This window comes from Peromyscus californicus, unplaced genomic scaffold, assembly GCF_007827085.1.
Source record: "Peromyscus californicus insignis strain IS unplaced genomic scaffold, ASM782708v3 Scaffold_19__1_contigs__length_69161282, whole genome shotgun sequence".
Taxonomy (NCBI): Eukaryota; Metazoa; Chordata; class Mammalia; order Rodentia; family Cricetidae; genus Peromyscus; species Peromyscus californicus.
In genome coordinates, this window is record NW_026294491.1 from 30,914,854 (window position 1) to 31,168,172 (window position 253,319).

At 45.5% G+C, this 253,319-nt stretch overlaps 3 protein-coding genes across 8 annotated transcripts; 2 read left to right on the forward strand and 1 right to left on the reverse strand.

Moving 5' to 3' along the window:
- Positions 1 to 22,614: 22,614 nt before the first annotated feature.
- Fhl2 (four and a half LIM domains 2) lies at positions 22,615 to 173,741 on the forward strand. 3 transcript variants are annotated; one of them, XM_052744982.1, is made up of 7 exons: positions 22,615 to 22,748; positions 40,350 to 40,428; positions 144,749 to 144,929; positions 156,425 to 156,599; positions 165,533 to 165,702; positions 168,606 to 168,792; positions 173,170 to 173,741. In XM_052744982.1, the coding sequence occupies exons 3-7, from the start codon at positions 144,774 to 144,776 to the stop codon at positions 173,319 to 173,321; spliced, it is 840 nt and encodes a 279-aa protein (XP_052600942.1). In that variant the 5' UTR covers positions 22,615 to 22,748; positions 40,350 to 40,428; positions 144,749 to 144,773; the 3' UTR covers positions 173,322 to 173,741. The 3 variants fall into 3 exon arrangements, with proteins under 3 accessions (XP_052600942.1, XP_052600941.1, XP_052600940.1); XM_052744981.1 differs by lacking the exons at positions 22,615 to 22,748; positions 40,350 to 40,428 and adding an exon at positions 131,516 to 131,770; XM_052744980.1 differs by lacking the exons at positions 22,615 to 22,748; positions 40,350 to 40,428 and adding an exon at positions 131,517 to 131,806.
- Positions 173,742 to 180,480: 6,739 nt separating this feature from the next.
- On the reverse strand, positions 180,481 to 191,873 carry CUNH2orf49 (chromosome unknown C2orf49 homolog). The gene is made up of 4 exons (XM_052744995.1): positions 191,655 to 191,873; positions 189,617 to 189,783; positions 185,508 to 185,883; positions 180,481 to 183,279 (listed from the first exon to the last, which is right to left on the reverse strand). The coding sequence occupies exons 1-4, from the start codon at positions 191,751 to 191,753 to the stop codon at positions 183,223 to 183,225; spliced, it is 699 nt and encodes a 232-aa protein (XP_052600955.1). The 5' UTR covers positions 191,754 to 191,873; the 3' UTR covers positions 180,481 to 183,222.
- Tgfbrap1 (transforming growth factor beta receptor associated protein 1) lies at positions 190,452 to 247,605 on the forward strand. 4 transcript variants are annotated; one of them, XM_052744985.1, is made up of 13 exons: positions 190,452 to 191,547; positions 193,539 to 193,738; positions 218,429 to 219,130; positions 224,877 to 225,071; positions 227,327 to 227,481; positions 231,611 to 231,693; positions 233,009 to 233,350; positions 235,110 to 235,167; positions 237,624 to 237,767; positions 240,080 to 240,226; positions 241,021 to 241,180; positions 242,623 to 243,056; positions 245,033 to 247,605. In XM_052744985.1, the coding sequence occupies exons 3-13, from the start codon at positions 218,443 to 218,445 to the stop codon at positions 245,207 to 245,209; spliced, it is 2,583 nt and encodes an 860-aa protein (XP_052600945.1). In that variant the 5' UTR covers positions 190,452 to 191,547; positions 193,539 to 193,738; positions 218,429 to 218,442; the 3' UTR covers positions 245,210 to 247,605. The 4 variants fall into 4 exon arrangements, with proteins under 4 accessions (XP_052600945.1, XP_052600943.1, XP_052600944.1 ...); XM_052744983.1 differs by lacking the exon at positions 190,452 to 191,547 and adding an exon at positions 192,091 to 192,204; XM_052744984.1 differs by lacking the exons at positions 190,452 to 191,547; positions 193,539 to 193,738 and adding an exon at positions 199,604 to 199,684.
- Positions 247,606 to 253,319: the final 5,714 nt, after the last annotated feature.

Sequence of the window (253,319 nt, forward strand, 5' to 3'; positions counted from 1 at the left end):
TGCAGCTCACTAGCTGTGGGTCCAGAGTCTGTGAACTCCCAGGAGCCCAGGTCAGCTCTCTCTGTGAGTTCCCCCCCGCCCCATGACCTTGACACTCCTGGCTCCTACAATCCTTCCTCCCTCTCTTGAACAGGGCTCCCGGAGCTTGGCCAATGTTTGGCTGTGTGGATCTCTGCATCTGCTTCTACCAGTTACTGGATGAAGGCTCTCTGATGACAATTAGGGTAGTCGCCAATCTAATGCCAGGAGATGGCCAGATCAGGCACCCTTTACACTATTGCTAGGAGTTTTAGCTGAGGTCATCCTTGTGGATTCCTGGGAGTTTCCCTGGCACCAGGTTTCTCCCTAACCCCGAAATGTCCCCCCATCAAGATGTCTCTTTCATATCTCTTCCCCTCCTTCCAACTCCCAACCTACCTCCCACACCCAGCCCACCTAACCTGCTCCCCCATGTTCCCAGCTTCTCCACGCCTCCTTCTCCCCAGTTTACCCAGGAGATCTCTTTTATTACCCCTTCCCTGGGAAATCCATGCATCCCCCTTTGGGCCCTCCTTTATTGCTGCCTGTGGGACCAGCCTCCAGCAGTGCAGGGCTCCTAAGGAATCCATGGTGCTGGTGCCATACTATGACTTTTCTATCTGAGGGGTGTAGGGAAAAGACACTCATACCCTCTCTTGATGGTTTCCTTCAGACCTTTTCTTTATTTTTCTTTTGCATTCTCTATCCTTTATTTTCCTGGTGATTTCCTTCTCTCATTCTTGATGTCTTCCTTCTAACTCTATCTTTATTCTCAATGTTTCCCTCCTAGTTTCTTCTAACTCTCTCATTCTTGATGTTTCCTTTCAAACTCTCTCACTCCTGGTGTTTTCCTTCTAAATCATTTGAACCCTCTCATTCTTGATATTTACCTTCTAACTCTCACTATTGAGGATTTCATTCTAGCCCATTTTAACCATCTCTAACTCTATCTCTGTTCTTTCTCTTATAGCTTATATACCCCAGCAAAATTTTTCAGGCAATATAAAAATTACAATGTGGTTACATTCTGTTTTTCAAGTGAATGATTACTATGAATACAAAACAAACAGTAAAAAGCAGCATGCTTTCCATATCCCTTACATGATTAAACATTTTATGTACTTACTACAGGTGAAAAACAAATTATCCCAAGAACCCACATACATTCATACCCAAGCAACTTGTTATAGATTAACTGTGTGGGCAAGCAAGGTATTCTTCTCAGTCAGGCCTTTTACTGACAGACTGCATTTTGCAGTTACAAAGAAAGGGCCAATTAATTTATCACTTATCTTGAAGGGTAATCTTATAAAGAATCTTAAAGGAATCACAAATTTAAACTTTTATTTATGAAAAAGAATCAGTCAGCTCTACTTTAAATCTTAGGGTACATACTCACTCATCAATAGTTTTTTCATATCAGGAGATTGAGGGCAAAAATGGGTACAAGTAATTAATCATCACCTTTAGTCATAAACCAATCCTAGCAAGAAAAGTGTGTCAGCTAGCAATAACTGGGCTGCTTTGTTCTTGTTCCCTGACCTTAAAGAGTTCCTCATTCAACTATGGGCCTTTCTTAGATTGTCTTCTTGGGTTTTTCACCTCAAAGCTATTTGACAAAAACATCTTAGTCTAAGTTGTTTTCTAAGGTTTATTTCAGCTGTGATGCAAACTGAAACCTGTGAACACATCTCCCAACATTAAGGTTAAAAGAATTTAAACTAGCTGGGCTAACTGGGACTCAGTTGTTTTTCTTAATCATTAACCTAAGCCATAGTCTATATGGTTCCTCAAAAGAAACTCATGTGTTCTAGCTCTGTGACACTTCCTTGTATTTACTTTTATTCATCAGAACTCTGTATAAACTAACATTATTATCATCAATTAGACAGTACAGCTTAGGAAGAAATCATCTTCATAATAATCCACAGGTAAAAATGCCCAGTAGAACGGGATGTTTCCAAGAGGTAAACACACTACATTATAGGCAGTGGGGAACTTCTCACACCCAATCACACCATGCCAGATACCAGAGAAAGATGGCCACAGCAAACAAGTAAAGGCACAGCAGAAGAAAAAGACATTTTGGGATCTGCGGTCTTGGGGCCTTGCCTTCCCAAGAGTGACCCATCAAAGAGTTTCCTCCTGGGGGGCTGACACCTGGAACTTCAATTGTCACTTGCTGCTCCTCTCACATGGCCACTGGCACTCCTTGTTGCCTAGCCTCTCTGGGGCTGTGGATTGTAGCCTGGTTATCCTTTACACCTAATATCCATTTATGAGTGAGTACATACCATGTTTGTCTGTCTGGGCCTGGGTCACCTCACTCAGGATGATTTTTTTTCTAGTTCCATCCATTTGCCTGCAAATTTCATGATATAATTGTTTTTTTTTTTTACAGCTGAGTAATACTCCATTGTGTAAATGTACCATGTTGTCTTTATCCATTCTTTGACTGAGGGGCAGCTAGGTTGTTTCCAGGTTCTGGCTATTATGAATAACGCTGTTATGAACATAGTTTAGCAAGTATCCGTATGGTACGATTGAGCATCTTTTGGGTATATGCCTAAGATTGATATAGCTGGGTCTTGAGGTCGATTGAGTCTCAATTTTCTGAGAAATCACCATATCAATTTCCAAAGTGGCTGTACAAGTTTGCACTCCCACCAGCAAGTGGAGGAGTGTTCCCCTTACTCCACATTGTCCAAACGTAAGCTGTCATTAGTGTTTTTGATCTTAGCCATTCTCACAGGTGTAAGATTACATCTCAGAGTCATTTTGATTTTCATTTCCCTGATAGCTAAGTATGTTGAACAGTTTTTTAAGTGTATCTAGGCCATTTGAGATTCTTCTGTTGAGAATTCTGTTTAGATCTGTACTCCATTTTTAATTGGATTATTTGGTATTTTGATGTCTAATTTCTTGAGTTGCTTATATATTTTAGAGATCAGCCCTCTGTCAAATGTGGGGTTGGTGAAGATCTTTTCCCATTCTGTTGGCTGCCATTTTGTCTTACTGACAATGTCCTTTGCCTTACAGAAGCTTTTCAGTTTCAGGAGGTCCTGGGACAGGCTCTTAACTGGAGTTGGGCCTCTTTTACTGCCTTTCTTATACGGCTTCCTCATGATGAGCAAGACTAAGCATAATGGTCAACACAGGGTAAAACTGAGTCCCCAGCACCAGTTAGACAGGAGAAGGCACTTGAATTCTGTTACTGACTCCATCCTTGCATCATGCTAGATGGCAGTAAGGTGCACCTTTTTGGTTCTCTTTCCTCAACTGTGGAGCAAAGCAGGTTCACTAATATCTGAACTTTCAACACAGATCTCAAATGGGTTTGACTGCTCCATAGACATCACTCAGCCATATTCATATTGTTTCCATTTGTCCGAGTTCATTCGCTTGGGAAGGTCACTGGCATTAATTCATGTGGTCCATGATGACAATGAGATTAAGAGGTAGAGACTGACATATCTGCAATGTTTGGGCACAGCTCTCTTATTCAGAAAGTTTGGTCTTTCTCTGGTGCACATTGGATGGTAGGTACAGCATGCTGGCCCAGCCCGAGGAGGGTTGGAATGGCACACAGTCTACCTACAGTGTGGAGGCCCACAAGGGTTCATAGTGAGACCTGAGCTTGCTTTACTCAGCAGAGCTGCATTAGAGGATTGCTTGATCACGTGCATGGTTACCAGGTGTTTGGAAGGGTCTGCACTTGGCTGTGCTAGGGTAAGGTCTTTTGCTCCACGCCTTGCATTCCTTTCAAAAGCCCTTTAGGAGAGACAGAAGGGGCCATTGGATAAGGATCCAGGCCCTCCCGAGGCTATCCTGTGTTTCTGTCTTTTTCTCTCCCCACTATCCTTCTATTTAATTTCTTAGCCCTCTATCCTCAAGAGTACCCTGATTGGGGAGAAGGTGGGGCCAGGTCTCCCACAGCATAGGCTCCTATGGAATATATTAAGGACTCTCCTAAAGACCAGCGTTATCCATGGGTATATCCTCCTAACCTGCTGAGGTGCCAGTGGAAGTCCTGCACTCTCTGCACACATCTCCTCTGACAAGCACTGAGGCACCTCACACACTCTGTCCCATGCCATCCTCGTCATGTGAATCTGAGGTCCATGTTACAACCATGCTTTTACAGCTGTGGAAACTGGGGTTTTAGAGAAGTTCCGTGACTTTCCCAAGATTCTACAGCTGAGGTTCCGATGCAGTCCTGCCTGATGCACCAGGCTCCTTTCAGCCTTTGCATCAGAAATCACAGGAGTGCAGAACCCCTGGTGCTGATGCAGATCCCAGATGAGTCAAATCAGCATCTCTGGGGAAGGGGCCACACACTAAGGGATTGCATTGTGCATCACTGCCTTCTGCACCCTACCCTACACAACCAGTATTCTCTGGAAACACTTGAGGCCGTCACTGTCCTCCACACACTCCACTCCTGCTCAACCAATATTCTCAGGAACTACTGAAGGCAAAAGAGCCTTCTGAAAATTCTTTTTTTTTCCTGGTGGAAATTCAAATATGCCTGTAGGTTCCTTTGAAGCAGAGACATATTATTATGTTTGAGTTTTAAAAGTCCACCACTGGCTCCTGATGGCAGTGTTTGGAGGCTATGGAAGTTTTAAAAGGTGGAACTTAGCTGCAGTAAGTGGAGTGCTGGGGGATAGGTCTTGTGACTTAGAGCCTTCCTGCTCCCAGCCTGATATTTCTGTCCATCTATCTGCCTGTCTCTGTCTGTCTTTCTCTCTGTGTCTTTGTCTCTCTTTCTCCTCCTCTTCCTCCTTCCCAGGCTGCTGATATAGAGATAGAGTCCTAGCCACACATTTCTGCCATCAAGACTTTCACTATGACTCCCCGCAACCACGATGGACCATATCTTCTCCAACTGTGGGTCAAAATAACTTCTATCTCCTTTAAGTTGCTTCTTGCCTTATATTTTGCCATGGCAATGAGAAAACTAATAGACACACCTGAGGTATATAGGTAACCTCCAATAAAGCATATAATGAGCAACAAAGCATGCAGAAACACAGTATTAGTCAGGCGTGTCTAGAGAAACAGAGCCAGTAGGAGATAGATAGATAGATAGATAGATAGATAGATAGATAGATAGATAGGGTAGATGATATATAAGAGATGATAGATTAGATAGATGATAGATTGGATAGACAGATGATAGATTAAACAGATGATGATAAAGATAGATAGATAGTTTAGATAGATGATGATAGATTGATAGATAATAATTACAATAGATAGATAGATAGATGATAGGTAGATAGACAGATAGATAGATAGATAGATAGATAGATAGATAGATAGATAGATAGATAGACAACGGGACTTACTGTAAGGAATTGGTCTATGCAGGTATGGAGACTTAGAAGTGCAAGGACCTATGAGCTATAAACTGGAGGCCCAGGAAACCATGATGGGATGGTTTGAGGGCCTGGGAGCTAGAGAAGCAACTGAGTAGATCAAAGTCCAAGTCTGGAACCCTAGGGCCAAGAGCACCAATGACCAGAGAGTTCTGTCTCTCTGCTGAATTGGCCATGACTATGTGTGAATCTGGGGTGTGTTTGGGGCTCAGTTGCCAGGTGATAGACTCTGGGGAGGTAACTAGATTCTGAGGATTATTAACCAATGGAGTAATTAACCCCTTGACGGATTTCTGATGCGGGGTATTATTGAGTGCCTGTGAATAGTAGTAGGTGAGGCCTTGTTGGGGGAAGTAGGCCCTGCTTTGCCCTAGGACTTGAAACAGAGGTTACTTGCAGACTAATTCTTAGCTAGGTTTCTTGATTTTTTTTTTTTTTTTTTTTTTTTTTTGGTTTTTTCGAGACAGGGTTTCTCTGTGTAGCTTTGTGCCTCTCCTGGAACTCACTTGGTAGCCCAGGCTGGCCTCGAACTCACAGAGATCTGCCTGGCTCTGCCTCCCGAGTGCTGGGATTAAAGGCATGCGCCACCACCGCCCGGCTTAGCTAGGTTTCTTATACAGCCCAGTCCACTTCCTAAGGTTTGGTGCTGCCCACAGTGGTCTGGGCCTTCCTACATCAATTAGCAATGAAGACAATCCCTCACAGGCTTGCACACAGGTCAATATGATCTGGGCAATCCCTCAGTTGAGACTCCCGTCTCAAGTAACTCTAGGCTGTGTCAACTTAACAATTTAACTAACTGGGACAACTTGCTTTGTGAAGACAGTATTGGTTCACCACTGACAAAGGTGGCTTGCCTGACGTCTGTTAGTTAATAATAGAGAACAGGAGTTGACTTTGGAGAGAGAGGGAGCCTTCCTTAGAGGGCCTGGGGTCAGTATGGAGAGGCTCATAGCTGTTAGGAGAATGGTGGCAAAGATAGGATCCAAAAAAAAAAAAAAAAAAAAAAAAAAAAACCACAGTAATTCAATGCAATTCCCAGCCCAGATGCATTGGAAATTGCTTGAATGAATTCCAGTTCCATTTATATCATCCTTGAGCATTCTAAGATGCTGTGTCTGTCACCACACGGGTGTTAGTCAGACTCCAGAATAAAGAGTGAGTGGGTACAGCTGGTGGACGACAGCATCTGTGTGTAAGGGAACACTGGATGGTCAGAAAACATCCCAGGAGAGGGACCCCAAGGCATTGAGCTTTGTGCCACCCACTGCTCTATGGAGAATGGTCTATGATAGCCATATTTTCAGTTTTGAGTGAGTGAGTGGATTATATATTCAGCAAGCCAAAGAAAAAGAAAAATAACAAAAGAAAGAGAGGGAAAGAGCAAACCACCCTCCGATTAGGTACTCAAAACATCCAGCAGAGGGCCAGAGTGTGATTCCCGTCACCCACGTTGCAGCTCACAACCATCTGTAACTCCAGTGCTGGGAGAGTTGACCCTTCCTTCTGGTGTCTGCAGGCACCAGGCATGCATGTGGTGCACGTACATACATGCAGGCAAAATATGCATACACCTAAAATAAAATAAATAAATCTAAAAAAAAAAAAATAAGATCATACAGCAGGAACCAGCTGAGGCAGCCCCTTTAAGGAATTCCCAATAGAAAGTTGTAGTCAGGGCAGAGTAGCCCCTTCAGTGAGACTTCTAAATAAACGAATAAATAACCATATAGATGACATCAGCAAATGACTTGGCAATTTACCAATTCAACGTCTACTCCAGGTCCTCAGTCAGTCTCATTGAGAGCAACCTCAGTTGTGGGCTCTTCTCAGTGTGCTCAGAGTCAGTGCAGTATGGAGTTTGACATCCCTGAGCTAATGATTGGAGCTCAGTGGAGCCGGGAGTTCCCCAGCTCAGGGGGGAAGGAAGCTCATGGGCTTTCTCAGACGACTGTCTAGGTAACAGATGTGTCTCTGCTCAGCCTGGAGCTGCTGGGACAAGCACAACCACAACCCCACAACCGTCAGCCGCCATAGCCCCCATGCTACACTCTCCTGCTGGATTGATTTCTCACGGTTGCTTCATTGCTCCTCACTTGCTCAGAAGAGGGGCAGAGCCGTCTGACAGGGGAAGTAAAATAAACACTACATTCCAGTTCCCACCTCTCTGCCACCAACAGCTCTGCGCAGACAATGTGGGCAACCTGGAGTATGACCGTTACTTTATCATAATACACAGACATGATTTCTGATACTGATTTTTTTAAATTGGAATTTAAAGTTCAGCTGCATCTTCAAAAATGATTCCACCATCTGTCACTCAAGATGGTTGCAATCTGAGATGACTGTGCGAATTCTGTGGCTCAGGGGAGAGCAGCAGTGAAGGGACCACTCCTGTCAACACAAGGCTGGTGTGTACTGTGTGTCCTACACCCTCCAGAACTAGAGAGCAGGTCCAAGGGCTTCTGGCTTGTGCATTGACACATTTGCCTTGGTTTGCATGGGGTCTGAGTTGCTTCCTATAATGTTCCAGAAGCTTGGTCCTCGATGCGGAGATATTAACTAAGGAAGGGATCTTTAAGAGGACGAACCAGGGGGAGGTCTTTGGGAGCACTGTACTCAGGAAGGATAATGGTAGCGGGACCCCGAGTTAGTTTTACAAGAAGATGGTGACAGAAAGTGACCCTGCCCCCTCTCTATCACCTCTGGTGCCTGCCTAGCAATGTGGTTCCCCCTCCTTTCCTAGGTACTCCTCCTCACCTGTGACGTCATCCATAGGAGAGTCTCAGAAATGAATACTACTGCCCCACCCTCAAGCCTCAACAACTGTTAGCATAAGAAGCCTACATTGCTTTTATTGTTTATTTATTTGTGGGAGGGGATGGAGGCCAGAGGCCAGAGAAAGATGTCAGATGTCCTGTTCTTATTCTCTCAGTCCTTACTCCTTTATTAATAACATGGAGCTAGACTAGAAGTCAGCAAGCCCGTCTCTCTTCCTGTCTTCACCTTCCAGATTGCTGGGATTATAGGTACACACACAGCCACACCCGATTTTTTTATTTTTCACATTGATGCTGGAACTCAAACTCAGGTCCTCATGCTTGAGCAGCAAGTGCTCTCATCCTCTCCATCATCTCCCCAGCCCAAACCTTTTTTTCTTCATAGAGTTTCCCAGCCTCCAGTATTGTGTTACAGCGACAGAAAATAGACTAATACAGGTACCAAGGCTCACACATGCTCAGTAATCTACGAAGGGTCACAGATGGTTAATGGCAAGATTGTGAGTCATATCTGTCCTACACCCTTGTAACTGTTCTAGCCAAAAGGAAGCACCTAAAAGTACTTGGAAGGGCATCATAGACCAAAGAATTCTCTGGCCCAAACTGCCGAGGAATGCCTGAGGAATTGGAACTCTGGGCTCTTTGTGTCTATGCAAATAGTTCAGTATTTGCACTTGGACTAGCATGACATTACTCAAGACTTGGGCACGGCACCGTGTTTTGGAACAACCGAGTCTGGTCTCTCAGGAAACAATTGTTCTGGTTGTCTTGGGCTTCTACCTTCTGTTACTGCCGTATGGCACTATTCCTGGAGACATGTGGACAAATGTCTACTCACTCCAGATAGGGAACTGATGACAATCTAAAACATGGATACTGGATACTGCTGAAGCCCAACTTGGTGAACCATTGAGTTTTATTGGGACTACTTACAGGAATGTGGGTGAGAGGTTATTCATAAGAGCAGAAACAACTCACAGGCAGCTGCATCACCCAAGCCCACCCCAGTATGGGTGACAGCTCATGAGGGTTGGAAACCTGAAGAAAACTGCCTAGTCTATAGGCAGCTCAACAGATTGAATATTGGCTCTTCCATATATCTCAGGTGGCCTGAGCCTGAGCTTGCCTGATCTTTGCTTGTCTTAGACTGGTCTTTGATCCTTTTTGGTGGTATGGCTGGTCTGAGCCTTTTATAGGAAGCTCAACTTGTCTGAGAGTCTTCTACGAGGCTCTGATAGAACCTTCTCTTTTAGGTGACTTGGACGATCTGAGAGTGACTCTGTGCAGTCACCACCTATTGTGTATGTTTGGGGAGGAAAGGATCTGGTGAGTCTGCTCAGTTTCAGGAACTTTAGGAAGCCGAGTTGTTTACTTCCTGAGCTTAAGGAGCTTCCAGGCAAGATGGAACATACCCTTCCTCTTAGAAATTCCTGTGTTTTAGCCAGCTTCCTGTGGGAGGATTGATTTACCCCAGAGGAAGTTGCTACCCAGCAGCTGGTTCTCGGCATCGCTTTCTCTGCTCATAACAGGGACAGTTTTGGATCTTTCCTCTTTGTGGAAAGGGACCAAAGTCACTGCTGTGCACAGTAGGCTGTCTGGGTCCTCACCATAGGAGCGCATTGCTGGTCACAGCAAGGCACGCCCTCCAAACTGTCAGTTCAAACAGCATGCCACCGACTGTTACCCAGGATGTGCATCCCCACAGATGAGTGCCCCAGACTACTGAAGATGGCCCTGAGAAAATGCTCAAAGAAAAGTATCTTCAGTCCATGCGCCCCACTCAGTTTCCTCTGGATAGTTCACTGCCCACAGTGTTGAGGACAAAGTTCCTTTTCCCAAGACAGTCCTGTCACTGAGCAAGCTTCAGTGGGGCGGTACTGGATGGACGCTTGAAGCTTCCCTAGGTTGTGACAGAAATTCTCTTCTGCAGGAGGGACATGTACAGAGACATAGCATTCCTACTCAAAGGACCAAGATGAGGCTGGTCATCCCCTTGGGTGGTTCACATACGCTCATCAAGGTCATGTCTGGGACAACTGCAGGGAGGTGCCAAGGGTACCCCAGACCTGCCATGTTCCATACATCTGGCACACAGGAGTGAGAGCTTGGAGATACTCTGGCAGGATGTGAGGGTTGCAGACAGTGGCCTAGGAAGGGTACTGACCTTCCAAAAACCCAGCTTACAGGTCTTGTGAGAACTATCAATATGGTGGCCTTCAGGGAGACCCCTGGGGGCAGATGAAATCTCCGAGGATGTGACAGGAAGTCCCCTCTGAGGATTCCCAAGACCTGCCTGGGCCTGTGAGATGTGTTGTGAGGAATTACACAAAAGGAGAATAGAATATCTATTTTCATAAAATGACTGGGGGCATTCACAAAAAGAAAGCACTCTTTGACCACCAGTCTGGGGTGCCAATGTGCCTCCTCTGGAAGTCAGGAGTTATGCTCTGTAATGAGGGCAGCTTTTCTGTTTCTATGGAAGGGGATACCACTGTTCGGTTATCTTTGGATGGACACAATCAAATCCTGTCCTACAAACTTACATTTCCCAGACTGGTTTGGAAGGGGTCCTCAGGCGTTTCCCACTCATAGTTGTGTGGCCACAGTGTTTCCAGATTCATGGACTCTTTGCTTAGATCCAGTCTACCTGATAGATTCCAGGGGAGGTGTTTCAACCCATAGGCAGCCCCGAAGGGAACATCTGCTCAACACTCACAAGCCAAGCCAGAAGCAAACCAGGAGCTAGGAATGGATGAATAGGTGAATTCGTGTGTTCGTGCGCGCGCGCGTGTGTGTGTGTGTGTGTGTGTGTGTGTGTGTGTGTGTGTGTATGTGTGTGTGTAATAGAGCTTCATGTGATAGACAGTGGGAGGGGAGGGGACTGTGACCCTCAAGACACCAGCCTAAACCCAGCCATATCCTTTTTCTTTGCTCGTGAGAAAGGAGAAGGTTCTAGCAACCTGCAGTGTTGGGGACAAATTGTTACCAGGCCTAAACAAAGAGGCACCCCTAAGCTCAATTGGACACAAAGTCATTTGGACTCCAGTTTGCAGAGGTGTGAACCTGAAAGGTCTGTTCCTCCAGCCAGAGGGTTTAGGAGAGAAGGTATGGCTGTGTGGTGATTGGAGTGAGAATGGCCACCATAGACTTGTGCATTTGAACACTTGTTCCCCGATGGGTAGAACTGTTTGGGAAGGATCGGGAGGTGGGGGAGTACACTTACTAGAGGTGCATCAGTAGATGTAGGCTTTGAGGTTTCAAAGTGTCTCTTTCTGCCTTCTACTTTCAGATCAAGACATAGCTCTCAGCTGTTCCTCTCACCATGGCTTTGCTTCACCAGCATGAATTAACTAACCCTCTGAAACTGTAATCCTTGAATTAAAGGCTTTCTCTTATAAGGTGCCTTGGCCATGGTGTCTTATCACAGCTATAGAAACAGTCACTACAATAGTGTGCAAGAAGCTGCTGTTCAATAGCCGATTCTTTAAGCAGTGAAGACCTCCTCCAAAGGGAGCCAGAAAATCCAGGTGACCTTCAGCTGACATCAGACTCTTGGCAGTGGGAAGCTGTCCAGGTCCCCAGAGAACAATGCAGCCTCTTTCTGCCTCTCCCTGTTGTGGTTTGGGGAAGTCCCATGGAGGCATGTCTCAACAACTTCATCCCCAGCCTGTAGCTTTATTGAGAAGTAATGGAAGCTTTAAGAGATGGGGAGAGGTTTCAGGTCACTGGGATGCCCTCAAAGGAGACTACAGAATGAAAGCCCCTTCCTGACCCTTTCCTCCTTGCTTCTTAACAGCTATGAGGTGAGCAACTTTCTCTGCTATTCATTTGTACCATGATGTGCACTGCCTGGACACAAATCCAAAGCAACAAGACCAACTTGAGTATGAATTTAATCCTCTCGAAGAATGAGCCAATTAAGTCTTTTTTCTGTGTAAGATTATTGTCTTAGGTGTTTGTTACAGCCACAGAGAACAGGCTAACACGTTCCCCACAAAATTCTTGCTTTATAAGGACTAAATGTCCCCTGCCTAATGGGTAGAGAGACAGGAGAGGTTCAAACTTAATTTGAAAGAGCTCACAGAATGTCCAGTGTGTGCATGGGTGTGTGGGTGGGGGAATTGTAGTGATTATAGAGAACTAGACCAAGAGAACAATGACTTTGTTTGGCTTGAGATAGAGTCTCTCTGTGTCACCCTGGATATCTTGGAATGATATCTACATTCACTATGTAGACCAGACAGGCCTCCAACTCAGAGAGATGCTCCTGCCTCTGCCTACTGAGTGCTGTGATTAAAGGTGTGTCCCGTATGCCCATCTCCAAGGGAAATTTGAAGGGAAGAGAGAACATGGCAGGACATTTCCAAAGAGGAGAAGCCATGGTCTTTCCCTGAACCTTGAGAGGGGCTCATAAACTCCAATAGTTGAAAACATGGCTGTCTCCTCTAGTGTCAGAGCAAGGAAGGATGGACCCATTTCTCTATGGCTCCATGCCCAAGCACAAGCACAAGGGGTCTCTAGGATCTGGTAAAGTCAGGCTGGTGACAGTGAGTGACAGGAGAAGACAGAGCTGTCAGGATCTGAGAGAAGGGTGGGGCTCGGGTCAAATTGGAACATGTGATTCATAAACTCGAAGCAGAACAGTGCTGTGTATCGATGGTCAACCCTGTCCTGAGCAAGCAGCAGAGTGACTCAGGGTCCTGCTTCCTTGGAGTTTGGGAAGGTTGGGTGGATGCGGAGTTCAGCGCCTAGAACACCTCTCACACTGCAACTGGGAGGAAATTGGTGTGGCCTCTCTGGGTCAGGGAGTCATTGCTGGAAGTGAACCACTGCATCTCCATGCTAGGACTAGACAGCAAAGCTTCCGGCACTCTATGATGATCAAGAGCAAGGCTCTTCTGCAGCACAGAGGGGAGAACACTGGAGACTTCTGGATGGCCTGACTTTCATCACCCTCAGTGCAGCTTGGCCAGGTTTTGTTTTTTTCCTTCACTTTCTCTGTCCTAGTTCATTCTTCCTTCTCACCTCCAGATCTGCTCCCAACTCCCTCCCCAGACTGCTGTCATCAGGGGTTCTTGGGCATCCTTACTTCTGGGGAGACAGACTGTAGGATGGTAGGGGTGGGGTGCCTCCCTCCCAGGGGACCTGCCGATGGCAGGCTCTCTACTCCGTAACTCTTTCTCCCAGGATCTACTTTGCATTAGCCTAGCCACTTCACTGGCCTCAGGCTAGTTCCATGTCCCTGTGCACCTTTGTCCATAGCCTCTGAAGCAATCTCCCTGAGTCACCTGATTTGAACATGCTTCCTGCTTCCTGCTTCCAAATACAGATTGTCACATGGTACAAATAAATACCATATTAGCACATGTGTTGTCATTGTTCTGTTGCTGTGAAGAGACACCATGACCACAGCAACTCTTAGAAGAGAAAGCATTTAATTGGGGGCTGGCTTACAGTTTCAAAGGTTTAGTTCATTACATCATGGCAGGGAGCATGGCAGCAGTAGCTGAGAGCTACATCCTGATCCACAGGGGAGAGAGCAGGGAGTGGGTGGGGACCGGGTCTGGCAGGTCTGGACTTTTTGAAACCTCAAAACCCACCCCCAATGACACACTTCTTCCAAAAACCACACCTACTCCAACAAGGCCACACCTCCTAATCCTTCTGAAATAGTGCCACTCCCTGAAGCCAAAGCATTCAAATATATGAGCCAATGGGGGACATTTTTATTCAAACCACCACAACACAGCATCCACACAGCACACATCTTTGAGTAAGTTTTGTTTCTCTGATCCTCAGTTTCCCAGGGAGTGCAGAGGAGCGGGTTCAATGAGGTCAAAAGTACAGACTGTGAGTTTTGTAAGCCTAGAGCACACATAGCTTGGGAAGGGCCCCTGAAATTGCCTGGGAGGACGGCTTCGGCATTGGGCAGCCTTCCTCAGCAGCCCTGCTGTTTCTGCTGGGAGATGCTCCTCTCAGTGACTCTTCCCACTTCCTGGAACCTTCATTCTTTGGAAAGCCTAGATCCAGATTTTTGAAAAGAATCTCCTTCATCTCACCACTTCGGCCCTCCCATGGGGCTTCAGCTTTGGCAGGCAGCTGCTTTGATACTAGACTTGTCAAGAGAAACTGGGGAGTAGCCTTGATTCATCATTTTTATCCACCAGATAAAAGGGCCAATTTCTGCCTTTAGAGTCTCACAATGCTGCAGCCAGACTGTATTCATCTGAGGCCCGGGTCAGCCTGAAATGGCTGGTTTTCCACTGTGTGCAATGACTGTGCCCTGCAAACAAATTGTGAAGGGCTCGTTAGCTATTCCTCACGAAAACACAGAGGCCAGTCTGGTGGTTATGGTGTGCCCAAACTCCTGGCACTGAGCAACTGTGGTGTGCCATGTCTGTGACTGCTTTGTATGCAGAGAGCGATGACAATTTCAGATGATAAGGCAATTTGTGTCACCACCACCCCTTTTTAAGAGGAGAATGAAAAAGGTCAAGCAACTTTCTTAAGATCAGAAAGCTGGCAAAGTGCACTCGGAGATCCTTATTCATCCCTCTGGACCAGAAGCCCAGGGATCACTTCCATGTGGTCCCATACACAGTGAGCATGCTCGGTCAAAGTCTGGAGAGTAGATATCTGAGGTATCAAAAGTGCAAAGTGGAGAATCTGGCCCACAAGGACAGACATAGAATTGCTACAAAGGGAGCTTTGTGTCAGTCCCTCAGCTCTGAAGTTAGAAGGGTGGGCAGTTCTGGTCCTCGGTCTGTAGACCCAAATTCAAGAGTATGTCTTTGGGTCTTCCCACCATGGGACTTCTATCCTAAGGATACCAAGGGAACTTATAATGCACAAAAAGTGGGTTTAGATGAATGAGGTTTGTGGATCACAACATCTATTGTTTGTCTCAGAGAGTTATAATCCCCTGGGTGTGCTGAAGGCCCTAAGAAATAATGCAGCAAAGTGGTGGGTGGGGATAATTCAGCCTTGACATGTCAATGTATTCCATTCAGAAAACTGTCAATCCATCTTTATAACCTGCTTTTGGAAGCATCAATGTTAAGCCAGTCCCAGGAGCTCAGATCTAACAAAAAGGCTTAGGTAAGTTCCCATTCACCTCCTCACCCACTGGATGGTTCTGCAAAGAATCCTCTCAAGTAAAAGTCTACAGACTGTGAGAAAACTTTTATCTGAAGAACTTCCCTCTTGTACTATGTCAAAGTACAAAGTCATTCAGGCCCACTGTGGTCCCAGAGAAGGGACAGGCATGAGCGTTCCCTGTGTCTTCTGGCTTTCCAGGTCAATAAACAGATCATGTCAACTGCCTTGCCAGGGGCTTATCAAAATACAAAAAATAAAGTGATAACTGCCAATGCCTGCAACATCACACAGGTAGAAAAGACAAAGCAGAGGAGGTTAGAAGAAGAAACACCCAGAGTGGACATTCCTGCCAGAAAGCTGCTTCCTCTGGTGTGTGACCCTGCTCAGCTGGACTTCTATCTCACCAGCTCTGGCAAGAGGGTCTGAGGCCCATGGTATTAAATTTCAATGCAGCTGCCTCCCGGAGTTCTGCAGACTCAGCCACTGACCAGCCTGCTCCATTTTCTTTTTCATTTCTAGTTCAGAACTTGTCCGGTCTCATCTAGACGCTTCTACAAACCCCCAAGTGGGCTCCCGTTCTTCCTCTTTGTCTGTCTGTCTTACATTTCTCTATCTAAGAGTGGCCCCCACTGCTCTGAGCACCCACGGAGTAATCTGCTCCCAGAGCACCCCTGGGGGCTTCATCATGGCTGATCGGCTTGAGTTGTCTCCTGTGTCATGCTGTAAGATCACGGGCTAGGACTATCCCTGCCTAATGTACCTGCCTTAACCATGGGAAAACTCAAATGTTAGTAAAAACCAGTGCATAAAAATGTTTTCTTTAACATCCTTCTAAAATCTCAGTGTTTGTCCTAAGAATGACATGCCAGCCATCTCTGAAAAAGTCCTCCAAGCCCAAGAAAATCAAATCTAATTCTATAAGGCTACCTGAAGATGTTCGTGCAGGGAGAAGCCAAATCAGATCTGTATCCTATGTGTCCCAGCCTATGATGAGAAAGGCCTTTCCTAATGTCCTGGGAAGACTACAATGCCAGCAGTAACTTCAGTCACATCTGCTTGGAGTCTGGTAGACTTCAAACAGATAAAACACATTCTCTGATCCAAGGGGGCGGAGGGCTGGCTCTACAGCCCTTCACCGGGCATGAAAAACACTTTACCCATCTCTACTGGATCTGGATCCTTGGCATGGCTTCCTTGGATCTACAGCCTTAAAACCCAACTTCCTGATTCATAGGTTTATAAATATTCCCTGGAGGAAACTTTAGCACGGCACAGAGGAGAAATGAAAGCTATACAATTATGGGTATGCTACATGGACCGTGCTTTACAAAAATGTCACTTAGCCAGAGACTAATAAAAACATTTGCATTACCGTCATGTCAAAACTTCAACTCTTTTTCTTTTTTAAAAACAATTTATTTTATTTTTATGTCCTGTGTATGGGTGTTTTGCCTGCATGTATGTATGTGTACCACCTGCGTGCAGTACCTCAGAGGCCAGAAGAGGCCATCAGATTCTCCCTCTGTGGAAGAAGAGGCCCAAAGAGTATATGAGTCAGAAGGGATGGAGGAGACACAACAGGGCTGGTGCACATATGAACTCACAAAGGCTGTGGCTTATATGTAAAGTTCACTGAGGCTGTGTATGAGGCTGTGTATGAGCAGAGGCTACATGTGCAATATCTGACAGAATTTGGGGAGACACCTTCAGAGGAGATCTTCCAGAGGACTGGGGCTCAATTCCCAGTCCTGCACAGAAGTTCACAACTGTCTGTAACTAAATTCCAGGGCATCCAATACCCTCTTCTGGCCTCTAAGGGTACTGCATGCAGGTGGGTGTATATACATACACACAGGCAGACAGCAAGACTCAAGACAAGAACAAGGCAATTGTATCTACAAGTAAGTCACACTGTGCCTTGCTGAGAAAGTGATGTTGTGACATCCCAGGTAACTTCTTGCCTCTGCACACCCTTCTTCCTTTTGTTGCTCTGCTGTCTTACCTCTACCTAGCTGACAATGATAGGAAATGACTTCGTTTTCCTCTCCATCTCTCTAATTCGCCAGTGAGAGCCAGTAGAGTGGCCGTATCACATTAAGAAGGGAAATGGAAACAGTTGAATAAGGTTTGTGCGGCATCTCTGCTGTTCTAATTAGAAATAAGATACATATGCATGTGTGAGCTGTGAGATATAAATTATGCCATCTTAAAAGTTTCCCGTGCAAATCAAAAACACATTTACTCTGAAAGCTAACATCACACAGTATAAACACAAACAGGAAAAATGCACGCTAAGAATGTAACATTTTGATTTTCCTTTGCTTAGAATGGCACTGCACAGCAAAGAACACCTCAGCAAGCTGAGACAGGCCACACTGAAGAAAGGAAAGCTCTCTGTGTTGGTGCCTTTGGTGGTCCTTTGTCCTGCTTTTTGAATGCCGATCTCTCTTCGTTCTGCCGCAGGCCCCTCATGATAGCCAGACGACTGCATGTACTTAGCACGCTGAGTACTTGCCACAGACAGTTGTCACTGAAGATGGCATCTTTCCTGAGACCTCACTGCCCCGGTGGCTCCTGGAGGAACGAGGCATGGGACAGAGGTAAGAGACAGGGCTGGAGTGAGACCTGATCCTGAGGTTCCTAGTGTTGCTAGGAGACCGGGACGCCATCTCACTTGGTGCCTACCTCACAGGAAGTTCTTGGCGTCTGTCTGCTCATTATTGTTTTCGCAGGCTGAGCATCCAGCAGAGGTATCCGTCAAATGCACTGTTTTCAAAGACACTACTTACCTTCTCTATGTGGTATTGCTTATTTATTTAAATAACCTTGAGTCTATATGGAACCACATTCCTGTTTAAAATTTTCTCCAGTAATTGTATCCTTTATTTAGTGGATCTTGCCTGTGCCAGTATTTATTTAGAGTGTAATAAGGGTGACTTTCCCTCAGACCTGAAAGTTACCTGCAATTGTTCTATAAGAAAAAAATGCCCCTTCTATGCTGCTCCCCCTCCCTCCCTCCCTTTCTTCCTTCCTTACATGTGTAGGTGTTTTACCTGTATGTATGTGTACCTTGTTCATGCAGTGCCTGCAGAGGCCAGAAGAGGGCATTGGGTCCCTTAGAACTGAAGTTATTAGGTGCTAAGAACTAAACCCAGGTCTGGTCCTCCAGAAGAGCAGCCAGTGCTCTTGACTGCCGAGCCATCATCCCAGCCTCGACTTTGTTTTTTGAGACAGAGTCTCTCTGGGATCTGGAGCTCACATGCGTTAGGTTCAGCCATTAGGGGTCTGCCTCCCCAGCACGGAGATTATAAAATCCAACCACGTCTGGCTTTGTACCTGGGTGATGGGACTGTAGCAACCACTTTACCAACTGAGGTATCTCCCCATCCCTCTCCATGTTTCAGTCCGAAGGCTTTATGTTTTCACGTTATGTCACAAACATGTTTTTTTTTTTTTTTAATCAACTAATGTCTGAGGCATTTGCTAAGGTTTTGGTGTTGTTGTTTTATCCAAAACACTTATCAATGACCTATCTTAGCAATTGATCTCTACCATCAATGACCTATTTGGATCTTCTAGCTATTGCTCTTTTCCTCAGCAATTTTCAGAATAAGCTGATGAACATATGCAAATAAGCTTACCAGCATTTTGATTTAAAATTGGATTAAGTCTCCACATCAAATTGAGCAGAACTGATATTTTAACATGGATTCTTTCAGTCCATGCACATGGTTTATTGTTACGCTTTAGGGAGGAACAGGGCTGGAGAGAGAGAGAGAGAGAGAGAGAGAGAGAGAGAGAGAGAGAGAGAGAGAGAGGAAGGATTTGGTCCATGAGAATTGGGCAGATTCAGGATGCCAGAGTCTGATGTAAATGCTTCAGTCTGTCTGAAGAAAAAGCATAGCCCATTCTCCTAGGCCTTGTGGGGAAGTAGGGAGCAGGAAAGTGCTCTGCCACAGGAAATAGGTTCTAGGTTAGCTGACATCACCTTAGGTAGACTAAAAGACACTCTATTTTCTGGCTTAGGCAGGTGTTTGAACGTCCTGTGGACAGTTTGGATAACGGATTCTGTAAAACAATGGGCGTGGTCAATTTCTTTTATAGATTCCAATTTGATGGAGTATGGATTTTTAATGTATTCCCTTATAACATTCCAAATTTCTTTGATGTCTCTTGTAATGTTTCCCTATTCATTTCTGATTCTGTTAATCTGGGTCATCTCTTTTGGTTAGTTGGGTCAAGGGCCTGTGGATCTTGTTCATCTCAAAGAACCAGCTCTTAGATACATTGATTTTGTAAATATTGTTTTGTTTCTTTTTCCATCAATTTCTGCTCTAATTTTTATTATTTCCTGCCATCTATTTGTTTCAGTTTGGTTTGTTCTCTCTCTTTTTTTCCTCCAGATTTTTGAGTTTCGTCATTAAGCTCCTTATTTGTGCTCTTTCTGACTTTTTTAATGCAGGCATGTGGAGCTATAAATTTCCCTCATAAAAAATTTATGTCTTTAATGTGTCTCAGGGGTTTTGCTGTATTGTGTTTTCATTTTCATTTAGTTCCAGGAAATTTTAATTTCTTTCCTGATCTCTTCTTTGATCCATTCATTGTTCAGTAATAAGCTGTTTAATTTTTCAAGCGTTTGTGCATTTACTAGAGATTTGTTTACTCTTAGTTTTAGGCTTTATTGAATTATGGCCAGGGAAGACAGGATACACAGAGTTATTTCAATATTTTTGCATTTGTGAAGATTTATTTTTTTGACCCAAGAGGTGATCTATTTTAGAGAGGTTTCCATGTACTGCTGAGTAGAATGTATATTCTTTGGTTTCGGGGTGTCGGATTCTGTAAATCCATTTGATGTATGATGTCATTTAATTCTGATGTTCTTCTGTCTATTTTTTGCCCAGATGAACCATCTGATGAAGAAAGTGGGGTATTTAAATCATCTACTTTAATGGGCTAATGTTAATCTGTGTCTTTAATCCCAAGAGTACACTTTTTATGAAATTAGATAACCCTGAGTTTGGTGCATATATATTCAAGATAGTAATGTCTTCTTAGTTTCTTGATTAAAATGGAGTGTCCTTCTTTATGTCTCCTAAATTAGTTTTACTTTGCAGTCTCTCTTGTCAGATATTAGGACAGCAATGGTGAGTTGCTTCCTGGTTACCACTGGATTGTCCACCCTTTCACTCCAAGGCATGAAAATCCTTAAAGCTAAAATGTGTTTCATATAGACAACAGATAAATGGATTGTTTCTTGATCCTTTCAGCAAGACTGTGTCTTTTAATTAGAGAACCAAGGCCATTAATATTTAACATCTGAAGTTCAGATGGTCCCAGAGCTTACGGACAGGCTTAACCTGAGGAACAAAAATGAAGTTCCATTGTGTGTTGTACCCATTTCAAGAAACCACCAAGGAGCTGGTTTCCAATGCAAGCACATGAGGGTCCTTTTATTGTCAGGTTCAACCTGGGCTACTGCCAGGCAGATGGAGGGAAATTCGGCAATTGCGGTGGGCCCATGGGTAAAGAGTTTTTATAGGGAAAAACTGCAAGCTGGGAATTACATGCTTTGGCAATTTGGGATTGGGTAGAAGGGATATGGGGCAAGGTGATTTTTTGAAACTATTGGTCTTGACTTTTGGTTCGAAACCACATTTGAAACTATTGGGTTGGACTTTTTGGCAGGGAACCACAACTTGCTGGGCAGGATTATCTGGGCTGCTCAGCAGGATTGTCTAGATATCTTCAAGGGCCATAAACCACAGACAGACTGTGTGCAGGAGCATACTGCCCTGTATCTGCTCGAGTTGTCATGGCACATTCCTGAGGTCCTTCTTGGAACTGAGTACAGCAGGTGGTCTAAGATGGTGGCCCTACCCTAAGATGGGGTCTGTATTGTCTTCACAGTGTAAGTAGAGGCCCAGGTACGGAAGCCATTACCAACAGCCAGAAGAACACAGATCTGCTGTCAGAATCTTAGAATCAAATCCAAGAAAACAGTTTCCAAGCTGGCCTCAATCTTTAAGTAAACACACAGGAAAGAAAAATCAGTAGAAAGTGCTCATGGAGTGTTGTTGAATATTATTTTAAGATGTGTTACATTTTGTTTGTGCTGTAGAACATGTTTTAATAATGCAAAGGTGTGCGGCATTCTTTTATGTTGCATTTGTTTAACTCTGTGAAGCTGTGTTACTGTGTCTGTCTAAAACACCTGGTTGATCTACTAAAGAGCTGAACAGACAATCGGTAGGCAGGAGAAAGGATAGGCAGGGCTTGCAGGCAGAGAGAATAAATAAGAGGAGAAACCTGGGAAGAGGATATTGAAGAGGAGACGGAAAGGAGGACTCCGCTACATGGCAAGCCATGGAGTAAGAATTAAAGAAAGGCATATAGACCAGAGAAAGACAAAATCCCAGAGGCAAAAGATAAATGGGATAATTTAGGAAAATCTGGCTAGAAACAAGCCAAGCTAAGGCTGGGCATTCATAAAAAAGTACAAACCTCAGTATGTTGTTTATTTGGTAGCTGAGTGGTGCGCTCCACACCCCCTGCCAAAGCCCACAGAGTAAAGAGTAAAAACAACCAACAATAATGGAGGGTTAGGAGAGAGAGTGGGAAAGCATTGGAAAGGCTGAGGCCCTGGGCTCCAGCCTCACAGCATGGGGGCGGGAGGGGGTGAGAAGGAGGGAGAGGGAGGGAAGGAGGGAGGAAGAAGGGAGGGAGGAGGGAGTGAGTTCACATCATCACTTTGTCAAGTAATAGCCTCCTGGTGTGAGAGGCTGGATACTTGACTGCTGAAATGAGTTTCCATCCCACTGAAGGAAGCAGGCAGCTTCACGCATGGTTACAAATAAAGCACTAATGAAAGCATCTTACCAAAATGTTTAGGGACAGGTGACCGTGGCTCCTCGTGTCTAACTGTCCCTTGAGGGGTTTCCTGCTCCTAGGCTTTTATCATTTGCTGTCCTTAATACAGTGTGGTAAGGGAACTTTAAGGAATGCACCACAATAAGGACCTTAGGCACCCAAGTCCTCTCAGCTCATCTACAGTGTGAGCGGACTAAATTGGCTGTATTTTCAGCTGTAGGAAATAAAGGTGAGGGCACTGTGCTGTAGAAACGACGATCAACATGTCCTGTATCTGATGTGGTTAATGATGGAGACGGTTTTCCATCTCTCCGCCTTCACAGGCATGTCAGATGGTGCTTCCTGGCTGTGTCACCAGCAAAACCTGCTGGAACTCAGCAGTGCCAAGAATTCATCAGCTTCCCAGTCTCACTAGCAGCTTCCTTCCCAGATGGTGGATGCTGGAGGCTAGTCTTTCTCCATCCCTGCCTAGATGCCTATTGAAATCGTCTCAGCAAGAGAGGACACTTTGTGGTGCTTTTTTTGAGGAGGGCTGGATCTGCTTAGTGGTCACCCTTCCCCACCCCCGCATGCATCCCAGGAATCCGGAGGTTGCATTCAGGTGGGTATCTTGCCCCTCACAGACTCTACCTGCTCTAAGGGCACTTTCTCACCACGACTGAGAAAGTTACCCGACAAGAGTCTCCTAATGAGACTGCTTTGCCAAGGGTGGAGAGCTATAAAAATTCAACCTCATTGAATGAGCACTCGTGTGTTCATTTGACCCGAAATGTTGATTGCATAGACTTCTGGCCATCATTTTCAACATTTAAACGGTGTGTGTTGCTGTTGTGCATTCATGTGGGTGTATGTGTGTGCACATTTGTGTGGAGATAGCTCTGAGATTGTCCCCCAAGAACCGTCCACCTTGATTTTGGAAACCAAGTCTCAATTAGGCTAGCTGTCTGTCTTTATTTCTCAGCACTGGAATTGTATGTGCATTCCAATGTGCCTGACTTGTACGTGGGTCCTGGGGCTTAAACTCTGGTCCCATACTTGCAAGGCAAGCATTTCCAAGCTGAGCTGTTGACAGACTGCCTTCACCACCTTTTTAAAGCTTAATTTTTCAGATAAATGTAGAAAAAAATAGGTACAGAAATGTCATCTCCCATCCTCAGCATCACAAGAAATTAAAACAAGGGTGACAAGATACATACGAGTCCAGATTCTGTTTGAATCGCTACCATTCACATTTCTTCAAAAACGACTGTAGCCAATCCTCTTTAAACTTGACCTTTGCCTATTGTGGTAAGAAAAATCGGAACAAAATGTGTGTGTCTCGGGACACGACCACCAGATGGCGGCGCCGCGTGTGTTGGTATAGCTCTGAAGGGAAGGCAAAGCGTCAGGGGAGAGAACCGAGTCTGTAGGGTGGGAGGGTTTTAGGTCCACAGTCTCAGGGGAGCCTTGTCTATATGCCTTTTTGCTTTGAGAAATGACAAGAATAAGCGACTCAACAGAGGCGGGAGGAAGAAGACAGGCAGCAGATGTGCAGGGCGTGGCCATCCGGCGGGTGAGGTTAGGCTGAAGGCCCAGTAGCATCCCGAGCTAGATTCGATCGGGAGCCACATTTTATTCCCTGAATCTCACCGGGTGTTTGTGAATGAGGAGCAAGACAGTCCAATACAGACAGGTGACTCTGGAGGAGACTGAAGAGAGGTCGCTGGGAATCAAATCCACAGCCAATCTCTCCCTAGAACTTAGGTACACTCAGTACAAAGCGCCCACCCAGCCTTTGAGGAGCACCACCCACACCTCCCAACCATCACCACCACTCCCCACCCCCCCACCCCCCACCCCCCGACCCCGTTCAAAAAGACCTTCCCGGGAAGAGAGTTGTCTCCTGCCCTAAGATCCTGGCTCCACATTCTCTGTAGTGAACTTCAGTTTGTTCTGGGCAGTGAATCATCAGAGGTTTATGAGAGAACCAGGCGGGAAGGCACATAGCAGGCACTTGGTGCCCGTGGGTCCTCATACTCAGTTTCAAGCCACGGCAGACAGAAGATTTTTATTACAGTTCTGTCTGCCCTGACCCTGTGCGGGCCTTGTCTCTCCTCAGTCTTCCGTATATAAAACAACCGCATAGATTGACCCCAGGGGCACCCCTGCAGGCAGTTTCATCCACACAACCTCAGAGATGACAGAGGTCTGCTGCTGGCCAGCTATAGCCAAATCGGGAGTTACGATTTAGAAGTTACCACAAACAAGAAAGTTAATAACGAATGGTATGCTCTGTGTGGGACTGATTGCTGACGCTGGCTTGGCTTGTTGACGTCTTGGGACCCCATGTCTACGCTGACCTCACTGTTGTGGGATTCCAGCTGTGTGCATGTTCCAAGCCTCTACACTCTCAGCTATAGTGAAGGTGATCTATCTTACCTGGGGGCTGTGATAAGCTAAGGGCAGCGTTCAGATTATGTGATCCCAGCCATCATTTGTTATGAAGAATAAACTATAGGCAAGGCTTTCAGTGTAGTTTCTTCCCGGTACTGCTTATGGTGTGGTTTTACCCACTTTCCGCAACGCTTTCTAAACTCATATTGAGGCTGCATCATAATACACACAGCCCAAGAAGCTCTATTTATCTCCCTCCAGACTCTTCATATCTGGGCTCCAACATCCTTGTCCACTTATGAGTGCTCTTTCCTTAAACTTATTCTGGGAGCCATGATCAAAGATCGTAAAAAAAAAAAAAAAAAAAAAAAAAAAGCCAGCAATTAGAAATAAAAGGTAAACTCATGGAGTGTGGTAAAAAGAGCAGTAGACTCTGGGAGAATGAAGCAGCTTCCCCCAGAAAGAAGTAGAAGTGATTACTAGAGCTTGGGGATGGTTTATCCCCACAGGGGTTCACGGCTAGAGGCGTGGCCTCCAGTGTGGTGATTCTTTAAGAACCGAGGCCCTGATAGCACATGTCCTGGGGGAAAACCTTCCACATTATTCTGTCAAATGAACCCAGCAATAAAACAACTCCAAATGACATACTGCTCTAACCATAGATCACTGTATCCCCTTAATCCTCGTTAGAAAGGCTTCTCGAGGCAGATGGTAATTAACACAGAGACCCACAACTCGACAATGTACAGACAGCGAGCGACCTTGAATCACTCAGCCTTAAATGGGTCGTCTTCATCCAACCCCTCCCCTCAAGTCCCGGGAAACTATGCCGAAGAGGAAGCAGAAAGGTTGTAAGACCCAGAGGTGGAAACTGTTCCAGGACAGCAGGGCCGATGCACACACGGGAACTCACAGAGACATGCAGAGAGCAGCATGCACAAGATCCGCACCCGCTCAAGCCAGGCAAAACTCCCGGATGGAGGAAAGGAAATGGGACCAAACCCCAATCCTAGCCAAGAAGCTATTTGCAATTGACACCTGGGAGGAAAGGGAAAATCAGTTTTCTCCAAGGCAGTGTCACTGGGTATATTAATCGTGGTGCAGGGAAGGCCCGAAGTTCAGGAGGAGTTGGCCAGTGGAAATCAGATTCCATGCTTACTTGTTTTTTTTTTTTTTTCTGTGCATTTTTTGTTCTGTTTTGTTTTGGATATTTTTTGGGGGGGAGGGTGTTTGAGAGAAAGAGAAAGAACATGAAGTTGGGTGGGTAGGAAGATAGAGGAGGATCTGGGAGGAACCTGGGGAAGGAAAGAATATGCTCAAACTGAGGAGGAAATTTAGGTCACCAAGGACACTGCCCTTGCAAGGGAATGATGTCACTCTCGCAAGGCCACAGTTGGATCTCAAAGGAGGTTTATTATAATAATCTAGTGAGCCCAGACTCTCACCTCCTATGGCTTCCTGTCTGAATATGTTTCTCTTCATTAATTCACACGCCTTCTCCATGGTGGCATCTGCCTTAATACAACACAGTCAGGGTCCTTGACAGACATGGCTGGCTAATTTCCAACCTCCAAAACAGTTCTTCCTGGAGTGTGACTGGCATCCCCAGGCCCCATCTGACATACTTGAATATTTCAGCTATAGTGCTCCTTAAGGAGAGTTGAGCCCACCTGGGCTGGACACCATGTTTGTGCAAGTCGTTTGGATTCTATGGGACTCCGTTTCCCACCATCCCGTGGGGTCAGAGACTGATTCTTGATCTTTTCTGTTGTACTGGACAATTGCCTGGAGAGTTTTGTAACACTGGATGTGTTAACACAGACCCTGGTACTTGCATACAAGGTGTGTTAACACAGCCCCTAGTGTGTGCACACTGGGTGTGTTAATGCAGCCCTTGGTGTCTACCTGCATACTGGGTGTGTTAACACAGGCCCTGGTGTCTATGTGCTCACTGGATATGTTAACACAGGCCCTGGTACTTGCTTAGTGAGTGTGTAAACATAGCCCCTGATACCTGCACACTGAATGTGTTAACGAAGGCCCTGCTGTCTACCTGCACACTGCATGTGTTATCACAGTCTTGAATACCTGTGAGATTTACACCCAGTGGAGTCTCTGACTGTGAGTGTCCCTGACCTTTACCCTCTCTAGGATGCCACATCACATCTCAGGAGGGGGACTTTGACAGTGCCCACCAGTCCACTGACCCTAAAGGCAGAGGCATGTTTTCAATTAACTGCAAAGAGCAGTGGCGAGCCCAGGACATGGTGAGAGTCAGGGAAAGAAGTCTGCTGCAGACTCTGTGCTCCCCAGTGGACCCCAGTTCTCACCACAGTGTCCAGCATATGTCATCAGAATGATCTTGTTCATGCCAAGCAAGGGAAATTACTTTGACCCCTGCCAGCCTCTGGCAAGCAAAAGTTCTACCTCCTGCCCTTCATGAGCTGATCTCAGCCTTGATATCTGGATTCCCAAATTCCTTCACTAACTATTCCATTCTATAGGAGACCTGTGCTTAACTTCATGGTCAAAGGCTATTTAGGAAGAGAAGGTGCCATTAAAATCAAATGTAGGCTGGACACATTGATGCATGCCTTTAACCACAGGCAGGTGGATCTCAAGGAGCTCAAGGCCAACCTGGTCTACATATCAAGTTCTAGGACAGTCCAGGCTACATAGGGAGACCTTTTCTCAAAAAAATGAAACACAAATGAAAATAACCAAAAACCAAAACTGAGGTGCTGCATGACAGAGAAAAGGAATTGATTTTAAAGATGAAACAAGAAAGGTGTTGTGATTTTATTCATTTGTTCATATAATGGAGTGTGATCAAGAAGTATCCTTCAGGGACCACTGATCAGCTGGAAGTTGATGGTCTACAGAACAGCTGAAGGCCACTTCCTGCTCCCTGTGCTGCCAGCCAGGCTTCGTGGTGGCGCTTTCCTTTGCGCTCATCTCCTATGAAAACACTGGCTATTGTCATTTTATATTAAAATATGCATGCCCAGAAAGTGTGTATACACATACATGTACACATATGCTTACATATGTCTATGTATGTACATATACATGTATATATGTATATGTATATATGTATATGTACATACATATACATATAATATGCATACGTATACATATATGCTTATATACGGAACTATTTCCCCACGTATTATGAAAATGCCATTTAAAGCCAAGGCACCAGTAGCAAGTGGAAGCCATCCCTCCCTATGTGTGGTGCTTAGATTCTGGGTACAGATTTCAACAACAAATTGTAAAAACCACCCATATGCAGAAGAGACCAAGAAAACAAGTGCCACAGCGTTGGGCCTCAGGCTGGTGCATCCAAGTCCTCGCAGTCCTTTCTCTCCAGTGAGACAGAGTTTTGGATGCTTTTAAAGACTTTCAAGATTTCTCCCATCCCTGGAGTCTGCAGTCCTTCAACTGCAGGGGATTAACCTGTTTGAGCGGATCACAGGTCTCCCCAGGCAGGTACAACAGGAAAGACATCAGAACCACAGCCAACGGGGAGCCTGGGCTCACGGGGAGAAATCCCACGTTAGTGGCCAAGGGCCTGTGGGCATAAGGAGGAGTATTTGGAGCAGGGAAATTGTGACAGACTTTGTGTTTGGTTTGTTCTTGAGGAAATGGTGTGGGACAGGTCCCCTCCAACAATCCCTTTGCTGCAGAAAATTCAGAATAAAGAGGCACGCGCGCTTAGTGCCCAGTTCACGGTCCAACATTGGTTGCTCCTCCTCACAGAAAAAGTGTAATGACCTGTGTTTCCACCAGGGGGCAGATTTGACTTTCCTTTGGCGCTTAAAAAAAGCATTCTAAAGCGCCTGCTGGTTTTCTACAGTGCCCTTTCTTCTCTTAATGCCCTTTCACACTAGATGATAGCACAATCAAAGGACTACCTTCTTCTAAGCCGTCCCAGGCAATCTAACAGTGTAATCTGGTTGGCTCCGCCCTAATTATCAGAGGCATGCTGGATGAATCTAAGGATAGCTGTGGTGGCGTCCACTCTGCAAATGACCAGGTTTTTTAACCGAAAACAAGTATACAATCTACTGGTCTATCATTTCGATAGTTCATGAGAACATGTCGTTTCCAAAGTCACTTTTTAATGGCATGTCCACTATTCTTAACAATTCTAGGGAAATAATTTAGACTCTTAAATTTACTTATTTATATTTTTGGTTGGGAGCCTACCCTTTAGCAGGGGAGCCGTCTCTCTCCAGCCTAAATTCAATTATTTACACTTACTGGCTTGGGAAGTGTTTTAGGATTTCCTTTTCCAATAATTGTTGTTGTTTTAAACAATGTTTTCTATCTATTCTTGACAATTCCATGCAGTAATGGAATTTGATTATACCTACTCACCCTGTCACCTTCTCTAAATCTCTCTAACTCACTCTCTCTAATTCCGGACTTCTCAAATGAGTTTAATTGTGGTTGCTGGCATGGGCATGCGTACAGGATCATTTATGGGAAGATCGGCAGCTTACCACGGCCGCACCCCTGGAGGAAAATTACTCCCTGCCCCCAGCAGCCTTTTCCCTCGGGTAGCTCCCAGAGGTGTGGGTTTAATAAGTTTTTAAGCCATCATGCAAAGTCCTGGGGTTCATGGTACTTTGCTCTTAGTCATTACTCTTCCTCACCACCTTCCCTCATCCTCCTCACGGCATCTTGCTAGGACCCTTTCTTTGAAAAAGTCTCCTTTCTATTGCGTGTTTCATAAATTCCGCACCCTGCATTTCCCCTCCATTCTCCTCCTCCCAAAGACTTCTTCTCTTGCTGTGTCATTCTCCCTCTCTCTCTCTCTCTCTCTCTCTCTCTCTCTCTCTCTCTCTCACACACACACACACACACACACACACACACACACACACACACACAGACATACACACACAATCTACATTTCATATCTGAGAGGAAAGTGTGATACATTATTGCCTTTTTCACTCTGGCTATTTTCTTGCCAATGTCATGGCTTTATTATTATTATTATTATTATTATTATTGTTATTGTTATTACTATTGTTATCATTATTATAATTTATAGCTAAAAGCCATCCACTATGTATATGTCCCACATTTTCTGTATCCGTTCATCCTTTGATAGACATCCAGACTGGTTCCATTGCCTGGCCTAAATAAACACGGGGATGCAAGTGTCCATGTAATATGCTGACTTTGGGTGCATTCCCAGGAATGTGTGATTGTGTTGTAGCAAAACACTATTTCTAGTATTTTGAGGAACCTCCACACAGACTTCCAGAGTGGCTACACACGTTTACATTGCTGCCAGAAGCATGTGTTGCTGTCTGGTGTGGTTTTTTTGTTTGTTTTTATGGGAACCCTGCTGACTGGGGTGAGGTAGATCTCAAAGTGGCTTTAATTTGTATTTCCCTGATAACTAAAGGCACTGAACACTTTCCAGGTATTAGCCGTTTGTACTGCCTTGAGAGCCGTCTACTAGGTGTGTTAACCTATTTACTCATGGGTGATCTGGGGTTTCGGGTGGTTAGCTTTTGTAGTATGTATATTAGATATCAACCCTCATCTCATACATTATTGGTAGAGATTTTCCAGGTCCTGTGGATGATTGTTTTCTTTATTGGGCAGAAACTTCTCAACCATGTAGGATGTCATTTCTCAAGGTTGCTATTGCACTGTTGGAGTCCTTCTCAGAAGACCCTTGCCTGGGCCTCTCTGTCTTGGAGTGTTTTCCTATAGCAGTTTCAAAGTTTGATTCACTTTGAATGGATTTTTGTGAAGGGTCCAAGATACAGGCTTAGTCTGCCCATCCCAGGACCATTGTGTCAAGAGGCCATCTCTTTTCTCTAGTGTGTGCTTTCGAAAGCTCTGTTAAAATCTGGTTGGCTGCATCTGAGTGAGCTTATTGATGTCTCCTCTATGCTATTCAATTGGTCTACGTGCTTGTTTCATGCAAGTACCACACAGTGTTTGCTACTATGGTTCCTAAGTGTAACTAGAGATGAGAAATTGTGATAACCCCAGTGTTACTCTTTCTGTTCAGATGCTTTGGATATTCAGGGTCTTTTACACTTCCATATGAATGTTAGGAGTTGTTCGTTTGTTTGTTTGTTTTAGTTCTGTGAAGAGTGTCATTGATATTTTGAAGAGGATTGCATCGAATTTGTAGATTGCTTTACTTGTATAGTGATTTTCACACTATCAGTTCTGTCAACTCATGAAGGTGGGAATGTGGGAAGTCATTCCATGTTCTGGTGTCTTCCTCAACTTCTTTCTTGGTTAGGTTTAGTCTTAGGGCTTTCTTATTCAAACTATTGTGAAGGATGTCATTTTCCTAATTCATTTCTTGGCGCTCTTGTTAATGATATATAGAAAAACTGCTGCTTTCTGTGTGTTGAACTTTATCTTGCTACATTGCTGAAGTGAAAGAACTTTCTGGTGGGGCTTGTAGCATGATTTAGTGTAGAACTGTTGTCTGCAAATAGGGAAAATTTGACTCCTTCCTTGCCAATTTATTCTTTTTTCACTCATCGTATTGCTCTAGCAAAGACTTCAAGTGCTGTGTTGAATATGAGTAAAGAAAATGGACTTGTTTTTGAGTTTAGGGGAAATGCTTTGATTTTTCCTATTGAGTTTGTGTGTGTGTGTGTGTGTGTGTGTGTGTGTGTGTGTGTGTGTGTGTGTGTGTGTGTGTAAGCTTCATTATATTGAGGTATATTACTTCTGTTCCTAATTTGTTCAGTATTTTAATCACAGTGGGATGTGAGACTTGGCCAAAGGTATTTCTTCATTTATCAAGATGATCCTGTGACTTCTGTCTTGAAGTCTGTTTATGTGCTGTACTACATTATTGATGTAACCAACTTTGAAGCCTAGGATGTGGCTGTCTTTACAAGTAAGTCATGTTTCTTTCCAGACAACAAAATATCAGATCTTGTCCTTTACTCCAGGCAATCTGTGTCTCCTTATTGGTGAGTTGAAGTCATTTGCATTTAGTATTATTGCTGAATGGTTTTCCTATTAGGTGTGAACCAACTTTGCACACCTAAGATGTTGTGGTGTCCATTGTCTTCATGTGTGCCCAGGTTCAGTAGACAAGTGCTTCGCTGACAGTGTTTCCATCTCTGCTCATTAGGTACGTTGTATGTATGTGTATGGGGTGTTATTAGGGTAATATCATCTCCATAGACAAAGTTTAGCAGTATGCTTTCCATTTTTCTTTTGTGGGACTCAAACTGTTTTGATGTTAGCCCATCCTTAAAGGGTTGGTAGAACTGGTAACTGTGGTGGTTTGAATGAGCATGGCCCCCATAGGCTCTTATGTTTGAATGCTTGGTCCCCAGTAGGTGGAAATGTTTGGGAAGGATTGGGAGGTGTGGCCTTGTTGGAGGAAGTGTGTCACCTGGGGTGGGTTTTGAGGTTTCAAAAGCCCATGCTAGGCCCAGTCTCAGTCTTTCTCAGCCTGTTGCCTGTGGATTAGAATGTTAGCTCTTAGCTACTGCTCCAGTGCCACACCTGCCCGCCTGCCTGCCGGCCAACCCACAATGTTCCCTGACATGATGACAACAGACAAACTCTCTGAAACTGTAAGCAAACCCCCAATTAAATGCTTTTCTCTGTAAGTTGCTTTCGTCATAGTGTTTCATAATAGCAATAGAAAAATAACCAAGACAAAATATTTTCTGAAGTATAGGGCTAGTGACCAGTCTGACTTAGTCTGTGATTGTCTTTTCAAAAACTTTTATTTTTCTAATATATACATATAGTATATGTTTTATAATTTTTATTTAATATATATTAAAACACACACACACACACACACACACACACACACACACACACACATATGAAGAAATCGGAGGCTGGAGAGTTTTCTCAATGGTGAGAAGCATACACTTCCCTTACAGAGATCCTGAGTCTGGTTCTCAGCACCTAGGTCATGGAGTTTATAATTTCCTATAGCTCCAAGTCCTGGGCATCCTCAGACCCCTGTGGGCACCTGAACTTGCCTTCACATATCCACACATGGGTACACACATAACACATGAGTTTTTTAAAGTTTAAATTTTTGTGTTTCATTTTCTTTTTTATTGAAAATAAATTTCTTTTGTACAATATATTCTGATCATGGTTCCCTTCCCTCATCTCTTCCCAGATCCTCTCCACCTCTTCACCCATCCAACTTCAAATTTTGAAAGGAAATAAGAAGATGTGTTATGAGAATGTTTGTAAAATCATTAAGTCTATCATCATCATCATTATTACCGTTATTATATTGGATCATAACTTAACAGAGCATGCTTCTTAACATGAAAACTTTGGTTAATTTTATCCTTGGACACTGGTAAATTATGGTAAGCTATGATTTGCTTTATACCAAGATGAATGTTAGGTAACTGATTGCATAGTATAGGCTCAAAACTGTAAAAAGCTACACTGAATCAGTTACAGTTATGAAGGAAAAGTTGGATAAAATTATATGCTACACCACCATAGTAGTTAGTATTTTATTTTGAATCTTCAAGTGCAGAAGATTATACAATGATATATGCCAGTTTAGGGGTCATGAAATAAAAGTAGTTCAAGTTGAAATCCCTTCTTTTGTCTGGGACATATATATATATGACTGTGATATTCTGGGAGACAGTGGATCTATCTATCTATCTATCTATCTATCTATCTATCTATCTATCTATCTATCATCTAGTTTTACATGCATGTATGTCTATGCACTATGTATACATGTACATGCCTGCTACCTGTGGTTGCTAGAAGAAGGCATCCGAACCCTGGGGACTTGAGTTAAGATGGCTGTGGATCACGATGTGGGTGCTGAGAATCAGACCTGAATTCTCTGGAAGAGTGGCCAGTGCTCTACAGCCCCGAGCCATCTCTCAAGGACCCTTGTGTGTGTCTTTAGGTGCCCTCGTTTTTGACAGCGTTAAGAAATGGTATTGCTAATGCAGTAAGCTTGGTTGGCAGTTTCTTACTGGGGCTTGGTATATCTACTTCCATGCTCCTTGACTTTTTGGGTTGCTGAGAGACCTGATGCTATTCTGATGTATCTGCCTTTACAGTTAAGTAGATGTTTCCTCCTTGGAACTTTGAATGTTGTTTCTCTCCTTTGTATTTCTTTTCCAAATCACAGATCTATTTTAATACTGTAATTTTTGTTTTGATGTCATGTAGCATGAATCTTAAAAGGTCTTATTAATAAAAATCAAACCTGAGCCAGGTATTGGGGTGAATGCTGAAAGATCAGAGAACCAAAACAAGCCACAGCTTCCTCACCTCACCAGTTCCTCAGCTGGTCCTGTTTCCTCAGACTGGAAGCTTCTGTGTCCTCATCCAGAATAAATCTCAGCTGAACTGCTGCTAGAATCCTGAAAGCTTAACCAGCCAAATGCTTAACCAGTCAAATGCTTCTAGTTTCTGGTCTTCACGCCTTATATACCTTTCTGCTTTCTACCACCATTCCCTGGGATTAAAGCCTCGCATTCTGGGATTAAAGGCGTGAGTCACCATGCTTGGCTGTATCCTTGAACAGATGGATTTCTGCCTCTGGAATGCTAGGATTAAAGGCGTGTGCTACCACTGCCTAATCTCTATGTTTAATATTGTGGCTGTTCTATTCTCTGACCCCAGATAAGTTTATTAGGGTGCACAATATTTTGGGGAACACAATACCACCACAGATGTCAGTAATATTTTTATTTAACAGAATTTCTTTATTGAATCTTTGGGAATTTCACACCATACACCCCAATTCTGCCCACCTCCCAGTCACTCCTTATCCTCTCCCCACCCCTGCAGCACCCCCTAAAAGAAAATTAAAAAAATAAATAAAATTGAACCAAACCAAACCAAGCAAGCAAACAAACAAAAACAAAAAATCAAAACTGAAAAAACAAAACAAAAAAAAATTTTTTTTTTTGGTTTTTCGAGACAGGGTTGCTCTGTGTAGTTTTTGTGCCTGTCCCAGCTCTCACTCTATAGACCAGGTTGGCCTTGAACTCACAGAGATCCTCCTGGTTCTGACTCCCAACTGCTGGGATTAAAGGCGTGCGCCACCACTGCCGCCCGGCACTCCTCCCTCTTTCCTGCTCTCCTACATCTCCTCATTTCTCCTGGTGGTATTGGAACTGTCCTGAGTCACTCAGTACACCCTCTCGTCCAATCAGCTTTACTTGCAAATGTTCATTGCAATGAGTCGTTGATCTGGTTCCAGGTCTCCGGTTTTCAGTACACCATCTTCACTGGACCCACACCAGAACTCCTCCAGCATATCCTGTGGCCACCAGGAGTCATGGAGATCCTGAGGGTACTGTTCCACAGGACCAGTCCCTTCACAAGCTCCAGCAGGTCCTAGATGGGGTAGATATTAGGGTGGGTCAACCCAAGGCCTGACTGTGGGCCTGGGTGGTAGTTGAACTGGTCTGCCCAGGCTACTGGGACACCCCACTCAAGTGAGGGGCAGAGTCAGCTCCCCTATGTACCATCAGGGTCAGTTCTCCTTCACCTGTGGTGAGAAGTGGGGCCATCTCTCCTGAGTATGGGGGACCAGCTCTCCCGTGAGGGCTGGAGCCAGCTTTTTTGCTTTGATGTCCAGCGAGGAGCATGGCCAACTATCTCAGGACCAGTACAGGGTAGGGCCCACTCAGCTTGACCCTCTGATTTCGTCATGCATGGTTCCTATGACCCCCTGAGGTGACACAGGCCACAGACATCAACACAGACCCCAGCTTCAGCAAGACCACAGACCCAGACATGGCCCTCAGCAACAGCTTGGGCCCAGAGGACATCCTTGCTCCCAGTGGAAGCATAGGCCACTCAGATCAGGATGGCTCTGGTGGAGGCTCAGTCCCAGGACACCAACAAGGCCACATGCTGTGGCTCTGACCCAGGGCTTCCATGTAATGTTTGGTGGCAACATGGACCTCGGACTTCAACATAGACCCTGGCTTCAGTAGGACCACGGAATCAGACATAGTCCTCAGCCACAGCTGGGTCTGTATGTCACCATTGCGCCAGGTAGCAGTACAAGCCACTCAGGTTGGCATGACCTCAGGGGCAGCATGACCCTCAGACACTAATATGGCCCCAGGTCTAGGACATTCACATAGCTTTTGATGGTAACAGGAATCTTGGACATCAACATAGACCCTGGCTGCAGTATCACCGTGCACCCAGGCATGGCCCTCAGCTGCAGCTCTGGCCCAGACATCACCATGGCATCAAGTAGCAGTGCAGGCCACTCTATCTGCATAGCCCTGGCTACAGCATAGCCCTCGGCTACCAACATGGACTCAGATGGCTGACCTGACCTTGGGCATCCACATGGCCCTTGGTGGCAACAGACACAGCTTCAAGCTGCGGTAGGACAACGGACCCAGACATGGCCCTTGGTAGCAGCCTGGATGCAGACATCACCATGGCCCCAGGTGGTGGTACAGGCCACCCAGGCCAGCCTGGTCCCTGCGGCAGTGCAGCCCTCAGACACCAATGTGGCCCCAGGTGGAGGCCCAGCCACGGATAATCCACATGGCCATTGTGACAACAGGATCCACAGACATCAACACAGACCCTGGCGGCTACAGTGGCATGGATTCAGACATGGTCCTCCACAGCAGCCTGGGTCTGCATGTTACCATGACCATCATGGCAACGGGAAACACAGACATCAATAAGGACCCTGGCTGCAGTAGGGCCACAGTGTAGCTAGTGTTTTCCTGCCTTGCCCACAGTCAGGACAAATCTTTGTCACCCACCAGTCCCACAGCCGCTCAGACCCAGCCAAGTAAACACAGAGACTTATATTGCTTACAAACTGTATGGCCGTGGCAGGCTTCTTGCTAACTGTTCTTATAGCTTAAATTAATCCATTTCCATAAATCTATACCTTGCCACATGGCTCGTGGCTTACCGGTGTCTTCACATGCTGCTTGTCATGGTGGCGGCTGGCAGTGTCTCCCTCCCACCTTCCTGTTCTCTCAGTTCTCCTCTCTGTTAGTCCCGCCTATACTTCCTGCCTGACCACTGGCCAAACAGTGTTTTATTTATTGACCAATCAGAGCATTTGACATATAGACCATCCCACAGCACCACAGACCCAGACATAGCCCGGACCACACCATGGCACCAGATAACAGTATGTGCCCCTTAGATCCTATGTGGCCCCAGATACAGCTCCTGTGTACTTTTGACATCTTTTTTTTTTTTTTTTTTTAGTAATTTTTTTTTTTTTAATTTTTATTTGTTTATTGTGTATAGTGTTCTGTCTGCACTTCTCCCTGCAGGCCAGAGGAGGGCACCAGATCTCATTACAGATGGTTGTGAGCCACCATGTGGTTGCTGGGAATTGAACTCAGGACCTCTGGAAGAGCAGGTAGTACTCTTAACCTCTGAGCCATCTCTCCAGCCCACTTTTGACATCTTGACTATGTCATGCAGAGGATCTTCTCTGGCCATGTCTATTTGGGGTTCTATGTGCTTCTTGTGTTGGCTGTCCATTTCTTTCTTTGATTTGGGGTCTTCTGCAGTAATTTTATTCAATAGATTCCCTGTAGGTTTAGTTTCTGGCTCAGGTCTTTTTTTCATCCTGTGACTTCTTTGTTTGGGTCTTTTGATTGTGTTCCCAAGTTCTTGGACATCGTGGTCCTTCTTTTTCATTTCCTGGTTTTTGTGTTTACTGGTACAGCATTTCCTAACCCCATCCTCCATCCCCAGCATCCTTCTGGTTGGCTGAGTAAATAAGTGATGTTTTCACGCAGTTTTGTATTTGATTCATTGGGTTTTCCCATTCCCAATATTACTCTTTGTTTCTGTCTTTCAAAAACCTAATTTCATCTTGATTTGTCTTCACTGATGCTGAATTCCCCACGTGGGTTGCTAACTTGCTCACCCCTATTTCTGGCTTGCTGATCCCTGCCTCTGGCTTTTTCATGTATAGATGACTCCCTTCTGCATGTTTCTGGCTTCCTTTGCCTCCAGGATACTCACTACTTTCCTTGCCAGGCCCTGAATTAAACTTACCTGCTCGTTTGTAGTGTCTTTAAGGTCAACGATCATTTTCACTAGTACGCTTTTGGGATTTTTGTTTGCGTTGAGCTATTTCCCTATCTTCGAGTTCAATAGCTGTAAGGTGATGGTCCCTTGGGAGAGTCAAGCTGCCTTGCTTTTTCTTATGCCTACTGTTTGTGTCTGTGCAATTTACATATCTTTCGGGTTGAATGTCTCTTTCACTTGTTTGGTTTCTCTGGTTTTAAATTAATTTTTCGGTTGGCATGAGAAGTAATGGATTTCATCATGGCATCTTCATACACATGTCATAATACTTTGTTCTTCTTTTATCCCTTCCCCCTCCTTTCCTTTCCACTTTCCCCCTGAGCTAGCTCCCTTTATTCCCCAATTAATGCCTTCCTCTTTGTATTGCATATGCTCCACTACCTTCTCCGTTCTCACCTCCCTGAAGACCTTGTTCTCACTTCTCATTGCCTTCATTCTATTTGTGCAACACATACACATGTGTGCGCACACACATAACACACACACATGTACATATATGTAACTTAATATCTAGGTTTGGTATAGAAGAGAAAACATTACCTCTCTGAGTCTGGCTTATCCTGTTTAACACAGTGATTTCCAGTTGCATATATTTGCCTGAAAAATGTCATGGTTTCATTTTATGGCTGAAAAATTCCAGTCTGTACCTAATATCACATTGTCTTTATTCACTTATTTGATGATCAACAGCTAAACTGGTGCCATTTCCTGGCTATTGTGAATGGTGCATCAGTAAACATGAATGCACAGTATCTCTGTGGTGTGCCGACTCAGAGTCCTTCCGGTATATAATATACCCAGGGGTGGCATAGCTGGGTCACATAGCTGTGGGTGGCATAGCTCTGTTTTCAGTTTTTTATGGATCCTCCATACTGATCTCCATAGTGGCTGCACACATTTGCGCTCCCACCAGAATTGTGTACTGGTTCCTCTCTCCCTACAGCTTCACCATCATTTGTTATTTATTTCCATGATGAAAACATGAACTGGGGGTGAGATGCAATCCAGAGGAGTTTTAATTTTCATTTCCCCAATGGCTAAGGGTGTTGAATACTTTTTTTTTTCAAGTATTTCCATCTTTGTTTCTCTTTTCAAGATCTATTCAGTTCATTCGCCCTGTGATGACTAATCTTGGTTGTCAACTTGAGACACCTAGGAAGAGGGAAACTCAATGGAGGAATTACCTCCATCAAACTGGCCTGTGGGGAATTTTCTTGATGGCTGGCTAACGTGGGAAGGCCCAGTCCATTATGGGTAGTGCCATCCCTGGGCAGATGAAAGTGTAGTAGAGAAACAAAGGAAATAAAACAGTAGGGAAAGAAGACAAGAAAAAAAAAAAAGAAAAGGAAAAGGAACAATTGTCCAATAATGAGAAAAATATTTTTAAAAAAGCCAAGCACATGAAGAAGAACCAAAATAGCTTTAAAATATATTAAAGCAAGGGCCAGCCATGGTGGCGCATGCCTCTAATCCCAGCACTCGGGAGGCAGAGACAGAAGGATTATCTGTGAGTTTGAGGATCAGCCTGGTCTACCGAGTGAAGTTCTGTCTCAAATCAAAGAAAACAACAACAAAAACACTAACCAAAAAAATGATAAAATAGAAATACTGCTCAATGTATATTGAAAAGGAGAGGCACGGTGACAGGAAAGCAGGTGTGTGTGCGTGTGTGTATGTGTGTGTGTGTGTGTGTGTGTGTGTGTGTGTGTGTGTGTGTGTGTCTGTGTCTGTGTCTGTGTCTGTGTCTGTGTCTGTATATGTGTAGTACTGGAGCAGTTTTGCTGGCTCCTCTTGGACCCTTGGATACTGCCTGCTCTATGTGAGGGCTGCTGGCTGGACTCGTGGGCTCTTTCCCATGGTTTATGCTAGTATTGAGCTTGTGTTGGACAATCATCTACACCTACGGCCTTTATTCTAGCATCTCCCCTTCTATGCATGTTAGGGGCCCCTGCTGGCCACACGTGGCTTTGCCATCTGCTGGCTAGGCTCTGCACAGGCAGAGGACCTGTTTTTGTATTTGCAATGACTCCTAAGCATGAACTACTTTTCAGGAAGCATGCACTTGAGAGGTCTTGGGCCTTAGAGTAAACGGCAGACAGGTGGCTCAGAGTGGATCTGTGAGCTCAGGCCCAGAGCTATCCAATTCCAGTTATTCTCAGTTGATGAGCTCAGCTCTCAGCACAAGGGTGGGTTATGCACTTTGCTGCCTTTACTGATCTCTCTCTCTCCCCCCTACCCCCTTTACACACACACACACACACACACACACACACACACACACACACACACACACACACACACACACCACATGCGTACACGCACATGCATCCACACAGCCTGTGTTTTCCAGCTTGTCAGCATCCAGCCCTCCAGCTCTTCGTCGCAGCTTCCCCTAAGGGTCTCTCGCCTTGGGAAGTGGTTGGTTAAATCCAGGCTTCCTGGTTTGTGGTTGTTCGCTGTTCTCAGGCGCCCCCTCAAGACAGTGCACAGCTACTGGCTTTCTTGTCAGAAAGAGTGACAGGTTGGGACTCTGCTCCACTGTTGACCTGTCCACCTGACAGGATGCCGTCTCACCAAAACTTCACAGGAGAGTTGAGGCTCACGAAGGCTATGGGCTTGTGCCTTGATAGCCAGTGAGTATCTCTTCACCAGAAACCAGGGGCTTCCGTTCTGGATGGGGCTCCTTCCCCCGCCCCAAGCTGCCTTGGCTTCTTTTCTGTGTGTGCTTGTCAGCTGTGAGCTTTGCAAACTCTTCCTCTCTTTGCAGTAAAATCTCTTCTTCGGCTGACACTACTGAACTGAGCCGCCGCGGGAAGGCAGCTTCTCCTCTTCTGGCTTGCCCAAAGGTATTCTCTCTCGACTTCACTTTATTCATTTTGTTTGAAGTGCAACGAATCTGAGTGACATTTTGACCTAAGAAATGTCTTAGTGTATATGTGACCTGTTATCTGTACCTTTGGGATCTCACTTGGATACCACTCTCAAATATAAACGGTTTGGAGCATGGCAGGGAATGTGATGACCAGTCCCTGAAGTGCCCGCTGTATGGTCACCCATGTGCTCAACCGCTTGGTCACCCAGGTGTCCAGAGCTTATTGTCTTAATACTTTCCTATAAAAATTTAAACTAGTTCATTCATCGTATTCAACACGTTGTGATCAACTCCTGCGGCTGAAATTTTCTTATGGCTATAGAAAAAGGAACCAGAAGCAAATATATTTTATTTTCATACATTTACTGAGAATCTAATGTTAAAATCAGCTGATTTTATTGAGTCTTACTCAGAGCCAGGCCAGAGCCACTGAGTAGTGGGTTTGTTTTAACACAGTGCATTTTGCACAAACCCTGTGAATGAAATCCCCTTTCAGTGCTATTGTGTGTGAGAGGCTAGTGTGTGCCTGGCCCAGAGCCACTCAGCAGCAGGAGGTTGCGATGGCCCTGCCTTCAAGAAGCACAGGACTTGGCTAGTCGGGTCCACTAAATATGGGAGGTGCTGAAGGTGTTTTTATTATTACAGTTATTATTATTGTTGTTGTTGTTTTATATTTTTACTTATTTTCTTCGTGGTAAGCGCTGTGTGAGCCACTGCGTGCATATGGAGGTCAGAGGAAAACTTACAAGAGTCAATGGGTCCTGGAGTTTAGGTTCAGGCCATTGGGCTTGACTACAAGCTCCTTAATTGGCTGAGCCATCTTGCCGGCCCTGAATGTGTTTTGTGTCTAATTTTTTCTTTTTCATTTATTTTTTGTTCTTTTATTTATTTATTTATTTATTTATTTTTATTATTTTTTTATTTATTTTGGCTAGTCTCAAACTTGTGAGCTCATGTGATGCTCCCACATCAGCTTCCCAAGGAACTGGGATTATAAGTGTGCGTAATCAACATGCAACATTGGCTCCTAGCATATATGCATACAAACTGCTTCCTTCTAAAGCCAGACGGTTAGAGCTTGCCTCAAACTGACAACTCGGTGCTGAGGGACCCCAAACAAGGGAGCAATAGCTTCCCCCTGAGCAAGCGAGGCAGAGCCTCCTCAGAGAGGTGTCACTTAAAGGGAGCATGGCAGGAGGAAGGGAAGGAGCCCGTGGTGGCACAGCAATGCAAGGTAACAGGCAGAGTAGCAGTCCAGGGCGCAGCAGGGCCAGGCGCTTGTTCGTGGCAGTGTGAGCTGCACAGCTGAGCGGGAGGTGCAGCCGACCAGCACTGAAGGGGGTCCTGAGCAGGCTGCGTCCTACAGGAATCTGAAACGGCTCACGTTTCTTTCTAAGAAGGTGACTCCACTGACTTTGGACTGCCCCTGACTGTAAGGGACAGTGACAGATGACCCCAACACCAGGGATAGCAAAAGCTGAGGGAAGACAGATGTTAAGCTTGGGTCACTTGGGGGTATTTGGAGGGAAGCACACCAAACTCTTGAGGTGGTGGTAGAGGTAGGATGAAAAAAGTGCCTGGCATGGCCGCATGCAAAGGTTATAATCATCAAGGTGTGACCCCAACAACCCAGAGACCCTCCAGCTAACTTCAGGCCATCGTGTCCAGGGTGAAAGCGGACAGTGCTGGAGACTCGGAAGTGTTGATCTCCATGCTGCCCTTCTGTGAACCCTAACACTTTTGAGGCTTCAGCACGCCACCCTCTCAGGGGGGCTGAGAAGAAGTGAGTTGTGTGGACCACCTCGGAGAGTTCTAAATTCACACTCGCCCTCTCCATGCAAGCACAGACCATGCTCCTTAAGCATCCATCATTGCAGAAGGGATTCTGAGTCTGTTTGTCCTACTTGCCCCCCCCCCCACTAAGTCACAAGAGCACAGCAGGACAAGAAGGTTCCACTGGGGCTGAAATCACAGGCTTTGATGCCATTCAAGCTGGCACGCCTGTACAGCCACTGTGCCTGTCGACGCTCCTGGAAGCAGCTAGGAGCAGGTCCCCTGGGATGGCCTCAAGCCCACAGGGCGTTCCACAGAGAGCAGGAGGTCAGTTATAGAAGGCAGCATGGCAATCACAAAAAACCTGGCTGCCAGCCTCGGGAACTTGTCCCACACACTCCTGATCCTCAGCCAGGAAGACTCCTGTAATAGAAACACAAGGGAGCTGGATCTTTGTCCCAAAGGAGACCTTAAGTCCTTGTAGGAGAAGAGAAAAAAAAATCTATATACACGTCAAGACAAAGCCACAAATTAGACCAGCCTTGACAGCAGGAAACAGTTCTATTGAAATTGCATGGCCACATTACTATCTGGAAACCAAAGTTCACAAGCTAAGAGGGGGAGAGGGCTCAGCTGCACAGAAGAGATGAGAAGAAAGTGTGTGTGTGTGTGTGTGTGTGTGTGTGTGTGTGTGTGTGTGTGTGTGTGTGTCTGTGTGTGTGTGTGTGTGTGTGTGTGCCTGTGTCTGTGCATATGTGTGTGTTGTAAGGAGACAAAACTTTGTGTCTCTTTCAGGTCAAGACCCATCAAAGCAAGAGCTAGTCAGATTACCCTTTCTCTAACGACTGACCCACAGGATAGCCACTCATTAACCAAAGGAGTTTCTTTGCAGAATCCTTTCTACCTAGTGTCTACATATATATATATACCACCTATGGCACACCAAAGCCAGGCCATAAGGCACCACTTGGCCCTCTGCAAGCCCGAGGTGGGCTGAGTCCCAGCAGGGACCCCTTAGTCCTGCTTACCCTGTCCCAGCATATCTGCTTTGTTGCTCTGGTTCAGGCCTGTGTTCTGCAAGCTCATTTTACCCATCACTTTGTGCTAAGGTACAGTTCATGAGCTATGGCTTAGTAAATCCCTCTGAGATGTGTTCATTATCCTACCTTCTCTCCAGTAGTCTCCAGTGCCCAAACTGGGGGAGTTCGAACGAAAACACCTTGATGTCGTTGTCTGTCAAAGTCCTTTTAAAGAGATGTCAGCATCCTGACACTTGAGTCCCCAGAGAAGTCAGGCAGGACGGTCACGGGTTTCCCACCTCTTGGGAAGCTCCTCTGTCTGCTTCTCCCTTCGTCTGATTCTGCATTTTCATTCAAACAAGATTATCTCCCAATACAACTCTCCAAGATGGACATACACAAGAAACTGTCCCAAACAGTGTGTGAAGGTCAAGATCTGCTCTTACCAAGAGAAAAAAATAGCATAAGCTTAGAAATGCCCAAACAGAAGTGTGAAAAGGTAAAATGTCCAGAGTCACTTACTCAAATGAGCAGGAACTTCTCTGGGTACAAAACAATTTTACCAGTGCATGTATGTACAGATATGTAGATGCTCATACACCAGAGAGACCTCAAAAATAGCAGTTAATGTGAAATATGCTTTAAAAATGACAAATGACCTCAAAACAGCATGGCTGTTAGTAGCAAGCCTTAGCCTCTCACTCCCAACTTGGAGGACCAGTGGGCTTTGCTGGTCTTGGCTCCAGGCTGTGAGTTAGCTTTAGTTATTATGTCTCCAGATTTGGGGACTAGCAGTTGCTTAGGGCCTGCCTTCCACATGACAATGACAGAAACCTAGAGTGGTAGAGGAGAAATCACAGTGCATCTTAAGGGCTTGGTCTCAAACTGGCATAATGTCCCTTTTGTCCACCTTCTTTTAGCCACTGAGGCGTGTATGGTCAGGTCCAGCATCAGTGAGTCAGGATGAAGAAAGGAAAGGACTCAGCCACCGTACAATGACACAGAGGTCTCAGGGACGTGCATGGCAGTGCTCAGAGGTGGGTTTGGGAACAGGAAAATAGGGCCACAAGTGTCAGATGATGAGTTCAGGGAGTTTGGGACTGACTATGGCAGGCATGGCTACCTTGCCAAGGACAGTGGCTTTTATCAGGTAGGCAGTGGACTGATACTGAGGGGTAAGGAATGGCTTGGCCATGGTTTCCTCTCCCAGCTGCTCCAAGGCACACAGGAGCATGTGGTGGCTGAATGGAAACCAGTGCCTGCTGCCAGGGACAGGGAGAAGCTTTTGGGGACAGGTCTGGGCTCGTGGCCAGGGTCACTCTGGGCATGCATGTGTCACATATAAACTTAGCTCTGACTGGGCTCATAGATTAGCTGAGTGCTCTGGGGGTGTAAGAAGCTACAAGGGTAAGGGCTGAAAGCACAGGACTCGTCACAAAACTAAGTTCCCAGTCAGAGGGAACCTTGTGATTCAACCCCAGCCCCACTTAACTCGAGGCTCAGTTTCCACACTGATAAAATGGTTGCCATTCCCACATTTTCTCAACTTAGATCCAGGATGAAGTAATGTAAGCAAAAATCAGAATGACTAATGAATATTCGTGACATTTTAATTGTTCTTTTTCTCTTTTGCTGTACTGAGGATTGAATCAGGTCCTTCCATACCCCAGACACTAAGCTATACCCCCACGTTTTATTTCATTTTTCTTTTGAGGTATGGTCTTGCTATTTAACCTAGAAAGGCCTTCAGCTCCTGCTGCCTTAGCCACCCAAGTAGCTGGGGTTGCAGGCATGCACGCCAGGCCCACTAACCATTCTTTATATTGGTATGTAAGATGCATACGTGGAGGATCACAATAGTTGAAGCAAAGGAACAGCTACTCTTCTAGTGAACTAACCCTGTACAGATGGCCCTCAACTTGTGATGATTCGACTCATAATCTTTAACTTCACAACAACAAAGAAGAAGTACATACTCAGGGAGAAGACTTAAAACACCTTTTTGGAAACACTTACTCCGTACCTCAAGCTGGCCTGGAACTCGCTATGTAGACCAGGCTGGCCTGGAACTCAGATTATCCTGTCTCCTGAAAGTCCTGGGATTAAAAGTGTGCACCACCATACCCAGCCAGACTTTAACTTTTGAATTCATATTCTTTTCCATCCTGGTCTTCTTTCCACAGGCTAGACAAGGGCAGCAAGCTGCAACCCCCAGTCAACCCTGTGGTCATCGAGGAAATAGCCCATACTCCATAGAGCTCTGTTGTCAACTGTGATGTTCTTCAGGTTAGATGTGGAGCATTTTCAGCATGATATTTTCAATGTACAGTATATGTCCTTATCAGGATGTTGTCTCCCAGTGAGTCTAGAAGCAGCTCTGGTTTTGTGGGGTGCTAGCACCAGCAGGGACATCAGTGAAAGGGACACCAAGTGTGTGATTATTGGAGATGAGGAGAGGACCCACAGTGCTCACGCTGCCAGCAAAGCTGGAAGGGTGCTAAGCACTGAGACTCTTTATATTTAGCAAAATCGAGGCTATACTCACAACTGTGCTAAAACTGCTGTTTACAAGACCCCAAGGGCTAGGAGAGAAAGCCCCTAGGAGATGATGTCATAAGGGAACTATCAAACAGCCCCTGCCACTGTAATGTTATTTCCACAGGCAGAAGGCATGTCTAGGAGCTCACCTTTATTGGTGAAATTATTAAGGCCACTCCACATAGTTAAAAGGAGATTTATTTAATGGTGTAACTTACAAATTAAGGGATAGGTAGGTCGCAGGGTCTGGGGAAGGTGTATTGCAGTCCAGCGGTGTTCTCTGGAGCTCTGCTTGGCCCACCTCTACCGTCCAGGGTCCCGGAACAGAGAGAGAGTGCTGGCCATCCAGATCTCAGGTCTCCAGGTGCCTCCCTTGGCCCTGCCTTGTAGGCGTGACAGTTGCCAAAGTCTCAATGGGGGTTGGAACTTCCAGATCAAAGCTGGAATGGCTACCCACTACACACCTTGGTTGACTTCTTTGGAGGGAGATAAAAGTTAATATTCATTCTTCCGCTCCGTGCACTTGAGAAGCAAATGACATGGGGTGGGGGTGGGGATGGGGGTGGGAGGTCTTAAACTGAGAGCACGGTAGATCCAAAAAAGGAATTAACAGAGAAGAAGGGTGGATAGGAGCTCAGTTGGTGCTGTAGAAGTGTAAAGCATTGGAAGGTACTTGTTTCAACTAAAATAACCTTGGGAAAGGAGACACCCTGAAGCAGAGTTTGTTTGTGAATTCTGCATCTGACAACAGAGAGAGCCACAGAGAGGTGCCTTGGCCAGTTACAGCTTGGAGACTTGATTCTGGACCTGCTAATGGGGGCATCAGGTTCCTCAAGTGGACCCATTCTTTGATAGACAGGCTGGAAGCTAACACTGTGAAAACCAATAGCAGTCAGCTGGTTTGGATGCCGGGCTTGTGCATCTTCAGGAAGCTGGATCATTCCCAGAGGTGATGAGTGTAGAGTAGAAGGTCAGCTCACCATCCCAGGGATGCCTGCTTGCAGGAAGCTCCAACACATTGTGGCCAGTTAAAAGTGTAAGATGTGGCCTGCTGGAATGATCTGAACAGAAGTTGGGGAATAGATTTCCAACCATGATTTTTTGGTGACTTAATGGAAATTAATGAGACTAATATACCCTAAAGAAGGCCCATGACAAATTTCCCCTCACACTGTGAGCAACAATGGAAAAATGCTAAGCATTAAGGGTCCATACTGGACAAATTACCTTCTTAGATTGCTTGCTTTTATAAGGCTCAACAGAATACAATCTAATCGAATTCACATGCAATGAAACAAGATTTGAGTAAGAAGAAAAGAGTGGGTGAAAGCTGAAAAGGTTTGGACTTTGGCTCAGGCTCAATCTCAACAAATCTGCATTCTATAATTCAGATCAAATTTTGCACATACAACCATGTGACACAGAGCAAGGTCTTAATCTTATAATAAGGGAATGCATACTCCTCTGTCGATCCATTAGTTTGTATTGCCTAGTGACATCACAACCATCTTAGTCGGTGTGAGTATACTCTACAGGGTTACATAATGATGCAAATGCCTGACATTGGATGTATCTTACTATTGAGTACCACATAACTTCCAGCTCCCCAACTCTGACCAGCTGTGGCTTTGGAAGAGAAATGATTATAACACTGTGATTCTGGAATCAATAAAGAAAAACACAGCCTTGTTTCCATACTGGGGAAAATTTCTTGGGGGTAGATATTGTAAGCCTATGTACCCCGGAAAACATCCCTCTTATCAAATGCCACAGGAGGCAGGATATATGGGAAGACAGAAGATGGATGTGTAACACAGGATGGTGACTGAGGAGGAAATGTTAGAGGAAGTGGAGTTTAAAGAGAACAGAGAACACAGCTAAGTCTGTCAGGCTGCTGAAGCCAGAAGACAGGTGCTGAGGATCCTTGGACTTGAACGCGGGGATCCTGAGGAAGGCAGGTCTCAGCACATGTTTGCTTTTCCATTTCATCCTCCTCCTCTTCCTCCCCACCCTGCTCCTTCTGTTCCTCTCTTTCGGGGTTTGTTCTTGGACCAAATGTGTCCCAATTATAACAACAAAAAAAAAAGATTGTTTATAACTTCCTTATGCCAAGCATCCTTTATGAAAGTCAATTTTGTTTATATTGTTTATAGTGTGGAGTAATTTATGGCAATATTACTAAAATAGATCAAGGAATTGTGTTTTGCCTTTTCATACCTCCATGAAAACAGGGCTTTGGAAAATTTCTTCCTTGTTTTACAAATATTCTTTCATGAGAGATTTAATATCTGTTACGCTTTATGATATATTTGTGAAACATTTACCAAATGCAAAAAATAGGGAGAGAGATATCTTATCTTCAACCTTCCCAAACATATCTCCTTAATTATTGGCTAAGGCAACCCCAAACAGAGGCCTTTATAGTCTTCTGCCTCAGTGTTCCATTCTGAGGCTCTGGGAAGGATCCACAGGCCTCATACCCAAGGAGGGCCAGGCTAGGATGGAGCAGCAAGGTTAAAATGTCCTGTGAACTTATAGAAATAAACTTGGGGGGGCACCATGGCACCTTCTTTCTCTGAAGATGCTACTCTGCTTCCTTTGGGGGGCATTTAAACTTCTGGGAATCTTATCTAATTTCTGAATTTGAGATAATTTGAAAGTATCTGAGATCCTGGAAAGGTTTATTTTTTTTATTTCCCTCTTACTCTAAAGATGTGACCTAAAGTGAGAAAATTCCCCCGGGGGGCTTCTCTGGTAAAGAAGGAATCCCTGACCAGGAAGATGGTGCTTTAACAGAGGATGACAATGTCTAGACCTGAAATTTTGGGGATCCAGTATTATTAAACACAAATAGGATTTTAAGAAAATGGCATGCATGGTGGGTGAAAGCTCTGACAGTGAATTAGGAACTATGAAAACTATGTAGAAATCTTGTGGTAAGGAAACAGAAGACATGGGCTCGCTTTGGCATCACACATTTACACATTCCCAAAGTGGAAACGACCCGGGGAAATGGCACACACAGATCAGGATGGTGTCATCTTCAGGAGTGGACTAAGATGCAACACTCAGTGTCTTCTTTCTGTCCGTTGTCAATTTTCAGGGGAACCTCACAAGTGGATAATAATAATAATCATTTATTATTTTTATTACTATTTACTCCTGAGGTTGCTGAGAATGGTGATGTCAGGCAAGCTTTCACAAATAGATTCATCTTGGAATTTCTGCTTCCAATAATATCAAAAAAATTGGGGCAAATCTTCTCAAAAACAGCTATAAAAATTGTACAAAATGTTTAACATCCATCTACTTGAAGTCACGTAAGAGCTAACAAGATAGAGAATTGTTGGGGAGCATCTGAGGAATGGTAGGAATTCAAGGGATAAGTCTGGAGTAACAGAATATACCCATCTCTGAGGAAGCAGTCATAAGTTGGTTGAGAACTGGGGGAGATTCTATAGAAGTCCAGAGCTTTCCAGGGAAGGAAAAAAGGTGTCCCTGGGAATTTTCTCACTTTAGGTCATAGCCTTAGAGTAAGAGGGAAATAGAAATAAATGAACCCTTCCAGAACCTCAGATACTTTCAAACTATCTCAAGTTCTGAAATTAGATAAGATTCCCAGATGTTTAAATGCCCCCTGAAGGAAGCATAGTAGCATCTTTGGAGAAAGAGGGTGCCATGGGGCTCCCCAAGTTTATTTCTACAAGTTCCCAGGACATATTATATTTATACTATAAGATTGTGTCTCTTAGTATCAGAAAAGTTGCACTCATATAGCTTAACCAACAGGGCTTCCTAAACATGACCTGAACAAAGAAGACACCAATCGACAGGCTAATACAGAAGCAGAGAAGCTCAGGGGGCCTCGACCCTAGACAAAGAACTACAGGCAACTAAGGGATGCAGGGAGTGGAAGAAACAGTCTTCTCCAGGGAAGAACACACCAATTGGTTACCTAACGTCAAGTAGTCAGCCATGAAAATGTACATACAAGTAACATTATACAGACTGAGCAGGCTGTATGCATGTATTAGAACACACTCTGGTGTGTGTGTGTGTGTGTGTGTGTGTGTGTGTGTGTGTGTGTGTGTGTGTCTGTGTGTGTGTGTGTGTGTGTCTGTGTGTATTAAAATGAAGCCATGCATTTCTGAAGAGCAATGGGAGGGTTTGGAATGAGGAAGGGAAGGGGAGAAATTATGTAATTATATTATAACCTCAAAGATAAATTAATGAGGTAAAGAGGGGAAGAACAGTGGAACAAAAAATGGGAGAAACAGATGCAGCTCTGCGGGGCTCCAGACTATAAAGTCCACAGATTCAAATATTGAAATAATCTGTGTACTATCTGGTGGTGTGAATAAGAATGGCCCCCATAGGCTCATGGATTTGAATGCTTGGTCATCAGGGAGTGGCACTACTTGAGAGGCATTAAGAGGTGTGGCCTTGTTGGAGGAAGAATGTCACTATGAGTGGGCTTTGGGGTTTCAAATGCTCAAGCAGACCCAGTTTTCTCTCTCTCTCTCTCTCTCTCTCTCTCTCTCTCTCTCTCTCTCTCTCTCTCTCTCTCTCTTTCCTGCTCCCTGTGATTGGGATGTAGAACTCTCTGTTACCTCTCCAGCTCCATGTCTGCCTGCAAGCAGCAATGGTCCTCACTGTGACGACAGCGTACTAAACCTTTGAACAGTAAGCCAGCCCTAATTAAATGTTTTCCTTTATAAGAGTTGCCATGGGCATGGTGTCTCCTCACAGCAATAGAACACTGACTAAGACAAGATACCTGAAGATAATTCTAAATAAGATTCTGTGGGATTGGTAAGGACTGCATGAGAGAGCTAGGTCAAAGAATGTTGGCATAATTCTGAGGACTTCATGTGCAGGCGCCATTGCTCACAGTGATTAGCAAATACATATCTTGGTTTTTTTATTCAAAAACCTTGAGGGGGGTTGGAGAGATGGCTCAACAGTTAAGAACATCACTGCTCTTGTAGAGGACCCAGGGTCAGTTCTCAGTGCCCACGTGGTGGCTCACAACCACCTGTAATTCCAGTTCTATGGGATCTGATGCCCCCTTCTGACTTGCTCAGGCTCCTGCAAGCGCGTAGTGCAATACATACACTCAAGCACACACACATACAATGAAATAAATAAATTCTTAAAAAGTATTGAGGACACCCTAACCCTATGAAAACTTGTAAGATCAAGTAAAAAGAAATAATATGCCTGCGGGAGAGACACTCTAATGAAAGTATATTCAAGGGATCATGAAAAACACCTTGGCATGAATACTGCCATTTTGACTTCAGACTCCATTTTACCTGAAGGCTGAAATAGCGTTTAAGTTCCCAAGCCTTAGGGGAACTGAGAACTTCCCAATGGCTGATCAACCTCCTCCCTAAACCATAAAAATAGTCATTATGTATCTTTAGTTCTCTAGAAACATTATTACTGTTTCTAACAGAGGGAACAAATGAATCTGATTGGTTGGGCTTAACTTGGCAACAAATGTTTGTGATTTTTGTGCTTACGAACCTCACTTCTGCCCCTGCCCAGGGCTGTCAGGAGAAACAAGGCTCCTGAGTCCTTGTCCTGAAGACCTGATGGATCAGTGACTCACTTACGTGGTGAATTATTAACATCTTTGGAACCCGTAAATATTATCTCTCTCCTTCCTCATGGTGAATAACAGACTAGGTGTAACAATACTTTAAAATGTGAGTAGAATAAGGCAAACAGGAAGTTAGTGTGGATTCAGAAAGGCAGGTAAACTGGAGTATAGTATGAAATTATCTGAAGTGCTAGTGAGTAGTGAAAAGTTGGTTGATGGCTTTCTATTTTTTTATTTTCCATTTTTCGAGACAGGGTTTCTCTGTGTAGTTTTAGTGCCTGTCCTGGATCTCCCTCTGTAGACCAGACTGGCCTCGAACTCACAGAGATCCACCTGGCTCTGCCTCCAGAGCGCTGGGATTAAAGGTGTGTGCCACTGTCGCCCGGCTAATGCCCTTCTGTTTTAACATAATGGATTCTGACCACTTCTCGGTGCTTCAGTTCCCATCCTGAAAAATAGTCATAATGATAATTATAAGATTTCCAGAAAGACTAACTTATACCTGTATCACTTGTTTATGGAATTTAATGAAGTTTAACTCATAGAAATAGAGCAGATAATGATAGTTACCAGAGGGGAGGGGAGAAGAGGAGGGGAGGAGGGGTGAGAGGGGAGGGGAATACAAGTGGAAGAAAGAGGAGAAGAGGGGAGAGGATGGGAAGGCACGGGCATTTTGTACAGTTTTATACAGAAGGAGAACAGGTTTTGAGGTCTATTGCACAACAAGGTGACTATTCTTAACAGTCAGCAATAAGGCATTGTATATGTCAAAATAACTAAATCCATTTCTAACATCTCTTCCTGAAAATGAGAGTTAAGTGAGGTGATAGATATGCCAACTAACATGATATAATCATGTTATAGTATATGTGTATCAAAATATCATATCTCATAAAGACAAACCAATCAAAACTTAAATAAATTAATTAAATATAAAAGACTAAGAATAATGCCTGACTCTTACTAAGGATTCTCTTAGTGTGTTCATGATTAGTTATCATGGGCACACTGCCAATTGCTCATCTAGTATTCATCTCCCACAATGCACTACTTCTTTGGCTAAGAGGTTGTACAGCTGACTTACAGTCTTCTCCAACTGTTAAGATTCTGTACAGACTCTCTTCACAACATCTAGCTATAATATTTGTCACTCAGGTTTCATCATTTGCTGTGTTCAGTCTGTTTGTTTTCTTAAAAAAGCACAGCAGAGGGCTGGCTATATGGCAGGGAGTCATCAAATATTATCAGAGAGCCTAGTAATTCCTGGCATCCATGTGTAAAGCAAGGGCCTGGCAGAGTGAGTGGAGATATGGCCATCAAAACAGTGTGTTCAAAACAATTCCTGCCTGAATGGGGGGTTGGGGGGGGAATGCTGTCCCCCAGTAGGATGGAAGCAGTGACTTACCATAATTGTAACCTTTAATTCTCCAGCAATTATCACTCTTTCCATCTACCCATTAGCAAATGAACACTCATACAGTTTAGGTATTTTTACAAATGCTCACATCTGGCATGAAATGAAATGCAAGCCAGATGCCAGGCCTCCTTGGAAATAACCCCATGTCATTTCCCACCAGGTTACACCACATTGATTTCTTTAGATTTACTTTATTAGTCTTTAAAATATGCACATTCCTGTGTGTCTCTGTGTGGGGATGAGCACATCATAACTGCAGGTGCTCAGAGATCGAGGTTTCAGAGTTCCCAGAGCTGCAGTCCCGGGCAGTTGTTACTTGTCCCGTGTGTATGATGGGAACCAAACTCAGGTCCTCTGGAAAAGCAGTACATTCTCTTCACTGCCGGGACACCTCTCCAGCCCCATCATGTGATTTTTCATGTGGCGAAGCATGGAAAATAGTAGTCACAAATAAAAGGAAACCAGAGCTATAGAAAGATCCCTGATGTCTACTTTACGTTAACACAAATAAAAGCTATGTCTGAGAGTTCTGGTGTCTTATTTCAGGCCACCAATGTATGCGGGGCATGGTAGGTCTCCCTGCACATCCTGAGTGGGGCTTGGCACTGCCTGAACTTGGGATTGTTGGCTTCACTGCTAAGGGATCCCAACTCTGGCACTGTGATTTCAGAGATTCCAAGTAGGCTGTCAAAACAGGAGCCAAGATCAGCAAGTATCTCGTTAACAAGGTGATGCTGACACATGAAACATCAGCAAAGAAGGCAAGGCAGCACGTAGATGAACGCACTGTGTGGTGCTCGGAAGGGAGAACAGGGTGGGAGGCAGGTACTTGGTCCTCACAATCCGTCACTCACCAGTTGCTAGTTCTTTTGTTGCCCACCTGGCTAGACCCACACTCAAGGGGAAGGTTCTCATTCTACAGCCTGCCCTTGCCGCTCAGCTGCATACAACTAGTCATCACTTCTCTGTGGATTGGCTCGGTGGAAGAGCATCTTGGACCTTGTTGTACGGGTTGGTGAGAGACCGCACCCAATGATGAGCAGATGAAGCGAGGCTTTAGTGACGCATCTAAGGTGGGAATCTACTTCCCAGGTGTCTGTTATCCATGAATAGGAGTACCAGCATGGTGGTGTTGGTGTTGGTGTTCTCCCATAGTGTCTGGCACAATGGTTTAGAGGGTTTAGTTCCTTTTGATTTCTCATGAATACAATTGATCCATTCTTGCCTTTGGATCTTGGTTATTTTACCTCTAAAGTCTTCTCTAATATCCCCACAACTGTAGGAAGGTAGAGACGGTACCTATTAGCACTTTCATTATGTGAGACCTCAGGATCTCCACCCCCATTCTGACCACCTCTCATTTCTCAGCAGCCAGGACACTCTGTTCCCAGTAATCCAGCTACCAACAATGCTATCCTTGAGGACCCGTGTGCCAGACACTGTTGCAGGCACAACTGGGAGCATCTCATGTCACACTGTAGGAGCCTACAAAACCTGTGCTTTCTCAACGTCAGATAAAGAACCCGGAGGCGAGCGGACTCACTCCGGGGCTCCAGACTGGTGTCAGGTGAAGCTGTAGAGTACATAAATCAGGCCTCATTCTGCTCTCCAAACCATTCTCTCTGGACAACCCCAAAAGGACTTCTCCTGTGCCCTCAGCGACCATGTCTGCCCTCTGTTTCCATTTCAGACCTGTCAAGAGCACATAACTGACAGGAAAAGTGACTCCAGGGATGAGAGCCAGCAGCTCCCCTGGGGCAGGGCCACTGGCTCGGCTGGCACACAGGAACACTGCTACCATCTCCCTGTGCTGAGGTGACTGTCAAGTACTCAGCCTTTGACGTGACCTTCGGGGATCCTCACTAACCTGCTCCGGGAAGATGTTTTCCATGAATGCTTATGACACAGATTTCCACACAAGAGTCCTGATTTTTCCATGTAAAACATAGGTATTTTTAAACTAAACATTTACAATATAAGAGATGAATTATTTACTTAGACAGTTTCCAGTTTCATCTCTGAGTTTTCCACAATTTGGCCTGTATGTTGGGTGTTTCTAGCTGATATGTCACGACCTCAAAATGGAGAAATTGGGTAAATTACATTGTGATTTCTGATGTCAAAACGGGCCATGAAAAATACTGTTTAGATTTCAGACTGTTTTTGTCTGGGCTGGGGGGAGAGGTGGGCATATGAGAGCCACAATCAGGACACTTTGGGATTCAAAACTACTTGGATGTTTAGTTGTGATAAATCCTTAGAAATATTATTCCTCAGGAAAACAGCTTGGATTGGGGGCGGGTTGGTGAGAGACCGCACCCAATGATGAGCAGATGAAGCGAGGCTTTAGTGACGCATCTGCACCTGCGTGATGTATAAAATTGGAGGCTGAAAGGGAACTCCAGAGATGGTTGTGGTGGTTTTAATGAGGATGTCCCATGAAGACTCTGATATCTGAACACTTGGTCCCCAGTTGGTGGAACTCTTTGGGAAGGATTAGGAGGTGTGGCCTTGTTAGAGGAGGTGTGTCACTGGGGTGGGTTTTGAGGTTTCAAAAGCCCATGCCATTTCCAATAATCTTTCTCTGCCTGTGATTGTTATCTCAATATGTAAGCTCTCAGCTACTGCTCTACGCCCATGCCTGTCTGCCTGCTGCCATACTCCCTGCCATGGTAGTCATGGACTCTAATGCTCTGAAACTGTAAGCCCCAAAGAACACTTTCTTTTGTAAGTTTCCTTGGTCATGGTGTCTCTTCACAGCAATAGGAAAGTAGCTAAGACAATAGTACATACAGGTAGTAAATGGACCGTATGAGAGGCTTCTCATAATTCTTCTGTACTGATCATCACATGGTGGCAGTTTCTTAGGGCTCAACTGAAGCACCAAGAGAAATGAGGAAGAAGGTGGCAGCAGAGTCAGAAGACAAAATACACCGCTGTCTGGAGGGATGGCCCTTCCCTTCCAGCAACTCTAGAACCAGGCAGGGGCTTTGATACAACAGCAGTAAAAAGCAGCTCAGGCCGGGCGGTGGTGGCGCACGCCTTTAATCCCAGCACTCGGGAGGCAGAGCCAGGCGGATCTCTGTGAGTTCGGGGCCAGCCTGGGCTACCAAGTGAGTCCCAGGAAAGGCGCAAAGCTACACAGAGAAACCCTGTCTCGAAAAACCAAAAAAAAAAAAAAAAAGCAGCTCAGAAATATTTAGAGGATTTAAGGAAGACCAGGAGAACAAAGATGTGAATGAGTCGCAGGAGATTCATTTATTGCTAAAATTAAAGTATAGATCTGAGGCCTCGTGTCTCCAGTGATACAATGACCTGAGACTTCAGGGATGGAAGTGAGATCAAGAGAGAGAATGGGGAGGACAACGCAGATGAACAGTGTCTTTGAGACCAAAGATGCACACGAGGGGTGTGCACTGAGGCCATGCTGTTTATTTGGTGCGTGAACTACATGTTGAGAGTCCTTCACTCCAGGAGCAGGTATGACTGTGTGTGCTGGATTTGGGGAACAGGACAGTGCGGATCGAGGGGCTAATAAAAGGAGACAACATAAATCGAAGGCAGTGGCACTGGCAGACGTCTCCCTGAACTTCTCCTCATATCCCTGTGAACAGAGGGCAGGCTAGAGAGAAGGCCTTGTAATGTTTCATGTCCCGGGATCTGGTGCCCCACCTGACCCTGGTTGACAGATATCGATCAAAACTGCCGGTTGGATGCTAACTCCTCGTTCCTGATAATTAAACTGGCGAGGACGTCAAACTGTGAGAACAAAGAGTGCAGACAGACAGCCCCAGACTGCTCAAAATATCTCCCCCAGGGTCCCTCGGTAGGTAGCAGGCTGCCCTTTCCAAGAATGTGTTTATCAAACCGGCAACTGGAAACTTTGCTTTCCTGAGAACTCTGTTAACTCGCAACTTGAGATAGCCGCACATTGCTTCTCTCTGGAGAAGGGAGGCTGACTATTTATAATACCGTCTGGGACCATCACCTCTCCTCTGAGGCCCAAAAGTTAGGACACACCCATTTGCCCCTCTATGTCCTGAGTGGCCTTGGACACACCCGCTGCAGAGCTAACTCCAAACACTTCCTTATAGGTGCAGGCTTCTTGCTCAGACTGAGAAGACGCGGTCTGCGGAGCTCTCGGAAGCAACTGCTGTGAGTCTATTCCTGGTGTTTTCGCTGTCCACCGGCAAGAAGGAACTTGCCTGCCTTGTACTGCAAGATGCAGGCCAGACACAAGAAGACAGCAAGCATGATTCCATACTGGAATTTTTGTCTTTCAACTCAGACTTCATTTGGGTCCTTCAATTTTCTAGTACAGGAAGAAAAAAAAATGGATCATACATCTATCGGAATAGGAAGGTCCTGCTCTGTTCTAACCCAATGGATGCCCTGCCATTTCAAATTTAAATTCTCAGCTCAGCTCAGTGTGCTATTATCAAGCCTAAGTATATGAAATGGCAACAGGAAAAAAAAAAAAAAACCTGGAAATTAAAAACCGCGAATCCATCCAAATCAGTGCAGGTTCATCTTGCCCTTCTGGTGTAGTTCAAACAGTCACATGCTGGTTGGGTTTCCATGGGCTCACTTCCTTCTTTGAGAAAAATCCTAAACCCTCCAGATGTCTCTTATCTCTGCCCATAGGCCCTGTTACAGAATGTCCCCACCCCCCACCCCCCACCCAGGGCCCTGGATCTGGAGGGGCCTCACACACAGCTCATCGCCTCTGAAGGACCATGAGCAAAGCAGCCAGATGAGAACTCCCAGCAGCCAGTTGCCAGTGAAGGGACCAAGAGTGTGGAGTTGTTAAAGTGGGGGCCTCAGATAACGGGCAGGTCAGAGCCAGGGCCTTTCTAAGGAGAGGTCAGCCTAACTCTCATTAACACTGCATCTTAAAATAGGAAGGACACGTGGTGTTAGAGAAGCCTCCATGAAGAGCTGGCATTGCCCCAATGTGCCTCCGATGTCCCAAAGTATAAAGTATGAAAACTCAACTTTTCCAAATAAGGAATCACACTAAAAACCTCAGCTCATCTCTGACCCTGAATTAGTTACTCTTATATTGCTGTGATAAAAGACCATGACCATGACCATGACCATCGATAGACGAAAGAGTATATTTGGGTTTATGGTTCCAGTGGAATGAGAGTCCATGATGGTGGAGCAGAGGCATGGTAGCTGGAGCTGGACACTGAGAGGTCACATCTTCAACAAAGCAGGAAGTAGAGACTGTGAACTACAAATGGTACAAGTCTTTAGATTCTCAAAGCCCACCTATAGCACGAATCTTAAAAGGTCTTATTAATAAAAACAAACTTGGAGCCAGGTATTGAGGTGAATGTTGAAAGATCAGAGAAACAGAACAAGCCACATCCAACCTCACCTCGCCAATTCCTCAGCTGATCTTGTTTCCTCAAACTGGAAGCCGCTGTGTACTCATCCAAATGGATCTCAGCTGTACTGCTGCTAAAAGCCTAAAAGCTTAACAAGAGCTCTAGTTCCTGGTCCTCATGCCTTATATACCTTTCTGCTTCCTGTCATCACTTCCTGGGATTAAAAGCATGTATCACCATGCCTGGCTGTTTCCAGTGTGGCTTTGAACTCACAGAGATCCAGAGAGATCTCTGCCTCCAGAATGCTAGGATTAAAGGCGTGTGTGCCACCATTTTCTGGCCTCTATGTCTAATCCAGTGGCTATTCTGTTCTCTGACCCCAGATAATTTTATTAGGGTGCACAATATAATGGAGACACAATATCACCACACACACCTCTAGTGACATTTTCAAGACAGATGGGGGGCATTTGATTCAAGTAACCACAGACCATTGTCTCGCCTGAGATGATGCTTTGGGCTCCAGTCTGGTGACTGGGTAGCATTGCAAGTCATGGGTTTTGGAGTCAGTCAAACCCGTCCTTGAAGTCCAGCCCTGTCCCTTCCAACACAGACCTGACCAGTTTACCTGATTTCCCCACTCCTGTTTCTATACATACATGTGGTGGTTTGAATAGGAATGGTCCCCATAGGCTCATGTGTTTGAATGTTTGGCCCATAAAGAATGGCACTATTAGGAGGTGTGGTCTTGTTGGAGTAGGTGTGGTCTTGTTGGAGGAAGTATGTCACTGTGAAGGTGGGCTTTGAAGTCTCACATGCTCAAGCTACACTCAGTATGACATGGAATCTCCTTCTGCTGCCTGCAGAGCAAGGTGTAGAACTCTCAACTTCTCAACTCCTTTCCCAGCATCATGTCTACCTTCATGCCGCCATCTCCTGCCATGATGATAATGGACTAAACCCCTGAAACTGTAAGCCAGTCCCAATTAAATGTCTTCCTTTATAAGAGTTGCTGTGGTCCTGGTGTCTCTTCACAGCAATAGAAACCCTAACTAGGACAACGCAAACAAGGAAACTACACCAACAAGTTGAAGTAGGGCTGGAAAGATGGTTCAGTTGGTAAACATGCCTGGCACCAACCCTGACAGCCAGAGTTCAGTCCCTAGAACTCACAAGGTGGAAAGAGAGAACCAACTCCTGCAAGTTGCCCTCAGACTCTTATGCACTATGCATGCTCAGTAGCACATGCTCCAGCTTGGGTTTGCATGCACACATACGCAAAATGTTAAATTTTGTAACTTGAAGATTGAAAGTTGAAAAGAATTCAGGCCAGTGGTACTGGGGTATATAGTAAGCACTCCGTGATGCCATCCTATCGGTCACAGAGACAAGCTTCCTGGTCCAGGTCAACCATCTTCCTCTCCTGTCTCCAGAGCTGACTTCTAAGATTTCTTCATTCCTTTTCCACCTTTTGCTTCTTTTCCACAACAGCAAACATGTTTTCTTCTAAGTTAGCCTCTAGAAGTTAAGAATAAAATGTCATACAAGGGGCTGAATATACAGTTGAGAAGTAGAGTACTTACCTAGCATGCTTGAGGCCCTGGGTTTAATTCCTAGCATTGTATATATATATATATATATATATATATATATATATATATATATATATATATATATATATATATATTATATATATATATATTATATATAAAATTTAACCAGTAATAATTTTGTTCAGTCAGTCATTCATTCTGTTTTTGAGAGTCTCCCTCTGTAGTTCAGGCTGCCTGGAAATTTGAAACAATCCTGGCTCCATCTTCCAAGTGCTAACTGGCAAGTGTGACGCCCAGGCTCAGCCCAAGGATATTTATTTTTAAGAATATTTTAGGGTCTGATCCTAAAAATACATTCTTAAAACTTTAGGAAATGGAAGTTTTAGCTCTTAAAATACTTCTCAAATATAGCAAAGGAATTTAATGTTCAATTAAACTTGAGTTAAAATAACAAAAAGGAAAAGTGATTTTCTTTTTGAAGCCAATTTGGGTTTAGATAAAATGAGTAAGAGTTGCTGGGACTCTGAGGAAAAGGAGGCATTTATACAAAGACCTCTGAAGCCTTGAAGCTTACAAATTAATCAAAGATGAAGGATTTAATTTTTTTTAAAAAAATCTGTAACATGAAAGCAGCAAATAAAGCCAATAGGGAAAGCAAATTGCAAGAAACAGAAAATACAGAAATAGAAAGACATTTCAAAATAATTAATTATTATGCTAAGAAGGGGAGATATTGTACTCACCGAACAGCCAAAGAATTCATTCTTCAAGAAAGTATCCAATAGCAAACTAGAGCTCTATAAAAATAAAACTAATAGCAGAAATGAACATTTCATTAGACTTTTGAAAGTTTAAAAATAAGAAAAAAAAATCCAGAATTTAAAAGACAGAAACATGCTGGCTGAAGACGTCATCAAGATGGATGTGTCCATGTGACTTACCCACCACCATCTCGGTTAGTGACATCATGTATGTAACAGTAGTAACAGTCATATGATGTCACCACCATCTTGGCCAATGCAGTCGCAGAGCATGATTCAAAATGATGGCATCCATCTAACTTCTCAATCTCACTGAACCCTCAGGAGATCATTGTACCCCTTTTTATACTAGATTAAGGAAGTAACATGAGAACTCACGGTGTTTTGTTGGTGTTGGTTTGTTTGTTTTGGTTTTTTATTTTGATTCAAGTTTGATGCATTGTTTTACATGATGTATGTAATGGTTTCTAGAGGGAACTTTAAAAGTTTTTCTAGCCATGTGCCTCCAACACTAGCCAAGTATCCAAGAGAGCTGGTAGTCTGAAATTGCTTGACTCGGAAAGCTCATGTGAGTTTGCAAGAGCCCAGAGCTGAATCTTGGGAAATCACAGCTCCCAAAGGGCACCAGAAGAATCAACCACCAGGTGTTAGACTAGTTGCTGCCAGAGGCAGCTAACAACAGCTGGAAGCAAAGAGCCTCTTTGAGCTGGAAGCTGGAGATGCAGCTTGTGCTGGGTCTCAATGCCTTCTTTTTCTGCCTCACATCTCCAAGTCTGTTTTTCTCTAGCTGAGCTACTAAGAACTCCTTTGCTCCATACTTGTCGACTCTTGTTTCTGCCCCACTGTGCCCTGGGAACCCATGCTTTTGTTTCCACATTCTAGTTGCTGTGGCAGATACAGTCTACAGGAGAAGAACATTTGGAATGTTATCTCTTGCCACGTTATTTCAGATGCTTTCTGTTTTCTCTGTTCTATAGCCTCTACACTATGGGTACTTAATCCAAATTGTACACAGGAAATTACACTATGGTTTTTCTAATCCTCATAGCTGGACTGATAGGAAGCTATCTAAAGGGAGGAATTCACCATAAATGCTATCATGCTTGCGTCCTATGTAGTTGGGATTGACAGACTATAAATTTGAAGAAAATGCTCAAAAGGGGTGTTTAAAGGAAATATTGGAAGTTTAACTCACAAGAGAGACAAAACCGTCTCTAACGTATACAATTATTAAAAGTTGACTGACTTCTTTGACAGGTGAGGTATATGAATATATCACATATCATCAGCCAGACAACATACAGAGAGCATTCATTAAGATAATGTGGCATTAAAGAGTCACATGGGTAGGGGCAAACAACCCTAATGGACTCTGACTTCTCCATGGTTGCTAACAAAGAAGGAGAGGATACAGGTACCCAGGCCCACACTGGTGAAGTAATTAACCCAGCAAGTACCTGAGGAGAGGAATAAAAGCTAGACCTCCAGAGAATGCTACAGAGAAAGAAACAAAAATGATTCTAATATATCAACCTCTTTTGCCTTAAAGATGGATTAATGACTAATGACTCTTCTAGGCTGCATCTCTACCCTTCAGGATCTCTTCCAACCACAAGAAATTTAAGAAAGAAATGTCCGATATTTTTCAGCACATAGGCCTGGCCTGGATAGAAACTAGAGAATAAAAGGTGGTCTCTATAGAAATTAATCAGAGTAGTGTTGACTGTTCTACATCTTAATCTCTTCACAGAAGGAGAGTAGTTACTGGAATTTTTGTGAATACAGGCTTCCATGCCATGGGTCACCCCGAGTCTAGCCAGGGAGGGTCTCAGGTTAGACATTGAGAAAGGCTGAGACATACATCAGTTTGATTATCCTCAGTCATAGGTGTTGACTGCTACTCGAGCATGACCTTTTAAAGTTTAAAGGTAATCAGAAGGTGACCCTTTGAAATCAAATGGTTTGTCTCCTGTCAATCCCCATTCCCAAAGCATGTCTCAACTATATCCAGGTTCTACAGAAGACAGAGCCCCACCCAGTGAACTCTAACCAGTGTCCATTCTACAGAGAGAAAAATTTCTCCAATGCTTCAAGCAAGGCCTTTGACTTGTGCTCACAGATGCACCATCTGGTAAAAGGAAGACTGGAGGAGCTTCCTGCTAAGCCCAAGTGACCCCTGAGGACCAAATACTCCACTATCCTCAACAATTAAAAAGAAAAGAAAAGAAAAGCATTTTGGCCACCTACATGGTCTTAAACACCCAACAAGAAAGTATAACCAAAAACTAAAATGATGGGCATGATGCTTTTTGTCTGTCTGTCTGTCTTTAACACTCCAAAGAGTCACACTCCTCAGCCATTAGACTTAAAACTATGTGGATTGTTATTTAGAATATTTCTCACGAATGACTTTCTTCTTTATATGAAAAATACTGCCCAGACGTAAGACCTTAGATCTATCTGCAGTCAAAAGAGACAGGGCCACTAGTATTTTAACCTAAAAATCAAATGATTGTTAGGTCTCAAACCCAGGACAAATGGCTAACTAAGGTGCATATTACCACATCAAAGTGGACTCTGGCCACCAGATTTCCCAGCACCTCAGTCCCTACCTGTTACAGGTCCTGGCATACCCTGCTTCCTTACCCTGAACTCTCCAGCCTAGGTTCTGGGCAGAGTTTTCCCTTCCCCTAGCTCCTCTGGTCGCTCTATAACTCATACATTTTGGCTATCCCATTCTCTTGACCCAGGCTACCCCTCTTGGTTGGTGGTTTCTCTTGTTTTCCCTTCCCCATCTCCTCACATGGCCCAGCTCAGTCTAGCAGTGTTCACTCCGGACTCTCTCAGATGTCTCTGCCGCTTTCTGTATTCTCCCTCAGATCTACAATAAACCTTCTCCTCTATCACACCTAGGAGCAGTCAGGTTCTCCTTTTTATCTCTTTTTTTTCATTCAATGGTTAAATGTCTTCTCTTTGTCCCTCTCTGGAAACCATCTGAGAGGGACCTCACACTGTTTCTAGCCAATCCAAGAGCTTTCAATATGCCTGAGAACAGATCCTGATTTCAACACTGTCCAGTCATCCTTGAAGGCCAAAAGGACAATGAGGAGGAGCCCAGCAAATGGATGTTCTTGTGCACTCGTCAAGCAGACTTTGCTTTAACTTTTAGAAACATCCTGTAGTCTTGTCTCTCTTGGTTACCTCCCTAGGATTCTAACACTAATAACTTTTACTGTTATCTCTCCCCAACATCTCTTTCCAGGTACCAAAGACTTCCTTTCCTCCCTAAATCTAACAGTTGGGGTCTTTTAGATGGGCCCTCTGGAAGTGTACCCCCAAACTGCTTCACTCAATACCCCAAATTAAGCTGGGAAAGCCAGATTATTCATCACCCCAACCTCACAATGGCAATGAAGGGTACATCTTCAGAGTGATAAGAACAGGAGATAGAAATTGGCTAGGCAGCTTAGATAAAAAGATCCCAAAGCAAAGTAACTAGTTTCTCTCTTGATTAAAAGCTAAAAACGTCCTGGGGACTTTGGGCAGCTTCATCCTGCCAGAGGTCATATATGCCTAGTGTGGTTTGGGGAGCTCTGATTTCTGGTCTTGTTTCTGAAGGACTGTAGGGTTACCTCTAAGGGAGGCCAATAGTTAGAGTAGCAGTGAGGGCCAGTTAGAGAAAACCCCTGTTCAGGTGAGTAGGCCTGGGCGAAGATCTAACATTCCAACCGGACCAGGTCACTCACTCACTCTCCGAGCCAAAGGACCACCCCTAGGACAGTGGGCTCATCTTAAGCCATGTTAAAGGAATAGTTGGAATAATTAACTCCTTGTACTTGATAATTAGCTCAGGCTTATCAAGTCAGCTATTATATTAAACAACCCCCCTCAACACACACACATACTCACACACACACACACACACACACACACACACACACACACACACACACGGTTGGGGGGGGCAACATCTTAATGAGTTTGAAGAAAAGAATGCTTGAAAATCAGAGGAGGCATTTGTAAGAAACATTAACTGTGAGTCTTTTCGGGCAAATACAATAAAATATGGACTTCAAAGGCTTTCTATCTCCCCAAACTTCTTAAGTCTTATTCAAATGTATTAATCCCTGCATCCAGTAAAACTGTTGTTTACACAAAGGCTCCTTGAATTCAGGGAATTTCATGAGCTGACTGCCTCTCTCCTTCATTTCCTGTGTGCTGATTTCTATCAGACTAGCCCCATCTGTGAGGTCAGACTCCAGCCAACGTGGAGAAGACACAGTCACCACCTGCGTTAGAATAAAAACCCAGCGCACTTCCTGTCTTAATGTACTTCCTGATTGAAACACACGGTCTTGATTGAGAGTTAGGTTTTGCCTTGTCAAGACACTGCAAAAAAAAAAAATGAAAATAAATAAATTTTATTTTAACAGAGGAAACGAGGGATGGGGGAGGTGGGGGTGGGGAGATTAGTGGATCTATTTGAGATAGAAGTTCCATGAAGCAAAGAGACCATGAAGGTGAGAAAATAATCAATAATGAAAGATAAGAAAAGCTCGCAGAAAAGGATTAGAGTATGTATGGACACAACAAAAACAGAAAACCCCCAACAGTTCAAGAACCATCGTGGTAAAATCATAGAACATACTAGACTGGGGACCTAGAGGAGTCCTAAGTCCCCACAGAAAGTGAAACAGCAAAACCAACAAGTAACACTTGATGGGTGCAGAGGGGGATGGCACTGAGTATGCCACAGAAAACCTGCATTAGAAACTGCAGAGAAGTAAACTCCCAAGGGAGAATTTCATCCTTAGAATTCTACACCCAGTCAAGCGCTGATGTCTGTGAGGGGTTGGTTCTACAGTCTCCATTGGATGCTCAAATCCACAAATGTTCTAGTCTCTGCTATAAAATGGTGAGGTGTTTCCATCCAACCTCTACACCTCTTCCCACACACTACCTTTTGTCTCTACCCGGCTTCATGCCCCAAGGCATTAATTAGCTCCTTCCCAGGAAGTGCTGATACCAGCACAGTGAACCTTACTTCAAGCAGAGGGGAAGTCACCAGTTCATCCCCTGAGGAGGTAGGAGTGAGTCCAGAAGTGATTTGGGCAGGAGGGTACTGGGTTTTGACCACGATGACCAGGAAACAAGACCACTGGTCTCGTTTTCAGAACATGAAGGTCATGGGAGATACTTGTTTTCATAGCATTTCCGTGAATTATACATGGGAAATAGTATCTGCATGATGCTTCAACTAGGGTATATTAGGAACACTGTACTGAGCTTAGGGATGACATCTCAAAAGAGCTTTAGATGAGGAAACATGCTAAAATTTTTTGTACGCTTTGAGTATGTTTGGAGATGTTGAGAATAGTAAACCTGGAGACTAGAAGGTGAGGATATGATACCATGAATTTTTTGTAAGTGCAGGTCTGTAATGGAGACAGAATAGTCTGGAATGAGCATTTCCAAAGCCAGATTCATGTCTGAAGAGCTCCCTTGGCTCTGTTCATGAGCTCCCCAAGGGTCCATCTGTCTACATCATTGCCAGTGTCCCTTCATGGAGCTGCCACTGACTGTGTCCTTCAGGGAGGCAGTGGGTGCGTGCTACCTTCATGTCCCCAGCTGTCAGGGACCATGCCTGACATGTGACAGGCACTTCACATGAGGGGTGGGTGGACTTGGGCTTAATATAGCTTTTGGCTCAAAGAACATAAAGACACAGTCAGTCAGTAGTGACCTGGACTTCTGCTGAGGTGCTGAGTGGCTGGTGGCTAGAGCCATCAAGAGGAACTGGATTCTCTTTACTGTGTGTGAGAAGGCTTGTAGATGACTTGTAGATCCCTTCCAACCTCAGGAGCTATCAGCTGAGGCTAATTTCTATCCTGTGGGTATGAAAATCTTGCCTGTTTTGGAAAAGTCTCCAACTATGCTTTAAAATGCTCATTCCTGTCAATACAATAATTCTTTTTTTTTTTCAAGATATCTATTCAAAAGATACAAACACCAAAATGTTGGAATGGCTAAGGGCCAGCCTGACAGCAAGAGCTCCCATACACTCCTCTCAGGTAGATGAGGAGAGGGTACAAATTCAGCAGGAGCTTTCACTTTGTCAGTGTCCACAGTGAATCTCAAACTTCTGGAACAATACAGTTACTTCCAAGACCAGAAAGAGTTATAGATTTAGAAAATTAAATGGAAATATTTAAAGGGATCATAAAGGCATGGCATGAAGGACACAAATTTGAAGGAAGGCGAAAGCAACAAAAGAAAGTTGATTAAGATTCCTCATGTCCTGAAGTCTCCACTGATCCTAGCTCCCAATCCACCATATCTGGATCCAAGGACAAAAAGAGTTGCAGAGATGAGAGCAGGAAATCCAACACAAAGGAGAAGATGCCATTCATCCAAGTTTATGGAGATGGCACCATCTAGCCTTGAGCAGTATACAACCTTTATGGCAGGACACGATGGCCCCATAGGAAGTAATGCCAGCCAGATTGGCAGAGGGGGTCTCTTTTACTATAGAAATGAGGAGAATGGGGATGTAGTAAGATCCCAGAGAAACAGCAGCGGTCATAACAAACATGCTCCAGGTTGGTGTCCGTACTTGCCAAGCAGCTCTAGGTGTTATCTACTGTCTTTATCCCACAGTTCACGGTTAGGCTGGCTCCACCCTTGATACACACCTCCATAGCTTTTCCAAAGGATAGATGTATAACTTAATGTGCTATGGTCTCTAAATGTGACAGTCTGGGAACCCACGTGGCCAGTTTTCATTGTCCCCTGGCCCAGCAGTGTTCAGTGGTTCTGCTCTGAGGAAAACAAGAGGACATTAAGGAGGCAGATAGGAGAGAATGAGAGGGACATCGGAGAAAGAGGCGTGGACAGCCTACAGGAGGTGGCGAGCCTGCGCTGGGTGCATATGGACCTCACTCACCTGCCTATTTATCACTCCCCTTAGCTTTGAAGACATCTGTGCTCGGAAATCTGTTTTGAAAGACTATTTCTGGGACAGAGATGCTAGAGAGAGGATCACCAATGGCCTTTACAACTGCCTCACTTCAAGTTTACAGACTTCAAGAGGAGATAGTGACAGGTATCTGAGGAAGGGTATAGGTAGCAGGCAGAGCTGTCCTATGTTACACTTCATATCTGTGTGTGAGGGACACCCACAAGACAACCACCTTCCCAGGCTCCTGACGTTTGGATTTTCCTGTTAATTTTTAAGTCTTTCTGTCTAAGGAGCTCCCTTTAGGAATTAAAATTTTATGTTTACAAGAAAAAATGGAGGAGGAGAGATATTTGCTTGTCCCTGCCTAGCAGGGACAGAAAGGGTCGTAACTGATGACATGGGATGATGCTGCAGGCATGGAGGCAATTTGGTTAGTGTGCCTATGAGACCGTGTATTACTTCCCTCAAATGTCCCTCCTCTCATTCACGGCTGCTAGTGTCTCATGTTATAGGCATTTTTAAGCCCAAATCTGAGTTTTCTGGGTGATCTGATTGTATAAACTGGAAGCACTTACCAAAGCCCATGACGGCAGGTGTGGAGCTCACGAGTTCGATGCCACTCAGATGTGTGACTTCCACACACAACATCAAGGGCCTAGAAGAACCCATGAGTGACATAGAGAGGAATCGATGGGCCAGGTCCACTAAGAACCAGTCAGGAGGTGGAAAGGTCTTGGATTCTCTCGAGTCCTCTTCCTGCACCGTCCAACCTTGGAATAAAGTGAGAGACAGTAACCTCTTGTCAGATCATAGCTCCAGCAAACACCTGACCCCAAAAGGCTTTGCTGCCTCATCCTCTCCACAAAACCAAGTGGCTCCAACTGGACACTTGGAAAGAAAACAGGCTTGGATAATTGTGGTTAGACAAACAATTTCAAGATCATTTGGCCTGAGTGTTTAGAAGGCTCAGGGGGCCCGAGGAATGCGGTGGATTTACAGGAAGAGGGACAAGAACACACATTCCTCCAGAACGCACAATCAGCTCTTGTTTATTTTTTGGAACCAGTAATGTCTGGAGAGAGGTCATCCTTTTTGAGGCTGGAGAGTGAAGACAGGCCCTGAGGTCATAGCCAGCCAAGACAAATGAGGGATGGAAGGATAGCTAATGTGGTTTCTAACAAAAGCTAGCTCTAATTCAGAGGTGGGGATGGAGAACTCTGTTGGAGTCTTCTGTGGGACCTTGAAGGACTCAGCCCTGAGGGAGTATGGATGCACTCCTAAGCATATGGCAGGTAGGAAAGGAGCTGTGGTTGGCTGTCGCCTAAAGGTCTGTGTAGTGAAGGTTGGTCAGCCTGTGGTGCTGTTGGGCTGTGCCAATCTCTAAGAGTAGCAAGAGGCTGGAGAGATGACTGAGGAGGTAAAGTCACTTCCTGCTAAGCTTGGTAAGTTGACTTCTATCCACAGAGTAGAAGGAGAGAACCAAGTTTCACATGTGGTCCTCTAACCTCCAAATGTGTGCTATGGTGCATGCAGGTGTGCACATACACAGACACACAGACATACAGACACACAGACACACACAGAGAGATACACAGACACACAGACACACACTAAATGTTTAAACATGTTTTAAAGTAAATGCTGGAGGCCAATCAACCATGAGCTGAAACCTGAAGTATTTGTCAAAAGAAACCCCCATCTTTTAAATTGAACGGCCTCAGATATTCTGTTTCAGTGACAGACAGCTGAGTAACATCATGAGAAGTCTGTTAGGGTAGGTGAGGTATAGAGGGAGATTGGAACAAGCTGGCAAATTCATGCTGTATCAAAAAGTACATTGTCTCCTCATCACCAGAGCAGGACTGCTCCAAGTGGCTCCAGGATGGCCAGATCTGTTATTTTATAAGAGACCTAATGTTATATTTTCCTATGGAATCTTATAAAGCTGCCAACACATTTTAAAAACATAGTATTACCCGGGCTCTCCAACAAAACTCCACTGGCTAGACTCTGTCCACAGACCTCCTCTGTAACAAGGCTCCTCACTCAGGGAAGTAATCTTGAATCCGCCTGTAAGAGAAGATAGGTACCCAGGACATAAGGGATGAAGGACAAACTCTGGTTTTGGGGAGTAGAAACCATTATACATCAAAACAGTCAGTTGTAAGAGAAAACTGAGGCACAGGGAACTTGGCAGACACTAGCCAGGGAAGGGTGAGATACCCAGTCCAGTCCGGTGCCCCTTCCTCTGGGGTGGCCACCTAGCCAGATCCCCACATCTAAGACCTCAAAGGCCTCCATGTCTCTGAATCCTCTGGTGACTGAGTCTGTCATTTTACCTCCCCATGATGTGCATCTCTCCTACATGAGAAGAAAGACCCCACTGCCTGATACGAGTGTGGGCTGAGAAAAGAGCAGACTGCGTGTGTGTGTGTGTGTGTGTGTGTGTGTGTGTGTGTGTGTGTGTGTGTGCTTGTGAGATAAGTAGGCACTTGCATGTACTTCCTACTAAAATGACTTTCTTTTTACTCCCCAATTATTTTGAGTACTTTTAAGAAATATACTTTTTATGTTTAATTTTCATTATGGGTTCATTACACATACATAGCTCCATGTTCCATGAGGGCATCTCCAAGCATGTACTGTATATTGAGCATGCCCTTAAACCTCCTGGTACTTTCTGTTGTGAGATTGGCTAGTTGAAAATGCTGTGGTGGGATTCATTCATTCAGCACTGTAAGCATGTATCCCCATTGTCATTTGACCAGATGTTTTCCATTGATATTAACTGGATAAATTAATGTGTTTCATTGAAGCATTTCCATGTGTGTATTTTAGTCACGTTCACCGCTCCTACCCTCTCGTGTCTCCCCTCCCCCATCTCTGTCATCTTCCCTAAAGCTTCCCCTTTGACTTCCATGTCTCTTCAGGATTTCACACATGAGAGAGAAGACAAACCATTTGATTTTCTAAATCTAGTTGCTTTTGCTTAGCACAACGGTTGCTTATCGTTTTCCTGCAAATGGCGTGATTCTTGACCCTCTCCAGAACTGAATAGTACATGGTTTAGCTATGTCCCATTTGCTTCTGGGACTGGCTTCACACTCCTGATCCACTGGCCTCAGCCTCCAGGGTCTTGGGATTACTCTGAGTCACATGCTGGATTTATCTGCTCTTCTGCTTGTGGGAACCTAAGCTGATTCCATGTCTTGGCTGGTGTGAATAGCGCCATGCTAAGCATGTCTGTGCATGTGTCTGGACATGCTGACTTAGGATCCTTCAGGCATAGACCCAGTTGCTACAACTGGAGCATGTGGAATATATGGAAGCTGATCACGAGGAACCTCATGCTGATGTCTATTAGTTGCACTCATTTTCATTCCAAGAAGCCGCCTGGTTTCTTTGTTCCTACCTCTTTTAGGGGGTTTATTTTCTCTTTTCCTTCTTTTGTTTCCCTTTCCTTTCTTTCCTTTCCTTTCCTTTTCTTTCCTTCCTTCCTTCTTTCCTTCCTTCCTTCCTTCCCTCCCTCCTCCCTTCCTCCCTCCCTCCCTCCCTCCCTCCCCCCCTTTCTTTTTTAATATCTAGACTGGTCTTGCTATTGTTGTTTTGAAGACAATCAATCTATTTTTTTTCTATCTAAATTTTTCCTTTATCATTCACTTTAAAATATTTGGCTATGATAAGACAAGGTGGGACTTTTTTTTTAATTTGAGTATTGGCTGTCCACAGAATGCTTTAAATTAGATTTAACTTATTTTACTTTACTCTAGTTAGGTTTCTGCTGGTATGATAAAACACCATGACCAAGATCAACTTGGGCAAAGGGGTTTATTTCAGCTTAAAACTTACAGCTTATAAATCCATCATATAGGAAGAGTCAGAGCAGGAACTCAGGGCAGGAACCTGAAGGCAGGAACTGAAGCAGAGGCCATGGAGGAACACTGCTCACTGGCTTGCTTCCCTGTGGCTTGCTCTTACTACCCAAGCCCACCTGCCACAGTGGGCTGTGCCTTTCTATATCAATCATTAATCATGAAAATGCCCTATAGACTTGCCTATAGGCAAATATGATGGAGACATTTTCTCAGTTGAGGTTCTGTCTTCCTAGATAACCCTATCTTGTGTCAAGTCAACCAAAACTAGCCCATGTGTATGAGTGTTTGTGCACCACTTGTATGCCTGGTACTTGCAGAGGTCAAAATAGGGGATCCAGTCCCCTGGAACTGGAGTTACAGATGGTTGTGAGCCACCATGTGGGTGCTGGGAATGGAATCCAGGTCCTCTGCATGAGCAACAAATGTTCTTAACTGCTGAACAATCCCTCCAACCTCTGTCTGTGGGTTTCTTGGATGTCTGATTTATCGCCTTTTAACTTTATAGTCAGCATTTTAAAAAATGATGTTTAAAAATGCATGTATGTGCCATTCTCTTTATCCTATTCTTTCAAGAATGTGACTATCTGTGTTAGCCCTTATAAGGATGCAGATATCCATGCTTCCTGTGCGCATGCACATGCACACGTGTGTGTGTGTGTGTGTGTGTGTGTGTGTGTGTGTGTGTGTGTGTGTTTTCTCTTTATACTTCAGTCTGCATTTTTTTAGTCTGTATCTATACTTTTAGTATAGACTATACACTATACTTTTTAGTCTGCATCTATACTTTTAGTACAGACTATACACTATACTTTTTAGTCTGCAGATATACTTTTTAGTCTGCATCTATACTTTTCTCAAGGTCACTTGTTGAAATACAGTGTGTTCATTAGCGTTACATTAAGCTCTGACTGATGGCTGCATCTCTAAGTATCTTGTGAGAGCTTATATTTCTATTTTTCCCTTAGTTTTCAGTTACTTGATTATTGTGGAATATTACTTTAACTAGGAAAAGATGTGTTACATTTATTTATGCTGTGGAATATGACTTTGACACTGCAAAGGCATGTTGCTTTTGTTTAGGCTGCATTTGTTTCATTATGTAGAGATGTGTGGCCTTTGTTTCACCTTGCCTGACTAAGGCACCTGATGAGTCTAAGAAAGAGCTGAACGGCCAATAGCTAGACAGGAGAAAGGCTAAGGGGGCTGGCAGGTGGAGAGAATAAACAGGAGGAGAAATCGAAGCTTGGGAGAGAACGAGAGAAGGAGGAGGAGGAGAGAACAAGGGCAATGCCTGGGACCAGAAGCCAAGCAGCTGCCAGCCAGACAGACATGAGAAGCAGTGAAAGTAAGCAATACAGAAAGAAAGAAAACTAACAAGCCCCAAGGCAAAAGTAGATAAAGAGAAACAGGTTAATTTAAGTCAAAGAACTAGTCAGAAACGAGCCTAAGCTAGGCTGAGCATGCAAAACTAATAATAAGTCTCTGTGTCATGATTTGGGCATTGGTTGGTGGCCAAAAAGAAAAAAAACCTGGTATACTTGATCTTAATTTTAGTGTGATTTATGACTACTTTGAATTCTGGACATAGCATATGAAAAATAATCAAGGCTCTGGAAGAGATTATCTTTATTGCAGCCAGGCTACTGACCATCATGACCATGTCATGAATTTTATGCATCTGGTGTAAGTCCATTCTAGTTTAGACTTTCTTTGGGGTACACCACTTATTTACAAGATGAGGTTTTTCCAGACACTTGCTTTGTTTTTGTTTGTTTGTTTCTGTTGTTGTTTTTTTTCTTTTTTCTTTTTCTCCTGCTGAATTGAGCTTTTGGCCATGGTGTATTGGCATGCAGAGTGGAATTAAAATATTGAAACTCCTGTGAGGGTGGGCATGAAGTAAGTGAGTCAGTGATTGGGGGCCCCGGGTCACACCGGAGTTAGATTTGTCCGTCCAAGTGAGTCACTTGCTCAAAGCATGGAAGATTTGAGAAAAATATGACAGAGCGAAGAGAAAGGAAGGGAAGGGAGGAAAGAGGAGAAGAGAGGAGAGAGAGGAGCAAAAGGAAAACCTTCTCCACTGTATCCAGAGCTTATAATACTTGAAGAAGATGAATATTAAATTACTTAATTCGAATAATTATAATGAATTAATGGCAACAAAGGATGAAAGCCATTATAGACCGCCAGAGGAGACTCACAAGAGCTGTGCAGTCATGCGCTCCTCCAGAGGCCTGTGGTCCACATTTGGTATAACACGGCCTGCCTCTGAAGAGCTAAAGCTAAAGAAACAGTGTTGCCTCTTTACACACGGGGACACCACATGCAGTGCTAGAGCGAGGACCAAGCTTAGTGGGACGGTGTCTCCAGTTCGCTGGTGATTTAGGGCATTGGGTTTATGTTTAGAGCTAAGCTGAGACATAAACTTTGCAGGTCAGGGGTAGGAAGGGAACTGGTGTTGTTCTGGGAGGAGTTGCCCTTCAGGCCAACCTAGACTAGTGCACAGCCCCATCACATCATCCTGGGTCACCTCCGGTTACTTTGTCTCTCTCAGTGTCAGGCCCTGTAAAGGAGGGGACTTAGCTCATGGGCTAGTGCTTGGGCAAATGGATGGGCAGCAGAAGCTTCGGTGCTGATGCAGTTTGGTTTGCAACCGAGGATGAGAGAGTGACAGGAGGTGCTAGCCTCGTGGGCGATACCTTCTGAAGACCCATCCTTTGTCCTTTACACCCTGTCACTCCTCCTCAGCCAGCCAAAGTGCTATTCGCTCTCAGACTGGCAGACTGAGTGTGATGGTGTTAATGGTCCTTCCTGGAAGGGTGCCCTGAAGTTGAGGGGAATGGATTTCACCTCCAAAGTCATCACGAGAGAAAGGTTTTCAATCTTCCTGAGAAAAGGAGCCCTCATCAAGCAGCATCCACCTCCATGTGCCCAGTGTTTGGGTCTCACAGAGAATCCCTCACGGTCCTACTGCAAGCCAAGTGTATACATTGCCTACTAAGCTCCTACTGAGTTGTGGACCAAGTTCCTTGGCTGAAGAAGTCCTGAGTGAATATGTGCTGTTGCCACGGGCACAGCCCACATCAAGGACCAACACCTCAGACCCATGACAGGGGCAAAGATCCCCACCTCTCCCAGTTAGACTCAGAGGCATGGCAAAGCCTTCTTCTGGTCCAGTTGTGAATATTGATGATTTGTACAAGTAGACATTGTTATGAACAATTGACCAGTGTGTATGGAAACTAGTAACCGCAGCTTCCTCTTCTTGGGTGTTGACAGCCTACAGATCCTCACCTATAGATAACCGCACCCCGTGATGCATGTCATAAAAGCCTGGGGTTCCAAGCTGTTGCTATGCAGTAACTGTGGCTGCATCGGAGCATGCCCGGCCCTGACCCTGACTTTTCTCCACCTGTGTCTGTGTGTCTGTCATTTTTTTCATTCCCTTGCCACATCTAGTCAAGGTTCCTGGACCAAGCTGTGCAGGGTGTGGCACTCAGTCAATCGACTTAGTTGCATTTTTTTTTTCTTCCTAATTGGCTTTTGTCTTTTCACTCTACTTTTATGCAGTTATTCGGCTCTGTTTGCATTTTTGTTGTTTTTAAGCTGTGGACACAAAGTTCTGTTATGAGAGTCGGGTGATCTGGTGGCACACCCCTTTAATCTCACTCTGGAGGCAGAGGCAGGTGGATCTCTGTTAGCTTGAGGCCAGCCTGGCCTATATCGTTCATTTCAGGTGCCAAAGCTACCTAGTGAGACCCTGTCACTGAGCAAAATAATTATGTAAATATGTGGGAAAAAAAAAGCTCGGTAATTCAAGCTAGAAAATTCTTTCAGAACAAGTTGTACCCATTTTAAAGGCTACAGTGGAGAGAGAGAGGTTGCTTCACCACCATGCCCTGCTCTGCTGGGGCTTGAATACGGTTTATAAGTGTGTCGCTAACCTTGCCTCCCACCCCCAGTTCGAGGACCGTAAGAGGCTGTAGGATTGTAAGAGGGCCAGAGCCTGAGGATGGATTGGTTAGGTCCCTGGGAATCCCTTTGGAAAGGATTAAAGTTCTTACCATGAGACTCTGGTTAAGTCTCAAGAGAGAGTTGTTACAGAACGTGTGTTATCAGCCCCTCCCATGACCTTGGCTGTGTGTGTGTGTGTGTGTGTGTGTGTGTGTGTGTGTGTGTGTGTGTGGTATATGAGATTCTGGATAAAACCTAAAGCCTCACACATGCCGAGGCAAGCTTCGAGCACTGAGTTTATTCCTAAGACACCTCTTACTTTTCAGTTTGAGATAACTCACTAAGTTGCCGAGGCTGCCCTTGAACTAACTCCATGGTCCAAGCAAAACTTTCAGTCACTGTGGGACATGTGAACAGTTGTGGGCAGAGCTCACGCTGATGGGACCTTTGGCCTGAGGGGCTTTGGACATACCACCCTTCACACTCCCATGACGTAGGACTTAGGGCGCCGATGCTGCTTTTGAAAGTGAGCTCTGATTTTATGTACCAGCCACTGCTTTAGTGATCACCCACTTTCTTGGCACTGCAGACTTCCCACCCAGCCACTGTGCACAGCCTCTCTGCTTCTGTTGAGCGAAGGTCACCTTCCTTAACAGTGTTTAGATTGGATTGTTTGGAGAAGAGGAGGGGGCCAGAGGACCCCAAACCAAAATAGAACAGAGGGTTGTCACAAAGAATTTTTTTCCTGCTGAATGTTATCTGACATTGGGCTATCTGGAAGCCATCTGCTCCCTGAAGACTTGAAGAAATGTTAGGAACAGTTTTTAAAATAGTTCAGCTGAAGTCTTGTAAGTCCTACTTAGGAGAAACCTTCCTCAGAGTCCCACAGAGACTAAAAGAGAGTAAGAGCATTGGGGGGAAAGGCTAAATCACCTGGGGTGCACAGGAAGCTGGCAGGGCTAAGCTAGCCCTCCTGAACTCCAGAGATTTGGGGAAAACAAAACAAAAGAAAGAGTTGGCAGCACTGAGTCTGTGTGTCCAGAGGAGACGGTACAAAGCAAAGGGAGGCCACTTGCTGTACCAGCCTCCTGCCCACCATCCCCAGCCCTATCCCAGTCTACTCTCTACCAGTGGTCATCAGACCAACAAAGTGTCCTGGGGTAGTTAACCCAAACAGCTGTGGGGACAGCCTTGGTAAGTGTTGGGAGTAGCGCTGGCCATAGGTTTCTGATGCCCTGGCTTCTTTACCCTTTTATACTGCCTGTGGGGGAGTTTAAAGGACTGGTCATGGGAACTCCTAACCCAAGTTTAGATATCAACTTGGAAGTTATGGAAGGTGATCTGAAGGTTGTAAGCAGATGCTGGGGGAAGTTTTCGGATCCCAAGTGGAGGGTTGTTTTTTTTTGTTTGTTTGTTTGGTTTTTTATTTTGTATAAAACTCCAGTCCCGTGTTGCTGAGAAAGGCCGTGGAGAGAGACTACCATTCATGAGTTGCCCGAAAGCAGGAACTACCACAAAGTGTTTTCCTAATGATAGCTTGTTTGGAACGGTCAGAACAGCTGGCTGGCTGCACAAGGACTCTCACTGCTTATGTGAGAACACTGCCTTCACACGCTTGTCTCCCAAGCACGGACCACCAACGGGCCTGCTTGGACTGCAGGCTGACATGGGCTGCCAACCCCCCCAAGCCTCGCAGCATCAGGGAGATTTTAGTCTAAAACTTTTCTGAAGCTTTTCTCTTTCCCAAGAAAACCCCAACCTTTCTCTTAGTTTTTCAGACGTTCCAGAGGCCACCAAAGAAAGAAGAAAGGAAGGGAGGAAGAAAGGAGAAAAAAAAGGAGAAGAGAGGGAAGGAAGGGAAAAGGGGGGATGAAGGGAAAGAGAAAGGGGAGAAAGAAGGAAGGAAGGAGGGAGGGAGGGAGGGAAGGAAGGAAGGAAGGAAGGAAGGAAGGAAGGAAGGAAGGAAGAAAGGAGTTGATGAAGTATCATGTGGAAAATACAGCATCTGTAAGAGCATATAAATTCTTGTATCTTATTCTGCTTCAGAAAAAAAGATGAAAACTTAGAAAAGCAAAATTTCATCAAAATTAGACTATTACATATTAGCAATAGGTGGGGATCTCTCGTTAGCCATTCCTAAGTTAGCAGAGCAATATCTGAAGATATTGGTATCTGAAGATGTAGACCAGACAGTCCATGAGCTGGCAGAGGAGACTGGTTTGATTGTCAGAAAAAGCAGAAACAAAGAATAAAATGTTGGGTTGGTGTTTGTTTCTTTTCCTGTTGAGAAAAGCAACTTCAAGGAGAAAGGGTCTATTTTAACTCATGGTTTAGGTCACAATCCATCATGATGGACAAAACCAAGGCAGCCGGCTCTTGAGGGGAGCTGTTACACGGCATCCACATTCAGGATCTGAGAAGGGTGAATACATGCCAGTGCTCAACTCTCTTTCTAACTGTTAGACAGTCCCAGAGCCTCTGCCCAGGGGATGGCCCTGCCCACAATTAAGATGGGTCTCCTGTATCAATTAATGTAGCTTAGATAATCCCCTCCCCACAGGCATGCCCAGAGACCCATCCTCTACGAAATATATGTGTTCATGCCTCAAGGCTGGAACAGTCTAGGAGTCCCTAATGGCCTGCTTGATATATAGTCAGCCTGGAATCGTGATAGTTTACAAAGTCAGGGCTGTGAACCAGCAGCTGCCAGGCTGACCTCAGTGGCCCATCTTAGGGGCCCATACTTTCCTGTCCCCATTGAAACCTGATTAAAATGAATTCACTCGTGAGTCTGGAACCTTTAAGAAGGGTCAGGATCTTTCAGACTTGTGCATCTGTAACAGCCCGGTGTATGCCTACATATGTGGACCTATGAGAACATTAGGGGCGGTAGGGGAATCCTGAGCAAGTGGGAGAGAGTCACAGGGTCACCAGGAGCAGCTGTATTCAGCCTCACTGTGACAGGCTGGGAAGCCCTGGAGGAGAGTTAGCCTTGGAAAATCAGGCTGACAGTCCAGGCCTGGGCTGTAGCAGGTGCTGGCCAAGGCTTCCAGATAAAGCCTTGAAGTTCAGCCTTCGTTCTTCTAAGTCTGGTTCTTTCCACCCACCTCTTGCTCCTTTCCCTCTCCCTCCCACATTTTTTTCCTTTCAATTTAAGCAAAACAGACCTTGAGTTTCTTGCTTCTGGAATGTTACTGAAAACAGCCTGCTCAGAAAAGCTGGCTTTCCATAAATACCCAGATTTATGAAGGAGAGGATACGATAAGCGGGAAACCGCAGACATTCCCAACTTGGAGCTTATTTGTTTGTTTGGCTCTTCAGGGGACGTGGTCATCCAACACACACATTCTTTGCAGATATACCCATTAGTTATGGAATTGGGGCTGAAATTCCTGAAGCTCAAGGAGTTTACAGTCACTGACCTTCCTGGCCCACAAATGGAGCCAAGCTGGAAGTTATTACCCATTAAATACCGGTCAATGACATTTGGGGCTATCATTCCTATGTTTGTGGTGCCTAACCAAGTCAAAACAAGAGATTATAGCAAGAAAAGTTACCCCTCTTAATGCCTCTCTTCTCCCATCCATGATGTGCTACCACAGCGGTGGACCAGTGAGCTTTCACGGGTCTAGAACGAAGAGCTGGTGGGGCACTGCTCATCCACGCAAGGAGAGCAGTTTGTTGTCAAGGGCCATCTTCTACTCGGTTATCTTTTCCATACTTGATTCTAGACCCCCTGGGAAATGGACCTCATCAGTTTAAATCCAATCACAAGCTGGATTGCCTTTTTTGGAGAAAGGGTTTTTTTTTTTTTTTTTTTTTAATTTTTTTTTTGGTTTTTCGAGACAGGGTTTCTCTGTGTAGCTTTGCGCCTTTCCTGGAACTCACTTGGTAGTCCAGGCTGGCCTCGAACTCACAGAGATCCGCCTGGCTCTGCCTCCCGAGTGCTGGGATTAAAGGCGTGCGCCACCACCGCCCGGCTGAAAGGGGGGTTTTTAAAGGAAGGAAGGAAGGAAGGAAGGAAGGAAGGAAGGAAGGAAGGAAAAAGGAAGGAAAGAAAGGGGAAGGAGATATTATGGTTTGTTTTTCTCAAAACATCCTATTCCTACTTACTGCCCACCGTAGAGGTGGTGTGTATGTGTTTGTGTGTGTGTGTGTGTGTGTGTGTGTGTGTGTGTGTGTGTGTGTGTGCCCATGTGTGTGAATTCAGGTGCATGCTTGCATCGCGTACACATGGAAGTTAGAGGACTACTTTGGTTTTGGATCTTACCTTCCACTTTGTTGGAGAGCAGAGTCTCTCATTCACAGCCACGTTCATCGGTCTAGCTGGCTCACCGAGCTGCTAGGGACTCCCCTGTCTCTCCTCCCATCATAAAAAAAGCACTGGCCCAGCTTTCACAAGGGGTTCTAGGGATTAGAATTCAGTCTCTCACACTTGCACAGAAGCGCTCTACCCACGAAGCCACCTCCCAGTCCCATCTTAGAGATTTTAAACAACGCACCTCACGATAGAAGATGAACTTTTCCCTCCATACTTGAAGCTCTGTTTGGTTTTTGCTCTATAGAGAATACAAGTTTAAGATATGTTTTTCCTTGACATTTTTTCACCCATAGAAATAAGTGGTTGAGAGAAAGGGTAGGTAAATCTTGTGAATTTAGAGATTATATATGCCAAATAACTTTGAAATTTTTCATCATAAAGAAATGATAGTTGAGGAAGCAAATGTATTTAATCTGATGTAGACATTAAGCAACTTATAGATGCATTGAATATTATTACATGGTATCCTATTAACCTGTATGTTTTTGTAACAATTAAAAATAAATTTCCTAAATGATTAATATTCTTGTATGTATACCACCACGGACATTTTCATGAGCTAGTACAGAACCTGTGCTATGGTCCGAATGCATATGTCTCTCCAAACTTGTATTGAAGTCCTGACCACCAAGTGACAGTATTAAAACTTATGGAGCCTTTAGTAGGTGCTTAAATAACAGGGGTGCTTAGATCATCAGTGGGATCAGTGTCCTGATGTATGGGACCTCCTGGCTTTTAAACTGCAGGAGGCCTTGTGTAATGGGAACAAAAAGCCATCTACAAACCAGATGCCCAGTCTGATATGGCTTTGGTCTTGAACTTTTGAGTTTCAAGAAGTGTAAGAAATAACCCTCCACTGTGTACACGCCATCAGTCTGTGGAGGTTTGTTACAGCAGCTGGAATGGACTAGAATCACTTCTATGTATGGAACCAAGCACCAGTGGAGGGGAGGAACCGTGTAAGCCGTTCTCCAGGATTGTCAGGAAGACTTGTCGTCTACTTCACCCAGGTGACTATTTCTTTGAGGGACTGACCCCCCACTTCCCATGTTGGGGATTTAGATGAGATCTTTTCCTGTGCTCTTTAGCTTTCAGGATATGTTCTTAATCAGGGAAGGAGCCCCAGTTCCACTCGTCCATGTCTTTTTATCATCCCTCTTAACGTCCCTCCACATCTTTCTCCTGCCCCGGCCTTCCCGCAGCACTCTGCCCCCATTCCTCTTTGCCTTTACCTGTATCTTTTTAGTCCTAAACTCCCAGTTAGTCCTACACTCCCAGCGTGTTGCCTGACAGTGTAGAGTCCAACTGGAAACGTAAATGACTGCCAACCCGCCTTCACCAGCTCCAAGTGAGCATCAGTTCTCTGCTAAAACATCTCTGTGGGACCCGCGAAGCATCAAAGAATTGGTGAGTGGCGGGGTCTCTTTCCTCGTCCTTGCAGGGTTATCCCGTCATTCTGTGCTGCCTTGAAACCTCCCATCATCAGAGTGGTTGAGTACCGGGAATAAACCGAAGAACAAAGCCTCTCGTGTTGAGCCATGAGAGTTCATTCTGAGGGGACGTTAACAAATAAGGTGACATCCTGACTGTGTCAAATGTCGCGATTCAACTTTCAACTCTTTTGGCTTAGCAAAACCAAACCTCTCTCCCTTCCTGGACTTTTTCTGGCTTTCCTGTGACTGCTGAACTCGATGTGTACTTTAAATGAAATATAATCCCCGCGCTCCTCCCACGTTCAGACTTGATACAGCCAACTGTTACCTTCTTTGTGTCCAAGAACACTTTTAAAAGATTTATGAAAGCCTCTTTTGAAGGACTCTCTTCCTCCCAGGCCTCCAGACGGGATATTGCATTTTACTAAGGGTAAATCATTTTTACCACTTCCAAAATTTGAGTGCAGTTCCATGCCAGACACCCAACATAAAGAGGCTCCTGAATTTGCCGAAATGTCTTCTGTTCCTTCTTACTCAAAAGTATGTGCATTTGTGGAATAGCCCAAACAAGTTTATATGCACTATGTAAGTAAATGTACGTGCGATGATATATTAAATTATCAATATGATATGGATTGTTGATCTGTCTTCAACTTAGCACTTTGAATTTTGATGCTAAGGGCTGCACAGGCATCCAATCCACACACAGACATGGTGAGTTTGATATTAATTCAGCGTGTGCCAACGCTGGAGTAACAGCAGCCTTCAAACCTCTGGCTCTTGGCACCATTTCCTTCCAACTTCCCAGAACAGCTTCCAGTCTGTCCTCTTCCATCGCCATCCTGCCCTTTCATAGCTAACTAGTCCCTTCCATTACCTGAATTAATTTGTGTATTAGTTAGGGTTCTCTAAAAGAACAGAACAGATAAAATGACCAATGATATCGTTGGGAGTTCTTTGTCTCATATTGTAAAGTCAGGGCTTTTTTTTTTTTCTTTTTTAACCTTATAGGTCCTTTGTGTATATTATGGCTTCCAGTTTGGGGTTTTTATGGGATTCCTATGTATATAAATATATGTCTCTGTGTCTCTATGCGTTTCTGGGCTTTTTCTTATTTGGTTGTCTTGTCATATTCTGATATGTTTTTGGTTTATCTTATTTTATTTTATTATTACCCCTTAGAAGCCTGTTTGATTTCTAAGGAGAGACAGAAAGAGTGTGGGTCTGGAAGGAAGGGTCAGCGCAGAGGAACTGGAAGGAATAGGGGAAGGGGAAACCCTAATCAGAATACATTGTATGAAAAAAATCGATTTTCAATAAAAGAAAAATTTCTCTCAAAGAAAGCAAAAGGTTTGATTATGAGAGGGAGCAAGGAAGGGTATGTAAGGGAAACTAGAAGGAGGGAAAGGAAGGGAGATAATTATCTAATTCTTAATTTAAAAAGTAAAAATATATTTAAAAGATACATTGATTAAAAAGAAAAGTCATGTATGTTGGGAATACTGCTGCACGCCTTCAATCACAACCCTCAGGAGGCAGAAGCCTGTAGATCTCTGTGAATCTGAGGTCAGCCTGGTCTACAGAGCAACTTCCAGGCCAGCAAGGGCTACACAGAAGACCCTGTCTCAGAAACCAAAACAACAAAAAGATATAAAATAGTTTCTGACATTTTGTTGTTTTCTTTTAGTTGTTTTGAATGTTCAATGTCCATTTCCTTTATCCTTATTCTTCCTAAAGGTTTGAGGATCCAGCAAATTAGTATTGCTTTTTTTTTTTTCACTTGCTTCTCCTCTGGTGTAGCTCATACTTTCCTATGCTCTCCTGTTTTATTTTTTTTTTTTTGGCCTTTTCTGAGTGACCCGGTGATTCATGTATCTTCTGGTTTAGTGGTCATAAATTCCTTTAGTTTGTACTTACCTGGGAAATCCCTTTTTTCACCTTTGATCCCGAAGGATAACTTGACTTGACAGGGCACTCACGGTTGGTGGTTATTTCCTATCATGGCTTGAAGTACATCACTCCATGGTCTCATGGCCTTTTGCTTTCTGTGGAGGGATCTACAGTCATGCTGAGGGACTTGTCTTAACATATGGCCTGGTGCTTCCTCTTGAAGAGCTCAGTATTCTTCATTCTGCATTTTTGTTACCTTAAATATGAGATACAAAGAGGTTCTTTTCTGGGTGTGTCTACACAGGGCTCGAGACATGCTTCTTCTATACCTGGGTATTCGTGTCCTTCTGGAGTTGAGGACTTTGTGCTATTATTTCACTGACTAGATTTTCTGTGCCTTTAGTTTGAACCTTAGTCCTTCGCCTATACTAATTATTTGTAAATTTTGTCTCTCAATTGTGTATTGTACGTACTGATATGGTCTTCTATGTACTGTTCACTATTTTTTTCTCTCTTTCTTTCTTTTCTTAAGTACCTGACATTCTTTCTTCTACTTTACCTGTTCTTTTGGTAAGTATGATGGCTAATGTTGATTTTCAACTTGACAAAATCTAGAATCCCCCAGAAGAAGGACTTCTGGGTAGGCATGTGGAGGTTATCTTGATTATGTAAGCTGATGTGTGGAGACCCATTTTAATTGTAGGCTGAAGTATTCCTTGGGGAGGACATCTTCTAAAGTACTGGAAGAGAGCCCATCACCAGCTGTGTGCTTTCATTTGCCTGCAAACACAACGTGATCAGCAGCTTCAGGATCCAGGTGACTTCACGATCATGACAGACTGTAACCTGGAGCTGTAGATGAAAGCTAGCTCTTTCTTCCTTGGAGTGCCTTTGTCAGAGTATTTCATCACAGTGACAGAGACAAAGGCAATAAGACTTTTCACTGAGCCTTTCATCTGGCTTGTTGAACTGTTCTTTTCCAAGCTCTGTTTTTTGGTGTTTTTTTTTTTCCAGAATCTTGATCTCTTTATTGAATTGCTCTTTCATAATCTTGTAGTGTCTTTCTTAGTTCACTTAGCTGTTTGCTTGAATTCACTGATCATAAAAAAACAACAACAATCTTTTGAACTCTTTGTTCAGAATTTCATCCATATTGATATCTTTGGATTCTTTTACTGGGGAGTTAGGAACTTTTGGAAGAATCATGTTGGTTTTTCCCCCCTCCATATTTCTGGTGTATTTTGTGAAAATTTATACATCACTAGGGTGGAAACTACTTCCACTTTTATGTAAGAGCCTCCTTGGGAAACAATCTTCCTGTGAGGACTGGATCCCCAGCACTGCTCAGAGAGAATGAAACAAATCACAATATAAAATGACACAGAAACAAAACACATCTGTGTTATAAAAAGATGGTGTTTAAGGAATATACCACCATTGGTGACAATAGAAAAGAAATGTACAAAATAATACAGAATAAATTCAGACACTGAATATTAATAATGGCAAAATTAAATATAATGAAAAACTTGAAAAACAAGATTTTCATATGAAGAAAAAGAAAAAGGCAAGATTTTACAAGATTTAATTAAAGAATAAAATAAGTAAGCAAAATTGAGTAAAAAACAAAAGAAAGAAAGAAAAAACAAGCTTAAAATGCCCATAATTGAGGTACACAGATGATAAAAGCTTCTGGCTGGGTTCTCAGATAGTAGAATCTACCAGATACAGGGGTGCTGGCTCACAACTGAAGCTGTTGTAATTATTTCAAGATCCCACCAAGCAGGTTGGTGCTAAAACGTAGGGGGATTCCTGCCCCTCATTTCCCACCAGTGTGATTAAGTGTGTATTATCTGCTTCAGGGCTATATTCACTCCAGAGCCTCCCTAGAACCCTGGGGGGAGTAGGGGCTGAGAGAGGCACCCATAGCTGCTGCTAGCCCTGAAGAGCTTCAGTGGCATATGGACTGGACCAGTATCTAGTGGTTTTGCAAATGTCCATGCCCTGGCATGTCTCCAGATGCCTCAGAGTATATGGATCCATTGAGTCCTACACTGGAGGGAGAGGGGCCGAGCTGTGGGCACTGAGCCTTGTTCTTGGCAATCTCAAAGCTGTTCCTGCAAACAGTACACATGGCTGGTCTTCCATTCCTCTTGTTTACATTTCCAGTCAAGTCTCTGAAACTGTGCCACTCCGCAACTGCCCCTAGTGGCCCCAGTCTGTGGCAGGGTCACCCCAGGGACCCTGAATTGGGATTGTTCCGTGTTTTATGATCCCCAGAATATTTTGATCCTTAATAGGCGTCTTCTCAAGAGGCTCCTACCTATACCCTTCCAAGCTATGGTGAATTACACAATGTGTTTATCTTCTAAAACCAACCTGCCATGCAGGAAGAGTTTCTTTCAGACCGAATCCCGACCCTGGATTTAAAGCTTCTAAAAAGCTTGCTTGTTCCTTCTGAGCCTGGGACTGCCAGGCCCTTGTCACCAGGGCTGGCTGCTCTCCAGGCACACCTGAGCTTCCGCGTGGGTTTCCCCTCCCCACCACCTGGGAATGGTTGGTCTCTGAGCTGAGAGAGGCTTCCCACTTTGTTCTGAGTTGCCTTTCTGTTTCCCTGTGCTTTTTTGGCTATCCCGTCACCTCTCTGATTGCCCAGTCTTCCTCTGTCTCTCTTCTCCCTGTCTGCCCTCACACTTCTCACTCTTGGAGTCATTAAAAGGGCATTTATACTGCACTGCTGTACCCTGGCACTCTTTCCATGTAGTTTCCATGCGGCCCAGCACAATGTTTTCCTACATGGTTTTAATTTCCCACAGCTTCACTAATCTCGAAGTTATAAAAGCCCTTGTTAGGCAAGTCCCAGAGTCTGACAAGTGGGGTGGTCTCTAGCTTCCAAATTCAGGAAATCTACGTGGCTTGCTTGTGAGTTTACCAGAGGCTGTTTCTACCCCCACCCCTAAATTCCCTTCATAGTGCTAAAAGGATGGAAACCAACCCTTCCATCCTGCTGTAATTATAGAAGTTCTCCATCAGCACTTGGCCAGGCACTTGCTAAGGGCTGGGTTACCAGCGAGGTGCCAGGAGTAACTCTGACACGATCACAGAAAATAAACATCAGTTATCACAGCAACAGCTGTGTAGTTATGCCTCCAAGACTCCGTTCTCACTTGGGCCACATGCCTTCAGCAGCACACATATGCTGAGCACAGTCTAGTCCTGTGCAGTCCAGAGAGTTAACCCCTATAAGACCTGAATATGGCTTCTGGCTGACTGTTGCTTAGAAATTTTATCCACAGGAGGCAAGGGTTTCCAGACTGTACTGTACCTACACAAGGCTAAAAAAAATGGCTAAAGATAAAACAGAGCAATTTAAAATCAGGAATGGGTCACTAGACAAAATTTCATCTGGAAACCTCTTAGTATAACAGAAGCAATGGATTGTTGTTTGTTTTTGAAGCACTAAGGATCAAACCCAGGGCTTTTCACATGGTAGGCCAATGCTCTGCTGCTGAGCTGTAACTCCAGCCCAGAGGCAATGAGTTTTTTATACTAATGAGAAGCCAGTGTGAGCAATAACTACCTAGGGCTATATGCAATATAACTGCACATTTCACTTCAAAGGCCACATGCAAGAGTTAAATGAGTGAGTGAGCCAGTGAATGGCACTCTCAAAGTTCATTGCTGTTAGATATAGTAAGGTTTAACTGATACATTTGCAGACGGTCATGCTGAAGGACCAAATGCAAAGGATTCTGATCTCTAATGAAAAGAAGATTGTTACCAATGCCTTGGGTGGGAGGGCCATTGGAGAGGTGGTTCAGAGGTTAAGGACACTTGTTGCCTTTGCAGAAGAAAATTCAGATTCGATTCCCAGCACCCACAGGGTAGCTCACAACCACCTGCAACTCTGCTTCCAAAGGATCTGATGCCTTATGTTGACCTCAGCAGACACCAGACACATATGTGTGCACATATATACATGCAGGCAAAACATTCATACACATGAAATAAAATATTTAAAAAATGCCCATGTGGGTCATTCGTGACTGGAGAGTTTGGAGTAGAAGTCAGAAATGCACTGGTACCACCTGAGCAGTTCTTCTCATCTAAAGTCATGATGTCCTGTAGATGCAACGGTCCCCTTACCCCACACTCCTGCTCACTTGGAGTTTCCTGTCCTCTTAGTAGAAGCATTTTCTCCTTTCATAAGTTCCTATGAGAGCTCATCCTGCATCCGTTAGGGGTCTACACAGGTCTCCCCCCAATCTAGTGCAGGTCATCCTTGTCCTTCACCATCCATCCCTCGTCATCACTAGCCTGGATCTTGGTTACTTTTGTGATACCAGGAGGGGTGGGGTAATAGACAATGAGCCTGGTGGGGTACCTGGGTCCTCGATGCCTCTTGTGTCTCCAGACCGTGGGACGGGTTGAACTATAAGTCAACAGATGTTCACAAGTACACCTTGTTGTGTGTACTTGAGGCCCTGGAAATATGAAAGGAATCCCTGGAAACCTGCTGAGGTTCTGTAGTCCAGGTCCTTCCCTACCCATACATACTACTTGAGGAGGGCTCAGTTACACTCTGGACTGCCCAGTCGGGGTCTCTAATCTCCTGTTAAACTAATACCCAGGCTATTGCAGTACTATGAAATGAAATGCACTTTTTCCTCCATAGAATAGATACCTCTCAAAATGCTTCATTGATTGTATGGCTGGTTTTGTTATAGTCCAGTTCCCATAGCTTCTTTCTGATTATCTCGTTCTGCTACATTTGACTAATTTCCTCCAGGACTTCTAACGCACTGGTTAACTCTAGGGCCAGGCAATGGGTTATAAAACCCACAGATGCTCGAGACCATGGGAATGAGGCTGGGTGTGCTCTTGACGCTAGCTCTGATGTCTCTGGCCTTGTTCCACATCTCTGCAGTACTGAACACCCCGAATATCCCTGGTTTCACCCCCTTTGCAAATTCTTCCCTGGTTTCTGTCCCCATCCTCACCTTGCCACAACTGGCCACAGACACTTATCACCCTTTCAACTAAAGTCACCCTCTAATATCTGGGTGGGACCAAAATCCATGGATGCAGGAAGTGCATATCTATGTAGCACTCATGGCAGGCACAGTGGCACACACCTTTAATACCAGCACTTGGGAGGAGGCAGAGGCAGGTGCATCTCTGTGAGTTCAAGACCAACCTGCCTGCTCTACAGAGTAAGTTCCAGGACAGCCAGGACTATGTAGACAACCCTGTCTCAGAAAAAAAAAAAAAAAGCAAACCAACTAATAAGTAAGTAAGTAAATAAATAACCTTTGCACGCAGCTCACCTGCATGCTCCAGAATTCCTTAAACCAGCTGTGTGATTTACATATTGGATACAATGTAAATAGTTGTCAGGCCAAGTTGTTTTCTTTTAGCTAAAATTTAGATTAGCACACAGAGCATGGTTTTATCATTCTTTTTTCTACCTATGTGTTCTCATTTATCCCACTCCCCCACTGCCCTGTCCCATGCCCATTCCTCTCCCTCAGCTGGTTCCCTTTCTCCCTTCAGTTAGCCCCAGCTTCTATTTCCTTATTACGCTATTCCTTAAGATCTCTTCTTCTCTTCCCATGAATATTCCCCTTTCTAGTTATAGAAAGCACACAAGGCATGTATGTGATTTTAAATCTAGGTCCTGCCTATGAGAGAAAACATTCAGCATTTTGTCTTTCTTGAGTCTGGATTATTTTGCTTAACACAGTGATTTCCAATTGCACTCATTTGCCTGGAAATGTCATAATTTCATTTTTCATTACAGCTGCATCAATTCCATTGTATATATGTATCACATTTTCTTTATCCATTCATGTCTTGGTGTGTATCTAGGATGGTTCCAATTCCTGTCTATTGCCAACAATGCAGCAATAAACATGGATGTGCAAGTACCATGTATGTTGACTTAGGGTCCTTCCAGTGTAGATGTAAGAGTGGGAGAGCTGTGTCATGTGCTATCTCTGTTTTCAGGTTTTTTGAGGCATCTTCATACTGATTTCCACAATGGCCGCACAAGTGCACATTTTCACCAGCAGTAAATAAGAGTTCCCCTTTCCCCACACCCTTGCCAGCGTTCATTGTCATTTGTTTTCTTGACACTATAGATTGTATTGTTTAGGAAATAGTGGCAAAGGAAGTCTCTATGCGCCCAGTAAAAGATAGCGGTTTTCCTTCTGGAGCCTTCTTGAGTATTTTAGTCCATCTATCCACAGACCACCCACAGACATGAGGCCACAGATGTGAAAACCAACTGTAAGGGACTCAGAGCCTGAGCTCTCTAGTCTTAGAAAGCACAGAGCTTCCTTGTACCTGAAAAAGTAAATCAGTTCAACTTAGAAGATAGAAACACAATTTCAGTGAATGTCCTTGGACAGCTGTGGATGAGGAAATGTAACAGTAAACCTGGGAAGACGTGATCTAACAGGAAAACAGACTCAGCTCAAGTTATTTCAGCAGAGGAGTTATGCTGAGCAGTGGATACATAGGCAATGGACGTGCTGAGATACTACCTGGTAGGGTGAGAAAGTCTCTGCTGATAGTAGCTGGGTGACCTCTCAGAAGTTTGAACTATGGCAAAAACTAACCAAACTAGAGGTCCTGCCACAGAAGGATGAGAAAATACCAGGTGTGGTGGTATGAAAGAAAATGGCCCCCAAAAGGAGTGGCACTGTTAGGAGGTGTGGCTTTGTTGGAGTGGGCATGGCCTTATTCGAGGAAGTGTGTTACTTTTGGGGTGGGCTTTGAGGTCTCCTATGCTCGAGTTACTCCCAGTGAGAGAGACCACTTCCTGTTCCCTGAAAGATATAGGATTCTCAGCTACTTCTCCAGCACCATGTCTGCCTGCACACCGCCATATCCCACCATGATGATAATGGACTGAACCTCTGAACTGTGAGTGAGCCACCCCAACTAAATGTTTTCCTTTGTAAGAGTTCCTGTGGTCAGGGTGTCTCTTCACAGCAATAGACATTCTAAGACAGACACCTGGCTTCCCTTTCCAGAATCACCCAGTGGCTGAGACACCAGAACTAGGAAATACAGCCTGGCAATATGGCTGTGGCAGGGAAGAATGGACCTGGGATGGGGTCAGAAACAGACTGGGGGCAGAGGACAGAGTTTTATTCTTCTCCATGGACAGATCACCACCACCGGCTCCATATGCACAGCAAAGGATGCTCTGGGGTCTCCCCGAGCTTCCAAGCCAGACTCAGCCAGTTCCTGCCACCTGACAGAGAACAGCAGCAGCCAATGAGCACTTCATATCCACAGGATCGCACCAATCAGCAGCCTGACTGATTGCTCTGGTGGCTTGCTCCAGCATAGCCTAGGAAACCAGACTGTGTATCTTTAAATAGACTGACTTAATTAATGCTCTCAAAATTGGTTGGAGACTTGAAAAAAAGCAAAGGGATGTTTCCTGAATGCCCCCATTTCTAGACTGGGACATATATCTGCTTCAGGAAACACCCGTATTCTGATGTCACTCCTAAATGAGCCACTTGCCTGGGATTTCTTGTACCTGTAATTAGGGATATGTTCATTTATTCTAAAGTGTATGAGGCAATTTAATGAAAAAAATATCTTTTTTTTTTTACTTCTTACAACCCAACTCTGCTGATAGATGAATAGTTAGATAAAGCACAGCATACCTTGCACTGGAAATTATTTCATCCAGCCTAGGCTGCAGCATGGAGGAGAAGAGCCAAACATGGTGGGAAAACACCGAATGAGAATAGTCAAATTCACCCACAGAAAGCAGAACAGTGGCTGCCAGGGGCTGATGGGAGGTGGGTGAGAAGTTAGTGTTTAATGATTCAACACAGTTACAGTTTCGGGCGGTGAAATGTGTAGGAAACGGATGGTGTAGATTCTTGCATGACTGAGTGAACATACTTGTTGACATTGAACTCTGTCTTTGAAAGAGTTAAAGTCCTCAGTTTTTAACCACAATATAAAACTTTACCTTGTGGTTTCCTTCGGAAGTCGGGCATTTACGACATTTGAAAGCAGCTTTCGCAGGTAACTTCTGAGTCATACGGCTTGCTCTAGTGACTCATAACACAAAATCTTGCCTTGCAGTCTCTTGGGTCTTTTGATATAAGATAGCGCTGCCCTTGAGAATGAGGAAGCCTGCGGGTTATTCAGCACAGAGCCAGTGACAGGAACCTCTCACCCCCAGGGACATTGGAGCAGGGCCTTTCAGCTGCTGACATGGAGTATTGTAGAGTGAGAAACCTATAAACAACAGAAGTTGATTTGTCTTGTGGTTTTGGAGTCTCGGAAAGCCAAGGTCATGGATCCACAAGTGCTGAGGGCCTTCTTGCCCAATCGCAATATGGAAGAAAGTACCTCATAAGGGACATCTGAGAGATCAAAAGGTTCCAGTGTAAACTCTAGCTAGTAAAGCACTCAATTCACTCTTAACTCTCGGGGAGTTCCTCAATGGGCTATAACTAGTCACCATTTGATTTTTCATCGTTTGACTAAAATGCATCGATTGCACAGGTACTGTTAATGGGGCCAAGAACTAGGGGAGTCACAAACCTTAGCAGAGAACCTACTAGTATTATTCTGCTAAATGGACATAGTAATAAACTACCCCCATGTGCTTTTTTTGATACTCACAAATTAATGTATCTCTCAAAGTTCATCAGAGAAGGTTTTTTTTTTTTTTTTTTTTTTTTGCAGAAGATGGCTCTAACACAGACACCTACAACCTTTTGGTGTGCAGAGACTAAGAGACGATGGAGTGCTGAGCCCTAAATGGGACAGAATCACACCCTCTCCCCATACAGGTCAGGGACTTTCATGGAACAGGGACTGGAATGATTGTAAGAGTCAGAGGTAGTGGAGGACTGTTGTGAACAGTGTATGTCAGACGTGACAGGGCCATGACACACACGAACCCCGTACAATGGCTGTGACTGACTGCACAAGGTTTGCTCTAGATCCAGCCAGCCGAAATCACCGGGCGGGTGGGGGAAGGGACTTAAGAAGCCCCCTAGCTGAGGAGCTACGGCAATTGATGGCTGCTGAGGGAGAAAGAGTTGGTTTTCTTCGAGAAGCTGCCCCTGGAAGTCACTCATGCTCCAGTAGACGGTCCTACCCCCAGTACGCTCATGTGCACACATCAGCTCTATGTAGATTCAGTGGGTTCTTTAAAAGAGCTCATGAAGTTGGCAGGGAAACGTGGCAGGGGTGGTAGAGGAGATGTTAATAAGGGAGGGTTTTATTAAAATATATCATATGCACGAACGAAATTCTCAAATAGTAAAAATTAATGAAATTAACTAAAAGAAAAGACAACTTAACCCTGCACTGTTGCCAGTCACAAAAAATGGTGTGGATGAAGTCTTTAAAAGCAGATTGGATGGCAATGTGAGCAGTAGAAAATGAGGGTACAGGACGCAGCATCTGTAATGTTGGGGATGACACTGACCTGAAAGTACTTACTGTGTACAGTGTGTGTGTGTGTGTGTGTGTGTGTGTGTGTGTGTGTGTGTGTGTTAGTGTGACAAGAAGCAAAGTAACATACTGAATCCAGGTGATCTCAACTGCGGAAGCCTAGAACAACTGAGCACACCATAAGCATCTATTTGCTTGCTGAAAAGACTGTAGGGGTAGAAATGGAGAGACCCCTTTCCTGCCTACCATGTGAGTCACACTCTCTAACAATGGACCACTTACCAAGTCTGGTGGTTTGGATGTTTACTTGTGTTTTATCTAGTGTTTTGTTTTAGACAGGATCTCACTGTATAGCTAAGGCTGACCACAAACTCTTGGTCCCAACCTCCTGAGTGGCAGGACTACAGATCTATGCCACAACACCCGGTACTGTTTTGAATATTGAATGTCTAAGCTGATGACTCTGTTGGGAGGTGATGGGGCCTCTATTTAGGAGATAAAAACCGGTGGAAGAAGTTAGATCATTGAAGTCCTTATTGTGAGTGGCGTAGTAATTAGACCCTGTATCCATCTCCTTTTTTTATTTTTTTCTTCCCATGAAGTGAGCACCTTGGCTCTAACACATGCTCTCCCTGTGGTGCTCTGCCTTGTCACAAGTCCAAAACGATGGGGCTGAGTGACCATGGACTGAGATCATAAGCCAAAATGAATCTCTCCTCCCTTTAGTGGTTTGTCTCATGTATTTGTCACCAAGACAGAAATCTAATCAAAATAACCAATGTATTTAATCACAGCTTCACAGGGCATGGAAGCCTACAGATTAAAGAACTAAAGACCAGAGTGAACGATCCCTTTTCATCTTTAGGTTGGTTAAGTGTGAACAGCCGTGTAAAAATGTGATTGTACAAAAGCGTTTGAGCTAATGGAATAAACCTGGGGCAGGTGGCCAGCAGGGTCTGTCTGTTCACATTCTTCTTGGTGTCTCTGTACAGCATTCATTTCTTCTAAATGTGGGCAGAACCCTTTCTGGAATTGGGGTTGGTGGTATCCTGTGGTCTACCAGTATGCTGTAGACTGTAGATCACAGAATTTCTTTATGACCAGCTCTTACGTGGACAAGTAGCTAGCTGTGGAGAAAGGAGATTTTGGGTTCCATGACCCATGTTGGGGAATAGTCTCTATGGCTTGCCTTGAGAAAGTATCTTAGTCATTGTTCTGTTGCTGTGAAGAGACACCATGACTAAGGCAATTCTTATCAAAGAAAGCATTTAATTGTGGACTTGCTTACAGTTTCAGAGGTTAGTCCATTATCATTATGGCGGCAATCAGGCAGACATGGTTCTGGAGGAGCAGCTGAGAGTTCTACATCCTGATCCATCGGCTAAGAGAGAGACGCTAGGCCTAACTGGAAACCTCCAAGTTCATCCCTAGTCACAAACTTCTCCAACAAGGCCACACCTCCTAATCCTTCCAAATAGTGCCACTCCCTGGTGACTAAGCATTCAAATATATGAGCCTATGGGGTCATTTTTATTAAAATCACCACAGGAAGAATGCACAGGGTAGCAGACAGGAGGGCAGGAAAGGACGAGGAAAAAGTTTAGTGTCAGAAGCCTTCATGGTGGGGTATCACCCTCTAAGCCCCCAAGAATGGGATGGTTTAGCTTGCCAGAGACTCCAATCTGAGTTCTTGCTTGGAAGGTAATCTGGTTCTTCTCCACATCCAAACGAGTTCTGGCTAAGCCACACTTACAAGGAAGAGAAGCCTGGATTCTGTCACGTCAGCAAAAGCTGGTGTTATTTTTCGGGTTGAGAGTTTCCAGAGCTGCAGGGATGTGTTTACACTGCAGACATTTCTGCAGCTGTCATTGTTCTGGGAAGTGCAGAAGGGCTGTTTACAAGGAGCTTTCAGAAAGATCAGACCCAGCGGCTAGGTAATCCCAGCAGCCACTTGGAACAAAGCTGACTGGTCCTCCCAGTTTCTACAGATAGACATCTGGTGGGTGAAACATGTCCGGAGGCACTCAGCTCTGCACCCCACCTCAACTTGGACCTGCATCTGCGAACTTCCTGGTCCAGAACCACCAAGCTTTCTTTGCCTTTGCTCTTCTCTGCTGACAGAGCATGGTGGTGCATTCCTGTGCTTCTCCTTCCCAGCAACGCTGCCTCGGGGCTTCCTGACCTAGCCCTGTGGCTTCCTGACCTAGCCTCGCGTTCCTCCCCTTCAGCCTGTCCTCAGGCTCCCTGGCTTGCCTCTTCCTCTGTCATTAAATGTATTAAATCCAACCTCCGTGAACCATCTGGCTAGGTAGAAGAGCACGGATGGTAAGGATGATAAGGAGCTTCATTTCCTTCCCCATCCATCTTCGAGGGGTCACAGCTGGCTCTCCTGTAACACAGGACAGGTTAACCAGAAAGAAGCATGGCGGATTCATGTCTAACCAAGACCCAAAGGCCAGGGAATATAATCCCCGTTTATGCTTAAATTCCGGAAGCAGAGACCACTGTGTAGACACGTGATTGAATGGGGGTGGGGGGTGGGGGTTGAGCAGATGGAAAGAGATGGAAGGGAACCCAGCCAGGCATGTCTGTGCAGAGCAGAACTCTTCCTGATAGCTCTGTGCGGCCTTTCTTCCTCCAGCCTGCCGATGCGGGGGGCAGGACTCCCCTGGAATGAGAGCATTCAAGGGAAGAAAAGAGGGAATGCCTGCCTATGCTTCCTGGCTTGCTCTGGAGAAGGGGTGGTCTGATTCTTCTGATCTGCATTAGGGAAGAGAATTTTTGGTTTCTGTGGCTTACGTTGGGGAAGACTAGGAGGTAGGAGACAGGAAGTCAGGAGAAGGGCAGAGAGACCGGGATGCTAAGGACTCCAGGTCTCCTTTCACTCAAAGCATTCAGCCGAAACAAAGCTAAAACTGTGACGTATGGTGTTCTGAGCCGCAGCAAAAGACACCTAACTCACTGGGCTAGGGGCCAGGAACATTGTTAATGCCACACCCAGGAAGGGCCATCACAGTAACAGGCAAGCTAGTCAAGAAAAGGAAGGAGAGAAGGGTGGGCTGTCTTAGTTAGGGTTTCTATTGCTGTGACGAAACACCACGACTAAAAAGCAAGTTGGGGAGGAACGGGTTTATTTGGCTTACCCTTCAGCATTGCTGTTCATCACTGAAGGAAGTCAGGACAGGAACTCAAACAGGGCGGGATCCTGGAGGCAGGAGCTGATGCAGAGGCCATGGAGGGGTGCTGCTTACTGACTTGCTCCCCATGGCTTGCTCAGCCTGCTTTCTTATAGAACCCAGGATCACCAGCCCAGGGGATGGCATCACACAGTGATCACTATTTGAGAAAATGCCTTACAGCTGGATCTCATGGAGGCATTTCCTCAACTGAGGCTCCTTCCTCTCCGATGATTCTAGCTTCTGTCGAGTTGACACACAAAACCAGCCGGTATATGGGCCTACTGGCCCTCAGCACTGAGAAGAAACTCAGAGCCCTGATGGGCAGCGCACAGGGGCTGCAGCTGCCAGCAGCGCTCTGACAGGCTCTGGGAACCACAGTACCAGGATCCCAGAAGGAGCACAACCACTATCTGCCCACCCCAAAGCAGGGAACAGTAGTGACAGACTCTCAAAGATGGCCATGGAAGTCAATGGTCAGTGCTACCTGTGGTGAGCTGGAGAGGCAGGGCTCTTCAGAATTAAGGTGAGAGCCTTGAGTGATGACAGCCATAATGGTGCTGCCAACTCCTAGATGGGAAGTACTTCTACCTGCTTTAGTGCTGAAACTTCCAGATCCAGCGGGGAGCTTGTGAGCTTGTGTTAGAAGCACCATAGACAGTACTCGAGCAAATCGAGATCAGAGCTGATGGACTGATGGGCAGATTTCACGATCCCACTGACAAAATGCCAAATGTATAGACATGGGGGGCTGGGATTCTCCAGGAGACCCTGCCATGGAGGGCTATCCCTACCCAGGCTGGTAGCCAGGGATATACTCTCCTTCCTGAGTCTGTTACCTCTTTATGCTGGTCCCTACACAAATGAGGAGAAAAATCAAGATGGAGTCACTCACACTGCCATGATACAGCTCTAGGCTGAAACTGAGTTGCTCATCTGACCTAAGGAGATGCCATGCTTGGGAGAAAAGAGGCAAACTCCCAAATGGCCATCTTTAACAGACATGGTAATGCCTCTCCCTCTGCCCTCATTTCTCACACTGAAAGGGCAACCCAATTTAAACAAACCAACTGTTTTTCTACTGTTCTGTCTTGGTGTCTCTGCAAGTACTGATGCTGCCTAATGACCGGTCTATTTTATGTTCCTTTTTTTCTTCTGTTCCTTCATCCCTTCTCTGTCTATCAAAACAACTTCTGTGCATCCCATCAGGACATTTATTCTCCTATTCTGTGGAATAAAGGGTAGTACAATGCAAACCGTAAGCAAAGCCAGCTGAAATCTTTGCTTGCTTGGGCACAGTGGTTCAAGCTTCTGAAGCTTGGAAGGGGTCCGATAGATACATAGATCCTTTCTCAAAATGGTGATGATGGTGATGAAGATCTTTGAACACTGTCCATCTTTATTATGCATTTTGGAAGTTGACTCACTGCTTACTCTAGACCTATATGCCTTTGACATTGATCTCTTGAGTTTTGGAAAGCACCATCTACAAGTATCTTTTATGATGCTGTGAAAGATGCGCAAGTGCCATGTTCAAGACCAGTTCTCCCTGGCACGCGTGGGCCTGCCTGATCACAACCCAGAATGCCAGGCCCCAGCTGCCTTGGATGCTGTTTTTTCCCACCAGTGGCTCCTCCAGGGGGTGGTGTTGAATGTCAGGCAGGCTGCCTGCTCATCAACGCCCACCCATCCCCACAGCTGTGTTCCTGAGCCTGCTTGTAGCAAGAAGGATGCTACTTAGGGAAAGGGAAATAAGCCACACCAAATTTCAGGAAAAGGGGTCCTTTTGTTAGAGGAATTTCCGTCTATAAGGAAACCGCCATTGATAATCTAATCTTCCCCTGCTGTTCTGTCTTGAAGCTGCTAAGAAAAAAATCTCTCACCTGTCTTGTCTGATGGGAGACAGTAAGACCCTCATTTCAGAGAGATCCTACTCCATATCTGGGGGCTCCAGAGGAGGGTGGGGGGATCTGAACAGGCAAGTCTGGCCAGGTTTCTCCTCCAGTCCCCTTACAGTTTTGCACGGTGGTCACTATGGTGTTATTCCAGTTATTCTCTTGCACATCTGTCCTTGGTTACAGGATGTCTCAGCTGAGAATTGGAGAAGGGTGGAGAGAAACCAAGTTTTCCTCCCTGTACTTGAAACCTCCAAACTCACAGTCCTTTCAGAAGGTCCTTCCTCATGAGGACACTTGGATTTCTGGTCCTTGGTCTGGTCCCTTTCAAGAGAAGTCCTCCAACTGGCTTTCTCAGGCCCCAGTCTCCCTGCCTTCCTTCAGAACCCCCATCCCCTAGAGGCTGATCCCAGACTGGAAGTCCCTGCATTTATACGAGAGCTAATTTTTCTCATGACCACCACGGCCAACACCACAACAGACGTGTTTCCAAGAGCAAAACACATAACCGAATTTGCTCACAGATCTGCGTGGTATGGGAGCCTATAGACAGAAGACTCGGAGACCACATATGTTTATGCTCAGACTCATGAAGCATGGGTAGAAATGTGATTGGACAAAGAGGTCTGAGAGAAATCAGAGTAGAGTGGAGGAAGCCCAGTCAGGCATGGTTGCTCAGGTTCTTGCCGACCCCTCTGTGCAGCAGAAGGAACCCTGGAGAGTGGTAGGATTCCCCTGACTGAGGTTGTCACGAGCTATCGACCAAGGCAGGCTAGAGAAGTTCTGTATCACTGACACTTCCCCTGAAACACCAGGGCGAGTTAATGTGGTACTTTCAGGTTTTATGGCTGCATTTAGGGGACAGGAAAGTGGTTCTGATTTCTATAACCCACATGGGGGAAGACGAATTATAATCTTTGTGATCTGCCTCAGATCAGAATGAGCAATGAGAGCCAGGAGGGCAGCACAAACTCTGACTGCCTCTGAGGCACTTACTTTGAAGCATCACTTTGTGAATCCCAGCACCCCAGTGACATCAGAGGCAGGAAATCAGAGTTACCCTCCGGAAAGGTTTGGACAGTCCGAGGGCTTTGGCACTCCAATTCAGAAAGACAGTCTAGAGAGTTGAGGCCTCAGACCCAGGTTCTATTCTTGGGTTCCAGTAAACACTCTGTTTCAATTCCACACAGAATCGCTATAGTCACACACGAGCAGAGATGACAAGAGAGGGCATGACTTTCTGGAAATGTATTCCAGTCCACAGCCAAACACGCGCCTCGGGCTTGAGCCCATGAATCCTTCAGTGCTTTCTCGAGTACTCACCTAAGCAAATGCCCTTGTCCTCCTAAGCTGGAGAAGGAAGGTCAGTGAAGTCTTTCCAACAGGGAGCATCTGACACCAGACTCTCCCTTGTGAACCTGTGGAGGTGCTCCTGTATTCTCAGAAAAATGCTCCCTCATTCACGTGCCAGCTGCCTGCATCCTCCAGCAAGGCATATAGCTAGCCCTGGGCTACACACTGGAAGGTTCTGGACCTAATGGCCTCCCTGTTTTGGCTGCTCTTGGATTGCTGGAATACACATGAAGCCTGGGGTGTCCTTGAGACAGGCAGGCCAAATAGGAACATACGCAACAGCCTCTTCCCAACTGGGGCCCGAGACTTCTTTCATTTGGAGACCAAAAAAGGCTTGCAGGAGCCAGGCTTGGGCCCTTATCTGCTGGGCTGTGCCAATGGATGTGCCTTATTTATAGCGCCGCTGACAGAAGCCCACAACATTGGGGCAATCCAATGAGGCACACAGCCTGCGCAGTGGTGGCCCTCGTCCCCACTGGTCTGGTTGCAGGGCAGAAGGAAGAGCTCTGATGCCACAGGTAAGAATCACATTTGCTTGGTCTTTTTCTCTTCATGCCTGTCGATTCCAGTAGATGTCTGAGCCATACTTAGAGGCCCACTGTGCTTAGATGGCATTGTGCTCAGTGCAAAGGGAGTGTCCTGGGTCCTGATAGGCACGGGGACCTAGGGACCTCAGGCCCCAAGTGGCTGCTCTGGTACCTACCTGCTTAGATGCTGAGAACAGCTCAAGTCCCTCCTCACCTTGACCTCCCTCTATGGGAACCAGAACTTAAAACCAGAAGAGCTATTAAAGGAGAAAGCAAAGGACGAAGAATGATTCTAACATAAACACAGGATAGGGTCAAGCTGCAGTGTACTTAAGCCCTCCCCCAAACCCCTCTTCTTAGTATTTCCGGAAGGCCTGGGTGGAAAGGCCAATTACTGATGTGTCTGATTACTCTGGGAAAGCATGTTTATACAAGATGATTTACGTGCTACGGCCGATGGTTGGAAAGTTCAGAGCTATTGTGTGCATACTTTACCATTTCTTACAGCTAAGATGTGCAGGACTGAATGATGCTCTGGCAGATTGCATAACATTCTCAATATTGATAAAATGACTCAGGTGACAATCAGTGTGGCGTATATAAACATCTCTTGCCAGACTCTGTCATCATTTTAAAATATTCCCACCCCAGGTTTTTTTTTGGTTGGTTGGTTGGTTTGGGTTTTTGGTTTTTTTTTTTAATTCTGAAGCCTGTAGACTAGACACCCAAGTTTTAGGCTAATATGATTTTATCTCACTTGTGCTGTTTATAGATTTGTTGTTGCTGTTTTCTTGTTTCTGTGAATTGGATCCTGTGTTATTATTAGGCTGATACCCAACTGGAAAGTCTACTAGGAGCTGTGCATTCTCCCTAATACAGGGATGTGTATGGTGCATGTGGAGGTGGAACAAGTGTGTGTCTTTGTTTGTGGAGGTCAGAAGTTGACATCAGGTTTCTTCCTTGATCACTCTGTATTTCAATGAAGAGTTCGCCATTCCAGCTAATCGAGCCATCTTGCACCAAGGACCCTCTGGCACCACCCCCTCAGCACTGGGATTGTAGGCTGGCTGCCACACCCACCTGGCATTTCCTCTGACGCTGGGGATCTGAACTCTGGTCCTCACACTCGTACAGCAAGCTTGTATCCACTGAGCCATCTCCCTGGTCCCATTACTGCCTCTTGACTCTAGACCTCCTTGCTGAGAAGAACAATCATGAACATAAACAGGTTTAAAGGAGAAAAAGAGATCTACAGCCACTTGGGTTATCTTCCTTCCACAATTAAGTGGTTTTGATTAATCTTAAGATATGTTAGTCATCATAACTTAAAGGGATCTGTTTTTATTTAAAAATTATATAAACATACATTAAGTATAAATATAAATCGGGTCAGATGGTAAACTATTGTCTAATTTATGGTCCACATGCTTTTACTGTTTACTCAAAATCCAATGTTTTGAAAACTGAGTACTTCTGTATGATGTTATGGGTTTTTTGTTTGTTTGTTTTGTTTGTTTGGGTTTTTTTGTTTTTTGTTTTTTGAGACAGGGTTTCTCTGTGTAGCCCTGGCTGTCCTGGAACTCACTCTGTAGTCCAGGCTGGCCTCAAACTCACAGAGATTCGCCTGCCTCTGCCTCCCGAGTGCAGGATTAAAGGCGTGCGCCAACACCGCCTGGCTCCTCTTAGTTCTTGTGTTAAGATATTGGTAATGTTTGTACAAATGAGGAGTCAAAAGCACAGCTGGAGACTTGGCCAACATTGTATCAGACTGTACCAATGGACTTGTAGGTCTGACGGATCTGATGATCTCTCCATTACTGCAGCCTCTTGAGTCATGCAGAACTCAACTGTCCCGTGGCTTGATTGGCAGACCCTCCCCTCAAACAATTATCATTATTGCATGTGTGTGTATGTCCATGTGTCATATTGTGCCTGTGGGAGTCAGGGGGCAATTCTTTGGCGTCTCTTCTCTCCTTCCACTTTTACATGGATTCTGGGGTTGGACTCAAGTCATCAGACAGGCCTGCACAAGCAAACACATTTCCCTGCTGACCCAGCCAGCCAGTCTTACAAATTTGTTTTCCTGGTTGTTTTTTTTTTTTTTTTTTGATCACTGATTTATCAGCAGCCCATCACTGTGTTACCCCCATTGTGTTAAAGTGAGAGTGAAAAACAGAAAGGAACAAATAGAAGCCTTGGGCAGTCTGGTGTGTAACCGATGTGCTTCCTAAATATGGTATTTTAAAAGTGAAAATTAGTGAAGACGTATATTCTAATTTTTTGGTGCTGGAAATTGAATACTGGCCACTGTCATGCTAAGCAAGGGCTCTGCCATTTAATTTATTTCATCAAATTTTAACTTCAAAGAGGGTTTTTCAATTTACTGCTTCATTTGTATTTAAAAGACACATAGGAATAAAAAAATAATTAAATGTGGGATTTTTATTACAATTTAAAAAATAATATTCCAAGTCAAACCAGAAGAAAACCATATTCACCAATAACATATAACATATATGTCTAAGTTTGTCTTCTGTTGCGGTGACAAATGTTATGATCCAAAGCAGCTTGGGGAGAACAGGGTTTATTTTAGCTCCCAGCTTCCAGTTCATCATGAAGGGAAGTGGAGGCAGGAACTGAAGCAGAGACCGCAAAGGAGCGCTGCCTGCTGGCTTGCTCCTCGAGGCTTGCTCACCCTGGAGGAAGCAGAGGTGGATTACTGACATCTGTGAACATGGCAGTGGGAAGGAGTGTGGACGTTATGCAGAGATGGAAACAAGTGTGGTTTCTCTAAGGCCCAGGAAATCCACTAAATGCGTGTTTGAAATCAAATGACTTAGGGACAAGGGCTGGCTTGCTCCTTTTTGTTCTTGTTGGAACATTTTTAACACTCGGTATTTTATAAAAGGAAATCAAGAAGTGTCTTGGCTCTTCAAAATAAAATAGAAAGCCAAAAAAAAAAAAAAAAAAAAAGTTTAGGTGAAGAACCTGAACATCCAGGCAGCTCAGGGCGCCGCCGCAGTCATGGTGGCTGGTGGGTCTGGTGGAATTTTTGGTCAGTGAATGCATTTGTCTGCCTCCAGCATCCACACATACTGTTTGTATTTTTTTTTCATTCAGTTTGAACGTGAGGGAGAAGAGCAGTGGGTGCTGAAGTGTTCATGGGCCCAGCCAGCGCTGTTGTGAGTACAACACATGGCTGGGTTTGTGCCCCTCAGGGCTCATACCCCTCTCTGAGGAAGCCTGTTAGACCCTAGTGGACCCAGGAGGCTCAGCAGCAGTGAGTGGAAAAGCAGCCTAGGGGCCCACCCATAGTGAGAACAACACCACCACGAGTCTGAACAGAAACTGGGAATGCTCCCCTCCCCTCCCGTGGCTTCCTCATGGGACCCAGCATCCCCTTGAGCTTGGGAAGGGTGTATTTACCTTCTCAGTCAGACTCGAAGCGCATAGTGACTCACCCTACTGTCTAGCAAACGTTTGTGGAACCAAACTGTGCGGTCAGTTCGTACATACGAGTTCTAGGAGTGTTGAAAACCAAACGAAGGCGCTAGACGTTTTCTCTCAGCTGATAGTTTCTACTTTTGTGATACTGGCCGTTAAACAGGCTTGGTGTTCGTTCCCTGACCCTTTTGTACACAGCAACAAGAAGATGATGCTTAGAATAACGTTTAAAATGTCATTTTATGGGGCACTGAACACTAATGTTTGATGATAATGTACCCTTAAGTAGATGATCTAACTTGGAATTCTCATTCTCTACAGTGTGGGGCCAGTGTGTTGGAGAGGGGCAGAATGGTGGTCTATAAATTCTAAAGTCTAGAAGCTTCCTTTCTGAACAAGCACCCAATTTTTAGCCACAGTCTTTTAATTCATTTTAGGAGACGTGTTTCTCTCTTTAAATACAATTTAAGAAACAAGAAAGCAGGTGAGGTAGTGTAGTCCGTATTTCAAAGCCAGTTTTAACTGCATTGAACTGAGGCCCGATGGTCAAGTGCTATTCTCTCCCAGCCCCAGAGTCAGAAAACAAAGGGGTAGTTAGTGAAAAAAAAATGATAAAACTACAATCCACAAAGCTAACAGACAAATTCCTTTTTAGGTGCCTCTTTCTTTGCCCCTACAATTGAAAATGCAAAGAAGTCCTATAAGCAGGTGCAAATTTATCGGCACTCAAGTGACCCAAGGTTGGCAAGCATCCTTTAGGGGAAGAAACAATCCCAATTCCCATACCATCCTGGCACACACTTCCAGAAGTGTGTGGAAACTTCTGCAAGATGTAGGAAAGGGTTGAGAAGGGACTTTGTTATTAAAACAGGGTTCTCAGCAAGTCAGAGGCTTGGGAATTCACAGTGCCAAGGTCAGCCTCATTTTTATGATGAGATCTGGATGGAAGAATGAATAGGCGGTATAGTCCTACACTCTAGCAAGAGCAGCAGATCCTCTTGTCTGGCTGCTGATCTGCTGGGCGGGGCCGGGCTCCCTTCCCTCAATCGCTGCTGCTTTCATAGGGAGCACTGCTATCTTTCCTTGGAAGTGCCAATGAACCAAGCCCAAGGCAGGAGCGTCCAGACAGCCACAGGCCAACGTGCACTCGACCTCGCTGCTAGCTTCCTTTCCAAGCCTGTTACCGTATTTATAACTTGAACTCAGCTTCCCCTCCTCAAAACCCCAGAAAGGCTTCCCAAGTCAACACACCCAAAATCTAAGCACAGCCTACAAACTCCCAGGGGCCAGAAATCTGGTTCCACCCTGAATGTTCTCCTCTCTATTTAGAGGTGTCCAGTTACATCGACCAACCGGACCAAGGACCTTCACACTATCATGCACTTACATCTTACTCTCTTCTTTATCAAACCACATCTGAGACTCACCTCGTACCTCATCTAAAATTTACAGTCACTTTCTAGCACCTCGTTTACTTCTCCTGGTATATTTTCTTCAAAGCATCATCTTACACATATATACACCTGGGAATACTATATGTGTGTATACATATATGAATGCAACATGTATAAAGTTACCCCTCTTTATAGACAGAGAATTAGGTTCAGGACCTTTGGGGTTTTAAAATCTACAGATGTCCAAATCCCTAAAATAAAGTGGCACAGCATTTATAAGGAAACCACTCATGTTCTTACATGTCCATCTCTAGATGGCTTACTATAAGTACTAAATAAGCAAATATGTAAATATAATGTAAATGCCAGGTAAATAATGGCCTCGCTTTCACAAGAATCAGGTACTATTATGATCCCCAGCTTTCAAAGAAAATGCAGTGAAATCCATGCAGCTGAAGCACAGCGGTGATTATATTAGTTTCATATTGATGTTGCTCATCAGAGTAAATGTACTGTCTTAAATCTGTCTAAGTTTATTGTCTTATAGCTAGGAAGGTGAGAAGTCTGTAGTGTGTCTCCCTGAGTTGAAGCTTTAGAACTGAATACACACCAGAGAGAATTTGTTTCTTCAACTTTTCCAGCTTCTGAAAACTGCCTGTGTTTAGGGCTCCTGCTTTCCCTACCAAGGCAACAGCAGAGCATCTTCAAATCTCTCCTTGACATGGTCTTCTTGAGTCCATCTTTCACATGGTAAGGACTCTCAGGAGTGCACTCGGGCCACCCAGATAATCCAAGACAATTGCCTCACATTATGACCCTTAATCACACGTGCAAAGTCCCTTTTTCCCAGTAAGGCACGATGCCTGCAGGTCCCAGGGATAGAATGTGTACATCTTAGAGGAATGATTCTGTGGCGAAACAGTGGCTTAAATCCCATTACACTGAGCGGTGCTCAGATTCTCTTCCTGTTTGTTATGAGAGAGGTGGGAGGCACTGGAGGCTGGCTTGGGGTTCCTGTGAGATCCCACACGAGGCTGTTCATTCTTTGCCCTGCTCATGTGCAATCCAGAATGCCACAGATTCACAGTGAACTTTGAAAATGGCTGCCTCTCACCAAGGTGTTCTAAAATCATCCGTCTCACTGGATTCCCAAACATATGATTGAGACCACAGATATGTGATAAAAATCCGTCTCGGGGAGAAATGAAAGCCCTGTTGGAGACAGGTGGAGCTGTCCCTCCCGTTCATTAGGAGCCGGGTGCCTGTGCAGAAGGCCCGGAGCAGCAGACAGACGCTGAATGGAGCCCTGTGCCAAGACGATCCGGAGGAGGACCTCTAACACCTGAAGGTGCCCACAAAAAGGCCGACCTAGCTCAGTGTTCTTCAAGGCAAGCCAGGCCCAAGTATTCAGGAAGAGAAAGTTGGCCAGACTAGGACAGGCGGAAGCCCCAAGACCAGCACAGCAGAGTGACGGAACAAGTTGATCTCTAAGGACAAAGGGAATGATGGGCACAGCCGTGTGTCTGCAGCAGTTGCCAGTGGCCCTCTCTAAAACAGGTGGTGACTGGTGTCCAAGTCAGGCAGCCGGGTTTGTGGGAATCTCAATTTCCTGAGACTGGAAAGAGCCCACAAGCAATGCCAAGGCTAGCAAAAGAGATGCCCAGGATATCGGTCTAACCTACGGAAGAGAGAGAGAGAGAGAGAGAAAGAGAGAGGTGGGGCAGACAGGAGCTTATTTAGGTCCAAAAGCAGTAAGTTTGAGGGGAGACCAGGAGTCAGAGGCAAGCAGCAGCTGTTAGAACGACCATATGCAGTGTGGCGTTGGAAAACCTCCGAAGGCCCAACTCTGGAATCTGCTGAAATAAACCAGCAATTGCAGGGTTAACAGGAGGGACGCATAAGGCATTTGTCTGAGCGTCGTTTTACACGGTACAAGTGGACGAAATGTGGACCTAACCACCACAAGGGATGGTAGAGGAGAAGGTTTTTATTGCACATGAGTGAGAGAATAGCCAGAGGCATCTGGGAGAGTCCAGAGCAGGGAGAGAACGTAGTAGACTAGACGTGACCAGTAGACTAAAACAGCATGAGAGGAGAGGGGGCGGGGTTAGAGAGGAAGAGAAGAGAGGGGGGAAAGAGAGGGGGTCAGGAGCAGTGGACCAAGAGAGTAAGGGGCTGGAAGGGCAGTTTTATATAGGAGAGAAGCTGGGGGAAAGGAAGGGAAGCCCCTGGGTTCAGACTAGACAGGTTCAGGGTAGGGGTGGGGGTGGGAAGAGCAGAGAGGAGCCACCGGTGCTAAGTAAGCCTGGTGGCCACGAGACTGCTAACATGTGCCTTGGTAAGCTAATAGGCACCTCTGTTAGCCATTTGTCTCGGGTTTCTGTGGGACCTGACCTAAGGACCTTCAGATTAAAGAGCACAGGTCCAGGAGGAACAATCCATTTTCACGCCTGGGGTCAATGGGGCAGGGGCTGTTGCGTAGCCATGTGACTGGGAAAATGTGATGAAAGGCCCAATGGAAACAGACAAGTGGGACGCCCACGGGGCTTGTTCCCATTGTTGGTGGCTCTCTGTGCGACATTCCTTCCTCCCAGGTGTGAGGCAGGCCCCTTCTGAGAAGCTAGAAGTCTGTGAGATAGACTAGAGAAGTTCCTTGTGGCTAACTCTTACATGACAAGGCAGGGGAGATTCTGGCACGATGGCTCAGTGGGTAAAGTCCTTGACTCACACACATCGGAACCTGATTTCGAATCTTTAGAGTCCTCCTAAAGCTAGGCATAGCATGTATTTATACCGGGTCTGTGGTGAGGTGGGAGGTGAACACATGAGACTCTTCAGAAGTTTTCGGATCAGCTAGCTTGGCATATGCAGTGGTAAACTACAAAGAAACCCTGTCTCAGAGAAGCTAAAGGCCAGGGCCCAAACCAAAGGTTGTCCTCTGACCCCCACACAGGCGCTCATATGTCTGTATTCGCACACATGAATGCACACACACATATACAAGTAATTCAACTCTAATTCCTGTAGACAGGAGAGCTAGAGGACAATTTTGTATATTTCCTGACTGACTTGGGGGAGAGTGGTTCCGATATCCGAGACCTGCCTATGGAAAGAGCAATCTTGACTCCTGTGGCTTGCCTCACGGGAGAAGGAGGGACAGGGGGTCAGGAGAAGGTCACCGAGGAACTTTGCTTCCGAGGACTTCATTTTGAACTGTCATTTTCCTGCACCTCAGTATTCGCCACCTCCTAAACCTTCCAGATGATCCCTATCACCCATAAGAAGCACAGGGCTGTCCCCACACAAACATATACAAATGCTCCCAGAGCTGCGAGCACCCCAACAGGGCCCCCATTCCTCTAGGCTGATGATTCTCAATCTTCCTAATGCTGTGACCCTTTAGTGCGGTTCCTCATGTTGTGGTGACCTCCAACCATAAAATTATTTTCGTTGCTACTTCATAACTGCAATTTGGCTACTGTTATGACCCATAAATATCTGACATGCAGGATATCTGATATGTGACCCCTGTGAAAGGGTCATTGGACCCCTAAAGTGGTTGTGACCCACAGGTTGAGAACCACTGCCCTAGGCAGAAGGGACCGGGGGGACCCTCAGCAAGCTTCTGAGTGACAGGGTATAATCAGGAGTGTAAGGAGTGTAAGTATATGTACCTGGACCCAGTTAGTTGCACTGTGTCCATGCTTTGCTTGACTGTGCATTGCAATGTTAGAGAAGAGAGGGGAAATGTGCACACGGCTGTGTGTTTGTGACAAAGCAATAATGAGATGGATGTAGACATACATTCCTCATCTCTCCCTACAGAGGATGGCCGCAACCTCTACAAAATGCATTGCCCAAACTGAGGCCCTTCTGAGAGTTCTTTCAATGTGCTTCAGAGCGGCGGTTAGATCAAAGCCGGGTGCTGGCACTACTATATGACCATGTTGGAGGTAAAAAAAAGAAAATGGCTCTCACAGAGGATTCTTATTGTACCTTTTCAACGTTTATACGTACTTGAACCTTGCCATGATGTCCCAGTTGCCTGCCCACACTCAGTACAGTAACATGCTGTGCAGGGCTGCAATAAAAAGCAATGTGCTGACTCTTCCAGCCTACACCATCATGGAGGTCGCAGCATCTAAGGATAAGGAAGTAGTACATGCTTTCAAGTTCACATAGTGACAAAATTGCCTGATGATGAAATTGCCTAAACTTCACAGTTCTCAGAACCTTTCTCCATCACTTAAGGGATACATGCTTGTAGGTTAGGTCCAAAAGTTTGCTTGGGAAAGTCTTTGTTGCCTTTCCTGAGGGCAGAGCCAAAATCTGTTGGCTCACATTCTCAGAACAGAGGCACCAAGGGCCCCAGCAGTGCTGCATATACTGTAAACACGTGGCCTCTGTGAGCTCGCCTGCAGACTCAAATATTTGAATTCCTTTCTTGTAGAGAGCAGAAATGCTGAAGTCCAGTTGCTTACAGGCTGGCTCTGTGAGCCTCCAGCACCGTCTTCAAAGTGCTATGGCTATCGATATTGGAGAGCTGGCCCTACTCCCTTGCTGTTTGATGGCATTGCCCTAAGTTAGACTTTATCTCTATTGTCTTCTCCAAAGGTTCACGAGGACCCCCTCCTTCTTTGTGTTTCCACAAAACTTTTCAACTCTTTCAGTTTCCTAGTATATTAGGGGTTACGATATTTGCATATCAAGTCTGTGGATGCAGACCAACATATTCCGAATAGCAAAATGAAATACATTAGAAGAAAATGCAAAATCAGAAAGAGACCGAGCCTTGGGAAGGAAGATTAAGAGTTCTTTCACAGTAATGTATTATGGCATTATCCTAGTGCCCTGTCTGTTGAAGGCGTGAAGTGACTCTGACTTGCCCTTCGGGTATGATTGATTGCTGCCGGGTTCCCGATCTCTGGTCTTGGACTGTATCACTTGCTTCCTCTCTGCTTTTGTCTGGATTCTTAGCTCGACTCACCTAATAGTATGCATTCTCTCCAAAATCCTCCCTCTGAGGATGGCAAGGTTTGAGAGAGCTCATGAAGCAACTTCCCTCAGTTCTATCAACATGTGTGTTTTTTGAAAAAGAAAAATAAGTCAATACCAAAAGTCTGCGCTCCTCCCTGGGAGGTGTCAATCATGGGAGTAGAACTCCCTGAGAAGCTCAAAACAGCTGCTGTGGTTGACTGCCCTGCAGCCTCTGAGGCACATGTGGAGGGCACAGGCACAGGCTGTGTGCTCTGTGTGGGAGCGCTGAGCATTTGCGTGCCTGGGTTTTGTCCCAACCCCCTCTGTACCACATCATGAGTGGAAAATACCCCAACCCAGACCAGTCCTTACTATGAATTGTTTGTGGATCTGTGAGACTGCTTTTGCATCCAGCCTTTTTCTGTCATGGAGCAGAAGGTTGATGTGGGAAGCCAGCTTTCCCATCACAGGCCCCTTTCCTGACTGCTAATCAGGGAGGGAGAGGGGCCCCTGGAGCCTTGACGTGGAACAGCCTCAGCAGCCCTGTAGCTTGTCTAGAGAGAGCAAACTGCAAAGGTACTTGAGTGGGCATGTTGTTTCCATCTTCTCCATGTGGTTTTCATTCCCGTTTTGGTTACTCTTGGCTCTCATTGTGGAGCTTGGTTAAGGTAACGTGGTTGCAATTGCTTTTAGACATCAAAAAAAAATGAATAGTGATTTGTCTGGGGTGGGCTAACGAGGATGTTACGTGGCTAAGACAGAAAGCACATTGCCTTTCTAGAGATCTGGAAAATTCCTTTCTTCCTTCTTCCTTCTGGGAACAGAATCTGTTTGTAAAAGAGCCCAGAGAGCTTTGACAAATGCAAATGGTAGAACTCAGCATCGGGGAGAGAAAGAGCCGGAGACCACAAAGCGTGTGGCCCTGACGCTGCTGCCCTGGAAGCAGCTGCTTCTGAACCGGAGAGCAAGATGCAAAGATAAGCCTTCTTCCTCCTGCAAAAATAGGGTGGCTTGCTCAATCACTACAGCCATAAAAAGAAGTAATAATAATAAAAGAATTGTCCACTTAATAGTTAGAAATCTTGAAGTAATTGTTAGGAGTAAAATGTCTGTTGTGTAGTAGGCAAGACAGCTCAGCAGGTAGACACACATGTCATCAAGGCTGATGACTTAAGTTCTCTCCCTGGGACCCCGTGGTGAAAGGAGAGAACTGACTCTTAGCAAGTTGTCTTCTGACTTCCACATGTCCACATGCATATGCAGATGAGAGAGACAGAGACAGAGACAGAGAGACAGAGACAGAGAGGCAGAGACTGTGTTAATCTGGTGCCAAGGTCAGAAGTCTTATCAAGGTCTCCAGCGAGTTTTCCTTTCTGCCCCTTTCTCTCTCTTCAACAGTGCAGGTAATTGTACTTGTAAGGTGTCATGGCTAGGGCTTATGAAATAAGCTTTTGAAGTCTTCAAGTGCTTTCCCAATAACTGTAGATGACCTGTCTTGGTGCTGCTGCCATCTTGCCTTTGGTGCTGATCTCTGTCCTGTTGACTCGTCCTCATACCTGAGTATCACTGGCAACCTCAGTTTTGCCGCAAAATCTGGAATATCTTCACTGCTCTGGGGGTAAAGTCAGGGACAGGAAGAAAAGAGTCAGTCACCCCAGGGACCTGGTCCTAGATCACACTGCCTGTGTGAAGTTCAAAGAAAACACTGTTAGGAGGTGTGGCCATGTTGGAATAGGTGTAGTCTTGTTATAGGAAGTGTGTCAGTGTCGGGGTAGGCTTTGAGGTCTACCATGCTCAAGCTATGCCCAGTGTGACAGTTCACTTCCCGTTGCCTGTGGATCAAGATGTAGGAGTCTCAGTTCCTTCTCCAGCACCATGTCTGCCTGTGTGCCACCATGTTCCACCATGAGGATAATGGACTAAACCTCTGAAACTGTAAGCTACTCCAATTAAGTGTTTTTCTTTATAAGAGTTGCCATGGCCATGGTGTCTCTTCACAGCAATAGAAACCCTAACTAAGATATCCTGCTTCTTCCCAGTGTCACTACAATGTTGCTGGATTCCTAGGTGCTTTGAGCTACAAGAGAATTAAGAAATGAGAAAGTTAATGTCTTGACAGAGTGGACTACATGCTCTGAATTCCTATTTAGCTGATAGAAGTGGTCTGGGGGTAAAAGTGCCAGCATGAAACCAGGCATTTTTTTTATTAATTTTTAAAGTTTATTGTACATACCAACCATGGTTTCCCCTCCCTCCTCTCCTCTCATTCCCTCCCTACTCCTCCTTTTTATACCCACCCTCCATTCCTCCTCCATCTCCATTCAAAAAGGGGAGGGCCTCCCATGGGAGTCAACAAAGCATGGCATATCAAGTTGAGGCAGGACCAAGCTCCTCCCCACTGCATCAAGGCTGAGTGAGGCCTCCCACCACAAGGAATAGGTTCTCAAAACGTCAGCTCATATGCCAGGGACAGATCCTGGTTCCACTGCTGGAGGACCCACTAACAGACCAAGCTACACAACTGTCACACACATGCAGAAGATCTAGATCAGTCCCGTGCAGGCTCCCTAGCTGTTGTTCTAGAGTTCATGAGCTCCCATGAGCTTGAGTCAGCTGTCTCTGTGGGTTTCCCCATCATGATCTTGATGCCCCCTTGCTTATATCATCCCTCCTCCCTCTTTTCAACTGGACTCCTGGGGCTTGCCCCCGTGCTTAGCTGTGGATCTCTGATCAGTTCCTGGATGAAGGCTCTCTGATGACAATTAGGGTAGTCACCAATCTGATTACAGGAGAAGGCCAATTCAGGCAACCTCTCCACTATTGATAGGAGTCTTAGCTGGGGTCATCCTTGTGGATTCTTGGGAGTTTCCCTGGCACCAGGTTTTTTCCTAACCTCATAATGGCCCCCTCTATCAAGATATCTCTGTCATTGCTCTCCCTCTCCATCCCTCCCTCAAGTTGACCATCCTGATCCCTCATGTTCCCATCTGCATCCCCCCCAAGTTTACCCAGGAGATCTCATTTATTTCTCCTTCCCAGGGTGATCCATGTGTCCCTCTTAGGGTCCTCCTTATTATCTAGCTTCTCTGGGACTGTGGATTGTAGCCTGGTTATCCTTTGCTTTACGTCTAATATCCACTTACAAGTGAGTACATATCATGCTTGTCTTTCTGGGTCTGGGTTACCTCACTCAGGATGATTTTTTCTGGTTCCATCCATTTGTCTGCAGATTTCATGATGGCATTGTTTTATACCACTGAGCAATATTCCATTGTGTAAATGTACACTTTATCCATTCTTCAGTTGAGGGGCATCTAGATTGTTTCCAGGTTCTGGCTATTATGAATAATGATACTATGAACATAGTTGAGCAAATTTCCCTGAGATGTGATTGAGCATCCCTTGGGTATATGCTCAAGAGTAGTATCATTGGGACTTGAGAAAAATTTATTCCCAATTTTCTGAGAAGTCACCATACTGATTTCCAAAGTAGCTGTACAAGTTTGCACTCCCACGAGCAGTGGAGGTGTGTTCCCCTTACTCCACATCCTCTCTAACATAAGCTGTCCTCAGTGTTTTTTTAATCTTAGCCATTCTACAGGTGTAAGATGGAAATCAGGCATTCTTTGATGATTTTGGTATGAAGCCCAATGGATGCATTCACAGTATTCTAATCTAGACAATGACTTTCTCAATCAGTCAAATAAAGAGAATGAGATCAATTTAAGCCATGTCGGGTAGTGGCACTTCAAATTGCAGGCAGCATTTAATTTTGATGTCTTTGATCGGAAACATTATCCAGTTACATCTTTGTGAACAAACAAAGTAATCAGAAAACTGGCTTTAGTAATCCTTCTAACTCTAAGTAGCTTGCAGTTTGGTCTGTAGATCATGTCTCATCTAGAGCTATAATCCTGAAGTCAAAAGAAAATAAAACAAAGGAAACTATAAATCAGAAAGAAGATATTTGCCTTTTCTGTGACCCCTTGTTTCCATCACTATTTCATTTCTCCATAGCTTTGCCTTATCTGAAAAAAAAAAAGTCAGATCTTTTCCCATGGACCTCTACTGTTCCCAGCATAAGACTTCAAAGCCCAGCTTGCCACACACAAAAGCCAGGAAGTAGTGAGAGTTCAATAGGGCTAGCAACCATGTCATCTTCACTACAGTAGATAGGCGCCTCTTAAAAACCCAGAGCAAAAAAAGCAAACACATTATAATCCCAAGCTGACCAATTCATCTTTAGGCCGAGCAGCAGTTTCCCTGTGATTTTTACCTTCTGATGCCCGTGCACTGCAGAACAAGTGGCATTGCCCTCACATACAACTACAGGACCCCAAGAGGGACAAAAGGCTAATGGAAGTAAAAACACTACCAATATTAATTTCAGTGTAAAACTAGCATAGTGAGGAAACCAGGACTTTTTTCCCCCTGTTAAATCAAAGAAATAAACAGGGAAAATGAAACCCCAGGACAAGGAGTCCCTGACAGCAAGGACTCTGCTTTATGAGCTCAGCACACACTGTGCTTTCCACGCCATTGATACTCCTAAATTTGGCAGTTCTGACTTCAATGTAATGAGGTTGAGTTGGGATAAATCTGTCTTCTTGATGAGAGCTGAGTTTATTTTGTTTGCCCGGGCGTTTGCCTTTCTGTAGGGCATATATCCACAGGCGGTTGGTTCCAGACCTCCGGGATGCATGAGCGCTCAAGCGCAAGGATGGTGTCGTGTTTGCATGTAACTCGTGCGCCTCTTCACATACACTACCTCAGACACCCCTGGCACAGTGCCAATATATCACGTCATATACGCAATGTAGTATGTATGATACTCTTCATGCAGTCAATCCAAGCTTTGCTCTTTGGAGCTTCCCGTAATATTATTTCGACCATTTCTTATGCATGGTTGGTTGAATCCTTAGATGAGGAACCCACAATTAGGAAAAGCCAACTGTAATTGTGATCAATCTACCCCCGGACACCCACCATTCCATTCACTAGGGACTGACTGCTAGCCTTTAAAGCCTAGTCCTAATCCTTTAAAGCAGGATGCCACTGTCAAGCCGTTACCACTAGCACCAAATCAAATCCATGAAGACTCTGTCCTGGGCCTGTGAAGAACTGGCTATTCCCCGGGCTAGTAAGAAGCAGGTGATGACAGATGGAAGCGATATTCACATTATTCCCACCAGACAGCCTTGTTCCCAGGAGGTCTGGACTAGATGGAGTCTGACTCTAATCTATACCTCTCCCTTAGTCTGGCTAAGGGGTTGAATATGCCCTCCACCCCCAAATTCATATGCTAAAACCCCAACCATCAACAACTCAGAGTGGAACCTCATTTGTTGATAGGGTTGTTACAGCTGGGGCAGTGCTGGCACACGCCTTTAATCCCAGCAGAGCAGGCAGATCTCTGAGTTTGAAGCCAGCCTGGTCTACAGAGCGAGTTCCAGGACAGCTAGGGGTACATAGGGAAACCCTGTCTCAAAAAACAAAATAAAACAAACAAACAAACAAACAAACAAACAAAAAAATAGGGTTGTTACAAATGCAATCAGTTAAAAGACGAAGAGATTAGCATGCATTCCACTTTAGTATGTCGTGTGTCCTGATAAAAGGAGGACATTTGGACAGGAAGAACAGTGTGTGGACATGAAAACAGAGATCAGGGTGATGAGTCTACTGACCAAGGGAAGCCAACAATGACTAGCAACTCACCATAAACTAGGAGAGAATCATGGGATGGATTTTTGTGTAGGGCCTTCAAAGAGACAAATCCACTGGCACCTTGATTTTGGATGTCTAGTCTCTAGAGCTATAAGAAAATGAATCTGTGTGTTTAGGTCATCCAGTCTTGTTGTGGCAGACTAGCTTGAAGGCCATCAGGTGGCTTGTCTTAAAAAAAAAAAAATGGGAACTGAATCCAAGCACCCAATCTTGCCCTTGAGGCACTGGTGGGTGCATCCTGGACCCACTCCACCGATTACCATGTACGCCTCATATTACTGGACTATGGGCATCAGAAAAGAAAATGACCACTTTCTTCAGCCTCATGTTCTGCAGACAAAGCCTGTAAGTCAAACCAAGAAAACAGAGGGCCAGGAGAAGAGACACAGAGCTGTATTTACTGAGGATTTATTTTCTTCTGCAGAGATGCTCATAGCAGAGTGAAAAGCCAAAGAGGGGGCCAGACCTCAGAGCTTATAGTCTGTTTTAACAAACAATAGGTGTAGAAATTGTTCTTTTCTTTTCTTTTTTTAAACAAAGGAAAAGGTGTTGGACTTCTGGGAAGGGTGAATTATGGGAGGAGAAATCAGTGGAAGAGAAGTTTGTTTGTATAGACCCTCCATGATGCCTTGAGGGCTGTTCTGATTCAGGAAGGTGGGGAGGGCCACACAGGGAAATTTATGTCTTGTTTTTACACAGATGGGGTGCAGGGGTGGCAGAATGTTCTTTCTGCTTTTACTGTTTCTCAGATGCCTTCGGCTCAAAATAACTGTTATACCAGAGTTGGGGGTGGTGCATCCTGGTCCTTTTTGGTGGCCTTTTACATATCTGCATATTTGCCTTCCTAATATATAGAGACAGCTGTGTAGATGCGATCAATAAAACGAACAAGACATCTCTCTGGAAAGATTATGCCAAAGGCTTTGGTGTGTGGTGGGGTGGAAGGGGAGATGGGCAATATGTGGTTAAATGAAAATGAGTATGTTTCCACACACGGTTTCAAGTCTTCATATTCTTCATTTCAGCCTGTTGTATAGAATGCTGAGTTGGAGATGTGTTTCTTGGCATGGCTGAACCACGCGAGGGCACGGCATGGGCTGTGTCCTCACTACGGAGCGTGATCTGTCAGAGGGGTTCTGCTGTGGCACCACTCAGGTGGATGGATGGCTGTGTTCTTAAGGACTTCGCTTCCTTTCCTTTTGGAGTTTGTTTTGTTCTCTTTTAGGAGTGTCTTCCCAGCTGACTCATTTCCCTAACACGTTCTGCTGTGATTTTTTCACAGATGCCAATTTCTGCTCTTCTAATCCTGTCAGGGTATGTTGCGCCGCCTGACGTGAAGCATTTTCAGTCTCTATTTGAAATCATTACCAAATTACACGACCGGCAGGCATTATTTCTTACTTTGTATTAGCACATGTTGAATACATATGGTAGATTTCACTACAGCATTTTCATACACAGCTTTTTATCATATTTACCCACACCATCACCATCTCCTGGTCCCCTTCTGCTCTTGCTGATCCCCTTCCACTTCTTTCCGAGTCCTTCTCAGTGTTCATGTCTTTGTCTGATTCATTCATTCATTCATTCGTTCATTCATTCATTCATTTTTAGACATTCCAATATAGTTCACTAGGGTTGATTACAGTGTTGTAGTGAGAAATTATTTACAGAATCATGGGTTCCTTGTCGGTGTACACACCACTGGAGAAACTCTCTTTCCCTTTCCCTGCTGCCATTAAAAGTCTATGAATACTTGGGGAAGAAGGGGCCTGCTGAGTCCCTTCCCACTAGCTACCATCATTTGCCTATAGATCCTGGGGATTGGAGGGCTCAAGGGCGCAGGGTGACAGGCACAGTCTTACATGGGTCTTGTTGATCTCTCAACCGCTGTGAGCTCAAGGGTGTAAGAGCATGTCATATTCTGAAGATAGTATTCCACTTGACTCTTCCCCTTCCATGGTTTCTTGCATTCTTCCCACCAATCTTTCCTGACGTTCCTTGAGCCCTGCAGGAGGGATGTAGATATCCCATTTATGGCTGAGCACTCAACGATTCCTTAATCTCCACACGCTGGCTCCGTACAAGTCTTTGCAGCTACTGCTGCCCATTACACAAAGGAGTTTCTCTCACCAAAGATGATGGCAGCACTAATCTATGTGTGTAAACATGGTTATTTAGGTAGTCATTTGATGAAGACATCATGTCCATTTAGCAAAACAAAGGCAGTAGCTTTTCCAGCAGGGCCTATGACTTGCCCAGCCACAGGTTTTAGACTAGTTTACAGAATCAGATGCGGATTCCCTCTCATAGAGGGGGCCTCAAATTCAATCAGAGGATTGGTTACTCCTCCTGGTGATTTGTCACAATTGCACCAGTGGGTACTTCTCACCTGGTCCACCAGCAGTGTAGTAAGGAGACTCCATAGCTGAGGAAGACTTTGGATGACAGTTCTCCCCCAGGAGCCTGTGTAGCAGCATCTGGCACTATGTGAACTGGGGGTGGAAACATCTCTTCGGGTTCTAGCTTGTTTTCTCCATGTCCTGCTGTAGCATGCATCTTAAAGAGTCTTATTAATAAAATCAAACCCGGGGCCAGTTATTGGGGTGAAATGCTGGATGGTCAGAGAGACAGAACAAGCCACAGCTAACCTCACCTGGCCAACTTCTCAGCTGGTCTTGTTTCCTCAGACTGGAAGCTTCTGTGTCCTCATATCCGAATGGCTCTCAGCTGAACTGTGCTGCTAGAAGCCTGAAAGCTTAACCAGCCAAATGCCTAACCAGCTAAATGCCTCTAGTTTCTGGTCCTCACGCCTTATAAACCTTTCTGCTTTCTACCACCACTCCCTGGGATTAAAGGCTGCTTTCTGGGATTAAAGGCGTGAGTCATCATGCCTGGCTGTTTCCAATGAGGCCTTGAACTCACAGAGATCCAGAGGGATTTCTGCCTTTGGAATGCTAAGATTAAAGGCGTGAGTGCCACCATTTTCTAGCCTCTGTATCTAGTGGCTGTCTGTTCTCTGACCCCAGATAAGTTTATTAAGGTACACAATATTTTGGGGAATACAATACCACCACATCCTGCAACCAAAGCGGGAAGTATCTTCAGCAATAGGATCTCACTGTCTAGTTCTCATGGGCAGCCAGCAACCATTACAATGCCATTGTATAGTGTGTACTCATTTAAGAGGATTTGTATGCTCTCCTGCATACAAATAATAATGCTCTCAAATAACACTATCTTAGTGCCTGCTGGAATCTGCATGTGGTTTCTCTCCCTCCTGAATGCTCTACTCTACTCCTAGAAGAAGGATGCTATTTTTCTGATGAGCTTTTCTTGTGATTTATTTGGTTGTCGCTGTTCTAGGGATGGAAAGGCAGGTGAACTCTCTCTCTCTCTCTCTCTCTCTCTCTCTCTTTCTCTCTCTCCTGAGCATGTGCAGACTTTTCATTCTTTATCATTATCCCCTAAACAATCTGTTGTATCACTATTGTATAGCATTTGTGTCCTATTAGGTGTTATAAAACATCTAGGGGTGATTTCCATGCATATGCAAGGGCACCCCTTGGTTATATTGCAAACACTACACCATTTTATAAAAGAGAGTCAACCATCTTCGGATTTGGGTGTCCTGGAGTGGCTCCTGGAGCCAATCCCCCTGTGACCCTGAGGGATGACTATGTACACACCCCCACACAATAGCTTACACTATTGTGACAGATGACAAGTCCCAGAGTCAACAAGGGAGTCAACAAGCTGAAAGCCAAAGGGAGCCTGAGTCTGAGAACTGGAAAAAAAGGAGAGTTGGCTTGATGAGGATGGGAGGGCAGGGCTCAGGACACAGTTTCCACTTGCAGCTGATGATAAGAAAACCCTGATGGTCCAACCTAGAAATGTCAGGCAGGAAAAGTTCTCTGCTGAGCAGGGTAGGTCAGGCTTTGTTCTATCCAGGCCCTAACTGATTGGAGGACACTCACAAAACAAAATTTAATCTGCTTTATTCATCATGAACAGTCAAATGCTGTTACGTTTGGATTTGAAATGTTTCCCCACAGGATGAGGTGTTGAAATTTTGGTCCCCAACTGAAGGCACTTTTGGAAAATGATGGGACCTTCAGGAGTTTGGCCTAACAGAAGGAAGTTAAGTTGCTGGCAAGTGCCCACAAATGGCACATTAAAGTCCCAATCTCCTTCTCCCCCATATTTAACCCCCCTTTTTTCCTCTTTGCTTCCTGGCCCCTGTGAGGCGAGCAGCCCCCTTTTTCATAGGCATCTGCCGTAGTCCTCTCTCTCACTATAGATCCCAAGCGACAGGGTCAAGTGACCACAGACTGAAGCCTTGGAAACCATGAGCCAAAATAGACCTCTTCTCCGTTTAAGTCGGTTCTCTCAGTAGTTTTGTCTCGGTATCAGAAAGCTGATGATCACAGATGTCAATCTCAACAAAAACTCCAGAATAAGGTTTAGCCAAATAGCTTGATACTCACTCATCCAATCAAGTCAGCACATAAAATTAAGCACTGTAGACTCTTGGGTCTGACTGTGGGGTCTGCCCATATTACCATCACTTTCTATATGTGCACTCGCCACAGATTTCCCCCACGACCTTAGTCACTGTTAAATGTCTACTTCAGTCACACTGTGTACTTGCACCCATTGGGTGACCATCTCAGGGATTTTTTTAATCTTCTAAAAAAAATGGAATTCTGTTTTTTCTTTCCATTTCCACTTCTACCGTCCCCACCCACCCCCATCCTACCCAATGCCCCCATGCAGCTTCTGGAACTTTCTGCTCTTCCCATCTGTATGAATGGACTGCTTTGTGAATTTGTATTTTTGTGGCTGGCTTATTGCATTTAACACGCTGTCCTTCATTTTTACCTGTGTAAAATGTAGCATGTGTCAGAAGTTTCTTCCTTTTTAGGACTATATAATGATTTACTGTGTGTACCATTCCATTGTCTATGCCATAGTTTGCTCATTCATTCATCTATCTATGGACATTTCAGTTATGTATGCCTCTTGGTTATCATGAGTACTTCTATGAGAGTGGATTCAGATCTTGCTTTTCAGTCTTTTTGATATACTTCTAGAAGTAGGATATCCTTCCATATCTTAGTCCTGACCAGATCTTACTGGAGTTTTAGCTTTACTCAACTAGTTCCTCCACTTCTAGTCACATTGGAAGGGGATGGGGAGAGATTTATTCATCATGGTGGCCCTGTTAGCATGAGTCACTTAATAAATAACAGATTCCTTCTTAACAACTTCCTCCTGGCCACCCTCCTCCACTCCTGGAAGGTTGCTGTATGCCACCACTCCCCTGACTCCTGGAAGGATGCTGAATGCCACACACACACACACACACACACACACACACACACACACACACACACACTCCTGGAAGGATGCTATATGCCACCACTCCCCCGGCTCCTGGAAGGATGCTGTAGGAACCTGTTTTTTCTTTGTTATCATTCTAGAGATGGAACTCAAAGCCTCCTGCATGCTAAGCAATGGCTCTGCCTCTGAGCTCTACCCTTGGTCCTATGAGCTTTGAGTGTCAAAAGAGCCCCCAAGCTCTGATGTATTCTCACATTATTCATTCCCAATGTGAGGAGGACTCTGGGTGCATCAGAAATAAAGGACTCCAGTTAAAACCAGGAATAAGAGGTAAGATTCACTAGGCTATGTTTGGAAAGGGTTAATGAGACAGAAACCTTGTACCTCACAGTTTAATCATCTTAAAAAATATCTCCGAATGGGATATCACTGATATTGATACTTCTTCTAAAGTTATAATTTGTTTCCAATAACATTTTAAACTAACCCAGAGATAATACAAAACGTGCACACTAATATCCTCTAATTTTGTGTACCTTTTAGGATAGACTGGGTGTCAGCCTGACTTCATTCAGGATGGGTTTTTAAACTGAAGTTGGAGTAAATGGCTGTGGGTATCTCAGGGAGAGAGGGCGCTGTGTGGCTTCCTTGCATTCCTTGGGTGTTCGCTCCTGTTCTTGTTCCCCTCCCCCCTTTAAGTTTCATGACAACTCAGTACACAGCCACACATTTAAGGCCAAAATGCTGGAGATTTGGCAAATGAAGAAACAGACCTGGAGCAACTCCAGCACCTTCTGAGTATGGGTCCCGTGGCTTCTCATGTGAGCTGGATTTACTGTGGTGTGTGGCTTCCTAAAAAACCTAGAATGAAAACCTAGCATGTGGGGTTAGGGATTCAACTCAGTGGTAGAGCACTTGCCTAGCAAGCTCAAGGCCCTGGGTTCAGTCTTCAGCTGGGGGTGGGGTTGGGGAGGGCACACACAAAACCTAGGTTTTTTATCAGGTAGCACTCGTTTAGGCCAGTGGCCACAGCTGTGGTTGCCCCTGATTAGCTCTTTAGCACTGTAAAGGCAAATCCAAAAGGATCAAACATCTCATTGCTCCTCGCCTTACATCTTGAAGCATTTTTTTCCCACCTATGTGGACCCTCTGGCTGCCAACACAACAGAACACAAGCTGATACAAGAAGACATTCATACCACACACTTCCCTCTGGAGCCTGAGCCAAGAATCCTTCTTGCCTGAGAAACTCAGGCCAGTATTGGTTTTGGACACCACCACCAACTAGCAGTACAATGTGTGACCTGTTTTCTCGGAGATTAGCAATCAAAATAGACTTCAAAAGGTTTCTCCCTAATAGACCTGCTGGCAAATAGCTCGCCAAGGAGCAGAGCAAGTCCTTCTGAGGGACTGGTGCATAAGAGGTGGTGGATGGAAATAGGCATTCTATTAAAATAGACCCGCATGCAGGTTTAACCCTCTCCCTCAGCATGGAGAGCAGCCACAGACCCACCAGATGCAGAGAAAATGCTTCACTCTGCTGATAGGACGGCCTGGGTGCAGAACACAGTCTCTGCAGAGCCTGTGAAGGGAGGAAGGTAAAGGAAACTACTAAAAGGTGGAGGAGTTGCCAATGAAGTCACCCTGGGTTTAGCTTTCCCAGCTTCCCTTCCAGCTGGCCAGCTGCCTGGCTCCACCCTGATTACATTTGAGAGATAAAACTGTCAGACGCCGACGCTCCCACCTTTAATCCTATTCCTGTTCCTACCCAGGTTACTAAATTCCCTGTGTCCGGCCCTGGACTCTGTGTCCTGCCTTCTTTCAAATTACAGACCTTGCTTCCAGCTCCACCTGAGTGCAAATGGTAACAGGGCTGAGTCCCCAGGATCCCTCATCTCTGTAACACCTCTCCATCCCAGTAATGTGATGTAGACCCTGTCTAGGAACCAGGCATGCGCCAACGTGTTCTCCTGGCAGAGACACTGGGGTAGGTCTAGCCCCCAGCCATGGCTTTGATATCTGCTGCCATGGGAAAGCATTCCCCATGCTTTTCCATCTACTTCACACAGATACCTCAGGGACCCCAGGAGAGCAAAAAAAAAACTGGCCTTGAGGCAGCCTCATGGTAGGTTTTATACCCACTTCTCTGCGTTTTTGCCAGACAGAGAACCTAGATGAGCCCTGGGATGGTAGTATCACATCATTTAAGCTCTGCTGTTTTGGCCCCGTGGTGAGGGAATACATCAAAGCTGGGACAGGAACTGGAGCTCTCTCTCTCTCTGTGGCTGAGAAGAAAGAGATAAGAGCAGGAAGAGATAGATTCCTCCAGTCTCCTTTCAGGACACATCCTCAGTGACCTGGAGACCTCCCACTATGCCCCACCTCCAGTTATCTGTGGGTGTAGCAGCGGGCCACAGCCAAGGGAGGTGTAGACCTCTGGTTCTGTTTACATTTACCAGTGTTTTCTGTTCACAACTTGAGTCTCTCCATTCAAGTGAATGTGTCATAGGGCAGGTAGGGGGAAGGGAGGTGTGAGGGCTTCTGTCTGTCCCACCTCTGCCCAGGGACTGTCAGAAACACAGTCTGAGGGATGAGCTGGCCTCGTGAAGCTATGGCAGAGCTGTTGCCCTAGGATCATACCTGCCTGCACTCACTCATGCTGTTAGAGGGTCGAGAATCTCAGTGGAACTGTGGTGGGGAGAAGGACTTCTTCCTTTATTTTGTATGTTTTCATTTGCAGAGACAGAATTTTTTTTTCTTTTTATACTTTTCTTTGCTTTATTTGGATCTCACTGTGTAACCCAGCTGACCTCAAATTCACCACCCCACCTTCTACCTCCAGGTGCTGGGTGGGATTATAGACATGTGAGACAGAATTTTTTTTTAAAGAAGTAATCAATAGACAATTAACGTGACCCTTGAAGAGAGTAAAGGCACGAATTCAGATTCGGCTCCCTGAAATGAAGAGAGAGTTCATTTGCAGAACGGGGACACCCTGGAAGCCCCTCTGAGCAAAGCTCTCTGGGATTGAATAGAGCTGGGGTAGGCAGTGCTGGGAGTGGGTGAGCAGCAGACCTGGTCTAGAAGAGCAAGTGGACTCGAGCTCTTCAAGACTTCCCACATGTGACTTTCCTGCAGCCCCCCTCTCAGCTTCTTGAAGCGCCTACAGATGCTATCTATGACCTGGCGGTTACTTCCCTTAATGTAGGAAGAATTGTTCCCAAGCCCAAGTAGGCTGCCATCTCCTGCAAGGTCAGGCTTTTCAAATTAGCTTGGAGTCAAGGTAGCTGTTTGTAAAGTAGCTCTCAGGGTAAAGCCAGGATCACTACAGTGCCTGAACAGAATCAGCCCTGACTTCTTCTTCGGTCCAGGCAGGTCATATACAGCACAGCGTGTGCATCGCAGCCTTATTCTGGTTCAGGTGTTCATGAAACCTGAGTTCAATTCAGTAAATAGTGACCAAACTGCAGAACGATGTGAACACAGAAATGTCCCAATCCTTCCATCCTTTCCTTCTGCTGATAGGAGCAAGAGAAAGATGATGCGGCAGGATCTAACATGACGCATGCGCAGGTATTGCACAGCACTTCTGTAGTGGAGTTACTATGTAGTTTTTTAACTCGGGCTGGGGTGGTGTTCTGAGAAGTAGAGGTAAGAGAATAGAGGAAAGACAGACATTCCAAGAGGCTAACTAGGGATATAGGAGAGAGAGAGAGAGAGAGAGAGAGAGAGAGAGAGAGAGAGAGAGAGAGAGAGAGAGAGAGAGAGAGAGAGAGTTAATTTAGTATCTTCAAAGTCCTGGTATAATACAATACTGATATGGAAAAAAGAAAAACCCTCTGTGCTGAAAGGACATTCGCCTCTCTGGTCGAAGGCAGATCAAGATGAGGTGGAGACAACGAAGATAAACAGGATGAGGGTCCCAAAGCTCCTCTTCTTGCTTGGGATTATATTGCAGTCTCTGCTTCCCCAGCCTGGTAACTCGCCAAGCATATTCTTAGGAAAAGAAAACCTCTCAAGTACGTCCTTCCTCTGCTTTAAGCCTGACCTACTACAGAAGGACTTGGTACCAACAGCAGCATGAGGAAGCAGACAGTGGTCCACTGGGGCAGGCGCATCCATCCCAAGGCAATAAAGCCAGAAAAACAGTCTACCCCAAGGACATGTGCAAAATGTAGAATCTCAAGTTGGGGAAAGGATGGCAAAAGGTGTGGAGGAAGAGTAGAGTTGGACATCTTGCTAGCTGTTTCAGATGTCTGACAATCAACTGCATGGGAGCTCCCCGAATCTGTTCCAGAAGGCAGATAACCAAGCCACTACTATAGTATGGTAATCGCCCAGCATCTTTCCTGCGCAGAAGATTCCAAACATATCTGTACAGTTAGTATAGCCTGAACATATTTATTTATTTATTCATAGTTTCCCGGCAAATGTTACTACCAGAAGATGTTGAAAGTCACACATTTCAAGAGAATGTAATCCTGGTATTCCAACAGTCAGCTACCCAGTGAGTGCAGTGATGTAAAAAGAAACTTGGTTGTTCTAGGAAGCTCTGCTGTGACTCCCAGGCCCGATTTCAAAGTATCCTCCAAAATAGGTGGAAAATTGTCCTCAATTTTCTTACTGGGAGAACTTAAGACATATGTAGCTAACTTTCTCCCCGTGCAGAATTATCCACAGGAGGCATTCTAGAAATGTTCCAACTGAAACCTAGCCATAAATGGATCAAAGAAAAGACAGATAAATCAGATGATCTCTTTTCATAAGGTAAGGAGAGAGGTGCTGCTCCCTGTGTTTCACAGGCAAGGATCTTATATGTGCCCCCAAACCCATGTTAGAACCTTGGTCTCCAAGACTGGGGTGTAGCTCAGCAGAAACTATTTGCTAAGCATATACAAAGCCTGGGCTGGATCCCCTGAACTTAAAATGAACAAACAAATAGCAATCAAATCTTGGTTCCCAGTGGGGGACTGGGGATGTCCTTGAAGGGGATCAGAGGATGCTAGACCCTGACTCTGTTGTTCCTGGGCCTTGAGATGAATGCTTTATCACATCATGATGACATAGAGCCCCAGCACAGGCCCACGCAATGGTGCTAATCAAGAACACTCAAAACCACAAGCCAAAATAATGTTCTCTGTAGTGACAGAAAGCTACCATAGCCCCGAAGTTTCTGGTCCTGAGTTTACCCCCTCCCTCCTCTAGCCAGGCTGGCCCAAAGCCTTGCTTGGACAGACCGTTCAGATTGTCTGCCAAAGAGAAGAAGAGAGAGAGTGAGCTCTCAGAATTGTAAGGCTGACTCAGAAAATTACTCCACATAGGGAAGCAGTTTTCGTGTGGCTTAAGTAAACATCCCAGGAACAAGAGAAGCATGAGATTGTCCCGTCTCGGGGATGCAGGGAAGAAGGGTGAGAGGCCACATGTGTAAGCACTTCAAGGTGTCTTGACCCGAGCGAGAGAGAGTGAAACAGTCCAAGAAGACAAGCTGAAAGATTAATAATTCTCTCCGGAAAAGGCCCGAGAGCGGAGGACAGAGGGGTCTCAAACACAGTTCATGGTTGTGAGTTTTGTTTCCCTTGAAGATTTCAAGTGAGAAGCAAAAAGCACATGTTTTCAGGGTCTGCACCAGGAAAGCTCTCATGAGTAAGAGTCCAACATTCGCTGACAGGACTGAACTAGGAGGCCAGCGTTGTACTTTTATTTTATGTTTTTTTTTTTTTTCTTGCCCTTGGTGGTTCAGCCAACCAAACAGAGCCCTTCTCGGTATGCTATCGAAACCACAATGGAAACTGGCATCCAGTGTTCCAAGCAAGCTTTAACCACCCATGGAAAACTCAGAATCATAGAGTCGTTTGTGGGTTTGGCTGGGACTCAGACGTGTTTTGAGGCTTCAAACACTGACTATTTGCATCCATTAAATAAGTTTGTGAAAAAGAGAGAGAGAGAGAGAGAGAGAGAGAGAGAGAGAGAGAGAGAGAGAGAGAGAGAGAAAGGAAATGGGATATGCAAACTGCATCCCAGAGAGTCAAGCACCTTCCTCCTAAACAGCCTGAAAGGAGGCAAAGGGGAGGTGGCGACATTTGCTGGAGTGCTGCTGAGGTTCTCTTGGGTGTCTCGGGTGAATGAACAGAGTATGGGTTCTAGGAGTGGGAGATGGGAGCTCTAATTATATCAAGCTCCCCCCACTTCCTTGGAGGAAGCCTCTGGGAGTCCTTGTTTGCATGAGCTCTGAGAAGATGGGTTCCCTGTCAACTGTTTGGTTTTCCGGCTGAGCAAGGCCTGTAGAAAGCATGTAGAACCTGCTCTGCCCGGCCCTGGTTCTGGGTCATCTAGACGCAGGCAGACACCTGCCCCCGGATCCCCAGGTGGAGAGGGCATGGCTTTTGATCACTCCTATTGCTTGTCCCGGCTTTCTGATCCTAGACGCTTACTCACCTTCCAACTATATGGGGCCAGTGGAAGACGAGCTCTGAATCAGGGCTGAGTCATCCAGGCAGCTTCCTGCCTGGGGTTGAGTGGGGATGGCTACGTGGGAGAAATCTCTCTTCCATGGGACAAACGTGCTCTCAAAGTTATCCAGGGCTGGTGGAAACCCATATGGGGAGGTCTGTCTCCTAGGCCTGTTTCAAGTGTTCCCTTTCTTCCTGGCGATGATTAGGTCCTCATGGTACCCACAGAGTGGGCCACCATCAGAGGATGGGGACCCCAGTCTACTCCTCAGAAGTGGGCCTGCAGTCAGCATCTCTCACTAGCTGACTTGCCACCAGGTGGTAGCATCCACCTGCCCCAGATACTCAGTCTTCACCCCGGTGCAGGTCAATCCAATGGCAACATTCAGATCACTCTGACCCACAGACTGAACCTTTTGACTTGGTGACTTTCTGTGCTTTTTTCCTATGACGTAGGATGTGAGACATGAGATTCGGTTTTAGAGTTCCCAGCAATGGTCTGTTCAGTCTGCCTCTGCTCTCCCCCCCTCTTCCAGAGATTGACATGGGATCATAGTAACCTAGCCCGGGCTGTTGGAATTCCAAAGAGTTGTTTCACTCAAAGCCCCTTCGGGGTCACCTGGAGGGCTGCTTCCCTAAGGACCTGCACTCTCACATGGTTCCAGAGTATCCTGAGTGCAGCTGGCCACAGGTTTTAAAACATGCAGCAGCTAGCTCATCCCCTCCAGCTGTGTGGCCCCAGGGCCCAGAGAGTAGTGGCTGATGACAGAATTACAGGCCCAAAACTCAATAACCTATCGTTTGCCCTCATTGTGGCTTCGTTCTGCTTAGGAAATTAGATTATCTCTCAATTTCTTTTTCTTTGGCCAACTAGCCTGTTACCCAGAGCAGAGTTTTTCTCTCCAGAACAGAATCTTCCATTTTTAGACCAGGAGCCCAGTCTTAATCTCCTCCCTGATGAGAAGGCAGTGTTTCCTTCTAATACTTGGATTCATCACCCCTTTACCCTTGGATACAACCTAATGTTTACTGGAGAACTACTGTGTGCTATACTGTTTGGTCCTGGGTGGTTTTCACGCAAGACTGCTAATGACCAAAGGCTTTGACAATAATTCCTTAAAATAGATATGAATTAGGCCATGTTAGAAATAAGTAAATTGGCCGGGCGGTGGTGGCGCATGCCTTTAATCCCAGCACTTGGGAGGCAGAGCCAGGCGGATCTCTGTGAGTTCGAGGCCAGCTGGTCTACAGAGTGAGTTCCAGGAAAGGCACAAAACTACACAGAGAAACCCTGTCTCAAAAAACAAAAACAAAAGAAATAAGTAAATTGAGGGCTAGGAAATCTCAGGGTTTACCTGAGGCTGCAGATCTCATCGTAGGTAGGGCACTCAGATACAGGCCTGAATTCAGGGCTTTATACTTCCATAGTAGAATTTATATTTCCCAGAATGTTTCATCCAATGTGATATAAAAGAATTAATTTAAAAAAAGTGAGAGATTTTCACAAGCTATCTTTTAGTGATTAGTCTGTTCGTGCATCCAGATCACAACATAATTTTTATTTTTAAATAGTTTATTCTTTGAGTTGCTCATATGAGTAGATGATACTAAATGCAGAACTTGTCTAACCTTGCTGTTTCCAGAAAGCCTCCCTGACTCTCTGTTTCTCTCTAAGCCATTAGTTTCTTATTCTTCTTAAATGAACACGTGTTACTTTCAATTTAAAAACATTTAACAGATAAATTTTTTAACGGATAACACACTTGGGTTTCTTGAATGTCACGGGAAACAAATAAATATATACACAATAAAAAAAAAAAATAGCCTCCTCCTTTCTCTCCTGTCCCCAACCCCCAGCCTCCCAGGCCTGGTCACATACAAGAATGCATTGTTTCTCCTTTGTTTGTTCACAAAAGCCAAGGATTGGTTACAACCTAGGAAATGTTCTCTACTTTTATTTTTCTTGGTTGCTCTATCTTGGCGCTCATGCCAAATCAGTCAATATCCTTACCACATTTTTAACAGCTACACTCATAAATAATTTGAAAATGGACCATGCTGTGTTTAACAAGTCTGCAGTTGGCAGACACTTGATCTGGTCCAGTTTTTTTGCTGTGACAAACAATTCTGCTGGGCCTGCTCTTGTGTGCATATCGTTTCACCTAGGAACAAGTACGTACAAGGTAGATGCCTCTAAGAGGAAAGCCTAGGAATGGGCAACAGTATGTGCATTTTTAATGTAAGGACTTTTCATCCTGAGATTTTTTTTTTTTTTTTCAAGCATTGCGAAGGGAAAAGAGAGGTATGATGAATTCTCAACATTCACCATAGAGCTTCCGTTACTATGGGTTGGGGATTTAGCTCAGTGGTAGAGTGCTTGCCTAGCAAGCGCAAGGTCCTGGGTTCGGTCCTCAGCTCCGAAAAAGGAAGAAAAACAAAAAACCCATGGGTGAAACCTTTTTGCATATACATCTCGGCTCCATCTACTTCCTCTGTCTCCATTTATCTTGAATCAACCCTGACATGTTCCCTCACTAGTCAATACTCTGGGAAAGCTTCTGGAAAGTAAGTGAGGTTTAAAGAAGAAGAAGAAAAAAGCCCGTGCATATGTAATTTCACATAAAAAAATAAACTACTACTTATTAATAACTACTTATTAATGTCATCAAATATCCTGTCCATGCCAGAATTTGTCAGATTGGTTCATAAAAATTTCTTCTTTGAGTAGTTCGTTCTGTGATCCAAATCCAAACATGGATTGTGGTTCGTTGGGTTTGTTTGTTTGTTATTTTTTGGGGGGGGGGTTGTTGGTTTTGGTTTTTGGTCCTTTGGCTTCTCCCATGATTTCTCTTTTCACAGCATTGTTGTAGAAATGGGTAAGTCTGTTTTTAAGAGGCTGAATTTTCCTGACCATATGCCCACAGAGGTACTTAATACCTCTCTGATGTCAAAAGGAAAATACAAAAACAAGTCACAGGACTTGTAAGAAAGAAAGTAACGTAACAGAGTCAGCGTGGCACAGCTGTAGCAGTTAGTAGAAGAAAGTTTACATAACTAATTATATTACTAAGAATAGAACTCAATGCATAACCCACAAAACTTAAACAAATAAAAGGAAGCAGGAAGAGGACACATGCGGATGAGTGTTTCATTGTTCTTTGAACCCGCATTTTAAAGCCAAGGCTTAAGACTCACCAGCTCAGGCCTGGACGATTTTGCAATCTGTAGCTTTTACATAGAGAAAGTAAATTTAGAAGCCTCAGAGCGATTGGGCTGTCTACATACACTTTACTTGGAATCTAAGGTATAGCCTACCTTGACCATCAGTGGGAATTCACTTAGGGATAATACTGCCTTACTTGGAAGATGGGGACAGGAGTGGAATGGACTCCCTGTGTCCAGTTCCAGCTTGCACACCCTCCATGGAGGAAAGTGTTAACCCTGGGGAGTCACCTGAGTGAACAACAGGAGTTGAGAATTCCTGACCTTTTACAATACTCACATGGCCTTGCTATCCCATAGACACCAGTGCAAATCTCCACTGGTATAAAAACCACTTGCCTCATCTAGAGCAAAAGTCCTCATCACATAACTGAGGTAACTAACTTTACCTAAAGAGGCTGAGGATCCTGGGAGAGGCCAGATATAGCTAGTGCTGAGTAAGTGACAGCTGACCTGATATCCTTGCCTCTCACATTCTGAGATTCCAACGTGGAGACCCTCTTGTGGCACCAGTCAGGAAGTATCAACCCAAAGAAAGCCATCCATCACACGGTTCTCCCTGCCTTCTCTGAAAAAAAAAAAAATGTGTTACCCTGAGCTCCCTTTGAGCGATGAAAATGACGTGCCTACCCACAAAAACCTCTACCATTGTGACTGTTCTTCAGCCAATTTGACTGGACTTAGAATCCCCTAGGAGACACCTCTCTAGATGACACTTTGAGAATGTTTCCAGAGAGGTTTCCAGAGACCTGAGGGGGAAAGACTGACCCCCAAATGCATCCTTCAATTAAGTTGCTCATGTCAGGTCACAGCACTGAGAAGTCACTAACCCAGGCCTTCACTGCCTCTCCACGTGCCCATCAGCCACCATGTTTACATGTGGATCCACCACCTACTCAAGAGCAGATGTCGCCTTTCTTAGGCTTGGGAATACCTATGCCTCCCACCCACCACCATGTTGGACATTGCCTCCTGCCCCTACTAAGGGCCAGTTCTGTGCAGAGGACCTTGGCTTTGATCATGAAGGACACATTAAGACCTTCATTTGCTTTCTGCCCGGATGGAACCACTGAATGTCAATAGCTCTCTAACCCTGAGTGTTGGGCATAGGACCTTTTCTCAGTCAGCTCCCTGGTGGAACAGGCTCATTAAAGATTCTTTAGGTCATTGGTTGGGTTCATTCCATGATGGAGAAGTGTCTGCAAGGTAAGTCCCAGAAGACCACCATGCCAATGCATGCCCTGCATGCGCACACATCGTTCCTGCCCCAAGTCTCCAAACGACCCATCCATACTTGCACCAGGCTGCGACCAGGCTCAGACCCTGCAAAACAGGGGAGGGTCCTGGTGAGAGAAGACCCATGTCACTCCTCCCTTGGGTGGCCGCAGCCACAGCCCTCTGCTCTGCACCGCCACTGGCCCCTGGAGCCGAGGCCAGGGCGTGCAGCTAGGCTTGATCCTGTGAGCCAAACACCGGGAAGCGAGGAAAGAACGTTAAGTCAAACAAAGGGTCCGCAGCAGCTGCAGCAGGGGAACACGCGACGACCAGCAACCGAGGGGCGCTCGCCACCGCGCCCTGCTCCCTTGGCCCGCGCGCCTAGCCCGCCGCCCCGGCGCGTGTGTCCTTATATGGTCAAATGACTCGGCGGGGGTTCTCGAGGGCGGGAGCGGCGCGGGCTGCACTCCGCCCGCTGAGCTGCCGCCGCCGCCGCCGCCGCTGCCGCCGCCACCGCCGCGCCACAGTCCGCTGGGTGCCCTAGACCCTGGCCCCGCCGTGTGTGAGCACTCCTGCCGCCGCCCGGGCCAGAGCCGGGCCTGGTACACAAGAATAGCCACCAGACAGCTGCCCTAGCACGCGTGGAGAGACACCGGTGGCCGGCGTACCCCGAGCGCGGAGCGGAGACCCGGGAGACCCGAGCAGGGCTCTGCAGACCGCACCCGGGTAGGGACTCAACCCGGAGAGGACAGATCCTGGCCGGTAGGCGAGCCGTGTTTTGCAGAGGACACCCGGGATGGGGACCTAAAACGGAGAGGGCAGATCTGGGGAGAGGAGAGCCTAGCTGGGCAGGGGATACTCAGAATGGGGGCTCGAAATGAAGGGGAGGGGCTCAGGAGGGGAGGGGGGCGAGTTATGGAGACGGTGGACCGGAAACACGGGGGAAGAAGGGGAGTCTTGAAGGGGAGACCCTAGAACCGGGGAGTTGATCCACGGGAAGACACCTCCAGGAAGAGCGGATGCCGGGCAGAGAGGATCAGAATCCTGAGTGCCAGGGACCCGTGGGGAATGGTGGGCAAGGGAACATTGGTGTCCAGAGGGAGGGCTGCAGCCCTAGAGAGGTGGGTCGCCGCCAGGTGGTGGGAGACGAGAGGATGAACCGCCCACAGGCGATCCCCCAGGGGCGAAGTGGAACTGGTCTCTCAAGTCAATGGAAGGGACGCTGGTCAGCACGTGGATGGCCAGGCATTTCCCTTGGGAAGAAGTCGAGTTTGCCTGTGACCACATATCTTGACTCATCCACAAAATTAAAACCTGAGGCATAGGGTTAAAAAAATAATAATAACACTTTTAAATGAAAAGAATTCTAACCGATAGATCGCGGTCTTGTGATGTCTTGTGGTAAGAAACTTTTCAATGCTGTTTCTGGTTTTAAATGAATACTTAGCCATATTTGCTCGGTTGTGTCTCTGGCACTCAATGAAGTAGGCATTTTATGAAATAGACAGCCGTCTTTGGTAAAACCAACTTGTGGCATGCACTTCTCACACCTGTTTTGTGAAGTAATGAACTACAATTTGGGCGTATAGACATGAGATTGTCTTCAAAGCACTACTCTAATTGTGTCTCATGCTGTGGTGATACTCTGCTTATATGCATATTTTGCAGTAATATATTAGAGAAAGGTTGCTTGTGGTAGTGTATGTGTGTGTGTGTGTGTGTGTGTGTGTGTGTGTGTGTGTGTGTGTGGTTATTGTTGCTGTTTGAGATTAAAGCCTTACTCCGTAGCCAGGAAAGTTACCATGGCATCCCAGGTGACCTCAAACTGGTGCCTATCCTCCTGCCTCAGCCTCCAAAGTGTTGCAATTGCAGGAGTGACCTACAACATCCTGGAGCTATGGTGATCTAGAACCTTTCCCTCAAGCCCCCCCCCCCAACAAAACAATTTGCTCTAAGTCTTAGAGTTTATGAACTCCCAACCCAATAACTAAAGGTCAACAAAACCAAATTTTAAAACACTTATTTTTCCTCACTCTTTTTTCAGATCCAGCTCTCTCCTAGTGTTTAACAGAACAGTGCATAGCATTGGTGGCCCCTGTTCTGGCTTCCTTTTGTGCTGTCTCCTTGCTATCCAGCCTCACAGATTCAACATGGATGGGTCTAGAAAGCTTGGCTGGCAGATGCGCCTGCAACAGAACCAAGAGGCCAGAATTAACATTGGGACCTCTCAACCCACATGGCCTGGCCTAAAGCACAAAATCTGTTGGTTCCTCAGTTTTCTCCCAGAGAATCAGATAACAAGGAGCTTTCCTGTACATTATACGCAGCATGTGTAGATTTTATAGCCTCTTATTCACAGATAAAGAAACAGAAACAGAATGATCCAAGTAACTTTGTTGTCCAGAGTTTCCCAGCCTGTAGACGTAGCCCTCAGAGCTGCCTCCAGAGAGCTTGACTCTGCACCGGGCCACACTGTATGAATATTGTGTTGAGGCCCGGCGCTGCATGTTTTGACCCAAGATTGTTAAATGCCTTCAATACCGAGCAAATCTCAACTGCAGAAAGGATATAGAAAAAAAAAAAAAAAAAAAAAAAAAACCTCAGAAGGCCAAGAGGCCTGGATTCTATCCCTGTTCTGCACGGAGGGCTAGCATCTTACACACCGTGTCCAAGTCACTGTTCTATTGCTGTGAAGAGACACCACGACCAAGGCAAGTCTTACAAAAGAAAGCATTTAATTGGGGGCTTGCTTGCAGTTTCAGGGGCCTAGTTCATTGTCGTCATGGTGGGGAGCATGGCCCCACACAGGCAGACTGATGCTGGAGAAGTAGCTGAAAGTTCTACATCATGATCCACAGGCAGCAGGGAGAAAGGGTCTGGGCCTGGCATAGGCTTCTGAAACCTCAAAGCCTACTGTTAGTGACACACTTCCTTCAACAAGACCACACCCCCTAATCCTTCTAATCCTTTCAGAGAGTTCTGCTCCCTGGTGACTAAGCATTCAAACATATGAGCCCACGAGGATCATGCTAATTGAAACCACCACACGTCAGCTTCCCATTTTATAGGCAGCTGTGGTTTGGATATGATTTTTCTCCAAGACTCATGTGTTGGAAGCTTGGTTATCCTTGGGTAAATGTTGGGAGGTAGGGAGTGGAGTTTAGGGGTTAGAGAGATGGTTCAGCAGTTAAGAGTACTTACAGAGGGTCTGTCTGAACTTGACACACAACACTTAACTCCCTATAACTTCTACTCCAAAGGATCCTACATCTTCTTCTGGCTTTCGTGGGCAATTGCACACACTTATACACACACACACACACACACACACACACACACACACACACACACACTCACACTCACACACACACACACACACACACACACTATGTAAAAATTAAAAATGAAAGAACTTAAGACAGGGGCCGCCGGGCGGTGGTGGCGCATGCCTTTAATCCCAGCACTCTGGAGGCAGAGGCAGGCGGATCTCTGTGAGTTCGAGGCCAGCCTGGTCTCCAAAGCGAGTTCCAGGAAAGGCGCAAAGCTACACAGAGAAACCCTGTCTCAAAAAAACAAAACAAGCCGGGCGGTGGTGGCGCACGCCTTTAATCCCAGCACTCGGGAGGCAGAGGCTGGCGGATCTCTGTGAGTTCGAGGCCAGCCTGGGCTACCAAGTGAGTCCCAGGAAAGGCGCAAAGCTACACAGAGAAACCCTGTCTTGAAAAACCAAAAACAAAACAAAAAAACAAAAGAGAGAGAGAGAGAGAGAGAGAGAGAGAGAGAGAGAGAGAGAAAGAGAGAGAGAGAGAGAGAGAGAGAGAGGCAGAGAGAGGCCCTAGTCAACAGAAGGCCTACCCTCGGGAGGGACTGTGGTACCCACCCATCTCTCTCAGTCTCTGCTTCCTTTGGCAGTGTGATCTCGCTCTCTCTGGTCCTCTGTGAGGGCTTCACCAGAGCAGAGCTGAGGCCTTTGAATCTCCAGAACTATGAGTTAGGGAACATCTGAACACAAAGCTGCAGCGTTCAGGGTGTCAGAAAGTGTCCCTGGAGCCAGCAAAAACAGCTTGTGCTACAACTAGACTGTCAGTCAAAGAGGATATAGACCTGTGCTTGCTGCAACCTTTGGAGTTGGTTGAGTTGGGCAATCAGTGAGTGAGTGGAAGGAAGTATGGCAGCCTCTCTTGATGGAGCGCTGATATGGAACACCGAGGCAGAACCACAAAAGAGAAGGGCTGCCATGGAAAGGAAGAGGGCAGTTGTTCTGGAATGGGTTAGGCTAAAGGAAAAGGCCAGTGGAGGTCTGGGTAAGGAGTTGGGGCTGGGGTATGGAGGCCAGGCAGATGAAGATCAAGCTGCTAGTGATTAGTGCCTTAGAGAGAGAAGGAGCCTGCTGAGAGGGAGCAGTTGGCTTTCATTCTGTAGGTGTGGAAGCTGACAGCATCCAATCACTGGTTCACACCCTCGAAAGCCGTGGTAGAGCCATCTGGCGGAATCTCCCTCCATCTGTAAGACTTACGAACTTGAAGCAGCCTGCCCTTCCGGGCTTCACCAGGTTGTCTTGTGGAGACCGAATGGGCATGTTTTGAGAATAACTGTTGTGATTGGGTCTTAAAGGATGACTTGGACATAGAATCAGGCTGGGGCTGCTTAGCAGAGTGCCTTTGATTTCAGCTCCCCGGTGCCTTACCTGGTCCAGGGACATCTCAGTTACTCAGTACATTCTCTCGACCGGATTAAAAAGTCTGAAGCACATTAAATAAAATTATAGCTATCCTATATTGGTGAGTTTTAGATCAGAAATTTGACATTTATTGGCTTTCATTATTGAATAATCCAAGGATCATTCAGAAGATAGCAACCCCCCTCCTTAAACGCAAAATGTATCTTAAAATTCTCAGAGTCAAGCCAAGTTTTGTTTCCATTTTCAGTTTTTTAAAGTTACTACTGTATATAACACACAGTGCTCCATCTTGACCTCTGCCTTTAGGTGTACTATACAATGAGGGGCTTGCTAAGTGAGTCAAAAAGTGTACACTTTATAATCTGAAGTGTTTGCAATCCAGACGGACAGAGGTTGGTCTCAAGTGGATTCTAGGTAGGTTGTTCTATTTTTCAGACGCATTTAGACGCACGGGTATCATTTAAACTGATCCACATCCCTTTCGCTAGAATCTCTCCTTAAACTAAGTCAGCTTGATTAGACTCACTTAGATTAGAGAGAATGGTGTGGAGGGAGCTGAGTTGGCCGTCAGTGTCCAGGGGAAGACAAATCACGCCAGAGCAGACGTCCTCAAACCAGGTGCTGGTGTAAGAGTACTATGCCTCCAGGCTTGGGCGGAGTATCATTGACTACAAGCACGACACCCACCAGGGGATTTTGCTGATCCCTGCAGCCCAGGTCTGGATCTGTCCATTTTTCTCAGGGCCTGGGAGTGTCTCCTGGCTGGCTTTTTGCTTCTTGACCTACTCAGGCTGTAGTCTGAACTATGCAGCTGCGTACTGGCTGGCTTCAGAGGCCGAGCACAGCAAGAAAGTTCTCCCTCCTGGGGGAGCCGCAAATTATCTGGAAGCGGGGATGAAAACAGTGTTGGAGAGACAACATAAAGACCTGGATCTGTTGTTGGAGAGATCTTAATGGTGTCAGATGCCAAACCATAATTACTTTTGGGTGGATTGTACATACAAAACATTCTACCTTTTCACTCTTGACCCTTGCCCACATTCCTACAGGATACTCTTCTTTAAGATGTATTTATTATTTCATGTCCATGAGCATTTTACCCACATGTATGTTTGTGCACTGGTATCCAAGAAGGTTAGAAAAGGGCATCAGATCTCCTGGGGCTGGAATCACAGACGGTTGTGAAAATCCGTGTGGGTGCTGGGAATCGAACCCGGATCCTCTGCAAGAGCAGCGAGTGCTCTTAACCACTGAGCAAACTCTCCAGCACTCTACTAAGACTTTTTATGCATTTGCTCATCTATTCATTTTTCCGTTTGTTCTATACTTATTTACAAAGGCCCTGTGTATGCTCCCTGCTGGAGAGGTCTCCACGACATACGATGCTCCTGCCCAATATTTTGGTGGAATCATGTAGTGACTAAGAGAAGCACCATGTTCTCTCACCCTATTCCTACAAAGAGCCCACGGCCAACCGACCAACTTCTTATTTTTTTATTAGTGAATTGTGCCGAATTACTTCTTAGCATTGAGATTTCCTTCCTAAATCTATGACAACATTCAAAGATCAGCACAGTAAGAGCCAGATCCAGTAGCCCATGCCTGAAATCCCAGATCTCTAGAGTCACAGGCATGAGGAATGCATGTTTAAGGTTGGTCTGGGCTGCACAGCAAGACCCTGTCCTTCATGACTGAACAAATAAATGAAAGAAAGAGTGAAGGGATATCAACTTTGTCCCAACCTGGCTGATTGCAGTTGCTTCTACATGTCTCATGGTTGGGTCTCCGGAAGGGTCACAGGTTTCTCCTTAGATATGGCTACATGAGGAGAGCCACAGGCAGTAAGGTCAAAATACATGAAACGTGATTGGCATTGCTTGGGATCTGAGTGGGCCCTTCTAGGGTTGGTAAAAATACATAGGTAAAAGAAGTATTGAGAAGGTTGTTTATTGGGGACTCTTCCCTTGTATGGTGGCCCACCTTATTTCACAAGGATTGACCTGAAACTTGGAGACCTAGACCAGTAGGCCAATAGAAAGTTTTCTACCATCCCAGCCCCTGCCTCGGACTGTCGAGAAGAAAATCTTTCTCATTTAAGCAGAAAGGCAAGAGAAGAGCTCTCTGGCTACATGTCTGTCTCTTACCTTCCTCCTTTCTCTCTTTTATCCCTCCCTCCCTTCTCCTCCTTTCTCGCTGCTTTTCATGTTTCTCTTCTCTCTTTACAAAAAGGGCTCCGACACTTCCCTGTGTGAAGATTTATAAACAGAACTGCGTTTGTGAGCCTGTTGACTTGTACAGGCTTTGCCGTTTTTAACAGTAGTTGAGTCCTAGGCATCCTTGCTCCATTGACCTCTGAACCTTTACTTTGCAAGAGCCAGGAAGCTGGCTGAGGGCAGACACAGAGGTCAAAACCCTTGTCCCCAGTGCAGACCCCTGAGCTTTCCTGGACCCGTGCTTCTCCCCGTGCAGGTAGCCCTAAAATCCAGCTCCTTCAAATACCCTGGTTGCTCACAGCTGGAGGGGAATGACATCAGAGGATGATTTAATCCTGGGAAGGTTGGGAACTCTGGTAGCCTGTAATTTAGATTTGATTCAGTCAGCAGGCACACCTCACATTCAGGTGTCTCCCTGCATGCCCTTACTCAATCCTTTCAGCATTCCTGTGCAACAGGTAATAGGCAGGAATTATATATAGCCTGATGGGAGGGAGGAGAGTTCAGAAATGACAAATGGATTATACACAGTTGAGTGAGAAACTCCCTGTCTTTTTTTTGGTTTTTCGAGACAGGGTTTCTCTGTGTAGCTTTGCGCCTTTCCTGGAACTCGCTTTGGAGACCAGGCTGGCCTCGAACTCACAGAGACCCGCCTGCCTCTGCCTCCTGAGTGCTGGGATTAAAGGTGTGCGCCACCACCGCCCGGCGAAACTTCCTGTCTTGATCACTATTCTATTGCTGTGAAGAGACACCATGACCAAGGCCACTCTTACAAAAGAAAGCATTTAACGGAGAGCTTGGTCCATTACCATCATGGCCATGAGCATGGTGGCATGCAGGCAGATATGGTGCTGGAGAAGTAGCTGAGAGTCCTGCATCCTGATCCATAGGCAGAGAGAGACAGAGAGAGTCTGGGCTTGGCATGAGCTTTTGAAACCTCAAAGCCTACCCCCAGTGACACAGTTTCTCCAAAAAGGCCACACCTCCTAGTCCTTTGAATCCTTTCAAAGCGTTCTATTCTCTGGTGACTAAGCAGTCAAACATGTGAGCCTATGGGGGCCATTCTTATTCAAACCACCTCACTCACCTACTTGTATGTTTGGAAAGACGGTCTGGAATGTAAAGGGCAGGAGTAGGGATCAGTGGCAGAGTCCTTATCCAACATATGCAAATCCCTGGGTTTGAGCCTTGACCCTAGGTGGAGCGTGTGTGTGTGTGTGTGTGTGTGTGTGTGTGTGTGTGTGTGTGTGTGTGTATGGTGGGGAGGGGGGAACACCACAAACAAAAACTAGACTCTGTCAGCATGGCATCATTCTTAGGAGGCATTGCTCCTATTTTTACATTTTTACTTAGGAGGCATTGTCTCCCCCAGTTTTACATGACAAAGTCATTTCCACGCAGTAAACATTCTCTACTCAGTGCTGTGCAGATTTTGGGAAATGGTGTGTGAAATCTTACTGCTATAGGGAATACCACAGTCAGCAAACCAGGCATACAACTCCTCCTTGCCTTGACCCTTGGCTGTCTTTTTGCCTGAACCTCCCCCTTCCCCGCCCCATCTGCTTACGGTCCATCTTCCTGATGTGTGTATGTCCAGCACTGTTTCTTGGTCCACGGTGTGGCCTTCTGCGCCCTTGCCTGCAGTACACATGACCTGACCATCCTTCTCAGCACAAGTGCCTCCCCTCCAGCCAGCCAGCTCGGTACTGCTGGAGGTCGTTCTTGCTAAAGACTGTGGGGTCTCCACTGAGTTCCTAGCCTGGAGCTTTGGGAATCGACACAGAGCTTTCCTCTATACCACCGGTTCCTCTCTCATCTTTGTCGCCCCAATCCCTTGTCTGACATCCAGTACATAATTCCAGCTTCTCCGATCATTTTTGAGTGAATGAAAGAACAACCAGGTATTCTGTGGGATTTAAAAATGAAAATTTACAGGGAATTTCTAATATAACATGATGGATGTCTTTCCACATGAAGCATGACATAAGGTCCCTCATTAGCAAAAGAGATAACTGTCAGTCTCATAAAAGATGGCTGAAGATGAGTGTGTCACTTTAAATATGCAGGTTTTCAAAAAGAATATCCTGGGGCTGCAGATGTAACTCGATGGCAAGCACATGCTTCTATGTCAAGCCCTTCTTTGTCAATGCCCAGCCTCCAACATAAAAATAAAAAGCATGAATGGGTTTAAAGCCCCCCCCCCCCTGTAACAGTGAGGCAAGCCCCTCTAAGCTCTTGAATTACCTTGGGGATTGTTGATTCTGACACGAGGACATCTATCAAGGTATTGCATATTTTCTCTCAGAGATGGGACCTAGATTTCAATATATACGTATATTTACACACACACACACACACACACACACACACACACACACACACACACACACAGGCATAGGAAGACTATTTGAGGGGAGTAAAGGGACCAGAGAGGAAAAGGGCAAGGGAAATTGGTGCTTGCCAAATATGAGCAAAGATACACATATATGAAAATGTCATAAGTAAGTCTGTTATTGGATCAAAGACCTTAATGTAAGACCAGAGACGGTGGAAGAAAATGCTTCAAAATACAGGCACAGGTAAAGACTTTCTGAATAAAACTCTAGTCACTCTGAAAATGAGGCCAACAGTTGACAAATAGAACCTCATGGAACTGAGAAGCTTCTGCAGAGACAAGACAACAGCTAATCGAGCAAAGCGACAGCATACAGAATGGGATAAAAATCTTCGTCATGCCTCCGACCAAGGATTAACACCTAGAATACACAAATAATTTTTAAAAATCTAAACAACCAGAAATCAAACAATCCAATCGGTAAGAAGACCAGTAAAACGAATAGTCAGCCCGTTCTTAAAAGACTGAAAAAAATGTTCTGCCTCAGTACAGAGAAACACAAATCAAAACTCTGTTGGGATTCCGTCTTACTCCAGTCACAAGGGCAGTCACTAAGACAACAGTTAACAACAAATGCTGGTGAGGGTGTAGACAAAAGGGAAGCCTTATGTATTGCTGGTGCGAGTGTAAACTAGTCCAGCTACTATGGACATCAGTATGGAGGGTCCTCAGAAAACTAAAAATAAATCTCCCATGTGACCTAGTTATGCCACTCTTAGACATTTACCCACAGGACTCCAACTATATATATCACAGAGATGCTTAAACATCAGCACATATATACCTATGTAAAATGTCATTTAACCCAGCACCATGTACAGTGAATTTATACTCTAAAAAAAAAACTATAAAAAGATAAAGATAAGTAAACAAACAAATGATGGTGATACCTGGGGTGAGGAGACCCTGGATTTGATCCTTAACCACCACCCCTGAAATTCAGGAAGTTATTTAGCACCTCCATACTCCTTACTAAATGACCCCCATGGGCTCACGTTTTGAACATTTGCTGTGTTTAAACATTTGGTCCCCAAGTACTGGTGGTGCTGTTTGGGAAGATTATAAAACCTTCAGGAGATGGAGTCTTGTTGGAAGAAGTGGGTCACTGAAGGTTGAGCTTAAAGTTGTTCAAGGTGGTCCCACCCCCTCTTCCCCTTCCCTTTTTCACCTCCCCCACAACCCCCACACCCCGGACTCCTCTCTCTCTCTCTGCTTCCTGGCTGCAAATGCAACATGAGCAGCTAATCTCCCACTCTGACCCACATGCTTCTGCCTCCATGATGAGCTGCTTCCCCTTGAACCATAGGTGAAAATAAACCCTCTCCTGAAAACTGCTTTTTATCCCAGCAACGAAAAAAAAAGTAACTATTAAACTCCTTCATTTTCTAGATTCTAGTTTACATAACATAACGGTGAAGGGGGACACATAAGCACACTTCTAAAATAACGATGGTCTCAAATTCTGGGGTTTTCTTCCTTCTCCAACTAGGGAAGAGCCAACTTGTTAAGAATTATCAGAGATGAATACAAAGATGCCTATGGTTGTCTGTCTCAAGTACTGAAAACCTCTGAAAGACATGTACATCACACAAAATAGGACCTCACATGTTAAGAATCATAGTTACTAAGCTAGTTATAGGTGAAAAATATACATTTTATTTTGAAAAATGATCCACGTTAATCATCAGAAAAGCAGGCTTCTAGTTACTTACTGCTATGGCTCCCTGTTATTAATGTGTATTTTTCTTGGTTTAGTATTAGTATATTCACAGGAATAATTACCAAATCACTGAAGTAAATATCACATATATGTAAGTAAAGTTTTTCAAAAACTAAAAGAGAAATCTATTATTTTGTATGTTTATAAAAATTAATTTGCCCGGTGGTGGTGGTGGTGCACATCCTTAATCCTAGCACTCGGGAGGCAAAGGCAGGGGGACCTTTATGAGTCTGAGGCTAGCCTGGACAAAGTGAATTCCAGGAGAACCAGCGCTGTTACACAGAGAAAGCCTTTCTCGAGAAACCAAATAATGATGATGATGATGATGATGATGATGATGATGATGATGATGATTTAAAGAGAGGACTTCACTATTGTATGTCTTACTATGTCCCTAACTAATGAGAGTAGTTCCTAACTTGCCTTACACTAGTTGGTTGAGGCAGGAAACAGGAGTGGCCTCTTAGAAAATATAAGGAACAAGGTAGGATGAATCCAACCATCATGAGAAAGGATTCCATGGAAATGGGGCCAAAGCATCATCCCTGTTAGACCTCCAGAGCAGAATGCAGCTGCTGCATCATCCCTGCTGGGGACTTGGAGCCAATGATGGTGATGTTTGGCACGGGATGGACTTATACTGTGAATAGATGTAGAATCCCTGTTGATTCTCAGAGGTTACACCCTTAGATATTTTTTTCTCTCTGTACTCGACCTATAGAATCAGATGAGGTGGAAAGCACATGCATCACGACCAGAGTAAGAAGCATGTACCCCTCCCTGGTATCAGATACAGACCTGCTGTTTATGCAGATAGCTGCATAGCTTGCAAGATAGCCTCCTTTCCGCAGAAGGGCTGGTGCTTGTCTAAACTCAGAACCACCTTTCCAGTTAAGATCAGTTGACTTTCTTAGGTGGCTCTCGGGAGAGCCCACGGGAGACTCCTCTTTTTTCCATCATCATTTCTGAATTATGATTTTTCCATCCACAAAATGAGGTCGTTGTTTTAGATGATCTGGGGAGTAGTTTTTCCAGCTTTCACAATCCCCTGATTAATAGTTAGCTCACTCTCCATTGTCCCTCTGTTTGTGTGAACAGAATAGGCAGTGATCTCACTCCACTGCTAACCGTCAAGGTTTAATGGAAAAACATATATGTTGGAAGGCTGACTCCCCCCTGGGATGAAATAAGTGAGCAGACACTTCCAAGGCCAATAACTGAAGACTTAAGGAAAAGCATGAAGTCATCTGCCGGTATAGCTGCTACAGACCCAGATAGCCTAAGAAAAATGGTATTCATATGTCGTCTTTGAAAAAATAACTCAAGCGCTCAAGAGCCTCATCTCGGGATGCTATCACAGGAATGTCCAGACAGTTTTCTTTAACTCTGGGAAGAGCGATTAAGAAGGAAGAAGCTTGCCACATGTATCCAGCTGCGTGTTTTGTGCTCTTGGAAGCAAATTACTCTATAAACACAGACATAGACCAATAACAAAAGCTTATAGTCACTACAACCTTGTGTACACAAGGTATCAAATTAATAGCTGCTATCAAATTTACTGTAATCATAAACCAGACAGCAATGTTGTACTTGCCTCAGAGAGCCAAATTCTGGGAGTTGACCCTCGAATGACTTAAAGTGACTGGAAATTGAGTTGAGTTTGCTTAGAGTTTGTGAAATACTGCTTAGTCACACAGCTAGCTGGTGTGCCTCTTAATGACTGATAAAACTTTTCACTTTTAACATATTAGTTATTGCTAGTTAAAAATCTCCTGGAAAAAAAATCAAGTCTAAAATTTCAGTGTACCAAGGCCTTTGTCCGCACCATTATTCTCAGAGTGGGCTTTTTGTATCCAAACTAGTGCTAACATGATTTTTAGGGATGATAGCTTAAGGTTGGGGGGAGGTGAAAATCAGTCACTTCCTTTCCTCCACCCTACAGAACATCTCTTTCTCTTGACACTGCATACTCATCCTGGAAAAATGCAACATGTCTGGCATGGAGACACATTCCTGTTCCCCCTTTGCAAGGCTTGAGGTGTCTCCTGGAAAGTCATTGAATGTAGTCACTGCATTCCCAACTGTGCGCTAATCCCTGTTCTTGGAACCAAGCCTTCCTCTTTATCCTGCTCTCTGGATACCTGAATAGCTGAAGGAGGGAGACCTTTTCATCCAGGGGAAATGACTCCCTAAAGGAAGTTGGTGGTTTTTTCGTCTATGTTGTATTTCCCAAAGTAGGTACAGGTCAAGGTCAAGACTCTCCTGGCCTCTGACTACAGAATTCCCTGTCAGATACCCTTGCCTTGTACCATCATGCTTTTCTTCCTATTCAAATTTATGAATCATAAAGCAGAGTGCATGGAAAATCTTTTTATAGAGATAGACATATTGTTTCTGTGCCTGTCTTTCTATTTTGAGGGCAGAGAGGTGAGGCAGGGTCAGGCACTGGAAGCCTACCCATAGCGAGGGTAAATTAGAGGTGCTGCTGCTTTTTCTGGAATCCGACATTCGGATCCAGTCAGTAATGACTGCTTGAATGCATGGAGTGCATGGAAACACAAAACTCCTCCAGCTAAAAAAGTGTTTCACTGAAAATAGTGAGCGTTGAACGTCTGTCCGATTCATTGCCTTCGTGGGCAGGGGACGCGGAGGGTTCCTGAGTCTGAAGTGTGGGTTTTTTCCTCCTTTTTCACAGGTGGCTGTAAAGTCAGGGGGTCAACATGACTGAACGCTTTGACTGCCACCATTGCAATGAGTCTCTGTATGGCAAGAAGTACATCTTGAAGGAGGAGAACCCGCACTGTGTGGCCTGCTTCGAGGAGCTCTACGCCAACACGTGTGAGGAGTGTGGCACACCCATTGGCTGCGACTGCAAGGTAGCTGTGTGTTGGCTCTTGACAACTCTCCCTGCCCACCCCCCAGGCCTGCCCAAGACCAAGCAACTTCTTGGCACCCTGGACCTTATCTCCTAGTAGGTTCTGTCTAAGAAAGCCCCCTTTGATGGCCTTGAATTCTTACGAGGCTGGGCAGAGCGGCTTTCTCCACGATCCAGTCTCTGCCCATCAGATGAGAGCCTTGCCAGGCTGTCTGGTTGGTGTTCTAAGTCCACTCTCCCTGTTCTGGTTACTAGGGCCCTTATCTAGCCCCACCCTTCCGGGCAATGGTAAAGCCTTCTCCCGCCCCTGCTGTTTGCCTCTTGGTGACTAACAGGGAACAGGTGCTGCTCAGTAAATATTTAAGGAGTGAATGTATAGATGCATTATCTAGTCAGCCCCCTAGATAAATGGACCCAGAAAAGCAGCAACGTCCTTGGGGTATGATGGGCTCTTTTCCCTTGGGGTAGAAGAATGGGGTTTGTATTTTGCTTATACAACAAAGGAACCAGCAGCTTCCCACAGACAGCACAGCATGGGGCAACAGAAACTTCTTCATTCCTGCTCATTGGCCAGTGATGAAAGGTCACACATAGCCTAACCGGGTCCCACAACGGAGGGTCTGTCTTAGCTTTTTATCTATGTGACAACATACCGGAGACTAACAACTTCTAAGGAAAAGTTTCATTTGCCTCACAGTTTGAGACCTTCCAGTTCTTGGGTGGTTGGCATTGTCATCTTTGGGCAGCAGACCATGGCAGGAGCATGTGACTGAGAAAGCCTCTCCCCTCCTGGTAAGAAATAGGAAAGAGCTAAGGCCCCAATATGTCCCTCAAGGGCACATCCCCAGTGACATCTCCCACCCCAGGCTCCACTTCCTGAAGGTCCTTCCACCTCTTAGCAGCACCAAGCTGGACGCCAAGGCTTCAACACATAGATCTTTAAGGGACATCTCAGACCCCAACTATAGTGGGGTCCATGCAAGATTCTTGATATCTTTACCAGCAAAAACCCTCCTAGAACACACTTGAAAAGTTCTTCCAATGATTGCCACCCCCACAGCCACAGAACTGATTGCAGAATGGGGTCACTTCGGAGTCCCTAAGGAATTCCCTAGGGTCTCAAAGGAAACTTGTGGCCTTGTCCTGTCTAATTTCTGCTATCAGTACTTTATATTCCATTGGGATTGCTTACCACTCTCTTCCGTGACTATAAAAATCAATACGTAACTTCTGACTGACTGACTCAGGCTCTGTCTGTAGTAGAAACATTCAGGCATGTCCAGTGCATGCCCCTTGCTCATTCTTTTATCGTCTGTCTCCTAGAAAAGAGTAGCCAAATGGGTGTGCCGGTAATTTCTGTTGCTAGGCATCGAAGTGTTGAGGAAGGGTTTCCATCGGGGCCAAAAATGAAGGACGTGGACCTGGGCCACTCAAAACCAAGCTGCAGCCAGGTAGCTTCAGCTTCAGAACAGGCGTGCTGCGTGGAGTGTTAGAGGGAACTTACCAGTTGTGTCACACAGATGATAAAAGCGCCCAGAGGTTTGACTACCGCGAGCAAACAGCTGACCTGAGCCATCTCAAATTGCATTTCCTCCCTTCTCCAGTTCTTGCTAGTGTATGCCGTGTTCCAGGTGGTAAGTGTTTTACTCAGCTTCCCATCGTGGTAGCACAGATCATTAACTTAGAGAGAGTCATTTAGGCTCCTAGCTTTTAGAGGGGTCCCTCCACCATTGGATGGGCACAGCACTTTTGTTGAGGCCTGTGCCAAGGCGACCCATCATGGTAGATGCACATGGAAAAACAAAACTGCTTACTCTGTAACCTGAGAAACAAAGTGGGAAGGAGGCAGGAGCCAGGGTCTCACAACCCCCTTTTCAGGGCACACCCCCAACCGTGTAAGGCCCTCTCTATCTTCTAAAGGTTCCACGGCCTCCCAATAGCTCCTGGTTGGGAACTAAACCTTTACTACATAGGACTTTAGAGGAAACCTGAGATCCAGACAGTAGCAATCTCTCCAATTATTTAATAGGTCAAGCATTAGAGCTCAGCTGCCAGACAGTCTCATGCCTTTCTGTTGAGTTTCAACCAGCTACTTGACCCCTCTGTGCTCCTGTCCACATCTGTAAAATGGAAAATCAGGTGTCTGCTGAGTGGGGTTATGGTGATAAGTGTCCTTACACAGTCTCCACCGTGAATGGCAGCTGCCATGTTGTAAGCCCCATGCTTCCACTTTCTCGCTAATTCCTTTTCCATTCTTTCTGTAATGCTCTCACTAACACACGCCTCTCAGAAACCTCGCCCTCTCTATCCATTTTCGTGATGAACGTATCAGTAAAAATGTCAGTGTGGAAGACAAACCCGTAGACTGAGACACAAAGAAGCGTTTTATAAAAACCGCATCTGGGGAAGAAAGAGTTAAGTTGGTGAGAGGTCTACATAGTGTTCTGATGATGAATGCCAGTGTAAAGGAAATATCGTGCATATCTGGGGCTAGTCATCCCTGACCGGTGGCCGAAGTAAAAACAAGAGTCACTTATCATTTCTCCAGAGTGATTTCATGGAAAGACCCCAAAAGTCAGTCTTCCTTCCAAAGACATTTTATGCACAAATAAACAAGAGTTTCTCCGAGGGGCCAAAGTCAACAAGCCTGCGGAAGGGGTCAAAAGCTAGTGTGCTGAACTTTTCAACTCACACCAGCAACTGGAGATGAGTGCGTGTGGGTCCTGCCCTGGGATTTTCCTCACTTGGGAACCAAGAGCCGTTGGGTTGAAGAGAGACTTTTGCACGGGAGGATTTACACTGTTTGCTGTGGATTTCTTGAATGCCAACTGTCGTCGTCTAGTTGACTTTGTGGAGGAAGTAGTGACCAAAAAAAAAAAAAAAAGAAAAAAAAGTGTTTCTGTTACATCAGGAAGTAAAGTAAAAAGTTGCAGCAGGAGGTGGGGTGCTTGACTGAGCTAATGGCCACTCAATCTTCTGTCTTCTTAAAGCAGTCCAGCCTCCACGGATGGCACTCAGCTCCCTGGAAGACACGCTTACGTGTAAAATTTTAAGATATACTCGCGCCTCTGGGAATTGGGCTAATTTTGAGGTACTGATTAAATTTTAAATGAGATAGATGAGTTTTGAGACCCCGCCCCTGTGGCCGGTATACATCTTTTTATTTGATTGTCCCGGGCAGCCACCTCGCTCTCTTCCTCTTCCCCATTCAGCCTGTTGATACCCAAGGCAAGGAGATCATTGATTCTGACAACCGGTGGAAGAGTTGAGAAGTCACAACACAGATGCCATTTTACTGTCCTGCAACACTACGTCCCTCTTCATTTTTCTTGGATACCTATAGACAGCAGCACACACACACACACACACAAATTGTACTGATTATAGGGTTTATTTTATCAACCTGAGTTCTGACCCTCAGAAAGTAAAGAGAAACAGAGCACTATGCATCTGAAAAATTAATGCCCTTCACAAAGGGCCTCAGACTGAGCAGACTGAAGATTCCATGCATGTCTTTGCCGCCAGGTCCTGACGCTGGGCAGGCTGTCATACCCAGGTGTACCTTGAGGGGGCGCTGTGACGAGCGCAGTAATAGTCATGAAAAGATGCCTGTAGAAGGATGCCAGCAGCCAAGACTAACCCTAAAACTTAGCACCTGCTGTGTAGTTACTTGGCCCTGGCACTTGGAAATTACTCTGTTGCATTATCTAAACCCCTCTAGGGCCCTCCCACTGATAAGGACGTTTTCATCCCATCATATGTAGAAGCCTCTGAGGCTTAGAAGAGTTGAAGGTCTTCCTGAGGGTTGGGATTAGGAAGCAGTAGTCATGGAAGGTTCCTAACCAACAAGCTATATGCTCCCTGTCCATCTGCACACAGCCTTGGCCATGGTCTTCAGGTCACATACGGTCTCTCAGTGGTCAGTCTTGTGAATAAGGGGTGTTTGCCTGACCTCTGCCAACTGTCTCCCTTGATGGAAAAGGTCCTTGGTTTTCTCCTGTCCAGTAGCAATAAGTATGCTGCAGAAATGGTGCCGGATTTGTTCTCTAGTTCCTGTCCAGCCTCCTGGTGTTACTGAGGCAGACTCACTGAATCCCCTGTCCCTGTCCACCACAGTATGCCAGTCACTGAAATAGTGAGCTTCCTAGTAGAGTTTATTCCACAAGCCTGTGGAGATGTAAGAGGAAGTTTCAGGTCCACTCCCCAGGACAAGGTTAGTATATGTATGGGTTAAACATGGAATAGACGATTATATCCAACTTCCTCACCTGTGGACATCAAGGCCCATACTCAGGTGTTATCTCTACCTAACTAAAAGCTAATAATGACAGCAGGTGTGGCCTGGAGGGTTGATTCAGGAACTCCAACCACATTCATGGGCTTCTTATTGACTTTACTAGTCAATTAGGAGGGAAACATTGAAGTAATAATGGAATTAGTCCAAATTCTTCCCTTCAGAATGCAGTTTCTCACTTAATGTGGGAAGGTTTTTAAACAGAAACTCTAGGAGATCCTTGTTTGGGGACTGCATGTGTGAGCTCTTAGGTAGACTCTGGTTCTCATGTACCCAGGGGAGATCGAGATGCTCCTATTATGTTTTAGAAAGTTCTTGCGCACCAGTAGAGTAGGGAGCTGTTAGGAAGAGGACATTCTTCCTGTCAGCATGATGCAGGCCTTGCCTGCAGCCTTTCTGGACCCTTCTCTGCTAAGCATGCTACTCCATTCTTTCTTTCATGGCCTCTTACAAACTTGATGCTTACCCTTTGGAATGATTTTCAAGTTTTTTTTTTCTTTCGAAAATATGAGATTTTGTGTTGGGTGTGGTAGTTCATGCCTTTAATTCCCAATACTCCAGAGGCAAAGGCAGGTGGATTTCTGCGAGATCAAAGTTTTACATAGCAAATTCTAGGCCAGCCACGACCACCCTGTCTACAAAATAATAATAACAATACATTTTTTAAAATGTATCAAGTCAGTACTCTCCAAATTAGGATGCTTAAGTTCATTTTATTATTATTGTTATTATTATTACTATATTATTATTATTACTACTTTGTGCTTGTGTGTGTGAATGTAGGCATGTGTGGGTCACTGTGTGTTTGTGTAGGGGTTAGTTGACAACTCTTCAGGGAGTCAGTTTTCTTCTGACTTACGGGACCCAGGGATCAGGGCCGTACACCAGCTCCTCTATCAGATGAACCATTGGCCTGATTTCTCAGGTTGTAACGAGCAAACCACCTTTATAGATTTTCCATGTAGAATCTGCCCACAGACTTTGTAATGAGCACAGGCATCACGGGTATAGTAATCCTACTTGTCCCCCGGGTGCATGCCAGGATTCCTGATGGGCACCTGAGGTTGTGATTTGTACAAGCCCTACAGTCAGCATGATAGCATGTCACTGCTGAGAGCTGCATAATCAGTGTGACAAAAGAAGATTCATGCCCCATCTGGGACAACGTGAAATGTCTTGAGATTTTGTCACGCTCCTCAGAATGTGTTGCAACTTAAAACTTAAGAATCGTTTATTTCTGGAGAGTCGCATTAATAATTTTATATTGTGGTTGGCTTAGGTATCTGAAAGTATGGACAGTAAAACTGTAGTAAAGGGTGAGTATTGGATTTATTTGGACAATCTTTAAAATAAACACTGTATTTAAAGGAAATTTAATAAATCAGGGCCTTCAGGGTGATGAATAAAGCTGACTGACTGGGTTCTGTCAGAAAGACCTGGAAGCTCAAGAAGGTCCGACAGCATCCTTCAATGGCATGCTCAAGGCAGGACCCTGGAGCAGCTCTGCCTGGGCTTATGCCTGGTTCCATCTTCAACAAGCTCTGGGACAGGAACCAGCTCTGCCGCCTCTGAGCCTCCATTTCCATATCTGTCAAATGAGGCTGCTTATCTCACGGAACTCTCTCCAGTGCTGGGATGAGCACAGGGCTTCATGCATGCTAAGCCAGTTCCAGCTGCCCCGCCCCTTAGCAACTAAGTGTTGTCATTATCAACGCTCGTGATGCAGTGTGGTCCTTGGTATCTGGAAGAGACTTGGTGCAGGGTCTCTTAGTAAAAAAATATGAAGATCAAGTCTCTTATAGAGAATAGTATACCATTTCCATGTAACTACACACAGTCTCCAGCATTCTGTAAACTCTCCCTAGGCTACTTGTGATACCCACAGCGGTATAGACACTATGTAAAGAATTGTCGTGTTGTTTTGTTTAGGGAATATTAGCCCCTCAAAGTGTGCATGTTCAATACAGATGAGGTTTTAGTTTCAAATCTTTTCTGTCTGTGGTTAATTGAACCTAAGGATTCAGAATCTGTGGATATTAGATTCATTTGTACAAAACAATATAGAAAAAAAAATGAACTAGCCAACACTGGCATGGGGCTAATCATGAAAACTAAAGCTCTGCTTGAAGCTGTGAATCTGAGGAATGGAAAGATCACTTGGCACTGGGCCTTCATGATGAATATTAGCCATGTAGTGTCAAGCATTGGTCAGCTCTGACCTATCTATCATCTCAGTTTTTGAGTGGCATTTTTGAACTGTCTCTGAGCCCCCAGGGAATCCTGGGACTAAGACCTTGTCTCCCACTAAGACTCAAGACACTGACACCAAACAGGCCTGGGAACTACTCTGTGCTCTGAAACAAGTGACATGCGCAGTCTCAGTCACCATCTTCTCACCACTTCCTGATTAGCACAGGAAGCAGTGAGATTCCCCAGGAAGATGTGACCGTATCATCAAGTGATCTCAGAGCACAGCCTGAGAACCCCAGGAAGAGCCCGGTGGCCTAATAAGTGATGTACGGCTTTGCATGAGTGAGTCTGAAAGAATTGCCTGACGTTGTTCTGTGTTGGCCAGAACTTTCACGGGCAGGTGAGATGTCGGCCGAACCTGCTGCTGAGCCACATTTTGCCAGAGAGGAGAGAGATGGATGGAGGTATAAAAGGGTAGGGCCGGAGCAAGCCAAGGCTGGGTGAGCATGTTGGGATCTATTTGGAAAGAGCTGACGCTGACGTACCACCTAAAAACAAACAAAAACGGAAACAGAGTTTAGTTTGTTGAATCAGTGACGGTAGAGATCTGGGGGTGTGGGTTGGGGGATGCTGGAGGAAACATAGCTTTGTGCATCCTTGCGTCAAATCTGCTCATGCAGAAGCATAAAGCTTTATCTCATAGGGTTATTGTATAGCTTGAAATAGGCAAGATGAATTTAGAAACATATTTTTAGAGTATAAGGACCAAGGAAATTTTATAAGCACTATACAAAATTAGAGTTCCGGAATTCTTCCTGTGGGAGCTTTTAAGATGTTAAAATTTTTTAATGGGGTGTGGTGTCTCATGCCTGGAACCCTCGCACTTGGGAGGCTAAGAAACGAGAATACTGAGTTTGAGTCTTGGCCTCCACAGTAAGCTCAAAAAAACAAAACAAACAAACAAAAAAAAAAAACCACAAAACGAAAAACCAAGAGGACACAAGAAAGAAATAAATTCTGATTTTCGTTGCCATCTTCGTGTGGAAATTTAGTACCAGTGAGTGATGCTCAGGTCACCACTTCTATGACTGACTTTGAACTGGCGTTCACTGAGCAGTCCCTTCGCAGCAGAAACGGCCACAAGCACTTTACATGTATTAAGGCATTCTCCTGTCACAGCCAACAGCAGGCACCGTCCTCCTGGCTTTCCAGGGAGGAGTCTGAGGTTGAGAGGCTCAGGGCTTGCCCTCAGCCATGCCCCTGGTGTGTGGAGGATTGAGGGTCTGGCCCTTGGGCTCCTTAGTTGTTGAGTCTCCTGCTTCTGGGAGTACCCGGCTCATAATAATACTCACCAGGTAAAGTGTGTGACACCAGGCTCTCCTACTGCCCGCACATATCACATGCTCTGATGCTGAGACAGAAAGGTCATCACCATCTCCAGCGGGAAGAGGGGAAGGACCAGTTCTAATCCTCCTACCCACCCATCCAGGACCTGCCAGCAACGGTTGTGCAACCCTATTTAGTGGCGTTTTTCTTTCTGGTCCATTACTGAATTTAGGAAGATAGTCAGAGGTTGATATTTACCTTCAGAGAAAACTTTTCTGTCAGAAAGGGCTAAGAATGATTAATATGCACCATGCTGTTTATGGTGAGTGTGTGTGTTCGTGCATATGCACTCGAGGGCATGCGCAAGAGAGGTCGGTGAGTTAGGAAAGCCTCAGGAAATGTGCACCAAGAGCCCTGGACCTGGGAAGGCAGCTGGGAGTGCTCTGTCCAACTCTTGATAGGCCTCCTGTGATCTCTGTATGCCTGACTTGGCTCTCTGAGTGGGATGGGATGTTTGTTTGTTTGTTTGTCTCCACTCTTCAGCAGCCTGAAAGGAAGAGCACCATTCGGTGGAGGCAAAAGGTGAACTGTTGCAGCCAGAAGCAGGCACTTTCCTTCTGGTTTGTGGCTGAGAATTGGGGTGTCCCATCAGGAGTAAGTCAAGTCAGTAGAGGCTTTAGCCTTGGGCAAGTCTGAAGCCCTACGCTGATGCTTCCATCTAAAGGACATGACAGTCAGTGCTCATGTTTAAGGTAATACTTACGAGTGTCACGTGACTATCAGCAAGACGGTCTTTAACTGCTGTGTTTTCCTGGCAGAAATGTTCACTGTGGAAAGAAAAATGAGTTTTAGAGCACTCAGCTAGCTTTTCTGCAAATATCTCATAACACCAATGCAGAGGACTCTGTCCTTCTAGGGACTCGCTAACCTGGATGGGGACTGGTGACATCTGGTGGCTTCACTTTCATAATGGAGTTCTTATGGTTTTCCCCCTCTGTTTTTGCCATTTCTGAGGGTTACCCCAAAATACAAATTTCCTGGATCCTTTTAGGTGTTTTGAGTGAGATGCCCCCTTTGAGTCTGAGGCTGTTTGGGAAGGATTGGGGGGTGTGGCCTTGGTGGAAGAACTGTGTCACTGAGGGCCAGTTTAGGGTTTCAGAAGCCTTTGTCATCTCCAATGCACCGCACACTCTCTGCCTGCTACTTGCCGTTCTGAGATGTGAGAACTCAGCTCTCCTCGTCACCATGATTTTGCTCCACCATCAAGGATTCTAACCCACTAAAACTTTCAGCCCAATTAAATACTTCTTTTATAAGTTACCTTGGTCATGGTGTTTTGTCCCTGTGAGAAGCAACTAACAAAACTGTCGCTTTTCTGCTCACCAATAAAAAGTGACAGTGTGTGTGTGTAGTGCCTGAACCCTAGCAGGGTCGCCCCGCCCCGTAACCATAGCCCACCTTAAAATAGAGGCTTCTGACTTCGCTCCCTCACTTCTGTCCAGCGGTGACCTATCGTGGAAAGCAGTCTGCAGCCTTTCTGCCCAAAGCCCTCCTTGGTCGGGCGACCTATCACAGAGGAAGGCCAGCGAACTTCTGAAAAAGCAGCCTTCCACTGAACTGTCCCCACAGCTTTGCGTTAGGATTTGAGCCCAAGGCCTGATTTGAGTACATGTCAGTTGTGTGACTGGGGGCAAGCTGAGGAATGTCTCTGAGCTTCAGTGCTAACTACGTTCTAGACCTAGGTAGGATTGCGAGCGTACGACACAGTCCCAATTATCGTCATTGATAGTGCAGATTTCTGTGGCTTTTTTTTTTTGCGTCTGTTTTATATTCTCTGCTATTTGGACCCCGATGGGTTTCATTTTGAAGAAATGAAATGCGGTATATGCATGGAGAGAATACCCATGTTATATCCAATCCCAAAATATATATCATATCATGTTATCATATATATAATGTATATATATATAAAATGATAACATATGCATTGTATTAGCTTAGCAGTTTGTAGTGAGTTAACACACAGACACGTGGGTTCAAATGAAAGCAGTTTAATACTTTATTTCGCTTAAAATGAACAACTAAGTACATGTGCTCTCCCCCTGCCAAAAAACATTCTAAAAATATTTAAGTATTAAACCTGCAAAAGACAGGTTAGGCCTCTGCTCCTTACTCCCTGCTCTCATCATTCATAGGCTTACGGGAGACCAGCATGTTGGTGAGACGTCTCCCTGGTCCCCTTCCTCAAAAGATCAACCCTCGGACACTCAGGGATCTGAGGGAGGAGAGAGAGAAAGAGAGAGAGAGAGAGAGAGAGAGAGAGAGAGAGAGAGAGAGAGAGAGAGAGAGAGAGAGAGGGAGGGAGGGAGGGAGAGAATGGTTCTAGTTTGGTTTCATTTCTGAGTTTAGGTTGGGGGTGATTAGGACTTTCTGATCAAGTCCAAGAGATATATGTTAATACCTCCCCCCCTCCCGCCCCGTATCTCTCTAAGCTTGACCTGGGTGTAGCTCACAGGGCTTGGGATGTTTGCTCTTGAAGTCCTCTGCTTGAGCCTTGTTATGGGTGCTCAGGAGAGTTTCAGCTGGAAGTCAGCCCAGAAAACGAGGTGCCTTCATATTCTGTTTCTATCTATTTGGTGGTGTGGGTCAGGGTTGCAATGGCAGGCACAGAGACGTTCTAACGTGAAGCTGGGCATGAAAGGACTGTCACTTCGCTCCATGTTGGAGCTTTCAAAATACTAGGGGAGACGTAGACACGTGTTTTTTGTTTTGTTTTGTTTTTTCTCATTCTTCATGCAAGGTCAGGATGCTAGGGGAGACGTAGACACGGTTCCCCCCCACACACACATTCTTCAAGCAAGGTCAGGGGCAGCACAGAGCCGACAGGATTCCTCCCCTGGACTCTTTGGTCCTCGTTACCATTTACTAAGGCCTCTGCCTCTATCTTTCCAAGGCCTCCCGCGCAGGCGTATTGTTGACATCTGCAACACAGGCAGCCCAGTGCAAACCCTCATCTCTGCCTCTCAGAGGCAGTCCAGAGCACACCCACCCACCTCCGTGCCCACCCCCCGTCTTCCCCTCCCTGTGCCCTTCTCCTTCCATCACCACAACCTGACTCTCACTGCCTATATAGCCTTCAGGTTGCACAGAACTCCATGCTGGCAGGAACATATCCTGATCCACCCGGACGTGAACTTTCTCACCCTGGGCCTGGCCTGGCCCGCAGTGACATGAAGCTCTGACAGACACCCTGTCTCTTGTCTCTCCTGTCCCATAGCTATCCACACGGATGCTCTTTCTCTTCCCTGATTCCCTTCCCAACTGGGGGCCCAGGATCCTGCCCTGGAGTCTGAATGCCCCAACACCCCGGGTCTCTCTGCCGTGCGTGTGACCACAGTGGCCCATCTTCTGAATATACTTTTTACAGGAAGTACATGTTTTTTTCAAAAGCCACCCTCCTTCCTCCCTGTCCATCTTTACACACGCGCGCGCGCGCGCACACACACACACACACACGTACATGTGTACTCCGGCAATGTAGCGCACCAAGGCTCCCAGGCTCCAGCCGACCGGGGTCCGTGTTTATCCCGAGAGTTTCTCTGTGGCCCCCATGCTAAGATGAGTTAGGCAGCAGCGCCACCTCTCCTGTCTCGCCTCTCTGACTCTTGGTGTGTCTGGCTCTCCAGGACTTGTCCTACAAGGACCGGCACTGGCATGAAGGCTGCTTCCACTGCTCCAAGTGCGGGAGCTCGCTGGTGGACAAGCCCTTCGCCGCCAAGGAGGAGCAGCTGCTGTGCACCGACTGCTATTCCAACGAGTACTCGTCCAAGTGCCAGGAATGCAAGAAGACCATCATGCCAGGTCAGAACACGCGCCTCCCGCATGCGCACACAGCTCAAGAGGCGCTGAGCCAGTCCAGGGATAGGCTGGGGGCTGGGACTCCCCCTCGGCCGTAGACACTGGTGGGGCTACTTCAGTGCTGGCCCCTGAACTACAAGATGTATGTAGTGACCTAAGATGTGTGTGGGGGGGGTGGTAACCTCTCATCCCAGCTGGTGGATCTCTGAGTTGGAGGCCAGCCTGGTCTGCAGAGCGAGCTACAGGACGGCCAGGGCTACACAGAGACACCTTGTCTCAAAAGATGGGAGAAAAAAGATGGAGGGGTTGGGGGAGGGATGAGGTGTATCATTCAGAGGAGTGGGATCTCTAAGTGGAACTTAAGTTCAGTCACCCCCTTGGTGTTTTCTGGGATTAGGTCCAGCTACCCAAACCCACAGATTCTCAAGCTCCCCTATGCAAATTGCCTAATGCTGGTAATAGAACATCTTCCCATGTATTTTAAATAATTTTCAAGTGCTATACGAACACCATTTTACTGTGCCGTATGGAAAATAATAACAGGAGAAGTCTGTATAAGTTCTCTAAGGAAACATTTGTTTTCTTTGGGGAGTTTTTTTTGTTGTTGTTTGTTTTGGTTTTTGGAGACAGGGTTTCTCGGTGTAGTTTTGGTGCCTGTCCTGGATCTCACTCTGTAGACCAGGCTGGCGTCGAACTCACAGAGATCCGCCTGCCTCTGCCTCCTCAGTGCTGGGATTAAAGGGTGCGACACCACTGCCCGGCTGTCTTTGGGAATTCTTGATCTGCAGTTAGCTGTCCATGGCTAGAGAGAACGGGCCAGTAAAAGAACGCCAGGCATTCCCTGGAAATACATCCCCTCCTCTGCCTCACTTTTCCCAGTACCTGTGTTTTCTCATTCTGCCCTGCTTGCTGAATTTGTGCTCAGCTATTTCAGCAACTATGACTTGTGTGCTGGTGTGTCAGGACTGGTCAAGAGCTACATGTTGCTTAGCTGGGGCCTGAGAGCTGATTCCTCTGCCTGGCCTCATGGAGTTCGGTCCTAGATAGACAGACATCAAAAAAGGACAGAAGCACAATTGGATTAAGAACTAGACATAATGATAAGGTAGTGTCTGTTTTTTTTCACCTGGACGATATGGTGTCTCCCCGCCCCCCTCTCTCAACTTTTGGTTTTGTGTAGGAAAAAGGAATCTTTACTTTAAAAATTGAGTGAACAAGCCAGGTATAATGGTCCGTGCCTTTAATCCCAGCATACCGGAGGGAGAGGCAGGCAGATCTCTGTGAGTTTGAGACCTGCCAACGTAAGCTGATGAAAATATATGGAGGACTGGTGTAACTTGGTGGTAGAGTGCTGGTGAACATGTGGGTTTGATTATCCTCACTGCAAAAATATACACAGATATGCATATGCAACTATGGGATTTACGGAGCAAATCCAAATCTTATCATGCACATGATGTGAAAATGGGCATTAGAGTAGCTCAGAGAACCTGGCCTAGGATTCTGATGTCACTTGACTTAGAAAAGGTGGTACAGGCATAGGTGGTAGATTCAGGGGTCACCGTGAGGAAGAGCCTTCGCATGACCTATTAAAGGCTGTCCAGATTCAAGTTGCCTGGGTCAGCCAATAAAAATACAGGTCTTCACTTACGTCTAAGAGCCAGGTAGCTTTCAGCATGTGTCATACATGGCTACTGACTAGCTACACAAAGCCGGCAGAGAGTTTCCATCCATGGGAGTGTCTTTAGGAAGTGTATGCCCTCTCTGAAGGTGAGGTAGGCAGATGCACCTGTAAGCAGACCACTTGGATTCAGCGGGGATAGCAAGATGACTGAGGACAGAGACATCTGTGAGCAGATGGAATTCAGGGAAATGTTACTTGGGGTATGTGGGCTCTGAACTCTTTTTGTGGGGAAGGTAGACAGAGCCTGTGCAGACCGTGGTCCAAGCAAGGCCATCAGGCGTCCTCTAGTGGACAAACTGGGTATAGACAGCGAATGCAAATGGTTCACAAGGCAGTCTGTTCATACAGTCCTAAACCTGGCCAGTCGGGAAGCTGAGGCAGCCTGGGCCAGACTGCCAGATTCTATGTAAGATAACTAAATAATTTAGAGTGACAAGACATCTTTTTTGGAATCCTTTAATTATAGGGAGGTTTAGGATCAAAGGGAAGCAGACACATTAAGACACTTTAGAATCACCAGCTGTATCCACTCTGTGGCCCACAGACTTTGTGTCCCAGGATAGCCATGAATGCCAGCCAACACATTTGTAGATCACAATATCGTATTGCGTGTCATCTGGTTGCACATCCCTGAGACCACGGTAATATTAAGTAACTGCCAAAATGTGTATGAGGTTTTAAAAAGTGAATTAATCTTGGAATTCTGAGTCTTAAAGTACATATTGAGAAAGCATTCGCACTTAAGATTTTTAAGTTAAAATTTCTTCATGTGTTAGCTATTTTAGCACTTAAAATATTTCATTATTCATAACACCTATAATTTTAACTTATTTTTGCTGCTACTGTTCGGTAGTTCATTTTCCTGGGACCGTTCAGGGACCACCCTTACAGCAGTCGCTCACAGGAAGGAAGAGCTCTGATTGGCCACTGGGATCCAGTGTGTCTCCAGGCTCCAATTCTCAGCCCCAGTAACCCACTTCCACAGATGGGTAGTGCTCCCCCACGTGGCAGGGCCATGGTGAGCTCTTCACGGGGACTCGCATTTTGTTGGAAAGATGTTGTCGCCCTTTATTTCTGTCCTGACCGCCCTACCTCAGATTCGATAACCATTTTTTACCAAGGAGAAAAGTACCACGAGTCTCAGAAGCAGTTAATTCCCACACCATCTTCTCCAGGGTTTCTCCCTGGGTCTTTCCAACCTTGCCTACACTGCTGTGACGGGAGCGTAGATGATCTGGCTGTTCAGTGCTGACTACAAGAGCTCTCCTCAGTGAATGTGTCTTCACATGCTGAAACATGCTACACAATCTGGAAGAGCCCAGCCAGCCTTGGCTAATCAGCGAGCCTAAAGTCCCCACGAGAAAAACTGACTTCTGAGGGACAACACCTGAGGTTGACCTCTGACCTCTACACATATGTGCCACGTTCCCCATCCATCCTGTGAGCACGCCCCCCCCCACCACACACACACAGACACACACACAGGAGGGGATATGGGAGGGTTCAATTTGAGTCAATAGTTTTGAGTTTGTAGTTTCAACTTTAAAATCCAAAGTGACCAACGGAATAATTCTGTGCCATTTGGTAGCCAGGTCTCATCAATGTGTGAAGAACATGATGCTTAGAGACAATTTAGAGCCAGCCTCTGACTTGTGGCGCCCTGGATGTTCACAGCCTCCTGCATGCCAGTACGCTCTGCCGCTGAGCTGTATCCACAACACTCAAGCTCTGATCCCTTCTGTGGGAGAGCGATTAAGCAGCTCCACTTCCTGTTTTATTTTTGGCTTGCTTTGCTTTTGGCAAAGAAGAGGTACTTGCAGAGTTCTGGGTGACAGACTGACATATGGGAAGTATTTGGGGAAGATATATGGGGCGAGAAGTAATACTTTTCCAAAGCAGATAATTAGACCTTTGGTAAGGTAGATTCTTATTGCTACAACACTTCTCTGGTTCATACGACTTTTAAATGACTATGACATACTGTGACAGGAACAGAAGCACCCCGCCCCGAGAGCACAGCTGGGGAGGAGTGGGGAAGACAGAGCTAGCTGCATGGCAACCAGTGATGGTTGAGTTCTAGGCCGCATTCACTAGAAACTTAGAGCCCACTTGGGGTGTGACAGTGGGCAATGGAGCATTGCTCACCAAAGGCTGCTCCCCCACACGTCAATCATCAACCTACAGGCCAATCTGATGGGGGCATTTTAGTAACTGAGGCGCCCCTTCCCCAGGGATTCTACCTCAGATCAAGGTGACAACATCCAGCACAAGACTCTATCTTAAAAAAGAAAAACAAATTAAATCTTCTGTGGTCTTCTGAGCAAGAGTCCAAGAAAGTCAGTTTGCAGCTCCTCTGGTGGGCAGGGTCTCTCTAGACCCTCCCCATGCCTGCAGCCCAGCCACACAGGTGCAGTCCAGCCATGCTGCTGCAGCCCAGCCACATTGCTACAGCCCAGCCACGCTGCTACCACCCAGCCACACAGCTGCAGCCCAGCCACACATATGCAACCCAGCCACACTACTACAGCTCAGCCACATAGCTGCAGTCCAGCCACATTGCTACAGCCCAGCCACGCTGCTACCACCCAGCCACACAGCTGCAGCCCAGCCACACTGCTACAGCCCAGACACACTGCTACAGCCCAGCCACACAGCTGCAGCCCAGCCATACAGCTGCAGCCCAGACACACAGCTGCAGCCCAGCCACACAGCTGCAGCCCAGCCACACAGCTGCAGTTCAGCCACACTGCTGCAACCCAGCCAAACTGCTACAGCCCAGCCACACTACTACAGCTCAGCCACACTACTACAGCTCAGCCACACAGCTGCAGCCCAGACACACTGCTACAGCCCAGCCACACAGCTGCAGTCCAGCCACACAGCTACAGCTCAGCTACACAGCTGCAGCCCAACCACACAGCTGCAGCTCAGCCACAGGCTCTGCGTACTGCTGCCTCCCTTCTCCCCTTTGGCTTTGTTGGTTACCCTCCCTGCAGTGCTCCGCCCACTTCTGCGTGACTCCTGCTAATTCCTGATCCCTCCACTTTGCCCTGTCCCTCATGCCTCGAAGGATCTTTCGTGCCTGGGAGCAGGCAGGTGGGCCCTGGGGAGGTAAAGGGACAGAAGGAAGACTAGTCTTGTCAGAGAGCAGCTGGGGCCGCTTCTTGGTGAACTACACCAGCGTGGGTGCAGGACAGTGAACAAGGAAGTCCACATAGGCAGGCTGGCTCATTTCCTTCACTTGGGTTCCGGGACAGCACGGTGAAGGCAGAGACGGAGGAGTCACGGAGGCCTTGTGCTGTAGTAGTGAGCACACATAGCCTCTCCAGCAGGGGATAGAAGAGCAGTCCTGGAATCCATCCGGATGATGCATCCCCATGTGATCCATTGTGCTGGAAGAAGAACCCACGTGGTCTCTGCTTCTTGCCCTAGGTGTGGCCAGGAGCTATGTGAGCTTTGGTCTGCTCACCTCACAAGGCGGACATGGTCTGCAAGACTCTCCTCTCTCAGTGCACGGTTAAGTGAACCATGCCAATCAGAGTTGCTTTGAATTCAGAAGCAGCGCAGCTGATGGGACCATACCACACTCATGTCCCTCTGTGCACAGCAGGGACATCTGCCACAGCATTGACCCTCTGTGCTCAGCTCTTCCTGAAGCCTCTCTGATGCTGTGGATGTCCTTGTGAACAGCAAGTGAGCCATGGGAGACCAGTTTGTTTTGTTCCTCCGTCCGCCCTGTCGGTCCAGGATACACCCTGGCTCCTGCTCTGGATCCCCAGCTCTCCCGGGCAGAAATGATAGTTCTGAAGCCACAGACTCTCATGGGGACATTGCCTCCTCGCCCAACAAGTCTCAGAAACTTGCCTGCCCTTGATTCATTGAAATTGTTTGAAAAATCTCAGTTCAGGGGGCTGTTGGGGACAGGAACTTGGCTTTTGGTAATTTTCACCTGTCTGAGACAGACTCAAGGCAGGCCGTCAGCAAGTAGGGAGAGGTACAGGTATGCCAAGGAACTGCCTCCTATGATGGTGGAAAGTGTGACATCTGAGGGGCATCCCCACACTTCAGCTTCCGCTGGAGCATCCAGATTCCACGGGAGGCTGGAGGTACACAGGCAATCTCTGAGTTGGTCTTGAGACTTCCTACCCTGGAGGAAACCTTGGTCTCTACTCAGAAGGTTTTCAGCTGTTTGAGGGAGACTAAGGGGTGTAATCCTCTTCATTCTAAGTCTGCTGGCTGCAGCCAGTAATCCCACCGAAAAACCACATTCACAGCAGCGTCAAGACCAGGGATTTGCTGGTATTGCTGGTTAGTAAGAGATAGGATATCTCCGCACTGCCAGACTTGCCTCAAACTCCAGCTCAAGAGAGCCTCTTGCCTGAGCCTTCTGAATGGCTGGTACTACAGACATGCCTGTACCTAGAAATGCTTGTGATGTGATCACTACTGTAGCTAACCATATTCAGTGAGAAGTCACTTGGCTGGTGGCCTGCTTAACAGCATCAGCTCAGACAAGAGCAGGGGACCGAGATGTACACGGTGATAGAGGAGCCAGCCCCTGGGTGCCAAGGGAACACATTTTAAAACTCATTCTCACCCGGATTCCAGGTGTTAATGTCATTTTCACTTCAGGACCCATCGCCCCAGGACAGACTGTGTGCCTCCACTTTCAAATTCACTGGGTGTTACCCACACATGTGCCCTGCACATTTTACATAGTCTATGTAAGACAGAACCCGAATTTCTGCTCTTTGAAGAATTAGAAGCTGAGAAAGTGCCCCAAGAATGCTGCCTAATAACCATGTAATAATTTCCAGTGTATTCCTAACCACCTGCAGCACAGACGTCTCCTGACCAGCCTTCCAGCCAGCTAAAGCATAGCCCACATGTTGCTGTTTTGACTGAGAGCTAAGGACTGGTTCACAAGCACTTGCATTATCCAGTTGCTTCTGCAGGGGCCCCACCAGCTTCCTCCCCTCATTCCTGGGGCCCAAATGAAGTCTAAGGGCTATGCCATCACCCAGCCCATACTCTGCATCTTTGATATGATCCTCACAGCTGAAAATATTTCCCCATCAAAGCCACAAAAGCCAGATGTGGTACTGCAGGGAGAATCCCCACACTACTTTAGAGGCTGAGACAAGAGGATTGTGAGTTCAAGGCCAGCCAGGGCTATTATTTTTTTCTTTAAAGCCAGAAACATGTTTTTATGCAGTTGCAGATAACATGGTCCCTGTTACAAACTCAACTATTCTGCACTGTTAGAAAATGAAACCAAAAAAAAAAAAAAAGAAAAAAGAAAATGAAACAAAACCAAACCAGAGACTATAAAAGTAAATGGATGGGCTTGGCTGGGCCCTACAGAGACCCCATTTGTGGGCTACAGGTATAACTCAGCAGTAGAGTCTTTCCTAGCACTCAAGAGGCCCCCTTAGCTCAATTTTCAATACCATAAAACAGACCAAAAATAAAAAATAAAAAAAACCCAAACATTTAAGAAACAGACAGCAGTGTAGGCCACAGACTGTGCTGTGGGCTGTCCCTGAGGTATCACATCCAAGAAATCCCATTCCTCACTCGTCACATCCTTTCCCAGTCTACTGTTTCATATAAAGATTTAGCTCACTGTATAAATATACACCCATGTTGGGGCTATGAAAAAGAATCAGTCCATAAATCCAGAGTGTTTGCTGTTAGTCAGGGCTGCTGATGGTGGAGTTACTGAAAACGTGTTTCTGTTTTCTAGGACGTATTGACTGATTGGAAGAGCGATAGAACTATCTAATGACAGTAGGGACCCAAGAGTAGTTTTAGTTCTAGTTCATGGCACAGTGTGGAAAACCAGAAAGCCGCATTGTGTGTTGTCCATCACAACGTGGCTTTCTCCTGGCCAATTGCGTGCAGCGGGTGTTGCAGGAATGCCTCACTGCACTGGGCTGGAGGCTCCAGATCGCCAACTCCCCAGAAATTTATTTATTTTATTTATTACTTTGTGAGTCTGTTTGTGTGCATGTGTGATGTGGGAGGAGGGGTGGGGGAGGGACATGCCCATGCCACAGTGCACTTGTGGAGGTCAAAGGGCACCTCGTGGTTTGCTCCTTCTGTGGCGGATTCCAGGGATCAGACCCTGGTTGTCAGGCTCCCCTGGCAAGAGTTTTCACCTGTTGAGCCATCCCACTGGCCTCCAATCACTTCTGCTTCACTATAAACCAGAGGGATGTTGATTAGCGGAAGTATATCAGGAGAACGTGCAGTATCCTCTCCATCCTTAACAAGTATATTCTGAGACCCACCAATGAGAGTGCTCAGCCTACATCTACTCTGCTTTCTGATAAAATTGAATGTGTAAGTTGGACACAATAATATTAGGTAAAGTAAAGTTATGTGGCCCCAAGGACTGTGGTACCATCATAGTTGGTCTTGTAATTGAGGCGGGTGGGTGGCACACGCAATGGGGACACACTGGGCAACAGGACAATGCCCATCTTTCACTGGACTGGATAGAGGAATGCAATACCTCACTATACTACCCAGAAGGGTGTGCACAATTTATTTTTAATTGTTATTTTTATTATTATTTTTATTGTTTATTTCTGGAATTTTCCATTAAATATTTTCAGTTTGACCTAAGTTTGACTATAGGTAACTGAAACCATGGAAGGTTGAACCAATGAGTGTAGAGGGGGACTGTTATTGTCCCTATGTGGCAACCTTCACCAACACCACCCTGTAAGAATGACCTGTGCTGGCTGGGCGGTGGTGGCACATGCCTTTAATCCCAGCACTTGGGAGGCAGAGGCAGGTGGATCTCTGTGAATTCAAGGCCAGCCTGGTCCACAGAGCAAGATCCAGGAAAGGTGCAAAGCTACACAGAGAAACCCTGTCTCGGGAAAAAAAAAAAAAAAAAAAAAAAAAAAAAGAATGCGCTGTGCTGAATTTCATCTATGTTTTGTGATGCAGAAAAGAACTTAGATTTTGATTTTGATTTAACATTTCCAACTACCGTAGATAACATAAATCTCAAGCGCCTACTAAGTACCCATATTCTTCTAGAATCACATTTCTAGGATCACATGTAAAGCATTGGATCAAAAGGCAAAATAGAAATTACCTCCAGGTAAGGTGAGTCTTTGAGAGCAGAAGAGGTTTACCATATCACGAGACTCAGTGGTAACAGGCCGCGGAGGCACGACACTGGGACTCTAAGCCAGGCTAAGGACAGCTGCTGATTTCTCTCGCCCTCTCCCCACAGGTACCCGAAAGATGGAATACAAGGGCAGCAGCTGGCATGAGACCTGCTTCACCTGTCAGCGCTGCCAGCAGCCCATTGGAACCAAGAGTTTCATACCCAAGGAGAACCAGAACTTCTGTGTGCCCTGCTATGAGAAGCAGTACGCCCTGCAGTGTGTGCAGTGCAAGAAGGTACCCAGCTCCCCGGGGCCTCCTGAACCTCTCGGTTCCCATCCTTGGCCCAGCTGTCACGAAGCAACACCTGTCCTAGCTCCAGGCTGTGAGAGCGCAGCCATTTCTGACTTGCACGTGTGTTCTCAGGGGCGTCTGCGCCTTGATCTACTGGGTCTGTGACCTGGTCTCTGTTTCAAAGAGATGAGCTCTGAGAAAAATTCATGGCGTCCAGAACATTTCCAAGTGTTCATGGCCTGATGGTGGTAGAGGGAAGTGAAACTCCCTCTCTTAACCTGTCTCTGTGAAGCTGATCTGGAATCAACAAGCGCCATAGAAGGGGGTTGCCACTTTCTCCCACACACAGCTCCATGAATGGTGGCATCTCCAGGGCCCCATTGCCTTAGAACTTGTGCCAGCCTGCTAAGTTAGGCCTTTCCCCTCCCTCACTTCCCTGCTCGTCAGTGCCCTCTCCTCCCTCACTTCCCTGCTCGTCTATGCCTTCCCCTCCCCTCATATCCATGCTTCACCGGCCCCCACCACATTTATGGCTGTTCTTTGCTGATTATTCCTGCACTTTAAGTTCTTGTTTCTCTGGGATATTTTTCTGCTGTGCAGCTACCTCCTCTAGTTTGGAAACAGTTTGGTCCTTTTCAGCGAGGCTCATCTCGATGTGGTAGAGGAAGCTCGCATGTGGGTTCATCCATCGTGAACTCTGTGAGCGAGGCGGGCCGCTCATCTTGAATGCCTTGTTCACCGGTGTATGTTTGATGGCCATAGAATCGATACGTAATGCCTGACGTTCTCTTCATTTGTACTTATGCACAACAAAAACCTGAGCTCTGTTTGGAGGTCATTGACCTTGAGATCAGCCCCGAGGTCAGGCTACAAACCTGTAGGCACCCCTACAAACTCCACATTGCCGCACCATGATGGCGTTCCCTGCTCCTCCTCTGAGTTACTCCCTCCTGTCATATGCTTGTCTGTGTGATCCTTTCAGTTCCAAAAGTGCAGGTGGCACAGCCTTGTGGGGTGCATGCCTTTGCATATGTGCTCCCTAAACACACTCAGGACTCTCAAGCTAGACACAACCCCCACCCCCCACCCTCCGTCCCCCACCCCCCCACCCCCGGCCTCCCTGGGCAATGAGAGCAGCCCTGGAGCACCAGGGGTCTGAAGCCAGACAGGACACCTTCAAAGGCTGGATTTTAACGTGGGTGGAGATGATTATGCAGCCAGTGGGTGTCTCGATGCATGTCTTGTGGGACAGGACAGATTGTTCAGAGTAGGCAACCAGAGAAACCAGCTAAGCTGGGGCGGGCGTGGAGACTGGGGGTGTTTAGGGAAGAAATCTCCAAAAAGATGCTGAAGCTGAAATGAAGCAGAACCTGCTGATGTGGTGTGAAGAGGGGTGGAGGGTGTGAGGAGAGGTGAAGGGAGTGTGTGTGGGGGTGGAAGGTATGAAGAGAGTGAGAGAGGGGGTGAATAGAAGGGGTGAGAAGAGGTAGAGGTGGGAGAGTGTAAGGTGTAGGAGACTGTGGGCATGGGATCCGGGGCACAGAGGGAGAACTTCCAGGCAGAGTAAATGACACCTCACATATACATGCTTCCTGTGTCTCCACAGAACATGGAGGGTCAGAGTATTTTCCATAAATTCTGTTCCTGGGATAGGGGAGTGACAGGCAAAGGACCTCTGATGTACGGCCTAATGACAAGAGAGCAGGACAGAAGGGAGTCCTGATTCTTCTTGCCTTCTCATTAACCAGCTATGACTTCATTCTCGAGCAATGCCCGGGCCTTAGCTGATTCTTCTGGAAGACAGGAATAGCATCTTGCTGCACAAGCCTCCTACAAGAACCCCAGAAACTTCCAAATGCTGCCACAATAAGTAAAAAACACCAAGGTGTGGCCTGGAGTATTTCCATTCTATCGTCCTTCACTACTGCCTGTCAAGCTGAGACCTTAGACTCCCCCAGTCTGACTCCACTCCTCACCCATCATTTAAATTCATAGGAAAAGCAATGTTTGAAGCTGGGCGGTGGTGGCACATACCTTTAATCCCAGCACTTGGGAGGCAGAGGCAGGCGGATCTTTGTGAGTTCGAGGCCAGCCTGGTCTACAGAGCGAGATCCAGGGAAGGCGCAAAGCTACACAGAGAAACCCTGTCTCGAAAAACCAAAAAAAAAAAAGAAAAAAAGAAAAAGAAAAGCAATGTTTGAAGATAACGAGATGCAGTTGAGGGCTGGCGAGCTGTTTAGCACTTTGTGGCTTCTTCACAAACCTTCTCTGTCTGTAAGACAGGGTGAGGATAAAGGCTCCCAGGATGCTGGTCCCTTCCAGCCACACCAGCAGGTGCCAATTCCAAGTGTCTTTAAGCCTCTCCCTTCCTGCCCTTCTAGATACTGTACAGTCTGGGCGTGCGATTAGAGCTGGAGAGGTCTCCACTTGCTGGTCTTTGCAGGAAGGCTTGCTTCCACAGAGATTGTCCCTCTCTTCATCAGTGCAGCTTCGTGGCTAGGACTGAGGTGGTGAGGTCTTTAGCCACGACTCGCTTCAGTTACAGGGCTGCTCAGAAGTAGGCATCGATGTCCTCAGTGTTGTCGCTGATCCGTGACTGCACCACTGCATCACCCTCCTGTTTGGGAAGGTGATGATGCCCCATAGCACCCATGCCTTTTCTGTTCCCCTATACAAGTGACATCCAAGGATGCATCGTCACTAGGGAGAAAGCCGAGAGCGACAGTAGTGGTATGGGGGGGAGGCGGGTAACACGAGGTGCCTGAGGTTTGAGGTGCCTTTACCACTTCAACAAACCGGACCTGTGCAGGAGGGTGGGGGGATCTCGCATCATCCAATGGCAATCGCCGCGACAGATGCCTACCAGACACAGGGGCGGCCCTGACTCTTGCACTTGTCTCCCCCAGCCCATCACCACAGGGGGTGTCACTTACCGGGAGCAGCCCTGGCACAAGGAGTGCTTTGTGTGCACAGCCTGCAAGAAGCAGCTGTCCGGGCAACGCTTCACAGCCCGGGATGAGTTTCCCTACTGCCTGACCTGCTTCTGTGACTTGTACGCCAAGAAGTGTGCTGGGTGCACCAACCCCATCAGTGGTAAGTGTCCGGGAAGGTCACTGCCGGGGGATAAGCTGTCTGCCTCCTGGAGCAACATGGCGGCCTAGAGTGTTAGCATGGGTGCTGTTAGCATCCTGAGGGCTCTGCGTCCAGCTCCACTTTTCTGCCTCCCTTGCTGCCCATCCTTGGCACACTGCTTGTGCTTCAGCAGGTGACTGATGACATCCCCTTGTCTGGTCGTGGAGAACCATTGGCCTGTCATTGAGTGCTTCTGCTTGGGTCTATGAGTCTGTTCTAATCACATGAGCAAAATGCATGATTCGTTTCAGCCCCCACATCAGACTTGGTATTTGGAAGTGTCCATGTCATTTTAGTGAGACTCATCTAACCACAGACCACAGCCATATGGGGACACAGAGCACAGCCACATGGGGACACAGGGCACATTCTGAGTAGCTTATTCATAGCACAGTGCCCGAAGTGTTTGACAAAGTGAGAGCCCAAAATGTGCTTGGCTGGCCGGCCAGTTATCTGGACTGAGCTATCGAGTATGTTGAAGATACTGAAGGTGGAAACTAGATGGCTTTAGACTAAACATTCACCATGTACCAATCAGCGGCCAGGTGGAGAGAGAAAACTGCAAGTGTCCTGTCAAATGTAGGAATGTTTCTTGAAGTGAATTTTCCGACCCCATTCATTCATTCCATCTGTTCTTGTTTGCTTTTTATTGCTCTGATAAACACCATGATCAAAACAACTTGTGAAGGAAAGGGTTTATTTTATCTTACAGCTTACAGTTAATCACAAAGAGAAGTCAGGGCAGGAACCTGGAGGCAGGAACTCAAGCAGAGCCTGAGGAGTGCTGCTTACTGGCTTGCTCTCTGTGTCTTGCTCAGCCTGCTTTCTTGTATAACCCAGAGCCACCTGTCCAGGGGTGACATTCCCCACATTAGGCTGGGCCCTCCCACATTCATCGTTAATCAAGAAAATGCCTCACAGCCTACTTGCCTGCAGGAAGAGGTTTCCTCTTCCCAGATAACTCTAGGTTGTGTCGAGTTGGCCAAAAGCTAACCAGCCCACCATGGCTTCATCCTTGACACACAGTCGGCAGACATATCTGGCAGGGAACAGCAAGTCATGGACTTTCTCCTGTAGCGTTGCAGGGTCTTTATACAGACACACTTGCACACCCCTATTCACCTTGCCTAGAGCCAAGTCGCCCTGGTCCTACTCACCTTCCCAGCTGGCAGGACTCTGGAATCTACCCAGAGCTCACGCTTTATTTGCATGTAAAATTAGAGTTTACAGAATGATTACACTTTCCTTTGTCAAGACATCTGAATCTAACAACTCATATACCTTGATTTCCTCAAAATTAGGAAAAGTTAGGGAGGAAAGTGGGACATTTTTCAGGGGCATATCCATCTTTGATGCTGTTTTCATAACTTCTGTTGAGGGAAACATTTGCAACACTTTCTAATCTACGGGAAAAGCAGTGTAAGTGTGAAGAAGTGCTTTAGTATTAGACATGGATATTTGTTGCAGTTATCATAGAATTAAAAAAAACTCTAGGAAGAACATGATTCTCTGAAAAGCAGTGATTAATTTTCAAAAACATATAGGACTTCAAAAGTGCAACTAAAATGTACTTTCAGCCAGATTTCCGGACTTATGCACTGAGCTTGGATGAGGTTTCAGATAGGTCTCTAGTGCTTTTCCACTTCAACACAATTTACACTGCTGTTGTGAGTAAATTGGAAAACACTACAGATTTTTATCTGCAGCGATGCTTACTTCTCATCCATAATCGATCACATTATTTATCCACACAGATTTGCAAGCATGTCTAGTCTTTAACATTGATTTACAACCCTACATCAATACCCATGGTGCTTTCAGTGACCCACAGATGTGCACAGAGCAGCAGTACATTTGAGTTCAAAGACATCCGTGTTTCTGGTTGACACTGGACAAATGAAGCCCTGCCCCTGTGTTCCAGTTCTTTCTTTTTTTTTTTTGGTTTTTCGAGACAGGGTTTCTCTGTGTAGCTTTGCGCCTTTTCCTGGAACTCACTTGGTAGCCCAGGCTGGCCTCGAACTCACAGAGATCCGCCTGGCTCTGCCTCCCGAGTGCTGGGATTAAAGGCGCAGTTCTTTCTTAAATAAGTGTATTTTTGAAGACACACCCAATTACAATGACATGGTTCTTTTTTTTTTTTCCCTTACATTTTTTGTGACTGGGGGCAGAGCATTTCCATGTAGTACCCTAAGTGTAAAAAGAATGTGCCTTAACAGAGGAAATACATTAGGGAAGGTTCATCCAAGCATTCTAGTGCAACTGACCACAGTTTTAATGTCAATGATTGTATATTATATTAAAATGTCTCATATTCAAAGAGAAGCACACAGAGAGGAACATCTTTGAGTTGATCTACTGAAATTTGACAGAGGAGTTTAGAAACCTACTCTGTCTTTCTTAGAAGCAGTAGTTCAATATTTGCTAATTCAGTCTTGTTAAGGGCATTATGGGGGTATAACCACCATGAAAAATCAGGATTGATTATATAATATATATTCATAACTCTCTGCTGTAAAATTGATCAAGTGTATGAGGAGAAGTATGGAATGGCAGCGATGCCAGAGCTTCTTGGAGGGATGCTGGAGGGCAGCTCTGTGATTAAGAGCACTGGATGCTCTCCCAGTGGACCTAGGTTCAAGTCCCAGTACCCACACAGCGGTGCACAACTGTCTGTAACTTCCGTTCCAGGGGACCAACACCCTCTTCTGGCCATTTGCACAAACATGGTGCCCAGACATATATTCAGGCAAACGCACATATAAAATTAAAATAAAAACCTCAAAAAATAAAAATAAAAAGCATCTTGGGTTTGCAGCTCACTCAGATCCATCCATCTGCTAAGAAGAGAAACCATCATTTCCCTTGGGCAGCCCTGGGAACTTTCCAGAGCTTCCTACATGACTCAGACATGCAGAAAAGTTACAGTGTCAAGACCGAAACCCAGATTGGGTTCTGCCCAGGGCCGGGAACCAGGCTCTGCTTTTAGGAATACGAAAGGCAATTTATATGGAAACCAGATACTCAGTACTGCTTTTTCCTCCCTTGTGGTTCTGTGGAACAAACCCAGAGCATCACACCTGCTGAGTAAGTACTGTGCCACTGAGTTACATCCTCAGGAATTTGCTTTTTATTTATTTATTTTTTAATGCTACAAGCTATTTAGGGAAAGAGGGCTGGGGAGCTTTGCTGGTGTATCCCTCCATCAGGAGCAGAAGTGGCCTTTGAAAGACCAAACCCTGGCATGGCTTGCCAAAGCAGAAAAACTTGACACTTTCCCGGTGTGGAAGGGTTATAATAGGAACTAACTCATGAGTCAAGAGTCTGTGTGAGTCTGAGAACTGGTGTGGGTGTGGCTATTTGTTACAGTATGGCTTATCACACCGCACTCTCGATAACTGAAATTCATCATCTAAGTTTCCCCAGAACACACGGCAACTGTGACCTAAGTCTATGTACCCCATCCTTTGTTTCAGGGTGGCCAGCGGCCATACAGACCACCTGCTGTTGACAGCACTCTCAGCACCCTGTGTACCTTAAATATCTCACGGGGACTAGTCAAACGTGTGTCAGCAGGAGGACGGAAGTGAAACGAGTTAGTTTGCTTGTTTACCAACGCTGAAACAGGGCTGTATAGCTCAGGGTTCAAATGCTTCCATTGCATGCCTGGCCTGGGGTGGCCTCCAGCTCTGTGAAAAGATAAAACTGTGGTTTTTGCTCAGTCCTTGACACTTTCAAGGGTCAGCTCCAGCCTGTGACCCCGTCTTCCCTCATTGTACTGTACCCCAACTCATTGAGTCCCTTCTTTCACCCTAGATCCAGCTTCGAGAGCTGGTCCCAAGGTCACCCCTCTGCAGGCTGGTCCTTTTCTAGCCATTCCAGGACAATTACACCTCTCCTCTTCGGCTTCTCTGCATCCACTCCCTTTGCTACAGCACCCAGCAAAGGCACAGGAACCTGCTCCCTTTTCTTGTGGGGAACAGGTTTCATTTCAGGAGAAAACAGATAATAATCCAGGAAACAGCAGACACTTTTCTTCTCCACAGTGCCGGGTTTGGAAGTGAGGACACTTGGTGGGCAAGTACTCTACCCACTGAGTTCTACACCTAACCCAAACAGGCACTTATTCACAGCATGTTACCACACCCTTTTGGGGACCAGTTTCTGTGCCTGTTCTTCTGATGACCCCCGAGTTCCTTGAGGCTGTGCAGGGTCGATGATTATATGTGAGTTCCCTGCTCCCCATCACTCATCATTTGAGCCGCACCAAGTTGAGTCGGATCAAACTTGTCTTTTTTGGCTCTGCTGAGGTTGGCCCTGTGTTTTTTCTTTGGCGCACAGGTCTCGGTGGCACCAAGTACATCTCCTTTGAGGAACGTCAATGGCACAATGACTGCTTCAACTGTAAGAAGTGCTCCCTGTCCCTGGTGGGGCGAGGCTTCCTCACAGAGAGGGATGACATCCTCTGCCCCGACTGTGGGAAGGACATCTGAAGGCCGTGCAGCAGCCACAGCTTGTGTCTCAGAGATTCTGGAATTTTCTTTCGTAGCCAGGCAATGCTGTGTTCCGGTTCCCACCAGCCACCCACGAGGCTTCCTCTCAATGTCCCAGCTTCATGTTCATCGAAATCCTTTAGTTATCTGCGCCACTTCAGTTCCAGTGGGGACTGTAAACCCTGGCCGGGAGGATGCCTTGGAATTTTGTAGAAACGCAAGGCAGATTACATGAAAAAGTCCTCCCGAGTGTCTTTAAAATGTATCCTTCTTTCACTGCCTATTTAATTTTTAAGTGCAATTAACATTTGTTATGAATGTGTTTTCAAGGGAGAGCTGGGGTTTGCAGCTTTGTAATGTCAGAGTAAGATTTATGTGACTGAGAATAAACTTATTCAGAATAAAACCTTTGGCCCAGCATGGTGTGTGAAATAATGATTAAGTGTTAGGGTCTCCCTTTAAATAACACTTTCCTGGGGGGGCCAGTGACCACTACCTGCAGTAGATCCTGATGAGTCAGAGTGCAGGTTGGGCTGGGGTAGTATTCATCAAAACTCCACCACACTGTTTCAAGAAAGCCTTCTGATAGCACCATGCCTCCGTCACTAACTTTTCTTCCTCACAAGCTCTCCCTTCTCTTAGGACACAAATTTTCTACATTTAATTCATGAATCTGTGCTCCAGAATATGAATGGCAGGAGACCCAGCTTGGCTCTGTCCCATCAGCATAGACCTGTGTAAGCCAACGGCTCTCAATCTGTGGGGTCACGACCCATCTGGGGGAGTCGAATGATCCTGTCATAGGGGTTACATATCAGATATCCTGCCTATCAGATACTTACAATTCATAACAGTAACAAAATTACAGGTATGAAGTAGCAATGAAATAACTTTATGGTCGGGGGTCACCACAGCATAAGGAACTGTGTATTCAAGGGTCACAGCATTAGGAAGGTTGAGAACCACTGGTTGGCTGTCTTCTTACCCATCAAGTGAAGACACAAGCAGCTGGAGGCCAGAGACAGCACCTAGTTCCTTTAACATCCTCAGCTCAGCACCCTAGCAAGGGAAGACTCACTGAGGCACTGAGATCTTCAGGGTGTGTGTGTGTGTGTGTGTGTGTGTGTGTGTGTGTGTGTGTGTATATCGGAGGTGTCAGTCACACTTTGTAGCAATCATTCTGCTTTAGCCTCCCAAGTGCTGGAATTACAAGACGGTCTACTGTATCCAGCTCATCTTCAGGATTTCACTGAAGAGGAAAACACAGACACACGGAGAACTCAGGCTGGCAGCAGCCTGTGAAAGAGTCTTGCCTAGTGGCTGAACAAGGACACAGTGCGCTAATTTGTGAGCCTGACAATGCATTCGTTTCTCTTGAGGATGGTAGGGTGGCGACTTTCCCCCCCTTCTTTCGTAAGAAGAGATAGTATGACAAAGAGGCAAGTCGTACAAAAGGAAATACCTCTGTTCAGTAATGTAAGGTCAGTTTTTTTTTTAATAGGTCCAGGATGTCCTTTCTATTTTTTTTTTATTTTTGACAATATCAAGCGTGTATGTAATGTCTCAGTCATTTTTCACTCATCATTTCCTCCTCTAGTCCCCTTCTCACTCAGCTGAACCCCAAGTCCTCTCCTACCTTCCTGCTAGAATCCACCTAGTTTTATTAGGATTGCTCGCATGAGTGATGTTATTTACTCAGACAATTTACCAACCGCTACACCACTGAAAAAAATTACTCCCCTTTCCAAGCAGTCATTAATTATAATAACTCCTCAGGGAGGGTTGGAGCCTTCTGAGCCCCTCATCCCCACATGATGGAATTCTGAGGGGCCCCACTGTGTGCTGATAACCAGAACTGCTGATTTCATGAGTACAACAGCCAGGCTGTGGCCGGAAGACAGCGTTTCCCATCAGTCCTTCCTGTCCTTTTTCTGCAGTGTTTGCTTGCATGGAGCGATATGGATGACCATTTAGGGCTGAGCACTCAGCGGTCACTTATTCATCACCCGCTGCATTAATCATCATCCACTGCAAGCCGGAGAGCAGCAGCACCAATCTATGGGTACAGACAAATATTTAGAAGGCAGCTTGATACCACGAGCCTTTAGCAAAACCACAGGTTCTTCACTAGTGCTTGGGACTTTTCCACTGGCTTCTCAAGTCAGTGTCTTACTCTGGGTGGTGTTTAATAGCATGTGAAAGTGGGTGTGGTGGTTTAAATGAGGCATGTTCCCCAAATTCTCCAGTATTTGGACACTTGGTCCCCAGTTGGTGGCAATCCAGAGGAAGTATGTCACTGGGGGTGGGCTTTGAGGTTTGATAGCTTTACTCCACTTCCAGTTCATTCACTGCTTCCTGTGTGTGGACATAGATTTGCTCTTTCGGCGTCCTGCCCCTGCTGCCATGCAGCCCACTGTGATGGATTCTTATTCCTCTGGAACTGTAAACAAAAATATACTTTCTCCAGAAGTTTCTTTGGGTCATAATGTCTTATCACAGCAACAGAAAAGTAACCAACACCACTGTGGGTCCTCTGGACTTAGAGCGGACTTCAGGTTCTGCCATTGTCTCAGCTACTTTTCTATGGCTGTCATAAAACACCATGATCAGGACCACGACGTATAAAAGAAAACATTTAAATCGATGAAAACAAGGGGCCATGAATGTGAAGTAGAGTGTGAGGGGGTCTATGGGAGGGTTTGCAGGAAGGAAATTGGAAGATGTAATTAAATACAATCCCCAAAACAAACAAAACAGAAAGCATTTAACTCGACTTATGGTTTCAGAGGGTTAGAGTCCAGGATGGTAGAGTGAAGAGACAGCTGAGAGTTCACATCCTAATCCACAACCCAAAGGCAGAGAGAAAGAACACTGGGAACTGCAGGAGTCTTTGGAAACCTCAAAGCCCACCCCAGTGACACACCTCCTCCAAGACCACATATCCTTCCCAAACTGTTCACAGGGAAACCAATCTGTAATTCACATCCCCTTCCCTCTCCGTGTGTGTGTGTGTGTGTGTGTGTGTGTGTGTGTGTGTGTGTGTGTGTGTGTTTGTGTTGAGAGAGAGAGAGACAGAGACAGAGAGAGACACAGAAAGACCTTATCTGAGTAATATTGGCTTCATAAGATGAGTTTGGCAGTGTTCCATTTCTTCTGTTATGGAATCATTTGAGGAGCATTGGTGCAAGCTCATCTTTAAAGGTTTGGTAAAGAGTTGGCAGTGAATCCATGTGGTCCTGGGCTTTTCTTTGTTGGGAGACTTTTAAATTATTGTTTCTGTAACATTGGTTGTTACAAATTTGCTTGACTTGTTGATATATTCTTTACTTAATTTTGGTAAGTTTGTGTGATGATACACTGTGTACCCTAATAAACTTGCCTGAGGATCAGAGGACAGAGCCAGCCACTAGATTAGACATAGAATCCAGGCAGTGTTGGCACACCCCTTTAATCCTAGCATTTGAGATCTCATGCCTTTGCTAGGGAAACACACACACCTTTAATCTCAGGAAGTAATATGGCAGGGCAGAGAAAGGTATAAAGCAGGCGTGAAGAAACAGGAACTCTCTCTCTCTTGAGGCTGAGGATTTTGTAGAGGTTAAGAACTAGTGGCTGGCTGTTCTGCTTCTCTGATCTTTCAACTTTCACCCTGATATGTGGCTCTGGGTTTCTCATTAAAACACCATCTAAGATTCAAACAACAGGTTTGTATGTGTCTAGGTGCATCCATTTCTTCTAGATTTTCCAGTTGTTTTTTTTTAACGTAAATTTTCAAAATATTCCCTAATGATTTTCTGGGTTCTGTTGGATCCCTTTCATCTCTACTTTTATGAATTTGTGCATTCTCTACCCCCACCCCACCCTCAGAGAAATAAGAATCCATCATGACAGCAGGGACAGGGCGCTGAAAGAGCAAATCTATGTCCACACACAGGAAGCAGAGAATGAACTGGAAGTGGAGTAAAGCTATCAAACCTCAAAGCCCACCCTCAGTGACATACTTCCTCTAGATCGCCACCAACTATCATCTGTTACTGTGGTAAGACACCATGACCAAGGCAACTTTAGAAGGTTTATTTAAACTTACGGTTTCAGAGGGTTAGAGACTGTGACCACCATGGTGAGGAGCATTGTAGCAGGCAGGCAGACAGGCAGGCATGCACTGGAGCAGTAGCTGAGAGCTAACATCTTGTGTCCAAATACTGGGGACCAAGTGTCCAAATACTGGAGACTTGGGGGAACATGTCTCATTTAAACCACCACACCCACTTCACCTGCTATTAAACATCATCACCCCAGTAACAGCAGTACTGACCAAGGCTTGTGCTGAAGGAGATAAAGGCCTGATTCGAGATGGAATAAAGGGAAGTGCCCTCAGGGCAAGACCACCAAGGTAAGTGTCCAACCTGTAAAAAGGAAAGGCCTAAGGAACATTTTGTTCCTAAAAAGCAACACCAAAAGAAAGCTGTGACAACTGAGATTCTTCGGGGCTAGACTCCATCCCAAGCAGGCAGTCCAACTTGTCAGTGTCCATGTGGTTCTGGCTTCAGAGCCATGAAGGACACACAAGGAAATAGGCTGTAGAATTTCCCTCCAAGGTTAAGGACAGCCTCTAGGGTCAGCCCTGTGGCAGGAGAGTCCCTGCATGGAGGCCTTGATGGGCTATTTCCTGAAGCTGTGAAAGCGAAGCCTGGATTGTACTGGAGACTGCAAGATGTTGGAGAGGATAGAGCTATGGGACATCTGCCTGGCATAGCTGCACACAGGGAGTGGAACCAGCCAAGGAGAGAGGAGTATGTTACAGGCAGCAAAGCTGGAAGGGTGGAGCCATCTAAGCCCTTTGATATCAAACATGAAGCTTTGGGATTTGGAGTTTGTGCGGTTGGGTATTAGTCTTGCTTTGGTTCAGTACTTCCTCACTATGCTCCCGTTCCATCCTTTTGGAATGGTTAATACATATCCTGTGCCACTATATGTTGTTGGAAGTACGCAACTTGCCTTTTTATTTTATAAGGGGTTTCAATTAAGACTGCCCGAGTCTCAGAAGAGAGTTGGACTTTGGACTTTTAAACTGAGATGAGACTGTGAAAGACTACAGGGACTTCTAAAGTTGAACTGCTTTTTGCAGGATGATACATATAGCCATGAGCCTGAGGGCCAAGGAGGTGAATGTGGTAGTTTGAAAGAGACTGGCCCCCCTAGGTTCATGTATTTGAATACTTGGTCCCCAGCTGGTGGAACTGTTTTGGGTAGGATTAGGTGGCCTTTTTAGGGGTGTGTCACTGGGGGTGAGCACTGAGGTTTGAAAAGGCCATGTGGTTGTGTCTCAAGATGTTAGCTCTCAGCTACTGCTCCAGAGCATGCCTGCCTGTCTGCCTGCCTGCTACAATGCTCCTCACCATGATGGTCACAGCCTCTAACCCTCTGAAACCGTAAGCCTCAAATAAACCTTCTAAAATTGCCTTGGTCATGGTGTCTTACCACAGTAACAGGAGATGCGGCCATGCTGGAGGAAGTGTGTGGGGAGGGGTGGGGTGGGGGAGCATTGAGGTTACACAGACTCATGACATTCCCAGTGTACCCCTCCTGCCTCCTGCTTTTGCTTTAGGGTGTGAGCACTCAGCTGCCCCTCCTGCTACCCAGTGCCTGCTTATCTCCACTCTGCCTCATGCATTCTGACTCACTGAAACTGTAAGCACAAAATAACTTGCTCTGGGCATGGTGTTTTATCACAGCTATAGAAAAGTAACTAAAACATAACCCAAAGCATAAGGTTTCCTCGCATCTATACATAGATGACTGAATAAATTCTTGGTTTACACCTTGCCATTCCATGTTCACTGGCCTACCTTCTCCACAGAATAAGGAACTGAATCACCTTGCTCAAACCTAGGATACATAATACCAGGTATTTAAAAATACATAGGAACTCACATCTTTATTTCTTTATTTCACAATAAGGAAATCAACTAAATTATTAAGCAACTGAAAAGATTAAATGCATTTCAGTTCATAAAACACACTAGTAAAAAGCAACCAAATGCAAGGAGTTTTGTCTCTGCTTTTTTGTTGTTGTTCAAAATAGCAAATTACCAGAGTATTTTCCAAGTTACTTGATTTAGAACTTCAGTCTTCAAACCGGGCGGTGGTGGCGCACGCCTTTAATCCCAGCACTCAGGAGGCAGAGGCAGGTGGATCTCTGTGAATTCGAGGCCAGCCTGGTCTACAGAGCAAGATTCAGGAAAAGGCACAAAGCTACAGAGAAACCCTGTCTCAAAAAAACAAAACAAAACAAAAAAGAACTTCAGTCTTCAAATGCAGTAAGTAACTGAAAAGTTTCTGCACCCCGATTAAATCTCTCCGCCGATGCAGCAATCCAAATCAAACCAAATCAAACTCAATTAGAAAAAGCCCAGGTTTAATGGGTAAAGCACTCTCGGATGATTTTCTGCCCCCCCCCCCCCCCAAACAAGGAGACAGGGAAGAGAGACCAAAAAACCACATGTCTGTTTTCTGGTGTGCAGTTTAAATACCCTATGGGAGTAGTCTTGAGCAGTAGTCCTGAGGGAGGAGTAGTGTTTGGTGGGCTTTCTGAGACAGGGCAGGGTTTGGAGACAGAGAGAAGGGGGTGGTGGGGGTGGGGGGCGAGGTAGAGCTTCCATGAGAGCATTCCAGGCTCTTTGGGTATATGGGTGCCAGGGGTTGAGGTGGAGCTTTCACCAGAACAGTAACATTATGATCCTAGCTAAGGGATTAGTCATTTCAGCTCAGAGCTGTGCTCCTAGTACTCAGGAGGTATAAATAAGCGGACTGTGGTGGAACCTGCCTTAGAAAAGCAGCCGCCCTCCCCAGAGGGGAATTCAGCTGTTGACTTTGCCCTAAGTCTCTCAACCAAGTTTCTACTTTGTCCCATTTATTCTTAGGGATACTTTAGGATGCACATCTTCATGTCAATCAAGATGTCTTAAACATGACATAATTAACTGCTCTCTTGCTCACAACAGGTGACTGGGCTGGGCTGTTTGAATGCAAAGAATGCAATGTAGATAAGATTATGCCACACACAATGACACTCCCTGAATCAGTTTCTTCTATCACATCAAGTAACAGGAATATTTTTCCATCTGATTTGTTTTGCAAATGACAGATCTGCTCAAGATAATTTTATTCAGTTTATTTAAATAAGGACAAGGCTACTTAAAAGACTATACATACAAAAACCGTACATTACAAGGTCAACCTTTTCTATACTGAATTACAAAACTTACACAAGCATTTAGTAAAAGCACACTTAAAAACATGTTGACCAATTAGTAACCTCTCAACAATGCTCAAGTTCCACAGCAGGACGTAGAGGAAGCTGTAACACACCGGGATGATTTAATCTAATGGCAGTTTTACTTAATGTAAGTTTTTAAAAGGTCATTGCTGTTGAATGAGTCTCTACATCAGTTTTAGAACTGTCTCTCAAACTTAAGTCAACCAAAATAGAATTTCAAATGAAAACTTCAATTCTGATGAATTTCCATACCAGCAAATACAGCCTCACGGCAGTAGTGAGCCACTCTTCAAGACTGGCAGCTGTCTAGACTAATAAGGCTACTCTGGGAAACTATGCTGCTGGAACAGCCTTTGGGAAGCAACTGAGTGCCCTGATGCTGCAGGGTTCCAGACTGCAGGGTCCACACAGTGGTCTATGATCCCTCAGAAGTAAGAGGACTGGGGTTGGACTATCTCCACCCCTTAGTGAATGGAGTAAGGTCACAGACACAGTGCAACTCGCAAAGCTAAGTCTGAAGCTGAGACCTAGAGAAGAGAAAGGAGAATGGGGGGAGAGGGGGAGGTACACAACAGAAAGGAGGAAAGAGCAAGGCCGACTTGCTGATGGCAGATGTGCTGCCTCTGGCACCTCACAAGCTCCCCGCTGACTCCAGTGCCATGTTTGCCAACCCAGTAATAAGAGCAGCTGGCCTCCTTGGGACACAGAATGGACAGCAACAACACTAACCCCATGTTAGTGAGTGAAGGTGCTCCAGAACTGCTCACCACTCACAATGAGTCCTTCTAACCCACATGGAAACACCACCTCAGAACGAGCCTCCCAAGGCTGCTTCTCAAGATTCCCAGCGCTTGGCACACTTCATTACAGAGAGGAAGCCAACTCCATGATCCCTTTAGGAGGCACAGAGCTCTGTGACAGGGAGTACGAAATACACAGTGCATGGTTCAATGCTTCTCCACCTCTCAAACTCCAAACAGCTCAATAATACGCTGCTATGTGAGTGTAGATGCTGAATGCTCATAGTATAAACTTCAATTTGAAGCAACAATGTTACACAGTTCAGCTGTTATTACCAACCTACTCTGTAAGTTAAATATACAAATTAAAAATTAATTTCACTGAGTAACTAAAAATAAGTGCCCACTGACTTAAAACTGTCAAATGGCTAACTCTCTCTTCAAAGAGAGAAATGCCGTGGAAGCAGAAGGGTCAACTGAATATAAAATAGAATGTGTCAGTCTACTCTAAAAGCTGCACTTTTCAAATCTCCCTTGACAAGTACATATAGGAGCACAGTTCCCATCAACAATATTCATTAATCAGCCCTGCAGATAACAATACATTTAAAATCTTACTGTAGCATCAACAACTCATGCAACACTTACTATGCATCAATTTTGTCTTATGTGTACAAATTTAGTCTGGAAAAAAAGGAGAATGCTAAAAAACTACAGGGTTGATGTCTAAGAACAGTACTTACCTGCAAGGCTGAATTATGTTTTGTAAGGCTAGTTGATAACCAATCTAAAATGCTTGTTTTAACGAATCAAAGAAAGGAGATGACCCTAAGGCCTACCAACAAGGCAAACCACCAATCTGAAGATTATACATGGAAAAGGTGTGAAGTATCTTTACTCTCAGTTAGAAATATAAAGGAGGGAGCAGATACTAGAAGTCATGAATGTAAAGCAAACAGTATTTTCTCACTCACTTGCACTATACAAGTGGATAACGCTATTTGCACAAAAATGAAAAGACTGTCAGTTAACCCTGCATGGGACGGCCTGCAGGGAGCTGTATTCTAGCACATGTTCTGCTAGGAGTCCACTTCTCTGCTGCACTCTACAGTGAATTCCAACTCCAGTGGCCTGACCATGACGACTGCCTACTCCACAGCAACCAATAAGCACCTCCCTCCACCACTGCCACATGTTCTGGACTGTCCTAATGTCTAGAATTCTAGCACCCATCCTGCCAAACTTTCTGCTGTCAAGTACTGCCTCTCACGTGACCACCCAGCCTGAAGACTTTGAAACCAGTCTCATTTTGAAAAGAGAACGCGTAGAAGAAATGGCTGAACTCACAGTGAGACCACAAGCCGCACAAGAAAAGAGCAGGCAGGATCCCTGCACGACAGAACGTTCTGAAGACACATGAGCAGCTTCTGCCGCTGAGAGGGAAGTGACAGCAAACTCTGTCCCCTTCTGCCTTCAGAGGGACACAGCGGCACGAGCAACTGAAGAGCAGAATGCTTCTCCAGCAACACCATCAACACACTTTCCTCAGTGAACCCTTCACGATGCAGGTGGCAATATTTACCAAATACTGCCAATTGCTATCTATATGCTTCTGCTTGGGAAAAGAAATTTGTAAAGGATGTATACAAAGCTATATATTAAAAAAGAAAATTCTTCCCTAATCGGGTCATGAAAGTCAAGACATTTTAAGGAAGGGGAGAAGGAATGGAGGGAGGGGTTGGGAGGGAAGGGAAAGACTTTTATTTTTCCAAACCTATTTTAAACCTCAAGAAAATCCCACAGTAATCAGGACCTCAGTAAACACTGTGGACTCATCTGAAAACTGCAGCTGCAGCTCTATTTACACTTCGGAGGCTTCCCTTCACGGCCATGTTACATGCTGTATCTTCCTCTTTGTTTCTGGAGGCTTCAGGTGATTCTGGAAGACAGGAGCAGAACCAGTTTACAATGGCAGAGATGCCTCAGAACAGCTCAAAGGAGCACGTACCCAGCCAAGGTCCAGTACAGCTGTGCCAGTGCAAGAGCTCTGCTGCCACCTGGTGGGGATGGTGCTCACAGGAAGAAACAAGTCTCTCCTGGCTCCCATTTGTCTGTTCCTGGTTCTCAAGTGTTCTGCACTAAGATCTCTCTCTCTGTCTCTCTCTCGCACACAGGTACGCAGGGACAGCCTGAACCTTATCCCACAAACAGCAGAACCAGACACTGCAGAAAGTAGAGGGATAGGCCTCTCTTGGCTTTCTAGATGCTCCTACAGTGATTCTAAGGGGCAGAGCTGAGAAGTTCGGCTGCTGCAAACCTGCCTCTTCCCCACCTGGCCCACCTCCTTCACGGACATCAGTCTAAACTCCATGAGAAATGGTGACTAAATGTTCACATTTCTAAAGTAATACCGATCTGTATGTATCTACATATACATATACAGAGATCATAGCTATGTAAACATCTATGCCTCAAAGGCCCACTCCCTGTAGTAACTGTAGTTCAGATGTGGCTCATTCTTCTGACTTTCACCCCACATTCTCCTCTATCTCACAAAGGTGGTTAAAATAACTACAGAAGCAGACTGGTGTCCCACGTACGTATGCCCTGTAATCAAAGTACGGCCTGGCCACCTAACTGGAAGTTATGCACCTGTGACTCGTGTACAAAATCCAAGCATCGAGATGCTTCAGTATAGCGGAACACAATGTATGTGAGAGACTCCCTTCAGAATTCCTCTGGCCTTCCAAAGTTAAGTAATCTGTTGGTTAGGAAAGAGTAGACTCTAGGGTAGGTTTAATGTAAGTACAAACACACTTACGGCCTAGGCCCAAATACTACTGCATAAATATGCTGCCCCAGACAGTAGCATCCTCACTAACAAAGGAGTATTTAGCTTTTTTTTTTTTTTTTTTTTTTTGGTTTTTCGAGACAGGGTTTCTCTGTAGTTTTGCGCCTTTCCTGGAACTCACTTTGTGGACCAGGCTGGCCTCGAACTCACAGAGATCCTCCTGCCTCTGCCTCCCGAGTGCTGGGATTAAAGGCGTGCGCCACCACCGCCCGGCTAGTATTTAGCTTTTTAATCCCAAGACAGAAAGAACATTTTACGAAATCTGCCTTTCTGCATTCATTTTACATAGAAAGAAATTCAATGAACTTTCAAAAACAATAATTATTGTGGATTTTTAGATTCCAGAATTCAAATGTATGAGCAACAAGATAAAAAACAAAACAAAACAAAAAAACAGGCTACTGCCGGGTGGTGGTGGCACACGCTTTTAGTCCAAGCACTCAGGAGGCAGAGGCAGGTGGATCTCTGTGAGTTCGAGGCCAGCCTGGTCTGCAGAGTGAGTTCCAGGACAGCTAGGGCTACACAGAGAAACCCTGTCTCAAAACCAAAACAAAACCAACCAAACAAAAAAACCCAGACTACTACAGAGTTCAAGAGCAGCAAGTGGGCATTGCAGACTGTAGAGTCAAGTGATATCATGTGTGCTCTCTTCCTCCTAGACACTGATGAGCCTTGGAGATGCAGCTAGGGGAAAGATGTAGCACCCACCTACCCTGGAATGGCACTTACTGAGCTATAGGGACCTCACCCTCTGCTCCTCAGCCCAGCTTGGCTGTACATGCTGTACATGCTGTACTGCTACCAGCTGTACCTACTGGGGTAGACTGAGAGGCTGCAGAGACTGGGGAGGTGAGGGAGCATTCTCTCAGGGCTTCAGTGGGTTCTGTGCAATCACTAAGCCTTCCCCGCTGCAGGGACTGGTCTCAAGGTGACCCTTTATATCATCATAGTAAGGAAAGAGGTGTCAGCTTAACTATCAAAATTCCATGGTAGTTTGACATGGAGCCAAATTTTAAACTCTACACATAACCCTCTAAAGGAAATAGGGTTGTTTTTAGCACCCCGTCCCCAATAAAAGGCAACAAGCGCCGGGTGGTGGTGGTGCACGCCTTTAATCCCAGCACTCGGGAGGCAGAGCCAGGCGGATCTCTGTGAGTTCGAGGCCAGCCTGGACTACCAAGTGAGTTCCAGGAAAGGCGCAAAGCTACACAGAGAAACCCTGTCTCAAAAAACCAAAAAAAAAAAAGGCAACAAGCACAGCTGGCTGACCTGGGGCTGCAGGGTAGGTGCTCAATATGAAGCCACCCCATACTTACCGTGGCCTCGGCCTCTTCCTTAGGAGCAGCCCGCTTCAATTTCACGGGAGTAGTTCCAACAGGGGACAAAGGCGGCGACTTCACAGGACCCGAAGGGCTTTTCCTATGTGTTAAGTCATGGTTCTGTTTAGTGTCATTATTATTGTGCTCCATTTTATTGTTCATAGACAAACTGGAAAACAAAACTAGGGGTGAAACCCCTGAAGAGGAATTTGGTAATTTCCGAAAGGCATCCCGGGTAGAGCCTGTCTGGGCCGGAGGCTTGAGCCGGTCATCTGCTCCGTTCTCCGTCTTCTTCACTTTGATGCTCGTGCTTGTGGAGCTCCCATCGAACACAATGAGGGGTCTTTTCCTCAATCCGTCCACGGCAGTGCTCCTGAAATCAGAGATGTGCTCTTGAAAAGCACCGCACGGGCTGGCAGATCAGTGGACTGCATGCAGTCAGCAACAAGATTTATTGACCAGACTGTGGTAAAGGGAACTATTGGAAATAAGACTTCCAGGCCCAAAGAAACAATTTTCTAGTGCCTTCAAGTATAAAATATTTATTTATAAGAATCTTTCATAAAAACATTACTTCTAAAAATGTTGGATGAGATGTCCCTCATAGTCTTGGGAATTTGAGTGCTTGGTCCCCATTTGGTGGTGCTGTTTGGGCAGTTTAGGAGGTGTGGCCTTGCTAGAGGAGTCCTCAGTGGAGGAGTTCAGACTCCTGCCATTCCCAGTTTATCCTCCATGTCCCGCTGCTGCAGTTCAAATGTGAGCTCTCAGCTAGCTGCAGCCTGCTGCCATGGCTCCCTGTCTGGGGCTCATCCTTCTTTCTACAAACTGCCTTGACCTTGGTGTTGTATCACACACATAAAGAAGTAGGTAATATAAATATTAAGCAGCTCCACAATAAAAAAGAGCAGCTTATTGGTACTGCTATCCTGAACATGCAATCATAATCAATGATTCTTTTACAAAGAAAAACTATAAAATAGTATCAAGACTCCCACAGTGGTAGTTCACAAATAATAAAGCAAAACCCTACTGCAAATGGCAAATGTCTCTAATGTCTGGGCACTTTATAATCAGTGATTAAAATATTTGTACAGTTTTAATCATGAGATATGATGAGTCTTCATGTCCAATGGTTAATTAATTGGTGCATCTCATTGCTCTGAAGCACAGGCCTGAATAACGCAGGAAATTATGAATATTTGTGGATTTAAACACGTATAAGCATAGAATACATGGAATAAAAAAAAGGTAAAGAAGATTTAAAATAATAGCCAGCACAGGGCACTTTTAGTGAATGGAGCTTGTGGGCTCAGTATTGCTCTGGATGAATGATGGGGGAGTGATGAGTCAGAGTGAAGGCTGGATTCTAAAGATGCTTCAATAAGCTAACTTACTGTTTACAAAACAGAAATACTCTATACATCTGGTGTAAATGAAGTACATGGTGTTTATAGACCAAAGGAGTAGAGTTGTATTGTAAAACACAACCTTATTCTTCATTCAGGCATGGTGAGGCCTCCATGCACACCCTCACCTTTGGTCAGTTCCATTATCTGAGGGAAGGCATGTGTTATGTGGCCACAAAGCTCTACTGCAGTGGTTCTCAACCTTCCTAATGCTGTGATCCTTTAATACAGTTCCTCATGTGGTGGTGACCCCTAACCATAAAATGGTTTCATTGCTACTTCACAACTATAATTTTGCTACTGTTAGGAACTATGATGTAAATATCTGTGTTTTCCAATCGTCTTATTGGAAAGGACCCCCAAATGCGTCCAGACCCACAGATTGAAAACCACTGGCTTAGAGACCTGTGCCACTTGGAGTTTGCTCTGCTTCCTGTGTGGAGTTTGACACCCTGCCTAGGGCTTGCTACAGTGCTTCTCCTGTGACAGTGATGGTCTCTTAGCCCTCTGGAGCCATACGCCAAATAAACTCTTCCATAAGCTGCCCTGCTCATGGTGCTTTATCACAGAAACAGAAATGCAACTAATATGCTGTGGGATGGTCTTTCTGTATGCTGTGCATATGTGTTGCTACCATTGGTTAATAAAAAAGCTACTCTGGCCTAAGGTGGGAAATCCAAGAGAGATACAGGGAGAAGAAAGGTAGAGTTGGGCAGACACCATCCAGTCACCCAAGGAAGAAGATGCCAGCAGACCGGTAATGCCACGGCCACGTGGCAAGATATAGATTAATAGAAATGGGCTAATTTAAGATGTAATAGCTAGCTAGGAATAAGCCTGAGCCATAGACCAAATAGTAATTAGTATTAAGCCTGAGTGATTATTTTATAAAAACGGCTGCTGCCCGGCAGGACTGAAACTTCAGTCTACACGAACACACTGTGTCACCTGGGGCAAGTTACAGCATTCCTCTGGATCTCAGTTTCTCCACAGAAAAAAGAGTGAGTTCAACAAAAAAGCATACTCCTAGGTCCTTTCAACTATAATGCTCTGGTTCAAGATTCAAATTGTAAAATTTTGTGTGGAGTTGGGGGTCATATGGTGCTGGGTATCAAACCCATACCTTGCACACTGTCTAGATAAGTGTTCTACAACTGAGCTAAACCTCATCCCCCAAACTGCAAATTCTTAAAATAGAGCCAAAGATCTTTTCTAAACAATATCCAGGGGCTGTCATGAGAAGTTTAGCTTTGAAGGAAAGTATGATCAGCATTGAAAGCTTTGCTTATTACTAGGACAAGTGCCGGAATGTGCTAATAATATTGCTTGAATTTAAGAACCTAAACAAGTAAACAAAATGAAAGGTATATGTAACAGAATTCAGAGGCTTGTGAAAGTTAACACTAATGTGTAGTCTGTACTAACATGTAATCACTCCTGCTCAAAGGCAAGACTACCTCTGTATTTCTTCTCTCAAAAACTAAGAGCATACATATATCCAACTGCATTCATGCTTACTAATCACCTCAGTTAAGGGACTCACAAGGGATCGAAACCACTGATCAAGTTAGACTTACATCCTCCCTCTCTCCCCAGCCCTCCAATCCTTCCCCTACTGTTCTAGTGCATTGCCTATGACAGTGCCTTATGTAGAGAAGGTCCGAGTAACTGATTAATACCATCACTTGTTAGTGCAAACACTCAAGGATCTTAGAAGGCCATCCTCTCGATGCAGTCAGCAACGTTCATTAATCAAATGTAATTTTCTTTTTAAAAATAATTTGCTTATAGTTTTATGATAATTTTCCTGAAACTTAAGTCTTCTAAGAATTAAACGATGGTACCTGAATTTAGCTAATAGACTCTTCACTTCCACATCAGTCAAGTCTTACCTGATTCATCTTTTTCCTCAAAGCCAACAAGTTTTATTGGTTCTACCTTCAAAACACATCTAGATCCTAGGCCATCAAATTCCCCACTTTAGTCAAAACTATCATTTACCACCTGGATTACAGCACGGCCTTCCTCACTGAGCTCCTTGATACCATCCTTGCAACTCCCCATCTTAAATTACTTCTCGGTACAGTAGGGAGGGTGACTCTGTTAACACCCCGTCTGGGGGGTGGGGGGGACGACACCACCATCACTACTTCAATACCTTCTCACAGCTTCTCATCTCAGAGTAAGGCCAAACTCCCCCGAATCTACAAACTTCACTCGATCCCACAATCCCTACCATTCCTTCCCAGTAGATGCTTTACCTCCATCTCTTTCCAAACCTAGACCTGATACATTACAGGCAAACTCCTGATCCAGGTTCTCAGAGAGGGGAATAACGGACAAATCTCTACTTCTTACAGGTCTTTCTAAGTGAAATGTCACTCTGTAGTGAAGTAGTTGCTGACCACTTTACCAAAAATTGCCATGACCTCTCCATGGTTTACCTGTCTCCACAGCATACATTTAACTTAAGTTCCTCTCAACTAAAACATGAAAGCAGGGATGCCAGTATTGTCCGCTACAGCAATCATAGTACTTGGTGTTCAATTAATAGTTACCAAATGAATGTCTGTTTTGTTGTGTGTGTTTGTTTGTTTGTTTTTGCCTAAGTTTATCTGATGTGGGAAAAAAACAAAAACAAAACCCTTCAGTCATAAAGGATTAGATGTAACCAGGAAACCTGGAACCACTAGAAAGTACCTTTTGGTCTCAATTTTCACTTCATGCTGTTCTCTTCTCTTTTCCATCATCTTCCCCCATCTATTCTTTGGCAAATCCCTCTGAGGCAATGGTATGGCGTGCTGGACGTAAAGGTCAGTAAGGTTGTCCTTGTTTACTCTTACGTCATTCTCAACAGCTATGTTCTTCTGTGGGAAAGGAAACAAAAATCATCTCAAGACATCTTTCATTTAAAAACGCCCTAGCTGCATTACATGGTAAAAAGCATTATGCGTAAATAAATTATAAAACTATTTTCACAATTACATCCCTTTAAGAGTCCTAGGAGGTGTTATTAAATAGACTATTAAAGACACATTAAACTCTATAAAAATTAAGTTGGTCCTCATCTTAGAGTGGCCTGACTATTGAAGACTACTGCCCATAACTGTTAGCCAACTCTAGCGGTAGAGGACCATCACCACCACCACCACCACCACCACCACCATCTCAATCTAAGTGAACATGGGGCATTATCTGAGGAAAACAGATAAAAGAAAGCATATCATCTGATTCTGTCCATAAGCTACTTTGAGTATGACCATCATAGTCAAACTGGTGGGGATTTAAGATCTAAGTCTTACCCTGTGTTTTATTTCTCATGTTTCTTTAATGTGGTGGGTGGGTACTTGCTTTTTTTTTTTTTTTGGATGATGGGACTCAACCTAGTTCCTTTAAGTATGCCAAGCACTGCCTTTACCATGGAGAACCCCCCACTCCAACACACACACACACACACACACACACACACACACACACACACACACACACAGAGTCTCCTGTACAGCTTTTTTACATGAGCTTATACTACTGCAGAAGAAAACTGAACTCCCCATTCTGATGACAGTCTCAGTACACCATGCCCCACCCACCACATTTTCACCATTCAACTCATTGTCCAACAACCCATGCCTAAATAACCCCAATCTCTCTCATTACCCAATTTCCTCTCAACCTCATGAAGCACAATTATGCAAAACGCACAAGTAAAAGCAGGAGAAATGTATGCTTTGTTTAACTGAAACATCAAGGCCAACTGACTGGTTTGACTTCATTTTTTTAAATATTAAACCATCGTATTCCTCTTTCATATAGGGGATTGCTGACTTCCTGAATTCAGTAAGGGGTGGGTGTACTCTGAAACTCTTGGACAACATTCCCAGAGGACTTCATCTGTTTGGAAAGCACTGAAGAGTTGGCAGCGGTGCTTAAAAGTGCTGTCAATGGGTCAACGGCAAGAGCTGGTTAAAATGCGGTTTTAGGGCACATGCGGAACCTACTTAATGAGAAACTGACGGAGCTCAGTATACGTTTCAATAAGACCTCGAGAATCCTGGTGTGCTTAAAAGCTTGAGAACCACAGGTTAAAGGTCATCTTTAAAATAACGTATGGAGAACTTCAGTTAATTAGAGAAAAGATACGGTAGTTAGGACAAGAAAAATCTCATAGAAAACCAGACGTGCTACGTAAAACCCTAGCGAAACTTTCAGCCATTTGGATAAGACGGATCACATTTTTCTTTGATGTTTTGCCTATTTCACACCAGCTGGGGAAAAAAAGACAAAAAGCAAGCACGCCACACAGAAAACCAGGTGCCTCAAGTTCGCCTAACGGTGACCATGTCCATAATGATCTTAGGAAGCAAGCCCATCTCTCTGGGACTCAGTTTCAGGCTCTCTAAGGGAGGCGAAAAAGCTGTGCAACAGATTCTTTCTCAGACGCTCTGGATCCAGCCCTGACTGCACCAGACTTCTCCCCTCCCTGTCTGTTCTCCCCAGTCCCTCTCTTCCGGAGGCCGTTGCTTGCACAGAGGCAGCGGAGGTCGTCTGGGACGCCCTCTCCGAGCTAGTGAGGATTTTCCGGGGATGCCAGCCACTCTTTCGACGTTTCCTTTGGGGGAGATCCGAGCGAGGTAAGCCCCACCGGATCTGTGTGGGCGGGGAGCGGCCACGAGCCTCCCGCAGGCCTGCCCGTCCTCCCGGCTGCCCGTCCGTCCTCAGTCGGGCCCGAACGCCCCACCTGCTCCAGGGTGAGGAGGAGGAACTCCTGGGACAGCAGCTCAGGGTGCAGCAGCAGCTCCGCGTCCGTGCAGCTGCGACCGCCCACATCCCCCGCCATGGTCGTCGCCAGGAGACCCCTGGCCGGCTACCCACAAGGCACCGCGGCGGAAGCGTCCCGGAAGTGACATACGGGGGCGGGACTCCGGTGTCACTCGGCGCGCCCGAGACTTGATGCTTTCTGCGGAGGGTGGAGGGTGGGGCTGGTAGCCCAAGCTGACGCACCTCGGTCTAGAGGACCGACTGGGGTGCGGAGCTCAGGAGCAGCCGGACCCGGCCGCGCCGGAAACACGGAAGGCGAAGCAACCCGAGCGAGCCGCCATTGGTCGCACCTCCTGTGACGTCCCATGGCAGAGGCCGCAGGGATTCTCCGGACTGCTTGGAGAGACAGAATTTGATCAAGAGGGCAGATAGCCCTGACCCCGATTGGCATGGTCCCGTCTGAAGCCATCCTTCTTTTCGCACTTTACGATGTCTCAATCGTTTGTTGCCTAATCTCCCTTCTGCATAAAGTAAGCCCAATAAGGCCAGACCCTGGAATTCATTCCCTGTAACCCCCGCTCCTCGGACATAATGAGCGTCAAGTATTGTTCCCTGAAAAGATACTTTAAACCAACCAGCTCACAAGTGAAAAATAACAACCAGCCGAGAAAGTGGTAGCGACACAGTTACTCCTCAGAACAGCCTGGTGTATTACTAGAACGCTTGTTTCTCGATTGAGGAAAATGAGGTATAGAAAGGAATAATTGGAGATCACAGACTGACAGTGGCGAAGAATCAAGTAACTTGCCTCTGCGCTTACTAATAATTACAATGAAGTAACAGTTTTTACTTTAAACGAAATATTGTAGGCTTCAACTGTGTTCTAATAATTAGGAGAGAAATCTGTTCTGCTCCTCTTTTATCATTCATGGGAAAGAGAGCCCTTGAGTTTTGCACGTTTAAAAGTTGCACTTCATACGTGTTTTGAGCACATATTTTGTATGTTCTATAATATATCGTTTTATTGGAAACCGTTGCATTGTCTATGAAAATATGAAGAACTAGGAGGCTGCCAAAAAAAAAAAAAGTCCTGGAGGAAAAAGTGAGATGTAAAATTAGGAATGAGATAAAGCTGAGAGACATCTTGCAAATTTTTGTAGTTGTTTATGTGATACTTTGGGGGTAGAAACAAGCTCAGAGCCGAGAGGAAAATTGAAAGTTGGGTACCTAAAAAATATTCAACCCAGTGCTTTTATTTTTGTCTTTGGGAAGCTAATCTAAATGAGATCTAGTGAGCTACCCCTGAAATGAGCAGTCTTAAAGCTGGACTGAATGTTCTGAATTGGAATTAAGTGCCTTAGCTTTGTAACATTACTATGCTATTCTATATTCAAATTAACTTATATTGTCATATAATAATGAAACCAGTATGGGTGGCATATTATCTCCATTTCCCTCACTGGGAGGTCATCTTAGTGGCTAAAGTAGCTGTTCTGCAGAGAACCTGTACTCGAAACCAAACCCAGTTCTCATTGCTGCAGTCATTGGGTGAGGTGGTCTCTTAGCCTCAGTTCCTTCTTCAGGAAGCAGCTCAAGAATGATCCACATGGGGATAATTCATGAGGCATATGTACTTGTGAAGAAGCTCTGAGTGATAGTAGAAAGCTATTGGTCATAAAATGCAAAAAAGGGAAAGGGGGTTCAGTTTAGGAGTGGGCCAGCCATGGATTGTAATAACCCCATTCCCACTGTCATGGAGGACAAGGACTTCCTCTCCCTTACAGCTTTTATCTCTGAGATGAAATTAGAATTGTCTCACAGTGTTGTAAGCACTACATCTAAAGTATGTCAAATGCCTTTCCAGTTTCTTCCACCTGGATGGTTGTAGCCGGTTGATTGACACCGTGGGAGAGATGTAACAAGAAGGCAGTGTATGGAGCAGCAAGTTTAATGGTTTAGAAATGCGGTTCCAAGCTCTTGCTGTACTACTTATCCTCGTGGCTCTCTGGACCCATCACCCAAGCTGAAGCTTCAGACTTTTCATCTGCAAAAAATTTGTGACAGGTAAGATCTATCTTTCTCTCTCTCTCTTTTTTTTAAACCTCTCCTGGTACCCAAAGTAACCTCAGGGTAGGATAAATTGTAGTTTGAGGAGAGAGAGAGAGAGAGAGAGAGAGAGAGAGAGAGAGAGAGAGAGAGAGAGAGAGAGAGAGAGAGAGAACTGTAACGAGTTTCATATACATCCTTTCTACCTCCAAGGGAAGGAGGTTCTTGTTGACAATACCCACCTACTCCTACCTAGGCAGAACCTCTATGGAGTGGTGCTCTAGGGAGTCTACACTTTCTCAACTGTGTGTCATCGGAGTTTATTTCTTAGGCAAGTGAGAAATCCCCAGGATAGGAATTTTTAAAAAATTTTTGGGTTCATACTTCAAATATATCCAGGCAGAGGGGCTGCTTCAAAAAGGTTTCAAGCACACGACAGGACAAAGCTACCAAAACCAAGCTCCAAGCCAGGAGCCAGGAATGGAAAGACCAAAAACCAGTTACCAGAGTGGAAAAAGACTACCTCAGGCAGTGAGGACCTCATGCCTCTGGCATCTCCTCTTGACATGTGTATTTCCAATCTAGATCCAGACCAGAGGAAAATCTACCATGTTAGTGAGAATATTGTCACTATAACATGTTGGGAGCTTCAAACAGAAATAAGGTTTATTCGTTAACATTCTGATTTGGTAACTCTAGAGAACAGAGACGAAGCCAAGGGGAACCAACTAACAATGGGTCTCATGTCACCCCAGTAGATGGTGACTAAGGCGAGTTCCCTGTATTTCCATTCATTCCCTCACCAGGGTCACTAGTATGTATCATGTTGTATTTAGTTGGGTCTCAATAGGTTTTTGTGGCCAGGATGATGACACATGCCTTTAATCTTAGCACTTGGGAGGCTGAGCTTGAGGCAAGTCTGGGTTATACAGTGAAACCTTGTCTCAAAGCAAAAGTAATAAATAAAAATATTTGTAGGGTGAATAACTCAGGAGAAAAATATTCTCTAAGAACTTTGGTTATTGATTCTGTTTGCAGATAAAGTAATACTGTGGTGGTATTGTGTTCCCCAAAATATTGTGCACGCTAATAAACTTATCTGGGGTCAGAGAACATAACAGCCACAATATTAAACATAGAGGATAGGCAGTGGTAGCACACACCTTTAATCTTAACATTCCAGAGGCAGAAATCCCTCTGGATTTCTGTGAGTTCAAGGTCACATTGGAAACAGCCAAGCATGGTGACACATGCCTTTAATCCCAAGAAGTGAGCCTTTAATCCCAGGGAGTGATGGCAGAAAACAGAAAGATATATAAGGCGTGAGGACCAGAAACTAGAAGCATTTGGCTGGTTAAGCTTTTAGGTTTTAAGCAGCATAGTTCAGCTGAGATTCATTCTAGATGAGGACTCAGAAGCTTCCAGTCTGAGGAAACAGGATCAGCTGAGGAACTGGTGAGGTGAAGTAGCTGTGGCTTGTTCTGCTTCTCTGATCTTTCAGCATTGACCCCAATACCTGGCCTCAGGTTTGATCTTACTAATAAGACCTTCTAAGATTCCTGCTACATAATACTTAAGATATTATGCTATAAATATGTATGTATTTATTTAGTCTATGGGGTTTTTTTGCCTGCATTTATGCTTGCACACTTTATATGTACCTGGTACCCATGGAGGCCAGAATAGGGCGTTGGATTTCTTGACAATGGAGCCACAGATGGTTGTAAGCTGCCATGTGAATTCTGGGAATGGGACTTGGGTCCTCTGCAAGAATGGCTAGTGTTTTTTAACTACTGAGTTGTCTTCCAAGCCACTAAAAATATGTGTTATTTCTCAAAAATATATCTAAGCTTAAGGCAAGGAGCTTCAAAATGAAGGTAACAGTTAATGCAGTACTTCACATTCTGGATTTGTGTTTTATCTATTAGTATTTATTCCATTGTATAGTTTTGGCTTCTTTGTTAAAAATTACGTATTCATAAGTGTGTAGATTAATGTCAGGGTCTTCAATTCAATTCCATTGGTCCGTATGTCAGTTTTTATGCCAGTACCAAGCTGTTTTTATTACTATAGCTCTATAGTAGAGCTTGAGATCAGGGATGGTGATGCCTCCAGAGGTTGCTTTATTATACAGGATTCTTTTAGCTATCCTGGGTTTTTTGTTTTTCCATATGAAGTTGAGTATTTTTCTTTCCAAGTCTATGAAGAATTATGTTGGGATTTTGATGGGGATTGCATTGAATCTGTAGATTGCTTTCGGTAAGATTGCCATTTTTACTATGTTAATCCTACCTATCCACAAGCATGGGAGATCTTTCCATTTTCTGATATCTTCTTCAATTTCTTTCTTCAGAGATTTAAAGTTCTTATCATACAGTTCCTTCACTTGTTTAGTTAGAGTTACCCCCAAGGTATTTTATATTATTTGTGGCTATTGTAAAGGGTGATGTTTCTCTGATTTCTTTCTCAGCCCTTTTATCATTTGTATATAGGAGGGCTACTGATTTTTTTTTTAGTTGATCTTGTATCCTGCCACTTTACTGAAGGAGTTTATCAGCTGTAGGAGTTCCCTGGTAGAATTTTTGGGGTCACTTATGTATACTATCATATCATCTGCAAATAGTGAAAGTTTGACTTCTTTTCCAATTTCTATCCCTTTGATCTCCTTTTGTTGTCTTATTGCTGTAGCTGGAACTTCAAGTACTATATTGAATAGATATGGGGAGGGTGGACAGCCTTGTCTGTTTGGCATTGTTACTGTTTCTCATTCCTCAGAACATGGTAAGGATGCATTTACTTACGGAAATGACTGGTTTTCCTATAACCCCAGTGTCTTAGTGTGTACAGACACATTGAGTACTAGGTGGCTTCCAAACACCAGAGACATGTTTCTCACAGTACCGGAATCTGGGAGATCCAAGGTGCTGGAGAATTTGGCATTTAGTGAGCATCCATTCCACAGAGATGGTGACATCTCACTGTGTCCTCATGTGGCACATGGCAGAGGGGTAAAGAGTTCCACTTCTCTGATAATCCCACCCATGGGCTTTAGCCTAAAGGCTTTACCTCTTAATACTGTTATACTGGGGAATATATTTCTGCAGGAATTTGGGGACATAGATACATTAGGATCAAGGCACTTTTCTCACAGGTCACTTATTTTTTTCTCTTGGTCTTCAGCTCCCAGCACAGTGCCTGCTACACAACAAGAACTATTAAGTTTGTGCTGAATGATTCTTAGGCACTTCCTACTTGAGCTCCATGGTCACTGAGCCTCTAAAGCACATTATTTTTTGTTTGTTTTTGTTTTTTGAGACAGGGTTTCCTCTGTGTAGCTTTGCGCCTTTCCTGGAACTCACTTTGTAGACCAGGCTGGCCTCGAACTCACAGAGATCCACCTGCTGAGTGCTGGGATTAAATGCGTGCGCCACCACCGCCCGACTGCACATAATTTTTTTACTTTATGATTTGATTAGGTAGGTTTTTCTTGCACACACATCCCTAGTTTAGTGGTTTTCAAAACAGTAAGCTCCCTGAGACAGAGTCTGACTTAGCCTCTGGCATAGCACTTGGCATGAAGGAGCTGCCGAGGAAGTAGTTGATTGAGTAATAACTGAAAATGTATTTTTCTAGAGTTAACTACAAGTAATGAATATGTGTATATATCATTAAATGAGCTAATATTATACAATAAAAGCTCTTAAAACACTATGTTTACTTTTAAAATCATAAATATAACTTTGCTTAACCTGGTCTTTAAAAGTGATGTCCAAACTGTTAGATGTTAGCTAACCATCAACCATATTAGATACATTCTTAAGAATGTATACACGTTAGAATGAGAGAATATTAGCATTGAAACCCTCTGGAGTTAGTAACATTGCTGTGTGGTAAAGAGCATCTTCAACAGGTTCCTGGTTTCACCCCAGCATCACTAGTAAGTGTCTTTTAAAGATACTTTAGTGCATTAATGTTGAGCATTAAATCACCCATTTTAGAAACTGGCCAAGTGCTTTCCATATGCAAGAAGACAGAACAGAGAGCTTGATAGAATTGGGGTACACAGCATAAGACAGAGGATACTCAGTTTTGGACGTGTTGGCAACTGTTGAAGCATGCAGTTGTATTTATGAAATGTGTCATTTTCTTTAGTCTTCTGTCAGAACACATCTTTTCCCATCCTATAAAATATCATTATAGTGTTTGATATGGACCCAGGGCTTTCATTTGAGGGGATAGCAATGACTCAGCAGTTAAAAGTGCTTGCTGCTCTTATAGAGGACTTGAGTTTGGTTCCCAGCATCCACCTGGCTTACAGGCATCTGTAACTCCAGTACCAGATCTGATGCCTTCCTCCAGCCTCTGTGTGCTCCTGTACCCACATGATGCACATACATACATGCAAACAAAACACTCATACATATACAAGTAAATTTATAAATTTATTTGAAAATCAGGACACTATATTTGCTTTTAAATGGACCCAACAGAAACAACGAAGAATTTAATTAGCTTATGAAGATATCTAAGCATGTTTCATAGTCCAGGCATTCCCTAAAGGGAGCTGTCATTTGTGGTGTAGATGAATCAGTATGTCCCAAGAACAGATATTCCAACAATAGAGCTTGCCATTAAAAAATCCTGTGGTGAGCCTTCTCGTAAAGAAAATAATTGTTTCTGATTTACCTTTGTTTTGATAGTATGCATCTTCACTCCGTATCATCTAGAGGGGAATGTGAAAGTTGCTACACAAACTAATCAATGGAACTTATTCATTTCTTTGGTTACAAACACACCGTGTTATTGAATTCTGAGTTCTTGCTCAGACCCTTACTAGCATGAGAATCTGGACAAGTCATTTACCTCTTTGCCTCAGTAAAATGGGGAAATTGACGTTTGTACCTCATAAGGGTACAACAAGGTATAAACTGCTGGACAGCGCTGGACTCAGGGTCTATAACCAGTCAGTAGAGGTCCCCTCAGAAGCTGGTCTTTCTAGGCCCTCATCCCTGCGCGCCTTCCTCCTTTGAAACAAGACTACAGAATAGTATGTTGCCACTCTTGCGGCTTGGGGTGGCATCTTTCCTACAAACTCTGGGGACAGGGCCGTGGGGGAGGAGGACCCTAAGCCACCTCCATAGTGGGTTGTCAAGTCAGGGGAAACAGTTGGAGAAACCCGGCTGGTTGGTTGGTTTATTAGTTGCTGATAGCACTGATGACTCTGGAGGAGCTTCCGAACCCTTCATCAGGAAACTGGGTTTTGATTCTATACGGAAGAATTCTAAGGATTCTTCATCATGGCTTGACACAAAGGAGTGGCCGTTGATGGACTGCCCTAAAAGAAGTGGGTGGACTCGCCCCGGGACTCCCAGCTAGGAAGGAATAGCTTGCAAATACGCTCCTCCCCTCCGGGACTTGCATTCCATCTGCCGGACTAGCCGGGGGCCCGGCAACGGACAGGCCGTGCCCCCAGCTGGCACACTGCGGTCCAGGAGGCATCCCCACTCGCAGGGCGGGCCCGGGCTGTCGGTCCGTCCACCCGTCTGTCCAGGAGGCATTTCTCCGAGCCTCCACCTGACCAGCGCGGCTGTGTAGTAGCCGGCCATGGAGCGGCAAGCGGAGAAGACGAGGCGGCGCTTCCCCCGCGCTTCCCAGGCGGGCGGGCGGCCGAGCCTCTGCCCTCCCGGGGGCGGCGGTCGGTCGGGGTGGGCGCCGCCTGCGCACTGGCCGGCGCGCGCGCTCGCTCGCCCTTCGTCCCGACCGCCGAGCCCTGACGCGGAGCCCCCCAGCGGCGCACGGCGGCCTGGGCACCGGCGAGCGCCCGCCCTCCGCCGGCGCCGGGCGGCGGCCCACGTGACGGGAAGCGGCGGCGGCGGCGGGGCCGGCAGCCCAGGAGCCGCGGCCGGCCGGAGCGGGCGGCGGGGCCCCAGGCCGCGGGCGGCGCGGGACGGCGGCGCGGCGCTGGTGAGAAGCGAGGGGCGGCCTGAGGCAGCCGCGGGGGCGCGACCGGCCCTTGGCGAGCGGCCGCGCAGGTGCAGCGGGGCGGGAGCGGGCGGGTGCCAGCATGACTGGGCCAGGTGTGCCTGCTGGGGGCCGGCGTGCAGGCTGGGCGAACCTGGGGTGCTCACCCGCGCGGGGTCACTGTGTGCACTGCGATCTGGGGGTGTGTCAGTGGAAGGCAGAGGCAAATCCGACAGACCTAGCCCTTGAACTTGGCGTTTCTGGGGGAAGAGAGAGATCAGGACCAGGAAGGACTGTGCCGGTGCGCCTCCACCCTTCGGGTGGAACGGTTGGGGTACGTGCTGTAATTGAAGTTTCCCGAGCTCTGTGGATTAGGGGTTGAAATTGGGGTTAGTCTCAGGTCTGAATTGAGAGACTGGGAGACTAGGCAGGGGAGTGTTGAAAAGGAAAGACGAGGCCCGTGTTTGATCCCTGGTCCCAGTCTTTACCACGGGTGCACCAGGTCAGGGAGTTGCACCCCAATGGCACTTTTCCATCGCCTTCTGTCTGACTTCCTGTGCTGCTTGAGGCTGTCCAGTTGCCTCCTGGTCTTGCTTCTGTCAAAGGGTTGTTGGTTGAATCTCGGAGGCCGCTGCTCTGTGGCTACAACTGGGTGCTGAAGTGGAGTTCACGCTGTTGTCTGAAGCAGGTATGATTGATCACGCGTGTGCTTTGGGCAGGGCCTGCTGGGTCAGGAGGGCAGGCAGGCAGCATGGGTGTTAAAGTGGTGGCAAGGGAAGACAGGAGAAGAGGTGTGAGAAGGACCCTGCTGCCCTGGAGCTGGCCTGCCTGCCTGCTGCTGACTGGAGAATATGGGGCAGGCAGGCAGGCAGGCAGAGACTGGCTGGTGTGGTGTCTGCTACACTCTCCTGCTGGTGGTCATGATTCTTTCTTGGTCAGCAAAGTTGAGGACTCACAGCTCCAGGGTCAGAAAGGAAGGGACATTTGGACAGCTGCTTCCTTTTCTTTTTCCTTTCCTTTCTGCTAACCAAGCAACTGCCACTTGGGTGTAAAATAAAAGGCAGTGCTTGACCAGAATCCCCAAGAACCTGCCCACAGGGCCTTTCCCCAGGCCCTGGTTCATCACACACCAGGGCCATGATGAGGGTGAGGCTGTGGGTTTAAACCCCACTCCTGTCACTTCCTAACAGTGACCTTTGGATGCCATTTTCCTCATCAAAACGGGAATAATAGCTGGGTGTGGTGGTACCTGCATTCAGGAGATAAAGCTAGAAAGACAGGGAGTTCAAGACCGTCATCAGCCATCTATGACTAGGTATCACGTTGGAGGCCAGCCGAGGTTACACGGGCCCTTGTCTTATCTCCTCCATTCACCAAGTAGGGCTAATTTCACAAAAGGTGTGTGGATTCTCATAAAGTTTTCATGGGAGGCATCTATCACAAGTCCTGACACTTAACAGAGCTATAGTCAGTGATTGTTCACCAGTAAAAACGAGAGCATAAGGCCATGCTTGCACTCTGAAAACCCGATGAGCAATCGTGGATCCCGTGGAGGCTTCACTGTGGAGTCAGACTGTGGATTCTGGATTTCAGTTCACTGTACATGCCAAGGTGTGCATTTGCAGCTTGTTGGTGAGACTTGGTAAGATCCTTGGCCTTACTTTCCCCTGCCATTCTTCCTCCACTCATATTTGAATGGCAGTTCTTTGACCTTAGAGTTGGGGACAGAGCTGTTTACTCCTGCAGGCTTGCAGGACCGATTCAGCCTTGGCCTCAACTCTCTAGAGACAGGGTTGGTACTGGCCTGTGCTTCCCACAGCGTCTTCTGGTTGTAAAGCTGACAAAGCCTAGAGCTTGCTGTTCAGAAAGCAGCACTGGGCCCTGGGATGGAGCTCAGTGGGTGGACTGTTAGCCAGCATGAAGAAAGCCTTGGGTTCCATCTCTAACGCTACATAAAGCCAGGTGCAGTGGAACAAGGCTGCAGTTCCTCCACTTGGGAGGGAAGCAAAAGGATCCGGAGTTCAAGGTCTTCTTCTTTAGCTATATAGCAAGTTAGAGGGGAGCCCGGGTGACGGAAGTCCTTGTTTAAAAAAAAAAAAAATCCTGCCCAAGTGAGTAGGGGCCTGGCACAAATGTAAATGGAAGGTTTTGAAAACAAACAAATAAAAACAATATGGGTATTTTTCTAGACCTTACTTGCAATTAGCATTTCTGTTTTTTACAGTTACTAACAGCCTTTTATGCTAATGTTAAAATTTTGGTCCTTTATGAAAAGGAGTCAGTTTCCCTGAATGGCTTCAGCATCTCTTCTTGGTCAGGATCCAGTCCTCATTAGAAAGACATTGAAGTCATCATTTGTGGCAGCCAGGTGTTTGGGTTCTGCAGAATAATCTGGCTCAGATCCTACAACTCATCCCCTCTGTGGCAAACCCGACCTGTTTTACTGTATTAAAAAACACATGACTGCTAAACAAATGCAAAACTCAACAACTCAGTCTGGGGCTAGCCCAAATAAGGTTGAGTGTTTCTTGCAAACACCCTGAGATGTCTTCCTGAAGACTTGAGATCAAGATGTTTCTTCATAGTCAAGTGGCTGTTGTAGAATAAACTAAAATCCAACAAAAATAGTGTATGTAAATAAGTTAACTGCCCGATGTCTCATAGGCACATGATAATTCTTCGTTGGTGTTGGAAGATTCTGTGGTGAGGATGGTGTTATGTGGTAAATGCCTGAGAGACCCCTGTTATCGTCCCATTCCTTTCCACACCCCTTCACCCCTTGCTTCTTCAGTTATAACCATTTATGTAACTCATTTAGGATGTATATGATATATGTGTGCCTAGATATACACTAGTCATACATATGTACATACCATCTGTATGGTAAGTGCCTACACTATATGTGAATATATAATACAAATATGTGTACACAGTCATCCTTAGTATCTGTGGATTTGGGTTTCAGAATTCTCCTTGGATACCAACTCTGTGGGGCTTAAGTATAGAATATAAGATGCTGCAGTAGTTGGATATAGCATCTACACGTGCTATCATATGCTTTAAGTCATCTCTAGATGAACATGTTTGGTACAGACACATATAGCAGCTTTGCATGATACACATGATGTGTGCCAGATGCTTTAAATATGGGTTCCATTGAACCCCACATCCAAGGGTTCAGATACGCCGCAACCCATGGATAAGGGGACAGCATATACTTCCATATTTTTATTGGCATTTGTATTAGCACAGCAAGGAGTAGTTAGACATAGATGAGTGCCAGGGTAGTATCAAGACAAATTAGACCATAGCTGTCTTCTCCCCTTCGCCTCCTTCCTCTGTCTCTCTCGGATCACTGGAACAGGCCAGTTTTCTATGACTGTCTTTTTTTTTTTTTGGTACCTAGTTTTTTGCTTTCTCTCCTGTACTCGTTTTGATCAAGTGTTGCCTGGTTACAAGCTAATGTATTTGTTGTTGGCTTCCAGCAAATTTCAGTATTGAGTCACTAAACTGGGGTGCTATTAAGCAAGAACAAATTATTTCAGGTAAACTTTTATCCTGGTTTGATGGGAATGTGCCTCAGCAAGGCGGGTGGAGTCTTAGGATTCATCCGTGGGACCCACAGCAGGGAAGTAAGAGCCCTGTCAGAACCAGTTACCACAGGGCCAGTCACCTTGAAGGATCCAGGCCTCTTGTTGAGAGTTGCTGCTGTGGTCAGGAAGACTTTAGCTCAGAGGAACTGAAGCCAGCATGTTCCTTCAGTCAGTGGAACTAGGAGTTAGAAGCCAACAGGGACCAGTCTCTGTGTAGCTGTGCACCATTAAAGATGCTGTGGGACGTCTCGGTTCTGTGTCATTGCCTCTCCACTCAGAGATGTTGGAAGAAAGGAAGCTGGGCTTGCTGGTGCATTCAGGTCATCCCAGCACTCAGGAGACTAAAGCAATAGAAGTCTGTGTTTGGGACTAGCCTGGGCTATATGACAGGATCCTGTCTCAGAAACCAAAGAGAGAATCCAGGCATGGTGGTACACATTTGTAATCCCAGTACTCAAGAGGCCGAGGCCGCAGGATAAGTTTGAGTTAGAGGCCTGTGCGTTAGTTAGGATGCCTGGATTGGAGTCTCAGCTCTCTAAATACCAACTGTGGTTGATCAAGACATCTGAATTACCCTGTCCTCTTTAGGCAGCTAGATAACAGTGTTGGGGAAACCTACAGTGGAATCCAAACCCTGTATATAGATGTAGAGACACCAACTCACCCACAATCACAAGGAGGTGGCCAATGGCTGTCCCATATTGTTCCTACTGTCATCATTCATGTAGGATAGTTGAGCACTGAGAACTTGGTCTTTCGGAGTGTCTGCCATTTCCCAGCCCAGTCCTGCAGCGTCTTTAATGGTGCACAGCTAAACATCTCCCATGATGGCTGCTCTCAGCTCAGACTCTAGTTCTGACCCTACCAGGTCTGCCTCTAGGCTGTAGAGATGCATCAGTGGTTAAGAACACTTGCTGTTCTTCCAGACAACTCAGTATCAGCAACACATATGCCTGTAGCTCCAGCATTAGGAGATCTGATGCTCTCTTGTAGCCTCTGCATGCACCCACACACACATATACTTACACCGATAATTTATTTTAATTAAAAAAAGTTGATTTCCATCACCCTAGTCCAACCTAAGCCAATCCATGTAAAATAGTTCAAATGAGCAAAAGTCACAGTTTTCCTTTTTTGGGGGGGGGGGTGGTGGTGAAATTAGGGAGTTAGGGTCATAGTGTGCAGTCTGCCTAGGCTTGTTTTGAACAGTTCACTTTTAGTATAACTTCATGAACTGAAAATGAACAAACATTTACCATGAAATGGGAAGAAAATAACAAGGCTAATTTTAGGTAGACTATCTTTTAAAAATGTAGATGAATTACTCTCTAGCTTGTGATAGGAGGCACCTTCAGTTATAGGGCTGTAATACTTATGCCCTGTACTGATGATGATGTTCTGATACTCATGTAGCTTCGCAGGGGCTCTGCAGAATTTATTTCATTTAAAAGTGTTAGGCAAGTCTAGAATATTAAATATTGAGTGTTTGGGTTGTTTGTTTGTTTGTTTGTTTTGCCAGATGCTCAGGACACCAGGCCTGTCTTAAAGGTAGACTTCTTCTCGATGTCTGTGTTCTGTGCTATAGCAGTAGTGTTGTCTGCTAAAGCATCTGTCTCAATAAAAGCCACTTTGTCACAGTGCTCTTTCAATATATTTTTTTCTGTCCAGAGCAGGAGTTGGTCTAGTTTTATAAATATTAAAATCATAAAATATTATGGTGTATCTGCAAACTTCTTTCTGCTTCTAGATAACCGATCTTACAAATGCTTTTATTGCATTTGTTTGTTCTTGTGCTGTAGATTTTCATTTTGTTTGTTTTTATATTGACTTCTTATGTGTGTCAGGACACATGCATGTGTGGAGGTTGGAGAATAACTTGCAGCAATAGGTTCTTTCCTTCCACCACAACATGGGTTCCAGGATTGAAGTCAGGTCATCCAACTTAGTGGCAGGTGCCCTTGCTCACTGAGTCACCTCCCTAGCCTTGCTCCCTAGCTACAGCCCAAGAGGTAAGTGGGTGGCCTTGTGAAACCTGCTGCCTCCAAAGGGGCAGACACTCACCCAGTGTAGGGCATCTGTCTTATTGAACAGTGTCCCACATGCTCATCTTGTCCTTCTAATAATATAAGAGGCATTTATGGTTAATAATTTATGAGATGCCCCCTGAAGATTTCAAATACCTGTAATATTTGAGAAATGGCCCTTAAATATGGATTTACTATAAACTAAGTACTGCATTGAGATGAACTCAGAAATTGTGAGTAGATTGCTTACATATATGATAAGTATATGCTTCCATGAAATGAAATTTTAAATGAAAACCATGCAAGTTGTGAATTCTAGTAAGTTTACTGAATGGATTCTTTTTAGATTCCCAAGATTAAACTAGTGTGGGAAAGTAAATAACTTACAGATGAATATGTATCTTAAAAATGAATGTGTAAACTGGTAAGGAAGTGGATGGTTACCCCTACGACATCATGCCACTACTGCGCCAATCAGAACACGGTATATTCATGTGTGGAAAGGTCATAATGGGGACTGGGGAGATGGCTCAGTAGGGCAAAGCACCCGCCACACAAACATGAGGATCTGAGTTCAAGGCTGCAGAATCCACAGAAAGCCAGGCATGGTAGTGTATGTCTGTAATGCCAGTACACCTATGACAACATGGGAGTTCATAGGTCAGGTAGCTTAAGAGGTGCCTTCGAGGTGCAAGGTAAAGACCAACATCTGAGGTTGTCCTCTCATCTCCACATGCGTGTCTTGGCATGAACATACCTGCACTCATACATGAATGTGCACATGTGTGAGTTACACACACATTCCCACAGATACACAGATTTTAAAAAAGAAACAAAATGTGATAATGAAACCCATTATATATAATTAATATGTACTAATAAAAAGCTTTAAAAATTAATGTTTAATAACATACAGAAAAATACTTTTAATCTGTAAGGATATAGCAAATAGTGACAGCAACATTCAGTTTAGGAAACTGGACACTTTTGATGTTTTAGAAATCTGTCATTCGCCTGCCCATTCCCATGCTCATCACCTATGGATTGATTTCCTTTCATGAGACTCCTCATGAATGGATTCACTCTCGTTCGTAGCTGTAGGTCATTTTTTTTTGTTGTTGCACTGTACAGTTCTCTATCCTGTGGAGGAAAGCCAGGCTGTTTCCAGTTTTCCCTCATCTCAGACATGGTCAATGCTCCTCTCTTGTTCTTGTCTTTGTGAACATAAAATAAATTCCGTGGGGGGAATCATCAGTTTACTCAGCCATGTCAAGGGCTTCACAGAAAATGCTAGGACAGTTTCAGCAGTTTGGAATCTTCCACAGGCAATGTAGTTTCCATTGTGTCCTGTTCTTATATTCACATGCAGTCACCGTGTGTTTTGTTAAATTCATGGACATAAACTAAAACCACTTACAACTTTGTGTGTATTGCTGCATCTTACCTTTTCAGGGAAAAATCTGCGAGTAGTCTGCTTGTGCTGGTGTTTACTAGTTCCCCATGACATCCACGGACCTTTGGTCAAATATATTGTGTTTTCAGGCAGTCTCCCTGTGTAGGTTAGGCTGGCCTTGAACTCCCAAGTCTTCCTGCCTCCCCACCATATGTATGTACTAGGATTACAGGTGTGCCTGGGGAAATGCACATGCCATACAGGTTAATGAATTTTGACAAGTGTGGGAGTCTGAATGAGAATGGCCTCCATAGACTCATATTTGAATGTTTGGCCCTTAGTTGGTGGGACTGTTTGGGATGGATTAAGGGGTGTATTATTGGAGGTAGGCTTTGGGGTTTTAAAAGCCCATGCCATTTCCAGTTAGTGCTCTTTCCTGCACTGCTCTCTGTCTATCTATCCCTCCCTCCCCCTGTTCCTCCCTTCCCCTCCCCCCTCTCTCCTTCTCTCCCTCCCCTCCCCCCCTCTTTCTCCCTTTCTCCCTCTCATCCCTCCTTTCCCCCTTTTCTTCCCTCCCTCCCTCCCTCCCTCCCTCCCTCCCTCCCTCCCTCCTTCCCTCATGCTTTGCTCCTCACCATCACAGTCATGGACTCTAACTCTCCGAAACTATAAACCTTAAATAAACTCTTCTATAAGTTGCCTTGGTCATGATGTTTGGCCACAGCAATAGAACAGTAACTAAGACAGTGAGTCTCCACACTTTCACAACAGGCCCCTTCAACAAGATACAGACTCTTCCTGTGCCCCAAAGAGTTCCTTTGGTCATTTTGCCATTGACATCCTATTCCTAAAATAAGCACTTGTGAGTTTAATCAGCATACATCTGTGCTGTCTACTGTGATACTCATATAAGTGGAAATTTACAGTATGTACAGTTTTATTACTATATTTATGTTTTGTGTTTACATGTGTGAGGGCACACACATGCCTGGACACCATATGTGTGGAGGTCAGAAGATAACTTGCAGGAGTTGTGTCTCTCCTTCCACCATGCAGGACCTGAAGCCTGGCATTTAATGTCTTTACCTACCGAGCCATCTCATCAGCCCCATACAGTGTTTTTGACATTCGTCCAAGTATTGTTTTCATCCGTTCATAACTAGTATTCTAGAATTATGAATACTTTACAAATGGCTAGGCTGGGAGAAAAGCTCAGTAAGTGCTTAGGTTGAATGCAATCCCTTATGATTCTAAAACTCAGCTGTTTTCAGTTTTCAGACTATTAAGAATAAGTCTGCTATAGGTATCTTGTGTAACTATATAGAAACATTAAGAATGTGGTGGCGGGTGCTGGTGACACACGCCTTTAATCCCAGCAGTCGAGAGGCAGAAGCAGGCGGCTCTCCAAGTTCAAGGCAAGCCTGGTCTACAGAGTGAGATCCAGGACAGCCAGGCCTACGCAGAGAAACTCTGTCTTGGGAGGAAAAGAAAAAAAAAAAAAAAGAAAGAAAGAAAGAAAAAGAAAAAGAATGGCCAAGCAAGGTGGTCCATGCCAGTAATTCCAGCCCTCCAAAGGTGGAGGTAGCATGATCAGGCTTTCCAGGTCATCCCCAGTTACACAGTGAATTTCAGACCCTGTCTAAAAAAAAACAAACAAAATAAAATGAATGGGGTAGCCAGATAATGTTTTAGCTTTGATAAAAAGAAAAATCACCAACTGGAATCTTCAAAGGGACTAACCCAAAACCTGAGATTCCCATTTGATCTAAGTCCCCATTGACACTTGGCATCCATCTTTGCCTTCTTGTTTGTTTTCTTCTGTTTAGAGAGTACTAGATTCTGATCCCAGGGCTTTATGAGTCAAACTTTTTTTTTTTTTTAAAGACAGAGTCTCATTATATATATAGCCTTGGCTGGCCTGGAATTTGTAGTTGGTCCTTTTTTATTCTTTGCTCTTTGGCTCTTCTGGGGGCCTGCCACACAGCTCCCAAATAATCTCACACAGAGACATTTTCTTATTTATAAATGGCTAGCCTTAACTTGGCTTGTTTCTAGCCAGCTTTTCTTAACTTAAATTATCCCATCTCCCTTCTGCCTCTGGGCTTGTACCGTTCTCTATTTCTGTCTACCTTCCTTTACTTCTTACTCTGGCTGCTGTGTAGCTGGCTGGCCCCTGGAGTCCTCCTCTCCTTTCTTTTGTACCTTGATCTCGATCTCTTCCCAGATTTCTCGTATTTATTCTCTCTGCCTATCAACCCCACCTATCCTTTCTCCTATCTTGCTATTGGCCGTTCAGCTCTTTATTAGATCAATCAAGTGTTTTAGACAGACAAAGTAACACAGCTTCACAGAGTTAAACAAATGCAGCATAAAAGAATGCAATACATCTTTGCATCATTAAGACAAATATGATACATCTTAAAATAATATTCCACAACAGGAACTTGTTCTGTAGACCAGGCTGGCCTCAAACTCAGAGATCTACTTGCCTCTGCTCTCCAAGTGCTAAAATTGGAGGTGTGTGTATTGGTGGAAGTATTAAGTCAACTCCACGTAAAAGGAGGTTTATTTTGTGGGTAACTTACAAGTAAAGGGATAGGTTACAGGGTCCGGGAGAGGTGTAGCACAGTCCAACAGTGGTCTCTGGAGAACTCTGCTCGGTCTACATCCAGCGTCCAGGATCCAGGAACCAAGAGAGCTGCACATCCGGATCTCAGGTCTTAAGGGCTCCTGTCTTGGCCCCGCCTCATAGGCGTGACAGTTACCGGAAGCCTCAGTGGGGGTCGTACTTCCAAGTCAAAACTGGAACAGCTACCCACTACACATGTGCACCATGATCAGCTTGGTGTCAGTCATCTTACTGGTAGCTATTCTCGTAGGTATGAAGTCAGCTCATACAACTTAACCTAAGTCTTTCTGGTATCTAATAACGGTGATAGTCTTTTCATGTTCTTTTTGGTCATCGATGTACCTTGTTTTGTGAAGTGTCTTCTTGAATTTTTTACTCATGTGGAAAATTAGCGTTTCTTATTTTGACTGTTGGCTTGTGGGAGTTTTATATCTTCTTGTGTGATTTGGCAGGTGTATGAACTACAGTTTTTCCTCCCAGTATGGGGCTTGACCTGCTTGTTTATATAAACCCTTTGTGTTTTTCCCTCACTCCCTCCCTCCCTTCCATTCTTTTCTTTACTTTTTTGAGATAGATATGTTGTGGAGCTTGCCTCTGGCTCTTAGATACAAGTGGTCCTTCTGCCTCAGCCTGGCTAAGTAGACGGAACTACATTCAGTCATTCAGTACCAGGCTAGCCTTATGTCTTAGTTACGCACTGTCGTTTGATAGCAGTTTCTGAACTCTATTAGGTCCTGTCATTTCATGCTACAGTTTCAAGGTTGTTTGGACAATTCAAGATCCTTGGATTTCCATGTAGAATTTAAAACTAGTTTTTCAGTTTCTGCAGGGGAAAAAAAAAACCTGCCAAAAGAGTTTATAATTTAGGTCTTCCTTAAAGTACAGGAATAAGATTTTGTTCAGAGATTTTTTTTTTTTTCGAGACAAGGTTTCTCTGCATAGGCCTGGCTGTCCTGGAACTCGCTCTGTAGAGCAGGCGGGCCTCGAACTCACAGAGATCCGCCTGGCTCTGCCTCCTGAGTGATGGCATTAAAGACATGTGCCACCACCGCCGCCGGGCTTATTCAGAGATCTTGTACATCTTTGTTAGGTGATTTTTTTCCCTATGTTATACTGAATACATTTTAAGATTAAAGTTTATAATTGTTATATAAGTGTAGAATGCAGATGACCTTGACATAGTTTTAATTAACTGCTTCTAAACTTTTACTAATTCTAAGAGAATCTTTGTATACCTCCATGTTGACATTTGAGTATTAGTAATCTTATGTTTTTAATTTCAATTCTTTATAACTTGTGTACTATTTGTTGATTTGGGTTTCTGTGGTGGTATTGTGTTCCCCACAATATTGGGCATGTTAATAAACTTATCTGGGGTCAGAGAACAGGACAGCCACAATATTAAACATAGAGGATAGGCAGTGGTAGCACACGCCCTTAATCCTAGCATTCCAGAGGCAGAAATCCCTCTGGATCTCTGTGAGTTCAAGGCCATGTTGGAAACAGCCAGGCATGGTGACACACGCCTAATCCCAAGAAGTAAGCCTTTAATCCCAGGGAGTGATGGCAGAAAGCAGAAAGGTATATAAGGCGTGAAGACCAGGAACTAGAAGCATTTGGCTAGTTTAGCATTTAGGCTTTGAGCAGCACAGTTCAGCTGAGACCCATTCTGGATGAGGACTCAGAGGCTTCCAGTCTGAGGAAACAGGATCAGCTGAGGAATTGGCGAGGTGAGGAAGCTGTGGCTTGTTCTGCTTCTCTGATCTTCCAGCGTTCACCCAATACTTGCCCCGGGTTTGTTTTTATTAATAAGACCTTTAAGATTCGTGCTACAGGTTTCTAGTTTCATACTGACAAACTCCCATTGCAACTTAGAATAGACACAGTCCATCAGCATACAAGGACTGCTGTAACAAACTGGATACCTTAAGTAGTAAAATTGTACTGTTTCACAGCTCTGGAGGGTCAAAACTGAGATCGAGGGTGGACAGGGCCAGTTCCTCTGAGAGCTGGAGAAGCCATGCAATTCCTCTTCTGGTACCTTCCAGCGTTCATTAGATTATAGATTCTGGTCTCCCCCTCTTATTAATATCTTTCCTCTGTGTGTATGTGTCTGCAGCCTGATTCCTCTATTATAGAACGTAGTCATCTTGGGTTAGGGCTTGACCTAAAGATTTCATGTTAACCCGGTCATCTGTAACATCTAGTGTTACAGAAGGTGCAGTTCACAGGCTCTGGGGCTTTAGCGTTTTGAATAGGACTCCATTCATCCCACTACAGATGGTACTAACAGACATCTTTGTCTTCTTTTAAAGGAAATAGTTGTAAATTTTTGCTGTTGAGGCCTAGAGAGATGGCTCAGTGGTTAAGAGCGTATACTGCTCTTACAGAGGGCCTGAGTTTTGTTCCTAGCACCTATGTCTGTAACTCCAGCTCAAGAGGGGATCCTATGCCCCCTGGCCTCCTCTGTGAGTGCTTGCACAAATACACACAATTAGCAAAATGCGTCTTTTAAAAATCTTGCTAGTGGGGACTTGTTTGTTTTAGGTAATAGGATAATATACTGCAAGCTTTTGATATGGATGAATGTTGAATTGAGATTTTATGGAACTATGAAAATAATAACATTTTTCTTTTTTAGTTTGTAAATGTGGAAAATTAAACCAACAGATTTTAACTTTGTGGATTTTCCTGTAAACATGCTGCCAATATAGTATTTCAACATAACCACATTTTTTATTTTAGTTTATGTTGATTGGTTGACACAGATGCTAAGGGACATGTTTATTTGTAAGAGTGACCTAATTTTGTTTTTTGAGAAAAACACCAATGGGCTTTACTATCAGAAACGTGCTTTATATTGGCTTTATAAAGGAGGATATGAACCCTCTTTTGTAATTCTCAGGAAAATTTATTACACAGAACTAGTATTATGTGATTCTCAAATGTTTAACAGAATTTACATAGAGAACCCTGGGCTTGCTTTGGGAACACAGTGTCCATGAAGTCAGGGCATAACTGGTGCTCTGCATAGCTCATAAACTCCCTCATATCTGAGCTGCTGACCTTGGCTGTGTGCTATGAAGAAGAAGAAGCAAGGCGCAGGAAGCCTGCATAACTATTGTCTACAAGTCAAGAGAACAGGCATCTTTAGAAATATATGAGCAATATCAAATTCTCTGGTAGCCAACCCATGGGGAGCCTTAAAGAATGAATTCACCATTCTGGAGCTTAGGTTTAGGAGAGCCAAAAGCCTAAGAGAAGACATGCAAAGCAGCACCAGAGATGCTAACTAAACAAGACTGCTTTTGCGCTCATTAGTAGAAATAAATTAATATTTTTACATTAGAACGTTCTTTTAAAAGTTTTATTTTGTGCACAGGGGCATGCTGTCACAGTATGTGTGTAGAGATGGAGGACAGCTGGTGGGAGCTGATTTTCTCCTTCCACCATGTCAGTTCTGGGGACCCAACTTGGGTCCTTAGACTTGACAACAGCATCTTTACCCAGTAAGTCATCTCTCTGGTCCTGCATTGGCATTTTCAAAGACACATTTAGATCACTAGTGGCAATATCTTTCAAAGGACAGAACACATAATCTCAAGTTGTAGAGAACAATGATTAAGATTGTTACTTTGCATAGTACCTTCCAGCAGTATGAAAGCCAGCCAATAGGAATGAAGCTTCCAGGTCATTACCAACATGATATCTTCATGTTCTGACTCAAGAGTGTGGTGTCTTCAGTAATAGGGTCTTACTGTTGAGTTCTGTAGGGTAACCAAGAGCCTTGGCAATAGCCTGTAATGTTTGGAATCTGTGAGATCTTTTGGAGTCAACAACTCCAAAAGTAGAAACACATTCCTGGCACTGAGCTTGCTTGCTTATCTATCTATCTATCTATCTATCTATCTATCTATCTATCTATCTATCTATTTATTTAATATGTTAGTCTGTGGTGTGTAGTAGCAGCATTGTTGCCTCCTTATAAGGTAGTTCGTGTGTGTGTGTGTGTGTGTGTGTGTGTGTGTGTGTGTGTGTGTGTATGTATGCTTGTGTACATGCATGCATGTGTGTATGGAAGTTTCTACAGTGGTAGGTAGTCCACAGTCTGGTGGAAGGCCACACATCCAAGAATATATGGGCAGTGCAAATTGGACTTGATGGGTGAAAGAAAGAAAGAAAGAAAAGAAAGAAAGAAAGAAAGAAAGAAAGAAGGAAGGAAGGAAGGAAGGAAGGAAGGAAGGAAGGAAGGAAGGAAGGAAGGAAGAGAAAGAAAGAAAGACACAAAGTTAAGTCAGTGGGTAGAGAACACATTGTATGAAATTCTTGGAGAACTAGTAAAAAAAAAAAAAGTGGTGTAAAAAGCAAAATACAGGGCCTGGAGAAATGGCTCAGAGGTTAAGAGCACTGGCTGCTCTTCCAGAGGTCCTGAGTTCATTCCCAGCAACCACATGGTGGCTCACAACTATCTGTGATGAGATGTGGTGCCCTCTTCTGGCCTCCAGGTATACATGCAGGCAGAACACTGTATACATAATAAATAAAGAAATCTTAAAACAACAACAACAACAACAAAAAAGCAAAATATAAAGACTACTTTTTGGCCTTTAGATAATACTCATCTATTCCCCTTGTATTTTTAGTCTTATTTCCTTCTGAGGTTGTAAGGCCCTTGGGAAGCAAGCTACCATCTTAGAGGTTTTTATTTTATTTACACACTAAGAGGAACTGGCTGCAAGTTGGACTTAATTGATAACACAGATGTGTGGCCTAATATTTACCTTTTTAAAATTCTTATTTCAGCTACATAAATATATTATTTGAACTAGATCATGAGGAGAATACTGCTACTGCTTATAAAAATAAACTATTTTTAAGTTATGTGTTCATCTTTTACTTGCCTCCATTCATTTTTGCTTTTTTTTTTCAGAACTGAGGACCGAACCTAGGTCCTTGCGCTTGCTAGGCAAGTGCTCTACCACTGAGCTAAATCCCCACCCCCTCATTTTTGCTTTTTATAAACTATTGTCTAACTACAAGAGCAGGCTCTTAGTAGTTGTGGTGAAACATCCCTAATAATTGCAGCACTTAGGAGTAGAAGGAGGAAGCTGGGTATTTAAGAATAGCTTGGGCTATAAGAGACCCTGTCTCAGACAGCAACATGGAGAGAAAAGAGCGGGCTTTAATAAAAAAAAATAGTATTTCTTTGTATATGAGTATTTTGCCTGCATGTATGTCTGTGCACCATGTGATGCCTGGTGCCCAGGAAGACCAGAAGAGGGCATCAGATTTCCCTGAAACTGGAGCTGTAGATAGTTGTAAGCCATCATGTGAGTGCTGGGAATTGAACCCTGGTCCTTTGGTAGAACAGCCAGTGCTCTTAACTGCTGAGCCACCTCTCCAGCCTTCTGTTGTGTTTTTTTTTTTTTAATTTTATTTTATTTAAAGACCTCTACTAGGAAGTTTGCCATCAGCAGGACTTGAGCTGGCAGATGATGAAACAGTTCTTCATTTGTTTTTAAGTGCCATAGAATTCTAGCTTTTTTATAAGACACGATTGCCTTACAGTTCCTTCTCCTTCCTCTCTTCCCCGCTCACCCCCTTCATTAGACTAAACAGGAGGCATTTGACTTGGCATGATATTCTTCACCACAAATCTGTATAGTTTATCTCTATGCTGAGGGAAGACAGAGACTAGGATTATATACAACCTGCTTTATGAAGTTAAATAAGAGGAGTGTGATTGTAGGTGCCCAAAGCTTGTTTCTCTATTCTTTCCCAAAAGCACAAGATACAATTCATATTTTAAGTGGCAGAATTGCTTTATCCTGCCATTTTAAAAGACAGCCCTGATTGATCAACCAGTGAAGGAAGACATATTTTGTATTATTTCAGCTTTTACTGGCTTAGATGTCTCCGAGCCTACATTTCAATATCTGTGGTTTACTCATTAGCATTTAAATGGAAAAGTTGTCTAGGTGGGTTCTGGTAATTCTATTTGGTCTTGACAAATATGTGGTGCTGTTTTTAAAGAGAGAGAGAGAGAGAGAGAGAGGAGAGAGAGAGAGAGAGAGAGAGAGAGAGAGAGAGAGAGTGTCATATGTCCCAGAAATTACTTGCAGAGGTCTCTATGGGTTCTTCTTCCAGCTGTCCCTGGAGCTCTGAGAAATCCTGTCACCTAGAGACAGGCAGGTCTTCATGTGTGGTCTTCCCTCTTTAGCTTCCCTAGTAGCTGGGATTACAGGCTTGCATCAGGGGACTATTTCTCTCTCTCTCTCTCTCTCTCTCTCTCTCTCTCTCTCTCTCTCTCTCTCTGCCCCTCTCTCTCCCTCCCTCCCTCCCCCTCTCCCTCTTCCCCTCTTTCTCACCTTCTCCTTTCCTCTCCCTCCCCCTCTCTCTCCCCCCTCCTTCCCTGCCTTCCCCTCTCCTGCTCTTCCTTTTGGTTTTGTTGTGAGACAGGGTCCTACTATGTAGCCCTGGCTGGCTCTGGACTTGTGGTAGTTCACCTCTGCCCCACTGAATGTGTCAGAGAGCAGGTGTGCTGTTCCCCCCCCACCCCCCCATACCCTCTGCTGGTTCTCCTTTGTTTCCCTCTGTCCTTCAGTAGAGGTCAGTGAGATAGCCATATCTGAGAACAGCCTGGGAGTATTTCCTCTCTTAGAGCCCAGGTTGGGAAATAAAGCAGGTTGAGGGGCTGAGAGCAGTGGAACCCATCAAGAAGGGGAGGAGTTAGTCTTCATGCTGACATGAGCAGCTTCAGAGTGCTATGTGCCAGATAGTAACCACTACCTGAGCAGATTTATTCCACCCTAGTCTTGTGAAGTAGAGGCTGCTGCTTTTACATTCATTTCGCAGATGTGGGCCAGCCTGGAAAAGCTAAGTGTCTTTGTCCTGCTGTAACAGTGCTGTGACCTGGGTGATCTGTAAGTGATGGTGCTTTGCTCACACCTATGGAGAATGTTAAGATCAAAGGACTATCTGTCAGTGTCTGGTGGGGTCTCTCTTCATAGAGACACCGTTTGCTATGCCATCATACAGTAGAAGAGACTCACAGCTCTCTGCCCTCTTTGTGAAGGGCACTAAGCCCATACTCACACTCAAGCCTTAATCTCAAAGCCTTTTTTCCTCCCATTACTGCTACAAGGGAGATGAAGTTTGAACTCATGACCTGGGGAGACACATTGCAACTTCATTTCAAGTGATGGAGATGGATGGGAAGAGCTTAGAGATTTCCACAGACAGTCCTCCCTCTTGGTCATTTGGACTCAGGGAAGGGAGTCACAGTCTGATGCAAAATACTGGCCATTGCCTCAGTGGGTGAGGGGTGTGCAAAATTGTGACACTCTAGAACAGTGGTTCTCAACTTGTGGGTTGTGACCCCTATGGCAGCCCTCTGTCTCCAAAAAACATTTACATAATGATTCACAACTGTAGCAAAATTATAGTTATGAAGTAGCAATGAAAATAATCTTATGGTTGGGGTCACCACAACATGAGGATGTGGAGATATTGTGTTCCCTAAAATATTGTGCACCCTAACAAATTTATCTGGGGTCAGAGAACAGAACAGCCACAATATTAAACATAGAGGATAGGCAGTGGTAGCACACGCCCTTAATCCTAGCATTCCAGAGGCAGAAATCCCTCTGGATCTCTGTGAGTTCAAGGCCACACTGGAAACAGCCAGGCATGGTGACTCACGCCTTTAATCCCAAGAAGTGAGCCTTTAATCCCAGGGAGTGATGGCAGAAAGCAGAAAGGTATATAAGGCGTGAAGACCAGAAACTAGAAGCTTTTAGCTGGTTAAGCATTCAGGCTTTCGAGAAGCAGTTCAGCTGAGATCCATCTGGGTAGGACTCAGAGGCTTCCAGTCTGAGGAAACAGGATCACCTGAGGAACTGTCGCGGTGAGGTAGCTGTGGTTTGTTCTGCTTCTCTGATCTTCCAGCATTCACCCCAATACCTGGCTTCAGGTTTGATTTTATTAAGAAGACTCTTTAAGATTCCTGCTACATGAGGAACTGTGTTAAAGGGTCTTAGCTTTAGGAAGATTCAGAACCACTGCTCTAGAATCTTTTGAGTGGAAAAGCATCAGAGACATTATGGGACTCCTCCCTTTCCCTGAAGTAGCTAATATCTGAGGTCTTCCAACCTTTTGGAATGTGCCAAAGAACTTGAAGAAATTTCTCATCAAGTGGTCCTATTCCATCTCTGAAAAGCTTGATGTGATAGATGCGGCTTTCTTGGGTTGGCCTGATTATGGTCTCTGCCACTTTTGTCAGCCCCTAGTCCCTCTAAGCCTGTGGATCCTCTGCCTCACAGGAGTTAGGAGTTGTCCTTGGAAGCTGCCTTTCTCCTACTGAGAAGCCAAAGAAGGCTGTTTCACAGTTCTGCAGCTTCTGACTTTGTGGAGGGTAAAACCAGAGTCCATGTTGGAGGAGACCTTTGGAAGCCCAGGGTGCTTTTCTTCCAGTGAAGCTCTCTAGTGACTGCCGTACCAGTGACCCACTCACAGACCCACCGAACAGCTCATCTCACCACCTACAAGATGGGAGGTTGGAGGCTCATCCTTGCTACTCAGTGTGTGCACATTTATTCCTAGACAAGTGTGGAGCTGGAACCGGCAAGCTTGCTTTACAGGGAGCACAAAGGGATTCAGAGCGTAGGGCCCACTACTCTTTCAAACACATATGCAAGTAGCTATAGACATTAAAGAAGCCTGATGAGCTCTCTTACTGCTTTTTTTCAGAAGTGTATTCCTCACGTTGTCTGTGGATGTGTGTGTGGGGGGGTGTGGGTGTGGGGGGGTGTTCTATCTGTGGTGTGTCTCCCAGGAAAAATGGAGAAAATTCTGTGGAGCTTTCAGTTCTGTTGGGAATGAGTAGAATGACAAGTCATCCTAAGCATGTGTGTATATTCTTTCCCAGGGTCCCCAGCCATCTAGTGAGGCAAGTCATGGGAACTCTTTTCTTTCTGTTTTCTGATGGTGTTGGATTTCTCCACTGAAATGATAAATGGGGAATCAGTGCATCTTTATTACAGCTTGCTGTGTGTGTGTGCTTCTTCCTTCTTCCTCCAAGTTTAACATTGTCTATCCATCTTCCCACAGAGCACCCAGTAGACATGATGAACATCAAGGCCTTCACCTTGGTTTCTGCAGTGGAGCGGGAGCTGCTGACGGGTGACAAAGAGCACATCAGCATTGAGTGTGTGGAGTGCTGTGGCAGGAATCTCTATGTCGGCACCAATGACTGCTTCATTTACCACTTCCTGCTGGAGGAGAAGGCCATGCCTACAGGGACAGCCTCCTTCATTGCCACCAAACAGCTGCACAGACACTTGGGCTTCAAGAAGCCTGTGAACGAGTTGTGTGCAGCCTCAGCTCTCAATAGGCTGCTGGTGCTCTGTGACAACTCCATAACCCTGGTTAATATGCTGAACCTGGAGCCAGTCCCCTCAGGAGCCCGCATCAAAGGGGCTACAACATTTGCAGTGAACGAAAACCCTGTGAATGGAGACCCCTTCTGCGTGGAAGTGTGCATCATCTCAGTGAAGCGCAGGACCGTCCAAATGTTTCTGGTGTATGAGGACCGAGTACAGATTGTCAAGGAAGTGTCCACTCCAGAGCAGCCTCTTGCTGTGGCTGTGGATGGCTACTTCTTGTGCCTGGCCCTGACCACACAATACATCATCCTGAACTACAGCACGGGCCTTTCCCAGGACCTGTTTCCCTACTGCAGCGAGGAGAAGCCACCCATTGTCAAGAGGATAGGCAGACAGGAGTTCCTGCTGGCTGGCCCTGGAGGCCTGGGTGAGGAGGGGCTGCAGCGTTGCTGTTCAGGGCACCTGCATCCTGTCTGCTGTCTTAGGGTTTCTGGATACACCTTGCAGTAGGGGGTGAGGGTTTCTGAGAAACGCATCATTAGGTGCTGCCATTATACATTGTCAGAGTATCTGTTGGTCGGTTAAGATGGCTACAATGGCACTAGGTCATAGCAGATCTGCATAACTGGTGTGTGCTGAAATTCCATCAGATTTCAGTGGGGGGTGGGGTCACCGTTTCCCACCAGAATGGTATTTCGGATAGAGCCAGTGAACCTGTTTAACACCTGATAATATATATATATATAAAATTTATAAATTAATACCTGATAAACAAAGTTCAGATTCACATTAGGGCTCATTCTTGGTGATGTACACTTGACAGGCTTGCACAAATGTACATTGACTTGTAACCACTCCTGTGGTGTCCATACGTATGGTTTCACTGCCTTAAAAAATCCCTGGGCTTGACCTTGAATCCCTACCCCACCTCCTGGAAACCACTAACCTTGTTCTGCATTCGTTCATAGTTGGCCTTGGAATGTGTAGTTAGAATCCTATGATATGTGGCCTTTCAGAGTGGCTTTTACTTGACTGTGTATTCAAGACTCTTCCATGTCTGTTCATAGCTGGATAGAAGAAGAAAATGCTTGGTCCTAATGTCCTCTGCTCTAAAAAAAATGAATTTTTATAATGGAAAAGAATATCTATATGGATCTATCTATATTTAATTACATATTTATATTATATAAATTATACATAATATATTAGAATTAATATATCATTATAAATATATTTGTATATAATTTACATATAATATAAATTATTAAATTATATGTTTAGTTATTTATATATTGTAAATCATACATGTTTGTATATAATTTATATGCTATGTAAATTATTATATATCATTTATAAATTAACTAAGTATATGATTATATATTTGTGTATATAATATGTAATTATATATTATGTACATTTATATATAATTATATCATATATGTATTATATATTAAAATATTGTTAAATAAATAAATTAGAATGTAATTATATATTTAGTTAATCTATAAATATATATCATCTAGCACACATACACATATATAGGCATAGAGCATGGCATAAAGAAACCAGTGTGTGTTCTCTGGCCTCCGCCCCGTCAGCCCCTAGTTGTTATTTTGAAGCAGCTCTAGATACCATAGCACTTCCTCTGTAAATCATGTAATATGGTTCACAGTTACAGACACATGTGCAAAGGAAAAACTGCAACGATGTGAAATACTCAAAATACTCTCAGATACATTCACACACGGTGTATTCCTCCTGTGTTATCTTATGTAACGGACACACAAATACATATGTGTGCTTGTATTTAAATATCTGTAATATTTGTGGTTGTTGTGTTTTCAGTTTTCTTGTCTCGGTACCATCCAGGGCTCATACGCTGTAGTTGGCTGACAAATTTTATTTTTTCTTTAGGTCCCTCCCTCTCTTTTCATTTTTTTCATTAGCTTTTCCTTTTCCCCTTGCTGAAGGAGTTGGGTGGTTCCCTACACTCTGGAATTTTGATAGCTTCATCCCCATCCAGTGGTTTAACATTCCTCCGTGACCCTCAGACCTCTGTTCACTGTAAGCAGATAACTAGGAGATGTAAGGGGTTTTTGTGCTTACTTTGTGGGGGAGGCAAGAAACCTCATAGTGTGGGTACCTCTGTGGGAGTTTGCATGGCTTCCTCCCTTTGTGATGAGACTGGCTGTTGATGACCATTGCCTGGTCCATGCCATCATTATGCCTAACAGTAGGCAGCACTGTGTTTCTGTCTATTCTTCCCTTCATCTACCACTGGGAATGCCTCTGGGGAGCGAACTTTCCCTTCCTTAACCACTTGGCATCCCCTAGGAACTGTGTGTGAAGTCGGGGTGAGACATTAAGGTCTCATCTATCAACTAGGGATATTTTTTAACACTCCTAACAGAGCTTACATGGTGGATTCTTGAGCTACTTTGCCATGTCTCTAGAAATCCGAGGGCTTCACATTTCATATGTTCTTGCCCCAGACCTGGTGTCAAGCCACTCTTCCCCAGAGCCCTGCTGCTTACAGACCAGGGTCTGGATGCGGGGGCTCTTGTGCATGGACAGTGCTGGGAATGCCACCTTTTTAGGATAACTGCATCATATGATCATGTTAGGACCCATCCTTCTGTATCTTAGTGTCACCTTGCCACCACACCAAGGTTTCATGTGCATCCTCCTGCAAGTTCTGTGATCTAGATCCCCACAGAGGACCCAGCCTGTATCCTGCCCACATCTAGCCTCCTCCTTAGGTAACCTATTTATTGTTTGTTTGTTTGTTTGTTTGTTTATTATTAGTAGTAGTAGTTTTGCTTTTTATTTCAGCAGATTTACACTGAGTGTGATGAATGTATGTGGGCTGAGCTGGGTATCGCCATGTCTCCCCTGGTAAGGGTTATTTTATAGTCTCCCTGGTGACATTGGCAATGCTCTTCCCCCAGGCTTGGCCATCAGAGTGTGCTGCCAGACTTTTGTGTCTTTGGCAGCACAGCACATTTCCCTGTGAGCAACGCTGAGGATTCCTTATGTTTAGGAGTCGGTTGTGCTTCTTTAGGTTATAAATAGGGATTACCTGTTTTGTTGTCTATTTTTAATTGTGTGTGTGTGTGTGTGTATGTATGTATGTGTGTACACGAACATGCTACAGACTAAACTCAGTTCCTCATCCATGCCAAGCCCATGTCCTACCACTCATTGAACCTCACCCCCACCCCAGACCCTCTGTTATCACTAGTATTGTTTGGTATTCTTTATATATCTGAAATACCAACGTGTTTGCCAATTATAGGTATTTGTTTCCATTTTTTGCCTTGCAAAAATCTCTTTTTACAAAGTGCTGTATAATCCAATGTATCGACGTTTTAAGTTATTACTTTATGATTTTGATTCGTAATTGGGAGGCTTCCCTGTCTTCCAGTTTATAGACAAGTCACCTGTGTTTTCTGATATTACCTGTACGGTCTCATGTCTCACCATGTAAAGCAGCAACTCTATTGCTATTTTTTTTATGTGACTGTCCACTATGCCCATAAACTGTAGGCAGAGCCCTTCTCTTGGCTGATTTCAGGGGCTGCCTTTAATAGACACCGACTTCCTCATGCCCTGGGTGTCTATCTGGAATTCCCACTTCACTCCACCTGTCCTCGTGTGTCGCCCCAACTGCTCTGGTTCTGAAGGGTTCACGGGGAAACTGTTAGATTCTCGTGTTCCTTTCTTGCTTATAGTGCTAGATTAAAGGGAGTGACAGTCGTCTGTTATGTGTCATCTACATGAGCGTCATGCTAAATGCTAACCGACGTACTTACTTGTCCTTCTGCCTGTAGTGAATGCAGTTATGAGCACATAGAAAGGGTATTTGTAAGGTCTCTTACATATACCTTCTGTAACTATAGGTTCTACAAATAGCATCATCACCCAGCTCTGGAAATCAACAGTTCAAACAAGTTACTATCGAGATTATAAATGCACCTTTTAGCATGACACCTATTTTTATTCTTTTCTTCTGCCTTTCTCCCTGAGTGTAACTTGTGACTGCTCTTGTCATACGAGATCATGCTTGACCTTTTGTGAGGCAAGTTTACCTAACTTTTTATACTATTTTAGCCATACCCTTTGATGATGGCGCTTCTCAGACAAGGGAAATAACTCGGTTGTGCTTCATGTTACGTGGGCCTAGATCACAGGTGGGCTCGAACCTGGAAGGGGCATGGCCAAAAAGAATGGTCTTAAAAGTTGGTGTGCCCTTTCCAAATCTCCCACGCTGTGTACTGACAACACCTGGGCTCCTGTAGTACTGTAAAAGCAACAGACTTCATCACCTGCTTGGCCAGAAGAGAGTTAGCTAGGGCACTTTAGCCACAGACTAGTTAGTAGCCTCTTCCTAGGGGGTGCTTTTCTGACTTTACTGGACCTTCTCGTTTGCCCGTTCCGGCTCTGTTCCTTCTCGTTTGCCCGTTCCGGCTCTGTTCCTTCACTCCAGTGAAGCTGCAGAAGCCGTAGTTCTTGGCATCTGTCTTCTGCCCTCTTTATGTCAGAAACACTAGCCAGGGCCTCTGCACTGTGTGATTCCCTGGAGAGGGTAAGTGCAGTGACCCTGACTGGCAGTGTTGAGAATCTCCATCTTATCCTGGAGTCTCGTTGCTCGGAACATGGCTTTTTCACCCAGAATTTAGCAGAATCTCTGGGATCGCTCATGCTCATCCCTTTGCCAGTCTGTACTTCCCTCCTGTCTTGGAGGCGGCATCACATCACCAGCTGTGCTGTTCATTTCTTCTCCGTTTTGCCCTCTTTGGCTGACTTCCAGGGACAGCACTAGCATCCCCAGCGTGGTCTTCACGCATCGCTGTGCTGCACTCCGCCGGTGTTTTCTGATGCTGTTCTGTGTACTTGGGCATTACTGTTTGCTGTGATCAGGACGTGTGTCACCAGAGGGTCCCTGTGTTAGAGTTGTAGTCTCCAGGTGACAACTGGGAAGTGGTGGGTCCTCTAGGACAGTGGCTCTCAACCTTTCTAACACTGCCACCCTTTAATACAGTTCCTCATGTCGCGGTGACCCCCAACCATAAGATTATTTCGTCTCCACTTTGTAACTATAATTTTGTTGTTACGTAAGTGTTTTTTTCCTAGGGTCTTAGGTGACCCCTGTGAAAGGGTCATTCAACCCCCAAGGGGTCATAACTGACAGGTTGAGAACCACTGTTCTAGGAGGTGGAATCTGGAGGGAAGACTTAGGGTGGGCCTTAGAAGGATTGGGGCGGGTCGTCTAGGTTCCTCCCTCCCCACTTTTCTGGGTTTGCTTCCTGCCTCATGAGGTAAGTGGCTTTTTCCTGCTTTATGCTCCTGCTAGGATGTGGTACCTCAGCAGAGACCCAAAGCAATGGGGCTTTCAACCCCTCCTTTTATACCTGCCTCCTCTCCCACCCCCTGTTATAACAGAAGCCGCTTGATTGCTTTCGTGGTGTCTAATCATTTGGAAGCAACACTGTGATGCTTTCAAAAGTTAAAATTAAAATGGATAGATGCCTCTTGGTCAAAATATTCATCTCAGTAATCCCTAATATCAGTGCCTTATGTACAGTATAGATAAACTGTCACAAGTTTACTATGGACAAAGGCTTTACAGCAGTCTGTCTTGAATAAACAAACCAGTTTTCTGTGTTATAGCATATGTGTTCTTATAGCATATATATATTCTCAGTGATAAGGAGGTAAAACCAACTCTAAGCATAGCCAGCTTCTGAATGGACTCTTAGTAGAGTGCCTGGCATACAGTAGGTGCTCAGTAAATCTGTGTGAACAAATGTGTGAAAAAGAGCTTGAAGCATAGAAGCCAGGTGAAGTAGTGGAAGAAAGCCTGCCACGCTCCTGAGCAGTTTTCTTTCTCCTGTGGGGGAACATGTCATTTATAAATGGGCGCGTGAGTTCAATGGAGATATTTTAAAATCTCATTTGTAATTGCAAGCAGACATGATATGCATCCTGAATAAGGTGGTTCTCTTCATGGTGATGAAGTCATATAGTTCTTCGCACAGGAGTATATTCTATTACTGTTTTTGAAGTGCAAGCCTGTTGGAGAATCGAGTGAGCCAGTTACTTTTCACCCGGTCATTTCTATGGCAAAGAACACCTCATAGTTATTTGACAACACCTCCTTTCTGTTTTTCTAGGCATGTTTGCCACCGTGGCTGGGATTTCCCAGCGTGCCCCTGTGCACTGGTCGGAGAATGTGATTGGGGCGGCCGTGTGCTTCCCCTATGTCATAGCGCTCGATGACGAATTCATCACGGTTCACAGCATGCTGGATCAGCAGCAGAAACAGACCCTGCCCTTTAAGGAAGGCCACATCCTGCAGGACTTTGAAGGTACCTGTTAAAATAGAAATCTTAACAGCATTTTCTTTCCAGGCCTTCTGTGGTCTTTCTACCGTAAATGATACTGGGGACGTATTAGGAGCTGGGCCTCATGCTGAGAGAAGAAACACAAACAGCTGGAGAAATGCCTTGTGCTCACGCGCACTTGCTGCTCTTGCAGAGGACCCAGGTTTGGTTCTCAGTACCCACACCAGGCTGCTCACCGCTGTGTGTGTGCACCTGAATATGTGCACCCCCCACCACACACACACAAATACAAGAAATAAATCTTTAAAAAGAAAAGAAGACAACCGTTGTAATGCAGTTTCTGTGCTTCGGGAACAACACGGTTAAGGGCATGAGAGGCATTTCAGTAAAGAGCCACAGCAGTTTAAGACTCAGCTGGAGATGGAGTAGGCCCCCTGGGGAGTGCAAAAAAAGAACTGATTCCTGGAGAAATCAGGGAGGGCTTCCTGAGGGTGACATTTAAGGACGAATAGGAGTCAGCCAAGCAGGTGTATGCAGAACCTTCTATCAGAGAAAAGGGTGTGTCTGAACAAGAGGTCCCACAAGTGAGTCCTTGGTACAGCAAGGGGAGGGGCACGCCAAGGCTACAGTGTGGTTGGGCACAGTTGGCAAGTGGCCTCAGTGCCGTGTGCTCCAGTTTCAGTTTCCCTCTGTCCCATTTTGACCATTTTCAACCGTTCAGAGAACTGAGTGAGAGACAGAATGAACCACCATAGTCCCTTCACCTAGACTAGAAGCCGGTCTGTGTTTTGCAGCATTGCTCATAAGGAAATGGAAGACACTGACTACCTCAACACAAACCTCCTAAGAACATTATAGCTAAGAATGTTGACGTTGGTTCTGTAGTACCATCTACTAGCCTGCCCATATTCATGTCCAAAGAATAGCTTTGAGTATTTTTAATCTAGATTCATACCTTGTACTTGCCATTTGAAGATATTTTTGTTCTCCAAACATCGCCTTCCTGGTGTCTAAGATGCTGTGGTACAACCTTAGTGAGACATGTAGCCCCCACCACGACGGGGGTCAGCGCCAAGGAAGCACTGACACATGAATTGGAGTAACATGTGCCGTCGTCCCTTGGTACGCACATGGACAGGTTGCAGGATCCCTTTTTCAGTGGCATGGCTTAGCATTAGCCTAGAACCTACACGCATACTTTTGTTGGCTTTGAATCATCTCTAGATTACTTATACCACTTACAGCCATGCAAATGCTATTTAAATAGTTGTTACTTCATGTGTTGTTTAGGGAATATGGACAAAAGAAATCTACCTATGTTTGGCTACAGACACAATCATTTCTTTCCCAAATTATTTTCAGTCCCCAGTGGGTTGAACCTACAGACTCAGAAGCTGTGGACATGTAATCTGCAGATACAGGGGGCTGACTGTGTACGCAGGTTGTGGGACTTTGTGCATTGACTGGTGCACACTTGCATGGGGCTTATTGACATGGAGGAAGCCCGTGTAGCCTACCTTTTATGGGAGCAAAGAGTCTCCTAGAAAGAGTGGTTCCAAATAGACAGCCAGAAAACAAGGAAAACCACTTTGGTTGGAATACAGAGCCAGAAGAAATCAGTTAACTACTTCATGTGGATAGGGACTGCTGAGCTAGGAGAAGGATCAGAGTTTAATTTGAAAGCCCAGTGGAAGGAGCTAGCTTGGACTGCAGTCTTGATCTTCTACAGACTTCCTGTCGAGGGTCTTGGGTACAAGGGTGACAATGATGGGCAAGGAGAGCTGGCAGGATAGTAGGGAAATCAGCAAGTGAACCGAAAGACTAGGTGGTATATGGATGGACAGGAAGCATGAAGTATCATCTCACAGTTCAAAGTATTACATGACAATCTTGGTTTATGTAAACCAACTCTGGAAGGAAAAGATTATCAGTGAGTTTTTGGTAGTGTTCCATGAGCTACAGCTCCACTGGACTCTGTATCATTTGTCTCCTCTGGGTTTCTCAATCAATGGGCACTTTCATACAGAAAAAGGGATAAAGAGCACATTTTATTCCTTAGCAATGTGATGTTAAAGGTTGCCCTTCCCAACAGTTGTCAGTGTGGGTGGAAGAAAAGGGAGGCATCATACCATAATTTCGTTTGGGATGGTGTTGGAGAAGCTGGTGGGAGTGATTAGCAGATCAGATAAGGGCTGAGCATGAGGATTGCAGTAATGCATTGCGGGAGGCAATGCTCTTCCCGTTCCAACAACATTAATGTTTTTCTTCTCTTCCCTCAGGAAGAGTGATTGTTGCCACAAGTAAAGGAGTTTACATCTTGGTTCCATTACCTCTGGAAAAACAAATACAGGATCTGTTAGCAAGCCGGAGAGTGGAGGAGGCCTTGGTTTTAGCAAAAGGAGCCCGGAGGAACATTCCAAAAGAGAAATTTCAGGTTGGTAATTAACTGGTCCCAAGAAAGCATGCCTGCAAGCCACAAGTTGGAAGCATTTGGCTTTAACCACATGCATTGGGCTCACTCTACATAAGACCATGTGCAGAGTTTTTGTACCCGTTGTGTAGTTAACACATCTCACCTGCCATAGGTAAGGAAACAGGTTGCAGAGCAACCACACAGCTCTCCTGCAATTGCACAGCTAACATGGGAAGGTGAGCTTGTCAGTTTCTTACTTGATACACTAGACTGTATTTGAAATCAACTCCCTTCTTCAGTCACCTTCTGAGAACAGTTATGAACGTGATCCTTATAAACTGGCAGAGTGAGATCAGGCCACTGGTCTCTGATTTTAGAGTTTGTATTTGTTGGGGTTCAGTTAATTTGCATGTGTGTCCTCCCTGTAGACTGTGGGGGCGGGGCACATGCATCCAGGATACATGCAATCCAGTGCATTTGTAGACCACATATTGTCACATTGCAGTGTCAAAAGGTTGGGTCCTCTTGAAGAGTCGGTCTTTTATCATCTGTAGGCAATACTTTGCCCACTATGTGGATAAAGTACCTCTCATTGCAGGAGCCCAGCCACTTCCTTTCCTCAGAAAACCTTAGCCTTCCAAGTACAGGAATCACAAGCACAGATTGCTACATATGGCCAGGAGAGAACACGTAGTACACTAAAGAAATATTAACTTTAAATGTTATTGATATAAATACACCCCAAATCAGTCACATTCCCTAAAATTCCTACTTGATCAGATGTGTCATTCAGGGCACTCTACCTACTTGAGAGTGCTAAAACATGTTAGCTGAACCTGGAGGCATAGACCTGTAAAGCTAGCTACTTAGAAGCCTAAGTTAAGGGAGCCTCAAGTTCAAGGCTTGCCTGAGGTACAGAGTGAGTCCAAGGCCAGCCTGGAAATTTAGGGTAACCCTGTCTCCAAGTAAAAAGTGACGTCACTTTCCTAGCATGGGTGAGGCTTTAGGTTCAATCCCCAGGGCTACAGAAAGAGCAACAACAGAACTCCACAAACAACCCAAAACCGTGGTGTCGTATAGAATTCTATTATCAGGAGAAGCAATCACTAACAGTGCTTAGAAACTACAGCCAGTCAGATTCTACCCATGACTGATTGCTGTGGCGGAAAGGATGTGTTTGGATGTAAGCTGCCTCATAGAGCAAAGGGTAGCTTCTGCCAGTGAATGAGAAGAGCCTGGGTCATATAGATGGATAGCACTGAGAAGTTCTCATCCCTGCTCCTAACTTGCTGAAGTGGCACTGACCTATTGGCATTCAGCAGGGGGCAGCAAACACAAAGGCACAAACCTCTGACTGCTGCCACTTTTGTTACCTTTCGCATCCACACAGTGCAGGCAGGCATGGCTGTGGCTGAGTGAAGAGGAGCTGCACGGGCAGTGTGCAGCCATGGCATTGTGTCACAGTTGCTGGTGAAGGGGTGTGCTGGCCTGGTACAATCCCATGTGCAGAGCACTCACATTATATAGCATTTCCTTATGGAGGTTTTCAATGTTCTGTGCCTGGAATTTTGCTTTTTCTCCTCTGCCCTCTTTGACAAGAGCAAAGGTGCATAGCCAACACCCGATGAAATCACATGAGTTCTCCTGCTCCCCAGCCTGCATCTGACCCCTGCCTCCTCCCTGTATTGCAGCAAGTTCAACTCTCTTGTTATGTGGGTGTTATTTTCCCTGAGCTATGCAAACAGCCGTGTGTGTGTGTGTGTGTGTGTGTGTGTGTGTGTGTGTGTGTGTGTGTGTGTGTATCTGCAGTCCCATGCACATACCACTATTTCAAAAGATGCTCCCCATCCTCTTTTCTGGACATATTTTCTACAGCTCATGCTGCTCCTGTGAAGCCAGTGTCTAACTCATACCTCCCAACCCCAAGGCATCATATAGTGAGAGTAAATGCACTGGCTCTGATCTCATCTTCAGTCACAAGAAGGCCACTATGAGGACTTCATGACCTCATCCAGAGCTGTCTGCATCCAGTGCACTGCCCCTCCAAACACTGTTAACGTGAATTTGGGGGTGACTTTGATGACTCATTCAAACTTCAGCCTCCTTACTAATGGAGACCTAGGAGTTGGTGGTGGTTCTGTCTCCCTCCTGGCATGGAGGTCAGGGCATTTGAGTCTAGGAGCCTCAGGAAGATGCTGCTGTCACTGATTTCTCTGTAGCAAGCCTGATTATAGCTAGGAATTCCCCCACACCTGATAGGTCCTTTTTGCTACAAGGATGACCCATGCTATTTCTACTTCCAGAAACAGAACTGCATAGTGGGCAGCAGGACTCTGCTTTCTGAGTATTGTTATAAGGTGGTATAGTAAGTCCAGTTGTTAGGTCAGAAATGGCTGTTTTCAGAGAAGAGACATAAAGGCAGATGGAGAGAAGGGAGACAAGCAGTTAAGCAATGTGCTGATCTCAGTGCCCCAAAGGAGCTGTTGCTATGCTTGGAGAGCTCTTTAAAACCAGAGTGAGCTGCGGTGTAGCTCAGGAGCACAACACTTGCCCAGCATGCACAAGAACTTCAGTTTGATCCCCAGTAATCCAAATGAATCCACAATTCACACACACACACACACACACACACACACACACACACACACACCGCTGAAAAACCTTTTAGAGTTGATTTGAGAGAAGAAGATTGTTTTAAAAAAACAATAGAATGTGTTGATGAGGTCTGGCTTTAGATCATGGCTTAATCATTTATTACTTTAGTCACTTGGAAGTAAAAACTCATCTCTAAATATAATTTCTCATCTTTAAAATGGGGTGGGGGCAGTGAGTGACAATGATTTGTTTAATGAAAGTGGACCAGGGAATCCTTCAGATCAATAATTCCTGAATTAATAGAAGAGAATTGATAAGCTGGTGATTAGGTGCCCAGGTAGTAGTGGGCATACCTTATATTCAAGGATCTCTTGGCATTCTAGGTTAGAAGAAGAGTTAGTATCAAAGAGAGCGATGAAAACCGTCTTCAGTTGGGAGACAGAGTGCTAGGATGATGTTGTTGGCATACTCGAGAACAAGCAACAAGATGTGTCCCGACTCCATTTCAGACGAACCTTCGCAGACCTCAGAAATGGACAGTTAGAGAAGGGAGGAAGGGACTCACTCTCCTGAAGTGTGCACATGGGCTTTGTTTGTTTGTTTGCTTTTTGAGACAGGGTTTCTTTGTATAGCCCTGGCTGTCCTGGAACTCACTATGTAGACCAGTCTGTTATTTTATTAATGTGAGGGGAGTATTTCCAAGAGATAGGAGCACTTCCTCAGCTTCGGCTAAGAGGGTCCATGTGTCTATGTAGTACTTAAGTTGAACTAGCCTTGTGTCTGAGGAATGTTATAAGAAATACTTTGCAAAGTCACTTTCAGAGGAGTAGAAGATGATGCCAAAATTCCTGAGGTTGTTGATTTCCACCTGAGCAACCAAAGGTTAAAGCAGTCACAGAAGCCTAGTGGATTGAGGAGAAGAGGGGTGAGGCAGTACATTAGGGGTTCATGGATACAAACCTATGAAGATGTGTGTGTGTGTGTGTGTGTGTGTGTGTGCGTGTGTGCGTGTGCGTGTGCGTGTGCGTGTGCGTGTGCGTGTGCGTGTGCGTGTGTGTGTGTGTGTGTGTGTTCAGCTCCTGCTCAGTAGAGCTCTTCCATGCATGCACGAGGCTCTGGGCTCCACCCTCAAGTACCATAAGAAGAAAGATTTGCATTTGTACTGAAGACGTTCAGACTGTTTTCTTGGACATCATACTTAAACTGCATAGTTTAAGAACTGTTTATATTGGATTTACAACTTGCTTGGTATTACAGATAATCTAGACGTGACTTAAAGCATGTAGGATGATGTGCATAGATGCTATGGGGTACAATGCTGTTTTATATGAGGGACTTGAGCATATGTTGGTATCTCTGGATACCAACATATCTGGAACCAGTGCCTTTTCACTACTGAGGGATAATTCCATATTTTCAAGTACATTTTATTTTTTTCTTTAGCTAGTAATGTGTTATCTCTGTGGATTACGGTAAATTGGGTTGTGGCTGACAAATGCAGCCTAGCCCTTTGGTGATGGTTTTAAGGAGATAATTGATCTGTGTTTCCTTACAGGTAATGTACAGGAGGATTCTGCAGCAGGCAGGCTTTATACAGTTTGCACAACTCCAGTTCCTGGAAGCCAAGGAGCTCTTCAGGTAATTTGAAGTGTTGGTAGCAGGACTGTCACTCAGTGTCCCCTCTGTTGGGAACCTCCATCATCTGTGTGATTTCAAGGGGGGGATTGTGACTAGGCCAGATGGAGATGCAGGTAGGAATGGGAAGGGCTGTTTGTGGTAGTTCACACCTTCCAGGGTGGTTCCTGGGCTCCACCACCCGCCTGAGAAGGCCCACTGTCCCAATTCCTGAGTTGGCAGGCTGAGGAGAGTCCATGAAGGTGGCAGGGCTCCTGAGCCAGGACAGCAGGGTTCTGGAGTGGGATTGCTAAAGTGGATTCTGAGGACCATTTATTCTTGCCTCCTTTCCAGAGGTTTCACTAGAAGTTAAGTTTAGAGAAAGCAAGGGCTTCTGGGAAAACCTATAAAACATTTTTGTTGTTTTTGTTTTTTGGTTTTTTGAAATAGGGTTTTTCTGTGTAGCCCTGACTGGAACTCACTCTGTAGACCAGGCTGGCCTTGAACTCACATAGATCTGCATGGCTCTGCCTCCTGAGTGCTGGGATTAAAGGTGTATGCTGCCACTGCCCAGCCTATAAAAACTTTTAAATCATCCTGTAGACTTTCAGGATGGTATGTACCCAGTTAGCCCACTCAGGAAGTGAGTTTGTCTTTAGGACAACCGTCTGTCGTTCTGATGGGTCCTGTAGCTGTGGAGCTCTGCTGTGGGCCCTCACAGGCATTCGTTTCCTCTCTTTGTCTTCTCTCCATTTCTCTTGCTCTGGGTCTTCCTGACCCACGTGTGTAGGAAGCACACTTTTGTCATCACACCTGCCCTCGTGTCTGTCCTTTGCTCACACCAGCGTGTTTCTGAGTGGGGGCTGTCTGGTACATTGTAGGGTGCTCAGCCCTGGATCCTACCTGCTGGATAGTAGTAGCACAAACCAGGTTAGGATAAAGACCCTTATAACCACCACTGAGCAACCTTTTGGAATTTAGTATCAGGAAGATACTGGTTTCTGAAGGTCCATGACCCTGTCCTGGCTCAGATTGATGCCACATTGCTTTTGGATGGGTCTTTCTTGCTCAAGGAATCCCAGGGCTCATTGGGTTTTCCTCACAGCTCAGGTGTCTTGATGTTGCGATCCCCGGTCATCTGTATATGTTCCTCACCCTTGTCTCTACTCTTTGGAATCAGGTTTGGTGCTGTTTCACTGGCACTAGCAACTTAGGATGATCACTTGGACACACTCGCCCCGTTGACATGTGCCGACAGGCACTGCCCTCCAGTGTTGTTTGTGTGCCTATGTGTACTCTCTCTCTCTTTGCTTCATTTAGTTTGACACTGTAATTGCAGAAGCAGCCAGCTGGATGTCCGGGAGCTGATCTCTCTCTACCCCTTCCTGTTGCCCACCTCCTCTTCCTTCACCCGGTCTCACCCTCCTCTTCATGAGTATGCAGACCTGAACCAGCTGACCCAAGGCGACCAGGAGAAGATGGCCAAGTGCAAGCGCTTCCTCATGAGCTACCTGAATGAAGTCCGCTGCACAGAGGTAGCAAATGGCTACAAGGAAGACATAGACACGGCCCTGCTCAAGCTGTATGCAGAGGCTGACCACGACAGCCTCCTGGACCTCTTGGTCACTGAGAACTTCTGCCTGCTGACGGACAGTGCTGCCTGGCTGGAGAAGCACAAAAAGTGAGTGTTCTCAGCCCCACGTGGTAGGCCTTCCTCTCCAGCCCTCTGGTACCCCATGAGGCCCCTCAAGGGGATGCTGTGAGACTGACTGAGCCAGCATTGTGTTTGGATTCTCAAGGGTCCAGGCAGCAACCACCAAGAAGTCATTGTGACACCAGACATCAAACGGTCCTTGGATGGCGATGTTCTCCTGGTCTAAGCGGCCTTGGGGGACTTCACTCTTGTGCTTGTTCATGTTGGAGAGTACAATGTGAATTACCATGAGCTTTGTTAGTAGATGCAGGAACTCAGAATGTCCTGTTGTCAGACTAGGACCCACCCTTACAAGATGTGCATACTTGGTAGGAATAGTGCAATTGAGTCACTCATGACCAAATTGGTTAGCTAGGTGCCTAAATAAATAGCTGAGCCTTCTTGATCTTGTTGATCATCGTTTGAACTGCCTTCATTATGCCTGACAGTTAGTAGGCAGCCCTAAATCCATAGCCAGTGAACCCACAGTGGCCAGCTTGCTTAGGGCTGGCAACTCCATGGGGTTTTTATATATGATTTTTAAAAAAGATTATTTTCATTTTTGTCTACGTACATGTCTCTGTGTGGCTTTGTGCATATAAGTGCAGGTGCCCACAGAAGCCAGAAGAGGGCGTTAGTCCCCTGGAGCTGGAGTTAGCAGGTTTTGTGAACTGCCCGACATACTGCTGGGAACTGAACTTGGGTCCTCTGCTTAAGAGCCTAGCCATCTCTCCAGACCTCATGTGACTTTTGTTTAGAGTTTAAAATGAAAAAGGACTAGTGAAGATGTGGGGCCACCGTGCCAGATCCCCTTTGATGGCTGAGGTGGCCTGGGCTTCCTTGGCAGTGTTAGCTCCTTCCATAGCTTGCAGTGAACACATTATGGAATGGTGGTTGGAGGTTGCATATCTCTTAACCAAGATGCCTGGACAGAAAAGTTTCCAAATTCAGAGTTTTTCAGATTTTGGAATTTTTTTGTATTCTTTAGCAGTTTCCTAATCTGAAACCCTAAAATCTAATATGCTTCAAGACCTGAAACAGGCTGGGGAGAGGGTCTGTGGATAAGGCATTCACTATACAAGCATGAGGACTGGAACTTAGACTCTAGAAGCCACACAAAAGCTGGGCACGTGTGGCAGCCTGCCTGGGACCTGCTGGCTCCTAGACTAAGCAATCTGCTGGGCTCCAGGTTCAATGAGAGACCCGACTTCACGAAACAGAGTGGAGAGTGATAGAGGAAGATGGCTGAAGGCAAGGCTTGGCCTCCCTCCATAGGAACATGCCCCCAAACACATGCAGACTACACTTGGGATCACACACACACACACACACACACACACACACACACACACACACACACACACACACACGAAAAAGAAAATACCCTAAGCTTTTTAATCATCGGGTTTGCCCTTAAAGTTTCATGTGTTGGCATGATTCAGATTTCACGTTGCAGATTAGTGCTCCTCAGCCTGTTTGGTTTCAGATCCAGAGTGCACACTGACACCTGGTGGCAGTGGCTCAGGATGTTTTGTCTGTAAAAAGTCACCTAATGTTCCTAGAGATTTCAAAGAGACGGTTCCAGCTGACACTTGAATGTCTTGAGATGTGGCTCTCTAAGGGAAGGACTGGACCTCTCCGGGGGTCACCTGCTGAATGGGAAGAAGCCCATGGGCAGAGCATGAGCTGTGCATGTCCCGGACTGTGCCACGTTCTTGCTTATCCTTCCCATCCTTTCCCTTTCCAGGTACTTTGCCCTAGGACTGCTGTATCATTACAATAAACAAGATGCCTCTGCTGTTCAGGTGAGTTCAGAAAGATCTGAGTGGGTGAGAGCACCTGCTGTACAAGGCTTGACACCTGAGTCTGAGCCTCAGAACCCATGGTGTCCAGAGAACAGCTTCGGCAGGTTGTTCTCAGACCTCCATATGCATACTGAGGCACACGGGGCTTCCACATTTACACATACACCACGCACTCGCACACATACACACACACACACACACCAAAAACAAAAACAAAAACAAAACACTTTAGTGTTATTAAAAGGCCAATAACCTTTAATTTTGTGTTACTTTTTGAAAACCCATCCATCAATAGAAACCACTTTTGCCTGATCTGGTCTTTTCTACAGAGAACAAAAATAATAGTGTTTTCAAAAGTGAACTCCTTGGGAAGTGTTGACTGCAAGTCTCTGTACTTGTTCCTGACAAAAAGACCAAAAAGTAATATTTTTAAATCTCCTTAAAGAACATTACCACGCTTGAGTTTGTGAAATTGAAGAAATGAAAAAAGGCAGATTTCCTTTTAAAAAATGAAAAGGGGGCCTGGAGCAGTGGCTCAGCAGCTAAGAGCAGCTGCTGTTCTTCTGGAGTCCATTTCAGCATGCGTGTTGGGTGGCTCACAACCTCCTAACTCCAGATCTGAGGGATTGACCCTCCCCTCCCCCATTTCTGGCCTCTGTGGGCACTGCACACATGTGGCATATGCACACACAGACACATTCATACACATCAGTGTGTATTTAGAAAATTATCACATAGTAATGCACACATTTCTTGGATTCTGGGTACTGCTAGTCATGTGCTTGCAGTGGAAGGTGACCTAGTCATGGTCACTGGTGTCCCCACCTTCTTAATGGTTCCCCATCTCTCTGCAGTGGGAAACTTAGACCTCTTCTGTAAACAGTGCTTCTGTTCACCCCACTGAGCACAGAACACTAAAGATTATTTCTCTAACTGTATTTTAGTAATCTATATCTAACTTCCCCCTGCCCACCCCCTCCCTGCTCTTCCTAACTGCTAATATCCCCTGCTTTTTATGACTTTTATGAAATCAGCTTAAAAATGTGATAGTTTTGCTGAGCCAGTAGGCATATGACATCACCTTAGAAAATTAAGGCAGCAAGTAACGGTTGCATTTATGATTTCCACTGTTAATAACAGCAACCATTGCCAGTGAACTGGGCGATTGCTTCCTTCACAGCATCAGTACAGAACCACAGCTGGTCAAGTTCATGCCCCTGCTCTGTGGAGGAGCTGTGGTGTGAAGGCCAGCAGGGATGCTGGGCCTGAGTTGAATGGCATCGATTTGTTAGCCTTGCCTCTTGGCTTGCACCTTACAGCTTTCCATTGATCTTTACAGAGCATCTTCTCACACCCTGGGGATATGTGCTCCGTCTGCCCTGTTAGGCCTCAGATTGCATTGGGTGCTAGTTTCCTCGTGAGCTCGTGTAACGTGGGCTTCCTGGCTTTGGCCATGCCTTCGTGAGTCTAGTCTGTGGCTACTTGGCTAACATGTCACAATAACATAATTGCAGAGCGAAGAGAACAGGAAAATGAGTTTCCATCAACACATGCCTCAAAGGCCAAGAGCAGATTTGGATATTACAGACAAAACGTTTATTTTTAAGACATGGTAGCAGCATCTTTAGAATTACTGCACGTGTGTTATGATGATGTTAGCACAGCTATAGAGAAAGATTTGCATACTTGAATAATATGGAGTAAATATTCATAAGTGGCGAAAGTTCCATAAAAAAAATCAATACTTTTCAGTGGACCTTTGATTCAGTTATTTAATAACTGAATTCAGGACTGAAAAAACTAATGCACATTGAGCATCCTAATCAGTTTTCATGGGGGGTGTCACCACCATTTTGAATTACAGATTATTTTAGATTTTGTGGTGTTTGCATGTACGAAATGAAATGTCTTGGACCAAAGACCTGAGCCTAAACTAAATTTCACTTGTGTCTTATACAAATAGCATGAAAGTAATTATACAATACTTTTGATAAGTCTGTGCTCAAAACCAAGTTTGATGGTGTGGAATTTTTCACTTTTAGTATCATCTCACATCGTCACAAAAAGATTTTAGCACATTGGGATGTTCAGATTTATTTCTCAAAAAACAAAAACCTGAAACTTAACTAAGAATTTACAGCTTTCTGTACTGTAGGTGGGGGGGGCAGCACCCTTTATTCAAAATGCTAAGGACCAGAATTGTTTCAGACTCTGAAGTAGTGCCTGGGCAGCGAGAGCCACTCCAGCCAGCCACCCGTCTGCAGCCTTGAAATTCAGGTGCACTGTCAACAAACATGCTTACCGATGTTCAGAGTCTAGATTTTCACGTGAGGGATGCCTCCCCCTGTGTCTTTTAAAAGTCTTAAGAGAGTAAGAGAACAAAGTTTTTCTAAGATAATTCTACAAGATATATAACAGTCTGGATTTAAATTTTCTTGGTTTTTATTTCTTCTCAGTTATGGGTGAACATTGTGAATGGGGACATCCAGGATTCCACACGCTCAGACCTGTATGAGTACATCGTTGATTTTCTTACCTACTGCTTAGACCAAGAGCTGGTGTGGACCCATGCTGACTGGCTGTTGCAGAAAAGTGAGGAGGTTTGTGTTCCATAAATGCATCCTCTTCAGAATGGCTGCTGTGAGACACCAGACGCCTCGTCAACTTTAGGTGGAAGAGGGAGAAAAAGCTACACTCATTCTCCTCCCCTGTTTACTTTGTGCCCCTTTTAATCCCTCCCTTTGAGCATGAGCACATGCCACAGTCTGCTGCTGCTACAGAGGTCCCATAGAACCCTCTTTCTGCAGAGGCCTCTCTTAGAAGTGTAAGCAGACTAGCCTGCGCATGTTCCCAGTGTTTGAAAACACTACAGTTCCCTCTTCACTCCTGGGAAACAGAAGTCTGCACTTTGTTTTCTGGGATGGGCGCAGGTTGTCACCCTGCACAGCCTGGTCCTTTGCAAGAAGTAGTCCCCAGTCTGGGCCACATCAGGAAGAGCATCTCCCTCTTCTCTTTCCATCACTCCTGCTTAGAGACTGTGGACATGGAGGTGGGAAGTGGCCTGAACATTACCTGGCTCGTCTTGGAGGCTGAAACAGGACAATAGTGAAAGAGCAACTCTTGGCTCTTGGCTGTAGAGCAGTGGGTCTCAACCTTCCTAACGCTTTGACCCTTTAACACAGTTCCTCGTGGTGTGCTGACCCCCAGCCACTAAATTGTTTTGTTGCTACTTCATGACTGTAATTTTGCCACTGTTATAATCATAATGTGCGTATCTGACATGCGACCCCTGGGTTGTGGCCCACAGGTTGAGAACCACTGCTCTAAGCCAGGCAGCATGCTCAGGACAGAAGGACACAGACCTTAATGAGGCCCCACAGGTCACCCCCACAAAGGCAGCAAGCATAACACCCATTTCCTTGACTTGCTTGGAGAGACAAGATCAGAGACGTTCAAAGCAGGACAGGGCAGACTCCTCTGCTGTCCATGCTACTTCCTGAACCAGGTCAGAGCCCTTATTCCATCCATCCTGAAACATTTTTAAATTTACGTTGATTTATTTGTGCACGTACATGTACATATATGTGCCATACTGTATGTACGATGATCAGAGGACAGCGGAAGCTCTCACCTCCCACCATGCATGTCCCAGGGACTGAATCCAGACATTCAAGTTTGGCAGCAAGTAACTTTACCTGCTGAGCCAGCTCACTGGCCCCTCCTTGCGTATTTTTTATTCCACTCCTCCTTTACCTCTACACATGCCTACAGAACACACCAGCACATGCTCCTATGGTGTGAATGCAATGTCATTGAAAGGATTAGGTCCTTTCCACTCACTGGGCAGTCACAGCCAAACACACAGTCTGTGTGCCCCGTGGTGACCCACCACATGGCCTCTGTCATCTCTTGAAGGGCATGGTTCACAAATGGGGTTAACAGACCTTTTTTCCGGGTAATGGTGGTGCACATCTTTAATCCCAGCACTCAAGAGGCAGAAGCAGGTGGATTTCTGCAAGTTCAAGGCCAGCCTGGTCTACAGAGCAAGTTCTAGGATGGCCAAGGCTGTTACACAGAGAAACCCTGACTTGAAAAACCAACTAACCAAACAACAGTAACAACAATAAGAAAACAAACAAAGAAACAAGACAGAAAACAAAAGGAAAAACAAAGAAATAACAGACCTTTTCAAGGTCATGTAGGCAAGCAGAGCTAAGACACAAATCCAGACTTGTAGCTGTGTTTGCGTTTCTTGTGTTTGGGGTTCACAGGGTATGTGGGTATGTGTGCATGTAAACCTGTGGGCATGCAATAATACTTGCACATGTAAGTGCACAGGGGAGCCCGACAAGGTGTAGTGGCCATCTTAGTATTTCCTCAGAAGGCAGAATTGGTCCAGGGTGCTCCTCGTGGCAGACATGGAAAGGCAGCCTGGAAGCCATTCAGGTACCCCAGACTCAGATGGCGGACTAGCCAAGTGCGGTAAATGATCTGCGAGCCAGACAACGTGTTCAGAGACCCGAGAGCACACTGCGTTTTCCTACTTTCTGGGTTTTCTCGCTTAAACTTTGCAAGGGACAGTCTTAGTAGGATAATCCGAACAGCACTAGAGTTGGTTGTGTGGCTGTCACGGCCTCTTACCAGGGACTGCTCCATTCTGTAGTTTCCAGTCACTCTAGAAGAATCCCAGCACAAGTGCCAGCCTCACTCCTGCCTGCATTGTGCCCTCTGGTTGGTCTTTCTCAGGACTTCTTGCTAGACTGTTTTCTTCCAAATTTTTGAGATAAGTGTGACACATGAGAAGCTGCCCCTGCTGAATACTTCAGCATATTCTGCACGATTTTAGCCAAAGCGTGAATGTTACATGACTGAAGGAGGGATGAAGAAAACTGAATTGCTGTTCTTTCTACAGATTGGAGTTCAAGTTTTCACCAAGAGACCTTTGGACGAGCAGCAGCAGACTCGTTTTAATCCGGATGACATTATTAGTTGCCTTAAGAAATACCCTAAAGCCCTGGTTAAATATCTGGAGCATCTTGTTATCGACAGGAGACTGCAGGTGAGCACTCGGAGCCCGGACTAAGGTCCCTGGCTGCAGTGTCACTCACAGCTGAGGAAGGGGAACCTGACCGTCACTTTGGGGGCAGGTCATGTGCCCTGGTCACTCAGTCTGTGCTTGTTGGTTACCTGAGGGCATATGAGCCGTTGTGAAGGACACCAGAGGGATCAGAGGTGGACGTGTTTATCTCCCGTCTCACACCCACTCCACTCTCTTTTCTTTTTGTTATTATCCTCAAAGGAAACGGGGAAGCTGTCTGTGTCATATATAGAATACCTAAAGCCTTTGCCCCCCAGAATGAAAAGTAACCCTTCATGTGTCCCCCACGTGTGTTTGTCATCTCTCCATCGTCATGACAATTAACTTAGGAAGAACAGGGGTTTCTTTTGCCCCACAACCCCAGAGCTTTCCATCTGTGCAGGTTGTCCCATTCCTTTTGATAAAGCATCTTGGCAGAAGAGGGCAGTGCTGTGCCCGGAAAGTCAAGAGGTCAGGGCCAGGCATTTGTTGACATTCCGCTGTCCCTGTCCTGGTCCCACTCCTTCCCATTGGCTCCATCCCTTCCAAGTCCCACCCCCACCCTCCAGTAGCAGCCCATGGATATTCTTTAACACATGGGCTTTGGGGGCACATTCAGCATCCAAACTGTAGCAACCTGACTGTAACCCCTCCCTCTGTGTTGGGGTTCCTGGGAGTTTTCCAGTGCCCTGATGGTGCCTGCCCACTGTATTTGAGAATCTACCACGGCCTCTCTCATGTAAACACTGTGTCTGATACATCCCTGATTTCTACAGAAACAAGAGTACCACACCCACCTGGCCATCCTCTACCTGGAAGAAGTGCTGCGGCAGAGGGTGGCCACTGGCCACAAGGACGTAGAAGCCACTGAGACTCAGGTCAAACTCCGGAGGCTGCTCCAGAAGTCTGACGCTTACCACATCCACTTGTTGAAAGGTGAGGATGAGATCGTATCCCAGTGAGAGACTTCTTCGGGGCTGAGACAGGAAGCCATTGTCCCAAAGTACAACATTTGGGTCTCATGGGGTGCTTCCTTGAGCCCCTTTTCCTCAGGGCTGACCTGATGAGTTTTAGATTGAGCTTTAAAACTGGATTAAGGATTCAGATCCTTCTAATGATCTCAGGACCTTCATCAGTCAGTATCCCTGCCGGGGTCATGTGAACCCCCAAGGGTTTCCCAGGTCTGCAGTGCTCAAGCCCTTCAGGAAAATGTCATAGTCTGAGCATAGAACCTGTGCAGCTCCCATCTCCTACCTTTGTACCTGTCTGTGCCTTAAATAAGGCAGCCTCTCAGTAATTATTTCCTGCCATTCCACTGTGAGGAGAATGGTGGGGCATGTGTGCCATGGTGTCTAGCTGCTGCTGTACTTGACACAGGCTGTACAGCCAGCCCTTTACCCCCAGGCTGGTAATATCTGCCTGGGGCATCAGGCCTGAGGAGCAGCCCATGGTGACCAAGTGCCAGATAGATACCAGGGCCTATCGTTTAGTATGAACCTTGGCCCTCAGCTGAGCGTTGTCCTGGGAATAGCCCATTGCAGCAGGGAAAGATCTTGTGTTGTCCCCTGTTTCACAGCCCACAGGGGAGCAAAGTGACCTTGGTCCTGAGACTCAGCCCATCAGCCCACTAAGGGAGAGCCTTGATCAGCACTGACACTGCCCCGGGGCTGTGTCACTTTCTGGAAGCTTAACTGCAGGGGGGACAAGGAAAAGTTTTCATTTCTGTTCCAGAAACTCATTGGATAATACAGACAAGATTTTTTAAAAATACCTTGTTCCTTTCATTGAAGCATATTTTTAATTGGAATAAAGGGGTTGAACATGGTCTTTTGAGTAAAGTGGATATTTGGATTTTATCCATGGGTTCTGCATCTGCAGATTCAACCAAATGTGGTTTAAAATATTTCCCCCTAAATATCATAGCCTTATAGTCAGCCACATTTACACTGTATCGTAAGTCCTCCGGAGGTGATCTCAAGCATACAGAACTTGAAAACATTACAGTAGCCTGAGCACAGAGGGACAGAGGGACAGCTGGTCCCCTGTGTGTGTTAGCTGTAAGATTTCCTCCTGGGAAGACAGAGTGGTGCTAGGTTAACTGCAGACCAGGAGCCAGTGATGTTGAGGGGCCTTTTGAGACTAGACTCACCGCTTGGTTTGTTTCCTGAACCTCAGCAGTGGGGTCTTTCTTCAGTTTTTCTATGACTCTGAGTCACCAGGGGAAAATCCAAGGAGCCACCTCCCTCAACCATCTAGGTGGCAGTATTTAGCAATGTCTAGGTAGCCAGATAGCCTGCTCTTGCTGAGGCTGCAGGAACAAGCAGGTGAGCTCAGCCAGCCAGCCCAGTCTGTTACTGAGTGCCAATTTTGTCTGACAGAGAAGATCCAGGGTGCTGGCCTGCCCATGGAAAGCGCCATCCTCCACGGGAAGCTGGGCGAGCACGAGAAGGCCCTGCACATCCTGGTGCATGAGATGGGGGACTTCTCTGCTGCTGAGGACTACTGCCTGTGGGGCTCCGAGGGTCAGGACACAGCCTGCCGTCAGCGCCTCTTCCACACACTGCTTGCCATGTACCTCCGCGCAGGCCCCTCTGCCCATGAGCTGACTGTGGCTGCTGTGGACTTGCTGAACCACCACGCCAGGGAGTTTGATGCCACCCAGGTCCTCCAGCTGCTGCCTGACACCTGGTCGGTGCAGCTTCTCTGCCCGTTCCTCACGGGGGCTATGAGGGACAGCATCCATGCCAGGAGGACCACACAGATGGCTCTTGGCCTGGCCAGATCAGAAAACCTGATTTACATGTATGATAAGGTGAGTGCCCAGCCTTCGTGCCAGCTTGCTTCTCTGTGAGCCCATGTTGCATGAGAGGTGAGTTTTTAACCTACGATAACATGGTCTTGGTTAGTTCTTATTTCCACTCTACACGTATTGATTGCTACCACCAAGATACAGAGCTCTATATGGGCAGAGGCAGAGGCTGCACTGGTGGGCAGCATCAGTGAGACATTTTCCATTCAGACACTGGTAATCATGAGAGTGTGTAGAAGTGGCGTGTGCTCACTCACTATAATCCTAGCACCTGAGAGGATGGGGCAGGAAAATGGTCAGGACCTCAAGGTCATCCTGGGTGCACAGTAAGTTCCAGATCAGTCTAGGCTTCAGTGCAAGACCCTGTCTCAAACAAACAAAACCAGGGAGAATGTGTAGGGAAGGCGAGTAGTGTCCGAATAGTGATGCTCCCCAGACACATTCTTTACGCCTTTTGGAGCACTTTATGGCATCATGTGTGGTGTCTTCTGGTGTCCTCTGTACTGCACAGAGGAGAAAACTGAGCTTTCTGACAGAAGAGCCCAGAAGTATCTCCTAGGCCAGTTCAGAAACTCACATTCTCTTCTCCAAGATGAATTCTATTTCTGGAAACCCCACGTGGCTGGCTGAAGAGCAGGAATCATGTTCTTTTCCCACACAGAGGTCTTCCTTAAGAAGCTGTGGCCTGGGAGATTCAGTCTCCCCTCTTGTCTTTCTGATTCCTTCTTGACTCCCAGCACATGTCCTGGCCATGTAGCATGCTGTCTTACCTCCTATCCTAGGCACATGCTGACCCCACCACCTGCAGTATGTGACCTCTTTCTCTGTGAATACCCAGTCAGCATTGGACTTGCCTGTTTTTCTCCTCCTCAAAGCCTTAAGCTTTAAGTCTTTTGCCTACCCACATCCCTTGTGTGTGCGTTGACAACTTCCTCTCTTACTTTTAGATTTTGAGGGCAGGGACCTTTATCTGTGTTTTCCTAGTACCAACCCTGGCAGGCTGCAGGACTGCACGTTGAGGGTACTAGTTGGTGCAGGAGAATTCCCTGAGTTGCTGCTTACCCCTGTCAGTGGACTTACTTGCCCAGACTGATGGAAAGCTTGTATAAAGAAACCTTAACTTACGCAACTCAAGTCTTCATGATCAGACTAGGGCCAATAGTGACAGGTGCTGTTTCTTACTGACTTCTCAAAACTGAAATTGTGATGTGGGAATGTGCCACTAATTAACTGAGTGACTGTGACCAAGTCCCTAATTTGAGTCCTGCTTTTTATTTGCAAATGAGGGTCTTGCTTGGTCCCACTCAGCTCTGATAGCCATGACTTTATGACAGTCCGGGGTTAAGACAGTCAATGCCTTGACATTGCTGTAGAATTTTCCAGACACACAGTGGTTACTTTAAGAAAACTAACTCCAGGGACTGGAGAGGTAGATGACTCAGAGATTAAGGATGTTTACTGCTCTTGCAGAGGACCAGGGTTCAGTTCTCAGCACCCACATGGTAGTTCACAACTCTAGTTCCAGTGGTCTGATGATCTTTTCTGGCTTCTGCAGACATGTGATGCATGTAAACTCATGCAGCCACACACATATACATATAAAAATGAATAAATAAATCTTTAAAAATAAAAGGAAAGCAACTCTGCCACCTTCTCTGTGTGCTCATTAAGAATGGTTCTGTGCTGGCGGTGGTGGCGCATGCCTTTAATCCCGGCACTTGGGAGGCAGAGGCAGGCGGATCTCTGTGAGTTCAGGGTCAGCCTGTGCTATCGAGTGAGTTCCAGGACAGGCTCCAAAAGCTACACAGAGAAACCCTGTTTCAAAAACCAAACAAACAAACAAAAGAATGGTCATTCCATTCCTCATGTCCTGTGTCAAGAAGTTGATGGGGCGCAGTCCTGTCGACGGTCATAGTCCACAGTGGGATGCGCGTCTACCCTGACTCAGCAGCCTCCTCACTATTGCTTTCTGTTTGCAGATGAAGCTGAAGGGAAGCGCAGTCCGGCTCTCGGAGAAAAAGCTGTGCCAGCTCTGCCAGAACCCTTTCGGTGAGCCTGTGTTTGTCAGGTACCCGAACGGAGGGCTTGTGCACACCCACTGTGCTGCCAGCAGACACACGACCCCCAGCACACCCAGCCCTGGTACTCGGACTTGAAAAGCATGGTTCCAGGCTGCAAAGGGGATTCTGAGCTCTTTTCCAAACCTGCTTTGTGCCAGCCAGAACAAAGGGAAGGCACCCAGGTGCCAGGGAAACGCCATCCCTGTGAAACGAGGGCTCCTCACCACTGATTGTTCTTTGTGTGAATGTAAATGGAAAAGGCCTGAAACCCTGAGAATCGTGACAGGCCAGAGACTACCCGTCCAGGAGGTTACAGTCATCCAAAGCACAAGCCAACTTTGAAGAGCAGGCAGTGTAGCCTGGGTGATCTGGACACAGGTGGGGTCTGGAGATGAGGTCCACCTAGCTCAGGCGAGTGTCCAGGGTGCAGAGTCCTGAGGTGGGCACCTCGCCTTACGAGGAGGTGTGCTCTTCACGTAGGCTCCGCATCTGCCCCTAAGGTGGACATAGTTTCTGTTCTTCCCATCCAGTTGTCAACCTCAGAAACCCTCTGTCTTGTTCTCTTAACCACTCACTTGGTGTGAAGTCCCATGCTTCTGACTGCCTGGCACACAGAGATCTCTGTAGAAACAGATAAAGCTGGAAGCAGGCGGGGTGGTGAAATGATTCAGTGGGGAAAGGCACTTGCACCAAGCCTGACGACCTGAATTCAGTCCCCCTCAAGTGGAAGCAGAGAACCAACACACACACACACACACACACACACACACACACACACACACAAATACACAAATGTAAGGGGGAAAAAAGAGACCTAAGTGGGAAGCTGCTTTGCCTGTCCTCAAGACTGCAACAGAAAGGGGGCCCAGGTTGTGATGGCCCAGGGACAGGTTCGTTTTCATGCACTTGACTGGAAACACCTTGATGGGCATACACGACTACATGTTTTCATTTGAATTCATACTATCTGTAGTTTTCTCTCATTTGGAATTTCCTCAGTCATAGTCATTACAGATATCTCTTTCCTCATTAAAATGTACCTCCTACTGAATACTTGGGAAATGCAAAGGGAAATGTGACGAATAAAACCGATGAGCCTTCCAGGAGAGGCTGGCATTGGCCTCCGCCCTGTAGCCGGCAGCCAGCAGCGCTGCTCACCCGTTCTTCCCGCGGGTGTTTCTGCAGGACCGTGGGCGGCAGTCTGGCCAGGCCGCCTGATCTGCCAGCACTTTCTATGCTTGCCCTGAGCTTTCCTGAACCCTCAAAGGAAAGGTCTCATCCGTGACCAACTAGACTTGGTGTGTCTGTGTCGTGTCACAGACAAGCTGCAGCTCTTGCCTCTTCACTGCCCTCTTCCATGTCACCCAGCCATCCCCAGGACAGACAGCACACCCTCTACGATGATACCTGACAGGAAGCATCTCCTGGGCTGACAGGATGGCCCCAGAGCACACACCCCGCCCCTGCCCCCTGCCAGACCTTCCCTCACTGTCCACTCTTTACAGAATGATTCCTGTACTTAGAATGATCAGTGTATTTCTTTTCCTTTTGGGATCCTGAGTAAGCCAGGAAGTAAAAGCATCTGTCACTATTCAAGGGACTGACACCCTTTTCCCTGTGTGTGTGGAGTGTCTAAGAATAAATGAAGTCTCCTTGCAGCACCACTGTGTCCCAAGGATGGACTGAGAACACTCTTCTCACTGTGTGTCATCACAGTCTATGGATTGGCTATTAATCCTCAAAGAACAAGTTGCCCCGTGAGTAAAGTCAAACCTGAAAGCGCTATTCTCCCTGCACAAGATGGGTGTGGTCTCAGGAAGGGCTTATGACTGCTCACTCCCAACCTGGGGACACTAGTCTCTTCTCTGAGTATTGGTTGACAAAGTTGAACAGTCCAACCCCCACCGAATCCTTTAAAGCAAACAGTTCTGCAAGGCAGAGAATCACCTCCCGTGTTAGGAATCCTATTCCCTCACCTTCCCCACACTCTCCCAAGGGCCGTTTCTCAAATCCCGTTTTAAAGATGAACACATGGTCCTCTCACAGCCTGTGACTGTCCCTCCAATGAGTGGTGCAATGCCAAGCGGAACTCGGGCCTTCTCCCTCCCTCTAGGCCCCGGCAGCCATCCTAGTCAGAGCAGCATGGGCTGAGATGGGTTCACACTCGTATTTCATTTGGGGAACTGTTTATCTGCGGTTGCGTACCAGGTGTTAGTGTAGGCCTGCCACCTAGGCTGTGGGCACCGGGTGTGAACACAGAGCAGAGAGAGGCTTTGTGAGCCGTGCTTGACACCCCTGGAGCACAGAGAAGTGGGTGCTGGGTCACACTGTCCCACGGCACCTGTCGCGCAGCGGGGGCAGCCCCTTGCTTCCTGCTTGCTTTCCCACGGGAACCTCTGTCCTCACAGCTTCCTTCGCCTCTCAGTGGGTCCCAAATCCACAAGATGTACAAATGTAAACTTGTTGATTTTATTAAAATTCTTCTAATTCTTTTTGTTTTGTCATTTTTTTTAAAATAAAAATTACCTTGCTGAAGTGCTGGTATATTGTAAGGAGTATGCTTATGCTGCTCCATTGTAAGGAGTTCTAGAATCCAGCTTCACTCTGACTTTTCCTTGTGCCCAGGGAAGCACCTGCAGCAGCTAGCTGCAACTGCCCCTTAGGCTCTGCTGTGGCTTGGCTGGATTTTAACCACTCCACCTCGGTATTTGTCTCCTGCAGATTCTTAGGGCACTCCTGTACACCCACTGAGTTCAGGTGAACAGTTATGCACCAAGATTTTGGATGACTTGGTTCATTCTCTTTGGAGCCGAATGCTCTTAAGCCCTATGCTCCTGCGTTCCTAACCCTGAACACATTCCAGGAATATAAGCAAACCTTGCCTTTGATACTCTACTTTCATGGGGTAAAGAGATGCCCTGTTGGGTAAGAATGCTTGCTTCAAGCATGGAACCTGATCTGTGATCCCAGAACCCATGTTGAAAGCAAGAGTAGTGGGCCTGTAAGGCCAGAGGTATGGAAAGGCAGAGACAGTATTGCTCCAGGTTCAGTGAGAGACCACCCCCCACCCCCCCATCCCCCCGCTGTCTTCATGGGAATAAAGAATGGTACAGCAGGATACCTGAGATGATCCTCTTGCCTCCACGCACCCCTTCCCTGAAATGGTACACTGGCATGTACCAAATTTTTTTTCAAGTCAACTCCCCTCCCCAAAGTGGTCACAACAGGCCATTGAGCAATCCTGTTGAATGGCAGTATTCTCTCATGGGCTTGCATCCCGGGTACTGCTCCATCTCTGAGCAAAGGGGAGGAGGGATTTGTTACTACAATCAACTTTCTTGATTCTATCACATGCTAGGTAAATCTCATCAGTAGAGTGAGGCAAGATGCCATGCCTCAGATTTCCAAGAGGAAACTGAGATATTGTTCTGGTGATTTTAGCTTGGTACCAGGCCAACAAGATGACCTCCTGCCTGCAAATTCCCCTGTTACTCAAACTGCTATGGGTGCTGCCTTCAGAGAAGTGAGGTCACAGCTGGGATAGTCTTTCTTCTTTTATATGCTGGTATCCTTGTGTCTATTATTAGCATGTTAAATAGAAAGAAAGCAAAGGATGGTGGAGGCTAAACTGGAGGCTGGCCTGGGAAGAAGAGACTGCATTCACAGCACATTGTAGAACTACTACAAAGATAAGCAACAAGGCCGAGTGGCAGAGAAAAAGTAAATTGTCCTAAATGTGTCTTCTGGAGGCAAAGACTGGTGTCTGCCTCAGTTAAATGGGCTGTGACTTGTGTTAGGTGTAATTAGATATTAACTAATACCCCATTTGCTCCTAGCGGATCTGTCAACCTTAGCGTTCAAAATGAAAACCTACAAGAATCTAGACCATATGGACCAGAGACCTTTTCACCTTCTCAGAAAAGCTCAGTGGCTGGAGCACCATCTAAAAGCTTGTTAACATGCTGTTTGGAGAAAAGCGCTGAATTAATGACGCCTGCTTTTCTTTAGCTCGCAACCAGGGAAGGGAAACAAATAGCTATAATTCAGTCTGCAGCCTAGAGTTGTAAATTAGCTAAATGAGATCACGTGGCAAGAAAGAATTAGAGAGCAACACACAGGGACTGGAGTAAGTGAGACTTCACCAAAAAGATGCTAGATACCAGGAGACCTGGGTGCAGCTGCCTCTGATACTCCACCTGGACACAGTCATGTCCCTTAGACCTTGGGGTCTCATCCATGATCAGGGATAGAGCTGGGTAGCATCTGGGGTCTCTTCAGGTATTAACTTTCTGAGCAAGGGAATCGGGGGAAAAGTAATGGGCCATGATTCAGCCTTCAGCACTCAATGCTGCCCTTCAGGGCTTGAAGAGCCCCAGCAACACCCAGCACAGAAACTCCTGCTCGGCAGCATGGCTGTGGATGTGACTGTCTCAATGGGATGTCAGCACTCCTACACCTCACTACATGGTCACTGTCCAGGAAAGTGACCCCACAGCTGTCCACATGGGTTCTAGCTATCTGGTTCTCAGTTGCTCCTGTCCTCCAGTCTGTGCTAAGAAGGAGTCTGATTTGTCTCTGGCATCTTCGAGTCCTTCAACACTATGGTCACCTTTCTCTACAGAACATTTTCCATTTCTCTTACTTGAGACAGTAAGTTTTCCCTCCAGATTCCGTTCCTGTTCTTCTAAGCTCAGCAGACAAATCCCAGCTTACTCTCAGGAATATGAGCTAAAGTGACCTGGTTTTCATCATTGCCTCCAACTGAGCTGACTTGCCCTGCCTCCCCCTCAAGGGGTCCACACAAACATTTGTGGTTTACCCGGGTCAGCAGATGCACATGATAGAATTAGGGGAGCCAGGCTGCCTACTGTCCTTCACTTCCTCCCCTGTAGTCAGGATGTTACAGGAAAACCCCCCAAATCCATTCTAAATTATTTCGATACATTGCTGAGTTACAGACCACCATTGACTGAAGCTTATAAATATGTATAACCAGATGCAAACTTTTGCTTTCTTGGGAATTAGAGGACAAGGAAGCGTTTCCTTGGTTATTTGCATAATAATGCACACCTCTGAAAACAGTTTCTTTGACTTCAAATAATTTACCAGAGTATATTTATTTTATATGAATAAACCACGTCAAGAAATCAGTGTTATGCCCCAAAGAAAAGCAATAACTGTTACTATGTTTCCAATGTGACTACATTTAAAGAGTGCTCCTCTTTTAAACCGTAAACATACACCCCATAAAAATGATCATTGCAAACACTAATATTTTTTCATCTATTTTGTGTGTGGCGGGGGCAGGGGGGCAGGGGAGCAAGGCAGGGTTTGCAACCACACACATCTAGAAATCAGAGGACAACTCAAGGGGGTCAATTCTCCTTCGTCAGATAGGTCCTGGGGACTGGTTTGTGTAGCTGAGTTTTCCTGTGTCCTGTCCAGTCTGCAGCCACTCAGACCCAAGTAAACACACAGAGGCTTATATTAATTAAAACTGCTCGGCCATTAGCTCAGGCCTACCACTGACTAGCTCTTACACTTTAAACTCAGCTTATTTCTGTTCATCTATATGTTGCCACATGTTCCATGGCTTTACCTGTGTGCCATGACATGCCGCTCCCTGGATGGCAGGCTGGTGTCTCCTGACTCAGCCTTCCTCTTCCCAGAATTCGCCTTGTCTGCTTATCCCTCCTATACTTCCTGCCTGGCTACTGGCCAGTCAGCATTTTATTAAATCAGTGTAAAAAAGCATTATCCCACAGCTGGACTCAGATCATTAGGTTTGGCAGGAATCGGTTTTCAACCCCTGAGCCATTATACCAACCCTGCAACCGCTTTCCCTTTTCATGTTTTATCTTTTTTATTTTATGTGTATGATTATTTTGCCTGCTTGTGTGTCTGAGCACCACATTCATGCAGTGCCCACAGAGGCCAGAAGAAGCCACTGGGACCCCTGGGACTGGAGTTACAATGGTTATGAGCTGCCATGTGGTGCTGAAAATTGAACCTGGGTCCTCTGAAGGAGAGCCTGTATGCTTAACTACTGAAATGTCTCTCCAGCCCCTGCAGCCACTTTTTTAAAAGATTTTTTTTAAAGATTTTTTTTTATTTTTATTTTTTGTGTAGAGATGTTTGCTTGCAGGCATGTCTGTGCACCACATGTGTGCGGTACCCAAGAAGTCCAGAATGGGATGCCAAATCTCCTTGGAACCAGAGGTATACACAGTTGTAAGAGCTGTTGAACCCTGGTCCTCTAGAAGAGCAGGGGATGCTGTTTACATCTGAGCCATCTCTCCAGCCTCTGCAGCCACTTTTAAGTGTACCATCCAGTGGCACGAGTATAGTCACATTGTAATACAACCATTATCATCATCCATCCCCACTTTTTCATGATCCCTGAGATTCCTTATTCATGGGGTATAATAGCTTTCCATCTCCCCTTCCCCAGCCCTAGCGACCACACTCTTCTTCCTGTTCCTGTGATTCTGACAATGCCAGAGTAGCTCAAAGAAGTCAAACCATGCAGTTCTCTTCCATGACTGCGTTCACCTGCCTATTGTAGTGTGCATGTATCACAACTGCATTTTAAAAGGCAAATCTACAGTCCATTTCATGGCTTTAAATAGTGTGCTACCAACAATGTGTGTGTGTGTGTGTACACATGCAGTCAGTTTGTATGTATATATATTTAATACTAGAATTCATTAGATTAGAAATCATTAGATTGTATTAAACTAGGATTTCTATTTCCTATATCCAGAACATGCAAAAGATAACTTTCTACCAACTCATCTAAATGTCTTCCACCTGTTGTCTGGGACAAGTGACTAAAACACACCAGTAAGCAAAGCTAGTGTGTGGTCTGGTGTAGGCCCTTAAGAATGGGTTTAAACTCAGCACAAGATGTTTGTCAACAAGGACTCCCCATCACCCACCTATGATGTGACACTTATCTACAAAGGTGCAAAGCCTATTCTGAAACAAGAGCCAGACTAACATCTATAGGGAAGGAGAGCAGGGACAGGTGCCTACAGGTCTCGGTATATGACAAAACAGGCAGAGGTATGTTTCACTGTAGATCTCCTAATGAATGATATGCTTCCCTTACTTTTCTCCAACCTCTAGTCTTGTGTGGAGGGAAGATGCCCCATTCTCAGATCCTTGGTTATGTCCCTCCTTGGAGAATTGCTGAAGTTATCATGACCCCCATTTTTACCTTTGAGTGGGTCACCACTACTCCATGATGTTGATTGATGTCTATGGGTGCTGACAGCTTGATGAACTGGCCAAGATGGGGGAGAGGGGAGAGGGGAGAGGCATTTCTCTGCCTCATTTGTTGGGGGAGCAAGGTGACCTTTTGAAGAGTATAAATGGTGGGGATGGGATGGGAAGGGCTGGTGTTCCATTTCTCCATGGCTATGAGCTGAGGAACAGTATCTGAGGAAGTTAAAGCCAGCCTGTTTCCTTGTTCTGCCGCCATGGGGAGCCTGGAACTGCAGATCTCCTGACATATCTGCACACCTGCGTTGCAGGCCCGTGTCCTGGGTAATCTCTACGGAATAGTCTGCAGCAAAGGTTATCTAATTATAGAGGCCGGGCATGCTGAATGGGAGAGCATCCCATAAGCTCATCGTTATCTCTGCCCCGTCACTGTAATTTCACGCAAGTGAACACGAGAAGCAGGCAGGGCACTGTCTGTCCTGTGTGAGCTTAATTTGCTCCTGCCGTTGTCATTTTCAAATGTTTTCTGTTTACGTAAATACTGGAAAATGAGCTGCTTTGTCCACAATGGACAGAAGAGGTCAGCTGTTCCCAGCCCACTGTAGCCTTGCCAGGGTGCTTATTATATTACTTAGAGGAGAGAGAGAGAGAGAGAGAGAGAGAGAGAGAGAGAGAGAGAGAGAGAGAGAGAGAGAGAGAGAAGAGAGAAGAGAGAAGAGAGAAGAGAGTGAGCTAATAAAGCTACTATATGTGTGTGGAGAGGGGGGAGGGTGGTTAAGAATTGGCTGATACAAGAAGTCCCATAATAAAAGATGTGGATGCTATGTAAATGACCTATAAAGGTCATGAGCTTCACGGTCCAGTGATTTTGAACGTATGTCTTTGCCAGCTCACAAACTCATTCTAGGGAGTGTTTTTCCATTTCTGTCTCTACTTCTGTTTCTAGGCATGGGTCTCTGGTGTAATTATTTGTCTTGGGAGG

Coding starts and splice junctions, on each gene's coding strand:
- Fhl2 (XM_052744982.1), top strand. CDS start 144,774: ATGACTGAACGCTTTGACTGCCACCATTGCAATGAGTCTCTGTATGGC. Junction 165,703..168,605: donor AGTGTGTGCAGTGCAAGAAG/GTACCCAGCTCC, acceptor TGTCTCCCCCAG/CCCATCACCACAGGGGGTGT. Junction 168,793..173,169: donor GTGCACCAACCCCATCAGTG/GTAAGTGTCCGG, acceptor TTTGGCGCACAG/GTCTCGGTGGCACCAAGTAC.
- CUNH2orf49 (XM_052744995.1), bottom strand. CDS start 191,753: ATGGCGGGGGATGTGGGCGGTCGCAGCTGCACGGACGCGGAGCTGCTG. Junction 189,784..191,654: donor TCCTCCTCACCCTGGAGCAG/GTGGGGCGTTCG, acceptor CCTTTCCCACAG/AAGAACATAGCTGTTGAGAA. Junction 183,280..185,507: donor AGGAAGAGGCCGAGGCCACG/GTAAGTATGGGG, acceptor CCTGTCTTCCAG/AATCACCTGAAGCCTCCAGA.
- Tgfbrap1 (XM_052744985.1), top strand. CDS start 218,443: ATGATGAACATCAAGGCCTTCACCTTGGTTTCTGCAGTGGAGCGGGAG. Junction 227,482..231,610: donor TTCCAAAAGAGAAATTTCAG/GTTGGTAATTAA, acceptor GTTTCCTTACAG/GTAATGTACAGGAGGATTCT. Junction 241,181..242,622: donor CCACATCCACTTGTTGAAAG/GTGAGGATGAGA, acceptor TTTGTCTGACAG/AGAAGATCCAGGGTGCTGGC.